Source organism: Capra hircus, chromosome 7, assembly GCF_001704415.2.
Source record: "Capra hircus breed San Clemente chromosome 7, ASM170441v1, whole genome shotgun sequence".
Taxonomy (NCBI): Eukaryota; Metazoa; Chordata; class Mammalia; order Artiodactyla; family Bovidae; genus Capra; species Capra hircus.
In genome coordinates, this window is record NC_030814.1 from 89,025,660 (window position 1) to 89,266,266 (window position 240,607).

At 53.1% G+C, this 240,607-nt stretch overlaps 9 protein-coding genes across 20 annotated transcripts; 3 read left to right on the plus strand and 6 right to left on the minus strand.

Annotated features, from left to right (window-relative positions):
* On the minus strand, positions 47,890-59,496 carry MKNK2 (MAP kinase interacting serine/threonine kinase 2). Its single transcript, XM_018050749.1, has 14 exons — positions 59,352-59,496; positions 59,073-59,208; positions 55,686-55,773; positions 55,478-55,579; positions 55,298-55,395; positions 53,426-53,505; positions 53,022-53,095; positions 52,677-52,781; positions 52,532-52,587; positions 52,352-52,447; positions 51,756-51,950; positions 50,957-51,121; positions 50,294-50,337; positions 47,890-50,043 (listed from the first exon to the last, which is right to left on the minus strand). Exons 2-14 carry the CDS (start codon positions 59,121-59,123, stop codon positions 49,803-49,805), a joined length of 1,395 nt encoding a protein of 464 aa, XP_017906238.1. The 5' UTR covers positions 59,124-59,208; positions 59,352-59,496; the 3' UTR covers positions 47,890-49,802.
* On the minus strand, positions 77,055-96,080 carry MOB3A (MOB kinase activator 3A). The gene is made up of 4 exons (XM_018050750.1): positions 95,826-96,080; positions 84,631-85,154; positions 80,487-80,689; positions 77,055-78,355 (listed from the first exon to the last, which is right to left on the minus strand). Exons 2-4 carry the CDS (start codon positions 85,049-85,051, stop codon positions 78,326-78,328), a joined length of 654 nt encoding a protein of 217 aa, XP_017906239.1. The 5' UTR covers positions 85,052-85,154; positions 95,826-96,080; the 3' UTR covers positions 77,055-78,325.
* IZUMO4 (IZUMO family member 4) lies at positions 96,296-99,469 on the plus strand. Of its 2 annotated transcripts, XM_005682609.3 has the most exons (9): positions 96,296-96,583; positions 96,674-96,754; positions 96,884-96,955; positions 97,784-97,810; positions 97,908-97,983; positions 98,135-98,182; positions 98,267-98,281; positions 98,617-98,634; positions 99,123-99,469. In XM_005682609.3, the coding sequence occupies exons 1-9, from the start codon at positions 96,370-96,372 to the stop codon at positions 99,211-99,213; spliced, it is 642 nt and encodes a 213-aa protein (XP_005682666.1). In that variant the 5' UTR covers positions 96,296-96,369; the 3' UTR covers positions 99,214-99,469. The 2 variants fall into 2 exon arrangements, with proteins under 2 accessions (XP_005682666.1, XP_017906240.1); XM_018050751.1 differs by lacking the exon at positions 97,784-97,810 and having other exon boundaries at positions 96,344-96,583.
* AP3D1 (adaptor related protein complex 3 delta 1 subunit) lies at positions 100,932-134,304 on the minus strand. Its single transcript, XM_005682607.3, has 32 exons — positions 133,991-134,304; positions 122,138-122,233; positions 121,919-121,999; positions 120,912-120,992; positions 119,633-119,740; positions 117,934-118,063; positions 117,379-117,518; positions 117,185-117,258; positions 116,118-116,167; positions 115,185-115,234; positions 115,046-115,094; positions 114,223-114,368; positions 114,002-114,150; positions 113,686-113,916; positions 113,314-113,545; positions 112,387-112,532; positions 111,876-112,017; positions 111,365-111,436; positions 110,759-110,834; positions 110,306-110,505; positions 109,992-110,065; positions 109,630-109,801; positions 109,230-109,286; positions 108,625-108,732; positions 108,310-108,456; positions 108,097-108,144; positions 107,758-107,947; positions 107,551-107,639; positions 107,357-107,442; positions 106,689-106,810; positions 106,507-106,586; positions 100,932-102,047 (listed from the first exon to the last, which is right to left on the minus strand). Exons 1-32 carry the CDS (start codon positions 134,084-134,086, stop codon positions 101,952-101,954), a joined length of 3,618 nt encoding a protein of 1,205 aa, XP_005682664.1. The 5' UTR covers positions 134,087-134,304; the 3' UTR covers positions 100,932-101,951.
* Positions 139,645-143,516, plus strand: JSRP1 (junctional sarcoplasmic reticulum protein 1). Its single transcript, XM_018050754.1, has 7 exons — positions 139,645-139,763; positions 140,748-140,900; positions 141,297-141,334; positions 141,491-141,620; positions 141,976-142,149; positions 142,783-142,874; positions 142,970-143,516. Exons 2-7 carry the CDS (start codon positions 140,783-140,785, stop codon positions 143,429-143,431), a joined length of 1,014 nt encoding a protein of 337 aa, XP_017906243.1. The 5' UTR covers positions 139,645-139,763; positions 140,748-140,782; the 3' UTR covers positions 143,432-143,516.
* AMH (anti-Mullerian hormone) lies at positions 143,675-147,145 on the minus strand. 2 transcript variants are annotated; one of them, XM_018050766.1, is made up of 5 exons: positions 146,108-147,145; positions 145,321-145,463; positions 144,991-145,099; positions 144,721-144,883; positions 143,675-144,636 (listed from the first exon to the last, which is right to left on the minus strand). In XM_018050766.1, exons 1-5 carry the CDS (start codon positions 146,559-146,561, stop codon positions 143,778-143,780), a joined length of 1,728 nt encoding a protein of 575 aa, XP_017906255.1. In that variant the 5' UTR covers positions 146,562-147,145; the 3' UTR covers positions 143,675-143,777. The 2 variants fall into 2 exon arrangements, with proteins under 2 accessions (XP_017906255.1, XP_017906254.1); XM_018050765.1 differs by having other exon boundaries at positions 143,675-144,883.
* SF3A2 (splicing factor 3a subunit 2) lies at positions 147,229-155,943 on the minus strand. The gene is made up of 9 exons (XM_005682605.3): positions 155,819-155,943; positions 151,413-151,577; positions 150,943-151,014; positions 150,092-150,138; positions 149,833-149,942; positions 148,955-149,004; positions 148,734-148,874; positions 148,255-148,323; positions 147,229-148,167 (listed from the first exon to the last, which is right to left on the minus strand). Exons 2-9 carry the CDS (start codon positions 151,536-151,538, stop codon positions 147,349-147,351), a joined length of 1,434 nt encoding a protein of 477 aa, XP_005682662.3. The 5' UTR covers positions 151,539-151,577; positions 155,819-155,943; the 3' UTR covers positions 147,229-147,348.
* On the plus strand, positions 156,072-158,715 carry PLEKHJ1 (pleckstrin homology domain containing J1). The gene is made up of 6 exons (XM_018050768.1): positions 156,072-156,584; positions 156,681-156,748; positions 156,916-156,982; positions 157,823-157,913; positions 157,996-158,059; positions 158,149-158,715. The coding sequence occupies exons 1-6, from the start codon at positions 156,491-156,493 to the stop codon at positions 158,212-158,214; spliced, it is 450 nt and encodes a 149-aa protein (XP_017906257.1). The 5' UTR covers positions 156,072-156,490; the 3' UTR covers positions 158,215-158,715.
* On the minus strand, positions 159,272-211,319 carry DOT1L (DOT1 like histone lysine methyltransferase). 10 transcript variants are annotated; one of them, XM_018050756.1, is made up of 29 exons: positions 211,005-211,319; positions 200,902-200,945; positions 193,135-193,209; positions 190,762-190,825; positions 190,005-190,233; positions 188,752-188,846; positions 188,228-188,290; positions 182,652-182,707; positions 180,960-181,039; positions 176,624-176,692; positions 176,084-176,190; positions 175,854-175,895; positions 175,016-175,126; positions 174,696-174,930; positions 174,163-174,276; positions 173,408-173,499; positions 172,907-173,008; positions 172,317-172,454; positions 171,697-171,822; positions 170,610-171,076; positions 170,303-170,435; positions 169,851-169,997; positions 168,691-168,820; positions 167,662-168,239; positions 167,368-167,573; positions 165,374-165,438; positions 164,071-164,985; positions 162,805-163,420; positions 159,272-161,639 (listed from the first exon to the last, which is right to left on the minus strand). In XM_018050756.1, the coding sequence occupies exons 1-28, from the start codon at positions 211,083-211,085 to the stop codon at positions 162,840-162,842; spliced, it is 5,145 nt and encodes a 1,714-aa protein (XP_017906245.1). In that variant the 5' UTR covers positions 211,086-211,319; the 3' UTR covers positions 159,272-161,639; positions 162,805-162,839. The 10 variants fall into 10 exon arrangements, with proteins under 10 accessions (XP_017906245.1, XP_017906246.1, XP_017906251.1 ...); XM_018050761.1 differs by lacking the exon at positions 159,272-161,639 and adding an exon at positions 163,822-163,952 and having other exon boundaries at positions 162,807-163,420; XM_018050760.1 differs by lacking the exon at positions 159,272-161,639 and adding an exon at positions 163,601-163,952 and having other exon boundaries at positions 163,321-163,420.

Below are 240,607 nucleotides of genomic sequence, written 5' to 3' on the forward strand. Positions count from 1 at the left end.
CAAAATTTTTTTAAATTGTTTTGCCTTTTAGACTCCACTTAAAAAGAACTCATGGGGCTGGGGGCTTCCTTGGTGGCTCAGTGGTAAAGAATCCACCTGCCAATGCAGGAGACACTGGTTCGATCCCTGGACTGGGAAGATTCCATATGCTGCAGGGCAACTAAGCCTGTGTGCCACAACCACTGAGCCTGTGCTCCAGAGCCCAGGAGCTGCAACTACGGAGCCCACAGCAAGAGAAGCCACCGCGATGAGAAGCCCGTGCATCACAACTGGAGGGTAGCCCCTGCTCCATGCAACTAGAGAAGAGTGCACTCAGCAATGAGGACCCAGCACAGCCAAAACTAGTGAATGAATGAATTATTTCAAAAAAGAACTATGGACGATTTCACTACAGTTAAATGGACTGTAGATGTCATCAGATGACAAACGTGTAAGTCAAGGCGTAGGCAAGAAATGGGGCTTGGAAGGCAGAGGGTAGGGTGGGGACCCTAATGTTCCCATCTTACAGCATGATACATTAGAGGTAAATCTGTCCTAGAATGATAAAGAAAGAAATTAAGGCTTAAGTATATTTTTTGAGGTTTCAGAACAGATCTGAGAAGGAACCAGGAATAATCTGGGGATGGAGAAAGGAGATAAAAAGTAATAGAAGTCAATTAAACCCTTATTTATTATAGCAGGACATTCATGACTGATAAACCTGGAGACTTCAGCACAAGCATAAAACTTGGGATGTGGATGTAATCACCAGAAGTACAAAATCTAGAACTAGCCAAATGGGTTTCTGCAGGCAGAAAGCCCGGGGATAGAGAGTGTCACGTCAGGGCGCTGGTGCAGGGACAAAGCCTGGGGATACAGAGTGTCACGTCAGGGCGCTGGTGCAGGGAGAAAGCCCGGGGATAGAGAGTGTCACGTCAGGGCGCTGGTGCAGCCATTCTATGCTCCTTTGCACATGGGTTGCTTTGATTGGAAGGTATATCACAGAGGGTTTTGTGAGCCACTTGAAATTGTTTTGAGTTTTACAAAGACAACCGAGTGACATGGCTGGGTCAGTGTTCTAAATGGATTTCTGGCTGCTAAGAGAGTTGGACTGGAGAGCAGGGCAGACTGGGAGCAAGAACATTGAGAGCAAGGGGGCGAGAGGGCCATCACAGGTGTCCAGGCTGGAGGTGATGGCAGCCTGGCCTAGGAATGGAGAGAGCTGGATGGGCTCAAGAAGTAATCAACGGGGTGAGGAAGAATCACAACCAATGCCTGGCTGATCGTGATTTCTGTGTTTCTGCACTCGCTCACCTCCAATCTCACCTTACTCTCTTGCTACCCTGCTGCTGCTGCTGCTAAGTCGCTTCAGTCGTGTCCGACTCTGTGCAACCCCAGAGACGGCAGCCCACCAGGCTCCTCTGTCCTGGGATTCTCCAGGCAAGAACACTGGAGTGGGTTGCCGTTGCCTTTTCTAGTGCATAGAGGAATTTCCTGCTATTCCACAAACTGACTACATGTCTTTGCCTATGCTGATGCCTCTTTTGAGAATGCTTTCCTCTTCCTTCTCAGCTTGCAGAGTTCCAGGTCATTAGCACAAATCTTTTGTCTTTTCATAAATCTTCTCCCAAGGAGAAGTGCTCCCTCCCCTGGGTGCCCCAGGAGGCCAGCAGATCTCTGTTTGGCCCTAAGCACGCTCTCCTATAGATCTCCATTTATGGGTCTATCTTCTCCCCCAGGCTACGGTTTATAGTACAGAGGAACTGTCCCTTATGATCCTTTATATTTTTACCCCTTAAATTAGAAGCATGAAGATATTTCATCTTGTTTGCCAACGCTCTTAGCTTGGTGATGACAACACGGAATGCCACATTGCAGATGACTCCAAAGGGGAGCAGGCACTGGAAGGCGGTAGTGGGTTCTGGGAAAGAGAAAGCCTGTCGGGGGAGAGGGGACAGAAGCCAGGAGTTCAGCGAACGAACTGACAAGAAACACCCCTCTCCAACAGAGTGAAAACACCATGCTGGTCTACCATTCTATCACACAAAATACCTCGCAGAATGAGGAGCATTCCTCCAGGTCTGGATACCTTTATACTGTCGAGGAATTTCTGCTCCCCAAATTTGATGTGTGTATTAGGACTTGACAACTGCAGCCATGGGTTTTAGCTGAGACATGCCTGGGCCAGATCGTTTCACAGCATGGGGTTATCTGAGTCCTAGAGACCTGAGGAATGCTACTTTAGGATGAAATCTTCCATTCCAACAATGTTTGGATAAATCCACCGGGTCCTCCGAACCTTCTAGATTAGTTTTCTGGAGCCGTCATAACAAATTACCATGAACTGGGTGGGTTAAAATGGCAGAAGTCTGTTCTCTCATAATTCTGGAGACCAGAAGTCTAAAATCAAGGTGTCGGGAACCCCCTGATGGTCCAGTGATCAGGACTCCGGGGCCCAAGGCCCAGGGTTCCATCCCTGGTCAAGGAACTAACATTCTTCAAGCTATGTGATCTGGCAAAAAAAAAAAATTAAAAACATAGAATAAACAAATAAAATCAAGGTGTCATCAGGCTGCAGTCCCCTGAAGGCTGTAGGGGAGGATCTTTCCTTAATTTTCCCAGCTTCTGGGGACTGCAGGCATGCCTCGGCCTCCTTGACTGCACCCCCTCAGTCTCTGCATCAGTCCTCACGTAGCCTTCTCCTCTTCTGCGACTTCTGTCTCTTACAACGACACTCTTCATTGGATTTAGCACCCAGCTGGATAAGCCAGGATGTTCTCATCTTGGGATCCTTAATTACATTCACAAAGATGCTTTTTTCCAAATATGGTCATATTCACAAGTTCTGGGATGTAGGTATATCTTTGGGGGTGGGGGTGGGGGTCCACTCTTCCACTTACTTCATCTTCTGAATAGAATATAACAAAGAGGATACAGAACGTGGTAACCCTGACATGTAAACAGTTTGTCTTAATGGAGACATACACAATGTCCTTTAAAAACTTAGAGTGAATAGTGAAAAACTCACAAAGAAGCGGCAGCAAACAAGCCCAATCCGAAGCAGCAACATTAACGTGATTGTTTTTGCCTTTGCTGTCACAGCCACACAGAAGGCTCTATGCAGACTGTGGTCTTATTGTCTCTCCCCTGGAAACTTTCTAAGGCCCAGTATGTTGAGCTCTGAGGACATCAGAACACTGTGACATTATGCCAGATTTTTCCAGTTAAAAAAGAAAGGATTATTTTGCCCAGGAAATTTTATCATCGTTGCCAAAGAAGAGAAGAGAGGGGAGAAAGAAGAGAGGAAGGAACACAGCACACACATGAAGAGCCAAACTGCAGACTCCAGCCTTTTCCACCGAGACAAACCCTCGACAGTTTGTTTCAGAGCCTGCGTGAGGAAGCAGAATCTCCCCTCTCGAAGAGCACCGCAAATTCCTCTGCGTTTCTGTTCCTTGCTCTTGCTCCAGCCATTCTTATCTGAAATCGAAGTTTCGCAAGGACAGCATAGATGTTTGTATTTGCTATGCCGCACTCACCTCCATTTGATCAACATCTGGGAAGGTAACCAGGAGTTTACATTTACAGAAGTCCAGGAAGGCAGCCCTCTCCACGGTATCACTCCTAGCTTCTGAAATCACGTGGCCAGCAGCAGTGAGCCATGATAACCTGCTGTAACATATTCAAGGTGTTTACTGAGAGTCAGGGATGTAGACAGTCACCTCTGACTCCACTTTTGAAAAGAAACAGCCAAAGGGATTGTTGGGACCTGACCTGAGCCGTGACAGGCTCAACAGGCCACACTGGGCCTAGGCCTCAGGTTCTTGTAAGCATAAGCCATAATTCCGGGAAGCCCCACCAAGGTCCCTGATGACACGAAGGTCCCCAATGACACCAAGGTCCTCCCTGATGACGCCAAGGTTAAATCAATCACCACAATGACCCAAGGTTGAGTCAATCACCACACGCCAACTACACTATTGCTGAGACAAAAGACCGCCTGCATATAAGCAGCTGTGATTCAGAGCTCGGGGCTCTCGTCAAGATTCCACTGTGCTGGATGAGACTTGGGCCCTAGCTCGAGCTAGCAATAAACCCCTTTATGCTTTTGCATTGCTGTGGACGTCTTATTCTCTCAGTTTTGGGAACTCGGACACTGGGCATAACATTTGGGGGCTCGTCCAGGATTCTTTTTAACTGAGGGGAATAACACCCTCCCGGCAGAAGGGCTTCCTTAACCTGAAAGAAGTCGACCTAGCCGGCATAAGGCCGAGGCCTGGAATCGTGCTGGGAAGGCAGCTGGCTCTGTAAAGGGATTAAACCTAGCCGGCATAAGGCCGAGGCCCAGCATCGTGCTGGGAAGGCTGTTGGCTCTGTGGACATCTTGTTGGTAAGATAACCTCAAGGGAAAGGAAGTTTCAGGGGAGCCCAAGAAGACCTAGTGCTGTGTTCTCGGCCGATGTATATTTGTTATCTGTTTGTCATGTGTGTGTGAGTGTGGCATTGTCTTTGCTCTTTGTGTGTTCATTTTGTCTCCTGTGTTCTTCTCTGTAATCATGGGGCAAGCGACTTCTACTCCTTTGTCCCTCATGACTGACCACTTTTCTGATTTTAAGTCTAGAGCACGAAATCTATCAGTGTTGGTGAAGAAGAACAAACTAATGATTTTTTGTTCTGCCGAGTGGCCTGCCTTTAATATCGGCTGGCCGCGAGAGGAAACCTTCAGCCTGCCTCATTGACCTTTTAGAATCCATTCTTTTCACCCATAACCCCACTTGAGATGATTGTCAACAGCTATTACAAGTGCTTTTCACCACAGAGGAATGCGAACGGATATTGTCGGAAGCACAGAAAAATGTTCCGGGGGTGGATGGGAGACCTACAACACAACCTAATCTGATTGATGAGGGATTCCCCCTGACGCGGCCCCGATGGGACTTCGAGCATGCTAAAGGTAGGGAGCGTCTCCGTGTGTACCGCCAGACTCTCATGGCTGGTCTCAGGCAGCCGCCAGAAAACCAACAAATTTGGCTAAGGTAAATCTGGTTAGACAAGAGCCAAATGAGAGCCCGGCAGCCTTCCTTGAGAGATTAATGACCTAGGTTTGGGCTGCCGGTAACCATTGGCTCTGATAATGGACCTGCTTTTGTGAGTCAAATTGTTCAGGGAATGGCCTTAGCTCTGGGGACCAAATGGAAACTACATTGCGAATGCAATCCCCAGAGCTCAGGACAGGTAGAAAAAATAAATTGGACTCTTAAAAAAAAAAACTTTGGCAAAGATGGCAATAGAGACTGGTGGGGACTGGGTGACTCTCCTTCCCTTCGCTCTCTTCCAAGCACGTAATACCCCCTCAAACGGCATCATATCAAGACATTAGAGCCTAGATGGAAGGGCCCTTATGTTGTTCTTACTACTGCCCTGAAGGTCGATGGCATTGGACCTTGGGTGCACTGTAACCATGTGCGCTGTGCCACTCCAGAGGAACAAAAAAGGCCCAGAGAAAATGGAAGGTGACACCACATCCCTCCAACCCTTTAAAGATGAAGCTCACCCGTCGACAGGACTCAGACGAATCACCCTGGACCCTCAGATAGAGGAAGATTCCTCAATATGATCAAGAGACAGGGGGGAATGTTGGGACCTGACCTGAGCAGGCTCAACAGGCCACACTAGGCCTAAGCCTCAGGTTCTTGTAAGCATGAGTCATAATTCTGGGAAGCCCCACCAAGGTCCCCGATGACACCAAGGTCCCCGATGACACCAAGGTCCTCCCTGATGACGCCAAGGTTAAATCAATCACCACGATGACCCAAGGTTGAGTCAATCACCACACGCCAACTACACTATTGCTGAGACAAAAGACCGCCTGTATATAAGCAGCTGTGATTCAGAGCTCGGGGCTCTCGTCAAGATTCCACTGTGCTGGATGAGACTTGGGCCCTAGCTTGAGCTAGCAATAAACCCCATTATGCTTTAGCATTGCTGTAGATGTCTTATTCTCTCAGTTTTGGGGACTCGGACATGGGGCATAACAGGGATGAGAGTCACTACCAAATGAAAAGAAAGAGCCAAAGGGATGAGAGTTATTACCATATGACAAACTGTTACTGTTTTATCATTATCAATAGTTATTGAACGTATTGAATAAGTACTGAATAATTGCTGTAGACAGCGCCCTCTAGCTCCACTCTGATAAAGAAAAATCGAAGCAATGAAAGTCACTATTGTGTGACAAATTGTTGCCATTTTATCACTATCAATATTAATTGAATATAGAGCTATATCCGAACTTATAAGGATACAACGTCTTTCTCCTGGGAGCTTTAGCCATTGTGGGCATAGGTTGATGAAAAGAGACATATCTCATCCTCGTTTTCAGTTAGTGCTGCTGGCATTTTACTAATGCTTAGATAAGTAAAACCGGTATTAATGACCTCTTCCCCAGACCGCAGAGCCTCAGAAGTACAGTTCATCTTCCTGCTTCTTGTTTGTTGCTCAGTATCACCAATTATTACTCTGAAGGCTGTTAATAATATTGTTCAATATTTTCTTAGCTGATGGTCTCAAAGTGGCAAACATGCAGATCTCCTGAGGACTGGGAACTAGCCTTTTGGCTGCCTGCCCACCCCACCCCCCACCCCTTGCTGCTCCCTCTGTTACACAGACCTAAGCTAGACCCCAACACATTCCCTCTAGGAGGAAGGGTCTCAGTCAACATATAACTTTCAGTCTTTTCTTATCATTTACTTCAGATTATTGTATTTTCAGCTCTCTGTTCTTGAGCTCTAAGAAACAGTGACTAGGCAGCTAGATAAGTTGATCCCTAAGGATTCTTTCTGCCTTTACCCATGCTGTCCCATGGAAGGCAAGAAAAACATGGTGTGCTTGTACAATAAAAGTTTAGGGAAGGATTGAGCTGCTTCTGCTTGTCCATCTCTAAGGCCAGATGCTATGGGCAGATTTCACATTTCCAAACATGTGGTGCTGTCATCTGCAAGCCCATCTGAATGGGTAACCATCATGGAGCAGAAGACTGGCCTCTGGGTAGCTGATCTGTCCACCCTGACCTAAGCAGGGACTCTAATTTACAATTAAGAAAATGGTTAAAACAGCATTTTGCAGGCTTCTCAAACTAAGCCCTCCTCATGTAGACACTGACCCAGGTGAAAGCCCCTAAAGGTTTCTCTGGGGGCTTAAGAAAAACTTGCCTATGAGGATAAAATAGCCCACGAAGGGATGACCAAAGGCAGCAAAAGGCATCCTCTCGTGCTGCGCTTGGCCAGGACACAGCTTTCTAGCTCTCACAGGCCAAGTCTCCTGTTTCCTACTGAGCAACCAGGTAACAGCATGAGGAGTTAGGAAAGCAGCCTGAAAAATGAATTGCAGATAGGAAAACTCACAGGTGAAGGATCTGACATTTGTCACTAAGATTTAGAAATAAAGTTCATTTGAAGCTCAGAGAGGATGGCCTTAACAAGTCATAGGCATGAGAAAAAAGAGGCCCCTCTTGGCTTCCCCTGGGCTGGTAAGCAAGAACAGAACATGAATTGTTCCTGGAGTCAGGACCACAAAAGCCTGGTATCTGAACAAAGTCCCTTTTACAGCCATTCTGGGTGGCCCATCCCCCTCATGTCCCTGGAGCTCCTGCCTACTGGGGCCCCAGACACTCCTCTTCCTAAAAGATAAGAAGGCACCGGTGAGACTGCAGGGGCAGAGGAGACAGGCTGTGGTGGACTAAGCCTAATGGAAGGGGCCTATTGAAGCCAAGACAATACAGTTGCAAACATAAAGCCTCTGCCACAGCTCTCTGTGGGGCTCAGAGCATAGTGTGGGTTGGAATAGGCAATGTAACATAACAACATAGCATCAGTTCACTTCAATCGCTCAGTCGTGTCCAACTCTTTGCGACCCCAGGGACTGCAGCACGCCAGGCTTCCCTGTCCATCACCAAATCTCGGAGCTTGCTCAAACTCATGTTCATCGAATTGGTGATGCCATCCAACCACCTCATCCTCTGTCCCCTTCTCCTCCTGCCCTCAATCTTTCCCACCGTCAGGGTCTTTTCCAGTGAGTCAGTTAGTGACGTTCGCATCATGTGGCCAAAGTATCGGAGCTTCAGTTTCAGCATCAGTCCTTCCAATGAATATTCAGGACTGATTTCCTTTAGGATTGATGGGTTTGATCTCCTTGCAGTCCAAGGGACTCTCAAGATTCTTCACCAACACCACAGTTCAAAAGCATGAACTCTTTGGCACTCAGTTTTCTTTATAGTCTTACATAATATAATACAGTTATGAAGGATTTTAATTTTATATTGATTTAATAATGTGACTTTAAAAATGCAAAGAGCTGTCTGCCCTGACCTCCAAATTTAAGATACTGAGATAGGAACCAAATGTCCCTCTTATTGCTTTCTCTCATGATCAAAACACTAGAGAATTTTATCCTTGCTATAAGTATATGTTACATATTTGATTTTCCTGGGAAATGTTTACTGGGAAACTGCTGGGTCACTAGAAGAAATGATTCAATGGCTTCATTGGCAGCAGGGCACCAAAATTTAAAAGCAGACTGGGGACCTGGATGTCATTGGCATTCTCATCCTAATGTGTCCTCAAACTGTAAATGAATCACTTAATATATCAAAGCAGAGTGTGTTCAGATGCACAGCTATAAATTATATAAGCCAGATTTTCATTTGATGACTTCTTCCCTAGTTTATTTATTAAACATACGGAACATCAATTTCAAGCACTGGTAATCCAATTTTGCATGGTAAATGAGCATGAGCTTTAGAATCAGACAGCCTGGGGTATGAGTTTGGGCTCAGCGAATTATTAACTGTGACCTTGGGCACATTTCTTTGTATAGCTCAGAGCCTGAAGCCTGTTAAGCACTGTCAATAAACTTTGCTTGTACCAGCAATTCAGTACAAGCAAAGTATTTAATTCCTGTCTATTCTTACAGATCATAGAATGAATTCAAACCACATAAATCAATAACGATCTTTAACAGGGGAAACTTCTCCCTCCTTCCCTTGCAGAGAGGGGGCAGTAACAAAATTCCAAGTTGATTGAGGCTCCACTACCTATGAGATCATGAAATGATTTTTTTCAAGGGACGCAGCATTTGTTCTGCAAAAGCTAAGAAAATAAACTATAAAAAGTAGATGCTGAAATGAAAATCGCAACAAAGGAAATGTGATTTTAAAAATGAAAACCAGCAATATAAGGCAAGCTCCCCTCCTGAAACATCTTTGTCGTCCATCCTTGTCTTTCTGCCCTCGCCGGATGACTCTCACCATCTCTCACAAAGACCCTGTCATAACCTCTCCAGGGCCTCCTCCTCCACCCATTCACCACATCAGCGCTGGTTACAACAGGCAAAAAGGGAGAATCGGTTATGGGACAGTTAGTGGTCTAATTCTATCTGAGTAGAATGGTATATATGGCTATATATACAGTATATATGTATCTATGGATATAAAAAGAAAATCTCACAAAATAAACCAAAAAATAATAGGAGTGGTTCTTTAACATGTGTTCTGTTCTTTACATATTTGGGAAACTACTGAGAATTGGGAAAACATCACTAATAATTTCATATTCATGAAATAATCTCAGCTACTTTTTAAAAAGAAGAAAGTTTTTAATGGCATCCTACCACAAAGGATAAAGTCCAAACTAGCATATAAAGACTTCCATCCATGACCCCAGGTTCCTTTTTGAAAATTACCTTCTTCTGTGTCTCTGACACATATCCTAAATAGAAAACACACCAGGCATTCTTTACCCCAAATTCCATCTTCACAATCCAACTTCCAAGCCCTTTCCTACCCTGTTCTCACAGCCTGCCTGTGAAGATTTTCCCAGGTGCCTCTCCCAGAATCCACCTGTTAGAAATCACATACAGCATTCATTTCATTTGGACATGTAACAAACTTGTGTTTTTCTCTCCACTAAGCAGTAAGCTCTTCAAAGGCAGGTTGTGTCTTCTTCCCAGAAGACCTGGCTCACCGCCTTGCACTTAAAGATAGCCAATAGATGTTCACTGAAATAAATTAAAGAAGAGTGAAGAGGATGATACAGCTGGGGCAGCTGCAGAAGACTGGACAGAGTAGGACTTGAGCCGGGTTTAAAGAAGGGGTAATACTTAGAATTGATAGCAGATTACGGTTATAATTTCCAGGTTAAAAACACAAAAGCTTTTCCCGAGGGCGTTGTTATTCTGTTGTAGATTGCTTGTTGCTATAGAGTAAATTGATGCTAAAAGTTTTCCTTTACAAGGGAGATGTACCTTCTTATTTTTCACTTATATTCTTGAGTTTAAAGGATACAGAATTTGCAATTAAAGACTAGTTGTCTAAAAATGAAAGTGCCATCAGAAAACAAAATTAAAGGACAAATGACAAAGTAGGAAAATATTTACAATGTATATAATAAAAGGTTAATAACTACATAGCAACAAGAAAATGTGGGTAAATGTGGGGGGAAAGCAACAAAATCACAAAAGAACAAATCACAGACAATAAATAAGAGAGGAAAAGTTTAACTTCATTAGTAATAAATGGAAATTAGAATGAGATGCAATTTTTTTTTTTTTTTTTTTTTTGCCTTTCAGAATGACATGCTGAGAGATACTACCAACACCAGCGAGGGAGAGACAAGGGAATTTCCTGGTGTAACTTTTCTGGAAAACAAGTTAGGAAGAAGCCTCCAAGGGACTTCCCTGGTAGTTCAGTGGTTAAGAATCTGCCTGCCCAGCAGGGGACGTGGGTTCGATCCCTGGTATGGGCAGATTCCACATGCCGTGGAGCAGCTAAGCCCGTGCTCCACAGCTACGGAGCCTGGGCTCTAGAGCCTGCGAGCTGCAACTCCTGGGCCCACTCGCCACAGCTACTGAAGCGGGCTTGCTCTAGAGCCTTTGCTCTGCAACAAGAGAAGATACTGCAATGAGAAGCCCTCTCATCACAACTGGAGAAAGCCTTCACAGCAACAAAGACCCAGCACAGCCAAAAATTTAATAATTAAAGAATGATTTTCCAGTAGTCATGTATGGATGTGCAAGTTGGATCATAAAGAAGGCTGAACACCAAAGAACTGGTGCTTTCAAACTGTGGTGCTGGAAAACACTCTTGAGAGTCCCTTGGACTGCAAGATTAAACCTGTCAACCCTAAAGGAAATCAGCCCTGAATATTCATTGGAAGGACTGATGCTGAAGCTCCAATACCTTGGCCACCTGATGCAAACAGCCAACTCCTTGGAAAAGGCCCTGATGGTGGGAAAGCCTGAAGGCAGGAGGTGAAGGAGATGACCAAGAAAATAAAGGCTGACAGGGTTTCCACTGTTTTCCCATCTATTTGCCATGAAGTGATGGGACAGATGCTTGGACCTTAGTTTTTTGAAGTCTGAGTTTTAAGTCAGCTTTTCACTCTCTTTCACTTTCATCAAGAGGCTCTTTAGTTCCTCTTCGATTTCTGCCACAACTTTCCCTAGTCACTCAGTCGTGTCCGACTCTTTGCAACCCCATGGACTATACAGTTCATGGGATTCTCCAGGCCAGAATACTGGAGTGGGTAGCCTTTCCCTTCTCCAGGGGATCTTCTCAAGCCAGGGATTGAACCCAGGTCTCCCACATTGCAACCAGATTCTTCATCAGCTGAGCCATAGGGAGGCTCTCGTGTCCCCAGCTATAACCAAAATGGGGCACTCCTAGCCTAGGGAGTAAGTGGGATGAGAAGGTGCCCAACCTTACTTAGGACTGAGGTGTCCTAACCCAGAGTTGCAATTCTTTCTCTTTTTTCTGCATCAAAAATGTTATGAGAATGGTATAAATATATATATATTCACAATGTATAAAGCAAGATCTTCCCAGATGTATCCTCCGTCAGTTGGGTGTATGTTGAAGGCTCTGCTTACCCTAGGAAGAAAGTGAAAGAGGAGAGTGAACAAATTGGCTTAAAGCTCAACATTCAGAAAACGAAGATCATGGCATCCGGTCTCATCACTTCATGGGAAATAGATGGGGAAACAGTGGAAACAGTGTCAGACTTTATTTTGGGGGGCTCCAAAATCACTGGAGATGGTGACTGCAGCCATGAAATTAAAAGACGCTTACTCCTTGGAAGAAAAGTTAGGACCAACCTAGATAACATATTCAGAAGCAGAGACATTACTTTGCCAACAAAGGTTCGTCTAGTCAAGGCTATGGTTTTTCCTGTGGTCATGTATGGATGTTAGAGTTGGACTGGGAAGAAGGCTGAGCACCGAAGAATTGATGCTTTTGAACTGTGGTGTTGGAGAAGACTCTTGAGAGTCCCTTGGACTGCAAGGAGATCCAACCAGTCCATTCTGAAGGAGATCAGCCCCGGGATTTCTTTGCAAGGGATGATGCTAAAGCTGAAACTCCAGTACTTTGGCCACCTCATGTGAAGAGTTGACTCATTGGAAAAGACTCTGATTCTGGGAGGGATTGGGGGCAGGAGGAGAAGGGGACGACTGAGGATGAGAAGGCTGGATGGCATCACGGACTCGATGGACGTGAATCTGAGTGAACTCCGGGAGCTGGTGATGGTCAGGGAGGCCTGGCGTGCTGCGATTCTTGGGGTCACAAAGAGACACAACTGAGCGACTGAACTGAACTGAAAGGTAGGACTTAACACTGCTGCCACCTTGTGGACACTTTCTGTAACTAAAACTTTATCTTTGGTGTTCAAGGGCACCTCAATTCACAAGGCCTGGGAGTCTGTTAATGACAGATGCCCTCAGGAAATGTCCTGGGGTGTGTACTGGAGAAATAAATTCCAAACACACCTGACTTTCAGGAACCCAACTGTCAAAGTGTCCTGACACTCTTAGGAAAAGCAAAAAAAAAAAGACAAAATAAACCTCCACAACAGGACAAGATGCTAAGGATCCTGAATTCCTGCCAGAATGCCAATCAAAATGACAACAGGAAATAAATCCCACCAGTCACAACCACCATTATCACAAATCTACAAGCAATAAAAGCAGGCGGGAGCCTGGAGGCAAAAGAATGCCCCTAAACTGTCTCTGAGAATATACACTGGCAACAGTCAGCATGATGGACAGTCTCTGAAGGCCTGAAAAAAACCTCTCAGAGGGATCAAAACTAGGATCTGATAGCCTCACACCACGGCCTATATCTGAGAAAACCGCCGATCAAAAGGCGCAGGCACCCGACGCACACTGCAGGCCTGCTTCTGTTTCTGAGTCCTGGCTCACTCTGCTCACCGCAAGACAGGCCAGTGAATTTGAGAGACGAGGGGTTGTGGCAAGGAAGAGACTTTAATAGAGGAGCCAGCTGAGCAAGAAGATGGCAGGCTAGCGCCTTGATAACCATCTTGTCAGGGCTTGGTTGCCAGGTTCTTTTACGGATCAGAGATGAGGGGGGGAGGTGAGGAAATTTTTTTAAAAAAAGACTATTCAATCCCTGCAAATATCCCCTAGAATGGTGAGCCTCAGGCGGGGGAACGTGTTAGCTTCACTTCCTTAGAGTCCTTCACAGGTGGGCAGCTTGGGTTATTTCCCTGAAGAAGGCCTTTATGTATATTTATAATAACAAAAAAGGATTAACGTCACAGAAGGAGATCCAGTGTAAATTAAAATTAACCCTTCCTGGTTACAAATCCCCCTGTCTCAGTGTCCATCCCACAATCCTGTGGGAGAAGGGGGGCCGTTTTGCTCGTCAGAGGGTCTTCCTGGGAGTGCCTGCCATTGGTGCCGGAGTTTTGAAATGTTGCGACTTGTCTTCCTTTGTTCCTCTTGGAAAAGTGCCTACTTTATACCTGTAGACTTAGAAATATTTAACTTCAAACATAAGAGGCAGCATCTCAAGTTAAGAAATTTATCACTTTTCTATGCATGGGAAGACGGAAGAGTCAGGGCTCATTAAATCTATTTAATATATCTTAGCTAACGGGGGCCTGTCATCCTGCTTTCTCAGAGTCTCCTCAAGGTTCACCACAGGAAGTGGGTAGAGTGGCTGCAGTCTAAGGACTGCCAGGGGCATGGCATACCCCTTTCTCAGGGCACACTGGCTCCACTGAAGGGCTGCAATTGTTGATTCCATTCCTCAGGCCTTCCCCTCTAGCTCATGAATGACCATTACTGGGAAACATTTCATGATCAAAGTTTGTCCCAAGGCACTGGGAGCTTCATTCCAGTTCACTCAAAAATTTCTTGATTTTTTATCACTCCAGATGTTAAGTTCCAGGTGTTAAACTTCCATCAATAATTAAAATTCTCTGGATTCTAATTACAAACCAGGAGACATTTTCCCTCATTGCTTCTTCCCATGCCAAGAACCACACTATTACAATTATTTCCTCTAAAATGTTTAGTCATAGAAGCTTTGTCGGAGGCCTGATTTACACACTGGTTACTGTAAGAGACAACAATCTTACAAATTAGAGAGGATATAAGTAATGCAGACAAGGACATAGAGCAGCATAGACACGAAGCATGATTTGAAAACAAAGAGCAAATTTAACAAATGATTAGTATAACTAGCTATAATCCATTTATAATAATAGAGTGGCCAAAGGAGCTATAATTGACTTAATGAGGTATCTGCAATTTCTTTGTACTGAAATTGCCATACACATTTACTCACAGCTTAATCTTTGAAACAAGCATATGTTACTGGCAGGATTAACCAAGTAGAGAGAAAAAGATAAATGTTACAAAAGACATAATCTACCAAACTATTTATTGCAAGTCATAATGAATTGAACAAGTTTTTCTTACACCTGGAAAACACAGATTTAAACCAAAAACTCTTTCAGATAGAAACCATAATATTACAACCATGCCTACCAGTTTACTTAGTTCTAAGTAACTAATCCTTTTTGTCGACAGCTTCATGAAGTTCTCTGGTTTCTCAATATAATGCTTCAATTCTTTTTTTTACTCAGTTCAGTGTTATGTTCTGAAAGTTAGAAACTTTAAGTCCTTTTCATAAATCTTGAAGAGGAAACATTTTGCAAAGGCATTAGACTGAAACCATCGAGTACGGTGATACAGATGGTCACCATACATCGCCAGATGGTCAATACTGAAATCAGATTGATTATATTCTTTGCAGAAGATGGAGAAGCTCTGTAAAGTCAGTAAAAACAAGACAGGGAGCTGACTGTGGCTCAGATCATGAACTTCTTATTGCAAAATTCAGACTTAAATTGAAGAAAGTAGGGAAAACCACTAGGCCATTCAGATATGACCTAAATCAAATCTCTTACGATTATACAGTAGATGTGAAAAATAGATTCAAGGAATTAGATTGTATAGACAGAGTACCTGTAACTATGGATGGAGGTTCGTGACACTGTACAGGAGGCAGTGATCAAGACCATCTCCAAGAAAAAGAAACGCAAAAAGGCAAAATGGTTGTCTGAGGAGGCCTTGCAAATAGCTGAGAAAAGAAAAGAAGCTAAGGCAAAGGAGGAAAGTAAAGATTCAAATGAATCCCATTTAAATACAGAGTTCCAAAGAATAGCACAGCAAGATAAGAAAGCCTTCCTCAGTGATCAATGCAAAGAAATAGAGGAAAACAATACAATGGGAAAGACTAGAAATACCTTCAAGAAAATTAGAGATACAAAGGGAACATTTCATGTAAAGATGGGTACAATAAAGGACAGACGTTCAAGCTGGATTTAGAAAAGGCAGAGGAACCAGAGATCAAATGGCCAACATCTGCTGGATCATCAAAAAAGCAAGAGAGTCCCAGAAAAACATCTTCTTCTGCTTTATTGACTACACAAAAGGCTTTGACTGTGTGGATCACAACAAACTGGAAAATTCTGAGAGAGATGGGAATACCAGACCACCTGACCTGCCTCCTGAGAAATCTCTATGCAGGTCAAGAAGCAACAGAACTGAACATGGAACAACAGATTGGTTCCAAATTGGGAAAGGAGTACGTCAAGGCTGTATATTATCACCCTGCTTATTTAACTTCTATGCAGAGTATATCATGCGAAGTGCCAGGCTGGATGAAACACAGAGTGCCTCATTCCTAATTTCCGCCCTGAACTCCTTTCCGGGGTGTTGAAGGTCAGCAGCTTCAGTCACCATGATTTAATCTTTGTACAGGTAGATGGCAGAGCCCCTTCAGGGTCATAAATTTGACTACAGATGGGGGCATTACATAATCGTTTTGTCACACACTTGGTGATGTAAGGGACAAAACTTTTTTTTTAATTTTAAAAAATTTATTTTAATTGGAGTACAATTACTTTACAATATTGTGGTGGTTTTTACCATACATCAACATGAATCAGCCATGGGTGTACATGTGTTCCCCCATCCTGAACCCCCCTCCCACCTCCCCTTCCCCCATCCCTCTGGGTTGTCCCAGAGCACCGGCTTTGGGTGCCCTGCTTCATGCATTGAACTTGCACTGGTCACCTGTTTTACATATGGTAATATACATGTTTCAATGCTATTTTCTCAAATCATCCCACCCTCACCTTCTCCCATGGAGTCCAAAAGTCTGTTTTACATCTGTTTCTCTTTTGCTGCTTGCATATATGATCATCGTTACCATCTTTCTAAATTCCATATATATGCATTAATATACTGTATTGGTGTTTCTCTTTTTGACTTGCTTCACTCTGTATAATAGGCTCGGGACAACACTTTTGAAACAGGCAATATAGGTAGCAATAATAAGGTCATCAGTAAGAACTTAAGTCAAGAACTTCCATTATGTGTAGCCCAGTATATACCTAAATCATCTGCCTTAGTTTGTTCCACACCAAACTTTATTTTTTTAGGGAAACACCCAGCCTAGCTTTCTAGTGTTATTAGACTGATTATCCTTAGTATGATTTAATTGTTCCCAGTATAGAGGAGACTAAATAGGTGCAAAGTTTAGCTCCTGCAGAGTTAGGGGGCAGGAAAGCAAACTTAATTATAGACATGCAGAATTAGGAGTGGCTAAAGTGAAAAAAAAAAAAAAAACAACTAGGAATGTTCAGGGCTGCTTACTGTTCCCTTTATCTTCTTTGCTCTCAGGAGGCAGAAAGAGAAAAACTCATCTCTCTCTTTTTTTTTTTTTTTTAATTTTTACTACAATGAATTCCTCTTTTTCCCCCTTTCACTGCAACACAAGTACCTTAGGACCCAGCAGTCCCACACATGGGCATCAGTTCAGCTCAGTTCAGTCGCTCAGTCGTGTCCAGCCCTTAGCAACCCCATGAATCGCAGCAGGCCAGGCCTCCCTGTCCATCACCAACTCCCGGAGTTCACTCAGACCCACGTAGAAAATAAAAAATTTAAAAGACATGGGAACCCCTGCAATCTCAGCCCAACAAGGTACAATAGTCAAGTCTGGGAAGCAAGCTGAATGTAGAAATTACAGATGAATGGAAACAGGAGACGGGCACATGAACACAATGCAATATTTCTCAAGGATGAGAAAGCAGGAAATAATGCCAAGTTCAGCCACAGGAGATAAAGTAGCGACGATCATCCCAAGTGAAGTAGGGAGACAGGGAGAGACAAGTATCATATGCTATCACCTGTAGGTATAATCTAACAATGGATACAAATTAAGTTCTTTCCCAAAGAAACACAGCCTAACAGATTTAGAAAAGAAACTTCTGGTCACCAAGAAAATCAAGCTGCATTAGATTGAAAAGGAGAAAAAAAAACCCCACAAGATTGTAATTCACCTATATACTCCAGTTCAAATCATAGGGCAAAAACAGAAAAATATGGAAGAGAAATGCTGATTCTGTTCCCCTGAGGCCATAAGTGACCTCGGCTGGTGTCACATCCCTGGAGCCTGATTGGCTTGGGTACCAAGGCTGGAGTGTCCTGGGGCTGAGGGAACTGGGAGCCTGTGCAGGGAGTGTTCCTCCACGATGGACCTGGAGTGTCTCTTGCCCTCTGCAGAGACCCCAACCTTCAGAAACAAGTGGGAGATATTAACAGTTTGGAATTAATATATTCACAGTAATATACCTCAAATAGATGATTAAAAAGTAACTACTGAATAGCATAATCACCCATATGGGAAAATGAACACAAAGAAAATAAATGAATGTCTACCCATAACTGAATCGTGTATCTGCACAACTGAAACAAACACACCAGAAATCAACAATATTCCAACATAAAATAACAAGGAAATTACTGGGGAAAAAAGGAGTGGGACATGAAGAAGTGCTGCTCCCTTGTGGCCTTTTCATTTAACAACACCATGAAAAGCAGCGCTGCTGGGTATTTAATATGCACAAGCATCAAGGGGCTGTAAGTGAAAAATACCTGCCTTCAAGAAATAGCCTAGGTGTCACTGAAAAAAAATTCAAAACAGGGCAGACGTTCAAGTGGCCGATTTCAAGAGGTAAGTTTAACTCACACCCTTTAAAAGAACCACATGAAAAGATGTCCACATCACTAAATATTAGACATGCAAATTAAAACTACAATGAGGTGTTTCCTCACATGGCTCACAATGACTCCTGTCCAAAAGCTGACAAACAATAAATGCTGGAGAAAGTGTGAAGAAAAGGGAACCTCCCACACTGTTAGTGAAAAGGTGAAAATCACTACGGATGGTGACTGCAGCCGTGAAATTAAAAGAGGCTTACTCCTTGGAAGAAAAGCTATGACTAACCTAGACAGCATATTCAAAAGAAGAGACATTACTTTGCCAACAAAGGTCCATCTAGTCAAGGCTATGGTTTTCCCAGTGGTCATGTACGGAGGTGAGAGTTGGGTTGTGAAGAAGGCTGAGCACTGAAGAATTGATGCTTTTGAACTGTGGTGTTGGAGAAGACTCTTCAGAGTCCCTTGGACTGCAAGGAGATCCAACCAGTCCATTCTGAAGGAGATCAGTCATGAGTGTTCATTGGAAGGACTGACGTTGAAGCTGAAACTCCAGTACTTTGGCCACCTGATGCGAAGAGCTGACTCATTTGAAAAGACCCTGATGCTGGGAAAGATTGAGGGCAGGAGAATAAGGGGATGACAGAGGATGAGATGGTTGGATGGCATCACTGACTCAATGGACATGAGTTTGGGTAAACTTCAGGAGTTGGTGATGGACAGGGAGGCCTGGCGTCATTCAGTCCATGGTCCGACTCACAAACAGTCGGACACAACTGAGCGACTGAACTGAACTGAACTATGAAGAACAGTGTGTGGGGTTTTTAAGAAATGGTCATGAGGATGAAATTAGAATAGTACCTGACAGCATGCACAAAAGTAAGCTCCAAATAGACCAAAGACCTAAATAAAAGCACAGATAATATGAAACTCTTAAGGGAAAAAGCAGAACACACTTTGACATAAAATGCGGCAAGTTTTTCTTGGACCCATCTTTTAGAATCATGAAAAATAAAACAAAAATAAATAAATCAGACCTAACTCCCCTTAAAAGTGCTGGCACACCACAGGAAACCATAAACACAATGAAAAGACAAAACTCATAATGGAACTAATATGTGCAAACAAAGACACGCACGAGGAATTTCTCTCCAAAACATACAAACAGCTTATTCACATCGATATCGAAGAAACAACCCAGCCAACTAGGGGTACAAGATTTAAATGGACCTTTCTCCAAAGAAGACATACAGATAGCCAAGAAGCACATGAAAAGATATTCAGTTCAGTTCAGTTCAGTCGCTCTGTTGTGTCTGACTCTTTGAGACCCCATGAATCGCAGTACGCCAGGCCTCCCTGTCCATCACCAACTTCCGGAGTTCACTCAGACTCACTCACATCCATCGAGTCCGTGATGCCATCCAGCCATCTCATCCTCTGTCGTCCCCTTCTCCTCCTGCCCCCAATCCCTCCCAGCATCAGAGTCTTTTCCAATGAGTCAACTCTTCGCATGAAGTGGCCGAAGTACTGGAGCTTCAGCTTTAGCATCAGTCCTTCCAAAGAAATCCCAGGGCTGATCTCCTTCAGAATGGACTGGATGGATCTCCTTGCAGTCCAAGGGACTCTCAAGAGTCTTCTCCAACACCACAGTTCAAAAGCATCAATTCTTTGGTGCTCAGCCTTCTTCCCAGTCCAACTCTCACATCCATACATGACCAGAGGAAAAACCATAGCCTTGTCTAGACGGACCTTAGTCGGCAAAGTAATGTCTCTGCTTTTGAATATGCTATCTAGGTTGGTCATAACTTTTCTTCCAAGGAGGAAGCGTCTTTTAATTTCATGGCTGCAATCACCATCTGCACTGGTTTTGGAGCCCCCCAAAATAAAGTCTGACACTGTTTCCACTGTTTCCCCATCTATTTCCCATGAAGTGATGGGACCAGATACCATGATCTTCATTTTCTGAATGTCGAGCTTTAAGCCAACTTTTTCACTCTCTTCTTTCACTTTTATCAAGAGGCTTTTTAGCTCCTCTTCACTTTCTGCCATAAGGGTGGTGTCATCTGCACATCTGAGGTTATTGATATTTCTCCTGGCAATCTTGATTCCAGCTTGAGTTTCTTCCAGTCCAGCATTTCTCATGATGTACTCTGGATATAAGTTAAATAAGCAGGGTGACAATATACAGCCTTGACGTACTCCTTTTCCTATTTGGAACCAGTCTGTTGTTCCATGTCCGGTTCTAACTGTTGCTTCCTGACCTGCATACAGATTTCTCAAGAGGCAGGTCAGATGGTCTGGTATTCCCATCTCTCTCAGAATTTTCCACAGTTTATTGTGATCCACACAGTCAAAGGCTTTGGCATAGTCAATAAAGCAGAAATAGATGTTTTTCTGGAACTCTCTTGCTTTTTTGATGATCCAGCAGATGTTGGCAATTTGATCTCTGGTTCCTCTGCCTTTTCTAAAACCAGCTTGAACATCTGGAAGTTCACGGTTCACGTATTGCTGAAGCCTGGCTTGGAGAATTTTGAGCATTACTTTACTAGCATGTGAGATGAGTGCAACTGTGCGGTAGTTTGAGCATTATTTGGCATTGCCTTTCTTTGGGATTGGAATGAAAACTGATCTTTTCCAGTCCTGTGGCCACTGCTGAGTTTTCTAAATTTGCTGGCATATTGAGTGCAGCACTTTCACAGCATCATCTTTCAGGATTTCAAGTAGCTCTACTGGAATTCCATCACCTCCACTAGCTTTGTTCCTAGTGATGCTTTCTAAAGCCCACTTGACTTCACATTCCAGGATGTCTGGCTCTAGATGAGTGATCACACCATTGTGATTATCCGGGTCATGACGATCTTTTTTGTACAGTTCTTCTGTGTACTCTTGCCACCTCTTCTTAATATCTTCTGCTTATGTTAGGTCCATACCATTTCTGTCCTTTATCGAGCCCATCTTTGCATGAAATGTTCCCTTGGTGTCTCTAATTTTCTTGAAGAGATCTCTAGTCTTTCCCATTTTGTTGTTTTCCTCTATTTCTTTGCATTGATTGCTGAAGAAGGCTTTCTTATCTCTTCTTGCTATTCTTTGGAACTCTGCATTCAGATGCTTATATCTTTCCTTTTCTCCTTTGCTTTTTGCTTCTCTTCTTTTCATAGCTATTTGTAAGGCCTACCCAGACAGCCATTTTGCTTTTTTGCATTTCTTTTCCATGGGGATGGTCTTGATCCCTGTCTCCTGTACAATGTCACGAACCTCATTCCATAGTTCATCAGGCACTCTGTCTAACAGATCTAGGCCCTTAAATCTATTTCTCACTTCCAATGTATAATCATAAGGGATTTGATTTAGGTCATACCTGAATGGTCTAGTGGTTTTCCCTACTTTCTTCAATTTAAGTCTGAATTTGGTAATAAGGAGTTCATGATCTGAGCCACAGTCAGCTCCTGGTCTTGTTTTTGTTGACCGTATAGAGCTTCTCCATCTTTGGCTGCAAAGAATATAATCAATCCGATTTCGGTGTTGACCATCTGGTGATGTCCATATGTAGAGTCTTCTCTGGTGTTGTTGGAAGAGGGTGTTTGCTATTACCAGTGCATTTTCTTGGCAAAACTCTATTAGTCTTTGCCCTGCTTCATTCCGCATTCCAAGGCCAAATTTGCCTGTTACTCCAGGTGTTTCTTGACTTCCTACTTTTGCATTCCAGTCCCCTATAATGAAAAGGACATCTTTTTTGGATGTTAGTTCTAAAAGGTCTTGTAGGTCTTCATAGAACCGTTCAACTTCAGCTTCTTCAGCGTTACTGGTTGGGGCATAGACTTGGATCACCATGATATTGAATGGTTTGCCTTGGAAACGAACAGAGATCATTCTGTCGTTTTTGAGACTGCATCAAAGTACTGCATTTCGGACTCTTTTGTTAGCATCTATAAATATTAGAGAACTGTGAATCAGAACCGGCATCACCTCTCACACGTCAGAATGGTCAGCATAGAATATCTACAACAATAAATGCTGGAGAGGTAATAGAGGAAAAGAACCCTCCTCACCGTTGGTGGGAATGAAAGTCAGTAAATCCACAAAGGAGAACAGGACAAAGGGTCATGAAAACCTAAACAGAGAAGTACCATAGGACCCAGCAATCCCATTCCTGGGTGCAGAACCACAGAAAACCAAAGTTTTAAAAGACAGGTGCACCGCAATGTTCACGGCAGTGCTGTGTACAAGAGCCAAGACGTGGGTGAAGCCTCAGTGAGTGAGGACAGATGAATGGGTCAGCAAGGTGGGGTACACGCACAGAGCAATATCACCCAGGCATAAAGAGGGTGACATCACACCATGTCCAGCAACAAGGAAGGAAGTAGAGACGGCCATCCTAAGTGATGTAAAGAAGACAAAGGAAGACAAGTATTATATGCTATCTCTTGGAGGTGGATTCTAAAAATGGATACAAATTAACTTCTCTACCAAACAGAAGCAGCCTCACAACAGAGCAAACTGCCTTATGGTTACCAAAAGGGAAAGGCGGTGGGTAAAGGAAGCGAGAAGCTGGAGATGAACGTATACACGTGACTCTTTATAGAAAAAGCAACAAGAACCCACGGTAGGACAAGGACCCCAACTCAACAGTGCGTAATAAACTATATGGGAAGAGAACCCAGAAAAGAACATGTACACGTAGACACAATGAAATATTACTCAGTTATTTAAAAGAATGTATTTGAATCCGTTCTAATGAGCCTATTATACAGAGTGAAGTAAGTCAGAAAGAAAAGCACAGATACAGCATATTAATGCATATATATGGAATTTAGAAAGATAGTAACAATGACCCTAAATGAAGACAGCAAAAGAGACACAGATGTAAAGAACAGACTTTTGGACTCTCTGGGAGAAGGCGAGGGTGGGATGATTCGAGAGAACAGCATTGAAACATGGATATTACCATGTGTGAAATAATCGCCAGCCCAAGTCCAATGCATGAGACAGGGCGCTCAGGGCCAGTGCACTGGGATGACCCTGAGGGATGGGGAGCGGGGAGGGGGGCCCAGGATGGGGACACATGTACACCCATGGCTGATTCATGTCACTGCATGGCAAAAACCACCACAATATTGTAATTAGCCTCCAATTAAGGAAACATTTAAAAATAAAAGAACATGTACACGGCTATGCATGAGTGAATCATGTTGCTGTGCACTTGAAACAAAAAAAAACACACTCTACAGCATGGTAAGTCACATCTACACCAATACAAAATACAAACCACAGAAGGAGAATGCTGACCCTATTCCCTTCAGGCCTTAGTGACCTAGGCTGCTGCCACATCCCTGAAGCCTAGGCTGGCTTGAGTCTCTTGGATGAACTGACTTGGGGCTGAGGGAGGTTGGGAGGACGTGCCAGTCAATGAGCCCTGTCCCATGCACTGGCGTGTCTTCCCCTCTGCACCGGCCCACAGCCTCCAGATCCTGGCAGTTTCACTGCAGGAGGTGCAGTGAAACTATACCTACTGCACCCAAAGGATGTGGAGCTTCTGGGCTGGAGGAGCTCTGAAAAGCCCCCTGGGCTGCATGTCTCCAGGTGATGGGGTTCCCACCTTCAGCTTCCTTCCTTAGGGTCACCCCACCTATGATGAAAGTCCCCTCCACAGAGCGGTGCTGCAGGAACTGGGATGTGTCCAGGGCATAGGGGGGAGGAAGGAGGAGTGGGATGCAAGCCTTGGGTGTTTCTTCTAGCACATTCTACTCTAATTGTCAATCCAGGAACAGGACTTTCCCTAAGGCTCTGGTTCCCCTAGTAACCAGGGTAGGGGCCCAAAGGCATACTGCCGCCTTGTGGCTATTTCCCACAACAACAACTTTGAAACCTTTGCTCACAGGTACTTATTATTCACTAGCCTTGAGGGCTGTAAGTAAAAAACACCTGCCTTCAAGAAATGTCCTAGGGGCGGACAACAGAAAAATATTAAAAACAGAGCAGGCGTTCAAGAAGCCAATTTGAATAAGTAAGTTTAACTCACACTGTTTTAAAAAATCACATGTAAAGATGTCAACATCGCTAAATATGAGAGAAATGCAAATCAAAACTTCAAGGAGGTATCACCTCACACCAGCTCAGAATGGCCACAGATGGAAATTCTAAAAACAATAATTTCTGGAGAGGGTGTACAGCAAAGGGGACCCTCCTATACAGATGCTGGGAATGGAAATTGGGAGCAGCCACTTGGAGGACACCGGGCAGGTTCCTTAGCCTCTCATGAAAATGAGAATGAAGTTAGAATGCTCCCTAACACCATACACAAAAAATAAATTCCAAATAGATGAAAGATCTAAATAAAAGGACAGATACTATGAAACTCTTAAGGAAAAGAGCACGCGCCTTGACATAAAATGCAAGTTCTTTTTTGATCCACCTCATAGAATCATGAAAATAAAACAAAAATAAACAAATGGGACCTAAGAAACATTAAAAGCATCTGCACAACAAAAGAAACCATCAGTGAAAGAAAAAGACAACCCTCAGAATGGAAAAAAATTCTTGCAAAGATAACTATAGGGAATTTCTCTTCAACACATACAAACCACTAGTACAGCTCAATATGAAAAAAAAAAGCAAACAACCCGATAAAAAATTGGCCAACCAATAAATGCACATTTCTCCAAAGAAGTCATCAAGATGGCCATAAAGCACATGAAACGATGCTCAGCATCACTAGTTCTTAGAGAAAGACAAATCAAATGTACAATGGGCTATCACCTCACATTGATCAGAATGGCCACATTGAAAGCCCTACAACAATAAAGTCTGCAGAGGGTGTGGAGAAAAGGGAACCCTCCTACACTGTTGGGGAGAATGTAAGTCAGTACAGCCACTAGGGCAACATTATGGAGGCTCTTAAAAAACTAAACATGATGTACCCAATGACTCAGCATCCCATACCTAGGCATAGATCCAGAGGAAACCAAACAATCACGGCAGTGCTAGGTACAATAACCAAGACACGGAAGCAACTCAAATGTACAAGGACAGATGAATGAAGACAGGAAACGGGGTACATGTACACAAGGCAATATGATTCAGACATGAAGAAGGATGACATAATCCCATTTCCAGTTACCAGGAAGAAACTAGAGATAATCATATTAAGTGTAGTAAGAGATAAAGACAAGTATAAGGTATTACTTCCTGTGGAATCTAAACAAATAAACTTCTTTACAAAAATGAAACAGTCTCATAGACTTAGAATAGAAACTCACGGTTACCAAAAAAGAAAGGCGGAGGGACAGGGAGTAATTAGCTGGTTCAGATAACCTTAAAACAGATGCTAAAGGGCTCATAATAGTCACAAGTCCAAGAGGGCTGTAAATGTCACCTGCCCTCAAGAAATGTCCTGGGGTGAATCATCGGGAAAAAATTCCAAACAGGGTCAACTTCCAAGAAGCCAGACTGAAGAGGTAAACTGTTCTCACAAGATGTAAAAAAAATAATGCAAGCACATGGAAAGATAGTCCACATGAGTAATTATTAAGTCAATACCAAACAAAACTATGAGGTACCACCTCACTGGCGCCAGGGGTCACCATCGAAAAGATCTACACAGAATAATTACTGCAGAGAATGTGCAGAGAATAAAATCCTCCCGCAGTCTTGGTGGGAATGCAAATGGTGAAGCCACGATGGAAAACAGCACGGAGGTTCCTTGAAACACTAAACATCGTATGATCCTGCAATCCCATTCCTCGGCTTAGGTCCAGAGAAAACCACCATTCCCAATGACACGTGCGCCTTGATTTTCAGGGCAGCACTATCACAACAGTCAAGACACGGAATCCACCAAAATGTCCACTGACAGAAAAATGAAGACTCCGCGGTACATCTGCACACTGGGATGCTGCTCAGCCATAAAACAGAACGAAATAACGATACTGGCAGCAGCTTTGATATACCAAGAAATTATCATTTGACAAATACTTTTCAGAGAGAAAAGGACGACTATCCTAAGGTTTCATGTTCAGGTGAAATCTATAAGTTCACACCAATGAACTAATTTACAGAATAGAAAAAGACGCACAGACTGAGAAAATCAAATTATGATTATCAAAAGAAAATTAGAAGGGACAGATAAATTAAGAGCTTGGGATGAAAATATTTACACTAATATATATCAAGTTGATAATGAAAAAGGACCTACTGAATAGGACTGGAGACTCTACTGAACAAAGAATAAATATACATCTATGTATAATTGAATCAAGTTCATGTGCACCTAAAACAAACAAAACAATGGAAATCAACTCTACCCCAATATAAAATAACAATAACTTACAAATTAAATGACATGAGCTCGGTCTAGAGGAGGCCAGACAGTGGTGACCCTATGAATTAGATACGTGACATGCTACAATATCAATAGGACACCACCGAAGGTTTTCTTTCACTCAGCAGAACGCAGAGCAGCAACTCACTCAGAGGCGCCTGACCTCATGTGAACGCAGCTATATGAAGAGAAGAAAAAGGACCACAGGTTAATCAGGGCAACGCCCTCAGTTCAGATGTTGGAAACCTCAGAGGGGACAAGACACACTGAAGTAGAGCACATATGGGGTCTCCGGGTACAGGATCCAGACCCATGTGGATGGGGTGAGACACACACAATCCCCAGACCCTGCACCTGGGGTCACACAGCCACAGTCTCCAGGGTGACCCCCCCAGACCCCACACCTAGGTCACACAGCCACAGTCTCCAGGGTGACCCCCCAGACCCTGCACCTGAGGTCACACAGCCACAGTCTCCAGGGTGACCCCCCCCAGACCCTGCACCTGGGGTCACACAGCCACAGTCTCCAGGGTGAACCCCCCAGACCCTGCACCTGGGGTCACACAGCCACAGTCTCCAGGGTGACCACACCTCCCAGACCCTGCACCTGGGGTCACACATCCACAGTCTCCAGGGTGACCCCCCCAGACCCTGCACCTGGGGTCACACAGCCACAGTCTCCAGGGTGACCCCCCCAGACCCTGAACTTGGGGTCACACAGCCACAGTCTCCAGGGTGAACCCCCCAGACCCTGCACCTGGGGTCACACAGCCACAGTCTCCAGGGTGACCACACCTCCCAGACCCTGCACCTGGGGTCACACAGCCACAGTCTCCAGGGTGACCACACCTCCCAGACCCTGCACCTGGGGTCACACATCCACAGTCTCCAGGGTGACCACACCTCCCAGACCCTGCCCCTGGGGTCACACATCCACAGTCTCCATGGTGACCCCCCCAGACCCTGCACCTGGGGTCACACAGCCACAGTCTCCAGGGTGACCCCCCCAGACCCTGAACTTGGGGTCACACAGCCACAGTCTCCAGGGTGAACCCCCCAGACCCTGCACCTGGGGTCACACAGCCACAGTCTCTAGGGTGACCCCCACCCCAGACTCCGCACCTGAGGTCATATGTCCACAGTCTCTGGGGTGACCCCACCTCCCAGACTTGTACCTCCCCAGACCCTGCACCTAGGGTCACACATCCAGTCTCTAGGGTGACGCCCCCTCCCAGACCCTGCATCTGGGGTGGCAAGAGGCTTGGTTAGGACACCAGGTCTCTGTTGGTTGGGCCCCTATGGCAGAAACGAGTGAGTTCCTGTAACCTCCTGGTTTGGTAGATAGAAGCGTTGGTCAGTCTCCTTCCCCCACACTTGTCCCAGAGAAGTCCTCCTCTTTTCCCTTCAGTTCTGTGTAATAGTAATTGTTTTTACAGCCGTCATGATAATGTTGAACACACTACCTTGGTGCTGGCAGTCTTGGTCTTTTGTTCTGCTGAGGTGCCGCGAAAACACCCCAGATGCTGGGCTGGAAGGCGAGGGGCAGGTCTGGTCTCTGCTGAGTATGGACGCTCTACTGCAAGGAGATCACAGCAGCCACCTCACCTGCTGCCCCTTGGTTTTTTGCCTGATCCGTGTGCCCTGCAATCAACTGCCCGGGTAAACCTGCTCTCTTCTTGTCATGCTTGTGCTGGTGAATTGGAATAATTACCAGGTAGCTCTCCTGAGGAGTCTCCAGGAGCCCCAGGGATGGGGAACCTCACAGGAGTAAAGAGGGAAGAGGCACAGGCCTGTATAAAATGACACTGAAAAGCATTAATTCCTAAACACAAGTGGCGCTCGCATGTATTCTTCCCTTTTTCTTAGTTTTGTGTATATGGTCTCCCTCTGCACATAATTTTGACCCACGCAGATGGGGTAAGACACAGTCCCCAGATACCCCTGCTAACCTGGGGTTACATGTTCCCTTGGTCAGGACACCATGGCTGTGGTTGGCGGCAGGCCCCCAATATGTAAACAAGCCAGGTCCATATAGTAAGCTATGGTTTTTCCAATAATCCTATATGGATGTGAGTTGGACCATAAAGAAGGCTGAGCACCGAAGAACTGATGCTTTTCAGTGGTGCTGGAGAAGACTTTTGAGAGACTTTGGATGGCAAGGAGATTAAACAAGTCAATCCTAAAAGAAGTCAACTGTGAATATTCATTGGAAAGACTGATGCTGAAGCTGAAGCTCCAATACCCTGGCCACCTGATGGGAAAAGCTGACTCCTTGGAAAAGATCCTGATGCTGGGAAACATTGAAGGCAGGAGGAGAAGGGGATGACAGAGGATGAGATGGCTGGATGGCATCACCATAGCAACAGCCATGCGTTTGAGCAAAGACCAGGAGATAGAGGAGGCCAGGGAAGCCTGGTGTGCTGCAGTCCATGGGATCACAAAGAGTCAGATGCGACTCAGAGACTGAACAACAACCAGGTAGCCTGCCAGAGGTGTCTCGATGAGCCCCAGGGAAGGTGAACTTGTCAGAGGGGAGGACTAAGAGCCCTACCTCCACGCTGACCCCTGGGAGGGCCATGGAACCCCACTCAGAGAACAGCACAATTACCCAGAGAAATCCATCTCAGCTCCAGACCCCAGACATCTGAGCACTGACATTCTGACACAGGCATGGAGTTTTCCAGGGCAGAGGCCAGGCGGGGTCTCTACCCAGGTCTCCATGTCCTACTGCACAGAAAACCCGGTCAGGTCTAAATGTTCTCATTGTAGAAGCACACGGTCTCATCTAAACTTAATCAGTGTAGACAGGACTTAGAGAGGTCTGAATCTACCATGTAGATTCATTTAGCTTAGGGCTGCGCTCCAGGAGACACAGGTCACACACCTGGGGTGTCTCATCTTTGGACAGGGTACTCATCCACGTGTACCTTTCTTGAAGAAGAAATCATCACTGGGCTCCACACTTCACCCACATCAGCAAACGGAATAAAAGCTGTGTCACTAAACATTTCAACGGGCAAAACAATACGGTGACCAGGTTCTACGGCCACCTGGTGGTCAGGGCCCAGGGGAGAGCCAGGAACCTCGTGGAGCGCAGCGCAGTGTTCTGCAAGGACAGATCGGAAGTGGCCCGGCTGCAGCGTCCCAGGCTTCCAGCAGGAGGCGCTGCCCCAGACGCCCAGGAAGAACAGTCTTTTAGGGTCGGGCGGGGAGAGCCGGTCCGTCCATCCTGATGGTTAGTTATGGGTGGAGCACGCTCAGGTCCTCCTTCCTCGCAGGGTAGGGGGAAGGGTGGGCTGACACCTAGGCTCCTAGTCTGGGCACTGCGCTGCATCCAAGCGGAAATGTGGGCAGAGGCGGGGCATAGATGCCATCAGAGCAGAGAACCCAAGCGGAGCTCCCACCTGCGCCTGCCTGCCCACCTCTGGCCCCAGGCCCCCAGCCCACGACCCGCTACCAGCCCTCCCCCCCACTCCCCGCACACATATGCGCTGCACACCTACACACACTGTGCACACGGATAGCACATGTCCGCAAACAGGTGCACACACACGCATTGCACACACATGGGAATAAAATGAATACCCTAAAGCATTCGTCCCTAAACACAGGTGAAGCTCACATACGTTCTTCCCTTCTTCCGAGCTTTGATGGATTTCAAAACATGAAAGCTTATAAAGCAGTTAACGGTGAATGACGTTTGGATCATGGGACTTTCTGAAGTTATTCCACAAATATTACAAGACATGAGAGATGAATGTAGATATTTCATGTGTCCCTCAACAGAAGAATGGACAAGAAGACCGTGGTCCATCCACACAATGAATGTTGTCCAGTCTGAAAGGAGGGCAGTTCTGACACAGGCTACAGGTGGATGAAGCCTGAGGGCATTGTGCTCAGTGACATTAGCCAGACACGGAATCCAGTTTCCCTGATTTAAATTTGTAGAGCCCTGCTTCTACAAGAGTACATTTCTTGGATTTTGTATTTGTTTCCAACACCTCCACCACATCTTGCTGCATTTTTATTCTCTTCTCTGATTCTTCCTTCTCAGTACTTTTTAGGATCTTCTGTACATAGGAAGCAGAGAAGGCAATGACACCCCACTCCAATACTCTTGCCTGGAAAATCCCATGGACAGAGGAGCCTGGTGGGCTGCAGTCCATGGGGTCACTAAGAGTCGGATACGACTGAGCGACTTCACTTTTACTTTTCCCTTTCATGCATTGGAGAAGGAAATGGCAACCCACTCCAGTGTTCTTGCCTGGAGAATCCCAGGGACGGGGGAGCCTGGTGGGCCGTCTGTGGGGTCGCACAGAGTCGGACACGACTGAAGTGACTTAGCGGCGGCAGCAGTATATAGGAAGAACTTGAAAAAGAATAGATGTGCATTTAGGCATGACTGAATTAAGTCCCTGTATGCCTTATACAAACACAACATTGGAAATCAACTCTATTCCAATATAAGATTAAAATGAAATTGCACAGAAGGAAAAACAAAAAGGTGGCATGAAAAACGCTCCCGCCTTGTGGCCATTTACCATAACAACAAGATCAAAAGCTGCGCTGATGGGCACATAACATTCATAAGACTCCTGAGGTGGCGAGTAAACAACACCTGCCTTCAAGGAATGTTCTGGGAGTGTTCATTAAAGCACAGGGCAAACGTTCAAGAGTCAGCTGCAGGATGTTTCACTCACACCCTTTAAAAAAATCACAGGACTGCTCCAAGGAGGTGAGGGGAAGAGCCAGGTTATACAGAACTTTGTAACAAAGGGCAGGTAGTCCAACCGTCAAAAGATTATTGCTAACGATACCCTAAGTCAAGGAGTTTAGCACTTTTCTATGTACGGGAAGATGCAAGAGTCGGGCTCATGAAATCCTTCCTTTCACATGCACCTCACCTATCTGGGGCCAGCATCCTGAGCTTCCTTTCCTCAGGGCTCACCTTAGGGAGTGGCTGCAGTCTGGTGGCTGCTAGAGAGCAGATATTCTTCTCCTTCCTGAGTTCCTGAGCACTCACTGGCTCACACTGGAGGGCTGCAATTGCTGATGACTATGACATCCTTTGGCATTACCTAAACGATGATGCTGTTAAAGTGCTGCACTCAATATGCCAGCAAATTTGGAAAACTCAGCAGTGGCAACAGGACTGGAGAATGTCAGTTTTCATTTCAATCCCAAAGAAAGGCAATGGCAAAGAATGTTCAAACTATCACACAATTATACTCATCTCACACACTAGCAAAGTAATGCTCAAAATACTCCAAGTGAGGCTTCAACAGTACGTGAACCAAGAACTTCCAGATGTTCAAGCTGGATTTAGAAAAGGTAGAGGAACCAGAGATCAAATTGCCAACATCTGCTGGATCATAGAAAAAGCTAGAGAATTCCAGAAAAACATCTACTTCTGCTTTATTGACTACACAAAAGCCTTTGATTGTGTGGATCACAACAAACTGTGGAAAATTCTTCAAGAGATGGGAATACCAGACCACCTGACCTGCCTCCCGAGAAATCTCTATGCAGGTCAAGAAGCAACAGTTAGAACCAGACACAGAACAACAGACTGGTTCCAAATTGGGAAAGGAGTATGTCAAGGCTGTATATTGTCACCCTGCTTATTTAACTTCTATGCAGAGTACGTCATGAGAAATGCCAAGCTGGATGAAGCACAAGCGAATTTCAAGATTGCTGGGAAAAGTATCAATAACCTCAGATACGCAGATGACACCACCCTTATGGCAGAAAGTGAAGAAGAACTGAAGAGCCTCTTGATGAAAGTGAAAGAGGAGAGTGAAAAAGCTGGCTTAAAACTCAACATTCAGAAAACGAAGATCATGGCATTCAGTCCCATCACTTCATGGCAAATAGATGGGGAAACAATGGAAACAGTGACAGACTTTATTTTCTTGGGCTCAAAAATCACTACATATGGTGACTGCAGCCTTGAAATTAAAAGACGTTTGCTCCTTGGAAGAAAAGTTATGACCAACCTAGACAGCATATTAAAAAGCAGAGACATTACTTTGCCAACAAAGGTCCATCTAGTCAAAGCTATGGTTTTTCTAGTATGTATGGATGTGAGAGTTGGACCATAAAGAAAATTGAGCACTGAAGAACTGATGCTTTTGAACTGTCGTGTTGGAGAAGACTCTTGAGAGTCCCTTGGACTGCAAGGAGATCAAACCAGTCAACCCTAAAGGAAATCAGTCCTGAATATTCATTGGAAGGACTGATGCTGAAGTTGAAGCTCCAATACTTTGGCCACCTGATGCAAAGAACTGCCTCACTGGAAAAGACCCTGATGCTAGGCAAGATTGAAGGCAGGAGGAGAAGGGAACAACAGAGGATGATATGGCTGGATGTCATCACCAACTCAATGGACATGAGTCTGAGCAGGCTCCCGCAGTTGGTGATGGACAGGGAAGTCTGGCGTGCTGTAATCCATGGTGTCTCAAAGATTCAGACAGGACTGAGTGACTGAACTGAAGTTCCTTGGTGGCTCAGGTGGTAAACAATCCGCTTGCAATGCAGAAGACCCAGGTTAGATCCCTGGATCAGGAAGATCCCCTGGACAAGGGAATAGCAACCCACTCCAGGGTTCTCTCCTGGAAAATCCCATGGACAGAGGAGCCTGGTAGGCTACAGTTACTGGGTCGCACAGAGTTGGACACGACTGAACCCACCAACATACCTTCATGTCTAAAAGTCTTTTCAAAGGCAGAGAGATTAGCAGTGAAGGCAGAAAGTTCAGCCTACTGGGACGCGAGAGTGACAAGGGAAGGTCAACAACCTTTTTGCCTCACCTCCTTGACATGTTTCCTGTTTGTTCATCCGGGGACCCTCAGTCATTCCTGGAGGGTGTTTGACTTATACGCTTATGGGTCACTGAACCACCCCCAGCCGTGTCTAAGCTGGTGGTGGCCTTTAGAGGGCACTGTTTACATAGCCAGTCCCAGGAGTTTTCATTCATTCTGCAGCTGCTGCTAAGTTGCTTCAGTCGTGTTCAACTCTGTGCAACCTCATAGACGGCAGCCCACCAGGCTCCCCCGTCCCTGGGATTCTCCAGGCAAGAACACTGGAGTGGGTTGCCATTTCCTTCTCTAATGCATGAAAGTGAAAAGTGAAAGTGAAGTAGCTCTGGGGGTTCAGCAATTTTTAGGGAAACATCATAGGCAAGAAAGGTGAGAGGTCATTTCCTATCCTGCCTGGCCAACTCTAGGACACTGGGGCTGTCCACAGGGATATCACTCACACCAAAAATGCCTGATATTGAAGAAAAATTTGGAGAGGCAGCGAAAAAAACTTGGGAGGAGACAACTGGAGCCGTGACAAACCTTGACAGTATTAAAAAGCAGATATCCCTTGTCGACAAAGGTCCACACAGTCGAAAGCTGTGATTTTTCCAGCAGTCATGTAGGGATGTGAGAGTTGGCCCATGAAGAAGGCTAAGCACAGAAGAACTGGTGCTTTCAAACTGTGGTGCTTGAGTAGATTCTTGAGAGTCCCTTGGACAGCAAGGAGATCAAACCAGTCCACCCTAAAGGGAATCAACCCTGAATATTCATTGGAAGGACTGATGCTGAAGCTCCAATACTTTGGTCACCTGATGTGAAGAGCCAACGCATTGAAAAAGACCCTGATGCTGGCAAAGATTGAAAACCAAAGGAGAGGAGGGTAACAGAGGATGAGATGTTTGGATAGCATCACTGACGTGAGTTTGAGCAAACTCCAAGAGATAGTGAAGGTCAGAGGAGCCTGGTGTGCTGCAGTCCATGGGGTGGCAAAAAGTCAGACACAACTTAGTGTCTGAACAACACAATAACAACTGGAGATCAGGCTTTGCCATCCAAAAACATGCCACTCTGGCGTAAGAATGACTCTGAGCTGAAACCCTCTGAGCTCCTGAAATTTCTTCTCTGCCTAAACACAGAGCTTTGCATTGTCATAAATCTCTGCCTAGAGTCAACTCTAATTTTCTCTTCTGGGAGAAGACAAGTGGGCTCCCGGACAGAGTTTGTCATAAAGTGTCATGTCTCTCAACTATTCTCCAAAGGCCCATTTATCTTCCCTAAAGTTCGTCTGCTCTCCCATCAGTGGCCTCTCTCGCCCACCTCTCCTCTAATATCATGGTCTGAAAGTGCAAGTGTTAGTCATTCAGTTGTGTCCAAACTGTTGGTTGCTCAGTTGTGTCTGACTCTTTGTGACCCCATGGACTGTAGCCTGCCAGGCTCCTCTGTCCATGGACTTCTCCAGGCAAGAATACCATTGGTTGCCATTCCCTTCTGCAGGGCATCTTCCCAATCCAGGAATCAAACCTAGGTCTCTTGCATTGCAGGCAGATTCTTTACCATCTGAGCCATCAGGGTAGCCCATGACAGTCTATGAGCTCTCAAATCTCACTGTTCCTTTGGGGATTCACCTCTTTGATGCCCCAAGCATTTAAAATTAAAAATCAATACAGTTATACACTCTGTCTACTGTTAAAACATATTGTTTGTCAGGTTAATCTGCAGGCCCCCACTTATACATGTAAGAGGGTGGATGAGGGACTTCTTTGGTGGTCTGGTGGATAAGAATGTGCCTGCCAATGCAGGGGACTTGGGTTCTGTGGCGGCAGTTCAAACATGGGTTGGAAAAGAATTTCCAGACACAAGGCATTTCAGAAAGAAGTGAGTTTATTAAGAACAAAGAGCAGAGATGATGAGGGCTCTATGAGAGCAGTGGGTTAACTTCATGACAGATCAGGGAGAGTCAATGCTTTTCATGGGTTAGTAGCCAATGTTTATAGCCTTAGGACAAAGAAAATTCCTGCTGGAAGATTGCCGTTAGGTGATTGGTTAGGGTGCTGGTAACCAATTGGTTAGGTGATTGGTTAGCACTGGAGTGGGCATCTTTGCCTCATTTGCAGTCAGGAAGTCTTCTGGCAATGATCGGGGGTGCTTTCAGTTCAGCTGCTCAGTCATGTTCGACTCTTTGCGACCCCATGGACCGCAGCACGCCAGGCTTCCCTGTCCATCACCAACTGCCGGAGCCTGCTCAAACTCATGTCCATTGAGTCGGTGATGCCGTCCAACCATCTCATCCTCTGTCGTCCACTTCTGCCTTCAATCTTTCCCAGCATCAGGGTCTTTTCTGATGAGTCGGTTCTTTGCATCAGGGGGCCAAAGTATTGGAGCTTCAGCTTCAGCATCAGTCCTTCCAGTGAATATTCAGGACTGATTCCCTTTAGGATGGACTGGTTTGATCTCCTTGCAGTCCAAGGGACTCTCAAGAGTCTTCTCCAACACCACAGTTCAAAAGCATCAATTCTTTGGTGCTCAGCTTTCTTTATAGTCCAACTCTCACATCCATACATGACCACTGGAAAAACCATTGCTTTGACTAGATGGACCTTTGTCAGCCAAGTAATGTCTCCGCTTTTTAATATACTGTCTAGATTGGTCATAGCTTTTCTTCCAAGGAGCAAGTGTCTTTTAATTTCATGGCTGCAGTCACCATCTGCAGTGATTTTGGAGCCCCCCCAAAATAAAGTCATTCACTGTTTCCAGAGGACAACAGAGGATGAGATGGTTGGATGGCATCACCAACTCAATGGACATGAGTTTGAGTAAACTCCGGGAGTTGGTGATGGACAGGAAAGCCTGGCATGCTGCAGTCCATGGGGTTGCAAAGTGTCGGACACGACTGAGCAACTCAACTGAATAGAACTGTTTCCGTTGTTTCCCCATCTATTTGCCATGAAGTGATGGGACTGGATGTCATGATCTTAGTTTTCTGAATGTTGAGTTTTAAGCCAAATTTTTCACTCTCCTCTTTCACTTTCATCAAGAGGCTCTTCAGTTCTTTGCTTTCTGCCATAAAGTTTGTGTCATCTGCATATCTTGGGTTGATTTTTCTCCAGGCAATCTTGATTTCAGCTTGTGCTTCATCCAGCACAGCATTTTGCATAATGTACTCTGCATAGAAGTTAAATAAGCAGGGTGACAATATACAGCATCGAAGTACTCCTTTCCCAACTTGGAACCAGTCTGTTGTTCCGTATCCAGTTTTAACTGTTGCTTCTTGACCTGCATAGAGATTTCTCAGGGGGCAGGTCAGGTGGTCTGGTATTCTCATCTCTTGAAGAATTTTCCACAGTTTGTTGTGATCCACACAGTCAGAGGCTTTGGTGTAGCCAATAATGCAGAAGTAGATGTTTTCCTGTAACTCTCTTGCTTTTTCAGTGACCAATGGATATTGGCAATTTGATCTTTGGGCAACAATCAAATTGGGGTGTGGGGAGTGGGGGATGCTTTGGGCAATGGTTATAAAAGGGAGTCAGTCAGCTTTGGAGATGACCTTGGCTCTGGGCCCCACTTCTGTGGCCTTGGTGCAAGCCTTGCACCTGTGGCCTTGGGGCAAGACTCCACTGCTTCACTCCCTGGTCTGGGAGGATCCCACATGCCGAGGAGCAGCTAAGCTCGCATGCCACCACTACCAACCCTGTGCCCTAAAGCCTGGGAACCACAACTCCCGAAGCCTGCACACTCTAGAGCCCGTGTTCCACAAGAGAGGCTCACAGACCACAACAAAGAGTAGCCCCCGCTCACCGCAACTAGAGGAAAGCCCATGTGCAGCAACAAAAACCCAGCACAGCCTACAATTAATAAAAGGGTTTTAACCATTACAAAGAAAAAGTAAGAATTAATACGCCGGTACATTTTGTCTCCTGTTAAAATATCTTTTGTCGATTTAATTCTCAGGCTGTCCCTCATAAATATAAGAGTGTAGAGGAGGGACTTCCCTGGTGGTCCAGCGGCTAAGACTCCACACTCCCAGTGGAAAGGGCCAGGTCCAATCCCTGGTCAGGGAGCTAGATCCCACATGCCACAACTAAGACCTGGCCAGGCAAATAAATAAATAATTCTTTTAAAAGTATTTTTTTTTTTTAAAGAAGAAGTTAGAGGAAAACATTTTCCTTGCCCATACCACGAGGTCAACTGTTGGCTGATGCTTCTTGCTTCTACTTGGCCTAAATCAGCCAGCGTCCAAGGTGGAAACATTTCTGAGAAGCTAGCACTCAGCCTCTCCTTGGAATCCTAAGGGGACCACTTACGAAGGGGGACAGTGACCCCAAACAGGTGGGACCCAGCCCAGGCCAGTTGCTCTGTCTGGATTTAGTTTTGGGGCCATTTAAGTTCTCACACCCCATCAGACTGTAGAGTTTGCTAGACCTCAGAGTAGAAGATTCACCCAAGAGACAGCACAACCCTCATTAGGTCATAAACTGAGGATGTGACTGGATTTGGGGAAAGGAAGAAGAAGACAGCTTCAACCAAGTGCAGCCAGTTGTTTTAAACTCTTCATGAAATTCCTGGTCACAGCAGTAATGATCGGTGGTGTTGAGATAACTAGGTGAATCATGAAAGGGAAAAATCAAGCTACTCTGCATGCTGGAAGCTCGTCTCAGGAGTTTGGGGAGTGGAAAACTAAAGCTAGAGTTACCATATGATCCAGCAATCCCACTTCTGGGCATAGACTCAGGGAAAACTAGAATTTGAAAAGATACATGCACCCTACGTTCATGGCAGCACTATCAACAATAACCAAGACCTGGAATCAACCTAAATTCCATTGAGAGATGGATGGATAAATAAGCAGTGGTACATATACACAGTGACACACTCAGCCATTAAAAAAACATACAGTAATGCCATTTGCAGCAACACGGATGCAACCATAAATGACCATACTACGTGGTCATCAGAAAAAGACAAATACCCTATGATATCACTTAAATGCAGAATCTGAAATACAGCACAGGGCTTCCCTAGAGGTTCAGTGGTAAAGAAGCCACCTGTCAATGCAGGAGACATGGGTTCACTTCCTGGTCTAGGAGGATCCCACATGCCACAGAGCAACTGAGCCCGTGTGCCGTAAATACTCTGGAGCCTGGGGACCATGACTACTGAGCTCATGTGCCGCAACTGCTGGAGCCCTCGAACCCCAGAGCCTGTGCTCTGCAACAAGAGAGGCCACCACAGTGAGCAGCCTGCACACTGCAACGAAGAACAGCGCCCCCTTGCCACAACCAGAGAAAAGCCCAGGCAGCAAGGAAGACACAGCACAGCCAGAAATACTGAATGAATAAAACACAGCACAAACGTGCCTGGGTCCAGCCCCGGTGGATCCAGGGTAATTCGCAGGGGAGACGGAGCAGACGTCCTAGGAAAAAACTTAGTTAATTATGGATATATAGAGAGCTTAGAAACGGATAGTGTAGTAGGAAAATTAGTGGAGAAAAGGAGGCTGAAAAACTTGGTTCACGTGGAATACCAATCACCACCTACGTAGGCCACAGGCGTCTTTCCATTCTCCTGAAGGAGAGGAGGCACTGAGGCCTCCCCGGTCCGATCTTAGAAGCCCAGGCAAAATTAGCAGGCTTGGTGAGTACCCACGTACCAGATGGGAATTCAGCCAGAAGGGGAAAGAATGGCACAGGGGAATCAGTCTTTCCAGAAACTGATCCCATTTCTTTATTTTTCAGGTTTGCTTATATACTTTTTGTTATACATAGGGATGAATACAGAGTCACGCGGGGGTCAGCAGACCTGACCTTTGTCAAAATCAGGTGCTTCATATAAATGTATACAAAGGTCTTATGGGTTTTACATCATCTTCTGGCCATGAGGCCTGCTTACATTTTATGGCCCTTTCTGATAACGGTCAGTCAACCAGAAAACTTATTTTTTCCAGGGGTGATTTTTTCTTAAACCAAGCGCCACCCTCCAAATAAAGTTGCATTCCTATAGGGTGAGGGTGTAGTGGGTTACAATCAAGAAAGGAATTTACTTAGCCTAAGGTTTAACATGATTAATCTTAAAGGTTAATACTTATTTCTCCTATATGCTAGTTATATTCATTATAAGGGCAGGGAATATGGAGATTTAGCAGCAAATATTGTCTCAACAAATGAAAAACCTTTTAGCAATATAATTTCTAATCAATCTACTATACTATACTAATAATTTTCTAACTTCTCAAAAGAGTCTATATTTAGAAAGTTTTAAAGCATCTCGTGCCTCTCACGGTTGAGAGGCTGTAAACAATCACATGTGGCCAGAGGAACTCGCTCAGGCAGGCTAGATAACCTTCAGACGAGTTCGTAAGTTGAAACACTCTTGTTACGCCCAGGAATTTTTATTAACTGGAGCTGCAAGTTAACTCCTTCTCCGAGAGAAATGGTGATGGAGGACAGCCCCCCGTAAAGTCAGAGGTGTAGGTGAGAGCATAAAACAGACTCTGGTTTTGGGGGTAGATGCTCGGGAACAGGGGGTCTCCTGAGGCTCGATCTCGCCTTTGCGTAATGCCGAGGCTCCTTCCTCATGACCTTTGCCAAGGGCGGAGTTCCTCACACTGGCTCATGGCACAAATGAACCTATCTGTGAAACAGAAACACACTCCCAGACATAGAGAACAGACTTACGGTTGCCAAGGGGGAAGAGGGTAGGAGAGGGAAGGATTGGGAGCTTGAGGCTAGCAGATGCAAACTATTACATATAGGATGGGTAAACAAGGTCCTACTGCATAGCACAGGAAACTCTATTTAATATCCTGTGATAAAACACAACGGAAAAGAAAACAAACAAACAAACAAAAAAAAAAGAACGGGCATTTTCCTGGTGATCCAATGGTTAAGAATCCACCTTCCAATTCAGGGGACTCAGGTTCCATCGCTGGTCAGGGAACTAAGATCCCACGTGCCTCAAAGCAACTAGCTCCACATATCAAAACTAGACTCGAGGCAGCCAAATTAATTAATTAAAAGTGGTGACTTAAAAAAAAACGTATATATGTGTATAACTGAATTACTTTGCTGGACAGCAGAAATTACCACCATGTTGTAAATCAACTTACAATTCAATAACAAACATTTTTTTAATTCAGTAAATAAATAAATGGAAGGGAACGAACAAGACAGGCAACCAAGACTGGCAGTTCCACCCAAATGGCCCTCAATGCAGGGTTTGAAGATAAACCTTCTACCTCCTGGGGCTTCCCTAGAGGTTAGGACTCCATGCTTCCAGTGCAGGGGCCCAGGTTTGATCTCTGGTCAGGGAATTAAGATCCCACATGCCTCAAGGTGCAACCAAACATAGAAGAAAGGAAGAATGAGCAAGGGAGCGAACGAGCGACTGAGAAAGCTCTTACACCTCTGGAGAGGTAGGAGGTCTGGGGCTCAGTCACCTGAGCTCCCTCAACCTCTGCTGCTCCCTTGCCTCCAAGTCCTCGTCTCCCAGAAGGTTCTGGGCACCTAAATTCCTCACAAGGTGAAGTTGCCCCTTCCTGGCTCCTCCCTGAGCCAGGGGAGGCCCCTGATACCAAACACGCTCAGCCAAGAAGGCAAAACAAACAAGACCAGACAAGCACTCCAAAGGGTAGGCCTGCAGGTGACGTGACCTGACACACTGGGCACGGGGATGCCCCGGGTCCCATGGCAGTGGGAGGACGGTTACTCTGTTGGCAGGGCCCGCGCCACCCCTGGCTATCAGGAAAACCATGGACATTGCAAATTGAAACATTTATTCCCTTGGGATTCCTTTTCAGCCCATGGTGCAAATATATTTTACATATGTTTATTCTGGGATGTAAAGTGGTTCTGATGTGGAACTGACAAACACGTAACTTCCTTAACGACAGGAAGACAGGCAGAGAGGAGAGTGTGAGGGAGGCCGCGCTCCAGCTAAGGACACATCCGCTCCACGCCTGCGGGCGGGTGACTCCCACGGCTGCACTTCCTCCGTGTCCCCATCTGAGACACCTCCTCCCTGCTGAGATACCCAGAGCGCCCCCAGTCTCAAATGCAGGGCTTAGGGTGCTCCCGCTCCCACTGGGTCCCTGAGCCCTGCTTCCATGTCTTGCTCTGTGGTGTGCATCCTGGTGGGGTGTGCATGTGTGTTAGTCGCTCAGTCGTGTCCGACTCTCTGCAACCCATGAACTGTAGCCCACAGGCTCCTCTGCCCATGGGATTCTCCAGGCAAGGATACTGGAGTGGGTTGCATTCCCTTGTCCGGAGGATCTTCCTGACCCAAAGGTGGAACCTGGGTTTTCTGCACTGCAGGCAGATTCTTTACCATCTGAGCGACCACCAGCGGCACACCTCTGCAGATGGGGTGTATTCCCTTATGTGGCCATCAGGGGGAGTGAGACCCAAGGATCTGCACCAGCAAGGGGTAAAGGTGTGAAGGATGGGGGACCCTACTCTCCTGGTACTCCAGTGCCCTGACCCATTTTCCAGATGGGCATATTGAGCACAAACCCAGTCTCACATGCCAGGGCCAGAACCATATGGAGCTGATTAGAAGGCCAGGAGAGACCACCCATCCAGATCCCTCACTCACTCAGCCTGTCCCACTACATTTATTGAGCACCAACCATATGGCTGAGGCTCAGGACAAACAGACTGAGGATCAACCAAGGACTGGGGGTGAAACACAGATACTGGGCCTTGTGACCTGCATTCTCCAAAGGGGTAGGGAGGACAGTAGCCCCCCTAGACCAAAGAAATGTATTAATAAATAAATGAAAGGGAACTCAACCGCACTGGCCACGTTGCACCCGCTCAGTAGCCACGTGTGGTTGATAGCTGCAAAGACAGAGAACAGGCTCACTGCTCCAGGAGGTCCTACCAGAAGGCACCTGCTTCCATGGCCCCCCGATACCTTCTCCTGGGTTGGCCCAAAAGTCTGTTCAGGTTTTTCCATGACATCTTAGAGAAAAACCCAAACAAACTTTTTGGGCAACCCAATATTTTCAAGTGAGCACAAGAAATAAGTGGAGTTTTGTTTTACTTTGAGACCAAAGGGAGGAGGAACTGCAAACACACAAGTGAATAACAGAAAGTGGTTACTTGCTAATAAGATTGTAGCATGTCAGGATCCTGCTCGTGACATTGTAATAGACTTTTGCACAATGTTACCACTAGGGGAAATGTTAGTTCTTACAACTGCTGGGAATTCACTGGTCTTCCAGCAAACATTCTTAGCACAAACATTACCTCCATGACCAAATTTGTGTGTGTGCGTGCTCAGTTGCTCAGTTGTGTCCGACTTTTTTTGCAACCCCATGGACTGTAGCCCGCCAGGCTCCTCTGTCCACGGGATTTCCCAGGCAAGAATACTGGATTGGGTAGCCATTTCCCACCCCAGGGGATCTTTCTGACCCAAGGGTCAAACCCAAGTTTCCTGCATTGCAGGCAGTTTGCACCCCCTTAAATTTTAGGCCCAGGCGAGGGTCCTGGCCCAGGTTTGGAGTGGTGATGAGCAGCTTTCTCACCATGGTGTGCTTGGCATCAGTCCCCCAGTGAAGCAAGAAGCGGTCCAGGAAGTAAGGACCATGATGGGACCAGAGACTGGACAAGGGTGACCCACTGGGCTGATAACCTCAGCTGGGGGGCACCAGGGCTCCAACTCACAACCTTCATGTGGTTCTTGTACCTGTGGAGTGGATGCCCCTTTGGACACAGGGCTTCCCTTGTGGCCCAGTGGTGAAGGCTCTGCGCTCCCACTGTGAGAGCACGGGTTTGATCCCTGGTTGCAGAATTAAAGTCCCACATGCTATGCGGCGTGGTCAAAACAAAACAAAAATGCTGGCAACAGGATCGCATCCCTCTTTGTCCCCCAGTCTGTGCTGGGGACTTGCCACCAGACACTCTCCCCAAGGCCCTTCCACATCACCATCCCAGGGCCCAGATCCTGGAGGCCTCCTTGGTCCCTGAGCCAAGGATGTGGCACTGGGCAGACCCCCTCTGGTTGGCTTCCTCTCACAAGGTCATCAAAGGGAAACCAAGGCAGGAAAGAGCTGGAACTGGTAGATGTCATGGAAACCCCACAGCACCTTCCCAAAGTTGCCCACAAACCCCAAACCCTGTATGAAGGGGAGCATAAATCCCAGCAGATGGAAGAGACGAACATAGCCCAGTGTTAGGACCAGAGAGGGTTCACGGCACATGATGAACCCAGAGCCACCAGGCTCCAGACACTTGTCCAAATCCCAGAGGTGAGCAGTCGGGCTGGGAGCGCCCGGCTCATTCATGAGCCCTGCCCCAAGAACCCAGCCCTCCCTTCCTCCTTCCTGTGCCAGCTCACCCCATCCAGGCTTCAACCAACGAGGTAAGTCCTTCCTCTGACTGAATTTCATCACGCTTCACTTTAAACCAGTTTGTCTTCTTTCTGGGTGAGTCAAAGACCAGGACAGGCTGCAGTTTCCTGGGACGGGATGATGAAAGAAGCTGTGAGGATGAACCACCAGGAGGGCCTGGTGTGCGGACTAATGACAGCATTGGGAACAAAACCTGCAACAAATCCCTGAACTCTAGGGTGGAGACGCCAGTGCTGGTGATAAATCACTCTCCCATACACTGAGTGAGCACTTACTGTGTCCCAGACTCAGTACAGACTCAGTCCTGTCATCTTTTTCATTCTTATTGCAGGGAAATTCACAGAATATGAAATTCACCCATTTAAAATGAACACTTCAGGGAATTCCCTGATGGTCCAGTGGTTAAGACTCCAGGCTTCCATTGCAAGGGGCACAGGTTCAAACCCTGGTGGGGAAGCCAAGATCCCACCTACTCCATGGCACAACCAAATAAGATAAAATGAAGACTTTAGCAGCATTTAGCATATTCACAGGGCTGTGTAACCATCACTTGTAGTTCCAGAACATTCCATCACCCCAAAAGAAACCCAGTGCCACCGGCTGTCATCCTCAGCCCCTGACAACCAGGAACTCACTCTCTGTCTTCATGGATTTGCTTGTTGTGGACGTTTCACATAAGTGGGATCACACATTATGTGACCTTTTATATCTGGCCTATTTCACGCTATTTTTTAAATAAAATTTCTTTTTTAAAAAACAGTTTTGAGAGACTTCCCTGGTGACCCAGTGGCTGACTGCATGCTCCTCTTGCAGGAGGCCTGGGTTCAATCCTTGGTTAGGGAACTAGATCCTGCAAACTGCAACTAAAGATCCTGCATGCTACAATTAAGTCAGCAAGAACAGGACTGGGAGCTGACTGTGGCTCAGATCACGAACTCCTTATTGCTAAATTCAGGCTTAAGTTGAAGAAAGTAGGAGAAACCACTAGACCATTCAGATATGACCTAAATCAAATTCCTTATGATTATACAGTAGAGGTGACAAATAGATTCAAGGGATTAGATCTGGTAGACAGTGCCTAAAGAACTATGGGTGGAGGTTTGTAACATTGTACAGGAGGCAGTGACCAAACCTATCCCAAAGAGAAAGAAATTCAAGAAGACTAAGTGGTTGTCTGAGGAGTCTTTACAAATAACTGAGGAGAGAAGAAAAGTGAAGGGCAAAGGAGAAAGGGAAAGACATACCCAACTGAATGCATAGTTCCAGAGAATAGCAAGGAGAGATAAGAAGGCCTTCTTAAATGAATAATGCAAAGAAATAGAGAAAAACAATAGAATAGGAAAGACTAGAAATCTGTCCAAGAAAATCAGAGATACCAATGGAACATTTCATACAAGGGTGGGCATGATAATGGACAGAAATGGTAAGGACCTAACACAAGCAGAATAAATTAAGAAGAAGTGTCAAGAATACACAGAAGAACTATGCAGGACCTAATGCAACCTAATAAATAAATCAGTTCAGTTCAGTTCAGGCGCCAGACCTCCCTGTCCATCACCAACTCCGCAGTTTACCTAAACTCATGTCCATTGAGTCGGTGATGCCATCCAACCATCTCATCCTCTGTCGTCCTCTTCTCCTCCTGCCTTCAATCTTTCCCAACATCAGGGTCTTTTCAAATAAATAAATAAGTATTTCTTTAAAAAGAGTTTTAAGGGACTTCCCTGGCAGTCTGGCAGCTAAGACTCCAGCCTTCCAACGCAGGGAGGCGTGCGTGCTTTACAAGCTGGGACGATAATACAAAGTGTCGGGACGTACACTAGCCCCGTTTTCCCTATCCTTAGCACTGTGGAGGCTCGGGGAGGGCAGCTCCAGAATCACCCGTGATTCCTCGGAATCTCGGGGTGACAGATCCAGTTTGCAGAAGCCCTGGACCAGCTGCCTGCCTTGAGCTCCGTTTCCCGTGGCGCAAACAGAAGGCGCCAACGCCACCCCGGAAAGCCTTCAGCTCCTTTGTCTCCAGGATTTTCCTGCCACTCCTCCACGAGACGTGGAAGGGCCCGGGCCGGCCGTGAAAGGGGCGGGGCCGGCCTGGGATGGGTGGGGCCGGCCGTGAAAGGGGCGGGGTCGGCCTGGGAGGGGTGGGGCCGGCCGTGAAAGGGGCGGGGTCGGCCTGGGAGGGGTGGGGCCGGCCGAGAGGAAACCGCAAACATGAAACTTAGGGCTGCAGCTGAGAGAACAAGCTGTGCCTGGTGGCCGGGTCTTGGCAGGCGGCAGGGGGCAGGCAGAGGTCAGTGGCGTGGCCTGGCAGGGCTGGGCAGGGCCCCATGCCACCTGGGAGGGTGGTGGCTTAGCATGTGGCACCCACCCCATTTCCCTCGCATGTGCCAGGCCGGGCAAGGGACAGCATTGAGCCCGGGCTTTGGGGAAACTAGGCAGGGGGCCATGGTCCTGGCTGGGGCAGGGTAGCTGTGGGGTTTGAGAAGAGGGCTCCAGAGGGCGGCTGAGCAAATGCAGGAGCGGGGCCAGGCTCCAAGGTATCCCTGAAGATTCCTCAGGTAGGGCCAAGTCAGGGAGGAGGTGCCACTTGCCAAGCCTGGGGTCCTAGGGGATCCCAGTGCCTACACCTTTCTAGGAAGCCTTCCGAGCAGCTGGGAGAGCCCCCTTTGAGCCCCACTTCGCAACATCCAGGCTGTCCCTAAGCACCGCTAGATACCACTCCCTGCAAAGCACCTATCTGCTCTGTGGGCTCCACCCTTGTAGGCCTGTCAGCCCTCACTGGGCTGGCTGCAAGGGAGACAGTGGTGCCCCACGGGGTCCTTTGGCCCCTAGCCCACACTCCACATGGCATCAAGATCAGTCCTTCTGAAATGACATCCAATGGGGCCTGTGCCCTGCTCGCATTCCTTCTAGGGGTGTCTACCCAGGGGCAATGAAACAACATCCAGACAAACATATGCTACGTGTTCTTAGCAGCACAACTCGCTACTCCAGAAAGCAGGACGCCTCAATGTCCATCGGTGGGTAGCAGATAAACACAGTGTGGTCCAGACAATGGGGCTATGACTCAGGTGTGAAGAGGAGTGAGGCACCAACGCACGCTGCAACACATGTGAATCTTGAGGACGTGCTGTTTGGAGACAGAAGCCAGACACACGGAAGGCTCCAGGGGCTGATCCTAGACTGGCCCATTCCAGGCCCTGCAGAGGATTTCCCCCCTCCAACCCTTTGGTGGCACCACATGGTATGATGTTAGTTCCCCAACCAGGGATGAAACCCATGCCCCCTGCATTGGCAGCACGTTGTCCTAACCGCTGGACTGCTTTCTTCTTGCCTTCTTGCTGTGCTACCTGCTGGTTTCACCTGGCTTTTCCTCAAGACCCCTGCTGTCAGATGAGGGAACTGATAAGCACAGCAGTCTGAAAGGGCCTGGAGTTCCAGCCTGTCTGCTGTCCTTAACCACTGGACTTCACAGCCCCCTACCCTTTGGCTTCTGCCTCCCGGAAGCCCTCCCTAACACACTGCTTCTCCCTCTTCCCACCAGGATCTGAAGTCAGCCCTGGCTGTCCAGCAAAGACCTGCAGGTGGCAGGAATATAATCACAGTTGAGAAAGGAGTCTAGAGAGGGAGGAGGGCCAGCCATGAGGGGGAGGTCTGAATTACTGGGTTTTGTTGAATTAGGTTGCATTGTCCAGAGGTGCCCCGCCCCAACTCAAAGCTGTTTTCCTCCCTCCCTTTGGACCTGGGACAGCTGCTTGCTGATCTCCACTGACCTTGGACTTGGGGAGGCCATGCAGCATGACTTCTGAAGCCAGGCTGCTCAGATCAGCCAGCCACATGAGGAAGCCCAAGTTACACAAGAGACCCCTGTGGGCACCTGGCCCAAGTTCCGGCCTCAGCATGAGCCCAGCCCACGGTGATGAACCTTCCCAGTGGAGGACCCAGGTGTCCTAGCGCAAGGACAAACTGAGCCTTTCAAGCCCTGTCTGCATCCTTGACTCATAGCACCGCCAGGAATAACAACATGGGACACTAGGTTTGGGGCAGTTTGTTGCAGGACAACGGGAAAGCCGCAACGTGAGCATGCAAACGGGTTTTTATGACTTTTATTAAATCCTTACAAAACAGAATACAAAATTCCGGCATTGACAGTTGGTGAAAAGGAAAACTTCTGAGCTGTATCAGCTCACCTGGTAGAGTGGAGTTAAAGTGCTTGGATGTTTTTCCCCCACTTTAAATTTTTTTTTTTTTTTTTTTTTTTACCCATCTTAACGTTGAAACACTGCTGTGCCCCCTTCCCCCAGCGCCGGAGCAGCCTGAGAGCCAGGCTCATTCACAGTAACGGTTCTGACCAGTCCTCCGGGCCGCACTGTTCGAGACAGCGAGGAGGAAGTGGATGTCCCACCTTTGGATTTAAAAAAAAAAAAAAGCGGCTCACAGCTCAGCTTTCCCGAGTAAAATGGCCATGGCGCCTCGCAGCGGGCGAGAGTCCGTTTGTTTCTTTTTTTTTTTTTTTTACAAAAAGGCAGAATTCTCGGCTGCAAAACGTGGAATCACAAATGGGAGAGAAATGATGGCGGGGGGTTGCCTCCCCACCCCCGGAATCTTTGGAAAGGCCAGTCCACAGATCCGGCGGGCGGGGAGGGGAGGCGGCCCCCACCAGCCACCTAGGACTGTGGCAACATCCAGACGTGGGGGGACCACCGAGACTGCGCCCGAGCTCCCCACACCTCGAACCCCTCCCCCCGCATTCAAGTATTCTTCAAGAACAGGGAAGGGAAGTCAACTTTTGTTTTAGAAAACTAACGAAACAGAACGAACGACTAGAAGCCAGATCGGGGTACCCGCAGAAGCCGGCCGGGACCCTGGGGACCGCCTGCCCGCGCCCGCCACCCCTCCCCCGCCCCCGTCCCGGCAGAAGCCCCTGTGCACGTAGAAAAGGAAGCCTGTGTATTGCATAGTGTCTCCCACCCGAAGCCCAGGCGTCAGATCGGGGAGGGCCCAGACTCCCCAGACCGGCGGGTCACGCGACAACGTCTGACTCGGGCGCGGGCGGACCGGGCAGCAGCTGCGGCCTTTTCCTGAAGGTGGGCGGGGCAGAGACGCCGCCCGGGGTGGGGGAGGGGGGCTGACGGGGCATCCACACCGGACCCGCGGGGCTGCCGGGCAGGACGTGGCCGTGGTCAGACTGAGCCCTGAGAAGGGGCACTCGGGTGCCCGGGTCTGGGGTCCGTGGGACCCCCACGTCGGCTGACGGGCGCCTGTCCAGCCCCTCCCGCTTGCCCTGGCGCCCTCCTCCCGGGTGGGCAGTCCCCAGTGGAAGGGCCAGAGGAGGGCCCATCAGCTGCAGCTTAAGGTCAAGGTTCGAGGGAGCCCCGATTGTCAGTCGGCGGGAGGGGTGGGGTGTCCAGTGGGCGTCACTCCGCCCTCCCCGCCCCAGGCTCCGCTCCCGCGACTGCGGAGACCTGAGAAACCCCCGGCCCCGCCGCCCACCAGGGTGTCTATGGGGAGGGGAGAAGCTGCCGTCTCATCCAGGGGAGGTGGGGGTGGACCGGTCCCTGAAAACACCGCGAGGGCCGGAGAGGGCGGCGGGGCCCCGCCCGGCCCAGGAGACGCCACGCCCTCCTCTCTTGAGTCCCGCGGGGGGAGGGAGGGGCCTTCACAGTGGCCCAGGCGTCCCGGGCCGGGCGGCGGGAGGGAGGGCCCACCCAGCCGCGCGCCCGCAGCTCTCCTCCCCCCGGAGCCTGCTTTGCTTTTAACACCATTGGAAGAGGGGGTTGCGGGGAGAGAAAAAGAAAGAAAAAAAAAAAAAAAACCAACAGCAAAAACCTTATATAAAAAGACCCCCGAGCTGAGCAGAGCGCCTCGGAATCCAGCCGGGAGGGGGAAGGAGGGGATGGGGGGAGGGGAGCCCGCTGGTCATGGCGGGCGGGCAATAGCTTAAAAAATCTTTTTAGATCTGACAGGTGGGGAAGGCCTATGTACAGAGGGAAGGAAGGCGTCACGCGTGGTCTCCCACCAGGACCACGGGGGCCGCGGACAGGCTGGCGCGCTGCCGCCGCTGGGCCAGCTTAGACTGGGAGGGCGGGGACAGCTGCAAGCAGCGTGAGGTAGCTCGGATGACCACGGGCTGGCCCTGCTCCGCCTCCTCCTCCGCGGCGTCTTCCTCGCGCTGGGCCAGCTGCCGGTTCATGGCAATGGCCTCGGCCGCGAACGAAGTGAGGTCTTTGGCACAGCTGTTCCTGGGGACCGGGCGGGGGTGGGGGTCACCAAGGAGGGACCGCAGACCCTAAGAGGTCCCAGTTTCCGATGGGTGGGTGTGGGGCTGGGGCAGCAGTGGGTTGGAGCCCCCCCTGGAGTCACAAACCCTGCACCTAATAGAAGGACACCCAAGCGCTTGGACAGCTTCCCTGCCCCAGGACTGAAAGGGTTTTTTACATCTTAACATTTAGCGCCCCTCATGGACTTGGGGCTCCCCACTTAGGGCCTCACCTCTGCAGGACCATGGGCGTGGGCAGGGTGTTCTCCGGGGCGCACTGCAAAAAGACAGGAGAGGCGAGGTTAGAGAGGAGAGCCCGCCCGCCCGCGTGGCACCCGGCTGACTCTGAGAACACCAGAGTACAGGGGTGGTGAACGCAGCGCACCTGCGGGTAACCCGCCAAGTTGGGGGCGGGCCTGCCTCTCAGCACAGCTGCCCCTTCAGGTGGTTCCCAGCTCCTGGAAGAGGGTGGAAGCCCCCTCCACCTTGAGTCTTTGCTCCCCACGGTGCCGACCTTTGGCCTAAGCACCTGCCCCCTGGGACGACCACTGGGCAGAAGACAGACACATCGCGCTTTTCCCAGACTGGTGGGTAGAGAGCCTGGAACTGCCGTTGGCAGGCCATGAATCTACCTTGGCTTGCTGCCCGAGTGCCACCTGGCTGACCTCAGCTTGATGCTGTTCGAGAAGAGGCCCCAGCACCTCCTGGACACAGAGCCTGGCAACAAGGAGCGCCTGCAGTGCAGATTGAACTTGGCCAGCAGGCAGTGGGGGTTTCCCTACTGTGCCCTAGCTCACTCTGGGGCTCTTCGACCCTTGCTCTGAGTAACCCTGGCCCATTGGCAGAGGCTTGATGGAGGTCTGAGTACTCCCACGCTTCCTGGGGCTCCCACTCACCCCCTGCACCCAGGGGTGCTGCAGGACTTGGGCAGCGCTCAGTCTCTGCTTGGCATCGCGGACGAGGAGCTTGGAGATGAGGTCTTTGGCAGCAAAGGAGATGTGGGCCCAGTCCTTATCTGGAAACTCGTACTTGCCCTCCTGGATGCTCTCAAACAGCATGTTCTGGAGAGGACACGGGGAGAGGGGTCAGCGGCAACTAGCAAGGGCTGAGGCCATGTCCCCAGTGCCTGGATGGGCAAGCCCAGACCTGGAGGAGCACCCCTCCTCCACCACATCCTGTGTGACCTGGGCCTGGGCTTAGGGCAAGTGTTCTGAGCTCAGCTAGCAAAGCAGAGGTACTGGGAGGCTGGGCCAGAGAGTGGCTTCCGGGAGGTACTTGGGCTCTACTGGAGTGAGCTGAATCAAGGGGAAATCAGGCCATGACGCCTGAGCCTCAGGTGGTCTATAGAAGGCTAGAACCTGACCACCCCAAACCATAGGCCTTGCCTTTGGAAACGAAGAGGCAGTGGCCTGCTAATGTGGCCAGCGGTTGGAGGCCAAGCCCTGAGGGGTGCTCAGAGGTACACGAGACAGGATCTGCGGTTGGGTGTGGGTTTGTGTGCAAACAGGGCAGCCCTGGGGGGTGCACGAGCCGGTCCCCAGGGTAGCGGGTAAGTGTGTACATAGACCAGGCCTTGGGGTGCACCAGGCAGGCCGCGGTGAAGGTGCACAGCCTGTGTGTATGAGTGTGTGTGCAGGCCGAGGCAGGCCTGGCGGGGTGCTGGGGGAGGGGTGCACAGCAGGCCGCCACTCGCACCTGGCAGGCGGGGCAGGCCTCCCCGCGGTCCCAGCCGCAGTCGCTGCCGCAGTGGCCCACGAAGGGCGGATAGCCGCTGAGCAGGATGTATAGGATGACGCCCAGGCTCCAGAGGTCGCAGCGCTTGTCGTAGATACTGGCCTCCTCGCTGAAGGCCTCCACTACCTCCGGGGCCATGTACTCCGCGGAGCCGCACTGTAGGCGAAGGCAGGGCTTTAGGGCCGGCGGAGGCGGGAGGGGGCTCACTGACTTGGACTTCCTGAAGCCCGTGCCCGGCCAATCAGAGGCTACTAAAGAAAACAGCCCCGCCTTCGCCCTGCCGGCCAATCAGAAGCCACCGAGGGAGCCAGCCCCACCCCACCCCTCACCCCCACCCAATCAACAGGTGCCGGGAGCACGCCCAGGCCCACAGCCTCGGCTGCGGCCCTGCCCAGCCAATCAGCGGCTGTTGCTAAGCGGAAGCTCAAACTTTGAGGCCTCAGCAGTCAAGCAGGATCCACACCTTGAGGTTATGCAACTGCGGTCTGGGACCGGATTCGGGACCATTCCCGCCCCCTCCGCCCCTGCCAGCACTGCCCCTCCTCGCAGGCCCTCACCGGAGTGAGCAGTTCTGGGGTGGAGATGGGGGAGCAGTCCCCGTTGAGTTTGATGCCACTGCCCAGGTCAAAGTCGCAGATCTTCACGGGGGACACCTGGGTGGGGTTGGAACGGGCTGTGAGGGCTGGGTCCTAGGGGCTTGGTCCGAAAGGAAGGCCACCCCCTTCTGTACCCCTCACCTGGTTGGGGTGCTCACAGAGGATGTTTTCCGGCTTTAGGTCCCTGTGGGCGATGCCTGCCAGGAGAACCAAGAACCAAGGTCAAGGGTGGGTGGGCACGCTTTTCAGGGGTCCTGGGCAGGTGGACTGGGTGCAAGCCACCCACCTTTGTTGTGCAGGAAGTCCAGGGCACTGGCTACATCCTGCACCACCACGCTGGCCTCCAGCTCATTAAAGTGCCGCCGCTTGTGTATGTGGCTGAGAATGGAGCCTGGGCCAGAATACACAGGTGTCACCTCCACTGCCCAATGCCCAGCACCCACCCCACCCTGGCAGGGAAGCCCCCACTCTGGCTTCTTTGAGTCCAAAGTACTCCAATCTGAGCTGGGGCCACCACCCTGGACCCCTAAGGTCCCTCTGATGGGCAGGCCCCCTGGAAGTTTCTCCTTGGTGGCCCTGAGCCCCCAGGCCCATCGGGATCCAGACAGAAATTGCGCCAGGCCACACGTACCACCCCGCATCTTCTCAAACACCAGGTAGAAACGGTCCTCCTCCTCAAAGAACTCAATCAGCTCGAGGACGTTCCTGGGGTGCAGGGCAGAGGGGCAGGGGAAGGGTTGAGGCTTCCTCAGGCCCGCGTGCAGCCACAGCCACAGCCCTGCCCAGGAGGGGTGCACCTCCTCCACCTCCACCTGCCGGCAGGAGGCATGGGCCTAGGGCCATGGGCCTGCTTCCACCTTGCCCACCTCGGACTGTCTGGCTTGCCCACCACTGGGCCCACCCACAATACAGGGCCTGGCACACAGTGGGTGCTCATTAAGTGGCCACTGTGGGTGATGAGGAGGCTCTTGGGCCCATTTATCCACTGAAAGGTGGCTAGGGGCCCAGTGCTGTGACGAGGCTAGGTCACATTACCTGTGTCCCTGGCACTGATACAGCATCTCCACTTCCCTGAAAACCCTGCTCCGAATGTGGCCCGGCTGCTTCTCAATGATCTGAAACGGCCGGGGGTGGGGGATATAGGAGTGGTAAGGACAGACACACATACAGAAACACAACTGGGCCAGCCGGATCCTCCACAGCCCGCCAGAAACTTCCCCTGGGTCATGCCTGAAACTCATCAGAGCTTAGACTTTTAAGCTCCGGAAAGCAGAGCTCTCCTATGGGGGCCCAGAATTTACCGGAAGTCAAACTGTGGTGTCAGCACAAACGGGGCAGCATGTCCCCAGAGGCCTCCCAGGAGGGGTGACATGGCAGGAGAGACAGAGAGGAGCTGGAGCTCTCCTTCTGGAGCAGGCCGATTTGGACCTGGAGCCCCTGCAACTTATCCCTTCAGGGCAGCAGGTTCTTTAGACGAGGTGCCCCCCCACCCCACCGCCCAGAGCAGGAGACTGGGGGTCACTGTGGTGACTCACACCCCACCCAGGGGAGTAGGGGCGCCTGGGGCAACTAGCTCCCGCCAAGCTCTCTTCCTTCCCCGGGCACCACATCACCACATCTTGTCTCCCAGTCCCATGCTAATCTGGGGAACACCCCCAGCACCTGCTGGGACCTTCCTCCTAGGCTGGACCTTGGGCTCCCTCTCACTGGGTGGGTGGGCAGGCTTGGTCACCAGCATGCTTGGGGCTTCGGCCCACCAGCAGCCTAGGGGAATGCCTATGGTGTGTTCTGCTGGCCAGGCTCCAGCAACAAGCTGGCACCATGTCCACTGGCCAATGGGCCGTCACCCGAAGTGCTCTCCCACCTGTCGAGTGACAGATACACCTGCCCCACAGATTCCAGGGGCTCCTTGACACAGTGCCACCAGTCATGCCCTTCTGGAGTTAACTGAACCTCATCCCATCTCCTGGGAACATGGCTAGGGCCCCCACTCCATGGAGGAGACAGCAGTCCCTCTCAGGAGGGATGTGGCCTTCTGGGGTTCCCACCTAAACACCTAGAATAACCACTCCCCGCCTTGGTCTCCCTGTCCGTCAGAGTGACAGGAGCCAGCCTGCCCAGCAGGGCCCGTAGAAAGGAGGGTTCGGGAGCCCCCCAACCATGCAGAGAGTGCTTGATGCTAGGTGTCCAGTCCTGTGGCACCATCACCCACCCCACCTGGGCACTCCCAAGGGGCAGGGGCCACAGCCACCCAGGTCACCAGGCTTCCGCCAAGGCCTGAGGTTTCCAGCCAGTTCTGCTTGCCTTGGAGTACCTGGCCCTCCTTCCTGGGCAACCAGCCTCCCATGACCTCACCCAGCCCAGAAGCCTGGAAGGCTTCTCAGAAGGTGGGGTCTGATGCCTGGCCAGGCACACAGGCTGCGTGGCCACACCCTGGGTCAGGGCAGCACAGGGTAGGCAGGAGGCTCTCACAGGCCTGCCCTGGTCTCCCCAGCTGCCCACCTCCCCAGACTCAGAGTACAGGGTTTTGATCTCTGTATCAATGCCCAGAAGCATTCCTTAGCCCTGGAACAGGAGCCTGAATGACCCAGCACAGGAGCACTGGCTCTGACTGAACCCCCAGCTCTCGGTGACCCCTCTGGCAGCAAGTTCTTGGCCACCTGTGCTGGCGTGCCACCCCTGGTCACTTCTCACCTGGACTTGGGGGCTCAGCCTGGGCTGACCTAGATTCCCAGGGGTGGCCTGAGTCACCAGCCTTGGGGCCATTTTTAGACATTGGTTTTCCCCGGCTGTCAGTCTGGCAGCTCAGATGCCAGCTCCCTTCCTTCTGCCACCTCAGGTGGTGCCAGACCCTGGCGCTGCTGGGGAGAGGCAAGGGGCGTGCTCCGGTGCCATGGGCTGGCTCACCTTGACAGCATACTCCTGGTTGGTGATGAGGTTGATGCAGGTCTGCACACGGGCATGGGCACCCTCCCCAAGCACGTCCTCCTGCAGCTGGTAGACATCTGTGGACCCGGCGGTGGAGGTGAGAGCCTCCCTGGGCCAGCCCATCTTCCCAAAGCTCCCACCCCGGCCCGCTCCACTCACCTTCAAACTTGCCCGAAAAGCTGTCAGTGGCCCGGCATCTCTTCTTCTTTTTGCCTCTCTTCTTGGCATCAGGGATGTCGATGGGCTGGCTCGTGGGCATATCTGTGCCGGGAGGGCTGGAGGTAAGGCCCACCCAGCTTGGGAGGCGGCCCAGCCCCCCGCTACCCCGCTCCACCACCAGAGATGTGCCCTCCCCTCAGCCCCTCACCAGGGCGGGTTGGGCACTCTGGGCTGAAGTCAGGCTCCCCGTGGCGGGCCTGGTCTAGGGTGAAGGCCAGCTCGAAAGGATTCTGCCCCTGCAGGAGAGGAAAGGACAGAGCTCAGGCCCTCTCCCTGTCCACACACTGAGGGGCACAAAGCCTGGCTTTGCCAGGCCACCAGAAAATTGACCCTTCACTCCCCACCTGCAGCCGTCAGGGCCTATGCTGAGGGGATGTGGTATAGGAAGAGGCTGGTTGCAGGTAGGGAGTGTCGCTTCCCAGGCCAGGCCTGAGTTACCGTGGGGCCCAGGCTGTGTCATGAGCCCTGGTCTGTTCACCTGCAGGATGGGGCCAGCACCACTACCTGGCACAGGGATCAAAGGTGTGGGGCAGCCACTGGGAGGGACTGAGTCACTGGCTTCCCTGGGTGGGGCTGCCAGCCAGGTGGCCCTGCCTACTTTCCCATGGCCTCCTGGACTCAGTTTTCCCCTCTGTGAAATGGAGCAGCATGGTCCCCTTTGCTTCACACTGTCCTCTTGTCCCCACTGCACCTTCTTCCCACCACATTGCCTGTGATGTGCCCCCATCCCCCAACTCTGAGCCTCCTCTCCTGCTCTCACCCCCTCCTCGTCTGCTTTCAGATCCTCAGCACCATGACCCATGCAGGGACACAAGGGAGAGGTGCCTACGGTCTCCCACATGGGCACTGGCTGCTCCCTGCCCAGCCCTGCCCTGGCCACAGCCCACAGGAGGGAACCCCTCACAGGCCCTGGTGTCCAGCTAAGGAAACAACCCATGTAGCAAGCAGGGGCCAGCTCAAGGTCACCCCCTACAGCCTCCAGGTCCTCTGCAAGGGACCCTAACCCAGGAACAAAGGTGGCTAGGGTTCCTCCCAACAAAAGACAACTGGGATAAATATGTTCCTGCAGAGCAGGTTGAGCGTGATGACTGGCAGCCATGGCAAGGCACGAGGGTCGGGACGCTGAGGCCCACCAGCTCAGCTTGCTCTCCTGAGCTCAAACGAGTCAGGGCAGACCAGGTGGCCAGGGCTTCAGGTGGGTGTGGGGGCCCTGCACACACAGCCATGGTGCCAGCCCTGACACTGGATGACTTGGGTCAAGTTGCTGCCCCTCTCTGGGCCTTGGAACAACTGGACCCAGGGCTTTGGCAGGAGGGCCATCTGACAGAGAAGAAATGCCAGGAGACCCTCCAGGAACACCCAGGGGTCCACCGGCAGAAGAGGCTAGGCCAGATTCCTTCAGACAGGAGGCCTGGAAGCCAGTCCGGCAGCAGAGGGGCAGGCAGAGGTCAGAGGGAGCGGCTGAAAAACAGGCGTGGGCCCGCCCGGACTCCCCACCCGCCTGCAGATAGTTGCTAGGAGGCCCAGCGGGCGGGGGCGAGGGAGGGAGGCAGCACTGCAGCCAGTGTGCGCGGGCTCAGCCACCAGCCCCTACCCTGCCTGCCCAGGGCTCTGGCACCCATGGGGTCAGGGACACAGCTGCGCCAGCGCTGGCATTCTGCTCCGATAAGTTGGCGCCGAGTGACCACCTCCACCGGGGAGGAGAGTAGGGGTAGCACCGTGGGGGTGATCAGGAGTGGACGTGAGGCTCGGGGCCAGCAGCTCCTCACCAGCTACCCAACCCCAGCCTACTGATCTGAGCACCTGGGGGAATCGTAGGACTACCGAAGGGTGCAAGGACCTGAGGGAGCCTCTGGGTCCTGACCAACCCCCTGCCCCGTCCTAGCCTCCAGTGCAAAGAGCACTGGAGAAGAGATGGCCAAGCCATCAAGATGAAGGGACAGCAGGCCTGCTCCTGTGTCCTTGTCACCACGTGCAGAGGGCCTGCAGGGTGGGGTGGGGGGAAGGCCCTCGCCTTCCAAGCCTCTACTTTCCCATCTTAAAAGGGGGAAAACACATCAGAGACATCTGGCAGACCAGGGGAGCAGCTGGGTGCAGCTGGAGGAGATGCTGAGAGTGGCCAGCCCTGGCCACCAAGAGGGCCACCTCAGAGCTAGGACTCCCTGCCCAGGGTCCCTCCAACTCCCTCAGGGCTCCCACAGTCCCACCTCGGTACAGGGCTGTTGTGTGGCCTGCAGAGGCCAGTCCGTGCTACCAGGCAGTGTACCCAGACCAGGCCTAGGCCTGGCTGCAGGCCTCCAGTCAGCAGGCCTTGGCAGGAGATGGGTGGAACCATCCAGAAAGTTCAAGTGTGCTTTGGCCACCATGCTGGCCCCACATGCTAACCCCATCTTGGCTCCCACCCAGCCCCCAGAGGGGACAGACCACTACCAGGGATGTCTCTCGTCCACCCTGCTCCTGCCCAGTCCCAAACACTTGGACATTCCAAGGCTGGAGCTGCCCTGGGAGGCAGGGGGAAGCCAGGATGACAGGCGTGTGGGCAGGGGCGGGGCGCTGGCCTGGGACGCTGCCTGGATGGGCTGGGAATTTTAACCTAGTCTCAGCTTGCTCCTCCTACTGTGGCTGCAGTTCACCTGTAGGCACTGGAGCTCAAGCATGCACATACACAGACACAGACACACACACACCCAGGTCCTGCCTTCTCTACAGGGCAACAGGTCCTTGCCCAAGAAGGCCCAGGGAAGCCATTACATAACCCGGCCAGTGGGGTGGGGTAGCCATTGACATCACTGCCTCCCCAGGGCCAGGCTCTGTGGGGCCCCTGCCTAACACCTGCCTGCCCCCACCAGACTCGCTCATCTGAGACCAGAACTCGACTGCCACAGCCATGGGGCCGCCACAGAAACTTCCTGCTCTGACAGGAAATAGCACTTGGGCCTGGGGTGTCTGGGAGGTGCAGAGCTGGGAAGGCATTCAATCCACTGCCGCATTCTGTAGACCACCCAGGAGGGTGTCCCAGGGACTGCAGCCCTGTCTGGGGCTCCTGGGAGGAAGGACCCAACAGACCCTCCCAAGCCCTCCCATGACGCTGGGGACAGGACTATGGCTGCTGACTACCCCAGCAGTGCACACTAGTTGGGGTCTGCAGGGAACACACAGCCAGGGGCCCTCATGGGCAGGGGCCCCCCAGTTCTGCCTGGGGTTCTTGGAGTAAAGACCCCAGAGGCCCCAGGGCACTAGGGACTGACTGTGGCATACTGAATCCCTCCTCATACCAGCACATGCCTGGCTGGGGTCTTCATGGGTACACATGGGTAGAGGCCCCACAGACTGGGGAGCTCCTGGAAGAAAGACCCCACAGGTCCCAGGGTGCTTGAGACTGGACTCTGGCCCAGGATCACCTCCCCCCGCAATGAATACCAGGCTGGGGCAGCCCCAGGCAAAGGGTGAGGCTGGCATGAGCCGCGGGAACTGGGGGCGGGCTCCAAGTCCAGTGGTCCCGCCCTGGGCACCCCCAAACCGACCTGACCCTCACCTTGAAGGAACGGTGGAAGCCCTGAAGTTCGGCTGTTTTCTTCTGCACCATCTTCTGTCCGGGCCCCGCCAGCGGGGGAGGGGACGCGGGGCCCGGAGGGGCGGCCCGTGGGAGAGGGGCGGCAGGGGAGGGGACCCTGAAGGCGGGAGCAGACAAAGGAGGGCGTTGAGTGGCCGCGGCCGGCTGCGCCGGGAGCCCAGGGCGGCGAGGCTCCGTGGGGCCCGATCCCCGCGCCCGGACCGGGGCCGGGCCGGGCCGGAGTCGCAGGGCCACACTCACCGGGGTCGGGCTCGGGCCGGGGCCGCAGTGCCGCCGCCCGAGACGCGCAGCCCGGACCCCGCTGCGCGGACCGCGCGGGGAACAGCGCCGCCACCGCCGCTGCCACCACCGCGGACTCCTCGGCCTGGGCCGCCACCGCCGAGAGGAGCCGGGCGCGTCGCGTCGCCTCCGCCTTTATAGGCCAGGCTCGGCCCCGCCCCGACGCAGACCCCACCCCTCTGGGCTCCGCCCATGCGCACACGGCAGGGGCGGGGCTGGAAGGCCCCTCCGGCTATGGGGAGTGTCTGCGCGCCTGCGCCGTGCGTGGCGCGGGGCTCCGGGCGCGGGACCCGGGAAGGATCTTGGCTTGCTCGGACAGGTCTGCCGGAGGCTCGAGGAGACCCGCGGGACTCTGATTCCTAGCTGGAGTCCGGCCCTGCCCTCTGGCAACAGCCCTAGTCTACCGGGCAGGGCCTAGGATGCACTGACTTCTATGGGCAACACGCCTGCTCTAGAACCTGCTATAGCTCCCACTTGGATCTCTCGGCTCCCGGATTTCTCAGATCCCGGATCCTGGCCCCAGCTGTCGTGCAGGTGCACCAGCTGTCGTGCAGGTCCACCCCAATAGGCTTATAGGCCCAGCTGCTTCCCCAGGTTGCTCCCCAAGAGTTCATCCAATTGTTGACTGGGAAAGGGGACGCAGTAGCGGTTGGCGACAGATCTGTGAAGAACCGTCCCTCAGTCCTGCAGAAAGGAACGTTTCCCTTGACTGATGGAGAAAAAGCCCAAGGGGTTAGCGGTGACCAGGACAGGAGGCAAAACACAGCCCCATTTTGGCTGGAGCCCTTGACCCAGGCTCTCAGAGAATGAACCAGCTCTCCATCCCCACAGCCCTGCCGCGGATGATCCTCAGAGCCCGTATCTGGACACTTAGTGTCTCACGTTTGCAGAGTAGACTGTCCTCCCTCCCGTCCAGGGCTCAGCCTGTCCACTGAAGCATACGTGCATGCGTGCATGTCTATGTGCACTCATAGATGGGCTGGGTAAGATGTGAGCTTCCAGAGGCTGCTTCTGGAGCCCAGAAGTCTGAAATTCAGGTGTCATCCTCAAGACCACACCTTCTCCGAAGGCTGCATGGGAGGATCCTTCCTACTTCTTCCAGCTTCTGGTACTTGTTGGCAATCCCCAGTACTCCTTGGCTGGTAGCCACATCACCCATTCTCCACCTGTCTTCATGTGACCATCTTTTCTGTCTCCCTGTGTTTCCTCTCTCTGCTAAGGACACCAGTCATTGCATTAAGGCCACCCTAATCTAGTACAACCTCATTTTAATTTGATCACACCTGGAGACTTCCCTGCTGGTCTGGTGGCTAAGACTGTGCTCCCAATGGAGGGGACTTGGGTTTGATCCCTGTCAGGGAACAAGATTCCATGGGCCGCAACAAAGAACATGCATGCTGCTGACCTCAGGGAATAGAAATGAACTGAGGCCTTGCCTCAGGGCTATCTTCCTAGGTCCAGTGGAGCTCCAGTCCTGTGCAGCCTGATTTGGGAGTCTGGCTGGTGGGGGCATATTTTTTTCCCTAAACCAGAAGCCAGGTCCAGCACTGGACACTGCTCAGAGGAGCTCTTGTACTCTCACACAGTCTGGACAGGTGGTCCCTTGGTGAGCCCAGTAACGTGGGTGGGGAAACAGGAAACAGAGATGGGAAGATAGTCCCCACCTGTAAGGTCCTTCCACCTAGGTCTCCTCTCCTCAACCCAGCTGAACAGCCTCCCTGTCTCCTACCCATTCAATGCCAGGAGCCTCACCCCCTAACAGTCGTGACAACCAGACACCTCCCAGCATCTCCTGGAGAGCAGGATCACCCCCCCACACACATACTGCTTATGCCCTCTGGGTGCCCTGAATCCTGCAGACCCCATCCTGTGCTTGAGGCGGGAGCACTTGGTTGGGTGCTGGGAGGGGGTCCTGGTGCACACATGGGCTCTTCAACAAGGGTAGGGGCCATGCATGTGTGTGCTGGAAACATGAGTTCTTGCATGTGTTGTGTGTGTCCATGGGTAAATACAGGTATATGCAAACAACCACTGCAGATCCCCTGGAATGGGACACTTGAGTCCCCAGGACTGAGCAACAGAATTGGCCTGGGTGCTGGCCGTTGTGGGGGCCTGGGTTGTGCTGGCCAAGGTGAGACAGCCAGGCCCAGCCCCAGCTCAGTCTGCACTGGGGGGCAGGTGCTGGCAATGGGAATGGGGGAGGGGGAGGGACCTCTGAGCCTGAGCTCCTGGCACAGAGGCCTCAGTCCTGTCCTGTCACAGACTGGCGGCCAGCTCTGGGCAACCTATTGCTGCCATCTTCCTTGAGGACAGCCCTGTTTGCAGGCCAAGCTCCCAGGGGTGCTGGGTGCCCAGGGGCTGGGAGGTACCTGGGGAGCTGGCCACCCTGCCCACCTAACCCTGGGACCCAAGGAGTCTTGCCTTCCTCTAGGAGACCCCACCTGCCAAGGAGGTGAGGCAGAAAGCCTGGGCCCCGGCTCCATCCCCTCCAACTGGCCAGTGTCCCCCTTTGGGGCCCTGTCGGGGTTGGGGCAGTAAGGCTTAGTCAGGGGCTGGTCCAGCAGGGGGAATGATGATACAGAGCTGTAGGCAGGATGGGCAGACTCTGGAACAAGGATACTCCCCCCACCCAAAGGATGGCAGGGAGGCAGACAGCTGGGGAAGGGGTCTCAGGATTGCCCTTGAAGAGCAGGAGTCAGAAGGCACTGGCCTGATCAAGGAGGACAAATTTCCTGTATCAGTTGGAGCAGTTCCGGGGCTACACAGCTTTTCCCTCCCCTCCTCAATCCCAGCTTCCTTTGTGGCATCCAGGTGGCCAAGAGGAGAGGGGTCTGGCCTCCATCTTCCACCGCAGTCATGGATGAGGCTTGGCAGAACTCAGGCCAGAGGTGCAGGGAACCAGCTCTCTGAGAAGTAAATTCTACAAGGTGACTCTGCCCCTGTTGTATGTGGGCATCTCCCCCAAAGCCTAGAGGAGACAACAGGCAGGTTCTGAACCCCCGGGCCTCTGCTCCTCCTGCCCTCTGTGGGCCTGAGGAGCCAGGCTGGCTGGCTGGGTGGGGTCCACTCTGACCACCTCCTCCTAGGCCTGGCAGGGTAGCTGAGCCCTGAGATCCTGGGGCCTCAGTCGTGCAGAGATCACCCCCCAGACAGCAGCCAGGGAATCCAAGGACAGCTCAGGACCTCCAGACCCAGCAGGGAGAGCACCCAGATTTAGCAAATAAAAATACAAGATGTCACTTTAAAGTTGAATTTCATATAATGAATAACCTTTCAGTATCATTCTCATGTATATCCCATGCATTAGTATATCCAAAATAATTATTCATTGTTTGTCTGAAATTCAAATTTAAATATGTATTCTCTATTTTAATCTGGCAATCCTACCAAGGGGTAATGGTAAAGACTTTTGTCTTCCAGTGCTAAAAAGAAGTACCCAGACTTCCCTGGTTGTCCAGTGGTTAGGACTCTGAGCTTCCAGTGCCTCACTGCGTGGGGCACAGGTTTGACCCCTGGTCAGGGAACTAAGATCCCACATGCCACTCGTAGTGAGGCCAAAAAATAAGAGCAGAACTTGTTGGGTGCTAGTGTGTGCGAGTGTGACCAGACTAGGGTGTGCATGTGTCTGTACACATTTAGAGAGGCACTAAGCCTGTGTCCCCGTAGGGCAGACTGTGCGCAGGTGGAAGTGGATAGAGAGGGTGCATATGCACAAGAAAGCAGTAGGTGCCTGTGCCTGGTGAGGGATGGGGGTGCTGGCACCACCGCAGTACCCTCATAAGCCCCTGCCTTTGTGTGGAGCGCTGGGTCCCTCCCTCAGCTCAGGCGCCTGAGGCTTGGAGGGGGCACAGGGCTGGCAGAAGCCTGCTCCAGACACAGCTTCCAAGTCAGGATCAGGGTGTCGGAATCAGTCGGATCAGTACTCGGGGTTGAGGTGGCTGCGGTTCTAGGGGCAGGTAGAGTTGACATCACGGGCTGGCACTCAGTCTGGTCTGTACCTTCTCTGCATGTTCTCACCTGTCCAGGGACAGGAACCACCAGTCCCCGGTCTTATCAGATCCCCAGGTAAGTGAGGGTCATGGTTAGGGTCATCACTGGGCCCTCACTGGGCTGGGGCCTCTGGACGTGAGGGCCGGTGGCAGGAACATCTGATGCAAGTGGCTGTAAGTGTCCCTTCCTTCTGGCTGACTCACAGCCCGCTCCATTCCAGTGGCTCAGCAGTCCTGGGGAGGGAGCCAGGACCGCTGTCCTCAGTGGGGGTGGGGAGAGGGCAGGGAAAAGGGAAAGCAGGGGCGGGTGTGGCCAGGAGTCACAAGCTGGCTTGCCAGCCTGGCTGTGGGTGTCTCTGCAGCTGTGGAGCCTGCTCTGCTGTGGCGGTTGTGTGGCTTCTCAGGGGTCAGGCACTGAAAGTTCCCAAGGGGGTGCAGGGGTGGGGTTGGGGCCGAGCAGTGCTGCCCTAACAGATGGCCAAAGGCTACACTTTGCCACTGAGATGGGTAGTTTGGCTTGTCGTCCACTATCTCTCTGGGTCTCAGGCAGTGGTCACCCTGGTGGCCGTCAGGGGAGTCAGGTCTCCCACTCCCAGCTCCCCTGCCCCCCAGTAGTGATCTGGGTATCACCTACAGGAGCGCTTGGTTTAAGGAGGGTGAGGGGCTTTCCCGGGAACCTGTAGATATGAAACCTTACGAGGCAGAAGGGACTTTACAAATGAGATCAAGGGCCAAGAGATGGGGATGATCCTGGATTAGGGGGTCAGGCAGTGTCATCACAGGGTCCTTATAAGAGGGAGGAGGAGGGTCAGAGGCAGAGAGAGATGGAGAAGTTGTGCTGCTGGCTGTGAGGATGGAGGGAGGGGCCACAATCCAGGGAGGCGGGCACCTCCAGAACATGGGAAAGGCAGGAGCCAGTGCTCCCCTGGAGTCTCTGGAGGGACCGGCCCTGACCATGCCTGGATTTAACCCCATGAGACCAGAAGACCCCTGACCTTCAGAACTGTCAGAAAATAAATTTCTGTCAGTTTTGAGCCCCTAAATCTGTGGTATTTTATTACAGCGGCGGTAGGAGGCTCATACAGGCACTAACCCCGGCAGCATCCCAGAGTCCCCATTTAGCAGATGACCAAAATGAGGCAAGTCCAGCCAGGCCTGGAGAAGGCCAACCGATCTGGCTTCCTGGCCAGGAACAGGGACTGGGGACAGGGGCAATGTCTTCAGTGGCCCTTGCAACTTGGACACCTGGGCCCAGTGTCTGCTGACCTGCCAAAGGCCCCAGAAGCCTCTATGGCCGGAGGCGGGGGTTCTGCATGACCCTGGGGCTGGCGCAGGGACCACGTTCCAGGAATGTCCTCCCCTGGTGTTGGATTTGCTTGTACTGCTAAATGCTCGGGCCGATCTGCTGCCTGGCGTGTGACCCGGTCCCTTTGAACCCTCCCCGCAATCTGCAGCGGGACGCCAGCAGCGCCCAGCCGGTTCCCACGCCGTGACCACCGCCAGGCGTGCCCTTCCCAGACGCCTCCTCATTCTCGTAGCTGGGTCTCCCGGGGCGCCCTTCGCTAGCTGCCCTGAAGTGGCGGTCGGCCTGGGGCAATGACTGGAGAGGGGGCGCCGTGATCTGTAGCACTAGGTGCCTCGGGGGCCTGGAAGGCCCCGCCTGCGCGTTGGCTGTGGCTTGGGGTCCTTGGGCCCCGCAGAGGGACCCGTTGCCGGGGCAACGCGTTTGCGTCAGCGAACCTGGCTCAGAGCCGGAGCTCCCTTGGAGTGGGAGGTGGGGCCCTGGCGTTAGGCCAATAGAATTCCAGAGATTGAACTCAAGGGGCGTGGCCGCGGCCTGCTCTCGGGCCAATGGGATTGCAGTTGTCTAGGTCGTGCTAGGAGGGCCACGTCCCTTTAAAGGGACCGCGCGAATTTCACTGCGTCGGGCTTGCCTCGGAGTTCCGGGAGAACGACGTGGTTTGGGGTTAGGGGTCTGCTACCCAGGTGAGCATAGCAAGAGCGCGGAGGCACTGCATCTGGATCCCGAAGCTCCCCAGAAGGCGCCCCCTGCTCAGCATGCTGTGTTCCCCCCTCCAACCCCGCCCGGAGGATCAGTTACGCCCCAGGAGTTTAGGGCGAATCCCTCGCTCCCCTGCCCTCGCCAAGACCCTACTGCAGCTGGGGAACCAGATTTGTCCCCAGGCCTGGGTCCCTGCACCCATCCCTATTCCTCGAGGGCCAGGAAACATCGCTCACAAGGACCCCGTCTCCACCTGTAGGTCCAGGAGGTTGGCCCCCTTGTGCCCAGGTCTCATGCCCCAGCACTATCCCCCCCACCCCCTTCTCAGTTCCTGCAGAGGAAAGCAAAGGGGGTCGGTGGTGTGGGTCTGTTTCTTGTGGACTCTGGGGGCAATGTCCCCTCACTCTGGACAGGCCCTCCTGTCTGCTGTCTGGTGGTCCGTGTCAATGAAAGACAAATCAGGAGTAAGAAGTGACATTGGCAGATCCTGGGTGCAGAGAGCAGCCAGAAGTGACCCCCCACACACACAGAAATAAAACACATTCACTTGCACCCTCTGAGTCCCACACCTGGTGTGCCCTCAGGGGTGGCCTATGGGGCCTAGAGATGCCCAAGGCCCGGGCCTCTGCCATGGCTGGTCCCAAAGAATAGAGAGGGGTGGCTGGACCCAGAGATCTGGGGAGGAGAGGGACAAAGAGATGGTTAGGGTCCCTGGTCCATGTCAGGCTTTGAGATGTGGACCCAGCTTCCCCCTGGTGGGCCTCTTTCCTGTCCCTCAATCACCCCTCACCCCAGCACCCGGAAAACCACTAACCTGAGATGTCCTGCTTTGGTCTTTGTCCTCTGGCCTTGTGAGATGTTAGTTTTAGTGGCAACTGGGTGGAGGGCATCTGGGATCTCATGGTACCATTTCTGCAACTTTTCTGTGAATTTGAAACTAGTTCAACATGAATCAAAAATGATAAGTCACACCACTAGTGTTAAGTAATCTCTAAACACTTTGTTGTTGCCTGCCTCCCGCCACTAACCCATAACAGATGACCTGCAGGTGCAGCACAGCCCTCCAAGACGTGCGGCCAGACATGTTCCAGAAGACCCATGGCCTCCAGCTGTTCTGGAAGGACCTTTCCTGCTTCCAAGCAGGCCCTGTTCTTGGAGGGCTGGCTTTGGTCTGTGAAGCGGGGAGGGCCATTGGCACCCAGCCCCCTGAGACCCTTCTGGTGGGCTGTCTACGATGTCCATACTCTCCAGGGACGCTCCAGCCAGCAGGAAGCTCATCCATCACATGTTCAGGATTCTTTGAGGTTTACGAAGGTACCACTGGGGTGGGCTGTCTGTTTCCAGGGGGCCAGCATGCTGTGCTGCTGGCTGTGAGGATGGAGGGAGGGGCCATAAGCCAGGGAAGTGGTGCCTCTAGAAGCTGGGAGAGGCAGGAGCCAGTGCTCCCCAGAGCCTCCAGAGAGACTAGCCCTACCCATTCCTGGATTTTAGCCCAGTGTAACCCATGTGGGACTTCTGACCTCCAGAACTGTGAGATGACAAATGTGTGTGGGTTTTTTTGGCTGTATCTTGCATCTTTCGGAAGCTCTTAGTTCCTTGACCAGGAATCGAACCCATGCCCCCTGCAGTGGACGCACTGATTCCTAATCACTGGACTACGGAGGAAGTCCCAAACGTGTGGCTTTAAACCTTCAAGTTTTGGTGATTCATCACAGCAGTCACGAGAAACCAACAACCTCGGCCTAAGGGTTGAGCATGCAGGGCTGACTAGCTGTTGCTGCTCTAACAAACTGAAGCTGCTCCTGTACTGGTGCTGGGGGCCTGGACTGAAGGAAGAGCACATTCATTTGACAGAGTCCCTGAAAGAACTTGCAGGGGCCCTGGAGTGGAGTCAGAAGAACAAGCAGGGAGACAGGCTCACACAAAGTAAGGAAACAGGCCAGATGGTGGTAGAAGGGTGGTGGAGCCAGCACATGCCAGGCATCTTGAGGCCGCCTCCCTGACTCATGCCCAACCAGGTGCCTTGCTCACTGAGGTCAGGACTAGGGCGCAGTACTTGGCCTGAGGGAGAAGTTTCCAGTCACTTGGGCTGGGGGTCCTGGGCTGGGAGGCTTGGTGGGGACCACCTGACTCCAGCTCTACCTTCTAGCAAAGTGCTAAAAGGATCAAGTGTCCCCGTGGGACATCATGAGCTAGGTGCTCAGACAGACCCCTGGGAGGTGGACCGTGGGGGGACCATGAAAGCCTGGCGGGTGTAGGGAGTGGCCTCCCCCGCCATCTGTTTCCCAGGTGGCCTTCCTGGAGCAGCGGGTATTCAAGGCCCTCAGTGGCGGTGGAGCCTGGAGCAGAGTCACTGGTATTTAAAACGTTCAGAACAAGCAAATCCACAGAGAAAATGGGGAATGGAGAGGGGCAGTGATTGCTAGTGGACGTGGGACTTCTTTTACAGGGGTGAGAATGTTTTGGCACTGGAAAGAGGTGACAGCTGGACGACCTGTGAGTGGACCGAAAGCCCAGAACTGTCCACTGTAAATGGACGGACTGCAGAGAGTGTTGGCAATGGCTCACCAAGATGCTTGTCAACAAGAGACGTTGCACGGCCCAGTGGCGGCTGGCGACTGTGGTGACAGTGCCAGGTGCACACGGAGAGAGCTCTGCTGTCCTCTTAACTGAGGTTGGACGTGAAGTAAACATCCACACAGTTCATGTTTCCTGGATGTGGCGGGGTGTGGAAGGAAAGCGTCTGGGTGGACAAAGAGGAGGAAACCAGCGAGCATCCGCTGCAGATCAGGAGCTGTGTGCTGAAGACTGCGCTTTCCAAAAACATCCATGGTGGGGAACAGCCACTGAGACAGCACCTGCTCTTTCTTGCAAGAAAGTTCAGTGTACGTGAGAGAGGACACGGCTCAGAGGTGGTGCTGGTGGGGTCGTGAGGTCGGCAGCACCCCCGGATGCTACCTGGTGGGTCAAGGAAGGTGTCAACTTCCTGTGCCAGGAGCGTGCCCTGGAGCCTTCACACACATGAGGGTCCTGCCCCCAGGAGACACTGGGATGATGGTTGGGGGCTCCTGGCATCGAGGGGGTGATGCCAAGGAGTCAGCTCCACACCCCACAGCACCCAGGATGCCCCCCACAGAGGATGATAAGCCCCAGTGCCAGCAGCACTAACGGGGACAACTGGTCCAGAGAGCCTTCCCAGGAGGGAGCAGGAGGGAGCATCAGGAATGTCTCTGTAGATACAGTGTTAATTGCTCAGCTGTATCTGACTCTTTTCAACCCTGTGGACTGTAGCCCATCATGCTCCTCTGTCCATGGAATTCTCCAGGCAAGAATACCATGTGGGTGTCCATTCCCCTCTCCAGAGGATCTTCCCAACCCAAGGATTGAACCCAGGTCTCCTGCACTGCAGGTGAATTCTTTACCATCTGGGCCACCCAGGAAGATCCACCTGGGAAGACCTCTCCAGAGATGAATAACTGACTGCCTTCATGTCAGCAAATAGCCACCATCTGCGTTCCTGTCATGTGATGGAGTGACCCAGTATTTCAATGGTGGGATTCATGTCCACTTAATGAAAAAAAGCTGGACGGCTCTCAGGTGGCCACTGCGTTCCCACTTCCCAGTGGTCACACCCTGGTGCCATTCCCTCCCAAGTGTGAGCAGCACCAATGAATGGGGCAATAATTATGTTGGGTTGTAATGCCCGTCTGGCTCACTGTCTCTCTTGTTGGCTCTGATGAAGCACGTGGCCATGCAGGGGTGGCCCGCGTGGCAGGGCCCTGAGGGTGGCCTCTGGTTGACGGCCAGTGAGAACTCAGCACTGCAACTGTAGGGAGCTGAACTCTGCCAACAACCACGAGAGCATCAAATAGAGTAGGATCCCTCCGTAGCTGGGCTTCCAGGTGAGACCCGCCCCCTCCAAACCCAGTCTCACTGCCACCTTAACTGCAGCCCAGGAAGGGGGATGCAGCTGGCCAGGGCCTGGACTCCTGCCCCATGGGAACTGTGAGATTGCAAATGTGCACTGTCTCAAATGTGTTCTGTGTGTGGTGTTTTGTTATATAGCACTAGCTGACTAATACAGTGATTCCATTATTAATAACTAACTAACAGCTTCTCTTAAGAGAAGGCGATGGCACCCCACTCCAGTACTCTTGCCTGGAAAATCCCATGGATGGAGGAGCCTGGTGGGCTGCAGTCCATGGGGTTGCAAAAGAGTCGGACACAACTCAGCGACTTCACTTTCACGCACTGGAGAAGGAAATGGCAACCCACTCCAGTGTTCTTGCCTGGAGAATCCCAGGGACAGGGGAGCCTGGTGGGCTGCTGTCTTTGGGGTCGCACGGAGTCAGACACGACTGAAGTGACTTAGCAGCAGCAGCAACAGTCAGGACACTTCCCGTAAAATCTGGGCTCTTAAATAAACCCATGCAGCTATGGGTACCTTATTTTTGACAAAGGAGGCAAGAATATACAATGGGGCAAAGACAGCCTCTTCAATAAATGGTTCTGGGAAAACTGGACAGCTACATGTTAAAGAATGAAGTTAGAACATTTCCTAACACCATACACAAAGATAAACACAAAATGGATTAAAGATCTAAATGTAAGACCAGAAACTATAAAACTCTTAGAGGAAAACATGGGCAGAACACTCGATTACATAAATCAAAGCAAGATCCTCTGTGACCTACCTCCTAGAGTAAGGGAAATAAAAACAAAAGTAAACAAGTGGACCTGATTAAACATAAAAGTTTTTGTACAGCAAAGGAAACTACAAGTAAGGTGAAAAGACAACCCTCAGAATAAGAGAAAATAATAGCAAATGAAACAACTGACAAAGGATTAATTTCCAAAATATACAAGCAGCTCAAAAAACTCACTACCAGAAAAACAAACAACCCAATCAAAAAGTGGGAAAACTACCTAAACAGACATTTCTCCAAAGAAGACATACAGATGGCTAACAAACATATGAAAAGATGCTCAGCATAGCTCATTATTAGAGAAATGCAAATCAAAACTACAAAGAGATATCACCTCACACCAGTCAGAATGGCCGTCATTAAAAAGTCTACAATCAATGCTGGAGATGGTGTGGAGAAAAGGGGACACTCTTGCACTGTTGGTGGAGTGTAAATTGATACAGCAACTATGGAAGATGGTATGGAGAGTCCTTAAAAAACTAGGAATAAAACTGCCATATGACCCAGCAATCCCACTCCTAGGTATATACCCTGAGGAAACCAAAATTGAAAGAGACACAGGTATCCCAGTGTTCACTGCAGCACTATTAACAATAGCTAGAACATGGAGAAGGAAGTGGCAACCCACTCCAGTGTTCTTGCCTGGAGAATTTTAGGGACGGCGGAGCCTGGTGGGCTGCCGTCTATGGGGTCGCACAGAGTCGGACACGACTGAAGCGACTTAGCAGCAGCAGCAGAACATGGAAGCAACCTAGATGTCCATCAACAGATGAATGGATAAAGAAGTTGTGGTACCTATCCACAATGGAATATTACTCAGCCATAAAAAGGAATGCCTTCGAGTCAGTTCTAATGAGGTGGATGAACCTAGAACCTATTATACAGAGAGAAGTTGAATCAGACATAAAAAGATAAATACTGTATTCTAACACATATATACAAAATCTAGAAAAATGGTACTGAAGAATTTATTTACAGGGCAACAATGGAGAAATAGACATCGAGAACAAACTTATGGACATGGGGAGAGGAGAGGAGAGGGTGAGATGTATGAAAGAGTAACATGGGAAACTTACATTACCATATGTAAAACAGATAGCCAACAGGAATTTTCTATATGTCTCAGGAAACTCAAATAGGGGCTCTGTATCAACCTAGAGGGATGGGATGGGGAGGGAGATGGGAGGGAATTTCAAAAAGGAGGGGATATATGTATACCTATGGCTGATTCATGTTGAGGTTTGACGGAAAACAGTAGAATTTTGTAAAGCAATTATCCTTCAATAAAAAATAATTAAAAAAAAAACCTGGGCTCTTGGGCTTTCCTGGTGGTCCAGTGGTTAAGACTCCGAGCTTCTACTGCAGAGGGATGGATTTGATTCCTGATCGGGGAAGTAAGATTCTGCATCCTGCACAATAGGGCCAAAATTTTTTTTAAATAAAAAAATATCTGGGCCCTTCCCCCTCATGCAGAGGTACCCATTCTGGAGAAAGTTTAGTATATTTCTATTGGCTGAGAGTTAGTTAACCTCAGGCTATTAATTTCTAGTTTCGCTGCTGTCCTGTAAGCCCTGACAGTTGATTTTTTGTTCTTTTTTTTGGTAACACAAGTGCCTGACTTACACGCTTTGATTGCCAAGGTACCCACTTCAAAGACGGCATCTGGAATAAACACCTTGCAGCCAACAAGGTGGCTTGTTAAAAACCAGGTGACCTCCCCCACTGAGTTAGAGATCTCAGTTGGTATGCATAACCGACCATTTGGACTGCTTGCTTTTTCTCTTCTCACACTTTAAACTCCTGCTCGTATGTTTGGAATTCACCAATAAATAGTGAGCCTGTGGAACCTAGGCCCCCACGCTCAACCCCAGTAAAACCAGAACCAGACTCCCCAGCTTTCTCTCTACCCAAGACCTTGCTGTGTGGGCCCAGGTCTTGTAAGTAATAAACTTTTTTTTTTTTCCCTAAAAGTCTCCTGATAGTTATTGCAGGTTGTCCTGCAATCGTAGTAAGACCCACAGGAGCTGGTCCAGCCACACTGGTTTTCAAGAAGCTGAAACCCACTTACAACAATCACCTTCTGATTAGAGGTAACAGCCTGTACAGTTTGGGGTATTATCTCATGTATTTTTGGAATTTGACATTTTTCCTATAGTCGAAGAGATCGTCAATTAAAAAAGAAAATCAGTTTTTACAAATACTTTGACAATAGTCTAGCAAAAATAGAGTTTCTCCAGTTTAAATTTAAAACACTGATAGCAAATAAACTTTAATAAATGACCTATGTATAAAACATCTTATGTTTATAATATTTAATACATTAATTTGTAAATGAATTATAGGAAACAAAGTAATATGCTAAGAAATCAATAAATCATTTTATAATTAATCTATCCATAAATTTATATATTGATATGTTGTTGTTTAGTTGCTAAACTGTGTCTGGCTCTTTTCCGACACCCTGGACTGTAGCCTGCCAGGCTCCTCTGTCCATTGGATTTCCCACTCAAGAATACAGGAGCGATATATTGATACATCACTAAATTAATACATTTTCTTAGCTGGCAGGAGAAGTAACTGTAAATGTTTAATAAATCATTCTTCCATGTTTTCCTTGAATTTCTTTTTTTTATTGAACTATAGTTGATTTACAAAGTCGTGTTCATTTCAGGTGTACAGCAAATTGATTCAGTTATATGTGTGTGTGTGTGTGTGTGTGTGTGTGTTTTCAGATTCTTTTTCCTTAAAGCTTATGACAAAATGTAGAGCATAGTTCCCCTTATTTTCTTTCCTGGCCATGCTGCGTGTCTTGCAGGATCTTAGTTCTCTGACCAAGGACTGAACCTGAGCCCTTGGCAGCGAAAGTGCACAGCCCTAACCACTGGACCACCAGGGAACTCCCAAGTATAGTTCCCTTTGCTATACAGTAAGTTCTTGTCATTAATTTCTTTTAAGAAATATTTACTTATTTGGCTGCATAGAGTCTTAGTTGCAGCATATGGATCTTTAGTTATGGCACTGAGGATCTTTAGTTGTGGACTCTTAATTTTGGAATGTGGGATCTTGTTCCCTGATCAGGGATGAAATCCAGGGCCCCTGCATTAGGATTACTGAGTCTTAGCCAGTAGACCACCAGGGAAGTCCCTGATTATCTATTTTATATATAGTAGTGTGTGGGATTCTCCAGGCAAGAACACTGGAGTGGGTTGCCATTTCCTTCTCCCATGCATGAAAGGGAAAAGCGAAAGTGAAATCGCTCAGTCATGTCTGACTCTTAGCGACCCCATGGACTGCAGCCCACCAGACTCCTCCATCCATGGGATTTTCCAGGCAAAAGTACTGGAGTGGGTGCCATTGCCTTCTCCGATCTATTAATCCCATACTCCTAATTTATCCCTCTTCCTATTTCCCGTTTGGTAACCATAACTTTGTTTCCTATGTCTGTGGGTCTACTGTTGTTTTGTAAATAAGTTCACTGGTATCATTTTCTAAGTCTTCCTTGAATTTCTATTTCATTTAATGTATTTCAATACATAAAGTTTTCTAACTAATATATTTTCCCTATAGCGATATTAATCAGGAAACTTGGTCAAAATAAGTATACTGTTTCCTGTATGTATTAATATTGCAATCACTGCTTTTTCATGGTTGGCTTTGCTTAGATATAACTTGGCCTTATCTACTCTGAACTGTGCCATGCCATTTATATAAGAACTTTATTGGGATAGAAGTCACATGAGATTCTCCCAAGGTAAGCATACAGCCCAGGGGTTAGGATACACAGAACTGTCTAGGTCTGTGTGAAAAGAAGAAAATGCTAAGATCACAGTTTTACTTCTGAGACACTCTCATATTTTACTAGGAGAATCAACCTCAATTTCAGGGGTAAGCCAACTTTTTCCATGAAGGCCCGAGAGTGGCTGTTTTCAGCTTCTGTGTGACAACTGCCCCTTGTGTTATATAGGTGATATACAGGTGAACGTGCAGGGTCAGGTACCAGTAAAACCTTATTTATAAAACCAGGTGGGGACTCCATATAGCCAAGCCTGGTCTATGTCTGCTGCCTTAGTTTTCCATGAACTAATCCCGTACATGCTTTAAAATATTCATCTTTAAAATAAATAAATAAATAAATAAAATATTCATCTTTGCTGTTTACTGTATTTTCTATCTTTTGTAGCTGCTGTTGTTCCTGTCTTTGTCCCTCCAGTTAATTTCAAAGGATGCATATTATTTTACATTTTACTACTGGTTAGTCATATATATATATGTGTGTGTGTGTGTATATATATATATAGTGATAATTGGTGAAATTAAGTTCACTGTTAATATATATTATCATATATTATTATATTAATATATATCATATTGTAATACACAATCATATATACTAATACACAATACATCATTATGTATTAATATATATATATTGACAGAGCAAACAATTTTGCCAATTACCATCATCTATGAAACAGCATCTAAGGATTTCCCAGATTGTCCAATGGTTAGGACTCCATGCTTCCGTTGCAGGGGGCACCAGTTCCATCACTGGTCAGGAATCCAAGATCCCACATACTGCGTGGCGTAGCCAAAAAATAAAAATAAATAGTAAGTAAAATTGAAAAAGAAAAAAACCAGGCTGTTTATAAAGATACAACTAGAGGAATATTATTGTAACCATAAATAGTGGCAACAACCCAGAAGGGTGTTGTCAACTTGGAGGCACCTATAAAATGCATGCTCAACAGAGGAATGAATCTATTTGGGCTTTTTCTTTTCATTCTTTTTGATGTGTACCATTCTTAAAGTCTTTATTGAATTTGTTACAATACCTCTTCTGTTTTATGTTTTGTTTTTTTTGGCTGATAGGTATGTGGGTATCTTAGCTCCCCAACCAGGTATGGAACTTGCACTCTCTGCATTGGAAGGCAATGTCTTAACCAGTGGACTGCCAGGGAAATCCCTGTCTGGGCTTTTCCAAGTCCTCCATCTGTCCCCAGAGCCGCCTTCCCCTCTTCAACCCCACACGGCCCCTCCTTTTGGTGGTCAAGATGCAAACCACTTATCAAATTCCAGACTTCAGTCAATCTTTATGAATTGGAAAAGGATTCAAATTGTCTCTACCTTAAAAAAAAGAAAGTTTCTATCTTGACCTTTGTTCTGACTCAGGAACTTGTAGAAGCAGTGCCAACCAACAGTAGCAGAAAATGGGAGTCGTGGAGACGACTGACGAGGGCTAGCGGGAAGGAGCTGAGGATGTTTTCTGTTTAGCTGATCTTGAATTAGAATTTCAATAGCCCCTGTGGCTAGTGGCTGCCATATTGAATAGTACCAGTCAAGGACAATGCCTGCCCCAGTTTGGAAGTTTCCAGTAGCAAGGGAGTTCCTGATCTTCCGAGATGGCCCTACTGTGACCCCACTTTCTTCTTCTCCACTTTCTGGAAGAACACCCCTTCTGGGTTATTCTGCCTTCTTTGTCACGTCCATTGTGATGACTCAGATCCACAGCCATGCCTCAGTGGTGGCCAGGAGGGAACAGGGCCAGCTGGTTTTATCCAAGAAACACAGCTGGTTCCTTTTGCCACTGCCTCCTCTGGTACCATTCCAGACACCATTTCCTACCTCCCACAACCTCTCCTGGTTGAACAAGTTTTGGGGTGAACTGTCCTGTTAGGATGAGTGATTACCAGGCCAGTGGAGGGAAGGGTTACCCAGAAGCTAGCCTGGCTAATCTTAGCATTCCAGGCCGCCCAAGTCAGTAGGTCCCAGGAGTTCAGTGTATGAAACACTTCCTTCCAAAGGGTTGCATGAGTTCCCCGTGGCAGCTCTAACAAGTCAGCAAACTCATTGGCTTAAATAACACTAACTTATTTCCTTAAAGTCCTGGAGGCCGAAGTCCAACTCGGGCCTCAAGGAGCTAAATCCAGGCGTAGGCAGGGCTGGTCCCTCTGGAGGCTCCAGGGAGCACCGGTTGCTGCCTTTCCCAGATTCTAGAGGTGCCTTATCCCTGGCTCGCGGCCTCTCCCTCCATCCTCATAGCCAGCAGCACCTCCCCCCGCCTCTTATAAGGACCCTGTGATGACACTGGGACCCCACGAATCCAGCATCTCAGGGGCCTATACTTAACCCCTCCTGCAAAGTCTCCTCTGCCCACTGAAGTGACATGTTCACAGGTACCAGGACCAGGACAAGGACAACTCTGGGGGCTGTTGTTCCAAATAACGGCAAATAGCTCCCCAGACTTTAAACTGGTCCTGGAAGTCTCTGTGGTGTATTTGCAAAATCCAGGGGTAAGGAAACCCAGGCTTCATTAGAAAGTATTTATTTCCAAGTAACCAGGAGTCCCCTGAAGACACTCTCTCCCTGCGATGGAGACGGCGCGCCCTCTAGGGGAAGGAAGCCACACACCGGGCTGGAATCCAACAGATCGGAGTTTCTCATAAGACCGCTCTGTTGGCCCCAGGACCCCTGAGAGTAACACAATCCCATATTTTGCATGTAAGAGATGTCTGGGGTAAACTCATGCGCTAAGGTCACAGGATACCTAGGATGGAGAAAACACCCCTCTGTTTGTTCCCTCTCACTCTACTCTTCTGCACCCAGTTCAAAGTTTTCTGGAACGTTTTTACGTTGCAAAGAGGCAACAGTTAAAATCACTTGATCTCAGCCAAAAGGCTGAGAAGCGACAACAGTTAAAATCACGTTTGCTCAGTGTCTAGAGCAATGCGAGAGAAAGCAGAAGTGGGGGAGAGGTGGGTGCCTTCTCAGCCTGTTTTCCAGATGCCGGGCACCCTGTGAAATTCTAGTCCCATCAATATGCTGTGCGTCTGATCATCTACTCGGGCACTCTGGGGGCCACAAACCATTGTGACGGCGAAGCTTTCTTTGCCCCTTGGACAAGGGCACCTTGGTGACAATTGTGGTGATGTGTACTAACTCTGGGAAGACAAAAATGACAGTCATCAGCTGCAGATAAGGAGACTGGTTTATTCTGATGTCCCTGTGGGAATACCCACAGGTGCAGGAGGGTGGGCAGGGGACTCTCTCCCCTAGTCGCACTGCCTTCCTTGACCTGGCTGGTGACCTGGAGAGGCACAGTGGTTACGGCGTTTGGTTGTGGTTCTGCATCTAAAAGGAGCTACATTCGATTGGCCGGTTTCATAAAGTCTTTCTAGGCCTCCAGGAGCAGGGCCGGCAGCTTCTGAAGGACTGAGGCCCAGGTTGCATTCGTTAATTGCACTTGTTCGGTGTCGGTGGTGGACCCTCTCCGTGACACCTCGAGGTAACTTGGAACCAGCGTGGCCTGGGCAGGTAGGGTTGCCATGGCCAAAGGCCACCAAGGATGCTGCTCGTGGGCAGGGAGGTGGCTGGTGGAGTGCCCCCACTCCAGCTTCTGCAGGGAGAAGGTGCTAGGGTTTGGTCCCAGAGTCCTGGGGTCGGGGGGGCCGGGTGGCACACAAAGGGTTTCCATATGATGTTGGCAGGCATTAGGTGAAATTCAGAGGTTGTACACCCAGGGAGAGGTGCTCCCTGGGAGAGTCACCCTGTTATTCATGGCAAAAAGGGGACATTTTTCTAGAAGGCAAGGGGAAGACTACCTGTAGGTAAAATGCTTTTTTTTTTTTCCTCCTAGTAACATCTCACAGCAGTTGTATATGAAACTATAAAAATTCACTCTTTTATGTGACATGAAGGGGCCCCAAGAAATGTGGGATGCAGGCGCAGGCTTGGGAAACTGATGGATGAGCCCAGGGTCCTGGAGGAACGGCGGACAGAAGTGGCTAGGGGAGGACGTAGGGACGACAGAAGCCAGGTGCTCGTACCGCTCGAAACCAGACCTGGGCCATGGTGGGAAGTGCTGCACGGCCACGGCCTTGCTGTTGGGCCCCAGAGCCCATGGCCAAGCATGCTGGCTAGTCGGGAGACGGACCCAAGGTGGGCCAGCCTCCAGGCAGATTCCAGTGGTTTCCAAACAAAGTGGGTTTTCCTGGTTGCTCACAACACAGAGAATCACAGAGTTCAATTTCCATCTCCCTCATGATGTGACGGCTGAGGAGACTGGGGCCCACAGAGGACCGGACTAATGGCTGCTGCCACCTTGGAACCGGAGAGAGGATGCAACCCTGACAGCCCAGAATCTGCTGGGCTAGAAAACACTGGTCCCTGCGCTGGAGATGTGGCGCGGAGCCGCAGCGGGGCCCCAGGGCGTGGCCGCAGAGATGACAGGGCCGAGGGCTCTCAGTGGCACATCCGTGCGGTCATTTCTTTCTGTTAAGAACAAGCAGGACATCAGGAGTCACAAAGGGAAGTCGGAGTGCATGGTCTCAAGGGGCCCACGGGCCTCATTTAACAGAAACCTTACTAAACAGGGCACAGACAGTATGTGCCTCAGGCCAGGCGGCAGGCTCTTTACGAGAAGGGTCACAGTTTCTGCCTCCAGAAAGAACTCTAAGCGTCAATGCAGGGGAAAGGACCATGGGATACTAAGTGAAAAACCATGAGCGTATCATCAAACTGCCCACGACTATTTTCCGTATTTGGTGAGATTCACATAAAATGAACTGTCCTCCTCAACAGTGGACAACCCCCACCTCTACTTGGTTCCAGAACATTCCACTACCCCAGAGGGAAACCCCTTCCCTACTAGCCAGAGCCTACAAGAGAATATACAAACACGAAAAAACTTTGTTGAGATGTTTTTAGAGATTTTTAAAAGTTGTCAAAGATAAGCCTTTTGCAAAGACCCAAAGCAATGAAAGGAATCAGGGGAAAAGGTCACATGTAAAGCAAATTGGTGCCACCACTATGGAGAATACGGAGGTCCCATAGATTGATTCAGCCATCCTACTTCTGGGCATGTATCCAGAGAAAACTATAATTTGAAAAGATAAATGCACCCTAATGCTCACAGCAGCACTATTTACAATAACCAAGACATGGAAACACGCTAAATGCCTACTGACAGAGGAGTGGAGAACGGAGATGCGGCGCATCTATACAGCAGACTGTTATTCAACCACGAGAAAGAGTGAGCTAATGCCATCTGCAACAACATGGATGGACTTGAAGGGCTTTATGCTTTATGTGGAATCTAAAGTATGGCACAGATGAACTTATTTATGAAAGAGAAACAGACTCAGACATAAGGGAGAAAAGAAATAGGGATAAATTAGGAGTTTGGGATTAACGGATACACACTACTATATATAAAATTGATAAACATTTAAGTCCTGCTATATAGCACTGCTGCTGCTAAGTCGCTTCAGTCATGTCTGACTCTGTGCGACCCCGTAGAGGGCAGCCCACCAGGCTTCCCCGTCCCCGGGATTCTCCAGGCAAGAATACTGGAGTGGGTTTCCATTTCCTTCTCCAATGCATGAAAGTGAAAAGTGAAAGTGAAGTCGCTCAGTTGTGTCCGACTCTTAGCGACCCCATGGACTGCAGCCTACCAGGCTCTTCCGTCCATGGGATTTTCCAGGCAAAAGTACTGGAGTGGGGTGCCATTGTCTTCTCCAGCTATATAGCACAGGGAACTATATTCAGTGTCCTGTGATAAACCATAATGGAAAAGATTATGAAAAAGAATACATGTATAACCGAGTCACAGTGCTGTACACCTGAAACCAACACAAGGTTGTAATCAAGTGTACTCAAATAAAAGGCCTCCCAAACAGGCCCACATGGAGGCCCAGGGTCCTGCCAGGAAAGGTACAATTGGGGTGGGATATCCAGAGCGATGATCTTGTCTCCCAGGAACAGACCCGCACACCCAGTCACCAACCGGTCCCTGGAAGGTTCTGGTATTTCTGAGCTTGGGGAGATGTTCCCACTTCTTATAATGACCCCCATGAACAGTGGCAGCAGCTGGTGGGCACTGGGAGAGCAACCACCTGTGCCCTCTGACCTTGCAGGTCCTGCTCAGAGCCATTTGGGTAACACAGTATGGCATACGGGCTCCATGTCACAGCCCACGGGACCTGACTCAGGCACCTGAAATCTCCCATTTCTGGGGATGTGGGGGAGTCAATACTGACCAATTCGGCAAATCCCCCCAGACAGAAAGTGGGTGAGTGGTTGCAGGGGCTGAGGAGGGGGTGAAGACTGCTTTGGGGGTTGTGAAAGGTTCTGGAACTGGATTGAGGTGATGGTTGCAGGACCCTGTGAATGTACTAAACACCACTGAATTGTTCGTTTTTACATCAGTGGTTTTACCACATGTAAAGTTTACCTCAATTAAAACCAGAGAAAGAAGTAGCTCCTTGCTCTCCTGCCGCTTTGGCAGGAGGAATGGGCACCCCCACAGAGAAGCAGGGGCAACTGCAGGCAGGCGCCCCTCTGGGCCACTGAAACGGGGGGACCCCGCGCACCCGCTGCCTACCCCACGCCGCTCCCCGCTCACCAGTGGCTCCAGCTCCTTGGTGTCGATAAGGCCGAACTCAGTGACAAAGTAGTAGAAGTGCTTGTAGCAGGTGTTGACGTGAGCCTCGGAGCCCAGCTGCGCGATGCGGTCAAAGTGGTGGATGTACACGTGCACGAACACGCGGAAGAGCCGCGACAGGATCTTCTTCACCACCTGCAGGAAGTTCTTGGGGAACGGCGTGCCTGTGGGGCGACGAGCATGGCTCAGCTTCCCTTCCCTCCAGGACCTGCGCCTCTCTGCCCCAGACAGCGCCCGGGGGCAGGCAGGGGCAGTCCTGCAGGCCCAGACATCCTGCCCTTCTCGCTCTCCGTCTGCCGGGCAGTGGACCTGACAATCCCGCTTCCGGGCGGCTCACAGGCTTCTGTGTCTATTTCTGGTTACATTTATTTTTCGGATAGGAACTGGGCGATGCATAAAAACCTATGTTCTGGACTTTGATGCTTTTCCCTTAATATATTTATGTCGTTCCATCTAAGTATGCTTCATGGTACAGCTTACATTTGAACATACACATCCTAACAATTGCATACACATCCTAACTTAATTGCATACATACATACATGCACCTTGTTTTTCTATTACTGAAATACATTAATTTCTATTTTTAACTTTAAAAAAATTTTTTTAAAATTGTGGTAAGGCTTGTCGCCCCAGCTGGGGGTGACCCTCTGGCGTCAGGCACATTCATGGGCTGCGCCAACATGCCCCTCCCCACCTTGCGTGTCCTCCTCGGCCCAGGGGATAGATGCCATGCACTCACACCACATGACCAGCGCTACCGGGGGCTGCCCGGGACCAGGACGGACAGGTCCTGTGTCCTTCATGAGAGGGGCTTCACCCAGCCTGTGGACAGCCAGCCTGTGGACAGCCACAACACTCTGGGATGCACTCACAGAAAATGGAATGGCAGCTGCTGGTTGGCAAGCAAATCTCCAAAGACATCCAAGTAGGTGCTCAGGATGTGTGCTCAGCAGCTCAACGGGTGGTGTCAGCGGCCAGTCAGGGACAACTAGCCTGAGTGAGGGTTTCTCACGCCAGAGGCAGGTCCCAGGGTGTGGAGGCACGAGGCAAATGGGAAAGACCTTCCCCAAGACCGACCGTCATGCTCCTGGCCAGCTCCCTCCTGTGTGTATGCGTGTCCCATACTGCTGATGGCACTGGTACTCCAGGCTGGGTGTCTGGGGATGTTCCTTTGCAGAAGGCTTGTTCAGCACCAGTGAGGCCTCTGGGTTTCCTGCCTCCATCCAACAGGAGAAAAGAGCTAAACAGAAGGAATGCTTGACTCTTTTAAACTAATTAAAAAATTTTTTGACTGTGCTAGGGCTTCATTGCTGAGCGCAGGTTCTCTTGAGTTGTGTGTGCAGGCTTCTCACTGCGGTGGCTTCTCTTGTCGCAGAGCACAGGCCCTAAGTGCATGAGCTCAGTAGTTGAAGCACGCAGGCTTAGCTGCTCTGCCGCATGTGGGATGTTCCCAGACCAGGGATCGAACTCGTTTTTCCTACATTGGCAGGTGGATTCTTAACCATCAGGGAAGCCCAAGAATACTTGACTCTTGGGAAAAACCACGTTCACAGGGCATCTGAGGCTCACCTGCCGTCCGTGAAGACCCATGAAACTTGAGTGGTGGGACAGTGGCCTTGAGGGCAGGAGGACCCCCCACAAGGGAAGGTCTCCTCAGCATTGGGAGGTCAGAGGGAACCAGAGCCTATGGCAGGCAGAGGAAGGTGGCACAGCATACAGCCACCACATGCCACACAGGATCCTGGGCCCCACTAGGCCAAGGCCCCACCATGCCCCCTTTCCTGGGGGGAATGGGAGTCACTGAGGTCCTCCTGGGTCATCCCAGGTGGAGAGGGAGCGACAGCCCCATAGGAGAAGGGCCTGGACACAGGATCTTCTGGGACTGCACTGTCCACGCCTGCAAGATGCCCTCACATGGAGTCACAAACCTGGTCCACCACCCACTTCTGTAGGTAAGTTTTACTGGAACGCAGGCCTACTCCTCATGCACACTTGTTTACATGTCATCCACGATGGCTTTTGGGTTGCATGGCAGATCTGAGTATCCGAGGCAGCCCATCCGGTCCTTTATGGGAAAAGCATGTGGACGGATCTCAGGTCTAAACTCAAGAGAACCCAGGTGGCTTTGGGGCTAAGTGGATGTTCAGGCATGGAAGCACCAGCGTGGGGGGCAGGATGAACTTTTGGACCTGTGGTTTCTGTCTGGCCACAGATCTAGCCCTGAAGAGCACGGGAGGCGCCTGTTCTGAGTAGCACCGCAAACAAGCAAAGAGAAGCACTTCAGTCCTCCGGGGGTGGGGGTGCGGGTGGAACCAGGCCAAGGGGTGGGGCTGGCCCTGGGGTTTGTGGACAGGGCTGGAAGATACGGCCTGGGCCAGGTAGCCCCTACCCTCTGCTGGGCAGCTGGGTGACATCTGCCCAGTTCATTTCTCTCGCTCTTTTCATGCTCTCCTATCTGGTGTGTGAGCACTGACTCGAGGCAAGCTTGAGTTCTAGGAAGTGGACCCCGCAGGGCCTCAGATGGTCCCAGCAAAGCAGTGACTCAGGATGACAGTGAGAAGGTGCAGACTTGGACCCAGGAACCTGACAGGGGACCACCCAGGAATCTGTTTCAGGAAAGTGATGAGTGTGGGATGGCCTTTTCCCAGGTGGGTCCCTGGAAGCCCCTTGCCAGAGTCAACGTGGTTCACTGTACGGATGCTGAGTGAGGCCTGGGGGTGAGAAACTCAACAAAGCACGCAGCATGCCAGCAGCCCAAAGCCAGGCCCGAGGCCTGCTCACCAGTCAGCCTACCAGGACTCCAAGCAGCCCGGGTGAACATGAGAATAACATCTGCTGTCTCCTGGGGCCGCTCAGCGGCTCAGGACAATTCTTTCCCAGTTCCTGAAGCCAGAGTCCACATGGTGCCGAGCTGGAGTCCAGCTGTGGGCAGAGCTGGGTCCTCCACAGGCTCCAGGTAAAACCCGGTCCCATCTTTTCTGGGCTTATGGTCCCTTCTTCCTCCCATCATCTCACCACCTTCTGCCTCCCTGGGCAACGAGTCTCCCTCTGCCCCCTCATTAGGACCTTGTGATGACATTTAGGGCTCACTCAGATAATCCAGAACTGTCTATCTCAAGATCCCTTAACTCTGTGTGTTTAGTCGCTCAGCTGGGTCTGGCTCTTTGCTATCCCATGGAGTGCAGCCTGCCAGGTTCCTCTGTCCATGGAATTCTCCAGGCAAGGATACTAGAGGAGGTAGCTATTCCCTTCTCCCAGGGATTGAACCTGGGTCTCCTGTACTGCATGCAGATTCTTTAAAATCTGAGCCACCAGGGAAGCCTCTGCTTGAAGCAAAATGTGTCCCTTCACACACAGGAGCATCACTCAGTCATGAAAAGGAGAGAAGCCCTGACACTCGCTACCACGTGGATGGACCCTGAGAACACGACGCTCAGTGTGAGAAGCAGACACAGGACACACAGGGTGTGATTCCAACAATGGGAAACGTTCAGAACAGGAAAAGCCACAGACACAGACAGTGGGTTCCTGGTAGTCAGGGGCTGGGGAGGCAGTGCGGGTGACTGCTGAAGGGGATGGGGCTTCCTTTAGGGTGATGGACTTTTTTTCCTTGGCTGCGCAGGGTCTTCACTGCTGCACGTGGGCTTTCTCCAGCTGCAGTGCGCAGGCTTCTCTTGTTGCAGAGTATGGGCTCTAGAGCACAGACTCAGTAGTTGTGGGGCACAGGCCTAGCTGCCCCTCAGCATGTGGGATCTTCCCAGACCAGGGATGCAACCCGTGTCCCCTGCATTGGCAGGCGGATTCTTAACCACTGGGCCAGAGAAGCCTCCAGGGAGATGGATTTAGATAGAGCTGATAGCTGCACGACACTGTGAATGTACTATAACGCCACTGAACTGCATTTTTTTTATTTGCCTTACCATGTAGCATGTGAGGTCTTAGTTCCCCAACTGTGCCCCATGAAGCAGAAGTGTGGAGTCCCAACCACTGGACCACCAGGGAAGCCCCTGAACCATGCACTTTAAATGGGTGGATGTAGTGGTGTGTGGACTCCATCCCAATAAAGTTGACCCTAAAAGAACACAAAAGTGCAGAGACTCACCAACGTTGGTGGGGAAGATGTCCTCATTGTTGATCTGCACCTCAATCCAGTCCATGAGTAGGTCCATGTAGCGGGGGGCTGACAGTGCCGTGGGCCGCCGGAACTTGTGCTCGTCCTGCCAACGGTACTCGTACTTGGGGCCGCCCGACATGATGGGGCAGGAGCGCTCAGTGCAGCCGTCACTGATGGTGCCATAGATGAGGTTGACGCGGTTGAAGAAGTCCACCACGTGCACGGCCACCCAGTCGTTGAGCTCCTCGCCAGCGGGCAGCTGCACCGCCAGCTTCAGGTCCAACCCTGCGTTCAGCGAGGCCTGCGCCTTCTTGTGCAGCTCGAAGCGCTGGGTGCCTGGCTCAAACTTGCGCTTGGGCCGGAAGGTCTTGTCCTTGTTGAAGACCTGCTTTAGGAAGGGGTTGGACATCTTGGCCGCACTCTCGGGACAACCCCCACGAGGTTTCCGAGGGGAGGGCCGGGCAGGACACTCACGACAGGAAGGTCACAGGGCCCCCAGGGCTCCCTCAGACCTGGAACACACAAAAAGGAAACATCGTGAGCCTTCTTGAAACCCTGTTCTAGAAGGACCAGCGGGTGGACTGGGGACGCTCCTGGGACTTGTGGTTTTGAGTTTCAACAAAAGGGCACACAGAACTGCCCTGGCACATCCCCTCTGTGCCCAGAGGCTTTTGGTAAAGAGAAAGTTGCTGGCCCCACATGCCACCTGAGGGCGGGCCCCTCAGGCTAGGTGGCAGTCTCTGTGAAGAGATGTCCATAGCCAGGGATCTGTGAATGAATCTTATCTGGAGAGTCTTTGCAGACTGATTAAGGATCTTGGGTTGCCCTATTCCTGGACTATCCGGGCACCCCAAATCCAGTGATGAGTTTGTAAGAGGCCGTGTGATGATGGACACAGAGATGGAGACTCCAAGGGCCAGGGGCACTGGTGGAGCTGGGAGGGAGCCCCAGGAGGAACTAGCTCTGCCCACAGCCTGACCGTGGGGCTTCTGGGCTCCAGGGCTGGAAGGGCATGGACTCCTGCTGCCTCTCCTCCTCTCTGTGGCTTGTGTCACAGTCTCGTCTCTGGACCAGGGCCCTCCATAACCCCATGGGCCCTCAGCTCTCTAGGCTAACATCTGCACAGATCCACGTCCAAGGGACAGATAGGAATCTGGGGGACGCTACCCACCCCGATGTACCACCTAAGTGAAGATGCCTCCACGAGTGGTCTGGTCTTGTGGCAGATGCCGCTCATCTTGGGGACGAGGCCCCAGTGTAGGGGCTGCACTGCCATGGCCCGGCTCCAAGCCTCTGTTCTGCACTGTCTTCCCTGTCACGTTGGGAGCAATAGACCCCACCGCAGGGGGCATGAAAGGGTGAAATCAAGCACAAGGGGCCTGGGTCTGGCTCATACTTGGGACCAGTCACGCGCTGCTCCTTCACCATCACCGCTCTGATGGTCACAATGGCCCACCGCCCCTTGTCTCCATCTCCGGCTGGGGTAGATATGCTTTCCTGGGAGTGGACCTGGTCAGGACTGGGTGGGATGGAGGTATCCTGGGAGCTCACCCAGGAGCAGCAGCAGAGGGGGAAGTGGGCCCAGGTTGGGGGAAGCGGAAGCACTGCCCAGGCTGGGCTCCAGCACACACAGCCCTGCACTCCTGGTGAGATGAAAACCACTTACATGTAATGTTGTAATATACACATAATGTTGTAATATATACGTAATGTTGTAATATACACGTAATGTTGTAATATACACATAATGTTGTAATAAACACCTTTGGAGTCAGTCTCTTGGTCCTGGGACCTTGACCCTCCAGACCAAGCATGCTGTGCAGCAAACTGCGACAACCCAAGGGGCTTCAAACAGCCTACATTTACAATCAGAAACTTCTGGACATTCCATGTCTGAAAGGACATCGCGTGTCCTTGCACAGGGATCCCGTCACCCCCAGGGGACAATGTCATGCCACTAGGCTGACCTCAGTGATGGAGAAGCTGTGCCAGGGGATGGGCCTGAGGCTGGCAGGTCTGGTCACCTCAGCCCAGTTCACTCATGTCTGCACCCATGTCCACAGTCCAGATGGGGCGACCAGGAAGGGAAGGACCTCAGCAGGCGGTTAGTAAGCGCTGAGTCACGACCCACCACATCCTGGAGCCCAGCATCTCCTGCAGGCTCGGCTCTTCTACACGTCGGCAGGTCGGAAATCAGACTGATCCCCATTGGCCTGGGCCTCCTGGCACTTCTGGGTTAATTCCAGAGGCTGGACGGATAATGTGAAGGGCACACACCAGTGTTCTAGCCAGGGTGTCCTGCCTGTAGAGCCAGGAATAATTCTGACTCTTGAGTTATGAGAAACTAACAAGAAAGAGGTTGTTCTGGTCTCAAGTGAGAGGGATGGCAGTAAGCTGGGCCCACAGAGTACTTCTTCTGGAGCATGGAGTGTGGAGGGCGGGGTCCAAAGGAGGGGTCCAGCACCTCTCCCCTTTGGGCAGGCGCAACCCTGACCCTACCTCTTTCCCTCTTCTGTGTCCTCCGCATGTCCACAGGGCCTGCTAACAGAGTCAGAGGCAGAGAAACGGGAGATGCTGCTCTGCTGACTGGGAGGATGGAGGGAGGGGCTGCAAGCCAGGGATGCGGCGCCTCTAGAAGCTGGAAAAGGCAGGAGCCGAAGCTCCCCCGGAGCCTCCGGAGGGACCGGCCCTGCCCACACCTGGATTTTAGCCCTGAGAGGCCTGAGTTGGACTCAACCTCTCGAACTGTAAGAGGATAATCTGTGTGGTTTGGGCTACAAAGTCTGTGGTGATTTGTTACAGCAGCCATTGGAAACTCAGACAGAGGCTACACAGAACATCTGAAGGAATGCCAGGGAGGGTAACTCACAGCTGACACAACTGGGTCACTCGGGCCCTGGCTACACGCAGGCTGGGGACCATCTGTCCTCCCCACTGGTAGGTGAAGCCTGCTCATTCTTCTGGGCCCCACTTGACACTGCGGGTACTGGAAGGTTGATTCAAAGCAGCATGAACTATGCAAAACACAGAGACTGAGCATCCAGGAATGGAGCCAGATGTAGGGAGCCCAGTGAGGAGGGGAGGGACCTGCCGCCCCCAACGAGGACAGCGTAATCAAACCGGACAGTCAACAGGAACCCTCCTGCGTTGCTGGGGTAATGTAAAATGGGGTGGCTGCTGAGGAAAAGAGCCCAGCAGTTTAAAAACTGCAGTTACCATCTCACCAGCAGCTCTCTCCTAAGCGTCCATCCAAGTGATAACACTTGTGGGCGACACATGTCCACACAAAAACCTGTACGTAAGTGTGTCCAGCAGCATGATTCCTAACAGCCAAAAGGTGGAGACACCCAAATGCCCAGTAGTGGGTGAGCTGATCCACACATGGAAGCATCACTCAGCCATGGAAAGGAGAGAAGCCCTGACACTCGTTACCACATGGACAGACCCTGAGGACACGGTGCTCAGTGAGAGAAGCAGACACAGAAGGACACACAGGGTGACTCCACTGATGGGAAACGTGCAGAGCAGGCAGATCTGCAGACACAGGGAGTGGGTTCCTGGTGGTCAGGGGCTGGGCCAAGGGATGGGGTGACTGCTGACGGGAACAAGGTTTCTTCGGAGGTGACAGAATGTTCTGGAACTGGAGAGAGGTGGTGTTGCAGACAATGTGAATGGACTGAAAACAGCGGACTGCACACATGAAAGGCGGAGAGTCTGGAACATCAATGAGAGCCAGGAAAGCTGTTATTTTTAAAGTAGGGTGAGGAGACAGAGCAAGTGTGGGCTGAAGTGCTGCTCTGGGAACCACAAAGAACAGGCCATTTCCCTCTGGGTTCAAGCTGGGGCCAGAACTGCCTGTACAATCTGCTTACCGTGCGAGGTGACAGCACAAACTCAGAAGACCACACGGGTGAAAGGCGCAGGCGCTGACGTGTGAGAGAGGGAACGCGCGCCGTCAGGCCGCCTGGCGACGGGGCAGGAAGCCACCTGTGCTCTGCACGAGGAGGCCTGTCCAGAGACCAGAAGAGCTGCCCCTGAGGCCCCAGCCACCAGCATCACTTCCTGCCACCTTGGTTAACGCCCAGTGAGGCAGTCACGGTAACCCACAGAGCAAAGCAGAACCCTACTTTAAAGTTGGAAAGACTGAAGCCCAGACTTGCCACTACTGACACTGGGGCCACCCTGGGCACTATGGGGGTGAGCAGCAGCCCTGCCCCCTCATGTGAGGAGCATCCCCCGTTGTGACGACCACAGATGTCCCCAGATGTGATCCAGTATCCCCTGAGGGCAGGAGCATCCCAGGTGAGAAACACTGGGCTAGAAGATGGTGACTCAGTACTAACCATTAACTACTAGTGGTCACCATTAACTACTACCCAGTTAATGAGTAAATCACTGTTAGGCTGCACAGCTGGTAGCAGAAGGAGTCAGTGTTTGCACCCTGGACCGTGGGGATGAAACTGTGGTCCCTTCTGCCTGGCCACCCACCTCCACTGCCCCACCCTCCACTCTTCATCCCAAATCCAGGGCCAAATCCCTCCTAGCTGGGGCTGCTCCCGCACCAGGCACCTCTGCCGCACCTGCAGTCTGGTGTAGGTGCCTCCGGTTCTGACCCTCCCCGGTTCTGGAGGTATGGTAGAGACCTGTGCCTAGGGCCTGGAGGGCAGGAAGAGGTGCCTCCAAAAAGGGAGGGTAGCCACAAAGAGCCCAGCTGCCGTTTTTCTCCCAACATGGATGATCTGAGACCCCCAGGAGGCCCCGGTTAAGAGGCCACCTGCCCTGACCCTCTGTTGCAGAGACTAGTCGCATCCCCTGTGCTGGGCAGCAGGGACTCCTCTGTATGAGGGCACTTGTGCTGGATGTGGCGGGTGGGGGCCCTGCGCCTCCACCTGCCCCCCGACCATGACCGCTAACTGCCGAGGGGCTGTGCACCCGCCAGGTGGTTCATCTGTAAACCAAGCAGCTCTCAGGGCCACTCCAAGAGCAGGTCAAGGGACAGTCCCCGTGTGTGGACTGACCAGCAATCCAAGCTGCCCTCCCCTGCACCTACCGCCTGCCAGCAATTTCTCACCCACGATTCACTTTAGCCTCCAAACACCCTCTGCCCGGGCTGAATGCAGCCTCACTTAGGCCATGAGAAGACAAAGCAGGGTGCTATCCCTCATCCAGCCAGAGTGGGGTTGGCCTGGGCTGGCCCCTGAGCCCCCACAGCGGCCTCTGTGCACGCAGGTGTCCAGGCTCCTTATCTGCCCTATAGCCGGCCTTCTCACCCTCACAGAGAACCACAACACCAAGAAAAATGCAACCTGCCCGCACCCCACTGCTACCTTCTATTGACTCTGGGGTCTCTGGGGCCACGTGACCTGTCAGACAGGCACAGGCTGTGGGGTGGTGAGAAGCAGGCAGGGACCCCACTGACCCGGGCGACCCCACAGCTCTATCTACAGCCCGTCAAGCCACGGACCAGACCCGCACCAGGATGGTTCTAGAAGATGGGGCAGGGTGATGAAGCAGGCTTATAAGGCTCCTGCCTACCTTTCTGTCTCCTGAGAAAGTGGGAGGGTTTTTTTTTTAAGTGGAAGCAATGATTTTTGAAAAACTTCCTGGATGGACAGAGCTCCCATCAAAACCAAACAGCACTTTCTATAAAAAACACACTCCCTTGGGTTCCTATGACCAAGGAGTGGGCAGCCACTGGAAAGTGCCTTTTCCTTGAGAAGCACCCCGGAGTCACTGCAGCAGCCTCCTGCCGCCAAAATCCCAGGTACCGTTTCTGGAGATCCCGGGTTTCTGCCCTCTCTTAGAAGACCTCCAAGGGCAGCAAAGAGAAAACCAGGAGAGGCTTCTCGGAATCCAGCACAAGGGGCTCCCCTGGGTCTTCCTGCACACTAGATGAATGTGGCACTTACAAACTCCAAGAGTGACAAAGGTTAAAATGACAAAATTCCCCTGCCCCAGCACACACCCACCCACCCCTGTTCTTTTTCTAAAAACAAAACACAGTTCCTGTTGGCAACCGCCACACCTCAGCCCCGTCGCCACTTCCTTCCGGTGCCTCCACATCCTGCCTGGCTGATGACATTTGCCACTGTTGTGTGTAAACCCTGCCCCTGGCCCAGCAGCCTTTGTGGCTGGCTAGGAGATGCTCACAGCCCAGGATCTGTCCTGTTAAAGATGGTTGCGCCTCAGGGCTGTCTCCCATAGTCTAAATGTTTGTGTTTAAATACTGAGACTGCTCCCTGGGTGGGGAGGCTGCCTGCATCCTGAAGGATACAACAAAGGCCAGGTGCTTTAGATGGGCTCGCTATAGTCCAGCCCTCCTAGTAATCCTTTTTTTCCCCCACAAAAGCCAACTGATATATAATTCACATGACTATAAACCTACACAGTTCAATGGATTTTAGTAAAATCATGAACTGTGCAACCATCACCACTACCTAATTCCAGAACATTCTTATCACCCCACAAAGAAACCCCATGCCCATCAGCAGTTATCTCCTATCGCCCTTTTATAAGCAGAATCACATCCCCCCTCAAAAGATGTGCTGAAGTCTTAACAGGTGAAGTGATCCCATGTGGAAGCAGGACCACTGCAGACGTACTTAAGTTGAGGTCACCGTGTCCCACAAGAAGAAGGGATCTGGACACAGACACAGACAGCCATGTGGCGGAGGCAGAGATCACGTGCTGCGTCTACAAGCCCTCCAAGCCGCGGGATGACCAGGATCACTGGCCTCACAGGAAGCGGGGGGGCGAGGCAGCAAGGACCCTTCCTGGTGCCTCTGAGAGCCCTGAGCCCATGGCAGATAAGAGATGGCCTGGGATCTAGGCCCAGCTGTCCCCACCTCTACTGTCCTCTGCTCTGCCAAGACAAAGAGGGGCTGCCAGGTGTCCACAGCCCAGCGCCATGATTCTCCTTTGAAGCTCCTCCCTCTGTCTCAGTTCCCCACGGGGGCAAACACAGATTCTCTGTTCAACAAAACGGTGTTGGGGGTCGGGGGACAGAAAGGAGAGAAATGCAGGAGAGGTTGTGGGTGGTGTGTCCATGAAGGAGTCACACCTCTTCCTTCTGAGGACTTGTTCCAAAGCTGCAGAAGCCTTCACTGCGTGGTTGACTGACTGGAGAACTGAGTGTCAGAAAGGGAATACACAAGAAACCATGCCTCCAAACTTCCATCCACCACAAGCCCCACCTTTTCTGGCTGCCCAAACTTCCTCTCAACATCAGGGTCCTCGTGACTTGCCTGCGCACTGACCCCAGTCTGTGGGGAGGGTATCCACCAGGCAACACAGTCTCTCCAGGCATTGGGAGAGCTCCCTCCATGCTCAGCTACAGCCATGGGTCTCAAATGCAGTGACCCTGCCCCCCAGCGACCACAGGAGAATGGGGCACTCCTGGCACTGAATGGATGGGGCCAGGGATATTGCTCCACATCCCACAGAGAGTGCCCAGGATGGCCCCCCATGGAAAGCAGCCCAGCCCTGGATGTATTATTTAGGACTCAGCAGCCACAGGAATGACCATCTCCTTCCCAGAACCTGGCTTCTGAAGTCAGATTCCCCTTTTTGGCTTAAGCAGCCTGAACCTCGTAATTCCAGGAAGTCAGGAGCTCACCAGCTGGGGCATGTCCAGAAGTTCCCCGAGTAAAAACCCAACTTCCAAGTCAGCTGCTTGGGGAATTTTTGTTCAACCTCCATTTCAAGAACCCCTGGAGATGGAAGAGCAGCTCCCGGAATGATGGTTAATGGCTGACTCTTCCATGAACTTGGCTGGCTTGGGAGCATCATCACATATGAAGCAGACTGCCTTAACCTTGTTAGGAATATGAATCATCTCGAGCCCAGGAACTGAAATAGTACTTCCAAGAACCCTCTTAGGGACTGAAACAACCACTTCTACTTTTGTTGAGAGAGAGGCACACCTAGAACTCAGCTTGTCACAGCTATGTGGGGCGTCTGGTGGGCAAACACCATGGTCCAGATTTGAGAGATGATAGACACACTTTCTCCTTTAGGTGGTTCAAAACAAAAGTATACTATCAAGCCTCAAAAAGACAGGAGGAGCTGGAAATGTGCACCATTAAGTGAAAGAAGCGCGTGTGAGAAGGTGACATCGTGATTCCCACTCCATGATGTTCTGGAGAAGGCAGAGCTGAGCTCTGGGGACAGAAGAAGGATCAGTGGTTGTGGGGGGCCATTGTGGCGGTGGGGAGTTTACAGGGGAGATGAACAAGTGGAGCGCAGGGGATTTTTAGGGATGTGAAACTACTCTGTGTGAAAAAATGATGGGTATGTGTCAGTGTACATCTGTCCAAACCCAGAGAGCATGCACCACTGAGCGTGAACCCACCAAATGTGCTCTGGATGATGGCTGACAGGGACGTGTCAGTGGAGGTTCATCCTGGTGACAAACGTCCTGCTCTGGTGGGAGATGCTGATAACCGGGGAGGCAATGCAGAAGTGGGGGCAGGGGGCATACAGGAATTCCCTGTACCTTCCGCTCAATTATGCAGTAAGCTTAAACCTGCTCTAGAAAACTTAAGTCTATTAAAAAAAAAATTACTGGGGCTTCCCTGGTGGCTCAGTGGTAAAGAATCTGCCTGCCAATGAAGGAGCAACTAAGCCCAGAAGTGACAATAACTGAGACCACATGCTGCAACTGCTGAAGCCCATGCACCTAGAGCCTGTGCTCCGCGACAAGAGAAGCCACGGCAATGAGAGGCTCGCACGCCACGGTGGAGAGTGGCCCCCACTCACTGCAACGAGAGCAAAGTCCAAGTGCAACCAAGGCCCAGAACAACCAAAAAGTGAATGAATAAAAATAAGACCAATTTAAAACTGTATAACTAACACGAATTTATCAATTACAACACACCAGGCATTTGGCCAAATCCTGTGAATTGCTCACCCCATTTAAGAAATGACTAAAGCCACAGATAGGAAGCAGAAAATGATGAATCCTAAGAAAGAAGGCATAAATAAAGAACACATTTAGACATCCTGGCATAAAGAACAAATGCTGTGGGATTTCCTTGGTGGTCCAGTGGCTAAGACTCTGTGCTCTCAACGCAAGGGAACCTGGTCAGGGAACTAGATTCTAAATGCAGAAACTAAGAGTTCATATGCTACAAATAAAAATGATCATGCTTGCTGCACCTAAGACCTGATGCAGTCAAATAAATATTTTTTTTTAAATGCCTTGGAAGACACTGAAATACATGCTGCATGTGTAATTTTTAACTTTTTGGTAGCCACATTAAAAAGTAACAAAAAGAAACGAAACAAGTGACTTTAACTTTGATTTTATATATATATATACACACACACATACACACACACATACTACTGAGCCTAAGAGCACCAAAATATCACTTTAACATCTAACCAGTATAGAAAATACTAAGGACTGGTGCAGGGAGATGACCCAGAGGGATGTTGTTGGGAGGGAGATGGGAGGGGGGTTCATGTTTGGGATCGCATGTACACCTATGGTGGATTCATGTCAATGTATGGCAAAACCAATACAGTATTGTAAAGTAAAATAAAGTAAAAATAAAAATTAAAAAAAAAAAAGAAAATACTAAGGAACTATTTTACACACCTCCTACCCCACCTCCACCTTAACACTCCAAGTCTCCAGAGACTGCTGTGTATTTTACACGAAGGGTACATCCCATTTTGGAATAGCCACGTTCAAGTGATCACTAGCCATGAATGGCCAGTGGCTACTGCACAGGACAGCTCAGCTCTGAAGGGTTATAAAAGGGGGAACCACCCCTGTCACCATCAGGACAGAAGCAGTGGGATAGGTGCTATTGGAGGTGGGACTCTGGGGAGGGGAGAGGCTGTGGACTGGAGCAGGCTGAGGTTCCCCGTAAACAAACAAAGGGCACCTTCGGAAGGGAGGGGAGAAACAGAGTGCCCCAGGGTGCGGGCAGGCAGGGTGGAGCAGCCAAGACTTCCACTTGCTTCATTTCATAATCAGTACAACAGACACTGACAGGCTACCATGAACTTGAGGCAGGGTGGGAGGTGGATGGGCACTCAGGGCTTTGGGAGGCTGCAGCACCCTATCCTGACATTGGCCGGGGCCAGGATTCTTGGTATCACTCATCATTCTTGGCTGAGTCTGTAAAATGGGCTCATAAGAGTCCCTGAACTTTATGTTGGGTGGAGGGAGGAATGAATAAGCGGCTAGCAAAGACCACACGTAACAGATACAAGTCCAATACCACAAAGTGCAGACAGGCAGTGGTGTGAAATATGCAAAATGCTTGTGTATCACATGCCAAAATTTATCCAAGTGTATCTCTGAATGAATGCAGTTGACTGGGCGTCAACCGAGACTCTATAAAAAGGTTAAAATAAAAAAAAAAGCAAGGGGTAGAAAGCACCTGCAGATAAAGAATGGAAGACTTTTACTCCAAAATGAGCAGTGGCTCTCTGGGTGGGAGCATCACTGGCTATTTATTTGCTATTCTGACTCTGTATTTTCCAGTCAACCTCCGGCTTCCCTTTTCAGTGACATTTAGTAAAGTACATAATCATTTAAAGCAAATGCAAGCCCTTCAGTCAGTGAAGAGATGAAGCAGGGGGGTTAGCTGGTGGGCAGTGCCAACATTCAAACACGTCCCGCCCAGGCCGTGCCCACTGCTCAGGGGCTCTGGGGACCAGGAAGACTGCTTTCAGAGGGCGGGGGTCACAGTGCGCTAGGGGCCCTAAAATCTTGTGGACTTTCCATCCAAACCAGGAGGTGGGGTCCTGGTTATTGATACCAGAAGGGGGTGGCCCTGGTAACCACTACTGCTACTGCTAAGTCTCTTCAGTCGTGTCCGACTCTGTGCGACCCCATAGACGGCAGCCCACGAGGCTCCCCCGTCCCTGGGACTCTCCAGGCAAAAACACTGGAGTGGGTTGCATTTCCTCCTCCACTGGTAACCACTAATTCCATCAAGGGCCCGCCACCGGCTCCCGCCCCTCCACCACCGTCCATCCCCCTGAGTGACCCGGCCTTCCCGCCGTCGCTCCCCTGAGGGATCCGGCCTCCCCGCCGTCTCCTCTCTGAGGAACCCGGCCTCTCCGCCTTCGCCCCCCTGAGGGACCTGGCCTCCTTTCTACTCGCGGTCGCCCCTCTGAGGGGCCCGACCTCCCTGCCGGGCGCGCTGGCCTCTCTGAGGACTCACCTGCCACCTGCCTCCTGCTGCCGGAAGAGTTGGGTCAAGTTCGCCGCTGGACCCAGCTCCCGGGCCGCTGGCCAGTCCAGCCTCGTTGCCAGGCCCGGAGTAATTTCGCACACGACCGCCCCGCCCCTCACCGGATATACTTCCGCTCCAGGGCAAGGCCTCCCCGGAAACGAGGGCCGGGGAGGCCTGCGGGCGGAACTTGCTGTGTGCCGAGAGCAAGACTCAGTCTCGAACCGGGAGGCCCGCCTGGAAGGAGGAGCTTTGCGATGGCTGTGGGCGCATGCGTGAGGCGCGGCCGGGGGGCGGGACCAACAAAGGGGTGGCTGGGCGGGGCCTGAAAGAGGAACCTGCGCCCTCTGTTGCCCGTTACAGGCGCTAGGCCTACGCCGCGGGAGGGGCAGGGTCGTGGCCCTCCCGAGAGGGCGCCGTTGGTTGGTGCGCGGCGGAGGGGCGTGGCACGGGGGCGCCGTTGGTTGGTGCGCGGCGGACGAGGGAGTGGCGCGGGAGGCGCCGTCGGTTGGTCGGCGGCGGGCGGGGGCGGGCCATGGCCCTGCTGCTGTGCCTGGGCCTGACAGCAGCGCTGGCCCGCGGCTGCTTGCACTGCCATGGTAACTTCTCGGATAAGTTTTCCTTCTACCGCCATCACGTGAACCTCAAGTCCTGGTGGGTGGGCGACATCCCCGTGTCGGGCTCTCTGCTGAGCGACTGGAGCCAGGACACAATGAAGGAGCTGCACCTGGCCATCCCCGCGGAGATCAGTGAGTGCGGGGGTCCTGCACGGGCGGAGCCCCCGGCCCGGCCAGACCCCGGATCCAGGCGGCTCACACGCCTCCTTCTCCCGCCCCCAGCCCGGGAGAAGCTGAACCAAGTGGCGAACGCCGTGTACCAGAGGATGGATCAACTGTACCAGGGAAAGATGTATTTCCCGGGTGAGGGGCCCACCTCCGCGGGCTGGAAAATGAAGCAGAGCCCAACCGCCCCCAGACATTTAAAGTCCACCCGCCGCTTGAGTCTGACCGCCGGAGGCTGACAGCCCCCTCTCCGCCTCCTCTTATCAGGGTATTTCCCCAGCGAGCTGCGAGCTATCTTCCGGGAGCAGGTGCACCTCATCCAGAATGCCATCATTGAAAGTGAGCGAAGGAGAGGGCTGGCGGGGCAGCGGGGAGGATTCTGCCCAAGCCCTGAGGACCCAGGGTCATGGGAGTATTTCAGTCTCCTTACAGGCCAGAGTCTGGTCAGGGTGTGGCTCAGGCTGGAGTAATGTGAACAGGGAGTCCGGCGTGGTGCAGCCAGGTGTCAGGACCCAGAAAGGCCACTGGGGGTGGGGTGGGGGAAAAGGGCCGCTCTCTGCAGGGGTAACCGTTTCATCCAGTGGGCACCAACAGGACACCTTGATGGATAAATCCCACCTATCCCTGCCGCCTCCCCTATGGGTCCCTGGAGGCCTCAGAGCTTTGCTGCCACCCTCCCATCTGCTTTGCCCCATCCCAGGCTGGGGCCGGGGACTCCCTGGTGGCTCAGTGGTAAAGAACCTACCTGCCAGTGCAGGGGACACTGGTTTGATCCCTGGGTCGGGAAGAACCCCCTGGAGAAGGAAATGGCAACCCACTCCAGTCTTCTTGCTTGGAGAAGCCCTGGAGCCTGGCATGCTACAGTCCATGGGGTCACTAAGAGTCGGACATGACTTCGTGACTGAACGACAACAAACAATGGGACTTCCCTGGTGGTCCAGTGACTAAGACTTCGTGCTTCTAATGCAGGGAGTCCAGGTTAGATTCCTGGTCACGAACTATATCCCACATGCTGCAACACAGACAAAAACAGCAAGGCTGGGGCCCACCTTAGTGGCCAATGGACAGGGGCTGAACCTTGGGCAACCTGGGAGGCGGGGGCTGGGAAGGAACAGGTGAACAGGCCAGGCCTAATAAGGCACCATCTGTGCCCTTGCCCTACCACAGGCCGCATCGACTGTCAGCGTCACTGTGGTGAGTGAGCCTTGGTCCTGGCTGTGGGGTGCTGCAGCAGCTGGGGCCTCCAAGGCTGAGGGTGAGGGGAGCCCGCAGCACCTCTGGTGTGTTTCAGGCATCTTCCAGTACGAGACTATCTCCTGCACCAACTGCACGGATTCGCACGTCGTCTGCTTTGGCTACAACTGCGAGTAGGGCTAAGGCGCGGGCAGCTGCCTGTGCTGAGAGGCCCCTGCCCACAGGGTCCCAGGCTCTCTCCCTGAAGGGGCCCCTCATCACCCGGGTAAGGGGGAGCGGAGCCCTGCAGCTGGCCCCTGAGTGTCCATGCCTGTGTTCCTGCAGGTCGTCAGCACAGTGGGAGAGAGCAGTGCAGGGCCTCCTCCAGTACATGTGAGTGGGGGCAGCTGGGCACAGGGCGAGGGGATCCTGATTGAGGCCACTTGGCCCCTGACTCCAAAACTGCTGTCGTTGTAGAAATAAGTGGCACAAGTAAGTCCCCTCTCCCCAAGAGCAATGTGCGTGTGCCCTCACCGGTAAGTATGTGCCCAGGCAGCCACAGGAGACAGCACCTGGCCCTGGTGTTGGGGACCGAGCCTCTACCTCCCAGGGTCTCTGAGCTCAGCTGGCACAAGGGTGTACATCCTGGTTTGGGGGTCCCCACAGACCCAGGCCCTACCCCTGCCTCAGGTGGGTGGTGGGGCTGTGGTCAGAGCTGGTGAGGGCACCCCTGGTGAACATGTGCCCCCATGGAGGGGCCTGAGGAACACAGGCACAGCCTTACCCCCAAAGCTCGGAGCTAACCAGAGCCCTGTCATGTATTTCAGAATGGACACCAATACAAGGTAAGGTCCCCCCAGACCCATCCTCCTGGGAGTGTGGGCAGTGTGGACTTTTCCAGGTCAGTGGGGGCAGACAGGGCATTGTATGGGATGGGTGCAGCCAGGCAGGATGTCACCTCGGCAATCACATCCATGTAATCACGCCATGAATAAACATGAGCTCCCCTCCTCCTCACCTGGAGGCACAGAACCACTCCAGCCTTGTGAGTCACCCAGTGGGCAGAAGCTACAGGGACCCGGGCGGGCTCTGCCTAAGCCAGAGGTCAAAACCCCAGGCCCTCCTGCCCCCGCCCCACCCTGCTCCCTTCACAGACCCTGTCGTGAGAGTGTTGGGTGTGACCCCACTGGTGTCTAAGCCCAGCTCGAGGGTCTGTCTGGAGCCCTGCTACATGCCCCCGCTGGGACGAGGGGCCTGGGCCCCAGCAGAGGTCCGCCAGGGAGGACGAGGCAGGGCAGGAGAGGAAGGACTGGGGCGCCCCATCTCCTTGCAGCTTGATATCACCAAGCTTCACGTGTCTGGAGCCCCCACACCTGGCCAACCTGACTCTGGAAAACGCCTCCGAGTGCCTGACGCAGCACTGAGGGCGGCCCGGCTGGCCAGACCGGTCGCGCCGCGGTGCGGGGCCAGAACTCCGCTGGACCGGCTCGGCCAGACCCTGTGGAACAGGCCTACTGCTGCCTGGAGGGCCCCATCCGCCTTGGAGCCTGGGGCCGGGCCAGGCCAGGGCCGGGAGAGGGGATGGGAGATAGATGACTTTGTATATAGCGCAGCATAGATGTGGGCAGGATCGCAGCCATGTGATGGAATGATTAAACATCCCTGATGTTTCTCCTCCCAGAGCTGTCCTTGTTGGGGCTGTGGGCTGGGACCCAAGCGAGGTGTGTGCCAGGTGCAGGGAGGGCTTCCCAGGGACCTGGAATGTCCAGTGGTTAAGAACCCGCCTGCCAGTTCAGGGGATAACCATTATATCCCTGATCAGGGAACTAGAGCCCACATGCCGCACAGCAACTAAGCCCACGTGCTGCAACCACTGAAGCCTGCATGCCCTGGGGTGCGTGCACCACAACTAGAGAGTAGCCTGTGCACAGCAACAAAGAACCAGCACGGGAAAAAAAAAGTACCTGGCAGGCCGCACACAACCAGCCTTCAGGGCAACTGGCTCTTCGGATGACTCAAGGGGAGGCTGTTTGGTAAAAACCAGGGCCAGCTTCGGTGCGTCCTGGGGCTCCTGTCACATCAGCTGCACCATGGCACCTGCTGTCACCACCATGGCCTGGCTTCTTTCTCAGATGCCCCACGTGGGCTGTGAAAGGACAGGCCCACACTGGCTCGATCCAGGGCTCAGCTTCGGTCCAGCAGATGGGAGGGGATGGAAGCACACCATGGCAAGTCTGGCAGTTCTGGGAGTCCTGGGCTGGGCCCTTCCTGGCCTGGGTGGCTGCCAACCTCCCTACTCAGGTAAGGGGCCTCTGCTCGGGGTGGAGGTGCCTTCCAGCCGAGGTTTCACTGATGGACTGCTAGCCTCCACTTGCCCAGGAGCACTGAGGTCAGGGGACTGGTGAGTGGAAGACTGGGGAACTCAGACGCCCAGGACCTGAGCTGGGCCCACACACCGTAGCAGGATGGGCTAATGACCCGGGGGCCACCGAGGGGCCTTTCTTTGTGCAGGGCTCTGCAACTGCCCCCGTTTTGGGTTTCAGGTTAGAGGTGATCTGGGCTGTCTGCTGACACAACCTTCCATCCACGTGGCATCAGTATGGCTGTGGCGAATATAGGGAATTGAGACAGCGGCAGGGCCTCTCTTCCAGCATCTGCTCCTGCCAATCCTTGGGGCTCTGGGCCCCACACTGTATCTGGACCCCTGTCCCTGCCCTCTTCTCATTGCGTGCTGCCAAGATTAGAAATGAGAGGTTCAAGTGTGCTTTTTCATTGCACTTAAACTTTAGTGATATTTCCACTCATCCTGCACAACCTTTACCAGAGGGATTCCCTGGAATGGGACAGCAGTTGCTGGGCCCCGTGGAGTCCTGTGAGGGGATAGGTATCAGGTGTCTCCTTGCTGTTACCGCTGGGGCCCAGGAGCCCAGAGGACCACACCCCTCCGGAGGGGTAAGAGGTACAGGCAGAAGGGCAGGGGCGCCATAGCTTCACAATGTAACCTGCACAAGGGTGCCCTGTGGCCCCCCTGTCCCCGAGTGCTGCAAGACTCCCCAGAAGTCTGGCTGTATGCTGACCCCCCACACTGGGGGAGAATCCTCTACTCAGGGCATACATTGCCAAAGGCAAGAGACTCAGTGGATAAACGCCTGTTTCGCAAGTTTATTGGATCATCTTGACACAAAATCATTACAGCAGCATGATATGTCTCTCCTTTACACGGGAATGTCGATAGCAAATAAATTCTTATATAACACATCATACAATTTAGAGATTCTAGAATCACTGCACAGGATTCTGTAATAGGTTACTCTACATGCTAAAGTGACAGTTTTCATCAAAAGAAGTTAAAATGTCATTGAGGACCATCATCTTTGAGGAAAGTTCAGTCTCACGGGGGTGGGCTGGGGTCCCTCCTGCCCCTGATGCACATCTCAGGGGCCCAGCCACCCCCGGACCCACATGCTTCCCAGCAAGGAAACAGGGCCAGGCCCGGGCCTTCCACAGGTGCAGACACAGACCTGCAGAGCATCCAGTGACGACAGGGGAGCCAGAGCTGTAGCTCTCCACCACTCACCACAGCACCCAGCTGGGTGCGGAGGCCAAGGCCCTGGATCCCTGCCGGGCACCCCCCTCAGCAGATACACAGGACACGGTGGTGGAACAAACAGGATGTGATGGACGGCAGCCTGCAAGACTCTGCCCCATCATGTGTCCTGGGGAGGACGTGACCCTCGGTGTGGGGTGAAGAGGAATGTCTCCCTCGAACAGCTGGCCCGGCCTCCACTCCCAGGGCCTGCGGGCAGGAATCTGGGAACTCGTGGGATTCGGACGACTTGACAGAAGTGAGACGCGCCACTTTGTCCGGTCCCCATTCAGCCCCCGCCAGGTCCTGGCCTCGACAGTGGTCACGCTCACCCTCGGGCTGCCCCTGTGGCCACAGGCACAGTCCGCTCCAGCCAGAGGAGCCCTGGCTGGCTTGGGGACTGGAAAGGGCTGCTGCTCGCCAGAGAGGACAGAGAAGCAAAGTAAAAAAGATGACAAGGTAAATCAACGTAACGTAAACTGCGAGGTCTACACAGTGGACGATGGCAGACTTGGTCAACTCCTGGCTGGACCCAGTGTGTGCAGCACGTGGCCGCCCTCCTGCGGCAGGTGGCACTCAGCATGTGGCCAGCGTCTCCTTCATTTCCTCCAGCAGGTTGCTCAGCAGCGTGGGGTCGCTGCACTTCCCATCCACTGACACCGACTTTTCACCCTGTGAGGGAAACGACAGCTGGCACTCAAGAGGTGCCATCCTCTGGACATCCTCTCCTACTTCAGGGTGCTCTGATAAGCCTCTTCTATTCTGGGGTGTTTGATAACCAAGAAGAGGGGCTCCAGGTAGGACAGAGCAGGCACACCACACCCCGTATCTCCCACACCCCATGGGAGGAGCTGTAGGACCTGGAGAGGCCAGAACTGCAGGGGCTCAGGACTGATGCTCTGGCCAAGGCAGGGATCCCAGCCCTGCAAAGGACACACAGCCCCTGCCTGGCCCAGCCCCTCAGGGGCACAGGGAACAGCTGAGTGTAGCACCAGATGTCCTGCAGATGAACCTGAGTGCCAACCTACTCCACAGGTGTGAAGAAGGCCCACAGACTCCAATTCAAAACTTCCAAAATCACTCGGCACTCCAAGACCACGGAAATCTTAGCTCACGTGGAAAAGATAACCCACAAATACCCACGGAGAAGAGATGGATGTCAGAATCACCTGACAGGCTTTAAAGTAGTGACTCCAAGAACCTCCCATCAGCAATCACATACATCCCTGAAGCAAGCAGGAGAACACAACATCTCAGCAAAGAAAAGGAAGAAATAAACATCTACCCAAGGAACTTCTAGACTGGAATATACCAGCTGCACACAACAGAACTTGCGTGACAGAAGAGTCTATGACCCTGACAAGAGATTAATGGAAATGATCCAATCTGAACAGACCAGTGAAAAGGAGGTGGAGGTGGGTGAAGTAGCAAAGATTCACATCACAGGGACCCGAGACAGAGAAAGCAGTGCTGAAAAGGTACCTAAAATCATAGCTGAGAACTGAGTTGTGCAAAAGACAGAAATGCACAGATCAGCACATTCAACAGACTCCACACTATTAACAGGAGCTAGGTCCCCTTCCAGGGAACCCCTCTGGTAAGGGTTGTGCAGGATGAGTGGAAATATCACTAAAGTTTAAGTCCACTGAAAGCACACTCGAACCCCTCATTTCTAATCTCGGCAGTACGCAATGAGAAGAGGGCAGGGACAGGGGTCCAGACACAGTGCAGGGCCCAGAGCCCCAGGGACTGGCAGGAGAAGATGCTGGAAGGGAGGCCCTGCCGCCGTTTCAATTCCCTACATTCCCAACAGCTTAACTGACACCACGTGGATGGAGGGTTTTGTCAGCAGACTGCCCAGATCAATGAAGTCAATACCAAGACATGTCACAAACTGCTAAAACCAAGAACAAAGGAAAACCTGAAACAGCCAGGGGAAACAATGCATTTCTTCATAAAGGGAAAACATTCCCTATTGGAAACCGAGATTCCAAAAGGAAATGGCCTAGTTTTGAAGCACTGTGTGAGAAAAAAACATCAAAGCAAAAATTCTATACTCACCAAAAACAGCCTTGACAAACAGTAAAACAAAGAATGATCGGATGAAGGAAACTGAGAGAACTCACACAGCCAACAGACCTGATCTAAAGTTCTTTAGACAGAGAGAAATGAGGCAGAATAAAGGGTGGAATGAGCAGTGAAAGCGACAGAAACAGCAGGCACGCAGGTGAGCAGACGACGCTGTCTTGTCTCCTGAGGTCTCCGGAATCTGTAAAAGGTGCCTTCAGTGTCTGCAGAAGCAAAACCTGAGACCACCTCCTATATAGGGGGAGGGTCAAGGGTAAGCCAGTGTGAGGTTTTCATGTTCCGCCTGAGCTCCAAGTAGACTCTGAACACCAAGGGTGGGGATATAGTCCCCAGAGCTCCAGACACACAGAGACTCTGTTAACATATAACGTGGGACACCGGTAACGCTCACATACGCCACAGAAGGCGAGAGCAGAAGGATGAAAGAAAAGACACAGGGAACAAACTAACTGCAAGACAAACCCAAAAATATCAGTAATACTTTAAGCACAATGCTCTGAACAGTACAACCGAAAGAGACTGACAGAATGAATCAGGACATGGTATCCATAAGAAATCCTTTCCAATACAAGGATAAAGGCAGGTTTACCACAAAGGATTTGCCACATAAGCACAGACCAAATGACAGCAAGAGGGCTTCCCTGGTAGCTCAGTGGTAAAGAATCTGCCTGCCAAGGCAGAGGACATGGGTTCCATCCCTGGTCTAGAAAGATCCCACATGCTGAGGGGCAATCAAGCCCATGTGCCACAACTAGAGAATGGCCCATGCAGCAACAAAGACCCAGCAGTGCTACAAGTAAGTAAATAAATGTGAAGTGAAAGTCCCTCAGTCGTGTCTGACTCTGTGACCCCATGGACTGTACAGTCCATGGAATTCTCCAAGCCAGAATATTCGAGTGGGTAGACTTTCCCTTTTCCAGGAGATCTTCCCAACACAGGGATCAAATCTAGGTCTCCCACACTGCAGGTGGATTCTTTACCAGCTGAGCCACAAGGGAAGCCCAAGAATACTGGAGTAGGTAAGCCTATCCCCTTTTCCAGGAGATCTTCCCGACCCAGGAGTCCAACCGGGGTCTCCTATACACTGCAGGCAGATTCTTTCCAACTGACCTATCAGGGAAGCCCAAGTAAATAAATAAAAGTTATTAAAACACACACACACACACACAGACACACACACAGAATGGCTGTACTGACACCAGACAAAGTGGACTTCAGAGCAAAGACACACCACAGGACAGAGATGAACACGCCAACTGGTGAGGGGATCCACTCGCCCAGATCCACGATTCTAACGGCCCACAGTCAGTAGACCAGCGGACCACCACTGGCTTCATGTTCCTTGCTCACTCGTGGAGGACTGGCAGAGAGAAAATCTGCAAGGATCCAGAAGAATCAAAAGCAGTCAACCAGCAGGATCTGGGTAACACACACATCGCAGGAACACCTACAGAACAGCTGTCCAGAGGGAGCACACTCAGGACAGAGCTCCAGTCTCAGCACCTTTCAGAGGCCTGAGAGGTCACACCAGAAACCAAGGGCCAGGAGGCAACAGGGAACTCTCCCGATGCTTAGAAATAAGTCCACAGGTCAGTGAGGAGGTAGTGATAGAAAGTATTTGGAACTGTATACACATGAAAATGAATCATAAAATCCTGTGGGGTTCAGCTAAACAAGTATTTAGAGAAAAGTTCCTAACATTAAAGACTTTATTAGAAGAGACAGGCCTGTTGGAAAGGTCTAAGTTTTCACGTTATGTATTTGCAAAAGAGCAAAATAAATCCAAAGCAGGCAGAAATAGAGATGTGCAGCAATATTCAGTAAAAAAAATTTTTTTTTTTTTTTGCTATACCTCATTGCTTGTGGGGACTTCCCAAATGGCTCAGTGGTCAAGAACCCACCTGCCAAAGCAGGAGACACAGGAGACCTAAGTTCAATCCCTGGGTCAGTAAGATCCCCTGGAGAAGGGAATGGCAACTCACTCCAGCATTCTTGCCTAGAGAATCCCATGGACAGAGGAGCCTCACGGGCTGCAGCCCAAGGGGTTGCAAAGAGCAGAACACAACTGATCACACATGCATTGCACTGCCATTGCTTGTGGGATCTCAGTTCCCCAACCAGGAATCAAACCCAGTGGCAGTGGAAGTGCAGAGTTCTAACCACTGGACCTCCAAGGAATTCTCCAACTCTTCAAAAGAACTGGCTACTAAACTGATCTTCCAAAATGGATAAATAAGCCTTCTAGCCAAGATAACCAAGAAAAAGGAAAGGAGACAATTACCAATATCAGGAATGAAAGCTTTTATCACCACTGATCCCTCAGACACTAAAAGGAAAAGAAAAGAACCAGATGACTTGATCCACCATCACCTCCATAATCCGATGAAACCAACCACTTCTTTGAAGACTACAAACTACTGAAAATCACACAGTAAGAAACAGACAAAGGAAGGAACCCTAAAAGTATCAAAGAAACAGGATTTCTCTGGTGGTCCAGTGGACAGGACTCCACCTGCCAATGCAGAGAACACAGATTCCATCCCTGGTCTGGGAAGATCCCACCTGCTGAGGGGCAACTAAGCCCGTGTGCCTAGAGTCCGTGCTCCTCAACAAGAGAAGCCATGCAATGAGAAGCCCTTGCACCAAAACTAGAGCGTAGCCCCTGCTCACTGCAACTAGAGAAAGCCTGCAGCAACAAAGACCTGGAGCAACCAAAATTAAATTTTTAAAAAAGAATAAAGCAGTTATGAAAAAAAAAAAACTGAACTTGCAGATAAAAACTTTTCAGAAAAGAACTCCCCAGACCCAGATGCTTTCCTTGAATTCTACAATAATATGCCACAAGAAACACACTGACTAAACATGACCTCTTCCAGGAGATGTGCAAGGAGGGAACGCGCCAGGCGGAGGAAAGGCTGACACTGCTCAGGAGCACAGGGTCAGAGCCTTCAGCAAAATCATCTCAGACTGAACTCAGAGCAGAGCAGCTCCGCTGGAGGACAGTGGTGAAGCTGGGCGGGCCCTCCAGACCCTGAGGGCTCACCTTCTTCACCAGGAGGCAGACGTGGTGGCCCTGGATGGAGCGGCTGTACATGGAGGCGCAGGAGTCCACTCGCTCCACAACTGCAAGAGAGGGCGATGTGAGGCTGGGCCAGCCCCAGGCAGTGGGGGAGGCCTGTGTGTGGGAAGAAGGCCAAGCAGTCTATCAGCTATGTCCAGTCTTACCAGAAAAACGGTGATGAAAACAGATCTTTGCCAAGAGGTTATGGAAGGACATACTAATGCCATCCACCTTGATCGAGCTCATGTTCAGGTCCCCAGACTCCAGCAACTTGGCAAAGGCATCGCTGTGGGAAGAACAGAGAGAGGGTGGCAACAGGGGGCCCCGCCCGGGGGTGGGCGCCTCCTCTGAGGGCCTGTGGCTTAGGGTCTGCACCAGTCCTGTAAGAAGTCAACACCTGAACAGTGTCCCCAAAGCCCCTAAGTTTCAGCCCTGACACCCAGGCCGTGGGAATGTGACTGGGTTTGGTGACAGAACCCTAATGCAATGTAATAGGGGTCCTGGTGTGAACAGGAGGTCAGGACGCAGATGTGCGAGAAGGACGAGCATGTGTGCCCACAGAGGAGGGCAGCCATCTGCATGCCACTGTGCAAGGCCTCAAGAGGACCCAGCCCTGCCCGTGTTCTGGGTCTGGTCCAGCGTCTGGTCCAGGGAGGGATGCCAGGCCTGTTGTTTGGGCTGCTGGGGATGTGCTGAGCCTGAGGTGCCAGCTGGTCACCTGACACCCCGCCCACATCCTCTCCTCAGGTCAGAGAGCATTGTGGAGATGACTGTCTGGAGCCCCCAATGGCAGGAAAGCGGGGAGCTGGGGGCAGGAGGCAGGGCAGCGCACCTGTAGCACGGTGTGGTGACCAGGTACGAGGTGCAGGTGAAGTGCAGTTTGAAGTCAAGCTTCTCATGGGTGGAGCCTTCGTCGTTCTATGGGGCAGAGGGGGTGCAGGGTGAGGGGGCGCAGGGCAACGGGGTGCGGGGCAGGGCCTTCGAGCTCGGGTGCATGACTGACCCTTGGGGCACCCACCCCCGTACCTTGGCAATGAAAGACAGGGTCCCCTTGAGCTTCTGGGCCATGACGATGCTCTGAATGGTGAACACAAATTGGGCCTCGTTGGAAATACCTGGTGCGGGCAAGACATGGGCCTGAGGAGTGGTGCAGGATGCCGTCACCTGGGCAGGCGGCGGGGAGTTAAGGCTGCCAGGGTCTGTCCCCAGCACTGCTGTCCCAGGCTCACTCACCAGGAGGCAGCTGGAAAGGCACGGGGACACCGTCGTGGACCGAGGAGCCCTCGGGCCGGGCCAGCCGGGCATTGAGTGAGTCCAGCACGTTGAGCTCCATGCTCTTGAGAAAGCTGTCGCTCTGGTTCTCCAGGACCACGGAGACTGTGACCTGGCTGTCCTTCTGTAGGCTGCCCTGCACGTCGTACGTCTGTAGAGCAGGACCCAGGGTCAGTGGTGCAGGGGAGCCACTGGGGACCCCATGCCTAGAGAGTGTGGGCACCCCCTCATGTCCAGAGAAAGGAGCCCTGAGCCTCAAGCACTCTTGGCCCCACCTCCTGAAAGTCAAGCTTCGCTTACCATCTTGATGTAAGAATTTTCAGCCAGAAGGGTATAGCTGGACATGGGCTGTGGACAAAAGAGAAACATGTCAGCTCTGGGCAGGGCAGTGAGGACTTGAGAATGATGGTGAGGGCTGCCGATCAGGAAACATCAGGAGCGTGAGAACGGGGGGACAGGGAGACCCCACGTCCCAGAGGCTTCCAGCACCGGCTGGGTTGGGAGGACCCTCACCGGGAGGGGCTCCTCATCCAGTGTGCCGTTCTCCACGGGCTCAGCAGCCTCCTCGTCCGTTGGCAGCACCTTCTTGGACTTCCTCTTGTCCTTGGGCCGCTCCTCCTTGTCTTTCTTGTGTTTCTTCTTCTTGTGCTTGGAGGGTTTCTGGAGCGGGAACAGGCTTGAGTCAGCCCTGGGCTCCTCTAACGAGCCACAGCCCAACAGCACTGCGCAATTAGGACTCAGCGAGCTTGGCAACAGGAGACTGCTGTTAGGAGCCCCAGCAGTGCGGGAGCGCTGCCCCCAGCCCAGCCCCCGCACACGCGCCCCCACCTTCTCCAGGTCCTGCTCCCTGTCCTCATCGGCGTCCTGTTCCTCTCCCCGGGGCTCCTCCTGCCCCGCCTTCAGGACAGTGACTGTGGTGTTCACCTCCAGCTCTTCCTATGGGGGGCCAGGCCAGGGTTGGTGGTGGGGGACTTCAAAGGCAGCCGAGGCCCAGGATGGGGAGTCCTGCGCCCCCTGACCTGCCTTGCCCTGGAATACCCTGCCCTGATAAGCCTCCCTCCTGACGGTATATGGCTCCCCCTCCAAGTGCTGGTGGCCAGCACACAGGAGAGGAGGCCTGGCATGAGGCTGGCTAGCACTGGTCCAGAAGACCCCAGAGCCACCAGGCCCCAGACACAGACACGAAGCCGCTGCCCAAGGCTGCTGCCTGGCCCTGAGACAAGGGCCCACCACGAAACCATTGCCTGCACAAGACCCTGAGCATGGGACTAAGCCGGCCCAGACCTGGCTGGTCTACCTGAGGATCACCCCACATCCCTCTGCCCCCAGTGAGTGGGGGCCCCCTAATGCCTCTAAGCTATCCAAGGCTGAAAAGCACGGGTGTCCAGCTGAGGAGCACTTGCAGTCAGCACAAGTCACAACCAGGCTCTTACCGGGGCTGGTGTGGCAGCAGGTGGCGTAGTAGACAGCCAGAAGTCCAAGTCCTCACCCTGAAACCACAGGAACACAGGCCTTTAGCTGGAGAAGCTGGACGGGCCCTGAGAAGGCACGGCTGCCCTGACAGGCACAGGACACTAAGCCCCACGGGACCTGAGTGCGCTGGGAGCCAGTGGTGACTCCAGCTCTCTTGCCATGGGTCCAGGCACCTACCGGAACCACACATCCAGGCAAAGTCGTGTTGCTCGGGAGCGAGGTAACACAACCTGTGCGTGGTAGCTTTGCCGAACCCTCCCTCCATGTGCAGGACACACACACCATGGGGGAGGGGAGGTAACAGCCCAGGACATCCCTGCCCCACCCCGTCTGATAAGACAAGTGAGCCTGGCCTCTCACCTTCTCCACCTTCTTCTTCTTCTCTCGCTCCTTCTCCTTGTGCTTCTTCTCCTTCTTCTTGGGTTTCTTGCTCTTCTTCTCCACGAGGGGGACATCCTCTTTCTCAGGGGACTTGGAGGTCTCAGCGTTTCTGTGTTTCTGGACGGGCAGCTTCTCACTATCAGCTAGGGGCCTGGGGGTGGTCATAGGATGAGTGGCCTGGGATGAGGCCTGGAGGGAAGTAGCCCACTCTGCTGCCAGGACCCTTACCTCAGGCCATGCTGAGCAATCAAGAGAGGACAGGGGGAGGGACCACAACGCGGGGAACCCAGGCCACGTCCAGCCCCATGGGCAGCTGCCCTGGCCTTACTCCCAGTACTTACTTATCCAGGTCGATGTCCAGGGCCCTGTAAGGGTCATTGGGATCTTTGTCGTCCTCGTCACTGGGCAGGGCGTTCTGAGGGATGACAGCAATGCTGTGTCTGGATCAACCCACCCTCCCCACAACCCCACTGGGCCCCCACCTCCCTTCTCACAGACAAACCAGCAGGTCCACACCCATGAGAGCATCTGATCTGGGGCCTGGCACTCAGCGTGAGCGGTGGATCAGACAGTTAATGGAACAGAAGTGCAGGAGGTGCTCACATCACACAGGGTAGAGCTGACCAGGGGCCTAGGGGCGGGGTGGGCAACTGACCTCAGGCATCTCCTCGGTGACAATGTCCACGCGCTGGGCAGGTGCGATGTCCTCGTCACTCTCCGTGTGTAGCGAGCTGTGACGCCGCGTGCCACGGCGCTCGCGCTCCCGCTTCTTCTTCTTCCGTTTATCCTTCTCCAGCCGTTGCCGGTGCCGCCTCTCCTCCTCCAGCTTCACGTACTGGTCCGATAGGGGCATCCCTGCTGGGACGTGGGTGCTCACCCCACAGCCTGAGAGCCACGCCCTGCCCCCACCTGGGGGACACTGCCCTGACTACTGGGATGCAGACAGGGGGCCCAGGGCGGTGTAGGGCCCTGGACCCTGGACCTAGGGACCCGTGTACACAACCCCTGCTGGCAGGGCAATGGAGGGGAGGATGCTGGCTGGACAGAGCCAGAGCTGAGGCAGGTCTGAAGCTGGTCCGCAACACCCTCACCCCACGCAGACACTTGCCTGGCACCTTCAAGGGCACCGAGAGGTCGATCTGCACCACGGGGATGTGCTCCACGCCTGGCGCGTCCTGATACCGCTGTGGGGAGACAGCAAGGCTGATCACCATGCAGGGCAGAGGGCCCAGCATGACGCTGAAGCTGCAGAGCAGGGCTCATGGAGAGGGGCGGGTCTGTCAGTGCAGGGAGTACAAGACGGGAGCAAGACTTGCCCGTTTTTTCATTTGAATCTTTTTTCAAGTTGAAAGTCATACTTTGGAAGCACAGAAACACAGGGCTTCCTGCCTCTGGAAAGCGGGCATCAGCAAGCCTGACACACGTGGAGCCATGTCTCCCTGGGGGAGCCCAAGGCAGCCGACAGGTCTGCTGGCTGGAGGGGGACAGATGGTGGCAGTAGCACTTGCAAAAACCCCATGTCCCTCGTGCTCACTCACTTCCCGCTAAGGCAGAGGAGCCTGAGCTCAACCACGCAGAACTTCCTCCCCGCTTGTTGCTACTGGGGGCCCCTTGTGGTCCTGCCCCTGGACCAGCTGACAGCCTCACACGGCCCAGGGATGGAGAGCAGATGGGGCCCTGGCCCGTACCTCCAGAACAAGGAGTCCAGCCTTACCTTCTGGGGGGACGGGGAACTCTTGATGTAAAACGGGTTGTTGGCCTGCTCTTGCCTGCGGGCCTCGCGGCGCTGCGGGACAGGATTCAGTGAGCACATCAGTGGGTGTGCGGAGTGCTCGCCCTGTACCCTCCCAGACTACCTGCACAAGCCAGACCTAGGGGACAGGACCCCTCGCCACTTTCACTGTTGGCTTTGGGCCAACAGAGAGGGAAGCCAGCAGGGGAGGGATGGAGAGGGGCGGCCAGTGGGACCACCCGGGAGCTCCATGGCTGGGGCACAGGGATGGAACCACCCGGGAGCTCCATGGCTGGGGTAGGGGAGGAGCAGAGGAGGAAACGATGCACATCTCATACCCAAGTCCGCACGTTGTCCCCAGGCCCCACACCCAAAAGGGCAACGGTCAGGACCCACAGCTCTCCCTGGGGAGCTCTGGCCCAAGAGAACAAGCCCACCCAAGGTCTGCCCAGAGGGGCATGGGCCACAGGCCAGAGCGACTGCCCTGCCTCACCCGGGCCAGCTCCTGCTCATCTGCCTCGGGCGCCCGTGGCTTGGTGTGTCGCTGCTCCTCGTCCTGGAACATGGCCTTGGGCTTCTCATCCTCAGACTCGCTGTCCGAGAGTGGCTCGTTAATCCAGGCATCCAGGTCCAGGCTGTGGGACACAGGGTTCACGTGGTGGCTCTGGCTTGCAGGCCCGGCCCTGGACACTGCTGTCCCCTTGGAGACCAGGACATGAAGGCCAGGCAGTGGCCGTGGGCACAGAGGACAGACCAAGGACGGTGGAGCTTGACCGCCCCAAGGTCGATAGGCAAGGACCGCCCACTTACCTTCTCAGGGTCAGCACCAGGATGGGGACAGCAGAGCCCCAGAGAAGCAGCCAAGCACCCTGCACTGTGTGAGGAGTTGGTCTCCTGATCTCAGGGAACGTCCTTCCGTTCCCTCCACCACTACCGGCTGGACAGAAGCCTGGGGGGCCCCTCATGCCACCTGGCCCCAGGTCTGCTAATGGCCGCACACTTACCCTTCGGGGACTGGAACCTTCTTCTGTGCCTTGGGAGCCACCGGGTTCAGTTCCCCGGCAAAGAGGGCACTCACTTCCTCTGCCACCGGCACGTCCTTGGCCTGAAGCTTCTGCACATGCTTGACCAGCTGCAAGATGCAGGATGCCTGTGGGGGCCCCAGAGGAGTCAGGAGGTGACCCTGGAGGACCGGCCCTGAAGGCCACTCAGCCCTTACAGGGCACAGCACACACAGACACCTCGCTGCTCCTGACTAGAGCCTGGCTGAGAATGTCTGGAAGGCTCTATGAGGAGCCACTTGGCCATGGGGCCTAGCCAGAAAAACACAGACCTGTTGCCATCTCCTTCAGAAAGAGTTAGTGACAAAAACCGGGTTCTGAGCAAGATAAAGGGTTACGGGGCTGAAGGAGTGCCACCCCATTGGGCAATCGCTCCAAGAACATGGCCCCCGACCCCTGGGAGGCACCAGGGTGCCTTCTCTCAGCTTCAGGGATGGGACCACAGCCAACCCGGGCTCACGGCCCTCAGCCGACAGACAAGCTCACGCCCAACACCTGACCACGACTGCAGAGACCACTGGGGCCTGCATCACTATAGGGCTCGTGAAACAGGCTGCCAGGCCACTAGTGCCTAGCTGCCACCCCAAGCTCTCGTGAACCAGCTCTCCTCCACCCTCCATCGGCACCCACCAGGATCCGCAGTCACCTTTGCTGCATCTTGCTCGGGCTGACCACTCACGTTCCACGGCCTCCCACTCCCTCACCGTCTCCCATCCCCACTGCCCCCCGCCAGGCTGCTCCTATGAGACCACCTGGGGCCTCCCCAGCACAGGGGCACCAAACTGGCCAGCCCTGCCCCCGGCCAGGAGTGGGGAACCACAAAAGGGCCCCCCCCTTGAACTGCCCTCAGATGGACAAGCCACTGCTCACCCGCTCCTGGACCTCCAGGTCCGCACTCTGCACGAACTGTGGCAGCCGCTCCACCAGGAGCTGGGTGACCTCCTGGGCTGCGGACACATCTGCCGCCTGCTCCTTTTGCTGCAAGATGGCCGCATACAGCTTGACCACGTTCTGCACGTACACCGCCTGGATGTGTCCGGGCAGCGTGGTGACCTTGGGCCGCAGCATGGCCTCCAGTGTCTGCTGGGGCTCCTGCAGGTGTCTGGGGGATGGGAGGGTTGGTGAGTGGCGACCCCAACAGCTCCGTGTCCCAGGCTCCTGCCACCCGCTGTGATCCCCCACCTGGAGCTGGGGCTCAGGGAGGGGACCTGGAGGAAGAGACCACGGCCACCCTCCACTCACTCGGAGAACTCCCCGCAAATCCAGGCAGCCGCGTAGAGCACCTCGCAGATGCCGCTGCGCTGCGGGCTACTGGCCACCAGGTGCGCGCTGTCAAGCAGCGCGGACATCTGTGCCACGGCGAACCTGCGGATGGCCTTCACGCGGATGGCCACATCCAGCATCTGTGCGGCAATGAGGTGGCCGTGGCGGGTGCCCTCCAGCCGCGTCAGTTCCACGAGGATACTGATGTACCTGCGGGACGGGTCTGTGAAGGGCCCCGCCAGCCCCACCGCCACCCCGGCACCCTGCCCCGGCCCCGCCGGCCCCCAGGCCGCACCACTCGAAGTTGGTGATGTGCTGATAGTTGGACTGGCTGCAGATGTCGATGATCTTGGTGAGCAGCTCGTCACGGTAGGTCGTGCCCTCGGCCTTGTCCACGTGGGTCATCAGCTTCTTGACAATCTCCATCAGGTTCTTCTTGGACACCTGGGGGCAGCGACAGTGAGGGAGGGGGCAGGCTGGCAGGGGGGCAGTGTGGGCGGCAGGGCTGGCACGCACCATTCCGTACAGGAGATCGAGGGCCCGCAGGCGGATGGACTCATCCTTGTCGTCCAGGCACTGCAGCACGAGATCCTTGTGTGCCTGCACAGACTTGGGGTGCGTCCTCAGGATCTTGGACATGGCCAGGAGCCCCAGGTACTTCACTGCAGAGACAGTGGGCAGTTGTCACACCTGCATGAGGTTCAAGGGCGAGGCCAGGCTGCAACTACACCCCAACCACCTGGGCACCGTTGGCCACATCTCCCAGGCACCAGGCTCCCCTCACTGCCAACCTCTAGCACCCCAAACACACGATTGTCTACGCCAGGGGCAGCCAACTGGGCCACAGGTCAGGTCCAGCCACAGCCCGTATCCACAGCAGCATCACTGGCACGTGACATGCTGCCAACACTCGCCAGGCAACTTCTATGCTACCCTGGCAGAGACCATACGGCCTGCAGAGTTGACCTGAGTTACTCCCTGGCCCTTCCCAGGAAGAATTTGGTGACCTCTGCTCAAAACCAACAGATCTGGAGCGCCATCAGGAGTGCCTGTCTGGTTAACCTCCAAGGAGACTGCAGGCCCATGGCGAGGTCTGCCAACGCCCGGCCTGCTCCTACCGGGCCTTGGTGCACCCTTGACGTCTCCCCTGTGCTGCCATAGCCTCCCCACCCCTCCCTGCAGTCAGGTCCTGCCTCCCCATGGATGCGAGCAGAGGGCTGAGTTCAAAGACACTTTCAATGGGCAAAGGGCTGAGCCACACAGCAAGACACCAGGCCACTGTGCAGATGTGTAGCGGCACCCCCAGGCCCTGCAGAGCCTGGAGGGACAAGCAACTCACAGTTCTGATCAGAGTCTTCTATCAATATCCTCAATTTCTGAACGCAGAGCTGCAAAGAGAAGAGTAATACTGCTCACATCTATGCCCACATGGAGCTGTGACCTGGAGCCAGGAGGGGAGCCTGGGTCCTGGGACATACCTGGATGCTGGCGCTGTGGTTGGGCATGCCGGATGACAGGGAGATGAGCACTGAAACAGACCACTGGGTGAGGGCCCACGTGACTGGCCCGGGGAGCAGACCACAGTGCCCGGGGACCCAAGGCCCCTGTCGGGGGCAGGCCCGTAGGCCACCCTGCCTGGGACCTGCTGACTGTGATGTGCGATGGAACAGGCCATCTCCTATCTGCATCCTCACTCACTCTGCCCATGGCCAGGGCCGGGGCTGTCTGCGGTCCCGCCCCACCTCAGTCCTCCTTGTGGACCTTCCCACACAAAAGGGCCACTCTCCAGCCAGCCTCCCCTGCTCCCAAGTCCCATGCTCGCCCTTCCTCTCTGTGACCGTTGCTGATCCTCGGTGATACTCATGGCCCATGCGGTGGTCATGAGTGTGGGCCCGGGGCCAGCTTCCTGAGCCTCGCTGAACTTATAGTGGCCCGTGGGTCTCTGAGGAGCAGCCCAAGCTCCAGGCAGGGACAGCCAATGAGACACTGAATCCTCCCGCCACCACCTCCTTCTTCCCACCTATAGGAAATGGGGCTCCAGGGACAAGTGACCCACAGCTAACGGGCTCTAGCAGATTGTGTGGGGAGGGCATACAGGTACCCTCCAAGGACCCTCCTGGCTGCAGCTCCTATGCAGGACACCACACGAGAAGCAGCCTGAGGCCTGCTCCAGAATGCTCAGGAAGACAGTCTTGCTGGTGGCAGTGCAGCGTTTATCAATGGAGCCTGAGGCGGCAAAGGTTTTGGCCACAGCAGTGTCCAGTTGCTGACAGGTCCACAGGACCAGACCAGGCAACTTCCCAAGTGGGAACCTCAACTCCAGGGGTGTCTGCACCTGCTGGTGAGGTCCTGGAACAGCCCCCTAGCCGGTGACAGCACCCTGATCCAGAGCGGGTCACCCCAGCACTCACCTGCAATGACGGTGTTGACACACTCGTAAAGAAGGGACATGGCAGACGTGCTGGAGACGGAAACAGAGGAGCCGGGAAGACGGAGGCTGCCTGCCTCCCATTCACCCCAACAAGATCCCCAGGGAACTGTCTCAGGGAAAACACTGAGCCCAAGGACTCATCTTCTGATTCTGTGAACCCCATGAAGAGAAGCCAAGTTCCCCAAAGGGCCCTCTCTAGCAGCCCAGACCCTGCTAGCTGGTTTCACTCTGACAGGGAGGTGGCCTGACCTGGCAGGAGGAATACAGAGTCACAACCTACCCTAGCCCCCTGCCAGGTCACTCAGGCACCAGGTGTGTCCACCCACTCCACTCTGATATTCTCAGTGATGCATTAGTTCAAACCCCCAAAGGTCAAGAGAATGGGCCACCAGCGTCGAGCCACAAAACAGGTCTCGAGTCCGAGGGCCTCACATGAAGGCTTTGAAAACCATGGCTACTTCACAATGACTACTGATTTGTTTCAAACAACAACAAGGGCTTCCCTGGGTGGTCCAGTGGTTAAGACTTCACGCTCCTAATACTGGGGGCCCAGGTTCGATTCCTGGTTGGGGAACTAGATCCTGCATGCTGGAACATGCAGTTCCATGGGAACAAGAGTTCACATTCTGCAACTAAAGACTCTGAGTGCCACAACTAACACCCGTCAGTCAAATAAACATATAAATGATAGTAGAGCCAACAGTGTCCTGAGCCATTGGCCACCTCCCAGGGGATCCCAGGAGCACGATCTCCTGGCACTTGGAAGCTCCATCCCCACGATTCAACCATAGGCACCCCAAGTTTCCTACAACATTCTAGAACTGGGTGGGGACACGGTCACCTCAGGCTATTCAACTCGACCAGTGAGAACCCCTGTGCCCCAGAGCTGAGCAGGACAGCTCTCCCCACTAACCAACTGTGGCTGTTTGCAGACTGGGGAAAGGAGCGCCGAAGGACATGGCTCCAGGCTACGGCAGACCTGCAGGCCTGCTTGCCACTCCCCCCATTCCTCCTGGGGGCGCCCTCCCACACCGGCCCCAGGCCTACCTGTGGATCAGGTTGGTGAGAGGCTCGATCAGCTTCTTGCCCAACCTTGGCTCCAAGGGGGTCAGAGCACCAAACTAGGGGATGAAGAGGCTGGCGGTCACTCACAGCAGGGATGGGACAGTGGTCTGGGGCCCTCACCAAGGACACCCAGAGGCCCTCTGGCAGTGGGTGGGGCAGGCCAGGAGAACACCTACCAGTTTGATAATCTTAATGAGGACCCAGTTGTTGGTGGAAGAGGTCATGAGCTTGAAAAAGAGTGGGGCAAGGGAAAGGTAGTTCTTGGGGTTGCGTCTGGCCAGCTCGCAGATGACGTTGACTGCTGCCGACTGGACTCCTGAGAAGGGAGGGCTCCCATCAGTAACAGGGTGTCCTCCGAAGCAGGTGGCCCCCCACGCACTGTGGCCTATGGGCACAGCTCCCCCCAGCCACCTCGAGGGGTGTCCCCAGAGGGTCAGTCACTCAAGGTACAGGACACCCATCCCACAAAACAACATCCCAAGGAGCGAATGTGGGGTCTGCTGGCCCAGAAGCAACGCCACCCCAGGAGAGGAATGAACACCAACAGCACCCAGGGCTTGGTTTCTGAATCCCACACCAAAAACAGGAACAGGGTGGTCTGGAGAAGGGTGGACTCCAGGTTGGTGGGAAAGTAGAGGAGGGTCGAGGACAGGGTCCCAAGGCCTAGCACCCCTCCACAGGCCCTCAGTTACACGGGCCCCACAGGGCCTTTCTAACTCAAATCAACATACCAGGGTCGGGATCCTCCAGCTTCTCCTTCAGGCGGGGGAAGGCAGGGCGCAGGGACTCAGGGTACTTCAGGAACACCTTGTACATGATCAGCACCGCCTTCTTCCGGATATACGGCTTGGTGTGTGACATCTGTGGGGCAGACGGCATAGGTATCCCTGCTGACGCCCCTATGCCCCGCACCCCTCACCTCCTTATCTCACCCTCTACTCCCGGCTCAACTCCTGCTCACCTCCCACTACCCTGTCTCACTCCTGGCCCCCACCCCCTGCTCATCCCCCACCCCCCTCACCTCCACTCCCTCCTGTGTTCATCTCCCACATCTGCCCGCATCTCATCTCTATTACCTGAAGGAAAACCCTCTCTCCAACTTAACTGGCTCCTGGTCTCTGAGCCGGGTCTGCACATTTACTCTACTGCCCTCCTCCCCACCAAGCTCAGGACCACACAACAGTGCCTTAGAATCAAATCCTGCCTCCCTTAGTCCACGACCCCACCCTGCCCTCTGGAGGCCGAAGTCCACCTCCACTGTCAGCCCTGGCCATGAGATCCTTTGGTCACCGAGGCCTGTCCCCAGGGCAGGATGCTGCTCTACACCCCAACGTGGGACCTCAGAGCTCCTGCCCTGCTTTCAGGACTGTGCTCTGGCCACGAGGGCCTCTTGTCTGTAGGTGGGCACACTCCTCACCTGTTGGGGCCCTGGGAACCTGGCCTGAGAAAGCTGCCCTGCCCTCTAGACCCAGCACCAAGACAAATCCCTATCGCCCTCCCGTGGGCGTGTGACCACCGTCACCTGAATGGATCCTCACGCCTCCTGAAGTGGGCCAGAGAGTCAGTGCTGTTGGCTTTGTCAGACAGGGTCTCTGTACAGAGTCTGCCCTGGCCGCTGGGAAGCCCAGGGACACGGTGTGGACAAAGGGGCGGGGGCATGTGTGGACACGTCATTTACAACAGGCCCCGGACCTAGAAGCTGACTCTACTCACAGCCTTCAAGACTGCAAACCAAGACTGGAGCACCCACACAGCAAACAGGCTACGCCTGGACAGAATGCTCCGGGAGGGACGCACCACCCTCGCACATGCTGTGACATGGTCAGATGGGGAGCCTCCCAATCACGGAGAATGAGGCGCTGGCGACCCTCTCAGGGCCATGAGGTCTTTGTTCTTTTGTGGTTGTTTTAGAGTCAATTCCAGTTTCATTTTTCTTTCCTTCTTATTTTTACTAGAGTTGAGGGCTGCGATTTCTAAGAACACATCCACATTTCACAACAAGGTTCCTGCCCGCCCTAGAGATCAAAGCTGGCTGGGAATTCTGCTTTTCAGATGAACAGAGCCACTAGACATCAGACTGCACCCAAGTGAAGATAAAAGGTGTCCTGGACAGAGACCACCTGACCGTGCTGCCCACTGAGACCACTACCACTGCCACTCAGCCTCAGTAAGAACACACCTGATGGGTCAAGCACCCACCACCACCCCCAGCCAGACCTTGCCCTTCCCGAGAGGACCATTCCAGAGGAGGTGAGGTGAAAGTCGGGCCCATCAGATGACGGAAGGGGAGACAGTGACTAGGTGTCCCAGCTCACCCCAAGAACCCAGGCTGTTTCCACCCGCCCGAGTGTCCTCAGCATGACTTTACAACCAGGTTATCCTGGCACACGAGGCAGTAAAGGCAAGGGGAGGGCCCACTCCCAGACTCACCAGTGTCATGATGTCGTTGGCCAGGTCTCTGGCAAGATCTGGGGTAACAAAACAGGATAGGCCAGTCAGCGCAACGCCAGTGTCGTACTGGCTGGGGCTGCTCAGGTCCTGGAAAGGGAATGCGAGGGTCAGAGGCGGGCGCCGACCACGGCTTGCTGGGCCCCAGCTGTGCCCGCCAGCCCTGCCCTGGGTCTGGAGACGTGCAGAACAAGGATACATGAGGAGCAGCCAGTTCCGCTCTGCCACCAAGAAGAACTAGGATGGCTCTGGGGGGACAGAGGTGAGGGCTGCCTCTCGCTCCAGGTGTGTAACATGGCAAAGCTGCAGAACCCAGGGCCCTGACTGCCCAGAGGCACGCAGCAGGGGCCCCCTCAGGGAGACACCCATGGATGACTCCTCTAGGCCCCTCCGCAAGAGTCGAGAAGCCTCCACTGGAGCCCCACCTCTCAGGGAGCAAAGAACCAGCAGAAGAAGCGCAACTGCCCTGCCTGACACCCCAGCCTCAGCTCCCGCTGACCTTCGTGGAAGCCCCATCTTGGCACAGAGGGGGACCCTCCCCACACTTCACATGTATAAAAGGTGCACCCAGAAGTGTCTGAAGAGTTAACCTCCTAGACTGTGGCGATGGTACAAAAACATAGGCTCTTAAAGTTCACTGCAACCCTGGATGTGGAGACTGGGCCTCACAGCACATCCCTCCACTCAGAGTGACTCGCAGAGCCTGACACGGGCAGCAGACACCTCACGATGTGTGAAGGCCTCCAGGCAACTCCTGCAGCCTGCCTGCCCCACAGCCCCTGCCCGGGAGCCCAGTCACCTGTCCCCTGCAGGGTGACCACACCAGCTCCTGGGTAGCAGACCTCCCCCAGCCATCTGAGGACCCAGGGCCACAGGCTCATGGCAGTTCTGTCCAGGAAAGGTGCCTCTGATGGGCCCCTGACCACTCTCAGCAAGAGCTGATCAAGTCCCCGGGCCAGGGCAGAATGGAGCACTCATTGCTCTCACCACAGAGCTGAAAACCACTCAGGGCCGGAGAGACACACCAGCCGATGCCCAGCACCCAGTGGGCAGAAAGTGCCACCCTCTCAGCAGGTTTCCCCACAAGAGGGGGCAGGGGTCGAAAAGAGTGACTGGGGGCAGTCCCCCAACACTAAGAGAACTCAAGAGGAGAGCCACACATGCCGCCCACCACTGTTGTTTCCGAGGAGGGTAGAAATCATCCACTGCCCACTAACCCCCCCTCTCCACATGCTTCCATGGCGGGGTGAGAGGCCCCTACCTTGCGGATCTGGTTGGTGGTCAGCATGATGACGTCCGTCCCTTCGTGAAAGCACTGGGAAGCCGCGAGGTAGCCAATTCGCTGTGAGTGCAACAGAGGCGTTGGGCACAAGGGGAGCGGGCCACGCAGCCCTGGCCGGCCCATCCCCCACCAGGAAGAGGACACCCCGCCCCGAGTGCATGGTCTCTGGAACACAGTGGCTGTCAAGTCGGCCAGCATGGCCTGTCACTGCCCTGCACATCCTCACCGCCTGCTTAGCAGCTGATAGAATGAGTCTCACAAACACGGCATAACCATGGGCTCCCATCTCTGTGGCTGGGGTGGCCTGGAGGCACACCCACACACAAACGTGTGACACTCCAACACACGGGCAGGGCACCAGCCCAACCTTGGCACACCCAGCATCTCATTTCCTCCCCAGGAGAAACCGGCAGGCAGCATGAATGTCCAGGTCCCTCAGGAGGACACAGCCTCAGCCTCAGATGCCTGCAGGGCGTGTTCCCAGGGAGAACCACAGGACACCCCTAAATAGGCTGCTGGTGGTGAAGACTGCTTTTCAGGACATTTACTAAAGCGGGAGACGACGTGTTCAGTTGTTATATCAAGTAATAGAAAAGCAATGTCTCAAAGTTGCACGAGTAGGCTCCATGAGATGAAGGCAGAGGGTGCTGAGAAGCACCAGGACAACTGACCAGTGGCAGGCTCTGGGGGGATAATCAGTGCCTGCCTGTGGTGTTTTTTTTTTTGGAAGGTTATAAATTTAATTTGTATCACAAAATACATAACCACCCCTACAAACCTTAACTTCACTGACACTACTTATAATGGAAAAGAAAACATGGTGTTAATGGTGCTAAGACCTTGCTGGGCAGATGTATGATGGGAATGGGTCTCCAGTGCTTGCCACTGTGTCCCCTCCCACCGCAGCCTCATCACACGACACACGCCTTCCCTCCCCCAGGACCCCACCCAGGGGGTTCAGGACCCACAGCGGGTTGTCCCCTCACCTTGAATGTGAACTTGGAGGCGCTCATCACTTCGATGATGTTGAAGGCAGCCCAGCTGATATCATAACCCAGCATCTGCAGCTGTGGCAATAGAGCCAGGGTCTTAGGCTCCTGCCCAGCCCCTCTCCCCCAACTCCCTGGGCCCAGAGGATGAGGAGACAGATGAGGAGAGACAGGGTCTCAGCCCCCCGCCTGACAGAGCGAGTGGCCAGCACTCACATAGGTCAGCTTGCAGACTGCGTTGGCTTTCACTGCGATATTGTCCTGCTTCAGCTCCTGCTTGATTTCATCGATGCACTGAGAGATATATTTTGCCTAAAATGAAAAAAGAAAAATTGAGGAGCTGCCAGTGTCTGGTTTCCCTTATAGCTCAGTTGGTAAAGAATCCACCTGCAATGCAAGAGACCCCGATTTGATTCCTGGGTCCAGAAGATTCCCTGGAGAAGGGACAGGCTACCCACTCCAGTGTTCTTGGGTTTCCCTTGTGGCTCAGTTGGTAAAGAATCCAGCTGCAATGCAGGAGACCTAGGTTCGATCCCTGAGTTGGGAATCCTTTCCCCTGGAGAAGGGAAAGGCTACCCACTCCAGTATTCTGGCCTGGAAAATTCCATGGACTGTGTATAGTCCATGGGGTCACAAAGACTCAGACACAACTGAGCAATTCTCACTTTCAAGTGTCTGGCTGAAACCTACGACAGACACAGAACACACCGTGCACACTTCCCTCGACGGGAAATGTCCAGAAGAGGCGGACCCAGAGACAAAGAACGGGCTCCTGGCTGCCAGGGCCAGGCAGAGGGGAGGTGGCTGCTAGTGAGGGTGGAGTGGTGGATGTTCTGGAGTTAAACAGAACTCTCTGAATGTACTAAAAACCACTGCACCATACACATGAGAGCAAGGAGTCTCACTGTATGGGTATGACAACATGGCTGCTATCCTGAGAAATCCTGTCAGTGTGATGGACTGCCCAGGATCCCCCATGGCCCTCCTCCCGAGGGGCAGGCAGAGGGGCTGGGGGAGAACAGGAGCAGTCCCCAGATGAGCTCACCAGCATGTTCCAGCCCCTGAAGGACTTGTGTTCGTGGCCCATGTGAGTGAGAGGGCCCACACAGGCCCCCTGCTCGCTCTGGGGCCAGGCCATCCAGACAGCGTAGGCACATGAGGGCCGCTGGGGGGTGGGGACTGTCCGCCTCCAGCCCTTGTGGCCCCCAGGTCCTCCAAGACCAGCCACCCTGGGCAGGCGGTGCTGCAAATTCCCCTAGGGCTCCCCATTTCTGAGTTCGCGCCACCAGCAGCCTTTCCTGCATGCTGTGTGCAGCCCCCGCCCTCCCCTCAGTGGCACTGCAGTGTATCTGCGCTCGGCTCCACGGCCACCACGTGTCCATTCTCCCAGCAGGGCAGGGCTCGGAGCCCTCCCACCTTCCCACTTTTCCGACACATGCTGCCATGGGACAGGGCTCTATGCGGACACATGTTTTCAATTTTCCTGGGTTGCCTGGGTTTCTAGCACTCATACTAGAACACCAATCAAAAGCCTGGACTGACACACGAAGCCCAGAGCAAGGAATGTGCCCCATGAGACATAAGGCTCCCATCCAGAGACACGCACAGATGTTACAGTGGCAGTCGCAAGAAAACCCAAACCTGCCAACATGGGAGTCCAGTTGTCACCAGGCTGTGGGGGAGTCTGGTGCCCGCCCCGCCTTCCCAAGAGTAGGAGGAGCCTTTGATCTGACCAATAGCAGGGTGGCCAGCACAGCAGCCCTGCTCCCAGTGGCTACACCCTGCATCCAGCGTCACCCCAGACCTCTGGGGGCTCCAGCACAGGCTCCTGGGGAAGGCGCCCCCAGCGTGAGCCCTCAGCCAGCGTCTGATATATATTCCATGACCGAGTCGGACAATGGAACACAAGTCACCAGATCCTTCCAACAGGCTTCCAATTACTAATCCCCTGGAGCCTCAGTCCCATACCTGTGCAGGGATGACCCCTTTCTGCACCCTGGACCGGCAGTTAATGATTTAAAAGGGAAAGAGCAGAGAGACCATCCCAAGTGTGGAGAACCTGGCCGAGCACATAGCCCTGCAGACCTGCTTCTGCAGTGAAAGTGACGTCGCTCAGTCGCGTCCGACTCTGAGACCCCATGGACTGTAGCCTACCACGCTCCTCTGTACATGGGATTTTCCAGGCAAGAGTAATGGAGTGGGGTGCCACTGCCTTCAGAAGACCTTCTGGACCCAGGGATTGAGAGGCCTCCCACACTGCAGGCAGACGCTTTACTGTCTGAGCTACCAGGGGCAGATGCTTTACCGTCAGCAGTGCCCAGGGGCAAACAGGTGCTCATAAACATATGCTCCCACACTGGCACCTCAACACAGAAGCTGGTCAGCTGGTGAAAGGCCAGCACACCATGCTCTCTGCACATGATTTCCAGGTGGTCTAGGGACCCCTTGGCTTAGGGAGGCCAGGCAGAGTCCGTTCTTGCTAACATCTGTGCAGCCATCCTCAGACCAAGTCTCCCGCAGCCCTGTCTGCAAGTGACTCTCCCGCAGGGCAGGAGAGACCACTGGATCCTACCCCAGCTTTGATCCTGGGCAAATGCAGCCGCTGGGAAGTGAGGGGAGACAAGAAAGTGGAGGACAGCCTCACATGAACCCTGCCCCATGGACCCCAGGACCCCGTCCCCACCAGAATACCGCACACAGCCTGCACTGCAGCCCACTGCAGGGCACACAGCCAGAGCTCCAGCCCAGACAAGGTCACCGCCCTAAAACACACCCCTCCCTATAAAACCAACACTCTGCAGAGAACACAACAGAATCCAGAGTGTCTGCAACACACCATCCACAATGTCTGGGTCACAGTCCATAATCATTCAAATCTGAAACAGGAGGGCTTCCCTAGTGACTTAGTGGTAAAGAATCCACCTGCCAATGGAGGAGACAGGTTCGATCCCTGGTCCGGGAAGATCCCACATGCCACAAGTCATCTAAGTCTGTGTGCCGCAACTACAGAAGTCCATGTGCCTCAGAGCCCATGCTCCGCAACAAGGGAAGCCACCGCAATAAGAAGCCCAAGCACCACAACTAGAGAGAACCCCCGCTCTCCACAACTAAGAGAAGCCGCGCAGCAACAAAGACTGAAAAAAAAAAACACCTGCTTAACGTAAAAAAAAATTAGAAACAGGAAACTATAACCTATATCCAAGAAGAAAAACAAAAGATGGCCAGCAAAGACCAACCCTGAGATGTCTCTAGGGATGGAATCAACATATAAAGATTTCAACTCAGCTACTGTAACCATGCTCTCAGGGCCAAAAAGAAAACATACTCGTAATGAATAAAGAGAGGATGTCTCACAGAGAAAGGAAAGCTACACAGAACCATCAGGTGGAAATCCTGGGAAGGGAAACAGCAGGGACTGAGGAGGGAGCGGAAGCTGGAGAGAGGTGGCAGCATGACGGTGGGACGCCTTGAACACAGCAGAGTCAGAAAAGGGTGCAATAAAGGTGCCGCAAGCGCACGCCTGAGACCCAGGGAAGGAGGGGCAGGGAAAACAGCTGGAAAACTGACAGCTCAAGTCTACCCAAACCTGGTGAAAGACATAAACTGACAACTTCCATAAACCTAGCGCCGGTTCTCCGCAATACGAAACACAAAGGAAAATCACACCCAGACACATCACAGACAAACTGCCGAAAACAGAGACTACGGAGACAGTCTCTAGAGCAGCCAGAGGAGGACCCAGAGGGAAGCCCTGAGCTAGGGGAGGTGGGGGCTCAGGGCTCCCCACCCGAGACTGCCCCTCAGAGATGAAAGCAGAGTAACCACCCCCCCCACAGCGACCCTGCACCTCAGAGCACCCCCTGGGGCAACAGCCGAGCCCCCAAAAGTGACTGACCCAAGGATGACCCTTCCTCAACACTAATGTTTAGCCACAACACTAGTGCACAGCGCACAGGCTTGGGGTTCCTACAGGTGGGACAGGGAGGAAAGGACTGTGAAATATTAGAAGGATATGCTTCACTCAGGAGTGTTTACATACTTATCTAAAACAGTTACACATACGAAGTTAAAGTAAGGAACGTGGGAGAAAACGGTATATTAGTCTTTGTAGTCTGATTTACACGCGGCATTGCTAACAATGAAGTATTTTTTCTCCTTTTTACAAAGAAGAAAAAAAAAAGGCCAGGGTATACAAAGGATCTAGATGCAGTAAATTATACAGGCAGATGTAGGAGGTATTGTAGGGAGGGGCCCAGACCACCGCAATACAATGAATATCGCGATAAAGTGAGTCACACAAACTAGGGGGTCTCCTGGTGCACGTAAAAGTTACACTCACACTATTCTGTAGTCTGCTGAATGTGCCACATTATTGTGTCTAAAAAAACATAAGTACACACCTTAATTAAAAATACTTTATTGTGGGACATCCCTGGTGGTCCAGTGGCTAAGATTCTGAGCTCCCAATGCAGAGGGTCAGGGTTCGATCCCTGGTCAGGGAACTAGATCCCATGTGCCACAAATAAGACCTGGTGCAGCCAAAAAAATTTCATTGCAAAAAACGCTAACCATCATCTGAGGCTTCAGCAAGCCACCTTTTTTTGGGGGATGGGGCAGGATCTTAGTTCCCTAACCAGGGATCAAACCTGGGCCCTCAACAGTGAAAGCGCAGATCCTAACCACTGGACCACTGGACCATCAGGGAATTCCCAGCAAGCTGTATTTTTGCTGGTGAAGGCCCTGCCTCCACTGTGGACTGGGTGGTCATGGCAGATTCTTAAAACAAGTCAACAGTGAAGTCTGCCCAATCAATGGCCTCTTCCTCTCATAGATGGTTTCTCCATCATGGCCAATGCCATCTGATGGCATTTTAACTGCAGGAGAACTTCCTTCACAGCTGGAGTTGATTTTCCCAAACCCTTATCAACGAAGGTGCATAATATTCCACCTGCTTTGTTATCACTTCCACAAATGATAGTGCCACGCTTATGTGGGTGAGGTTCGTGGAGCCCCAAGACAATTGTGAGAGTAACACCAGAGATTGCTGACCGCAGATCACCATCACATAATAACTGAAAATTCCTGAGAATTACCAAAACGTGACTCAGAGACACAAAGTGAAGGAATGCTGTTGGAAAATGTGGCAACATGCTTGCTCACTGTGGGGTCACCAGAGACCTTCCATTTGCGAAACACGCAGTACATGGAAAGCATGATCACGGAGAAAGCAGTAAAAATAAGGTCTATCTGTATTAAAAACAAAAATTAGAAGCTATTTTAAGATCAAAAGTATACATGACTACGTGTCCTTAACACTTGTTTCAAAAACAGAAGTTGGTGATGCGAACATGATGAAATTCTCACCCCTCGGCCTGTTCTGAGCAGCCACACTTCACCACAGAGCACACAATGCTGAGATGGATGTGCAACCCCAAATTTATCCAGAGCAAAGGACACATGCCTGGTATGAACCCGGCAGCTATGGAAAAATAGCCACCCTGCCTGCTTAGAAGAGCCCCCTGGGTCACTTAAGACACCCCAAGATTCCCAGAGGAGTGGGGTCAGACCTTGAGGGGTCGACCCAAGAAGCTGCCCTTGACCCTGATGGATTGGCAGGATCAAAAACCACACACCTGGACGAGGGAGTCTCTTTTAAAAAAGACTTTTTTAAAGCAGTTTTAGGTTCAAGCAGAACTGAGCGGCAGGTAGAGATTCCTGGCTTGCCCGCCCCCACGTATGCACAGCCTCCCCAGCAGTGCGCATCTGTACAATCGATGAACCCACACAGACACGTCATCACCCAGGATCCACAGCTGGTGTCAGGGTTCATTCTGTGGGTCTTGACAGATGTATGTACACTGACAGGCACCCAGCGTCACTGTATCACTGAACAGAGTCACTGCCCTAAACCCCTCTGGCCCCGCCCATCCATCCCCCCTTCCCCATAACCACCGATCCTTCTACAGAGCTCCCCCTTTTCCAGAATGTCCCAAAGCTGGAATCACAGTGTGGAGACTTTTCAGACAGTTTCTTCCACTTAGTCATGTGTGTTTAAGGTTCCTCCCTATCTTCCTGGGGCTTGACGACTTCTAATCCAAGTAAAGCAGCATTGTCAGGATGATCTGTCCATCTCCTGGAGGACATCATCTCACTTGCCTGGTCCACTGACATTTCCAAGAGACTCTCTCCGAATCGTCATAAATATGTGGGTCTTGCCATCACCCTCGGCTGCCTGCAGGGTCCCCAGTTCAGAGCCCAGAGCCCCTCCACCCTGCTCCTGTAAGAAGCAGTCCTGAGACTCCTGGGAGAGGGAGCTGCTGGACATGGTTGAGGTCATCACCAGAGATGGACATCTATTACGACAGGGGACCACAGAAGGCTGTCTCTGTCACTCCATCTACGTTGTCAGCAACAACCAGCTGCCGTCTACTACGATCATCACTTCAGTAAGAAAATACACTTTAACCCCAAAATGTAGGCAAGGCAAGTCAGTGTCAGAACAGGAGAATTCTGACAATGTACAAGCTGGCCCACAATGAGGACACTCCCCAAGGGAGGCCATACCTAGGGAGACAGCAAGGCGGGGCGAACCCGTCTTGGCTGTGCCCATCACAGGCCCAGGACTCAGCGTGGATCAGCTGCAGGGGCCGCAGTCAAGCCTCAGACTTCCCAACCTCCCACACCATCTCTCAGTGAGGTCCCAGAGCAAGGTTCCCAGAGAGGCGACCATGCCCCGGGGGATGCCAGGCCCCACCTGGGACATCCGTGTTCATCAGGACTGGGGGCTCCTGGCACGTGAAGCAGCCAGGGAGGCTGCCCCACACTCCAGCGCCCGGGATGCCCCTCTACCCCGAGGATGACTAAGTCCTCGTGTCCACAGTGCCGGAGGGGGATCCTGGCCTTGAGCCTGCCTTAGCCACCTGCAGCCTTTCAACCTCCTGGAGCCCTCACGCAGCTGGGTATCCCCAGGGGCCACACAGACCCCCTTCCCCAGACTCGGTCCTCACAGCTGCCGCCACCCATGGCATCTAGAGCTAGAGTGTACCCTTGAAAACTCCCCCAAGTCAGGGGAAAAATGCACAGAAAGAGGCCCAAATCCTGAAGAGACAGCTTCAAGGAGTCAGCAAAAGGCGCCACGCCAAGCAGAGGGAAGGCAGGGAGGCCCCGGGGCTGCTGCTCGAAGCAGAAGCCATAGCAGCCCTCGTGGTGGCCACGGCCCAAGAGGACACCACTCACGAGGACATGGCCAGGGGGAGGCTGAGGCTGCTCCCGCTTCCACTCCCGCCACAGCGGCCCGCCCTCCTGTACACAGCGGCACATAAATGCCCCAGGTGGGAAACAAGCCAGATGTCCAGCAATAGTCCAGTGGATAAAGGAACCCTGGTGTAGACAGACAACACACCCGTCGGCGACGGAAATGAACAAGTCATGATGGCCCTTTCCCGTGGCAGAGAGTGAGAGCAGCTGCTGCAGGTGACCAGAAGCAAGCAACACTGTCCAGGGACACACATATAAGGGAGAAAACTCTGAGCAAAGCAAGGAAGTGACACGCAGAGAACTTAGTGTGATTACTATCACTATACTTAAACTGTACAATGCTTAATTCAGTGCAGGTGTGTCACATTCTGCACAACTAATAAGAATGAGAGAAAAACAGCACAAACCTGGAAGACACACCCTGCGGGCTGCCTAGGAAACACAGACCATCCCCCCCCAACCAACTCCGTGACCCTAGGGGGGTCCCACAACTCAGTTGGGTTTTCACACACTGCCAGGAGTCAGCACAGACCCCACAGGTCTGCCCCCACCGCACACACCAACCAGCTGTAAATCAGGGTTCCCAGAACCCCCCTTGCCTCAGGGAAGCATTTACTTATGTTTTCCAGCTTATTGCATAGTAAGGGCACAACAAAGCCAATAGAAGGACAGCTGGCCAAAGAGGCAAGGGGGCAGGGCAGGGTGCAGGGCCCAGAGGCAGGATTTCTGCCCTCACAGCAGGCGGTGTGCCACCCCACACACAGGTGCTTTCACCAACCAAGACTCTCCCTGAAGCCCACACTTCAGAGACTTTTATGGAGACTTCATCACAAATACATGATCCATCATAAACTCCACCTGCAGCCCCTCCTTCTCTAGAGGACTGGAGGGGAGTGTCTGAAAGTCCCAAGTTTCAAACCATGGCCTGGCCTTTCTGGTGCCCCAGTCCCACAAAGAGTCACCTCATCAGAACAAAAGACACCCCATCTCCCAGGAAACCCCAAGGGACTCAGCAGCTTGGGGCCAGGAACTGGGGGCAGAGACTGAACACCCCAATCAGGATGCTCCCAGTTACCTCTGTTGCTTAGGAAGCTACAAAGGTTCCCGGAGCTCTGCCACAGGAGCAGAGACAGGCCTCCTTATCTCACAACAGCATAGGGTCCAACAACACAGTGACAGCACAGGGAACAAGGGTCACCTAGATGAAGGGGAAGCATTAAGGAATCCAGAGAAATCTTCTCTATCAATTATGGTCAGGGGATCCCACGCCTAGGGGACACGGGGGCGTATCTGTGAACACTGTGATTATCAAGACTGGGGGAGGCCTGGCATCACACAGGTGAGGCCAGAGACACTGCTCAACACCCCACAGTGCCCAGGACAGCCCCCTTCAGGACTGACCCAGACTGAAGTCATCAGTGCCAAGGGGGAGACACCCTGACTCAGGGTGTTTACTAAACTTGTTTACTAAACTTCCTATCTTTAGTCTTCTCAGTTTTTAAAATAGAAAGTCTTACAGAATAACCAAAAGCACCGCACCAGACACAACACATGCTTCAGTAACTGTCCCTAGGGCAACGAGCGGCAGCCCTGCACAGACCTCACAGCCCGAGGAGCCCCAGACACCCTGGCAAGGGCTGAACCCCAGGAAATTGCATTTCTGAGGTCAGAGACCCTAGAATAACAGCACTTCGTACAGTTCAATCTTAATCCCAGATTATGCCCAATTCCAAAATACCACTCCACAGTCAACCCTTGCTGTTGCAGGGGACTGGTTCCAGACCCCCGAAGACACCAGAATCCTCAGACACTCCAGTCCCTCCTATACAATGAACTTCTACATGACGTACACACATCCTTCCGTTCACTTTAACTCATTGTGAGATGACTTACAACACCTGACCCAATGTAACTGCCTGTGTATTCAAATAGTTGCCAGTGTGCAGCAAATTCAAGTCTTGCTTCTTGGAACTTTCTGGAATTTTTAAAAATATACTTTCAATCCAGTTGGTGAATGCAGAACCTATGGATACACACAGCCAACTATACACAATTAGGACTGAATTTTTCAAGTTCAGAAACCAGTTGAGTAGGTTAGGCGCAAGCTCAGACCCCACACAAAAACTGAGAACTGCAAGGTGCCACCTGATGGAGTGAGCTGGGACACAGACAGAGAAAGTGGAACCCACTTGATTGCTGGCGGAGGCAGGGACGGAGGCGGAGGTGTGCACCCACACTCAGAGGGCTGGTCCTCAGGAGCACTTCAGGGACGTGGACAGCACTCAGGAAGGGCTGCCACCATAACAGGGAAGACCAGCACAAAACCTTAACAGAATCTCCCTCAAGTTCTATTTACAGAGAAAAACTCTCAAACTGATTTCTGGGAAGAAGTATTTTACCTTTTCACTTTCATAAACACTGAGCTTATTATAAAAAGTTATGCATACAATCTAAAAAGGCTGAAAGAAAAGGTTTTCTCCCAAATATGAAAAGTACTCATAAGAATTCAACATTGAAAATCATTTGTTTTTTTCCTATACACAAGTTTCAGAAGCAAGGACACTCCCAAGTGACTTTCCTCACCTGCCCACATGAGCTGGTGCTATATTAATATACATTGAAACTCAAGCACCCCAGAAAGATGGGAATCAGCCCATTATTTTTCAAACTTCTTTGAGTCACTGTGAAAAGCATGTTTTCCATGGTAACCCCACTCACAGGCATGCACATGCTTACTACCCCAAGCAGAAGCAAAAGTTTCTCAGTTATTCTACCAGGGGTCTGGACTTTCTGGATTCTTCTTTGGGGAGCTCACAGAAGCCTGAGTTACAGGCACTCAACAAGATTGGGGGGGGGGGTAGCCGTCCCTCCCATTTTACACTAGGAACTCTCCCCTCACTCAAATAGGACCAAGAACCTGGACTTGGGTATCACAACGTCACATGCTAAATCATGATGCCATTCCATCCGGCTTTTTTTAAGGTCACTGCCAAGCCTCACTTCTATGGTGCCACAACAGGAGTTTAAGCTACAACCTATTGTAAACAGTAAACTCTGAGGGAAAACTACACTACTGCCAGTCTTCCTTGGAATGGGGGGTGGTTTGGGAGCTAAGAGTAACTCCACAGCTGCCTGCTGTGCCCCTCAACATCTGGAGCCAGTCATGACCGACCAGATCACAGCTCTTCTGATGAGGGACCCTCGAATCCTGAGCCACATCCTGTGGGAATCGCCCACAGGCCTGGACAGCATCTGCGTGGAACCCAGGCACCACCACCATCAAAATGCCAAATAATGGGCTCCAAGCCTGAGGATCAAGCCATCAGTTCCTACCAATTCCGAGTGAATAGAGCACGATTCAGGGCACTGCCCCTGATAACAGGCTTGCACCCTAAAAAGCAGACGTCCTAACTGGAACTCGCATTTCTCCAGGGCAAAGACCCTCGGCCCCTCCTCAGCATCTCGGAACACACTGCTCAATAACACCCACTACCAGAGGCGGGTATCTGGAGGTCAACCAGCGCAGAAAAAGTAATCTGAGGATGCAAACTCCTTCCACATATTTGCTTTGCCATGCCCTGGGGTCTGAAATGCAGGCTGACCAGCTATTCTTTCAAAGAGAAACTAAAGATCAGCCCAAGAGTTCACTACTGTTGTGACCAGCGGAACTGGCCAGAGTGTTTAACATGATGCAAAACCTAGGTGCCTAGGTGTAGCCAAAGAAGGGAAGGTGGGCGAGTTACAGAAATGAACCAAAATAACCTAATTACATTTCAGCGAGGTCACACCCATTCTGATAAAGTGCAACAGAGGCAGGAACTCAAGCTTTCCGCAGAAGGACAGCGCCCGGGGCTCTTGGTGCCTGCCAGCGAATTCCTTAATGTCCCTGCACTTTCCTCTCGGCTCTGCTGGCTTCCTCGGTGCCAATGTGAGGGCCGGCCAGGTGGCACCTGGTCGTGGGACCTGTCCGACAGCTGCTCTCCATCGGGGAGCCTCACTCTCAGGCAAGGAAAAGGGGACTTGCCTCACCTTCCATTGTGTAAGTGCAGGTTTGGGTCTCCCTCCCCGGAAGCCAGTGGTCTGGTGGTCACTAACTGTCCCCATTCCTCCTAAATCTAGGTCACAGGTTGCGCGGTGTCGGGAGGGAAGAAAATGGTGCCCACTGTTACAACACTACTTCTGGAAAACCTTTTCCCCTCTTGCTTTCGGGTGTCTAGTTGAAGTCTGCTTCCCTATTCCAGGACTCCTGAGCTGCTTCCTTAATTTGGCCTAGAACGTCGGCTGCCCCACCCCTTACCCGCTAGGAGGGGCGGCCCCACCTTCTGGGGGACTCGAGCCCAGGAGGCAAGGCCAATTCCGGACCAGACACCGGGGAGCAACCTGGACGTGCGTTTATCCCAGAAAGGGTTTCCTCCGGGGGCGGCCCGCAGAAGAGGAGGGTCCCCCAACAAGGAGTCCCAGGCCTGGGGCGGGGCAGGGGGCTCTGCATTTTGAACAAGAGATACACAAACACATTCAAGATCGGAGATCCGCCGCTAGCGAGGGTGGGGACCTGCGAAGTCTCTTTCGGGCCACCCTCGGGGAGCGGGAGATGGGCCCCCAACTCCAAGAGGATAAACTGAGGCTCGGAGAAGGAACGGGCAGAGGTGCGGAGGTCGAGGCCGCAGGCAGGCGGGGCTCCAGCCGGGAGCGGGGCCGCGGGGGCGGGCGGGGGCCCGGAATCAGGGGCAGAGCCGGGAACCGGGTCGGGTCGGACTGGGTCAGTCAGGGCGAGAGTCCGAGCCAGGGCCAGGGTCGGCGCGCTGGGATCACCTCGTCCTCCTTGTGGTTGCGGATGCCGCGCACCAGGTCCTGCAGATTCTTGTCGAACATGCGGTCGATGCTGCCCTTGACCATCTTGAGGGCCATCGCGGCGGCCGCCGCCGGGCTCGAGCCCCGGGAGGCCCACGGCCGACCGCCCTGAGGGAGCCCAGGGGCCGCGCTTGCCGCCCGCGGAGCGCTGTGCTGCCGGCCGCCGCGGAGGGGCGGACTCCCAGGCCAGGTCGGCGGCAGCTGACGGGGCGGCGGCGGCAGCGACCCGCTCGGCAGGCCGCGCTCCCCACCACTCCGGCTCCGCGCCGCGCCGCTTGCAAATGGCCGACAAGATGGCGGCCGGTCAGCTGACGGCGGGAGCCCCGGCCCCGCGGCCGGCCCCCGGAAGCCCCGCCTCCCTACAGGCCCCGCCTCTTCACTCCTAGACGCCGCGTTTCCCTGACGACGCCAGGCCGTCCAATGGAAAAGCAGACAACGGCCTCCGGGAGGCCCAGCCACGCCCCCTGCGTGTCAGCGCTTTTCCCCCTCATAGGTCAGTGACCTCCGGAACTCCACCTACTTCCCCGTTCCGGAATGTTACCACGCCCTCTACGCGCGCCTTCTTGCCCCGCCCCTCAACTCTGTGACAGATGTGGGCGGGGCCTGCTGTGGGCGGGGCGCCCACGTGGAGCTTCTCGAAGAGGTTCCCTGAGAAGAACCTAGCTCCGCCCTTTCTGATTCTAAAAGCTGACGTTGTCAGAGAACCTCCAAATCCCGCTCTGCGGTGGACTGGTCTCGTATGTCCTGCAAGTGTCACAAAATTCTGTGATATGGGGAGTATATGATATGGGCAGAAAGATTGAAGGAAGAAGAAGGGCAATGAAGTATGAAACGGTTGGATGGCATCATCAACTCAATGGACATGACTGAGGAAACTCTGGGAGATGATGAAGGAAGGAAAGCCTGGCACACTGCTGTCCATAGGGACACAAAGTGTTGGACAAGATTGAGCGAGTGAACAACAGGAATTAACGTGCCCACGTGGAGAAATTGAGATCGAGAGATAGGACTTCAACCCATTCACTCGTTCTGTGCTGTGCTTAGTTGCTCAGTCGTGTACGACTCTTCGCGACGCGATGGGCTGTAGCCCGCCAGGCTCATCTGTCCATGAGATTTCCCAGGCAAGAATACTGGAGTGTGTTGCCATGCCCTTCTCTAGAAGATCTTCCCAACCCAGGGATCGATTGGCGGTTTCCCTTATTGTAGGCAGATTCTTTACCGTCTGAACCACCAAGGAAGCCCAATTCATTCCTTCAACTAACATTTATTGAGTGCCAACTGTGTCCTAGGCCTGGCAAGTGAATGAGATACACTTGGTTCCTGCCCACCAGAATCCACCATGAAGAAAGTAAAAAAAAGCAAGCCACAAACTGGGGTAAGATATTTGTAATACATATATTGGACAAAAGATTTATATCCACAATATAATTAAACAGAAAATAAAGCAGAACCAAACAAAAATTCCTACGAATTGTGAAGAAAAAGACAACCCAGTTGAAATACGGCACAAGTTGTGAATATGCGCTTCACAAAATAAAAGATGCACATGGCCAATAGGATGCCCTATCTCAGTCATAAAAGAAAAGTAGAGTTAAACCACACTGAGGGGGGCTTCCTTGGCAGTCCAGTGGTTAGGACTCCATGCTTCCACTGCAGGGGACACGTTTTCCATCCCTGGTCTGAGAACTAAGGTCCCACACATCGCAGGGTGTGCCCTAAACTTTAAAAAATTTTGGCTGTATCTTTTAAAGCTAATATATGTATGCCCTTTAACCCAAAAATTCTACCACTGTTCCCAACAGGAAAGCATAAATACATCCACCAAAGACTGGAACAAGAATGTTCACAGTAACTGTATTTATGTTAGCCAAAAACTCAAAAGGATCCAAATATCTATCAACAGAAAATGGATACATAACTCCCTGGTATAACTTTGCAGCAAGGAAAAGAACAAAGTACTAACAGAGAACAAAATCGGTGAAGCACACACACACAATGTTGAACATAATAAACCGAACATTAAAAAGTGTACACAGCATGGTTCTACTGATATGATGCCCAGTTGCATGCAGATTTAATCTATGGCAGGGTCTTCCCTGGCAGTCTGATGGTTGGGGCTCTCTGTTTGATCCCTGCTCAAAGAACGAGGATCCTGCATGCTATGAGGTGCCAAAATTAATATATGATGAAAGATTAACGTGCATGCACAGTTGCTCAGTCATGTCCAACCCTTTGCGACCCCACGGACTGCAGTCCACCAAGCTCCTCTGCTCATGGAATTCTCCAAGCAGGAATACTGGAGTGGATTGCCATTTCCTACTCCAGGGGACCTTCCCAATCCAGGAATTGAACCCATGTCTCCTGCCTTGGCAGGCAGATTCTTTACCACTACACCACCTGGGAAGCCCCAGCTTAAGTAACATCATAGGTTAAACAAGTATACAAGAGAGAACTGAAAACTGGATAAATAGGTTCTGGCATAACCACACAATGGATTCCTGACCAGCTATTTAAAAGAAACGTAGTTGGTAAGTCATTGCTATGGGAATTGCCCTTCCACCCAAAACAACTAGGGAACTGGACAAAATATATAAAACACTGGTTTTCAGATAGCATACAATAGGCAGTGGAGAGAGGAGGGAAACAAACAGGATGAGCCCCAGAGTTGCCCCAGAATTCTGCCTGTAAGTGATTTCCAGGCTATAGGTCAGAGAGGGGAAACCCAAACAGAACACAGAGTTTTCATAGTCTGAGGAAACAGAGATGGGAGGTGACAGGTCAAAGTGGCTGCAGTCTGGAGGGTGGTGTGCTGGAGAACAGGGAACTATTTTAAGAAACTGCTCTTAAATCTTCACAGGGGTGCCCTCAGGTGTTTGTTTGAATATCCAGCTATAAGTGCATGTGGTGAAACTTCAGGAGGCCAGGCAAAGAACAAGGCTGGGGAAAGGACAATCCCTGAGAGCTTGTCTATTGTGGGACTGCTTGGAGAACCTGCCAGCAAAGGTGGAGAGAGGGACTTCTCTGGTGGTCCGGCGGGTGTCTCTGTGCTCCAATGCAGGGGGCCCAGGTTCGATCCCTGGCCAGGGAACTAGATCCTACATACTGCAACTAAGACTCAGCACAGTCAAAGAAAAATAAAAGTTTTTTTAAAAGGTGCATTTAATTCATTGAGTATGTGAGGCATCCAGTAGGGACCTCAGAAGTTTTGTGCTTCATTGTAGAATGAAGTCTATTCTAACTGTTCTGGTCTTTTTCTTTGGCCACATAGCATGTGGGATCTTAGTTCTCTGACCAGGGATCAAATTCATCTCCCCTGCAGTGGAAGCGTGTAATCTAAATACTGGACCACTGGCAAAATCCTGAGATTGATTTTGCATCATATTTGAAGTAAAACAACAGTATATGGAGAACGGGAGGCACAAATAGAAATGTAACCTTGTAAGGGTCTTATAAAATGTGCGAAGTAGTATGTTTTAACCCTAGTCAGACCCATAGAAATAGGCAGTAGTTGGTGGGGGCCAGGGGCTAGAGAGTTAGTCTTAAATAGGGCAGAACTTCAGTTTGGGAAGATGAGAAAGTTCTGGAGATGGATGGTGGGGGTGGTTGCCCAAGAATGTGAATGTACAACTGTCACTTAAAAATGGTTAAGATGGGGGCTTCCCTGGTGGTAGAGTGGATGGGAATCTGCCTGCCAATGCAGGGGACATAGGTTCGATCCTTGGTCCGGGAAGATTCCACATGCTGCAGAGCAACTAAGTCCGTGCACCACAATGATTGAACCTGTGCTCTAGAGCCTGGGAGCTTCAACCACTGAGCCCATGTGTCACAACTACTGAGCTCTGTGTGCCCTAGAGCTCATGCTTTGCAACAAGAGAGTAGCCCCTGCTCACCTCAACTACAGAGAAGCCCACACAGTAACACAGGAATGAAGACACAGTAGAGCCAAAATAAATAAATAAATGCAGTTTTTAAATGACAAAGTTGGTTTCCTTTACTGATTGGCTGGACTGAGTGGTATGTGTTCGATGATTGACTAAACAAACGTGGATATGTGGCCAGGTGGGATGTAGAGCTGCCGTGTGTGTGTCAGTCACTCAGTCATGTCCGACTCTTTGTATCCCCGTGGACTGTAGCCTGCCAGGGGCCTCTATCCGTAGAATTCTCCAGGCAAGAATAAGTGGATTGCCATTTTCTTCTCCAGGAGATCTGCCTGGCCAGGGATGGAACCCAGGTCTTCCTGCATTGCAGGCAATTTCCTTAGGAAGCCCATCAGTTCAGTTCAGTTCAGTCGCTCAGACGTGTCTGACACTTTGCGACCCCTTGGACTACAGCAAGCCAAGCTTCCCTGTCCATCACCAATGCCTAGGAAGCCCATATGATCCAGCAGTCCCACTTCTGGGCATATATCCAGACAAAACTCTAGATCAAAAAGATGCATGCACCGCAGTGTTCATAGCAGCATTGCTCACAATAACCAAGACATGGAAACAATCTAAGTGCTCATTAACAGAGGAATGGATAAAGATATGGTATATACAACATTCAATATATACATATACATATTGTATATTCATATATAATATGGTATATTTACAATGGAATATTAGTCAAAATAAAGAATGAAATAATGTCATTTGCAGCAACATGGATGGACCTGAGATTATCACACTGAGCAAAGTAAGTCTCCATGGGGTTGCAAAGAGTCAGGCATGACTGAGCAACTATCAGTCACTCAAAGTAAGTGAGAAAGAGAAAAACAGATACCATATGATATTACTTATATGTGGAATTTAAAATATGACACAAATGAACATACCTATGAAAAAGACTCACAGACAGAAAAGACTTGTGGTTGCCAAGGGGGAGGGGGAGTGGGGGAGGGAAGGACTGAGAGTTTGGGATAACCAGATGCAAACTATTGTATATAGGATAAACAGCAAGTTTCCAATGTACAGCACAGGGAACTATATTTAATATCCTGTGATAAACCATAATGAAAAATAATGTGAAAAAGAGTCTATCTATGTATAACTGAGTTAATTTGCTGTACAGCTGAGCAGCAGAAATTAATACAACAGTAATTAAAACTATTAATACAATGGTAAACCAACTATACTTCAATTAAGGGGGGGAAAAAAAGCAGCTCACATTCAAGTGGTTGTTTAATCCAGATAAACTCATTCTCACCTCATTGCCTGCCAGGAGGAAATGACCCCACTTTCCAGATGAAGAAACTGAGGCCTCTGAGCTGAGCCTGGCCCAAGCCAGTGGGTAGAGCCTGGATTCCCTTTGACGGTGCCATCCTCCTCCAGGAAGCCCTCCCTGATGGCCCCCGACTGCACAGGGCTGTGATCCTTTAGCTGCTACAGAGCCCGGCACTTAAGAGTTGCCTATAAAGGCGAGGTAACCATGCTTTGTGGGTACTCTCACCCCCCACAACCCTCTTTTCCAAGGCTGAGAGACAGAAAGCAATGCTCCCACGGTCACCGTGGCAGGCCTGCCAATGGTTCTATGTTAGTGGGGGTGGGGCCACCCGTCCACCAATGCCTGGCCCTGCTCCGAGACAGGGGTGTGCTCCCCCCCAGGGACCTCAGGGCGGCCCTCCCCCCCCTCCCACAGCAGGCCGAGGAGCTGATTGGCCCACAACACAGCCTCCAGCCACCTGCTGCTGTCTGTCTGGGGCCACCCTCCCTGCGCTCCATGCTGTCCACCAGGCCCAGCGTGGCGACTGTGGGTAAGAGGGGCACAAGGAGGGCTGGGAAGAGGTGGGGGGTCCCCAGGACCTGGGAGGGCACCCCTGAGGTCCACGGGGGTGTCCCCGACTTCTGTGGCTGCCCCCACGCAACCCTAGGGGCCCTCCCCACCCATAGGTCTCCTCCCCCACCGACTGCTCTGGCCCCAGGGAAGGGTCCCCTTTCTGCCCAGGGATGGATCACACTAACACTGGCGCCAGGGACACTGAGGATTCCAAAAAACAGGGGCATGGGAGCCAACAGATGGGGTTTGGCTCCAATTCTGCACCACCTCTGGTCCACAGCTCCACCTTCAGCCTGTTTCTTCATCTGCCCTATGGGGATGGCACAGAGGAGGCAGGGACCCCAGGGTCGGGGGTGGGAAGCCTGGCACTCCCTGCCCCTGCCTGTCATAGCCAGAGTCAGGCTGGTCCTGGCTGCTGGGGCTTGAGCTCCAACACCCACAGGGTCCGGAAGGAGGCTAGGTGCCAGGAATGAGGGGTAAGGAGGACCCAGAGGAACACCCCAGGGGAGCAAGGGCCTAGGAGGGGCTGGGCCCCTAACCGGCCTGCCCCGCTGGCCTTGGGCACCGGATAAAAATAGTCCCTGGTCTCAGAGAACATGAGCTGACCCTGGGGCCAAGGGTTCCGGTTTAGGCTCTGTACTCACCTCTGTGTGACCATGGACAGGACCCAGCCTGCTCTGGGCCCCAGCGGTCTCTGCTGTGTGCACAGGGATACTGGAGCCTGTAGAAGTTGGCCTATCCAGAGGGGTCCCAAGACAGACCTGGGGGGATGTCAAGGAGAGTGCCTGCTGGAGGGCTGTCGGGCCGTGCCCTTCGCAAGTGTGAAGTTAGCAGGGAAGGTGGCTCCAGGCAGAGGGACAAGTCAGGGTGGTGGTGTGGGGAGGCAAGGAGTTCCCTTCTCTAAGAGCTAAGCCCAGGCCCATAGCAGGGGCTCAGGCTGCCTCTTCCCCACTCCCCTTAGCCTGACTCTGGGCCTGCTGCTGCTCAGCCGTCTCCATGGCAACCAGGGCCTTGGAGGAGCTGGATGGAGGCCTGGGCAGCTGCCAAGTGGATGAGGACCTCTCTGCACTGGCTGACCCTTGTCCCGGCCAGCCTCAGGAGGACAGTGTGCAAGGTACCAGAGAAGGTGCCAGGGGAGGAAGCCCACTCCCCCATCCTCCTTCTGAGTCAGGTGGCCCACCTTCAGAAACCAGGACTTGGACTTCCACACTGGACTGGCTTAAACCATGCTCCTTGTTTCCAACTTCTGTGCCCATTAGTGTCCTGGGGGGTGGTGGGGGTTGTAAAGATCCCAGAAAACACGGGGCTGGGCCACACAGGTCAGGGTTTAGATCCTGGCTTGCCAGTGACCTGCTGTGTGCTTTTGTGCAAGGCTGTCTGAGTCTGTCTACTTTCTAACCTGTAAACTGGGATATCTCCTGTCCCCAGCCCCTCACTCAGCAGAACCCAACAGCAAGTGGGATCTGGGGGTCCCCACGACTTTGATTATCCCCTCTTTTTCCACCAACAGCGACATCCAGGTTGGCTGACTCCAGCAGCCGGTCCCACGTGAGTAGTGGGGGTGGGGGGGTCCTCCCTCTGGGTTTCAGCCCAAGGTGCTCCTGGAGTAGGGAGGTGCTGGCTTAAGAGGGTGGGTTTCTGCAGCCCCTGGGAAGGTTCGGTCTCCCTTAGAGGGAACATCCAGGATGACACGTGTCCCTACAGGATTCTCAGGAGCGGGTGACTGAGGGCAGCCCCACAGGCAGTGTGGACACCAAGCCCAAGAAGATGGAAAAGGAGCCTGTGTCCAAAGTGACCTCAGGAACTGGGAAGGAGAGACTGAAAGCAGGAGCAAGTGGGTTTGCAGGAGGCAGGGGTGAGGTGGGGGATGGGTATGGACCAGCATGGGAGGGGAGGGTGGGTCCTTGGATCTGGGAGGATAGCCGGCATGGGGCTCTCGGCTGAGCGGTTTCCACGGCTGTAACTGAAAGGGCTGTGAGTCTCCGCTAATTCATGATAACACCAGCTTAGTTGCCACTAAGCTTCAGCTAATTATCTTCTGGAAAATTCTCTGCATCCCAGTGAAGCTGCCAAGCCGGCAGGGCTTAGTTTCTCAGCCCAGGGCCACACAGCCGGGCAGAGCAGAGCTGACTTTAGCCGCAGGTCTGCCTCTGGCTGCCCAAGAACCCAACCACCACTTGCTCTTGCAGCCCCCCGGAGCCCCGCAAGGAAGAAGGCACAGACCACACCCCCACCGCAGCCGCCGCCGCCGCCGCCGCCGGCGCTGAGCGACGAGCTGCCCTGGGGAGACTTGACGCTCAACAAGTGCCTGGTGCTCGCCTCGCTCGTGGCGCTGTTGGGCTCCGCCTTCCAGCTGTGCCGCGGTGAGCCTCACACTTGGCTACTCCTTCCTGGAAGCACGGACACCCCACGGGGAGGGTCTGTGTGCCCTGACACTAGGCGGTGTGCAGGCCGCCCTGATCTTGTAAGGGGTTCCTGGCGGCCCCCTGCACTTCTTGCTGGGCAGCAGACCTTGTGCACCCCCGTGGTCCCGTAATAGTCCCTCTATCCAGTACCGGCTCTGAGATCCCTCCATCCCTCTCACCAACAGATCTTACAGGGAACTGCCTCCTCCCCCACCCCAGTAGGGACCTTGATGCACCTGCCTCACCACCCCATACCCTGGGCCTTGCATGCCCAGGAAGGGCCATGTGCACCCCCATTTCACAGTGTGTGGCTTTTCCTGTGTGCCTCAGTGCTCCCATGCCCTCAGAGAAACTGGAGCATCCTGGCACACCCTGAATGAGGGAGGTTTGAAGAGAAGCAGCAGTGGAGACCTGGAGCCCCTTCCCAGGGCTGGAAGGGACCCAGCCTAGCCTCAGTGTACCTGACTGGAGACAGCTGGGTCCCCTTGCCTGTCCCCAGGAGAGGGGCCTCTAGAGGATGGATGGTGTGCTGTGGTTCCACTCCCGACTCCTGCCCCAGGCTGACTCGCATCCCCTCCTGTCCCCTCCCAGAGGCTGTGGCTGGGGATGCAGAAGCCCCCGCACCTGTCCCTGAGTCGTGGGCCTCGTCAAGCTCATCATCCAAGGGGCCAACGTCACCCCTGGTAAGCTCTTCCTCAATGGGCTCCTCCCTGGGGGAAGAGGCTTGAGCCATGGAATTGTGGCTGATCCCACCACCCTGCACTTGTCTGCATAACAGCCAAAGCCTGAGGCCTGGGCCCCCCCAGTGAGGCAGACTGAGCGCCCCTCGAAGTTAGAGGAAAGGGTCCAGGATCCTAGGAGCAAAGAGGCTGCAAAGAAGGACGAATGGGAGTCTGAAGAAGCCGCTGATGAGGAGCATGCGCCCCTCGCCGGCCGAGGGCCCAAGGAGAGGCTGAAGGAGAAGCCTCGGAAGGAGAGGCCCAGGAAGGAGAAGCCACAGAAGGCGGAGAGGCTGAGAAAGGAGAAACCATGGAAAGAGAAGCCACGTGGTGCCAGGGAGCCCCAGGGGGCCCTACCTCGACACTGGGAGGCCCGCGAAGGGGGCCATCGACCTTGGGGGCGAGACTCTGGAGCCCCCGAGGATAGGAAGAGGCAGGCCTGGGTCTCCCCGCGGCGCCCGGATGAGGAGGACTGGCCTCCGGGCCGCCAGAAGCGCCGTCCCGGCAAAGGCCGGGACTGAGACCGGGGCCTGTGTGCGTGAGTTTCTGAATATCTGCTCTAGGGCCCCGCGGTTCCAGCTAAATAAAGCAAGTGCTACGGCCCCCTCATCGTCTGTTCCTTCGCACCAGGACCCCAGAACCTGCCCGAGGCCTGCGTGGCGCGGATAAGGAGCTTTAGGTGGGGGGTGGAGGGAGGACGGAGGCGCAAGGGGACAACGGGTGAAGACGGCGAGGACTGCGGGAAGGCCTCCGCCTGTCCCCAAACATGCACAAACACCCCAACCGCGTGCCTTCCCGTCTTTATTGGGGCGATGACGGGGTCCGAATAAATACGGGCCTGGGCAGCACAAGGAGTACAGCGGGAGGTCACCGGCAGCCGCACTCGGTGGCCACCATGTTCGGGACGTGGTGCGCACTGATGCGCTCCTCGGACAGGCTGATGAGGAGCTTGCCTGTGTAGGCTGTGGGCACACAGCAGGGCGGGCGCGCCAGGGCGGCGCCGCGGGCCTGCATCTTCAGCAGCAGCACCACGTGGTTGCCGTAGCGTGGGTTGCGGTCCGACTGAGGCCAGCCGCAGGCGCCCTGGCAGTTGTTGGCCTGGTATGTCTCGGGGATGAGCACCGAGCGCTCGGCCCGCAGGTCTACGCTCAGCTCACGCAGAGCGCACGGCCCGTCTGCAGCCGCGGCTCCGGTGCTGCGCTGCGCCCGTGCAGAGCCGCTCCGCTCCCGCCCGCGCCACTCAGCGCGCAGGCCCTGCAGCGCTTTGAGTAGCAGCAGAGCGCGCAGCGGGCCGCCGGGGCCATCTGGGTTTCCCGGGCACAGTGCCAGCAGGCGCGCCAGCAGCGGAGGGGCGGCGGGAGGCAGCCCCGGGAGGGCGCGCAGCTCGGCAGCTGCTGCCTGAAGCTCGGCAGCCACCCGGCGCGCTAGTCCCGCGGCCCACAGAGGGGACTTGGGACCTTGCGGCGTTGCGGGGACCCCGGTGGTGGCTGCCGTCGGCGGCAGCAGCAGCAGCAGCGGCTCCTCGCCGTCCAGCAGGCGCTCCAGGGCCGTAGGGTCCGACAGGTTGACCTGGCCCTGCGGGAAACCAGCCAGTGCGCCGGGGTCCAAGGCCAGTCGCGGTGGTGAGCTTCGGGCCGGGGGTCCCCGCAGGGCGCGCACCAGGCGCGTGAGAGTCTCCAGGAAGGGATCGGCGCTGGGCGGTGCCTCCTCTGGCTCTGGGGAAGGCCTGGACAGCAGAGTCGGGGGTCGGGAGGGCGCAAGGCTGCGGCGTCCACACTCCCCGCATCCCCAGGTCCGAGCCTGCGCGCACCTGGGCTGTGGGAAGGGCACCAAGTCCAGCCGACCGTGCGCGGGCATCGGTGCCGACGACCGCGCCGGCAGCAAGAGCAACAGGGCCGGGGTCTTTCGTGTGAAGCAGCGGGAGTCCGCACCGAACAGCAGCGCCTGCAGCTGGGCGGTGCTCAGGGGCTCACCTGAGAGGGAAGGCGCGTGTGCCGTGCGGTTCAGCGGCCGGGGATGGGCTGGGGTCTGCGGGTCGAGGGCAGCCACCCGGTTGGGTCCCTGTCCAGGCAAGGCCTACCATTTCCACGGCGCTGCAGGGTCAGGGCTAGCCCAGGCCGGCGCCAGGCCCCCTCCGGAGGGTCCACGACCAAGGCCAGGAAGTCCGAGTCTGCGGTCAGGCAGAGGCTCTGCGGGCAGACACGGGAGTTCAGCCAGGTTGGGGGAAGGGCATGGATGCCAACCCTGCTCTGCCTGCTGCCCTTAACATCCCCTCAAGGTCTAGCCTGGACACTTGTGGCCTTTCTGTGAGGCCAAGTTAAAAACAACACAAACACAAACCCATAATCCCTCCCTTGCTCTGTGGGGGGGCCTGGGGGGCCTGAGAGAGCCACATTCCACTCCCTGGTACCTGGGTGCCAGGTAGCCCAGCCCCGGTGACAGTGACCTCCAGGCCAGGCCCTGGGTACAACACCAGCAGCGCCAGCTCTGGGGGGCTGGCTCCTCCAGGTGGAGGCTCCTGGAACCTCAGCAAGGGTGTCGGCTCCCACGTCACTGCGGCCAGGACAAAGGAAGAAGGGAGGCACCTGAGCCACCGAAGCCCGAGCACCTCCCCTAAGCCTGTCCCCTCCATAGGAGACCCCATGCCAACCAAAGCCTGGGGGAACCTGGTGAGAGAGGTTTGACGCTGGCTCCTGGCTTCCCTGGGACAGGAGTGGCCTAGAAGTGATGGATAGGGTGGGCAGTGGGGCTGCCACCTGTGTTTCCCCAGCCCTTGGGGGCTCTAGGCCTGGAAAGCTCCTGGGGGATTCCTGGTAGTGGGTCTGAGGACAGCGATCCCTTGGGACAGGAACCTCTTGCTACCCGGTGTGGAGGGAGAGGCACTCCTCTGATGGACCATCAGGCTGCACTGACCTGCCTCCCTCCTCCATCCCCCACCGTGTAGCTCCGAGGTAGGTGAACAAGGTGTTAGCCCCCACACCCTACTCTGCCAGGCACTGCATGGGGAGAGGGGTGGCTGGGAGCTGCAGAACTTCTGACCCCAAACAAGCAAAGATACAGTGACCCACCTCTCTGGCCATTAGCCTTCACTTCCTGAGACTGGGGAGGGGTCTGGGCTGGGGGCTCTGCAGTCCCCTGGTCTTAGGAGGAGGGCACTAGAGCCTGGCCTCCCACCCCAGCCCCGACACAACACATACCTTCCTCCAGGTGCAGGACCACCAGCCACTGACCCCCGGGCTCTCCCAGCCATGCCTGCAGCCGCTGCAGGTGGGGCAGCACAGGCTGCCCATCGCCAGCGGGGCACACAGCGAAGGTGGTCAAGTCACTCAGGCCCCAGTGGGTGCGCCGCACAGCCTCCAGGAAGGCCTGCTCATAGCCGCTCAGGGACCCCACCACCCGCAGGGGGGCCCTGCTCCCGTTGCCACTCCCATGCAGGGTCACCAGGCACAGGGGGTCCTGAGGGCTGCCTGGCAGCCAGAGACTGGGGAGTGGCCAGTCCCAGTCTTGCTGAAAGATGAGTGTCCCGCTGCCTGTGGCCTGCTCCCTGGGCGAGGCTGAGGTACTGGAGACCTCTTCCCTGGGGGTCCCTGGCCTCAGCAGAGCCCCCATGGCCGACAGCACCAGGGCCAGAGAGAGAGATGGACCGGGCATCCTGGGAGCTTCCAGGGGCTGCGCTGCCCTACTTTATAAGGGGAGCAGGGCTGTTTGTGGTACAGGGCAGTCCCTATCTCCTCCTGGGACATGACCTTGAAGGCTGGTGCCTGCTGCGAGCCTGGGAGGCCTGTGGCCTTCTCAAAGCCCCCTCTGTTCCAACCTGCCTGCCTATCTCCTGAGCAGTGATACAGTGTGTGTGGCCTGTGACCCATTTGTCAGACTGTCCTTGACAAATCTTTCCCCTCCCCAGAGCAGGAATGTGAGCAGGAGTGCATGCCCCAGACAGTCAGACTATCAACAACCTGGGGGTGTTGGAGGGCAAGGTGTGGAGCCCCTGCCCCAGGAGGATTCAGGTGCCAGCCCAAGGGGGATGACGCTTCACATCGGGTAGGCAGGTCTGTCCCCCAGTGACCCCACGTGCTCGCTCACCCTACCTCTGAGGCCCACAGAGACCCCCAAGGAGAGTGAGCAGCCTTCTTCGCTCTGATGTCTTCCCAGAGAACCACCCCACATTCTGCTGGCCCACAGGGTCTGTCCTTGCAGACACCAGGGGCCACCCCCTGTGGTCCAGGTGGGACCCTGACACCCCCTATGGTGGTGGAAAGCAGCCACGTGTGTTCACCCACAGCAAGCTGACCGCCCACAGGTTAACACAGCAGTCCAGTTCAGGGTCAGCAGACTCTTTAATGAGCTCTGGGGACACCCAGCCCAGTACAAAAGAACTCTACTCTGAGGGCGAAACCCAGGAAAACCAAACCAGACTTGCTAGAATGGGGGTGGCTTTTCAGTTGGTGGGAGGAGGGGGAGGAATGTTCCCAGGGCCTTCGGAGGGCAGTGGAGGCCTCAGCATCGGGGGCATGGGCGTTGGGGGGTGCACCCCAGGATTTGAGGGGTGCACCCCAGGTGGCTGAGGATGGACCCCAGGAGCCGGAGGATGGACCCCAGGAGGAGGGGGGTGGACCCCAGGAGGCTGGGGGTGGATCCCAGGGGCTGGTGGGTGGACCCCAGGAGCTGGTGGGTGGACCCCTGGAGCCTGGGGGTGAACAGCAGGAGTCGGGTGCACCCCCGGAGCCTGGGGGTGAACTGCAGGAGCTGGTGGGTGCACCACTGGTGCCTGGGGGTGAACACCAGCAGATGGGGGAGGATGGACCCCTGGGGCTGGAGGGTGGACTCCCGGAGCAGGAGGGTGGACTCCTGGGGCTGGAGGGTGGACCCCTGGAGCAGGGGGGTGGACCCCAGATGCTGGTGGGTGAACCACTGGTGCTGGGGGGTGGACCCCAGGAGCTGGGGGATGGACCCCAGGAGCAGGGGGATGCACCCCAGAGGCTGGTGGGTGAACCACTGGTGCTGGTGGGTGGACCCCAGGAGCCGGTGGGGGCAGCTGAGGAGGGCCTGGGGGCCCTGAGGGTGCAGGCCCACTGGGCGGCATCGGTGGCAGGGGCAGGCCTCCTGGTGGGGGCGGAGGCAGCGACTCTGGTAGTGGCGGGCGAGGGGGCAGGCCGTTCATCAGTGGGGGTGGGGGCCGTTTCACCCCAGGAGGCCCAGCAGGAAGGCTCGGTGGGGCTGGTGGCTTCTCCATCTTGAAGTGGAACTGGAGGAAAAACTGGACAGACAGGAAGAACTGAGTAGGGTCCCAGAGGCCTTGGGGTGGGAGAAGGATGGGGAACTGCATGGACATGGACTGACTCACTTGCTTGGTTTCCCGGTTCCAGTGAGTCCAGAACTTGCCTTCAGCCTTGTCTATTTCCCTGCTTGGCACCTGTGCGGGGTAAAGGGGCAGACAGGCCCTCAGGACCATGAAATGGCCTGGCCCAGGAGGCCCTTCTATGAGGGAACAGGGTCTGACGTGGGGGTGACAGCTGGCATTCTTGCTCCACTGCTTAGCAGCCCTGCCACCCAGGGAAGCTGCAACCTACCCTGTCTCGTTAACATATATCTGAGAATTGGACCAGGTCAGAGTCCTGCACAGCCTGGTAACAGGGTCACCTCACTGCTGGGGCCATGCCAGGGTCTGATTCACGGTGGACACCCAGCCCCTGCCCTCGCTCTGCATCGTCTTCTGACAACCCTCAGGAGGCAAGGGCCCAGAGGGGGCGCCTGGTGTGGGCTGGGGCCAGCTGCTTGGACGGAGCAGACCCTGCAGGACCCTCCGGAGTCCCAGCAAACTACCTTGAAGGCGATGGTCTCATAGGGCTCAGCGGCCATGAGTAGGTACTGCCAGCGCCGGTCCGGGGGCTCGATCCTCTGCTCGTAGGCAGACATGAAGCGGTGTCGGGGCATGATGCCCTCGGCAATCTCAGGGTAGTCGATCTGCAGGGACACGGCCAGTGACAGCACTGCCTCTCAGGGGCCCTTCCCCTCAGGACAAAGGGTTCCCAGCCTTTGCTCACCTGGAAAAGGAGGCTCTGCTGGCCCATCTCTGTATCCCTCTGCTTGGTTACTGTAACACAGGAGGATGTCAGGTCCAGTAACGGGGTCCTAGGACTGGCCTAATGTCACCCATGAATGGGAGAGCTGGCTTGGCAAGTGGGGGGAGGTCACCCTGCTGGGCAACTAGCAGTCATTGGCCCAAGGGTGGGAGGGCTGTGCCCCAGGTGCCACCTGCCTGATATCACTTGGGTGGGGGCAGAGGGTGGGCTCCCCACTGCCCACCCTCCTCCACCAGACCTTCTGGGAGCGGGTGCCCATCGCTGTCTAGCTCTGTGGCTTTGGGCTGCTCTCCACACAGCTCCGGGGCCCTTCATATGTGCCCTCAGGCACTTAGTGTCTCCCTGACACATCCAGGAAGAGGCCAGATGACCCAGACTGACCAAAAGGCCTGTGGTGGCCTCCCTGAGGGTAGTGCCATCCTCGCCCTGGCTCACCAAGCTGGACCACTCCAGGGCCTTCCCAAGCCATGTCTTGTCTGAAACGCCAGTCATACACAGGGTGTGCCCACTTCAGCAAGAACACGTGCAAGGAGGCCTGCCTTCCCCTCCTCCCTGGCAACCCGATCCTCTGCAGCTGCTGGCCCAGGTAAGCCTCCTCTTTCCTTTACTCTCTCTCCATGTGAAAAGGCACCAGCACCCAGTTCTAAGGTCAGAGGAAAGGACTACACCAGGGCCTGCAGTCCCCTCCCACCCTCGCACCCACCTCTGCTAGAAGTGCAAAGAGCAGAGGAGACACTAAGGGCCCCGCCCTCAGGGCAGGAAGCCTCTAATGCAAGCTGAGGCCACTGGTGAAGCTGGAGGTGGGTGAGGGACTGCCCACCCAGGGCATCGACAGTTACCTTTGTAGCCCGGGCGGCCGATCTTCACAAACTTCTTCACTTCTACCTTGACCTTCTCCGGTGCTGGCTGGGCGGGGGCCTCCTTGGCCTCCTTGGCTGCTCGCCGGGCCCTGCAGGTGGGACGGACACAGTGTTGAGGCCCCTCCTCACAGGCCATCAAGGCCACAGCCCCAGGCGCCAGGAGCGCCCATCCCCGGCCGACCTTGGAGATGTGAGGTGAGGGGGACAGCAGGCATGGGAAGGGGTGCCAGGTACTTACAAGTTGGTCTGATGTTTCTTCCCCTGGGTGTGCGCGAGGTAACTCCCCTGGAACATGAGAGGAACATGCACTTGAGGGCACAGTGAGGGAGTGGTGTCCGGTGTCCCACCCGGGCCCACCTGCATCCACAGGGCTCAGCGCTGACGGGCACCTGGTGGCTACTGAACACACGAGCTCTTGTGGATCTGCACACAGGGGGACGAGATGCTCAAAAGCCAGAGCTGAGAGTCTCGGGCAGGGGGGACACAGCAGTCTTGTGGCTGCCAGGATGTGGGTGGGGCCAGTGGATATTGCTGGGCAGTGGTGGGGACACCTGGAATAAACATGCCCTTTGATTCCACCTCAATAATGTCCCAAGAAGAAAACACGTGTATCAGCAGTTTCCAACTGGAGGCTTTTCTGACTTCCAGGGACTCTATGTCCAGGATGGTCCCCCAAAGAGAAGGGGGAGCCTCAAAACTGCTGGGAGATGCTCCCATATGAGACTATTCAGCTCAGTGCAGCTGTCTGGAGCTGCGAACCATCTGGACAGAAAGTGCGCCCTCCATACACAGGAAAGGACAGAGAGGACCTGCTTATGGCGAAGGACAGGAACCCAATGCAAGCAAGCATCCGACTGACACTTGCTTAAAGACTCAAACTAGAAGCCACGCCTTCCAGACCTCTCGCCCCACGTGGACATCCTGGACATCCCCACATGTACAGATGCATATCTGTGATGTCGGAGCCACTGATGTTACAGGAAACGGAGAGATGGAGGTAGGGACCCCACGGTGGCTGTCCCAGTGCCGTGCAGGGCGGAGATGGCACAGCGGGGCTCTAAAGCCAGTACCTCCCTGGGAAAGACGCACCTCATTGTTATGTAGCGTTAGGCACAGTTTGCACTCATAGGAGCCCAGATGGTTCTTCATGAAGTAGGGGTCCTGCAGAAGAAACACATGTGTCAGGCAGTGGGGGAGACGCTCAGGGATGGAGGACAAGCTGGAGCCCCAAGCCAGCACCACCGCCCCTGGGATCCCACAGGGTCCACTGCACGGGGCTAGGGCTGGGGCTGACCGCCCGCCTCTGCAGCAAGCCCCGGAGAGGGCTCCCTTGAAAGCCCCCAGCCCCACATTAGCGGTGGCCTGGGATCCAGGAAGAGGCAGAGACGAAGGTGCACTGCTGATCCTCCAACTCCCCAGCCGGGACAGGGCTCCTCGTGCTGCAGTACAAGCTGGGCGCGCGCAGAGGAGAGAAGCAGGCAGGCCAACCCCAGGCCTGGGGAGACCATGGTCTGGAGGGCGCTGAGCTGCTGCTTTAGGGTGGGCAAGTGGGCGCACACCTTATTGATGTCAATGGTTTCTAGGGCCAGCTGTCGCAGGCGCTCCCGGCGGTCCCGGTTGCTCTCAGAGGAGGAGGCCACGCCCCCGCTCCCGGTCTTGCCCCCGGGGCGATGCTGGAAGTCCATGGTGAGACCCTGGGCACTCTGTCAGACCAGGGGAGAAACCTGCGGAGGCCAAGGGGCGGCTGGTGAGACTATGTGTGAGATCTCACCCTCCTGGCCTGGCCTCAACTCTCCCCACTCTCACCGCCCCAGCCCTGGCTTCACCACCTGTCTCCCAATGGCTGAGGGCCCATGCTGGGCCAGGCACACAGGGATGAGGAAGGAGAAACAGGAGAAACGAGGCATCTCCAGGTGACAGTAGGAGTGGACCGGAGAGGAAGGTCTCTTTGACTGAGGAGTGCAAAGGCCCAGGGACCCGAAACAACAACAGAGAAGAGGAGGCTGAGTTCTCACTAATTAGTCCCATCTCCTCTAAGCAGCCTTCCCAAACTGCCCAGGCCCACACCATTCACCCCCTTCTCTGAATCTCTTTTCTGCTCGTCTACACTTCCTTCCCGCAACCTAAACTCTACTTCTCTGATTCAGCAGTACATTTGCTGGAACAAGGAACACATCTGTCTACCTGCCCGCCCCCGACCCCCATTGCCTAACACACGAGACAGTCACAGCTCGTTTGCAGCTGAGGCAACTCTTCCAGGCCCTGGATTCTCCTCCACGCCCATCAAGCTATCCAACTGCTGTTCCCTACTGTTCCCCATACTGCTCCAGGTGCAGTTCAGATCCAGCCTCGGGTACCTTCCTCTCATCCTACACTCTCTTTACTGTCAAAGCTGGCCCCAGGCCCCTGGTTTAAACCCACAGTATCTTGACTCTGTTAGCGTAAGCTCACAGAGATGGGGCCCAAGAGTGTGAACCCCCAAAGATGTACCTGTCCTGCTCCCTGGGGTGCCTGGACACGTCACCTCACGCAGAAGAGGGGACTTTGCAGGTGGGATTAAGTTAGGTCCCTGAGATGGATACGACCCTGGATTCCCTGGCGGGGCCAAGTGTCATTATAGGGTCCTTATAGGAGGGAGGGGGAGGGTCAGAGGCAGATACAGGAGATGCTGCTCTGCTGGCTGTGAGCCAGGGATGCGGTGCCTCTAGAAGCTGGAAAGCACATGTCTTTCAGCAGGAGCTGGTGCTCCCCTGAAGCCTCCAGAGGGAACAAAGCCCAGTGAGACTAGTGCTGAGTTTCTGACCACATAGATGCAGCGCAAACTCATGTCATGGAAGCCACTGGTGGTTTCCTGTACCAGCCAGCTGTGCCACTGACTTGCCCTACAACTTGATGAGTTTATGAAAACCTCACGTCGGGTGACCAGTAGGGTGACCTAGCTGGCTGCAGAATCACCAGGCCTAACTCTTTTACTACATACAAGGCCACCCAGAGCCGTCAACTGGTAAAGGCAAAACACTAACAGAGCCAAGATTTCCAGTAGGTTTGGGGACAGCCAGTTCCTTCGTGGCAGCCAAAAGAACATGCCAATGGTGAAAGCCCGCAAGGAGAATCTGACCAACTCAGGAAACCCAAAAGCAGACAGATACTTAATCACTCAGCAGCCTACCTGTTGGGAGTCTCAGAGAGGCTGGGGTAAGGCCAGGTCCATTGGTGCCTGCCCGTTGAGCAGCAGGCTCCACGCTGCCCACTCCCGCCCCCCAACCTGGCCTGTGTCCAGCAGGCAGGAAACCCGGCTTGAGTCCCCAGCCCAGGGGACAGGGGAGATCAGGAGTTTCTTCTGGGGAGAGAGCACCAGAGACAGTATTCTCAGACACTGAAAGTTGGGGGCTCTGCATCCCCTAAACCTCAGCACTTTGCCAGGCCCATTGAGCTCACTAGAGAAGCACTGCTCTCCATGCAGAAAAGTGAAGTCGCTCAGTCGTGTCCGATTCTTTGTGACCCCATGGACTGTAGCTTATCAGGCTCCTCCGTCCATTGGATTTTCCAGGCAAGAATGCTGGAGTGGATTGCCATTTCCTTCTCCAGGGGATCTTCCCGAACCCGGGTCTCCTGCATTGTGGGCAGCCGCTTTACCGTCTGAGCCACCGGGAAGCTCTACGCAGAACTGATATCTAAACAGATGTGAAGAAATGCCTGTACTGGGGAAAAAGGAAACTCAGTGAAAAGCTCAACAGAAGATGTTAACATCCTCTTGGATGATGGGTGATGTTCCCACAGCTCGAAACTAGAACAGGATGCCACAGATTAGCATGGCCAATTAACACTAGATAAACCCTTTAAGCAAAGATGCAAAGAGCCTAACAACACACTGAATGTGGGTGCCTGAAGATAAGAGTCAAAGCTATCATAAAGAACAGAAAAATAAACAATAGCAAAATAACAAGATAACAGGAGGCAAAGCAAGAACCTAGAAATTTTGGACTGAGAACACAACATGGCCACACTACTATATTTAATACAGATATAACCTATAGAAACCTACTGTATAAAGAACACAGAAAACTGCTCAGTGCTCTCTAACGACCTACACAGGGCAACAAAATGAAAAACAATGGGTCTGTATATATGTGTAACTGATTCACTTCGCTGTACACCTGAAGCACAACACTGTTAGTCAACTACAGTCCAAATACAAAACTAAAACTAGAAAAGAAAAACAAAACACTTGGAGAGTATTATCAAAGAAACAACCTAAAAAAATAAAAAACTCTCCAATAAGTAGACCATGAAGTTTTCTAGTTGATGGGAAAAAACTCAGCAACAAGAGGTTAGAAACCAGGATGAGATGAGAGCCTTCAGAACAGCAGGAACACATAAGGCAGGGCAAGGCTTTTCCCAATTCCCATCAGGGGCTTGCAATCTAGAACTTTACACCCACACTTCTGACTGTCAGGATGGATAAAGCCATTTTCAGCAAACTGAGGACTCAAACTGAACAAATGAGTCGACTTCTTCAAAACCTACCTGAAGAGCTCTGATGGGAAAAAGAGGAGACAGTGGGACTGAAAACAGAAACCAGCCCATGGGAGCCTGGACAGAAGGTTCTAGGATAGTTACTCAGCTGCTGAGTGGAGCTCCAGTCCTCAGTGGAACAGGAAGATGCCAGCGATGAGAGGGAAGTTTGCAGGCAGGAAAAGAAAAAAAGACATCCATTGTTTCAACCCGTGGGAAACTACAACCCATTCGCTTGCAAAGAGCGCACTCATCCGAAAAGCCCCTGATGCTTGGAAAGACTAACCACGAAAGAAGGGGGCGGCAGAGGATGGGATGGTTGGATGGCATCACTGACTCAATGGACATAAGTTAAGTGTAGTTGCTCAGTCGTGTGGGACTCTTTGCGACTGTAGCCCACCAGGCTCCTCTGTCCATGGGATTCTCCAGGCAAGAATACTGGAGTGGGTTGCCATTTCCTTCTCCAGGGGATCTTCCCGACCCAGGGATCGAACCTGGGTCTTCCGTATCACAGGCAGATACTTTACCCTCTGAGCCACCAGGGAAGCCCCAATGGGCATAAGCTTGAGCAAACTCTGGGAGATGGTGAAAGACAGGAAGCCTGATGTGCTGCAGCCCATGGGGTCAGTCAGATGCGACTGAAAAACAAGGCGTGTGAAATGATGATGCTTTGAGAGAAAAATTAATAACCAGCAAAATCAGACAAATAGGAAGAATGAAGAAATGAAAGCGCTCTGGGGGGAGGGTTAAGAGGAGAACAGTACCCTCAAAAAGCAGCACGGCTCAATACAGTACCCGCCTGAGCAGCGAACGCTATTTTCAGCCCTAGAAAATGAGATTGACAATCTGACTAAAGCTCAGGTTAACCACATCCATGGTATGAAGGATGAGGCTGCAGCGGGTGAGGGGGAGGCAGAAATGAGACCTCAGCAGTCACGGTAGGCAGTTGAGAGACCACTTCTACACCCGACTCAGGCTATTTACAAGCTCAGGTCGCTCGTACTCAGCTGCCAAAGGGCAGAAGGGAGAAGGGGGCCGGGCTCCCAGAGTGACAAGGGGAGAAGTCATTTAAACTCTGGGCTTCGCTCGCTAAACGCGCCTAGCTAACGGGTCTTGGGCCTCGAGCCAAGAGATCCGCCTCTGGACCTTCCTCACTCCTCGGCGGGCCTGGAACCAGGCGCGCCGTCACCCCCACCTATTACAGGAACCAGGACCACAAAGCCAGCAAACCAGAGGACTCAGGGAAGGCGCCCCGGGTCCGTTGCGACCCGACCCGACCCAACGGGCCTTTGCAGCCGGAGCTCCCTGCGGGAGGGTGGGGGTGCTGGGCCGGCCCAGCGCCCGGCGGGTAGAGAGCCGATGCCGCCCTCAACCCAGCACTTCAGCCACTCCCCTCCAAGGAGTTCCCCCGGGGCCGCCACCCTTGTCTCGCACTACTACTAATCCTCACCCACGATTTCGTCAAGTCCACGGGCTCCTCACACACCGCCTTGGTCTATTCAGGCGCCACAGCCACCGCGACGACCTCGTCCTGCGCACGCGCGCCGAGAGCTGAGAAAGCACTTCCGGGGACAGGACGGGCGGGGCCTCCTGCGTACGCATGCCTGGCCCGCCCAATGGCGCGGGCGACACGCTGATAGGCTGAAGGAAAGAGGGGAGCGGAGTGCAAACCGGAAGTCGAAGTGCGTGTGCACGCCGGATAATTTCGTTCTTTCGGTCAGTACCAGTCGCGCAGGGCCAGTTTTCGCGGGGACGGTAGTTGCGACTCGCCTCCCACCCCTGGCGCCTGTTCTTTTGAATAACGGGCACCACCGGTCGTGGGGATGCTTTATTGTTCCCATCCCGGGTTCACGTTATTACATGGTCACATATGACACCGTCCATTTTGCCTATAGTCCCGTTCGCCCCAGGAAGTTCCCGCTCCGTCTTGACGGCCTCCGAGACGCTTCCGCCACACGCCGGTGATTGACAGACCGAGCGGCCCGGGAGCGCGCAGGCGTAGTAGCTCCGGCTGCGCTTCCGGGACGGCGCAGTGGGACTCTTGGCGCCGGCATCCGCGAGCGTTGGGACGGCGGCCGGGAGGGCGCGGCCGGCGTTCCGCGTTCTGGGTACCGGCGGCGCCATGCGCTATAACGACAAAGAGCTGCAGGCATTATCCCGGCAGCCTGCCGAGATGGCAGCCGAGTTGGGCATGCGGGGACCCAAGAAAGGCAGCGGTGAGCGGTCCGGGACGCCGGAGCGGGCGGGCGGGCGGCTGAGGGGGCGGGAGTGGGCAGGTACTGAACCCGCGCGATCCCGCCTTGTTCTCGCAGTGGTGAAGCGGCGGCTGGTGAAGCTGGTGGTCAACTTCCTTTTCTACTTCCGGACGGACGAGGCGGAGGTAGGGTGGTAGAGAGGATCGGAGTGGGGGTTAGGTTCGGAGTTTGGAGTCGGGGACGGGGCGGGGTAGAGGTCCGGTGTCAGAGCAGGGCGGGCTCGGGAATCGGGGGCAGGGCAAGGGGCGGGCGGGTTCCCGGAGTCCTCCCCCATGCGCCTATTTGCCCGCAGCCCATTGGAGCCCTGCTGCTGGAGCACTGCAGAGTCATCCACGAAGAGCCCAGCAGCTTCTCCATCAGTGAGTGCGGCCTGGGACGAGGCTGCTTGTCCCCGCCCCGGCGTGGCCCCACCTAAGTCCCTAGAGGCTGAGTGCAGTGTCCGGGCAGCCTCACGCGCTGGCTCCTCCCATGGGGCCCAGTAGCCTAGACGGAAGTGATCCGAACGGCCGCCGTTGTCTTGTTGGGGAGCATTTCTCTCCCGGCGTGCCTCGCTGCAACTGTTCCATTTCTCCTGTGAGCAGGGCTTGTGCTGGGGATCCGGGAGGGTTTTCTTCTCGGTGCTTTTGAGAGGGTGGGGTCTGCAGGGGGAAAGATAGAGCTTCTACTAGTTTCCGCTGGAGGCCGCAAGAAAGTGCCACAGACTGGGAGGCTTAAATAGGAAAAATGTATTCCTCCCTGTTCTAGGGGGCGAGAAGTCTGACATCAGAGTGTCAGCGCGGCTGCTTCCTTCTGAAGGAGAATCTGCCCAGCTTCTGGAGGGGTCGTTGGCAAAGCTTGTCTTGTAGAAACATCTCCCCATCTTTGCCTTCATTTTCTGGGATCGTCTCTCTTGTGTGGTTGGGTCTAGGTTCGGCTTTTCTTAACAGCAGTTCTATTGGATTAGAGGTTCACCCTCCTGCGGTGTGAGCTCAGCTTAACCACTTAACTACCTATGCCTGTAGTGATTCTATGTCCAGATAGAGTCCCTGTCTTGGGAGATATGTTTTAAGACGTGAACGTATGTTTTCTGGGGGACACGATTCAACCCACAGCCAGCTGTTGGGAAGCAGTGGGCCCAGACCGGGGCTGTAAAAGGAGGTTGAGGCCTGGGTGGGGGAGGTGGGAGGGGCAGGGACATATGGGGGCTGCTCCCTTCCCAGGCTTCCTGGAGGACCCAGAGAGGAAGTACCACTTCGAGTGCTGCAGTGAGGAGCAGTGTCAGGAGTGGATGGCTGCGCTGCGTCGAGCCAGGTGGGGTGCTGACAGAACCTAGGGCCAGGCGGAGCCTAGGGCAGTCTGGGGCCCTGGGGGCTCACTCAGCTTTCCTCTCCAGTTACGAGTTCATGCGGAGGAGCCTCATTTTCTACAGGAATGAGATCCAGAAGATGACTGGCAAGGTGTGTGTGGGGGTGGGGGCAGGGGGCGGGGGATGGGGGCCTCCTGGGCTCAGGCTTAAGCCCACCACCCTTGTTGTCCACCCACGCAGGACCCCCTGGAACAGTTTGGCATATCAGAGGAGGCCAGGTTCCAGCTGAGCGGCCTGAAGGCATGAGGCCGGGTGGGGCTCCCCAGCTGTCCTGTTGTCGGACAAGGCCTCCCTGCCCTCCCGGCCCCAGATTTCCTGACCAACCCTGGATTTGCTGTGGGAAGTGTCTTGGTTTAAAGACTTCAAACGCCCCAGGGTGGGCAGGGGCTGCCTTGTTGCGAGAAACCACCCAGCAAGTGTCCTCTAAACACACTGGGAACCACTGGACTGGTTTGGTACGTTGGTGCTACCTGCTGCTGCCAGGGGACCAGTGCCCCCTCCCATGAGCTGTGCCCTGCCCTTTGGGTGCGTTGACTCAGGGCCTGGCAGGTGCAATTCTCCTGCGCTGGGCAGGCTGAATGTATAAAGTTAGGTGAAGCTGTGAAGGGCGTGGGGCTGTGCTGGGGCCACTGTGAATTCTCCTGCTGAAGGGGCAGGCCCTGGCCGGACGCCTCTGGGCAGTGCTGGAAGGCTTGCCTTTGGGGTGGCCAGTATATTCTGTTCAAATAAAGGTACCTCTTTTCCATACGGGCCAGTGGTGCTGTGACTGCAGAGAGGGACGTGTGTCCTCTGCTGTGCGCCTGTCCTGCATCTGCACAGCCGTTCCTGAGGGAGGCAAGGCTCTTCCCAGGTTCAAGGTTGAAGTGCCTGGGAGCAACAGAGTGGGGGGGCCTGGAACCCAGAGCCAGGAAGGTCAAGGGGGGCTGGGACCCGGCCTACAGGGCTTCTGGCACTCACAGGCCCCCGTCTGAGTGCCAGCAGGACCTTAGGAAGGGTTTGTTGGTGGCGTTAAGGTCGCTAAGTAGTCGGTTTAGGAAGGCTAAAAGGAGATTACCCTGGGTGGTTCTGACCTGGTTATAGTTGTCGGCCCTTGATCAGGGGCTGGGCCTCTGAGACCGGGGTTGGGGAAGTCATTGTGACTTGTCTGTCGTGGCCACTGTGCCTGTCTTCAGGAGCAGGTGGGGCCTCTACTGGGAGCGACCGTCCTCCCTGCTTGGGGACGGTAAGCACTGCCCTGGGCCCTATGCACTCCAGGACCTTGCCGTGTGTCATCACCAGGAAGAAACACTGCTGCCAGACTAGGTTCAAGTGAAAACAGGTATTTTATTACAGCGTCTAGAGATGGATATGCAGTGCAGTGGGGTTCCCTTGGGAAGGGAAGGGAGTTAGCACCCCAACTGAAACACAGGCTACCGAAACGACAAAGCCAAGCCCGTCTGCATTACAAACCAAGGTGCGACAGAGCGAGCGTGGATGAATGTGTGAGAACAAACAGTCCTACAGTGGATGGGCGGGATAAATAACGGGGGAATCTTAAATAGTTCACGATTTGACTTGTAGCTAAATGGAGGGCTGTGTCCCCTGACCAGAGGGTGTCTTCATTGTTAGGGTTTCCTGAGCAAAGCAACCGTAGCCATCGGACTTCCTGGAGTGGAGTGAAGCACCTGGGTCAACAGCAGCAGTGGGGCTCCTCCCCACGCCCAATACCCTGGTGCCCCCTCCTTCCTGTGGCAGCAGCACCCAGGCCAAGGCAAGGGGCTGGGGCCGGATGGTGGGTGTGGAGAGGCCAAGCTGGCCCCACTGTGGGGCAGGCCCTGTGCACATGTGTGTCTCCCTGTAGCTTGGAGGGCAGACAGGGCACGGTGGCCCACAAGCCATGCAGTGTTTGTGTACAGTGTCATTTGTTCAGATGGGGCTCCTCAGGCAGCCCCGCAGCTTTCTGTTGGGGGTGGGGAGCCTCTTGAAGAGGGGTGAGGGCAGGAGGCAGGAAAGCACCATCATGCACCCACCAGGAGCACCGACTTGGGGTGGAGGGGGTAGGGCAGGGCCGGTGGTCACAGGAGGAGGGCTCCATCTCCAGCTTCAACTGCCGCTCTGAGCAGTGGAGAGGTGGCCAGAGGTGGGACACCGTCCTGCTCTGACCCTGTGGCCTGTATCTCGCCGGGCCTTCACCTGCCAGAAAGGCTGGCTCCAGACCCACCCCAGGAATGAGGCGGCGGGCTGGGGCTCGGCTACCATACTGATCCTTGGGGCAGCAGAGGGCCCCACTCCGCAGGGGTGGGTGGTGGTGGCCAGGCTGGGGAAGGCTCAGGTTAGATCCCTACATGGAGGCCCACCTCTTGCGCTTCTTGGTGGGTGCCACCTGGTGGGGGGTGGTGAGCACCTGAGGACAGGGCTCTGACTGCCCACGCCCAGCCTTTGGCTAGGTGCCCACCTTGGAGTCTGGGCCCCCTGCCAGCACCTTTGGCCAACGTTGGCCCTTCCAGGGAGGCACACAGACAACACTGCTGCACCAAGGACCCATCATAGTCACAGATGCTGTGTGGCGGACGGAGAGCCCCACCCACCACCTCGGAGCCTCAGGGACCAGCCCTCCTGCCCTGCCACCCCACCACATCCCTCCCGCATGGAGGGATGTGGCTGGGGGGGGCAGGGGGAGAGGGTCACTCCAGCTATGGGATGGTGGGTAGGTGGGCCCTGGGCCAGCACCTATGTGCACTTGAATAAACAGCAAGGTTTCCCCTCACTTTTCTTTCTTCCTTTTTCTCTTTAGTTTACTGTGTATTCATCATACAGTCTAAAAATAAATGAAGTCAAGTCTATGAAATTTATAAATTTTCATCACATCTCTATAAAATACTGTCACCCGTCAGCGTGACTCCCCTGTAGACACACCAGGCACCCACAACTAACCACCCGCATCCCCAGCCACCACTGGCGCTGACCCTCCCTGGGCAGCCGTGGCGCGGGCCCAGACGAGCAGAGACGTACAAAAGTAAATGCACTTGTCACACGGCGGGTTCCAGACCCTCCTCGCGAGCACCACTCAAACGGGTCCCCTCCTCCTCGAGGCACCCTGCTGCAGCCTGGCCGTGCGGCCACCATTCCTATGCCAAAGGCGTGATGCAGACCCAGGGGCCGAGCGAGGCCGTTCACAGTGCGAGGTGGGGCGGGCCTCCACCTGGAGCTGGGGCCTTTGGTATAGGAAGAGCGTTAGATAAACAGGGCAGGCACAGGGCCTGGCGTCGGCGTTGGTCAACCCCGAGAGTCAGCACCAAGAGCGTGGAGGCCGGCCTGCGACGAGATAGCACCGGGCAGCTGGCGGTCCCCGTGGCGGCCAGTCCTCGGGCAGATGGACGTCTTTTACATAGATCCTTTCACATATAGTATCTACATCTCTCAATAGGTTGCCTTTACGGCTTCGGTGGAATAAAATAAGTCAAAGTTGTTTATACTTTTTAAAAAACGATAAATACTTTATCTAAAACTATGGACAGTACAGGCTGGAGCTGGGCCCCAGCGAGCCGTCTCCGCAGGTCTGCGCGGTGCTGATTCACAGTAGAGCCTGTTCTCCGGCCTCCATCCGTCCTCGCCGTCCCATGGGGGGCCCCGCGCCGCCGGCCCAGCCCACCCTTGCATAGTCTCGCGGTTGAGGTAGAAATCCTAGTTACCTGCGGACACGCGTGGGAAGAAAGGCAGCACAGCATTAGCCCCTCACCCACACGGCCCGGCGCTGCCCCAGGTCGGGAGCCAGAGCCACCGACGGACAGACGGACCGACAGACGACGCACATGGTGGCCGTAGGACCCCGAGCCACACCCTAGGCCCGTCCCCACGTCCCCTGTCGGGCAGCGCTCCCAGAGGCCTGTGAGCAGCCTGGCGATAAGCCTACGTGCTTCTGGGAGAGACTGGCTCAGGCAGCAGGGGAGGCAGTGTCCACCATGGGCCTGACCCGGCCTCCATGTGCTCAGCTGCCCTCTTTAGCTCCTGATGGCTGGCAGCCGCTGCACGCTGAGCAGCCCCACCTGGGTTTTTCCAACCACCAAGGCACAGCCCCAGTCCCAGGCCTCAAGTAAAGCTGTCTGAGGACCCTGACCAGGAGGCAGTTGGACTCCCACGGCTGCCCATTTGCTTCCACTTACACACACGACACGCAGCTGAAGACACAGGCAGATCCTGAGCCCAGTCCTGATGCCCCATTTCTGCTCCAGACCTCACCCTGGGGATGTGGGTGCGGCACTGGGAGTGGCTGGGCCTCAGTCATATGACAGAACACTGCCCACCCACCGGGCCTGCCTTCCTGTGGCTCCTGCCACATTCACCCTGCCGCCCCTAGGCCACCCGCGGCAGGCCCTTCAGCTAAGGAGCCCACCAGATGACCACAGTCTGAAGGCCTGTAGTGCACCGGGGGCCTTAAATGCATTGAGTTTTCCTAAAACCCTATGAGGCACGTTCAAGCACCAGGCGACAGGCCCAAGAGCGCACAAAAGGCACTGCTGGGCTTCTCCATGGCCCCCACGAACCCACATGGGAGCTGCCCGGGCCCCCGGCAGCCACACACCCAAGCCCAGAATGGCAGCAAGCTCAAGCTGGGCTCAACAGGGAGGACACCAGCTCGGTCCTGCTCCTCCTGGCACCCTCCCTGGGAGATCTAGGGTGCGGGTCCGAAGGCAGTGGGACCAGCCACGCCCTGGTTCCCTTGCCGCCCTGGCTCTCTGCCTTCACACCTCCTGGCTTGGGAGCACAGCCTTGGCCCCATGACCTTCCAGGAGCCCCGCCGGCCCACCTGTTCTCTGCAAAGGGAAGCACGGCCACCTAGTCGGGCTCTAGCCTTACCTTACAGAATACGAACTGCTAGCTAAGCAAGGTCTTTATCGCGGCTTAACCCCCGCAAGGCGCGCGGCATACGGAGGCGGCATGCCAAGGGAAACCCACACGGCGGGCGGCCCCGTGGAGCTGGCCTGTGGGTTCACGGGCGCGGCCTGGGCCAGGGCCAACCCAGGCAGGGGCTGGTGGTGCACCGTCAAGGCGGGCCGGGACACCTTGTGCGGGAGGGAGGCGAGCTTGATGGACAGAGAGGCGTTAGCAGGCGGCAGAGAGGCGGCAGAGGCGGCGGGCAAGAAAGCTTGGTTAGCAGGGAGGGATGCGAGGTTCTGCAGAAGCACGGGCTCAGAGTTAGCTGGGAGCAGCGCAGGGGGAGGAGGCAAGGTGGCGTTAGGATGGGGGGGTGCATGGAGGGCAGGCTGCCCCGGAGGGGGCCGGCCCAGGTGCGGAGGGGGTTGGGGTGGCCTCGGCTCCGCAGAGGACGGGGCCTGAAAGGAAGAGGCCGGGGTGCTGGCCACCGCCTGCAGCGGGGTTAAGCTCAGCGTGGTGCTGCGACATGCAGCCCCACTGCCGAAACTGGCTCCAAACGGATGGGCGGAGGCGGGAGGCACCGCGTGGTTAAAGACACCTGCAAACAGGAGAGAAAAACTCAGCTTCAACAGGCGGGCACCTCCAGCCGAGCCAAGAGCAGCACGCGGAGGAGGAAGCGACGGCAGCTGCAGCTCCGCGTGCGGGCACAGATGCAGCGAAGCGCAGGCAGCAGGAGCGCGGGCGGGCCCACCGCCGGCCTGGACCCACCCCACCCCACCTCGGTGCCACGCGAGCCGGGAGCCTCTGGCTCCCCGCACTCTGCTCCACCCTGCATGCAAGCGGGCCACGGGCACCACAGCCCCTCGCTCTGTCCCAGCGCCGGCCGCATCGGACCTTCCGGGCGAGCTTGCGGGAGGAAGGAGAGCCCGGGCATGGCGCCGATCCCTCTAAGAAGCAGAGGGCGCGGTCAGACCAGAGAGCCCGGCACAGCCGACTCACGCCCGAGTGCTCTGCCCACACGACCGTCACGGCTGCGTTTCGTGAAAAGGAACGAGGTGGCGGGCGCAAAGTGGACCCAAAGGGACACGCGGGCACAGCCTCTCCCCCCTCAGGGGGCCCTGGAAGGGAACCTGCAAACAGCGGCGGTTAAACCCAACAGTCCGGGTGGGCGGCGGAGACAACGTGTGGCTCGCAGCTCGTCCCCCAGCGGGTCCTGTGGGACCAAGTGGCCGCGAGGGCCCTGCCTACCTCCAACTGCGCCGCCGGCCACCCCGGAGGAGAAGCTGCCCATGGCGTGCGAGTTGGTCAATCTGGTGGCGGCGGTCGAGACGTGAACCAGGCCGGCGGCGGGCACAGAACTGAACAGGGACTGCAGCACAGACGGGCCCAGGTTGGCCTGTAGCGACATGGGGCCCAGCGCGAACTGTGGCCCAGGGGCGAAGGCGCCCAGGAAGGGGCGGTGGGTCTGCACGGACGGGGCTGTGCCACCTGCCGAGGATGCCGCTGGGGCAAGACCTGGGCCACTGAGGAGGCCTGCAGGGGGCGCGGCGGCAGCAGCCATGAACAGGTTGTGGCCATTCTTGACGTCGGGCTCGCGCTCACGGCCCTTGCCTGCCTTGCTATGCGCTGTAGAGGCCTTGTCCGGGGGTCCGCATGTGGGAAGGCCCCCCTCGCCTTTTGGGCCCAGTCCGTCCAGCTGCCGCTTGTTCACGAAGGGGCCAGACTCTGCAGCGCCACCCTCCTTGCCCCGTGGGCCAGGGAAGCTCATGGGGGCACCCAGGCCAGCTGCCTCGGGGGCCTTGTGGGAGAGAGAAGCACCATCACTGAAGCTGTGTAAACTGAGGTCAGCTGCTAGGCCCCCGCCCAGGGCGAAGCCACTGGCAGGAAGGCTATTGGGGCTCAGCCCGCCCGCCCCCGGCAGGGTGCCTGGGAAGCTCTTCCTGGAGTGGGTGGCCAGCTTGCCATCGGCTGTACTGGGCTCCTCCAGGCCAGGCCGGAAAGCGAACAGGGAGTTGTGGCTCAGAGCGGAGGCAGCCTGCAGCGGGCTGTCAGCTGCCTTGGCCAGGCCCAGGTCGGAGATGGGTGAGAAGGTGGACTTCCACTTGCTGCTGTTGACCGGCTCGCTGGCCAGCGGTGCCTTCCTTCCTGCTAGGCTGCCACCTGCTGGGAGAGGCAGTGGCTGAGGCCTGGGCCACCGGTGGGGCCTGGGGAAGACGCTGCAGATTCCAGACCACCGCCTGCTCAGAGTGCCTCCACACAGAGAAGGCCCTCTGGAGAGGAAGAGTGGCCTGGCAAGGGTGGGGCTGCCAGAGAAGCTGAGAGCGGTGGGCTGCTCAGCGAGAGGAAAGCTGTGTTGACAGGGAGGACTACTTGCACCTGAGTGAACCAGGCGGCACCAAGGGCGTCCAGAGCATCACAGGGAGAGGGGCGGGGGAGGTGTGTTCTCAGCACAGCCCAGGACAATCCTGGAAGCCCCGTGGGGTCCTCAGGGACCAGGCAGCAAGCCTAGCGTGGGTGCCAAGGACTCAAACGTTGTGCAGACTGAACTCACCATTTTCCAAGGTTTTTGGTGGAGACTTGCTTTCTAAGGAGATTGTTGCAATTTTTCTCTCAATTCTATCAGAAAAAGAAAAAGAGGATGAGTGTTTGCCATCCACGTGCACACCAGAACGCTGTGTGTGTACACTGAATTGCCCAGGCAAGCCGTGAGCCAGGGATGTCCGACCTGCTGTCAGGGCCCCCAACAGCGGCTGTGGCAAGGGGACATGGCTGTGGGTGGGCCCCAGCAGCGGAGAAATGCTGCTTCCCAACACACAGACACATGCAGGAGCCCCAGGCAGGACTGGCCCCGAGTGGAATGGGCTCTTGAGCCACAAGACTGTGTTGTCCACAGAGGGGGATGACATGGTGCTGAGCATGTAATGACCCCCCAGCAGGTTGCACCCAGTGACACAACGGTGTGGCTTCACATGTCAGGATTCTTAGGGGCTGTCCCGAAGGACCATGACCTCCAGAGACCTAACTCCCAAAATAATCCAGAATTTTCACAACATGATGTTTGTATGTGGAAGAATGAACTCAGACAACACTGGAAACAGCCAACTAAAGAAATACCACAAATACACGGTACACGGGGCCTGTTCAGAACACAGCACTCCTATGCCTCAATGGACACGAGCAGGACAGAAACCACACACCGAGGATCGGAGGACACAGCTGTAGGCCCCTATCTGGAGAGGGGTCACACGAGAACAAACAAAGAGCTCTCACGACTTAGCAGCACAACCCGAATCACACATGGGCCAGGATGTGAACAGACATCTCTCCAAGGAAGAGGCAATGTGGAGTGCTGCTGGCCCCTGAGGAGAAGAGGTTGGAACCAGGACACCACCACACCCACAGAGACAGCACTGCTGCATGGAACAGAGACCCAGAAGCTAACACACGAGGGCGAGGACGTGGAGAAACGCGCCCCATGCATGGCTGGCAGGAGTGAGATGGGGCAGCCACTGTGGGAAATTGGAAGGATCCTCAAAAGTTAAGCACAGACTCACCATGTGATCTAGCAAATTCCACACCTAGGGCCTATGTGTGCTAATCACTGTTGTGTCCAACTCTTTGTGACTCCATGGACTAGCCAGCCAAGCTCCTCTGTTCATGGGATTCTCCAGGCAAGAATACTGGGGTGGGTTGCTATGCCCTTCCCCAGGGGATCTTCCCAGTCCAGGGACTGAACCCACATCTCTTATGTCTCCTGCATTGGGAGACAGGTTCTTTACCACTAGCACCACTAACCATAAACACGCTTTCAAATAAAAACATACATACGAACATCCAGACCAGCATGATTCACAGTAGCTAAAAACAAAGCAACCCAAGCATCCATGATGGGTGAACACAACGTGGTCCATCCACACAGTGGAACATGATGCAGCTTTTAAAAAGCAGGTTCCAACACCTGCTACAACCTAGATGAGCCTTAAGGACACGATGCTCAGTAAGAGAAGCCAGACACAGAAAGACACACTCTATCTGATTCTACTCACAGGAGGTCCTAGAGAAGTCAGATCCACAGAGACAGGAAGGAGATGATGAGGCTAGGGACTGGGGGAGGGGACAGGGAGTCTTTCTGAGGTGATGAAATTGCCCTAAATTGAGTGGTGATATCTGCACAACCCCATAAATACATCAGAAAGCCCTGGATCACACATTTTAAGCAGATGGTATATTATGTGAATTATACCTAACACAGCTGCTGTCAAAGAAAAAACAAGGGAAAGAAAGCCCTGTTCCCCATCAGATGAGTGGCCCGGAGCCTGTGCACCTGCTTCCAGCTCTCCCATCTGCTGCCCTCCCTCCTCTCCGTTGACATGGGACACCTGCAGGTGGGCTACAGGCTCAGGCTCGGCTTCGCCCCGCACACAGGCAGCGAGGTGCTCTCAGAAGCCTTGGGCCCTCGTGGGCTGTTTCTCACACAGTTAAACAATCCCAGATGCGCCCTGCAGTCAGGACCACCCCCCAACCCCCTGATCACAGCCCACTCGCCTGGCACTGCCGGGCTCATCCTCAGAGCCTGGCTCCTCGTCCGAGGTCAGTGGGGAGTAGTGGGCACCATTGGTCTGGCTCAGGGGCTTCTCCTTCTTGAGCACAGGTGGTTGGTCATTGTCCTGGTAGGGGACGGGTGAGCTCTTTAGGGAGCTCTCAGGGGACGAGATGGCCGTGATCTCCAGGGGCTGGTTGATGTTGCTGACCTGAGGGCCAGGCACACGGATGAGCGCCAGCAGGCCTGGCATGTGCCCTCATCAGCCACCCAGCCCCAGCACACTGCTCCCGCCTCACCATGGAGTTGAGATTCAGGGGGGACCCTGAAGACTGCGTGAAAAGCCCAGCGACAGATGGCAAGGCCCGGCGCTTGGGGGACACACTCGAGCTCAGGCTGGGGGTCCCCGCTGATGCCCGCTTCCTCCGGCCCCGCTTGCGGCTGTCTGGCCCATGGCCCTGGCCACCGTCCCCGCGGGCAGCCGAGGGCAGAGGGCTGTGTTTGCTGGAAGGTGACTGCTTGGCGCTGCTGGCACCCGCCGAGATGGTGAAGACGATCCTCCTTTTGGCTTCGCTCTCAGGGTCTGAGAAGCTGGCGTCGCAGGGCAGGTCCCCTTTGCCAGAGTCGGGGAGCGGGCCCAGGGCGCCTAGCCGGGGGCTGGCGCAGAGCTGGGGGGCCGGCGAGGCTGAGCCGCAGGTACGTGGCTGCGTCAGCAGGGGTGGGTGCTGCGGGGTGGAGCTGCGGGACCCCACAGTGGCAAAGAGGCTTCCAGAGCTGGAGGACTCGTCTAGGGCCGGGGGCTCAGCTCCAGGGCCAAGGGGTGCTGGGCTGCCTGCCAGGGCCCCACTGATGGCCACCGAGCCGCTGTATGCAAAGCCTGTGGAGGACACGAGGTGGTGGCTCGGCTTTCTTCATGCTTGGCACCCCTGGGCCTTCACTGTGCCCTCCTCCCCACTTCTGGGCCTGCGACAGTTGAGGGCCTGGAGCCCATGAACATGCTGAGTGGACCCTGGGCACCGCCAGCAGAGATGCCCTCCACACACGAGAGCAGTGGCGTCGAGACGAGTGCTGGAGCCGCCTGCTTCACAGCAGCAACAGGGCCCGTCTAGAGGGCAGGCACCCAAGTGCACAGTTGGCCCCACACAGAAGCCCCATTGGATCTCCCAGAGGACCAGACCCCGCCAACAGGGCCGGCACGGGCCCGGGCCGAGCATGGCTACCTGACACAAGCTGGGGGGGACCCTAGGGTGCGTGCAGCTGAGGGCGGCCCTGATGCAGCTCAGACCCCGCGGCTGGAGGGGCCAGGCCTGGCCTCTGGGAACCCTCACCTGTGGGAGCCAGGGCGAGGCTCTTGCTCCCAGCAGCGTTGCCCCCGGCACCATGGGTGTTAGCAGCCACCTGCTTCTCCAGCGTAGACGAGGACTCTCGGGCCGGTGGCCCAGGGCTGGGTGTGCTTCTCTGCAGAAAGAAGGCGCACACTGTCAGCCAAGCCGGGCACACACCCAAGGACGTCCCCAGGGCCTGAGGCAGCGAGCCCAAAAGGGCGACGGCCACGCAGGTAAGCCTAGAAGTCAGCTACCAGAAGGCTCTCACAAGGTGAGGTGCAGATGTCTGAGCTCAGGTCTAAACGCCTGGGACAGCAGTGGGGCGATGTCATGACCTGACCTGGCAGCTCCACTCCTAGGTGAAGCCAGATAAAAACAACTGTCCACATGATTCCTGTTCACACATGTCCACAGCAGTGTGATTTACACCGGCTCCAAAGTGCATACAACCCAAATGACCATCCACAGAGGATACACACGTGTCCCTCCACACACTGGACCATCCCTCAGCCACAAAGAGGAGAGAAGCCCTGACACTCGCTACCGTATGAATGGACCCTCAGGACACGAAGCTCAGTGAGAGAGGCAGACACAGGACATACAGTGTGTGATCCCACTGATAGGAAACATCCAGAACAGGCTGAACCACAGACAGAGAGTGGGGTACTGATTGTCAGGGGCTGGGAGGGGGTACAGGGGTGATGCCGATGGGGATGGGCCTCCTCTTGGGGTACAGAATGTTCCAGAAGTAGAGCTGGCTGCAAGACTGGTGAACACACCGAAGACCCCTGCACTGAACATCTTAGACGGATGAATTCTGTGTGAATGACACCTCCATAAACACAAAGCCCAGCCCGCTCTATACAAAGTGTCATTCTGAAGGGCATGTGTGTGAGAGAGAACCCGAGTGTGGACCAGAAGGACAAGGGCAGCTTCTCTCCACTCACCGTCACCATGCACACTCAGATCTAAGATTAAAGCTGAAAACCTTACTGGGAATCGGTGCTTTCTTTTTCTCAGGTATTGCGGCATGCTGGAGATATAACTGCGAGCAACTGAACAGAAAGTGACTGGCCCTCGAGGAGAAAGGACAGGCCCACGGCTCTGCCTGTGCATGCACACGAGGCCTGGGGCAGCAGGCTTGGGCCAAGGGCCGCACTCACCGCCTTCTCGGCGCGGCTGGGCAGCACCACGCTGGCCAGGGGGATGCTGACGGGCAGCTTGCTGGGCTGCACGGTGCTCAGCGGGATGCTGACAGGCAGGCTGGTGATGGCCTCCCCACTGCTGGCGTAGGCACGCTCCTTCACACCCTGCCGACCAGGACAGTGGCCTCGGGCACTGCCCCGGGGATACCGGGGATTCCAACCAGCCCCCACCCCAACCCGTTCTCCCAACTGGCCAGACCCGCCCGTCAGCAGCCTCCACCCACGACTGGCCCACCCTGCTGCTCAACCACCCTCTCCTCCCATCCGCAGGGACTGAGCTCTCTCCCACCCTCACCTGAAGGCAAGGGTGCATTCGGGTGGCCATGCTGCCCCCTCCTGCAGGACCTCGTTTGAGAGCCCCCCCCCACCCCGCACCCAGCGCCACAGATGCTCTCAGAGAGCAGCCTCACCTTCTCAGGGCCCTTCTCTCCCATCTGTAAAGCTGTGGGGGATGAAGGTCGGGGGTCTTGTGGGCTCAGCTTGATGCCGTTGGTGATGCCAGGGCTCTGGTAAGGGAGCCCGTTCTCCTTGGCATGCTCGGCTCTAGAAACAAGGCGTGTCCTTAGTCACTCTGGAGAGTGTGAACACGGCTGCAGCTTTGTGTTCAGAGCTGACAGCCCTGGCCTAGCAAACCCCCGATTCTCTTCAAAACTGATGACTCTCAGATGAGAAGACCCACAGGGCCTGTACAATGCAGTGACACTGGCCTGCACTCACCGTGGGTGCAGCTCGCTGGCAGCTGCCTTGCCACTGGCCGCGTGGTCCTGGCTCAGGTGGCGCCGCAGCACCAGCTTGGCAGGGGATAGCCTGGTATAGTCAGGCAGGGCCAGGCTGGATAGCTTCTCCAGCCGTGGCCGGCCGCTGTGGCTAGGGGTGCAGGGCACGACCTCCTGGTCTAGCGGAGAGGCCAGGTACTGGGGGGTGTTCTGCTTGGGTGAGGGCCGACCCAGTGCGCTGCAGAGCTCATAGCCGGCCGCATGGCCATTCATGGAGAGCTCGGGGCTCAAGCTGCTGAAAGGTGGCAGGGAGAAGCGGGCGCAGTCCAGCTCCAAGTGAAGCCGGCCAGGCTCGGCCTCTGGCTTCCCACGAAGCTGCAGGGCCAGTGCCTCATCAGGCGGCACGCAGGACTTGAGCTGGAGCAACTCCTGCTGCCGCTGGCTCTTCTCCAGCTCCACAATGCTGATCTGTGGGACGACCAGGGGGGTGTCAGGCCCGCCCAGCCCCAAGCCCAGCACCCCTCCAGCCAGAACCGTCCAGGAGAGGAGGATGTGGCTGGTGAGCTGACAGGTGAACGAGCGTCAGAGTCGGGCGCAGGTGCACAGAGATGATAAGGGACCCAGGCTCCGTGGCCATCATGGTGACTGCCAGGGTAAGACATCAGGACAGAACCTGTCCTGGGCCGGCCAGGGCTTGAGGAACCGCATGTTTGGCTTTTCTCCACAATTAACGGACCGCTCCTTGATTCTCAATTACGGAGGAGGGTCAGAACCCAGAGTGTTCCCTCCTGAGACCCCTCCTGCAGGCCCCATCACACACAGGCTTGGGCAATAAATCTCATTTCTGTGACACACGAGCTGTGACCTTGCAGAAAGCTGCTCTGGGGAGGTGTGTGCTCAGGACACATCCTCAAAAGGATCTCAGTGGACACCAGTTCACCATGAGAGCTCTGTGGTCAGAGATCCCTCAAAAGTGTCCCAGGGTCTGGTGCTGGGAGCTGCAGTCGAGGGGAAGGCGTCTCTGTAGGTGAGCCAGGGAGTGGGGAAAGGGGCAATGAGGAAGGCTCCAATCCCCAGCCCAGCCTTACCTGCAGTTCCAGGCAGTGCCTCTGCTTCTCTGAGATCTGGCTCTTCAGGGCCTGCTTCTCCTTCAGCAGATTCTCCAGGGACAGCGTGGACCAGTCCAGCTTCAGCTCCTCACACCGTGCCTTGAGCTGTGGGGAGGGTGTTGGGCTGTGAGTCCTGGCGGACAGCCCCCACCCAGCATGCACAGCTGGTGGGGGTTGGGAGGGGCTCCAGTGGATGGCTCCTACCCAGGGGTGCCTGCAGTGGAGATGGGGAGGAGCCCCTGGTACACAGCTGGGGCACGGAAGAGCAGGAGTCTGCTGCCCAACCCCAAGCCCGCACCCTCGAAGCACAGAGCAGAGCTGCTTCTGGAGGCAGGGCTGAGAAGATGGGTCCTTGGGAAGGACACCCTGCAGGAGCAAGTGAGGGACATCCAGGAGAGCAGACAGGGCGCTTCCAACAGGCGAGGCCCAGCACACAGGGGGATGTGGGCTCAGGGTCCCTGGGCTGTAGGTGGGGGAAGGGCTGAGGGTGCCCTGGCAGTGAAGATCAGAGCCCGAGTCTGAGATGCGCCAGGTGCCCTTAGAGCATCCTGATAGAAGACAGGGGCAAGGAGGGGTCCCACCCGGCCTGGGATGCTCACCAGCCGCAGGCTCTGGCTCCTCAGCTCCCGGTTGCCCTTCTCTAGCTGCTCCGTCTGTTCCCTCAACTGTTGGTTGTGAGCCGAGATCTCCTTCTGCGCTTGGATCAGGTCGTTGTAGGTCAGCGCCTTCACTCCCAGCTGAGGACACACCATGGCCCAGGTGGGCGCTCACGGGGCCACGTGCAGACTTCCCCTCGTTTTCTTTGATGCGGACCATTTTTAAAGATTTTACTGAACTTGTTACAATATTCCTTCTGTTTTATGTTTTTGGTTTTTTGGCCGCAAGGCATTCAAGATCTTAGTTCCCTGCTCAGGGATTAAAACCGTGGCCCCTGCACTGGAGGGCGAAGTCTCAACCACTGTACCCCACGCAGTCCCAGGAGCTGCCCTCTGACCGCCCCCAGGCTCCAGGCCTCCTGTGAGGGAGACTTTCAGCGTCAGAAGCACAGGAAGGGCAATAGTCCACCTGGACATCAGCTATCTGGGCTAGGGTACCAACCCCCTCACCTGCCTGCCCACCCGCCTGCCCATAGCTCAGCACTGGGGATCATGTGCAAGGCCTCCCGGCAGCCAGGCAGGGACCAGTCTACCTCGTCCAGTTTCTGCTGGAAGAGCCTCTTGCTTTCCTCCTTCTGAGCTTGGCAGTGGCCAAACAGCTGCTGCGCTGCGCCTAGCAACCGGGCATTCTTCTCCTGCGGGGCAGGGCTGATGAGCGCAAGGACCATGGCAGGAGGGAGGTGGGGGAAACGCAAGCAGATTGGCCAGACCCCCATAAGGGCTTCACCCCAGAACATGGTGCCACACAGCGGTGGCTTCAAGTCCTGTTTATGAGCATCGCGGGGCCTTATGCCGCCCACCTTCCAGAGAGCCACGCCCGAGCTGGGCCTGACTGAGGCTGCAGAGGACACGCCCAGGCTGAGGGCCCCCTAGATGCCTCTCAGCACGGGGGACACTGTCCCCAGATGAGGACGCCTCAGCCATCACAGCAGGGCCCAGGCCAGCTGCAACCATGGGGCCATTGGGCCCTGAGGTGGGGGATGAGTGCCCCCCCAACCCTCCCGGGAACTTGGCTGGCAGCATGGGGGCCGCACCTTCTCCTGGTCCAGCAGCTGCTGCAGGGTGGCCTTGTACTGAGGGGTCTTCGTGTATGCCAGGAACTGTAGATACTGAATCCTGAAGGACTCTGCAAGGAGAGAGCAGACTGGATGTCGACACAGGAAGGATCCTGCCAAGGCTCAAGGCAGGGGTGGGGTTCATGAACACATGCAGGCCCCACAGGGTTTTGGTGGGGCCAGGGCTCTGCCCCAACCTGGGGTCGCCCCCTCCTGGGGCCCCTCAAAGCTCCTGGCATCACCGGCCCATGTTTCCTTTCTCCCTCACGTGTGGGCTCTGGCTGGCTACTCTGCCAGTTTTCTTGGTAAACATACGCTACTGCTGTTGAGAAAACTGATAGCTCCCAAGGTTGTAAAGGCTTCTAGAGCTGAGTGATCTCAACACAGCCCACCCTTGCCCACGACTGCGAGCTCAAGCTGGCAGAACGGGGTCTGATCCCGTGGGATCCTGGCACCATGGACACAGAGGCCATCCTCTAGGGGGGTGGAGCTGCCTCCCTGGCCCCACTCACTCAATGCCAGGAGGCCCCAGGGTGGCCCAGTGTGCCCTGGGGCAGAACCTTAGCCTCAGACCACCACACGGGCCCTGGTGATCCCAGAACCCAAGAGTCCCCTGGCAGGATAAGCCTGAGCCCTGGAGGCGGTGTGCTCCGCTGCACAGCATGGGGCTCCTGCCGGGGTGTAGACCAGCTGCTGCTCGCCCTCCCTGACCCGTGGGCCCGGCTGGTGCTCACCTAGCAGCCTGTGCAGCGCGGGCGGGGTGGGTGCCAGCAGCAGCTGCTCAGGGGTAGGCCGCTGCACGCTGGGAGGTAGCTGGTAGAATGGGCTGTGAGGTGGCCTGTGCACGTCTGTGGGGACACAGCAGTGGTCACAATCCCATAAACGGGGCCCGGAAGGCCACTACAGAGCCCCCAGTGCCCCAACAACAGGACTCAACACAATTCCCACAGCCCCAACCACCAGACACTGAGCTGTACATGCTCGTGACCTGGCCACTCACTCTGAGCCAAGCCTCCTGCCAGGACCAGGAGCGTGGGAAGCCAAGGCCCTAGGACCTGCTCCCGGGCAGATGGCTGGGTCAAGCTGACCACACCAATGGCCCAGGGGACCCCTGAGGTGGTTCCTCCCTCAGGTGGAACCTCCCTCAGGAAGGTTCAGAGCTTGGGCGTACCCACACAGCACGCCCACGACACTGGCACAGCAGCTTCTGCCCAAGGACCCCACGGCACTCACTCCCAGGATCCCACAGCACGGGGGCGGGGCTCACCCTGCGGCAAGGGGGAGGCCGCTCGTGACACGGTCTGGGCGTGCAGCAGGTCCAGTGCGCTCTGGGTCTTCTTGGGCTTGCGCTCGGGGTTGGTGGCACTCATCTTCTTGGGGCGCCCACGCTTCCGACCCACCATCTTCCGGCCCTTCTTGTTCAGCTTCTTCTTCCGGGCCTTGGAGGGAGATGGCTTCTTGACAGCGGCCGTCCCGGCTTTCTCCTCCTCAGCACCGGAGTCCTGGTGGAAACCCGCATGAAGGACTGGCCAGAGGTGTGGGCTCTGAGGGTGGCCTGGCTCCCTCCCCGACCAGAGTGGGGCTCACCACGGGGGTGTCTGCCGGCACAGCTGCCTTGCTCTCGGGCACCTTGGTGGGTGTGGTTGTGTTGCTCTTGTTCTCCCGCTGCTGCCGGCGCCGAGCTGCCTCTTGTTCCTCCTGGTGGGCAGGCAGGGGGTGTCTCCTGAATCTCAGGCACCGTGTGGAACCCCCTGCCTCCAGGGGCCCCACAGCTCAGGCTCCCAGGGGTGGTCAGCCAGGTTCTGCTCATCTGCACCCTTGATGATGCCGCAGGGAAAAACAATACCCACACCCTGTCTCTGCCAGGACCCCAGCGGCCTTCAGGTCACAAGGAAAAGTTATTAAAGGCAGAGCCTGGGTGCAGAGTGAGGAGCTGCTGAATGGCCTGGCCTCCCTGAGGTCCCCACAGCTGCTTCCCCACTTGGGGGTGCTCTGTCCATGAAGAGGGCTGAGGGACACCCTGGATCACCAGCAGGGAGTACAGTGCTGCCCATGAAGCTGTTCTGTCTTCGATGGGGTGGTAGTCCCCACACTGTGACCTGAGGTCCTATCACGGTAGGAGGGGCCCGGGTTGGGGGCTCCTCCAGGCTCACAGGCTCGTCTGAGCCTCCAAAGAGAAAGATGCTGGGACACACATCCCACAAGATTCAGGGACAAACCGACAGGGACCAAGGGGCAGCAAAACGTTTCAAAGTGTTAACTGTTTTCAACCTATTATCAACCTATTTCCCCCCAAATTGTTGAAACTGCTCAAGTCAAGGCTGTCACAGCCAGGGGCCCCTGGTGCCCAGGCCCGAATCTGGACCCTCAGGCTCTGGTCAGCAGCAACCAGGCTTATAGGTCAAGGGCAAACAGACAAACTTACCCTGAGTTTTGGATTTTTTAGACTAGAAAAATAGTTTTCAAGCTAAAAATGGAAAAGAAAAAGTCTCATTAGCGGTGGAAAACCCTGCAAGATGAAAGCCATATCCCAGACCCACCAACGCCAGGCAGTGACGTGCCCAGGGAACATGCTGGACCCCGGGGTGGGAGTAAAACCTCTGCCCCCACCAGGTTAGCTGAGAGGCAGGGCAGGGGCGCTCGGGCACCACTCACTATGGTGCGGTCGATGGTGTGCAGGTAGTAGGAGACTGGCTTCCCCGTCCATGACACCGAGCCTTTTAGCGGCGACAGCTCCACGACGCGCATGATGGTGCCGATGTCTGTGCACAATGGGCCCACGGGTCAGGGGACGCCTGGGCATCCCAACCACCGGCCTGGGAGGTGCCCATGGCCCTCCCTCCCCCCGGCCCTCAGCCGAGGACGAGGGTGGGGACAAGCCCACAGCATGGGCTCTGAAAGAGTCTCGGAGTCCAACGAGACAGCCAGGGCAGCTGCAAGGATGCCCAGGTCCTGTATATGCCCCCAAGGGGCGTTGTCATTCTCCCATGGGACCTGAGACTCTCACCCCTACAACCCTGACCGGGGCTATGTCTGGGGACATCAGGGGCTGTCACATGGGGGATCCTGCATGGAGTGAGTGGAGCTAGCCCAGGATGCCCCCAGGTCACCTCTGCTGGCAGGGATCCTGCTTTAAGTCACTGCAGGTGCTGACAATCAGACATGTTAAGAATCTGGCAACACAAGTGTTCTTACCACTCAAGTTTCTACTGTTTATTCTGAAGTTCAGAGGCGCAAAGGGCTTCGAGGACACGATTCTGCCACCTGGAAAACAGAGAGGGGTCAGCACCACCCTGAGGACACCAGCACGCGATGCAAACAAGAGCCTGATGACATCAGAGCAGAGGGGTGCAAAAGCGTTCAGGAAACGAGCCCCCAGCACCCAGAAGGGAGGACGCACTGTGAGTCAGTCCTCTGCTCCAGTGAGAGCCAAACTAAGCGGCATCTGAGTGCCCTGGCCTGGAGCACTGACTGCCTTCCTGCAAAGGTGCTCACAGCCCCACAGCCCCGGGGCTCGGGGTGGGACAGCTGGGGTCCTCCACACTGTCTGCACTGTGCAGATGAGCCAGACCAGAACCAGCCCTGAACCATACTAACAGACAGAGCCTGAGGGAGACCCGGGCCCTGACCCAGACAGACAGACTTGAGGAAAAGCAGGTCAAATCCACACAGACAGAACCTGAGGAGAACCGGATCCTGATTCACACAGACAGAACATGAGGAGAACTGGGTCCTGATCCACACAGACAAGACCCGAGGAGAACCAGATTCTGATCCACACAGACAGAATCTGAGGAGAATCGGGTCCTGATCCACACAAACAGAACCCAAGGAGAACCAGATCCTGATCCACAGACAGAACATGAGGAGAACTGGGCCCTGATTCACACAGACAGGATCTGAGGAAAACCGGGCCCTGATCCACACAGACAGAACATGAGGAGAACTGGGCCCTGATTCACACAGACAGGATCTGAGGAGAACCAGGCCCTGATCCACACAGAACCTGAGGAGAACCGAGCCCTGATTCACACAGATAGGATCTGAGGAGAACCGGGCCCTGATCCACACAGATAGAACCCGAGGAGAACCGGATCCTGATCCACACAGACAGGACCGGAGAAGAACCGGGACCTGATCCACACAGAACCCGAGGAGAACCGGACCCTGATCCACAAAGACAGGATCTGAGGAGAACCGGATCCTGATCCATACAAACAGAACCCGAGGAGAACCAGGCCCTGATTCACACAGAACATTAGGAGAATCTGATCCTGATCCACACAGACAGGATCTGAGGAGAACCGGATCCTGATCCACACAGACAGAACATGAGGAAAACCAGGCCCTGATCCACACAGAACCTGAGGAGAACCAGGGCCTGATCTACACGGACAGGCCCTGATCCACAGAGACACAACCTGAGGAGAACCGGATCCTGATCCACACAGACAGAATCTGAGGAGAACCGGATTCTGATCCACACAGACAGCATCTGAGGAGAACCGGGCTCTGATCCACACAGACAGAACCTGCGGAGAACCAGACCCTGATCCACACAGCCAGGATCTGAGGAGAACCGGGCCCTGATCCACACAGACAGAACCCGAGGAGAATCAGGGGTTGACCCCACACAGCCATAATGGGAATGGTTCAAGTCAGAAACGGCTGCACAGGAAAGTTTTTCCAGTAAGTCCTGGCATGCATGCAAATCACTGCAGAGAAAAGAAGAACCACAAGGACTCGAAGCCTTGTGCAGAGAGGTCACTGTGACTGGTGATGTTACCTTCAGAGTACAAAAGCTTCCCCTTACCCTGTATGAAACGCTGTCTCTAAATGCACCAATGTAAGAAGGACTGAAACTGTCCAGAAATAAAGAACCAAGAATAAATGTCAAAGAGGAGCTTCCCTGATGGCTCAGTTTTTAATAATCTGTCTGTCAACTCAGGTGACATGGGTTCAATCCCTGCCACGAGGAACCCAAGCACCACGGAGCAACTAAGCCCGTGTACCGCAACTACTGAGCATGTGCTCCAGAGCCAGTGCTCTGCAACAAGAGAATCCAAAGCATGGAGAAGCCTGCACCCCGCTAGAAATTAGCCCCCGCTGGCCACAATTAGAGAAAAGTCTGCACAGCAGGAAAGACTCAACACAGACAAAATACATAAACTTACCCCAAAAAAGTGAAAGAAATATGTTACCAGGAAAGTGGAGTGGTCAGGATGAGCCCCTCAGCACATGCTCACATGCCCCTGACTATCCAGGCGCAAAGAGCACCCTAGCACCAGCCTGGCCTCTGGCACCCCATGAGGAGGCGGTGATGACAGGTCCCTGGCGAGCTGGGTACACATTTAAGCAGTCACTGTGGCCAGAGTCTGGGGTTACCCCAGGCATCGTGGAGGCGTCTGAAGAGTGGGGCCGGGGAGCGGGAGGGAGTGAAGCCCACACATTCCAGGATGCTTTAATTAGAAAGCCCAAGCAAGTTTTTAGGGTCAACAGGATATGTTAAGAGGACTTCTGTGGGCATGTCACTGCAGGGCCACAGATCCCAGGTGACAGGAGGGCCTGGTAGGCAGTCCCACTCCCACCAGGGGCCACGAGCCAAGCATGTGTGACACCCGAGAACTCAGGACATGGGGTGCAGAGGGCAAGATTAAGCAGACCATGAGGAACCAGTGCACCCCAGGTGACAATCCATAAGACAACGATTCAGGATGCCCAGTGGGCAGTGTCCAAATGGAGGGGCTGTGCCCCGAGGCCCAAAGGCTACAGAGTGGGACCCCACAGCCAGATAGATGCCTGGGCCAGCGGGGAGGACAGCAATTCAAGCTCTTCTCTGGGTGGAACCTGGGGCTGGGGAAAGGCACTCACTCCCATAAACCATCAGGAACGACCCCTGCCGCACGCTCAGGCTCGTGCTCACCTGCACGCGCATGCAAACACATGCAGCCGGCTGTACTGAGGGCAGCTGGAAACTGCTTCTATGCTGGGTGATCCTTTCAATTCTTCTGTCCGCTTGACATGTTTCATGATGAAACATGGAGGACCCACCCTGCTTCTCTCCCAGCCACGGACCTCAGGAGGACATGGGAGTCTCCCTGGAGCCTTGGGGACAGGGACGTGGGGGATGAGGGAGGCAGGGCAAGGTGCCTGCCCGTGTCAGGCGAGGCTTCCCTCCAGGACAGGGGACTCCTGCTGTCTTGAGTCATAACTGGAGAAGCTCTTCCAACCCCTCTTCCTGAACACGCCAGACCTGCTCTCCTACCCTGAGCCAGAGCCCAACTCCCCAGGGACCCAGCGGTGGTGATGAGAACACGAATGAACGCCAGTCCTCATGGGCGTGACGCTCCACAGGCACCAGGATGCCCTGGCACTGTGAAGGGATGCCCCATGGACTGCTGCACCTGCTGCATGACCGCAATTTCATGACACAGTTGCATCCCTGCTCCCTGTACCTTCAGTGGTCTGGAAGCTTCTCAGAGACCACCCACTTGGGGACAGCCCTGCTCAGGTTTGCCACAGGCTGGGGGAGGAGCTTGGGACACAAGAAGATCCAACACCCCGGCGTTTCCGAAGGGCGGCGAGGGAAGAGGAAGAGGTTGAGGAGAGGAGGGAGGGAACGCCAGTGAGGTTAGCAGGGTCAAAAGCAAGAACTCAGCCTCAGCACCTTCCTCTCAGCCTCCCTGTGGACTGTCAAGATCCCCCATGAGCTTCTAGCCAGACGCCATCAATACTCCCTCCATAAAACCACTCCTGTTGCCCCAAGTCTGCACACTTTCACACACACACGGAGCACACCCTTCCTAAAGACTACATGGACTCTGACTCAGAATCAGAATGGAAGCTCAGCTTTCAAGCTCTGATGACCTCTCCCTCCGGAGCTGTGCCCAGCAGTCCCACAGGGATTCTGAGACTCAGAGCTGGAGAGGTGAGCTCCCCTCCTGGGTGCATCTGGCCTCACCCAGCCTTGGGACGGAGAGTAAGAGAGAGTGGGGAAGTGGCGGGGGGCTGCAGCCAGGCCTCGAGGGTCCAGACACAAGAAAGCCCTGGGCAAAGCCAAAGGGCTGGTCTTGGCAGCCCCAGCACCCCAAGGCTGAACTTCCACTTAGTCAAGTTCCAGTATGAGACACACAGTTAAGTGCCCAGGACGTCCTTAAACTAAGACGTTACGCACTGTCCATGGGAAACCCAGATGACTTGGACAGATTGCAACTCCCTTGCTAACCAGGTCCCCACCCGTTTCCCAGGCAGCTGCAAGCTCTGGCCTGAGCAGTGGTGAGGTCCACTCTGTTCACTGAACATTCTGAGCTGGGAGGCACCCTGCCTGCAACCTAGGTGACAGCAAGAAAGACAGACAAACCCCTCCCTCCTGCCTCCGAGGCCTTCCCACTGGGGCTAGATCAGAGGATGCTGCTAGTCCCAGCATGCGTGATCATGGCCGCTGCTACACGGCCCAAGCAGGACGGACACGGGACAGACGTGGGACGGACGCAGAACCGACGCACAGAGCAGAGACAGAGGGATACATTACCTTCCTTCATGTTTGCAAACCGCTCCTTCAGCTGGTGATCCACCTCAGGACCAAAGGCAAAGTTATTCACAAATACAACACTGCAAAACAATGCTCCAGTTGAGTGCCAGGTTCTGCGTGCACACGCACAGAGCTGCAGCGCCTCCACCGCAGCGCTGTCTGCACCTCCTCCACAGCGGGGGCACAGGCTCAGGGCCCACGGGGCGTGGCAGCTGCCCCGGGTGCTGCCAACACAGACCCCTCAGCCAGGTCCCATGACAAGCAGGCTGCTGGCTCCCTGGAGAAGGCCTGCACCGACACGGGCATCCCCAAGGCTGGTGCATGGGCAGTACAAGCTGGGCCACCTGGGCACACAGGGGTGAGGCCGCCTGGGCAGGAAGGCAGCACAGACCCATTGAGCTACACTTGGAAGGGAGCCCACCACCTGAGGGCCCAGCACGAAGTTTTTCTGAGGCAGGGGCTGGCCCAGGCTTCCCGTTTTTCCAATGTTCTCTGGCATCTGAGGGCCTGAGAAGCTCTGTCTGCAGATGCCAACCAGGCAGTCGGGGGGCTCCTGCCTCACCCAAGGTCCCCCATCCCTTGGCCATCCTCTATCCCCTGGCTCCTGTCCACATGGGGGATCTCCCCAACCTGGGTTTCCCTCCTTATTTGAATGTGACAGAGTAGCCAGCTGCCTGCCGGCCCCATGCCGCTCCTCCTGAATCTCAGCAAAAGGACAGTCACAGGGCCTGACCAGGGCGAGGACACATTGACTGCTGTGAGAGTGGCAGTGGGAGCCCTCAGCTGGGGGCTAAGCTCTCCCAGCCCCTACTTAGGAAAAAGCGCAGGGATGGTGAGGTCATGACGGGCAGAGCCCTGACGAGAGCGGCTGGCTGGGAGGCCTCCACGGGGAGCAGGGACATAGCCTGGGAAGGCTGGATGGCAGGGTCTCAAGGGGACTGGCCAGGAGAGGGCGTGGGCCAGGACAGAGCCTGGGGTTGCCTGCAAGGAGACAAGGCAGCTCCGAGGCCCGTGGGAGCGGGGGTGAGGTGGGGCCTCGAGGTGCTCCAGGCCAGGTGGACAGTGGGCAGCCAAGGCTGGGAGTAGGCCCCTCAGCCGGCTCTTCCTCGCCATAACCATGACCATGGAGCCCAGATAGAGCCGCAGGGCCCCACAGGAGAGGCCCCACAGCTGCAATAGAGTCCCCACACTCAGACTGAGGGGGACACTTCAAGCCAGCATGTTTTCTCGACAAAAGGGGGATAGCATGCCCGCCTCAGGGGAGACGTCCTCACTGAGATCAAAGATGGGGTCAGACCTCTGTGAGCGAGAAGATAATGACAGGGCTCAGGGCGCCCTGCAACAAGCACGTGTGGAAGGAAGGTCAGAGAGAATGACTGTGACCCCTTCCCCCGGTCAGAGCCGAGAGCATGTGACACACTCGCTCCTTGGTCACTGAGGCCCGGGGAGCCACCAGGAGTGTGAGCACACGGCCCCATGGCCAGGGCCAGGAGGATGCCCATCAGGCTCCAGCGCAAGGGACACAAAGGCGGGGCCACAGCAAGCTCAGGACAGGTGGTGGTGGTCGCTGCTGTCCAGCCCAGGGAGGCAGGGGGTCAGGACCCTGTCTGCTGGTGTCACCCTCAGGGAGGGAAAGCCACATCGTCCCTGCCAGCCCGGCCCCTCGGCCCCACCCCCAGGCCCCGGCCGTACCTTGTATTAGCAATCCGTTCTCTCCACTCCTCCGAGAGGAAGTCCCCCCTCTCCAGCTGAAAGGAGATAAGAGGGACAACCCATCACTTGGGGTCTCACTGCCTCTGTGTTCCATCCCCGTCTGACCCCCAAGAAGAGATGGAATGATCAGAGGCCCTGACTGGGAGGATGTGGGAAGAGGCCAGGGTCACAGCCACAGGCTGACCATGCACGTGGACACAGCTGCCAGAGCACCGGAGGTGCTGGAAAGTCCCAATGCCATGTCCATGCATGGCCAGCAGGGGGCGCGCCAGGGTGACCATGTGCCACAGAGCTGGACTGCAAGCGCTGTGACAGAATCAGGGCCCCAGGGTGCAGCCCAGTGCCCACCCACACTGCTGTGGACGGTCTCCCCATGCCGGGGGCATCCCGACGTTTCCAGTACCACTCCCACTACTGTCTCCCTCAGAGGACTAATCTCATTTTGCCTCAAGGCCAAAGTGCATCTGAGACAACACAAGTCTCATTAACCTCATTGTCTAGAACTGTAACATTTCAGAAACCAAGAAATCTGACTTTACGATTCTTCAAAAAATGTTATCATCCCACCCCCAGTGTCCACCCATGGGAACATCTGCACACCCCTGTCCGCAGAGACAGGTGTGGACAGTGCACGTGTCGCTTGATGGACAAGCAGATACACACATATCCCCCCCCACCCAGGAGCATCCATCAGAAGCCCTGACACTCGCTACCATGTGGATGGACCCTGAGAATAGGATGTTCAGTGAGAGGAAGCACAGAAGGACACACAGGATGTGATTTCACTGATGGGAAACATCCAGAACAGGCAGGTCCAGAGGCAGAGCACCTTGGGGGAGCAGGTGGAGGTGACTGCTGACAGGCCCTCGTCTGCACTCCCACCAGTGCCCCCAGGTGACAGGGAGGCCCTCCAGGCAGCGATGGGGCAGCACCACCCAGCAGGCCTAGCACCCAGCAGAGGTCCTTGCAACGAGCAGCGCCCAGGCAGAGCAGCTGCAGGTTCAGTACCCTCCCTGCACACAGAAACCACCCAGCATGGGAGGGGCCGAGCCTTGCTGGGCAGAAGAGAGGCGGCCATCCTAAAGGATCTGGGAGCTGGTAGAGGGCTGTCCATGTCCAGGGGATCCATCTCTGGGTCTCCCAAGTTTGCCACCGCTCCCTGCACACAGCCCAGTGGGGCTGGGCACTGATTCAAGTTCAAAATCCTTGTGATGCTGTGCAGGAGAAATCTCATGCTGCGGGCCCAGGGCTGTGTCTTGGGGAGGGTTCTCAGCGTTCCCACACTGTCCGTGCAAACACCTCACATCCTCCCAGAGTCTGGGGTCTTGGCCATGGTAGGTAGCAACACTGGCATGGCCAGCACCCAGAAAGAACCCTGGGAATGGGGTCTGTGTGAGCCCCCCGGGGGACCACACCTCCCTGGTGCCATTACGTCTCATCTGGGCACGGGGTCTATACGAGCCCCGCTGGGGACTGCACGTCACTCGTGCTGTCATGTCTTGTCTGAGGGAGTTCAACCCTACTAAAAGCTCATGCCTGGTCCTGGGACTTATCCACCGCCTCCTTCCTCTATTTGCTCTGTCCCGTCTCTAACACACCGGTCGGTGAGGACAGCCGACTGCTGTGTCCTGGGCTCCCTCAAGCCCAGCCTGATGCAGCTCCTCTCTGTGGGGCTCACCCACCCAAGGAAAGCCACTGGAGCCACAGCACCACTGCTCCGCGGCGGCCTCATGCTCAGGGCAAGAAAACAGCCACTGTCCTGCCCGCCTGGCCCCCAGGCTACCTACCACCTCTTGGCATGGGCAGGCCATAACTGGTTGAGGACAGGGACTGACCGGGCCAGCTCTGTGTCGCTGGGGTCCGCGTGCCCAGGTTAACAGTGACAGAAGATAAGCATCGCCTTCCTGTCGCCCCCACCAAGGACTGTGACCGGCCCAGCTGGCCCAGACCTCCAGCTCCAGAGGAATGTGCATGAAGGCTGCCCCGCGTGACCGCCCTTCCCCAACCAGGGAGACCTCCAGTGTGCCCCTGCTCCAGGCCGCGAACCAGACAAGGCGGGCACAGCCCCCCTCACCACAAGCCTCCTCCTATGGGCCACCACCCACACCACATGGCGCACATGCTCCCCCTGAAGAAAGCACTCCCTCCCGGGGGGCCCCAGGGAGGCCCCACCCGAAGCCACAGGGCGGGAGCCAGCGACGGGTGCCCCAGACTCAGTCACCCTGCCACCTGCCTTGGAACGGCCACAGGCGCAGACGCGGCACCCGACTGCCAACCAGTCCCTCGGAGCTGCTGTGTGCTAGAGCCACCAGAGGAGGGCAGGGCTCGTGCTCTGGGCGGCCCGTCAGCAGCACCAGGTCCCTGCCAACCTGACCGCACCAGCCGGAGGGCAGCCTCACCCACTGGGCTCCACGCTGCCACCTGGCTGGGGGCACCTCCTTCAGCGGCACTTCCGAGAACTCACTGACACCCTGGCACAGGAAACCTGCCTGTGCCAGGCCCGCCACCAGGCACCAATGGCACGTGGTCGCTCAGACGTCCCGAGGCAAAGGGGCACCCTGAGGTGCTGGGGACATAGGCAGAAGCCAGGCACAGGGAGGGCCCAGGGCTTCAACAGGAGGAGGGGACCCAGGAGGAGGCTCCGGCGCCCGCAAGTAAACACACTGGCTAGGGTGTCTGATGTCCCTTGTCTACCATCAAGTGATGGAGGCAGGACTCTGCCTGCCGACCAGGGTGCCTGCTTGAAGCCACACAGAACCTCAAGGAGGGCCTCCCCAGACCTCGCACGCGCCCTCCCGCCAAGTCCAGGCGTTGGGCAGAAGTTGTCACCACGGCTTCCTGGAGTAGGGCTGCCTGGACACCAGAGGCACTGCCGGCTGCCGCTCTAGACACAGCAGCCAAAGCCACGACTTAAGAGTCCTCAGAGCCAAGTTCTGCTCGCAGCCACCTCGTGGGGCCTAACAGCAGGGCCCTGATGAGTGCCTGGCCTTCAGGAGGCAGAGAACAAGCAGGTTTCCACACAGGGGGCTGCGCCAGTGCACCAGCTGACATGCCACCAACCCCCATCACCCCCCTCTCAAATTGCACTGCCTCCCGATGTTGCCAAGAGAGGGAGGAAGGAGCGGTGACCCACAGGCAGGCAGCCCACCAGCCTCACCCCCACCTTGGCCTCCAGCCATGGGCGTCGTGCCAGCAGCTAGAACCACACTGTGAATCAAGCACCACAGGCTGCTGCGGGTCCATGGGGCATTCTAGGGCCTAAGTCAACCAGGCTTTTACATCACATGTTTCAACCATTTGGCCCTCTCATCAGAAGCAAGAAGCACTTTATAATTTTAAAAACCTGTGTTTTAGGAGGTTGTGCTGCTGCTGCTAAGTCACTTCAGTCATGTCCGACTCTGTGCGACCCTATAGAGGGCAGCTCTCCAGGCTCCCCTGTCCCTGGGATTCTCCAGGCAAGAACATTGGAGTGGGTTGCCATTTCCTTCTCCAATGCATTTAAGTGAAAAGTGAAAGTGAAGCCACTCAGTCGTGTCCGACTCTTTGCGACCCCATGGACTGCAGCCCACCAGGCTCCTCTGTCCATGGGATTTTCCAGGCAAGCGTACTGGAGTGGGGTGCTATCGCCTTCTCCGAGGAGGTTGAGGCCTTAGGAAAATGGCAAGCCATCCAGGAACTCTTATCAGCATGCCAGTGGGACTGGGGACAGGACAGGAAGAAGCTTCTAAAAAATAGAAATGAACTGGACTAATTTCCCTCAGCCTGAGCAACAAACACTAGAGGACTGCAGGTGTGGGAGGACACAGGGGCCAGAGGTGACACCCTCACATTTCACTGAGGGGAAGAAACCTATGAGAAATCCCATCAAGAGAAAGGGGAGGGGAGCTGGGCCCACACTGCAGATGGGTAAGTCCTGGCCCAGGGAAAGCAGGGCAGAAGCAGAGGCTGATGGCTGACCTCCCAACATGGGGTCAGCATCACCTGGACGCCAAAGTCAGACTCACGAGAGGAGGAAACCAGTATCTCCCCAGGCTGCAAATACCCACAACAAAAAGGAACTATTCCCAAGGCCAGATGGGGTTGACCTCAGGCCTGGAAGGCTGGCTCAACCTTCAAATCTTCTATTCTACGGAGGAAAACGAAAACAATCAACAACCACAACAACAGTCACCCAGAAGTAACACCAGCAACTACAGCAAGGCTGCAGATAAAGGCCCTATCATCTGTTAACAGACCACATACAAAGTCAACGGCTCACCTCCTAGGCAGCTTCAGGCTGGAGGCCTGAAGCTACGGGACTCTGGGCTGACTCCCACGATGCTATCATGGCAGGGCGCTGCTGAGAGCAGACCAGGGGTGGGGGTGGGGATGGGAGGGCAGCAGCATGGAACCGAGCAGAACAGAGCACCCAGTGAGTATGGCCGCTGATGACACAACAGAGATGGCTCAGCAGAGAGGGGCAGTCTCTACAGCAGATGGCGTGGGACGGCTGGACGTCCACTCAGAGAGAGATGAGTCTAGACCAGACCTCACACCCCTTGAGAATTACCCCAAAAGAAACCACAGGCCTAGAGATGAACCACACAATCAAGGACCACCTATAAGATATCTTAAATCCAGGTGAGCTGAGACTGGACTTTCACATCAATACTGAGGGTGCAATCCCTGAAAGGAGAACCAGTCAGGTGGCTCCAGGGCCGAAACTCCCTCTCTCCTGCTGTCCCCCCACCCCCTGGAATCACACACACCATTCTATTCCCTGAGGCAACAAGGAACGCTAGCTCTGGCCCCAAAGTCCCCCGTCCCCCAGGACCCCCAAGAGCAAGACACAAATAACGTCAGGAATCTTCAGAGGGACCAGGAAGACCACATCACAGCCAGGTGGAGCTTGGGGCCCTGGGGGACCTGGGACAGGAAGTGACGTGTATGCTGAAGAGCCGGTTTGGAACCTTCCCCCTGCAATGCCCCGGCCGCAGTCCTGCAGATGGAGGCTGCATGGCAGCCCTATGTCCACTGGCCACTGAAACCTGCAGTGGCTGACAAAGCCCTGGGCACAGAGATGCGCTGGAGCTGAGAACATGGAGTTGGACACCCCAGGCAGGAGGAGCAAAGAGAGGCCAGAACATCAGGATCCAGGAGGGAGACCCAAAGAACCTCGGCACTGAAGGCCAAGCTGACGGATGCGGGGAGAGGGGCATGGGCAGCGGCACCAGGCCAGCTCATTGGTGGGGCCTCACTGCTGCAGGCAGGGGGCAAGCACGAGAAAGATGCCCTTGGCCAGCCCACACCCCACCGCCCCACATGTGGTCCTGAAAGAGCCGGTGCTCCCAAGGCCTCGCTGGGTGCCCGAGGAAGAGAAGTGGGGCAGAGTGCGGGGCCGGAGGAGTCGACTGCCTACAAGGCCCACAGCAAGGAGGCAGCAGGTGGCCAGGAGGCAGTGAAAGTGGTGGGGAGGGGGCTCCGGGCAGGGAAAAGAGGGGGCGGCGGGTCAGGGGAGGCGGCACAGAGGGCGGGGCTGCACCCTTAGCCGGGGGGCATGGAGCGATGGCACTCACTGTGTATTCTGCATGCTTTTTTCCATACCATTTCATCCACTTCCTGAACTCTCGGTCCATCGTCTGCAAAGAGCCAAACCAGACAGCCCATCAGGGACCCGGTGGCCAGGAGGGCGCCCCTGTCCTCCCCATGCCCATCCCACTCCAGGGTTCCCGGGAAAGGAGCCTGACTGCAGGGAACCAGAGTGGGCAGGCGTGCAAACCACAAACTCTCAACGGTTTCCCATGGCGACACCACCACTCAGACGCGCGCTCCTCAGATCTTGCTGCCTCCCCTATCCCAATCCCCAGCAGACGTTGGCACAAGGGTGATGCCAGCTGACCCCCAGCGCCAGGGGAACCAGGGGACACAGCCGCAACGGTCTTTCAGGGACACGTGAAGCAGGGACCCCCTCCCCTACCTTCCTTCAACCCCAGCACAGACTGCCCCCTATCCTGCAGGTCGCTGCACACCAAGGCTGGAAACAAAAGTGACACAGCTGTGGCCGCAGCTGTGGCCGCACCCGGGGCCCAGGGCCACTCACCTCCGCGTACTTGGCTGGGATGTCAGCTTTCTCTACACCATAATGATGTTTGCAGTTGGTGGCTGCGGCAACCTGCAGCACGACCTGGCCCACCCCTTCGGGGGGGAGAGAGAGAGAGAGGCGTCAGACGCACAGCAGGACACACCCAGCAGCCAGGCCGTGACAACAAGATCATCAGGCAGAGGCTTTGGCCTCTCAGCTCAAGTCCCCAAGTGCCCTCTCAGGTCACAGAATGTGTTCAAATGCCCCAGGCCATGGGCTGAGCTCCGCCCCTACCCCCAGCCAAGCCGTGCTCCATTTCATTACGAATAAGACGCTCAGTGGCGACCCAACTGGGACCCGCCATGGTCCACGGCCCCACGGGGCATTCACTGTGCACACGCGGACACAGCTTTTCGAGGCACAGTGACCCCTGGGAGGAAGCACCCCCCACCAATGAGCCATGCTCCACCATCCACCTGAGTTGGGAGCGGCCCAGAGTGGTGGCAAGAGGCCCCGCACAGCACACGCCCGCAGGACATGGCAGGATCTGTGGGTACTAGCTCACAGACAAAGGAGGCTTCTGAGACTGTCCCTCCTTGAACTCAGGCCAGGTGCACTTCAAATAAAGTGTCAGGAGCCCCAAGATTTCCCATTTTGAACAGAACAGAATCCAATGATGGAAACAAGCCTCTATTCGGAAACACAGGGTAAACAGGGAGAGGACATGGGGTCCCTCCCGGGGGGCAGGAGAAGCTAGTGGACCTGGGGTCTGAGGAGGCTGGCAGTTTTCAGAAATCATAAACCTTCTCACACACAGGGGAGTTTTACAGGCTTTTCTAGAAATGACCTTCAACCATGTGCATGCTTATTAGAATATTAATTGTACACTTAAAGAGTTTAAGCCAATGACAATGCCACCAGAGAAGCCACCTTTGTCTGTCTGCAGGGCCCTTCTCAAGTGGCGAGGCCATGCCATATGGGACAGGACCTTGGGGTCTGTGAGTAGGTTATGGGGGGCAGTGGAGACCCGAGAGTGCTGTGCTTAGGGTTCCTGACAGAGCAGCCCAACCACACGCCAGGGAGCCTCTTGGGCAGCCTGTCACCTGCACAGTCCCACCAGGACAATTTGGCCCATGGCTTCTTCATTCAGGCAACATGGCACACCCACGGGCGCCCGCCTGGCCCCAGCCCCCAGAACCTCTCCTCATGGGGCGGCCATCCTGCAAGCACAAGGAGTGGGGGAAGGGGTGGGGGGAAGAGCCCCCACCTACCACTGCCCAGGTCCACGAACAGGTCATCTTCGGTCATCTTGATCTCATCGATCATCTGGGCGACCAGGTCGAAGGAGGTCTCCCCATACACCTCTGGGGAGAAGGGCTCATAGTTGTTGAGCTTCTCAGGGTCAGTCACCGAGTGGTTGTAGACCTGCTGCAGGATGTGCCGCAGGAGCCCAGTGGACGGCCGTGTGTTCAGCTTCATGGGCTGTGTGGTGCCCTTCCACTGCGACAGGGCACACACACAGTTTGCGGGGCCACACCACCCAGCCCGCTGCCCCAACCCAGCAGAGACACAAGTGCGCAGGAGCGTGTGTGAGCCTGCGTGTGTGTGCCAGTGGTGTGAACCTACGTGCATGTGTGTAGACAGAGTGTGTGTGGGTATAGATGTGTCGGGTTGTGCATGCATGCAAGTGCAGCTGGGACCTGGGCAGAGCAAGCTCCCTGGCACTGCTCTCCCCACAAGCTGGTCTGTCCTGGCGCCCAGAGCACCCATGGGGGAGAAGCCCCAGGAAGGTTCCCTGTTACCAGCTGGCTCAGCACGGCTCCCAGGGCATCCACAAGGGCCGGGACCACTGGCCAGCTCAGCCCCAGCCATCTGCATCAACACAGTTCCAGCCCCGGGCCACAGGGTCCACACCCTGGGACACTGCAGACCCCACACCATGACTGATGGGCAAGGAGGGGGCCTGAACCACAGCTCAGGGGGCCGAGATGATGACACAGGTCCGAGGTGAGGGTGAAGGCCACCTACCAGCTGGTGGATGCTGTCGATGGCCCGGTTGTACTTGTCACAGAGCCTCTGCATACTCTCAAAGCTAAAACAAGCAAGGGAAGGCACTGGTCACCGCTGGGCTCAGAACAAGCCACCAGGCCTCCGGGGAGGGGGCAGAGGCCATGGGGCAGAGCTTCAGTTCACTGTGCCCTGAGGGCTCAGGTGAGGAATGAGCTTCACAGCTGTTCACAAAACAAGGCAGGCAGACCAAGGCCAGTCTCACCCCCACCTGTAGATGCAGGAAGTCCCACTGCCCCAGGGCTGGGGGACAGCTGGGTGCCAAGGGCCACTGTAGGCAGGGAGGGCTCCCAGCACTGCTAGTCAGGTGGGAGGGGACGATAATCAACACCCTGACCCTGCAGACAGAGGTCAGCACCTGCCTTCCTGCTGGTGTGGCTTCCATTTACCCAACAGTGTGAACTGCTGACACTTGCCCAGATACAAGCGTCCACGTCAGAAATTCAGCGAGGGAGTCGTCGACCCAGCTTCTCCCCACACTAGGGGGGAGTGTTCAGTGGAAGCCCCCAACCCGGGTTCTCCCAGAGGGTATCTAGGGCATCCATGTTTGTCAGTACCGGCAATGAGCGACCCGATGCCCCTGCATGAGGGGTCTACCCCGGCGTCTGTGCTGCATGGAGGAGGGGGCGGTCACTTGGGGCATGTCTCCTAACGCCACCCACATGCTGGGCAGCAAGATAGCTGCTCCCCAGTGAGCACCAAGAGCCCAGGGACCCCTGAGATGCATGCAGAGACATGGGGGGGCACCCACCCACAGCCTCTCTCAACCTGCATCAAGACCCCTTGACCCTGGGCCCTGGATGGACCCCAAGAGCTTAAGTGCACTTCCTTTTCTAACAGAAGCAAAGGGATCTAAATGGACCCGTAACCACATGACACGTTCAATCTCCGAGAACAGCAGCAGAAGCTGAAAAGCCAGAGACCTCGATAATGGGAAAGAGCCGATGTGGGCGAGGCCAGTGAAACCTCACACAGACAGACAGCGAGGGGACATGCGGCTCTAATATGCTGTGAGCAGGCTGACACGATGAGGTGGGAAACCCATTCTGGAGGAGCTACCTGTATGCTCAGGGGAGGAGTCCAGCCCAGTGCCAGCCCAAAAGGGACCCTGGTAACACAGGCCAGGAGTGGGCAGCCAGGGCAAGTACCAACACTCCGGTCTGGCTGTCCTCAGGGAGAAAACCCGCACTAGTTCCCAGATTCCTTCCTTGCGCTCCACCTTCCATGTCCCTGTCAGAGCCCCTGACTACACCCTGGTATACCTTCTCCTGGGAGAATGCACACACATGGAGGCTCAGAGGAGCCTGGCACCTGGGCCCCGCTGTGCCAGCCCTGCCCTCACACACCCCTGCTCTGGGCAGGACTCCGAGGTCACTTGGGTTGCGGGGAGCGGAGAGTTGCCATCAGACTGTACCTGCCCTCTCCCAGCCCGGAATCCTTTCAGTCTGCTTACGAGCTTCGAAACTCCCCCTCCCTGCCCCCGCGCAAGCACCTTGGAGCAGAAGCACCTCTCAACACTCCACTGCTTGAGCCAGGCACTCGGCCCTTGACCACCAGGAAATGTGAACCATGTGGATCTTGAGACCGACATTCAAGGTTAGAGTCCACAGGCACCCCCACCCTGGGGTCACGGCTGATGCGTGCGCCCAGCCACCTAAGCCCGTAACGGCCACCTGTACCAATTATCGGACCGGAAGGAGGTGGGAAGTGAGGGGAAGGGACTAGGGCTGACTGAGTCAGGCAAGTCCTCCAGACACAGGAGTGAGACCACTCAGCCTGCGCAGGGGCCCACAGGCACCTTGGGGCCACCTTCTCCGTCAAGAGCAGTCACCTAGGCCCACAGCCTGAGAGCGATCAAAGTGAGCCTGCCAAGAACTGAAAGAGGCAGGAGAGTCTCTCAAAGAAAAACAAAAAGAAATTCCAGGCAGGCATTCCAGACCCGGCCTCGCCCTTCCCCACCCACAGGACTCTTCTAGGAGATCCAGGATGAGCCTGAGGAAACTGCAGGGAGCAGCCAAAACCATATGAGACCTGGCTGGAGCTGGGGGCCGAGGCTTGAGAAGCCAGGCCAGCGACAGCAGTCACTGCAGTGGAGAGAGCAACTCCAGCTTTACACACACTGATCCCACTTTCCAATTATGTCCTCACTCCGACAGCCTCTGCCAATATTTGATAAACATTTCCTACCAAAATAACTCCGTGCTGGCTATGGCCAAGTCTAAAAGGAAACTTCCCATCAGCCTGCAGTGTCGAGGAAGGTCTAAATTTAGCCTGTGTCCACACACACGGAGCCCGTCCCCGGTGGAGACGCAGCCCCAGCACAACTCCGCTTACCTTTTGGTATCGTAGTCAATTAAAACGTAATTCTCCATAGCGAGCTTGAGATCCGGGATTTCCTCACAGACCCATCTGAAACGCAAAAGAAACTAGTATTAGTGCTCTGTGTTCTACTCTCAATGCTGTTCTTAAACACTGTTGATTCTGCAAATACAAAAACAAAACATTCTGGCTACTCATCTCAAAATGTGAAAGACTGAAAGGGGGCGTGACTTCAAAACAATGTAAAGACATGTTCTTAGGAGGATGCTGTCCTTACAAATTACACAAGTCTCATGTTGCTTCGCGTTTAAACAACGCTGGCCATTGGGAGCTCAATGGATTTAATGTGTTACAGGGTCTAGGACACCAATCAGCTTAAATCAGAGAGTCTGAAAAGCAATGCGTCGACCAGAAATAAAAGGGAACGATTATTTGAAGAATGAACTAATCCCAAGACAAACAACAGGGTTTCTTCAACCGCCGGACTTCTCTGGCGGCCCAGCAGCTAGGACTCGGCACCTTAACTGTTGAGGGCCAGGGTCCAGTGCCTGGACGGGGACTGAGATCACCCCCACAAAAAGTGAAAACAAAAAATACTGCAGTGGGGAAAAAGAGATGGAGGGGGAATCTGCTGATCCCAAGGTGGAACCCTGACTGGATCCTGATACAATCTGGAGAAAAATTGTGAAAGACAAGTCATCATGACAGAGCTTACAGAGAATAAAAGGAAAATAAGGGATATCACGAAAAATGGCATGTCAATAAACTCATCAACTTAGGAGAAGTGGAGAAATTCCTTAAAAGATGCAAATTACCCAAACCGACACAAGAAGCCGAACACCTGAACAGTGGGACACCCAGCACAGAATGTGATGTGACTTTCTCCCAGAGACTCCCAGCCCACAGAGCTTCGCAGCGAACTCTGCCATTCGCTGGAGAAGTGGTGACGCTGACCCTTTCCAGCTTGGGGAGGCCAACACTGCCATACGACCAAAACCAGAGGACAAAGCCTTGTAAAGATGCAGCTGTTAAACTGGCATCCCTCAAAAACGCAGACACAGAACTCCTCTAGAAATGTTAGTAAGCCGAAGTCAGCAACACATCTTATTCCAATGGAGTGTATCCCAGGAACAGAAGGTTGTTTAACACTCTAAAACCAGTCACTAAAAAAAAAAAAAAAAACCAGTCACTGTAATTCACATCACTGAGAGAATAAAGGAGAAAAAAAAAAATCATACAATTGTCTCAACACATGATGAAATCAGTTTCCATTCACAATAAAAACTTTCAGGAAACAGGAGTGGAAAGAGCCACCTGCCACCTGATGGAGGGGCAGGGAGGGCTGGAGGAGCTGCTGTCCCTTCGCTGCTGTGGGATCTGCCAGGGGAGCCCAAGGAGGCCAAGGGTTGGAAAGCAGGGAGGGGCAGTTCTCTCACCATGCGTGCCCACCCACCCCGGGGACCCTCTGACACACACACTGGCCCTAGCCACTGGGTGGCCAGAGCTCCCACATTAGGCGTCTGGCTCCCCTCTCTGCGAGACCCACCCACAGTCCCCGGAGCTGGCTGGGCAGTGCCAGCTCCCTCAGACCCAAGGGAACCCAAATCACGGTCCCCATGTCAGCAGTCTCTCCCCCGCACCGGGCCTGCGGAGCAGAGACCGCTACCTCTGGCGAGCGCTTCTCCAGCACATCTGCTTTCCTTGGGAGGGCATCCACACCCCAGTGGCAGGGAAGGACTGGGACCTCCGGCCTTCTACCACAGGGCCCGGACAGCGTTCACACGGCAGGAAAAACCAACCAACAGCACAAAGGCCAGGAAGGAAGAAACAAAACCATCCCTCCTCATGGAGGGATGCCACACAATTCAGTACATGGGCCAACCTAAAGAGTTTATGGAGAAGCTACCAGAACTCGTGTGGGTTCAGCAAGGTCACAGGATACAGGTCAACTGTACTTACAAACGCCAGCAACAAAGAATTTAGAACAAGAGAAGTTTTATATGTTACTTAAAATAACATTCAAACATAAATACTTAGGAATGATCTTGACTTCTACACTGAAAACAACAAAACATTGCGGACAAAAATTAAAGGTAACATAAATAAATACACAAACAAAAAACACTCACGAAACGTAAGACTAAATATTGTTAAACCTCCTCCTCAAACTAAACTGCAAAGCGGTTCCTCTAAAAAGGTTCAGTTAGGGTATTTTTGAGAAACAGACAAACCAATTCTCAAACTGACATACAAGGGCAGAGAATCTAGAAGAGCCAAAATTGCCTTTAAAAATAACAGCAATGGGACTTCCCTGGTGGTCCAGTGGCTAAGACTGTGCTCCCAATGCTGGGGGGGCCGGGGTTCGGGCCCTGGTTGGGGAACTAGATCCCGCATACCGAAACTTAAGATCCTGCATGTCACCATGAAGATCGAAGATCCCTCATGCTGCAAGTAAGACTCAGCACAGCCAAATAAATAATACATATATGTTTGTTTTAGAAAAGCACTGTTGCAAAATCCACACCGCCTTGATTTGAGATGTACTGTAAGTCTACAGTAACCAAGAGTGTGACGGTGGGATTTCCCTGGTGGTCCAGTGGTTAAGACTTCACCTAGTGCAGGGGACGAGAGTCCGATCCCTGATCAGGGAACTAAGATCCCACATGTCGCAGGGCAACTAAGTCCACATGCTGCACCAACAGAGCCCATGCACAGCCAACAGAAAACAGGAGGAGTGTGGTACTGGCAGAGAGGTGAACAGACAGATCGACCATACAGGACATGGGATCCAGAAATAGACTAAATTTTAACAAATGATTTTTGACCAAAGCACCAAGGCAATGTGATGGGGAAAGGAATATTTCAATAAATAAGGCTGGAAGGATTGAATATTGATCGGGAAAAAAGAATCTTGACCCCCATAAACACAAACCCACATTACACACAAAGATTAATTCACAACTGATCCTAAAACCTGGATGTAAAACCTAAAACCCCAGACCTTTCCCCCCAAAACGGGAGACTAACTGCCTGACTCTGCAGGTAAAGATTCCTGGCTATGCCTCAGACAACTAACCATCCAAGAATGAGTTGATAAGTTTAAAACTTCATCAAGATGCCATTAAAGCCGCGGTCAGTCACGCCTACCTCACTGGACACTCACAGCCACAATATGTTAAGAATCCCTACAACTCAGTGAGAAGACAACTTTATCTCTAAAAAGCAACACAAACTCCTCTCCAGGGGAGGAGACCAGAACTCTCTGGGGAAGCGGCCGACTCGGGCTGGGACACAGCAAACTCAAGATGGCTGTGGAGCATCTTGAGGCTCCAGATAGCGAGGCTGTGCTGGGAGCAGGCAGGGTCAAGTCAAGGGGTGGGGGCATAAATCCAGAGAGCCCCCCAGCCAGCACGGGAATGACTGAGGAGCAAAGCAGGTGCAGCAGAAGCAGGTTAGGACCCACAGGATGAAACCAGTGCCTACAGGGGAACAGCCCTTCCTCCCAGAAAAGCTCCAACGACTAACGGGGCAGGGGAAGAAAGCAAAACAGAACAGCCTTTCGAACGCCCTGGTAACTAGTTCTCAGCAGTGAGATTCACTTCTGGATCCTACAATCAGTTGCAAAAGTCCAAGAAGAAACAGGATCTCTGCACAGTCTCCAAGGATTTCCCCCACGATTTTTATTAATTAAAAAGGGGAAAGCAGGAGCTTCCCTGGTGGCTCAGTGGTGAAGAATTCGCCTGCCACTGCAGGAGACACAGGTTCGCTCCCTGATCCAGGAGGCTCCCACGTGTCACTGAGCAACTGAGCCCATCCGTCACAACTACTGAGCCTGTGCCCACAGACTAGGCGCCGCAACCACTGAAGCCGAGGAGTCCTACAGCCCGTGCTCCGCAACAAGAGGAGGCACCGCAATGAGGAGCTTGTCACTGCAAGTGGAGGGGAACTCCCCCATTCCCCACAACTAGAGGAAAAAAGCCCTCACCGCAATGAAGACCCAGCAGAGCCCAAAATTAACAAATAACTTTCAAAAAAACGGGGGAAACGGTAACTTTACATGAAAGAAACCTGGAAGACACCTCACCACGGCAAGGCATGCAGACGCCACAAGCCGCTTGCTGGGCTCAGAGCACTTTTCTGCACCCACTCCATGCTATCTGAAAGCAGACCACACGTGACATTTTCATCCATAAGTATTTCAGTATTAAACTGTAGAAGTTATGGCCTTTTTCTCTCTCTCTTTTTTTTTTTTAACCTAACAATGACGCAACTGTTACACCTAGGGAAAACGCCACCAGGAATAGTAGAGCATGTTCTCAAACTTGTACCAGACATCTGTGAGGAACTACAGCTAACGTCACCTCCATGGCGGAAGGCTAAATCTAACATCCCTGCCGCAGAGATGAGGGAAAAAAGAAGAATGCAACCTCCCCCCACTTTATCACAAAACAGTCTCAAAGGTCCCAGCCAATTCAATAATGCCAAGAAAAAGAAATAACAGGTGATACAATTATTTTTATTTCCACAGCAAGTCCCAGGAAATCTACAAAACTACTACGAGGATTGATGAATTGAGCACAAGGTCATGGCTAACGTGCAAAAATCAATTGTATTTTACCCACAAGTAGCAGCCAAACAGAACATGAAATTTAACACACAATCCCACTTAACAGTAGTGCCAAAAGCATGAATGAGCTAGGAATAAATCTAACAAATGGTTGTCCAAGACCTCCATGCTGCAACGCTAGAGCGCTGCCAAGAGAAGAGCTGAACGGCCTGAGCAAGTAGAGAGACATACCATGTTCATGGACTGGAAAACTTAAGTGTGATGGCAAATCTCTCCAAAATGACCTACAGATTCAATACAATTCCTAAATAAATTATGCAAAGATCAACAGGCTGATTCGAAAATTTACATGGAAATGCAAAGGCGGTGGAATAACCAAAGCAACATTTAAAAAGAAGAATAAAGATGGAGGACTTTCTGTGATTCCAAAGCTCACCATAAAGCTGTGGTACTGCCCAAAGGACAGAGCCATGTGTCAGTGGCACTGAAAGAGATTCGAGAAACAAATCACCTCATACACTGTCAACTCATCTTTCACAAAGGTGATAAGGAAACTCCACAGAGAGAGGACAGTTTCATCAACAAATGCTGCTGGAACTACGGGATGTCCACATGCAAAGCAATAAGCCTCAACCCATGCTCTGTACCTCATGTAAAAGTTTACTCAAAGTGGAAAAAAAGATGTAAATGTAAAACCTAAACCATAAAACTTCCAGAAACCATGGCAGAAAATCTTTGTGACCTCAAGTTAGGCACACATTATCTCAGCATGCAAGAAACTGCAAACTATAAAAGAAAAAAGTTGATAAATTAGACCTCTATCAAAATTTAAGATATTTGCTCTTTAAAAGACACTCTTATGAATGTGAAGAGACAAGCCACAGACTGAAAGAAAATATTCACAAAACACAAACCTAATAAAGGATAAGCCAGAATGACAAAGAATGCTCAAAATTCAATAGTTAAAAAACAACCAGTTTTTTTAAAAGCAGGCAAAAAATGATGAACATCATTAATTCTTAAGAAAATTCTCATTAAAACCACAATGATACCACCAAAGGACCAGCAAAAACAACGCCGTCAACATGCCCTGCCAACATGGGAGCCACAGGAGCGGTCCTGCATGGCTGCCTGCAGCTTGGAGGGGGCGGTCTTCCTTCAAGCACAATCCAGCAGCCTCATTCCCAGGTATTTACCCAGAATGAAGGAAGACATGTCCACACAAAGACCTCCGTGGGGTGTTTACAACAGCTTTATTTACAATTGCCAAAACTCAGAAACCACCCAAACGTATGTCATCTGGTGAAAGGGTGCACCAATGGTGCACTCCTCAGGAATAAGAAAGAAAAGCTTTTGACACATTTTTTAAAAATGTAAAATTCTAGAAAATGCAAAGTAATCCACAGCAACAGAAAGCAGGCTGGGCTGCCCGGGGACAGGAGTGGAGGGACGGGGCCAACAGGGGACCCAGGCAAACAGGGGTGACTGCTTCTCACACAGGTACAAGGGGCACCCACACAGCCACCCTGGCCACCATGCTCGCTCCTAACAGGGGGTCTCCCTCCTGTACTTCAGTCACACCTTGACTGTCCCAGTAAACACACAGCAAAAGAGGAAAGTAGATGGCCTTCCCACCTCATTTCCCCACCCATGGCACTGGTACAGGTGAAACAAATGCTAGGCTGGGTGACGGGCACGTGGGCTCGTCATACACACTGTCCATCTCGGGGCATGTCAGAAATCCTCCAGGACGAAGAGATAAGAGAAGAAACAAAACAGGTGACTGCCATCTTTACCAGTGGGAAAAAGCCATCTGTGGAGAAAGAGGGAAGGACTGAAATAGCCTGTAGACTTGAGGATGGGGAGCGGGCCCCGCCAGACCTGGACAGGACCCGGCCACCGGGAGGCTCCAGAGAACCTGTTCTGCCTGGCCAGCTGCACCCCCGTCCTACTGCCCTGCACCACAGGGACACGCCCTCCCTGCAGGAGGCAGCAGGCAACCAGGCCAACCTGCCCCCAGAACTCACCTGGCCCAAGGGAGGCGGGAGGGAAGCCAGGCTGGCCAGCTAGGAGCCCCTCGCATAACCACATGGCCTCCCTTCCTCACCGACTTTGACACGTGTGGGCGCTTAGTCGCTGTCGTGTACGACTCTCTTGCGATCCCAGGAACTATAGCCCACCAGGCTCCCCTGTCCATGGGATATTTTTTCAGGCAAGAAACTGGAGTGGGGTGCCATCTCCTCCTCCATGATAGCTTCCTGACCCAGGGAATGAACCCACGTTTCCCTCGTCTCCTGCACTGGCAGGTAAATTCTTTACACTGAACCACCTGGAAAGCCCCTCCCAACTGGCAGCCTTCTTTAAAAATAAACTAAACTAAGCCGGCCGTAGCACTACTCCACCAACCAACTGGTTTGTGGACTAGACCATTAAATAAAGTAGATCCCACATTCTCAGCACCACCCCAGTCAGGCCCACCCTGTGAGATGCACACAAGACTTTGCTCAGTCTCCCGGACAATCCTGCACAGAGGCCTGGCTCGGCCCCGAGTGAAGCAGACGAGCTCAGGAGGCTGAGCCGCTTGGCTGCCAGGGGCAGGACGAGGCCTCCTTCACAGGGCACTGCCAGCCTGGCCACCGCAGATTTGAGAGGATATAACAGCACGAGGGAGGTGCCAGAGCCAGGAGAGTGGTCACAGAACGCCGAGGCTTGGTCACTCCGGAGGCCAACGCAAACCCTCAGGTCCAGGGTGAGGAGGACGCCCACCAAGAATACCGCAGGGCCCTCCTCCTGGAGCTGCCCAGGCCAGCCTGCCGGGCGCCTGCCCTCCACAAGGGGTAGGCTCACATGCGGAGGAGTGGCCCAAACCCAACCCCCCATGACAAGAGAGGAAAGCAGGTGATGAGGGGAAGGGGAAGGGGCCTGGGGACCTGCCACTGGGGGTTCCAAGCCTGCCCACAGGAAGCTCACAAAGCACCAGGCCCTGTGCTAGGTCACACTCAGGCACCTGACCCCTGACCCCAGTCACAGTTTCCCCGGGTTCTCCATGGTAACAACGCTGAGGTGGACCAGCATGGAGGAACAGGGAGGCTGACATGTGGGGGCTGAAAGCAAGGGCCAGGAGCCTGAGGTGAGAGTCAGAGTGCACGGCTAGGCGCTGGGGGCCCACCTGAGGCCCCACCCCCAGGCCCCACCCCAGCAGGTGCCACACTCACCTGATGGTCTCGATGATTTCATGAGCAGCATCGTGGTGTTTGTCCTGAAAGACAATGGGACAGGGTTTAGAGCCGTCCCTCCAGCCTCGGTGATGGTGGCAACCAGAGGAGGCAGGCACTCTAGCCCCCAGGCCTTCCCACCTTGTTTCCCCACCCATGGCACTAGGGTCCCTGCCACAAGGGGCACGCCGGCCTTGGGGGCACCCAGAAGGCAGCAGAGAAGGGAAAGGGCTGGGCTGGAGTCTAACTTCCAACCCTCCTTCCCCAAGGCTCTCCTGGGCACTGTTGCAGCTGGGCAGCCGCAGGCCTGCCTGACTCCCTGACCCTCGGCTTCCATCTGTAAAATGGGAAACAAGGGTTCTGTCACTGCCAGGAGTGGGTGAGCAGCCATCATCCTGCCCGGTCACAGCAGTGCCCTCCCAGCTGCTCTTCCCAGCGGGCACATCACAGATCGCTCTGGCCTCTCCCTGCAGTCTCGGTGACCAGTGAACTGGAGACCCCGCAGAAACCAAGGGAGGCCTTCCAGTGGTTCAGACTCCATGCTGCCAGTGCAAGGGGTGTGGGTTCAATCCCTGGTCAGGGAACCAAGATCTCACATGCTGTGCAGTGTGGCCAAAAAATACAAGTGAGCATGCGCGCACGGACGTCTGTAACTCGAGGCCACACTCTCACTCCAACCTTGGTGAGGAGGGCCGTGAAGAGCATGGGCTGAAACCAGAAGTGAGGTAAGAGACCCAGAGCCACCAGCCCTGCCTGGGACAGCAACCGCCCTTCTCAGCCCAGGCCACCGTTTCCCGGCTTCATAATGGACAAGAGCCACGAGGGCAGGTCGCAGGACAGGGCCCCATCCAACTCAGCACTCCAGAACCACTTTCATAGCCCTAGCCTCATCAGTGTTTAACAGCAGCTCTACTGAGGTATAACTCACACAGAACAGACCCCGCTTTCAGTGTGCAATGTGGTGGAGTCAGTATATTCAAGGTCGTGCAACCAGCACCTCTGTCTAGTTCCAGAACATTCCATCACCCCATCAGCAGACAGGCCTCCCCCTAGCCCCTGAAAACACTAATCCACTCTCTGTCTCTATGCACTTGCCTATCCTGGACATTTGTAAATAGAATTGCAATATGTGACCTTTTGTCCAAAGCCTTAGTTTTTAAGGCAAAGGACAAAAGCAACCTTCTATCATGAATATCCTCCAACTTTGTTTCCTCCATCCTTGGAATACTCCTCCAAGGATGGAGCAGTAAACATTCAATGAACTCCTATCACTTAGACAAAACGGGCGGGAGGTGGAGTGCGTGCGCTCCAACACTGGACAGCCCCGCAGACCAGCGTCTCCTGGCATGGGGTGCTCGACCCCCAGCATCACCACCGCTGACCCAACACCTTCGGGAAGAACCACAGGTGAGAGCGGCAGGCCCCAACACCTCACAGCAAACGTCAGAATGGTGGGGGCAGCTGGTAGCTCCCCGAAAGGTGAAAAAGGCCCCACTTGACACAGCTATTCCTCTCTGGGTGTCTGCCCAAAAGAAGTGAGTACATACAACCGCAGCCCCAAACTGGAAATCACCCAAACAACCACCAACAGGTGAATGAATAAACAAATGTGTCGTCCCTCCATGCATGGGAGCATCACTCGGCCTCGAAAAGAAGCCCTGACACTCACTGCCAGGTGGACGGACCCTGAGAACACGACGCTCAGTAAGAGAAGCAGACACAGAGGGACATACAGGGTGTGATTCCACAAATGGGAAATGTGCAGAACAGGCTGATCCAGAGACACAGGGAGTGGGTTCCTGGTTGTCAGAGGCTGGGGCAGGAGGATGGGGGGAATGTTGATGGAGATGGGGTTTCTCCGGGGGGCTATGGAATGTTCTAAAATTAGTAGTAGTGATGACTGCACCCAGTGCACAAACCAGGGAACAGCATGTTCGGGGCAGATGAGTTGCATGGTGCGGGAATTACACCTCAATAATGCCATTAACAGGGAATTCCTTGGCAGTGTCTACACTCTCACTGCTGAGGGCCCGGGGTTCAATCCCTGATCGGGGAGCTAAGATCCCCCAAGTCACTGAGGTGGCAAAAACAAACTAATAACAACAAAATGTCTGGGAGTAGATGTGATATACTGTTAAAAGCACCTCCAACCTCAGCAGGAAAATCCTGAGTCTCTGGGATGCTCACAGGTCAACAACATCCAGGAAGTCAAGTCCCCACAGCCCTGGCAGGCATCCCCGGGCCCCCGCAGCACAGATGGCAGAGACGACGCCACGCTGTTCTGAAGGGTCCACTCAGAGACAAGCTCACACGAACAGTGCACAGGGCTGTGGGGCAGCCACGGGATGAAGGGGACGGTCTGGGCCTCTTCACTAATGCTGAGACGCTTACTCTGAGGGGAACTCGCCCCGTGGACTGGGGAGTCTCAGGCAGCATGTGGGGCGCCACAATTCTGGCCCCATCAGCATTTGGATGAAGCACCTACAGCAGCCCCTGTGGGCACCTGACCAGATTCCCTGGACTGCCAGCTCTCGGTTCCTGCCCTCAGACACCATGAGCGGTCACCAGTGTATGTTAGTCAAGTTGCTAAATGTCAGGCTGTCTCGTTACACACCACAGATAACGGATACACGCCCTGGGTTTAGGCTGATATGCAGGAAGCACGGCCTGCAAGAACAAGTCTGAGAGCCAGAGGAAGATGCAGTAGCAACCAGAAACATTTGATTCCAGTCATCACCGTGAGATTACAAAACAAGGAGTACCATGAAAGGCCCCATGAATGCCCATGTGCAAAAGCCCACCATGTGGCAGGAGTGTGCCCAGCTGTGGACCGCGCTCCCTCTCTGGGCCCCCAGGCAGCCAGGACACGTCCAGGGCCCCTCCTCCTGCAGGGGCCCCTGGGAAGACACAGGGCCTGGAGCGTGGTCTTCTCTGAGATGAGGTGAACTCAAGCTGTCCTAAGCTCTAACACCAAAAAAGGAGGAGGGAATGGTTGACAACATGCCTCCTCCGACTTCGTGACGCTGCTGCAGGGCCTGTCCAGCTTCCCGTGGCTGCCCTGACCACCTGAATGACTCGGAAGCTCTCACAACCTCTCAGCTCTGGCCACTTCTCATGCTCCACAGGTCTTCAGATCAGAGTAGCGCCAGTGGGGGTCCACACGGAGGGGCTGTCGGGGAGGGACTCTGGGGTGATGGGAGAAGAGGATGATCAAAAGCTCAGCACCAGAACTCTCTTCGCCTGAGGCCAAGGCCAAGGCCATGATGGGAAAGGAGGGCAAGGGTCAGGAAGGACAGGAGGCCCTTCCAGGGGCCCAGTCAGCAGAAGGACTCACCCAGGATCCCTGAGCAACCAGTGGCTGCATGGCTGCCAGCCCGAGGTCTGGAAAGTCCAGGCAAGCCTCACCTTGAGCACTGCAGCTCTGAGCGCGCCAGCACTGTCCCACCCCCAGCAGGGGTCACTGTCAATGTCCCACCAGGGTACCCGGTGCCAGCCACCCCAGAACCAAGGCCAAAGGAGTGCCTCTCCAGGGGCCTCAAGACCAACTTGTCCCTCCACACACAGGAGCATCAGTTGGCCCTGCAAAGGGGTGAAGAGCCGACACTCGCTACGACGTGGGCAGACCCTGAGAACACGAGGCTCAGTGAGAGAGGCAGACACAGAAGGACACACAGGCTATGACTCCACTGATGGGAAACGTGCAGAGCAGGCCGATCCGCAGACACAGGGAGTGGGTTCCTGGTGGTTAGGGGCTGGGGTGGGGATGCAGGTCCTTTGAGGGGATGAAATGTCCTGGAATTAGATAAGATGGTTGCACAACTCTGTGAATACAGTAATACAGTACAATAAAACCCGTTAAACTGTACACCTGCGGTAGGTGAGCTGTGTGGTACGAATGTTATCTGGACAAAATAAAAGTAAAAAAGTATTAGTTGCTCAGTAGTGTCTGACATTTTGCAACCCTATGACTGTAGCCCGTCAGGCTCCAGGCAAAAATACTGGAGTGGGTTGCCATTTCCTCCTCCAGGGGATCTTCCCAACCACACATAAAGGAGATTTCATTAATGTGCGTTAGAGGATACCCCAGGTTAACCTGTAACTGTCTCTTGAGCCTTTAAATTCTATACCAATTCTATACCTCTGGTTGGCCAATTGTTTGTTTCTTTATTTAGGTTTTAAGGTGAATGACCTGAGGCTATTTGTTTCCATCAACCTGACTGTGAATCTAAAGACACAGTTGAAATGTCTATTTTTCTTCTATCCTTAGAAGAAATTGCTGCAAATCTACTCTATGATTCTCATTCTGTTCAGCTTACAATACAAATAGTTTATTATCTTTTGCAACCTATGTCTTACAATAAAGCAGAGCTGAAAAATTAAATAGAAAGTTCAGTTGCCATATAGGCTACGAAAATGATTTGCTGGTGGTGAGTTTTAAACTTGATTCTAAATAAATTTACTAAGAAGGGCACTTCAAATTTTGCTCTTTAAGGTATCTTGAAATTATAGGCTCACTCTCCCTAAAATTTCTAAAAGCGTACAGCTTAGAACAAAGCTGTTATTAAACAAACACAAAAACCACAAGACCTGACAAGGCCCCTCCTCCCATGTCCTGCCTCTTCACCTGGGCTGCACCCAAACCAGGTGTGGGCCCAGCCCTGCCCCTCGGTGGGAGCCTGGCTCAGTCCCAGGGCAAGCCCAGAGCAGACCACGGGGGGCCGCCCACAGACCAGGAAAAACATAATCCACTATGAACAGGTCCAACACCGCCATGCAATGGAGAAATCCTTCTGAGGAGTCTCATTCCAAGCCCCCCGACCCTTGCTATCACTGAGGAGCAAAGAAGCAGCAGTTCCAGAGGTAGTATTCCTCTACCAGGGGCCACCCATCCCCCTGCATAACGCTAATGCACCTTCCGTGCCTCAGCCTCGGACCCCACGACTAACTCGGGATTCAAACTGAAGCCCAGCAGAGAGAGTTTCTCCATCCAGGGTCACACACAATGATGCTGGAGCCTCGGACCTCCCCACCCAGCTCACAGGGCCGTGCCTTGGCTGGAAGAGGGCCCTGTCCAACACAGGGGTGCCAAGGAACACTGCTCCAGGGCTAATCACCCCTGGGCTAGGGACTGAGACAGTGACCATGGGTGGAGAAAGAGTCAGGGAAGAAAAGAGAAATGCTGGTTGGGAGGGGAGGTCAGGCAGGTGGGCAGCGAGGGAGGCTGCAGAGGACACGGACCGACTCGGGCATGTCCTCTCTGAACATTCTCGGGACCGCCACAGGCGCCGGGGGCAGGAGACCTGGTGGCGGGAAGGGCAGGACAGCTTGAAACGACAGAGAAGGAGCCAAAGAGGCTCCCAGGCACAGCCCTGAGCAAGAGGAACAGAATGGACTGTTATCCCCCGGTGGAAAGACAGGTGCGCAAACTGGGGAGAGCACCGACTGAGAAGAGAGAATGAGGGGCAAGAGGGGCCTCTCGGGAGACGAGCAATGGAGCCCAGGACCCAGGCCCCGGCAGACACGGCCGGCCACACCCTGCAGGGCGCCGGAACACTGCACCCTGGTGAACCCAGGCCAGTGAAAGAATCACATCGTCGTGCAGCTTCGAAAGGGGTCGCCATCAGGAGAAGCTGGGAGAAGAGAACACTTGGTGCCTCCGTCTCATTTCTTACAACTGTACAAGAATCTATGATTATGTGAAAACAAAAACTTTAAAAAAAAAGGACAGGGCTCCCAGAGGAAGATGGGGGCAGGTGGCCCACAGCTCCGCCACCTCCTCCCTAGTGAATACCCCAGGTTCCAGCACCTCTGGCTCCTTCCACCAGGAACAGAGTACTTGGCCTGCCTACTCCAGGACACCTGGATGTCAGGGACCAGGGTACAGAAGCTGAGAGCCACAAGCGGGGTACCAGGCGTTTCCAATGACGCCATCCTCTCTAAAGTGGTCACCTCACCCACGGAGAGCTGTCAGAGGGTTAACCTGACTTCCACCTGAGCTCAGATTAGTCAGCACTCACTCATGCACACAAGAGGTCAGAGCAGAAAATATTTTCTGAGTCATAGGGAGGGATGGCTCAGCCAGCCGCCCACCTCAGCTACTACTCACAGACGAGTCTGGGGCATGACGGCTCAGCATTCATCAGAGACTCGTGCGCTCGCGGAGGCAGGCAGGGACAGTCACACCGAGGCTGCTCCACACCCACAGCCTCCGTGAGTCACCGAGGGGAAGGACTACTGCCCGCCCTCGCAACCTCCGGCCCAGCCACCAGGCACCTGCTCCCTCCTGAGCTGAGACCCAGTTTTCTACCAAGAGAAGGGCCATCCTGCTTCAGCAACGCTGCCATAAACTGCGAGTGGACATCTGGGGACTCTGTGACAGAAGGAACAAAACTCGCCCTGCACCACGCCCTCTTATTTGTCAACTGCACAAAAACCCGTTTCGGAGGCTGGACATTTCCGCATGTGGAAGACTGTGGCTGTTTGCACTTCCTCCTGTGGGTGCCCTCTCTTTGGAGAAGCCACTCACCCTCCCTCAGCCCCACCCTCCAGGACCTCATCCCCAGGACACACCTCCATTGCACCTCTGTGTTTACAGACAGCCCACCGACCCTCCTCGTTCATAAGTTTCCTGAGAGCAAGAACACTGTGTACTGTGCTCCGCTCCCCCTGGAACACTGGAGACATACAGGAGGTGCTGGGATGAATGAATGAATGCAATGAACAAACAAGCAAGCTCAGTCATTTCCAATGTGTGGTCACATGAGTAATCTGACCTTTGGAAAGGCTATGCTCCTGGAAGTGGCCCATTTTCTTAACGTACTCATCATCGAGTCATCACTAAATATGAACTCTTATAATAAAGTTCTGCCCCCTCACTTCCTGTGAGAAAGCAAAATCTCCCAGTGGGGACACGGGAGGGGAGCAGACGTCACTGCACTGCTTTAGGAAGGTTGCAGCTTGCTGACCACGGCACGCCCCAGCCCCCACCTACTGCCTGGTCTTGGGACTGCCACCCCAGGAATGGCTGCTGACCTCAGATGGAGCGCCCAGCCAGGCAGGCAGCACACCCTGAACCCTGCCAAGTGAGGTCCTGCCAGCAAGGGAAAGACACTCTCTAGTTCAGACCCGCCCACCACTGGAAAGCCAGCTCCCGCTGGGACCTGGACACACATGATGTCTTACTGGCAAAGGTTACAGACCTCTGTATATTGTCATCCTGCTTATTTAACTTATATTCAGAGTACATCATGAGAAACACTGGGCTGGAAGAAGCACAAGCTGGAATCAAGATTGCCGGGAGAAATATCAATAACCTCACATATGCAGATGACACCACCCTTATGGCAGAAAGTGAAGAAGACCTAAAGAGCCTCTTGATGAAAGTGAAAGAGGACAGTGAAAAAGTTGGCTTAAAGCTTAACATTCAGAAAACTAAGATCATGGCATCTGGTCCCATCACTTCATAGCAAATAGATGAGGAAACAGTGGCAGACTTTATTTTTGGGGGCTCCCAAATCACTGCAGATGGTGACCGCAGCCATGAAATTAAAAGATGCTTACTCTTTGGAAGCAAAGTTATGACCAACCTAGACAGCATATTAAAAAGCAGAGACATTACTTTGCCAACAAAAGTCCGTCTAGTCAAGGCTATTGTTTTTCCAGTAGTCATGTATGGATGTGAGAGTTGGACTTTATTATAAAGAGAGCTGAGTGCTGAAGAATTGATGCTTTTGAATTGTGGTGTTGGAGAAGACTCTTGAGAGTCCCTTGGATGGCAAGGAGATCCAACCAGTCCATCCTAAAGGAAATCAGTCCTGAATATTCATTGGAAGGACTGATGTTGAAGCTCAAACTCCAGTACTTTGGCTATCTGATGCGAAGAGCTGACTCATTTGAAAAGACCCTGAAGCTGGGAAAGATTGAAGGCAGGAGGAGAAGGGGACGACAGAGGATGAGGTGGTTGGATGGCATTACCAACTCAATGGACATGAGTTTGAGTAAACTCCGGGAGTTGGTGATGGACAGGGAGGCCTGGCATGCTGCAGTCCATGGGGTCACAAAGAGTCGGACATGACTAAGAAACTGAACTGAACTGAGCAGACCTGTGGCCTTGCTCTGCCCTGAAAATAAGATGGTGATGGCAACAATGGGACCATCTCCAGATGAACCTTCATCTTAGTTTCAGGTGCTTCAGTGCTGGGTTACAGTGGATTTCTAGATTCTCCTGATACTCAAAACACCAATTTTGGAAAAATACCCATTTCCAAGATGCAGGAATGTTGTTAAACAGACATTCAGCACAGACCCCACTCTGACTCCCAGAGTGTTCCCCCAAGTGAGGTGAAAATCCAAGTTCACCTGCCCTGGGCTGTTTAGTAGCTCTATTCCTGATCTCTCAAAACTGCACAGCAGGGAAAAGGAGTGACTACTCACACCCTCAACAACGGGCATGAATCTCACATACATTTTGCTAAGCCAAGCAGCCCGAATCAAAAAGCTACACATTGTTGACCCCATTTACTTGACTTCCCAGAAAAGCCAAAACCTTAGAGACTGAGATGAGACTGGCGGCCAGGAAGCGAGAGGCGAGTTGATGCCAAAGGGCAGCAGATGGTTTGATGGGGTTGTTCTGCTGCCTGACTGCAATGATCTGTCAAATACTCTAGAACTATGAGCTACAAGTGAACCACACTTCATGTCCACTGAGAATAAACAAATTACATTTTGAAAAATGTACGGGCCAACGCACTGGTACAAGACGAGTGCAGTAAAGGGCAGAGAGGGAGGCAGGTGGATCAACTGGAGTTTTGAACGTTCTCCCCACTTTCAGTTTACGTCCCCTGGATCGTCTCCCCGCCCTGCCCACTGCTCAGGCCGCACGCCAGGGCGAGCGACACAGAGCTACCCAACCGGAAAAGCCAGAGCCCGGGCTCAGCCGCGCCTCCGGGCGCAGGAAGCGCAAAAATAGAAAGCGCCGGTGCGCTCGGCGGGCTGGAAAGCCTCCGACCTCGGAGAACCGCGGAGCACCAGGGCCAGGAGCCAACGTCGGCTCCTGGGCGGTCCCAGCGTCCCGACCCCGCCCCTGGCCGCGACAGTTTCCAAAAACTGACACACACGGAGCCCGCGCGAGGGGCGGGGCGCGCGGGCTTCCCCGCCGGGTCCCGTGGAGGCCGGTCCCCCCGCAAGCCAAGCGCGCGAAAGGGCGCCCCAAAGGCGCCCGCCCACCGCGCCCGCTGTGCTTTCCCTCTCGAAGGCGCGCTGCCCAGCCCGAGCGCGGTCGCTGGGACACGGACACGCGCACCCACGCCGCCACCGGGGACAGGAGCCGGGGCGCCCACCCCGCGCCCTGCATGACTGGAATCACCCGGACGCCTGTGTAAATTTCCGTTCGGCCTGTCATTTTCCAAAGGCCACACAAGATCAGGGAACAGGACGCCTCCAAGGGTCCGGCCAGCCCACCCACTCAAATTAGGGAACAGGTCACCTCCTTACCAAGGGTCCGGCCAGCCCACCCACTCCAACTAGGGAACATGACGCGTCCTTGCCAAGGGTCCGGCCAGCCCACCCACTCAAGATCCGGGAACAGGACGCTTCCTTTCCAAAGCTCTAGCCAGTCCTGCCCCTCAAAATTAGACAAATGCCTAATTTACAAAATTAACAACTGGAAAGGAGGAAAGAGTGTCCTCAAAAATAAAAAAGCTGAGCACGGTGACAGCGCCAAGAAAAAACTACCAGCAAAGAGAAATCCTACACGTCAAATCATAAAGTACGGAAAGGCAAGCCCGCCGGCCGTCCAGGCCCGGGGAACGGGGGTCCCCAGCCCCGCAGGACCAACGGCAGCCCGGCTCGGGCGCCCCTCGGAGGCGCAGGGTCCCCGCGGCCCAGTTTGAGCCCTCGGCCGGCCCGGGTTCCCCGCTGCCCACCCTGCGCGCGGGGCTTGGAAACGGCCGCCGGGAATCCGGCGGGGCGGGAATGGGGGGTCCCAGGGAAGGTTGGGCGCTCGAGTCGCTCCGTTTCTCGGTGGGCCCCCCACCAAGCTCACCGGGGAGTAGGGGGCTAGGGTCTGGGGAGAGGGGGTTGGGGAAAAGCGGGGCGGCACTCACGTAAACCGGCAGCGGCCACGGGTAGACGGCGGGCTCGGCCCCCACGGGCGACTTGAGCCTCAGCTCCAGCTTCTCCCCCATGTCGGCGCGCGCGGCCGCCGCACCATGCTAGTCGGGCGGTTGGGGGAGGGGCGGGGCCCCGCCGGCGGGGGCGGGGCGGACGGCCGGAGGAGGGCGGGCGGGAGGCTGAGGGGAGGGGGCCTGGCCTGGGCCTCAGCCGCCGCCACCGCGCTCCCGTCCAGCCCCCGGCTCCCTCTTTGTGGTCACAGGCCCGGGGCCTCCAGCGCCGCCGCCATCTTGGGCCGGCGTGAGACGAGCACAATGAGCCGGGGGCCGGGCTGAACCACTCGCGGCGCGCGCGCGGGGGGGCCTGGCGCGAGGAGGCAGTGCGCTCCCGCTGCCCCGCCCGCCGCGCCTCGTGCGCCCCCCCCCCGCCGGCCCGCCCTGTGGGCTCTCCCGCTCCCACGCACGCACGCACGCACGCACGCACGTCCTCGGTTGCCCTCGGTTGCCCCCACCAGCCCCAAACGGGAACCTGGGGAGACCCCGCAAGGCCTGGGACGGAAGGTTCGAAACCCGCTCTTGGCGGACAGGAACAACCCCTCCCCCCCATAATAAAAGTATAATTTCTCATTAAAGGTGACAGGTAGAGTCCCGGCTTCGGTCACAAGAATGCCATATATTTAGCCTGTTTTGTTGTTGTTCAGTCGATAAGTTGTATCCATTTTTTTGTGACCCCATGGACTGCAGCATGCCAGGTTCCTGTATACTCCAATATCTCCCCAAATTTGCTCAAATTTATGTCAGTGAATTGAATCCGTGATGATATCTAATTGTCCTATCCTCTGCCACCGCCTTCTCCTTTTGCCCTCAATCTTTCCCAGCGTCAGGGTCGCTTTTCCTGTCAGATAGCCTAAGTATTAGAGCTTCAGCTTCAGCATCAGTCCTTCCAATGAACATTCAGGGTTGATTTCCTTTAGGATTGACCGGTGATGTCTTTGCAGTCTGGAGGGACTCTCAAGAGTCCAGCACCACAGTTCAAAAGCATCAATTCTTTGGTGCTTGGCCTTCTTTGTGGTCCAAATCTCACAACCATACATGACTATTGGAAAAAACATAGCTTTGATTATATGGACCTTTGTTGGCAAAGTGATGTCTCTGTTTCTTAATAAGCTGTCTAGGTTTGTCATAGTTTCCTTCCAAGGAGCAAGGATCTTTTAATTTCGTGGCTGCAGTCACCATCGGCAGTGATTTTGTGTGTGCGTGCTCAGTCATGTCCAACTCTTTGCGACTCCATGGACAGACCCCACCAGACTCCTCTGTCCATGGGATTTCCCAGCAAGAATACTGGAGTGGGTTTCCATTTCCTCCTCCAGGGGATCTTCTCAATTCAGTGATCAAACACGCATCTCCTGTGTCTCCTGCCCTGGCGGGCGAATTCTTTGCCACTGAGCCACCTGGGAAGCCTACAGTGATTTTGCAGCCCGAGAAAATGAAATCTGTCACTGCTTCCATTTTCCCCAGTTTATTTGCCATTAAGTGGTGGGGCTGGCTCCTTATTGCCAAATTCAGACTTAAATTGAAGAAAGTAGGGAAAACCACTAGACCATTCAGGTATGACCTAAATCAAATCCCTTATGATTATACATTGGAAGTGAGAAATAGATTTAAGGGACTAGATCTGATAGATAGAGTGCTGGATAAACTATGGACGGAGGCTCATGACATTGTACAGGAGACAGGGATCAAGACCATCCCCATGGAAAAGAAATGCAAAAAAGCAAAATGGCTGTCTGGGGAGGCCTTACAAATAGCTGTGAAAAGAAGAGAAGTGAAAAGCAAAGGAGAAAAGGAAAGATATAAGCATCTGAATGCAGAGTTCCAAAGAATAGCAAGAAGAGATAAGAAAGCCTTCCTCAGTGATCAATGCAAAGAAATAGAGGAAGACAACAGAATGGGAAAGACTAGAGATCTTTTCAAGAAAATTAGAGATGCCAAGGGAACATTTCATGCAAAGATGGGCTCGATAAAGGACAGAAATGGTCTGGACCTCACAGAAGCAGAAGATATTAAGAAGAGGTGGCAAGAATACACGGAAGAACTATACAAAAAAGATCTTCACGACCCAGATAATCATGATGTTGTGATCACTAATCTAGAGCCAGACATCCTGGAATGTGAAGTCAAGTGGGCTTTAGAAAGCATCACTACGAACAAAGCTAGTGGAGGTGATGGAATTCCAGTTGAGCTGTTTCAAATCCTGAAAGATGATGCTGTGAAAGTACTGCACTCAATATGCCAGCAAATTTGGAAAACTCAGCACTGGCCACAGGACTGGAAAAGGTCAGTTTTCATTCCAATCCCAAAGAAAGGCAATGCCAAAGAATGCTCAAACTACCACACAATTGCACTCATCTCACATGCTAGTAAAGCAATGCTCAAAATTCTCCAAGCCAGGCTTCAGCAATCTGTGAACAGTGAAATTCCAGATGTTCAAGCTGGTTTTAGAAAAGGCAGAGGAACCAGAGATCAAATTGCCAACATCCGCTGGATCATGGAAAAAACAAGAGAGTTCCAGAAAAACATCTATTTCTGCTTTATTGACTATGCCAAAGCCTTTGACTGTGTGGATCACAATAAACTGTGGAAAATTCTGAGAGAGATGGGAATACCAGACCACCTGACCTGCCTCTTGAGAAATCTGTATGCAGGTCAGGAAGCAACAGTTAGAACTGGACATGGAACAACAGACTGGTTCCAAATAGTAAAAGGAGTACGTCAAGGCTATATATTGTCACCCTGCTTATTTAGCTTATATGCAGAGTACATCATGAGAAACGCTGGGCTGTAGGAAACACAAACCGGAATCAAGATTTGCCGGGAGAAATATCAATCACCTCAGATATGCAGATGACACCACCCTTAAGGCAGAAAGTGAAGAGGAGCTAAAAAGCCTCTTGATGAAAGTGAAAGAGGAGAGCGAAAAAGTTGGCTTAAAGCTCAACATTCAGAAAATGAAGATCATGGCATCTGGTCCCATCACTTCATGGGAAATAGATGGGGAAACAGTGTCAGACTTTATTTTTGGGGGCTCCAAAATCACTGCAGATGGTGACTGCAGCCATGAAATTAAAAGACGCTCACTGCTTGGAAGGAAAGTTATAACCAACCTATATAGCATATTGAAAAGCAGAGACATTACTTTGCCAACAAAGGTCCGTCTAGTCAAGGCTATGGTTTTTCCAGTGGTCATGTATGGATGTGAGAGGTGGACTGTGAAGAAAGCTGAGCGCCGAAGAATTGATGCTTTTGAACTGTGGTGTTGGAGAAGACTCTTGAGAGTCCCTTGGACTGCAAAGAGATCCAACCAGTCCATTCTGAAGGAGATCAGCCCTGGGTGTTCTTTGGAAGGAATGATGCTAAAGCTGAAACTCCAATACTTTGGCCACCTCATGCGAAGAGTTGACTCGTTGGAAAACACTCTGATGGTGGGAGGGATTGGGGGCAGGAGGAGAAGGGGACGACAGAGGGTGAGATGGCTGGATGGCATCACTGACTCGATGGACGTGAGTCTGAGTGAACTCCAGGAGATGCTGATGGACAGGGAGGCCTGGCATGCTGCGATTCATGGGGTCGCAAAGAGTTGGACACGACTGAGCGACTGAACTGAACTGAACTGAATTGATTATAGACTTTTTATTTTGCTGAAACATTTATAGAGTCTCAGACTGAACTTTTAAAATAAAACAGGGCTGGGAAACTCACACCAAAGGCTTATCACAGATTTTGCCTAATAAATCTAGGTGAATTCTTCCCTTTTTAAGGTCTCAAAAATTGATTGACATTTTTGAACCCGTGAGATAACCTTCCTAACTCATTTGATAAGCTTACTGGAAACCTAAGAATTTCCAATTTTTGGAGGAGTCAGATAGAGAGAAAATATAATTGTTTTGTTTATAACGTTTAATTTTACCAAAGTATTGTCATAATTAGTTTGAGAGGAAGGTTTTCCCTACTCCCTGAAAACATAAGATTCAAACCCATAATTTTTCAAATAGAAACCATAAAAGTTATAAGCATATTCGCTGGTTCATTCAGTCCTTCTGTTAACTTTTGTGAAGTCATCAGGTTTTTCATTAGAATACCAGGACATATCAGAATGTTAAGAACTCCATATAATTTCTAGGATATCTGTATTAGTAATTTTACCATACATTATAACATGAGCAGATTTATCACTCATTTGATAATCTTTTTCATGTAATTTAACCAACCAAATAAACACAGTTTAATATCTTTCTTTGGGATGTTTCAGGGGCCCTCTGAAGCACCCCAAAGTTAGCTAGAGGTCAAGGGAACTTCAAAAGAATTCGATTTAGGAGGTTTTATCAAAAAGGTCAACTAAAAGCATTTAGAACATTTGGTCAGATTTAGTCAGTGTTGATGGGTGTATCATTTAGCTTGCTGATATGTCACAATGGGCATAAATACCAAGGCTCAAGGTCTAGTGAAAGTCAGCTCCTCCATCTTGGACCTAATTGGCTCTAACCAGTTTTCTTATGGCTGTGTCATTCCTAACAAAATCAATTTATCTAAGTAATCATAATCCAATTTTAGAAAATCCTGATCATGCATAACTCTTTTTAGTATTTTTCATACCGTTTTTTTTTTAACTGAAAACACACTTCCTACTTTCCTTTAGCAACCAAGAACTAACTTTTATATTAGCATTTTATAGATTGGTGAGCATAAATACCAGTGACAATTTCTAAAACCCTTGCTTTCTTAGAACATTTTAGGGTGGCACCAAACATTATTCATTTATAGTCCCAAATCTCTTTAGTTTCTCTGTAAAAGGAAATTAGTGTTTAGTAGTAAATGTTTCAAAATCTTATTTTATTTGGAAATGACCTAACTATTCAATAGACTTCCAACACTTTGCACACTTAGCACAACCCTTAGAAATTTAAGTTATGCCAATCTGGAGAGACTATTTTAGACAGATATTTCTAAAGAATAATTATTCTTAATAGAGTTTATATAAAAGTTCATATCTCATTTACATTTTTTTAGAAGTTTCTTCACTCGAGGTAATTTCCTTTTTGACAAACTTGTAACAGAAATAATATTTAACTTATATTAAACCTAAGTACAATGAAAATATTCTACTTAATGTTAATTACTCTAAGACATGTCTATATTAGATAGATCAACAAACAAACATTAATATCAGGTATTTAATACTGAATATTTCCCAGTTCACATGAACCTGGAAATTATTATTTAATTTAGAATTATTTGATTTGTAAGCGCTTACCTTTTTTTAAGCCAAATAAATAGAGCTCATTTACAAATTAACCTCAAAAATATTACCCAGAGACAAAGGCATACCAAGTCATACTTAGACAGACACAGTGCAAGATCTAGCTTCAATTTCTAAGTTTAGTCATGAATTAGATATTACAATATAAAATTTACTAGTTTATAAAAAAACAGTTGAAATAAATAAAATGTTTACAGTCTTTTTCCCTCAGTCTCAGGAGTTAGAGATGGTCTAGATAAGTGTTCCTGAGAGCCCTGGTCTCAAGGCACAGGGAAAGAAAATCAAGTTCTAACAAAATGGCGGCAGGTCTACCCAAATGGTGGCCAGACAAAGCAAAATGGCCACCACAAATCGCAACACAGAACACAGAGTTAAAACACACACATATAAACCTGGCAGTCCTCATCAGACACTCCCTTAAATACAAGAATACAGTCTCTCAGAAAACCTCCTATAGAGACACAGAACTTCAGATCCAAGTACTAACAGCTTCAAAGATTCAAAGGGAGGAAAGGGAGCCAGGTTGAAAGAAGAAGGGGGAGGAGGTGGGAGAGGGGGGCAAAAGGGGTGGCCTTACAGACGTCTCCTGGCACCTGCAGATACCCAGGCGTTATGGGACTTTACCCTGGGCCTCCAGAGAAGGGAGGACTGGAACTCGGCCCTACCAGAAATCAGACCAGACCAGAACCAGAATTTGAGTTCTCAGCCAAGAGGAGGTGATCAGTCTCCAATCCTCAGCTCAGGCTGAGGCCCTTCGACCAGATTGCTGTGTCCAGGACTGGGGGACTAGAAAAATGGGGAAGGATAGGAAGGGTTAAGAAGAGGAAAGAGAAAGGGAAGGGGAGAGAGGTCAATAAAGTCTCTTGATCCTTACCGGTCGGGGCACTCTGGCCAGTTGTCTGCGTCAGGAGGAGACCAGGAACAAAAGGGTCCCAGTGGTCCATTGACAGCCAAGCTGGCCCCTGTGTACCCCAAGTGATCAGGATGTCAGTCTCAGTGAAGAAGATTTCCGCCAGAGTTGCCATTTGTTGCAGGAAGGGGGACCCCTTCCAGGGCCCCAAACTGGGCTCTTGTCTAACATTTGGAAATGAATTGTCCGAGGAGACATATGTGCTGACAAAGCAAGAGATTTTATAGGGAAAGGGCACCCGGGTGGAGAGCAGTAGGGTAAGGGAACCCAGGAGAACTGCTCTGCCACGTGGCTCACAATGTCGGGTTTTATGGTGATGGGATTCATTTCTGGGTGGTCTTTGGCCAATCATTCTAATTCAGACTCTTTCCTGGTGGCACACGCATTGCTCAGCCAAGATGGATGCTAGCGAGAGGGATTCTGGGAAGTGGACAGACACACGGTGTGTCCTTTCGACCTTTCCTGGACTCTTCCAGTTGGTGGTGGCTTATTAGTTCTGTATTCTTTATCAGGATCTCCTGTCATAAAACAACTCATGCAAATGGTTGCTATGGTGCCTGGCCAGGGTGGGTGGTTTCAATCAGTGTGCTTCCCCTAACAGTCTCATCTTGTGTCACCCTCTTCTCCTCTTGCCCTCAACTTTTCCCAGCATCAGGGACTTTTCCAAAGAATCAGCTCTTTGCATCAGGTGGCCAAAGTATTAGAGCTTCAGCTTCAGCATCAGTCCTTCCAAATATTGCAGTTGGAATTGTTATCATGGTTTGGTTGGGTGGGCAATCCCCCACCCCAGTTTGCCCCAGACCACCCAAGTTTTACTGCTGGAATTCTGGGAAAACCCTCAGTCCCAGGGAACCCTGGAGGGGGCTAACCAGCCTATTGAGGACAGACCTCTTACTTGATCCCCCAACCCCCGAAAGCCAGAAAGGGAACCCTCCTCTTCCTTCCTATATGGTAATCTTCATTTATTCATCCATTCATCCTTGTCTTCAACTCCTTTTTTTGGCAAGTATTTACCAAGTACCTAATGAAACAGGAATCCAAATTCTTGTTCATGAAGGTGAAGAATGAGTTTCAAAGACATGGAAACACTAAAGGTAGCAAGTGAATCCGTTCAGTTCACTTCAGTCGCTCAGTCATGTATAGGATTCATTAAAGAGAAAGAAAGTACAAAGACTTCAGCATAAACACTGAGAGGAGGTAAAGGGTCCCCCAGAAGAGGAAGATTATAGCAGTTTTATATGTTTACCAGTATTAATCTGTACATTTTTAATTGACTCCTGTCCTTAAAATAAATCACTTCTAACCAATCAGCTGAAAGGTCACATTGTTTAATTTAACATCTTTATGGTTTCTTGGATTAAGTCACCACCCTTTTTCATGCCCCCTGGCCATTTTACAGTGGACCAGTGTATGGGATTAAGATTAATGATCACCAGTTGTTTTTCCCTCAGGCATATGAGACATACATTAATTACAGCCCTTTCCTTGGGATCAACCTAGTGGCTCAGAGGGTAAAGTGTCTTCCTACAATGTGGGAGACCCGGGTTCAACCCCTGGGTTGGGAAGCTCTCCTGGAGAAAGCAATGGCAACCCACTCCAATATTCTTGCCTGGAAAATCCCATGGACGGAAGAGCCTGGTAGGCTACAGTCTATGGGGTCGCAAAGAGTCGGATACCACTGAGCAACTTCACTTTCCTGGATCTGAGTGCTGATAGTTTATCAGACCAAGGACACATTTCAGGAATTTAGGACAAAGGGTATAGCTTTAGGCAAATGGAGTGAGGAGCTCCCAGCAGCCGGGAGGAGCTACTCCACGCCCGAGGTCAGGGGCGGTGGCCAAGAGGTAAGGAGCAGCGGCTGGAGCAGTGGGGAAGAGCTACCCCATGTCCAAGATAAGAAAAGCGAAAGCGAAGTCACTCAGTTGTGTCCGACTCTTTGTGACCCCATGGGCTGTAGCCTACCAGGCTTTTCCGTCCATGGGATTTTCCAGGCAAGAATACTGGAGTGGGTTGCCATTGCTTTCTCCAGGAGAGCTTCCCAACCCAGGGATCGAACCCAGGTCTCCCGCATTGTAGACAGACGCTTTACTGTCTGAACCACCAGGGAAGTAGAAACCCAAATAAGAGGGTAGGTGTTGTGAGAGGCATCAGAGGGCAGACACACTGAAACCATAATCAAAGAAAACTAGTCAATCTAATCACATGGACCACAGCCTTGTTTAACTCAATGAAACAAAGCCACGCCGTATGGGGCCACCCAAGATGGGCGGGTCATGGTGGAGAGATCTAACAGAATGTGGTCCACTGGAGAAAGGAATGGCAAACCACTTCAGTATTCTTGCTTTGAGAACCCCATGAACAGTATGAAAAGGCAAAATGATAGGATACTGAAAGAGGAACTCCTCAGGTCGGTAGGTGCCCAATATGCTACTGGAAATCAGTGGAGAAATAACTCCAGAAAGAATGAAGGGATGGAACCAAAGCAAAAACAATACCCAGTTGTGGATGTGACTGGTGATAGAAGCAAGGTCCGATGCTGTAAACAGCAATATTGCATAGGAACCTGGAATGTTAAGTCCATGCTGCTGCTGCTGCTAAGTCGCTTCAGTCGTGTCCGACTCTGCGACACCATAGATGGCAGCCCACCAGGCTCCCCCATCCCTGGGATTCTCCAGGCAAGAATACTGGAGTGGGTTGCCATTTCCTTCTCAAATGCATGAACCATGAATCAAGGCAAATTGGAAGTGGTCAAACAGGAGGCGGCAAGAGTGAACGTCGACATTCTAGGAATCAGCAAACTAAAATGGACTGGAATGGGTGAGTTTAACTCAGATGACCATTATATCTACTACTGCAGGCAGGAATCCCTTAGAAGAAATGGAGTAGCCATCATGGTCAACAAAAGAGTCTGAAATGCAGTACTTGGATGCAATCTCAAAAACGACAGAATGATCTCTGTTCATTTCCAAGGCAAACCATTCAATATCACAGTAATCCAAGTCTGTGCCCCAACCAGTAACACTGAAGAAGCTGAAGTTGAACGGTTCTATGAAGACCTACAAGACCTTTTAGAACTAACACCAAAAAAGATGTCCTTTTCATTATAGGGGACTGGAATGCAAAAGTAGGAAGTCAAGAAACACCTGGAGTAACAAGCAAATTTGGCCTTGGAATATGGAATGAGGCAGAGTAAAGGCTAATAGAGTTTTTCCAAGAGAACGCACTGGTCATAGCAAACACCCTCTTCCAACAACACAAGAGAAGACCCTACACATGGACATCACCAGATGGTCAACACCGAAATCAGATTGATTATATTCTTTGGAGCCAAAGATGGAGAAGCTCTATACAGTCAACAAAACCAAGACCAGGAGCTGACTGTGGCTCAGATCATGAACTCTTTATTGCCAAATTCAGACTTAAATTGAAGAAAGTAGGGAAAACCACTAGACCATTCAGGTATGACCTAAATCAAATCCCTTATGATTATACATTGGAAGTGAGAAATAGATTTAAGGGACTAGATCTGATAGATAGAGTGCTGGATAAACTATGAACGGAGGTTCATGACATTGTACAGGAGACAGGGATCAAGACCATCCCCATGGAAAAGAAATGCAAAAAAGCAAAATGGCTGTCTAAGGAGGCCTTACAAATAGCTGTGAAAAGAAGAGAGGAGAAAAGCAAAGGAGAAAAGGAAAGATATAAGCATCTGAATGCAGAGTTCCAAAGAATAGCAAGAAGAGATAAGAAAGCCTTCCTCAGTGATCAATGCAAAGAAATAGAAGAAAACAACAGAATGGGAAAGACTAGAGATCTTTTCAAGAAAATTAGAGATGCCAAGGGAACATTTCATGCAAAGATGGGCTCGATAAAGGACAGAAATGGTCTGGACCTCACAGAAGCAGAAGATATTAAGAAGAGGTGGCAAGAATACACGGAAGAACTATACAAAAAAGATCTTCACGACCCAGATAATCATGATGTTGTGATCACTAATCTAGAGCCAGACATCCTGGAATGTGAAGTCAAGTGGGCTTTAGAAAGCATCACTACGAACAAAGCTAGTGGAGGTGATGGAATTCCAGTTGAGCTGTTTCAAATCCTGAAAGATGATGCTGTGAAAGTACTGCACTCAATATGCCAGCAAATTTGGAAAACTCAGCACTGGCCACAGGACTGGAAAAGGTCAGTTTTCATTCCAATCCCAAAGAAAGGCAATGCCAAAGAATGCTCAAACTACCACACAATTGCACTCATCTCACATGCTAGTAAAGTAATGCTCAAAATTCTCCAAGCCAGGCTTCAGCAATCTGTGAACCGTGAAATTCCAGATGTTCAAGCTGGTTTTAGAAAAGGCAAAGGAACCAGGGATCAAATTGCCAACATCCACTGGATCATGGAAAAAGCAAGAGAGTTCCAGAAAAACATCTATTTCTGCTTTATTGACTAGGCCAAAGCCTTTGACTGTGTGGATCACAATAAACTGTGGAAAATTCTGAAAGAGATGGGAATACTTAACCTGCCTCTTGAGAAACCTATATGCACGTCAGGAAGCAACAGTTAGAACTGGACATGGAACAATAGACTGGTTCCAGATAGGAAAAGGAGTACGTCAAGGCTGTATATTGTCACCCTGCTTATTTAGCTTATATGCAGAGTACATCATGAGAAACCCTGGGCTGGAAGAAGCACAAGCTGGAATCAAGATTGCTAGGAGAAATATCGATAACCTCAGTATGCAGATGACACCACCCTTATGGCAGAAAGTGAAGAGGAACTTAAAAGCCTCTTGATAAAAGTGAAAGAGGAGAGTGAAAGAGTTGGCTTAAAGCTCAACATTCAGAAAACTAAGATCATGGCATCCGGTCCCATCACTTCATGGGAAATAGATGGGGAAACAGTGTCAGACTTTATTTTGGGGGGCTCCAAAATCACTGCAGACGGTGACTGCAGCTGGACAGTTATGACCAACCTAGATAGCATATTGAAAAGCAGAGACATTACTTTGCCAACTAAGGTCCGTCTAGTCAAGGCTATGGTTTTTCCAGTGGTCATTTATGGATGTGAGAGTTGGACTGTGAAGAAAGCTGAGCGCCGAAGAATTGATGCTTTTGAAGTGTGGTGTTGGAGAAGACTCTTGAGAGTCCCTTGGACTCAAGGAGATCCAACCAGTTCATTCTAAAGGAGATCAGTCCTGGGTGTTCTTTGGAAGGACTGATGTTGAAGCTGAAACTCCAATACTTTGGCCACCTCATGGGAAGAACTGACTCATTGGAAAAGACTCTTGCTGGGAGGGATTGGGGGCAGGAGGAGAAGGGGACGACAGAAGATGAGATGGCTGGATGGCATCACCAACTTGATGGACATCAGTTTGAGTGAACTCCGGGAGTTGGTGATGGACAGGGAGGCCTGGCGTGCTGCGATTCATGGGGTTGCAAAGAGTCAGACAAGACTGAGAAACCGATCTGAACTGAACTGAATAGAGTGAGATGTTTACTGAAAACAAGACCTAGGTCTCAGAGTCCTACACTTACTGCCTAGCAATTTCTACCTCACTAATACACAGCAGACTGTTGCTGAGAATGTAACAGGACCCCCATTCTCAAACAGCCCACATTCTAGAGGCTTCTCTGCTGGTGCAGTGGATAAGAATATGCCCTCTACTGCAGGGAATGTGGGTTCTATCCCTGGACAGGAAGATCCCACACACCATGGAGCAACTAAGCCCATACGCCACAAATACTGAAGCCTGTACTTGGCAACAAGAGAAGCCACTGCAATGAGAAGCCCTCCCACCACGATTAAGAGTAGCCCCAGCTCGTCACAACCGGAGACTGCCTGTGTGCAGCAACAAAGACCCAGTGTAGCCAATAAATAAATAAGTAGAAAAAAATTTTTGATTAGTTTTTTAAAAAGTTCACATTTTGAAACAGGAGGGGAGGGCGGTAGGGCACAACGTTTCCCAAGGACTCAATATAAACTGATTAGAATCAAATGGGTCCAAGATGGCAGAAAAGTCAACTTGGATTAAACCTTGATCCTTGTTACACATTGTAACACCTCAGCAAGCCAAATGACACACCCAGAGGTGCCATGAGTTTGATGGTCAACCATCAAAGACGAAAAGGTGGACTGTGGCCAAATTCCTAGAAATCTTCCCTCAAATAATTCGAATAATCCTCCCACTTATTAACCTGTGAAGGCGCCCATCCCATAAAAGCTAACCACAGTGCCTTGTGAGGCCGCACTTGCCCTCTGGAACAGCCCACACTCTGTGGAGTGTGTTTCTGTCTGAATAAATCCACTTCTTACCTATCACTTTTTCTCTTACTGAATTCTTTCTGCGATGAGACATAAAGAACCTGAGCTTCATTAGGTCCTCAAACCATGTGTGTGATCTTGGTTGGAATACTGTGGGTTTTGGCTGGGTTTGAGTCCCAGCCAGGTGAGTTTGAGTTCCATATTGGCCTTTGGCTGGGTTCAAGCCCTGGCACATGGGTTCAAATCCTGTTACATGCATTCAAGGCCCAATCTCAGGTAGACAGCTTCAGTTCTAGTTCAATTCAGCTCAGTCGCTCAGTCGTGTCTAACTCTTTGCGACCCCATGAACTGCAGCACACCAGGCCTCCCTGTCCATCACCAACTCCTGGAGTCCATCCAAACCCATGTCCGTTGAGTCGGTGATGCCATCCAACCATCTCATCCTCTGTCCTCCCATTCTCCTCCTGGCCTCAATCTTTCCCAGCATCAGGGTCTTTTCAAATGAGTCAGCTCTTCACATCAGGTGGCCAAAGTACTGGAGTTTCAGCTTCAACATCAGTCCTTCCAGTGAACACCCATAAAGGACTGATCTCCTTTATGATGGACTGGTTGGATCTCCTTTTAGTTCTAGAGAGGGAAGCAAACAGTAAACTGAGAAGGTGTGGTTTTTTATATGGGACTGATATTTCAGAGACCACTGAAGGGAAGGGGGAGGTGAGAAGGGAAGAGAAAGGGCAGATCTAAATGCAGGCGCTGATGGGACAGGGGCAGGCTTTGCCCCCAGCCAAGCTGGCGGCTTCAACACACCTGTTCTCACCCAGGGCATTCCTGTCCCCACCCCACCCAGTTCTTTGATGATGTCTGGGAAAAATCTGTGGTTGTCACAACTGGAGTGGGGAGGGGCTCCTGGAATCAAATAGGTGGGGGCCAGGGATGATGTTTAACCTCCCACAGTGCCCAGGGCTCCCCCCACAGAGGATGATCTGCCCTGAATGTTGAAGTATCATGGGGGAGACCCTGCACTAATATTACTCTGACCTGCTGGTGTCCCCAGATTCTTGCTCAGGCAGGAACTCTATCCAGGTCACCTCTGTGTCCTGAGGTGACCTAGCGTAGGGCAAGCAGGAGATCCGAGATGAGCACTGGGGATGAAACCACAAGTCTGTGTGCCCAGGGGTGATGGCATCAATCACTTCCTTGTGCAGTTAGCTTTTCCCTGAGTCACTCTCTCTCGTCAAGGTCTCTTGGCTATCCCGGAGGTGATATTGAGAGCAAGGACTGGAGTGAAGCTTGCTAATGTAAAAGGTACAGAGAACAGAGAGCTATCATATGATCCAGCAACCCCATTCCTGGGCATATATGAAGACAAAACTTTAATTTGAAAAGAATACTAATAATCATAGTAACACTATTCACAATAGGCAAGACATTGAAGCAACCTGAATGTCCATTGACAGGTATGGATAAAGAATATGTGGTATGGCTATACAATGGAATATTACTCAGCCATCGAAAAGAATGAAATAATTCCATTTGCAGCAACATGGATGGAACCAGATATGGTCATACTAAAATCAAAGTAAGTTAGAAAGAGACAGACAGACACAATATGATACCACTTACATAGGGAATCTAAAATATGGCACAGATGAACTTATCTACAAAAGAGAAACAGACTCACAGACATGGGGGACGGGCTTATGGTTGCCCAGGGGGAGAGGGTTGGGGAAAGGAAGTGTTGGGAGTTTGGGATTAGCAGATGCAAACTATTGTATTGGTGCTAGTGGTAAAGAATCCACCTGCCAAAGCAGGAGACATAGATTTGATCCCTGGGTCGGGAAGATACTCTGGAGAAGGACATGGCAATCCACTCTAGTATTCTTGCCCGGAAAACTCCTTGGGCAGAGGAGCCTAGCAGGCTACACAGTCCATGTGGGTGTGTGCTAAGTCACTTCAATCGTGTCCAACTCTTCGCGACACTATGAACCAAAGACAGCCAGGATCCTCTGTCCCTGGGATCAGAATACTGACTGGAGTGGGTTGCCATGCCCTTCACCAGGGGATCTTCCCAATCCAGGGATCAAACCGATGTATCGTATGTCTCCTGCATTGACAGGCAGGTTCTTACCACTAGCGCCACCTGGGAGGCCCTACAGTCCAAGGGGTTACAAAAGAATCGGATATGACTAAACACACATAGATGAATCTTCCTAGAATATATAAGGCGGATAAACAGCAAAGTCCTACTGTATAGCACTGGGAACTATATTCAATATCCTGTGACAAACCATGATGGAAAAGAAAAAAATAGCTTTATTGATAGATTCAGTTCCTAAGTGACTGGGCCCTTCCTCCCCCACGGTTCTCATTGCTGCCCAAGGCTGCAGACTTTCTTGCCACAACCATGGTCTTCAGGTCCAGGACAAGCCACCTGCAGACCACCCATACCTTCCCAGGGCTGGCAGCTCTCATTAGCTACTAATGGCAAGACACACCCAGAAAGCAAAAACATGACCATGAAAATATACTCAGGCATGTTCAAATTGAAGAAGTAACATTCTTATCTCTGTTTAGTACTCACTTGATTTTAGAATAGCTTAGATTGACAAAAATGTTGAAAAGATCTGTACGGAAGGTACTGCGTGCCCCTGGACCCCTATTTCCAGCACATTACATTAGTATGATATGTTTGTACCAACTGAAGAATCAAGATAGATACATTATTATTAACTAAAGTCCAGAAGCGACTTAGCAGCAGCAGCAGCAGCAGTAGCAGACTTTGCTAGAATTTCCCTAGTTTTCCCTGTAAGTCCTTTTTCTCTCCCAGTCTCCTCTGGGATGTGACAGTCTCTCAGACTCTCCTGAGTTTTGATACCTTGAAAGCTTTGAGGAAGACTGATCAGGTGTTCTGTTCCTCGGTTGGTTTGTTCAGAAATAAATTTATTAAACTGGTCACTTGGTAATCTGTGTCCTTTTTGTGTATATTTGTTGTTGTTTTAGTCACTAAGTCATGTCCAGTTTTTTTGTAACCCCATGGACTGTAGCCCTCCAGGCTCCTCTGTCCAGGGGATTTACCAGGCAGGAATACTGGAGTGGTTTGCCATTCCCTTCTCCAGGGGATCTTCCCAACCCAAAGATTGAACCCTTGTCTCCTGCATGCCAGGCAGATTCTTTACCACTGAGCCACCAGCCACCACCATATTTATGTATATTTTAACACAATTAGAAGAAAAGCAGCGATAGCAAACGCAATCATAATACCAGCTTTGCAGTCAATCTATTAATAGAAGCCTCCAAGCGTGCTCTTACGGCATTCCTGACACCTCATTTGCTTGGTCCTGGAGTCAGCAAACTCATTCTTGGCAAGACTGGGAGCACGGACACATCTGTCTCGGCAGGGGAGGATGATGACAAGTCTGTGTGCCAAGTCGAAGGTCATCCAGCAGATGTAACTTTAGACATATGTCCTCATGGAGATGAATGGACACAACAGAGTACAAGAAAAAGTCCAGATGCTGAGGAGTATGTAGATCATATTTGTACACACATACACACACACACACACGTACATACAATGTACTTGTGTATAATGGTCTCTTTCTGACTTACAGGAAACATACCACACACTGTCCTGGAAAGTAACGGCAGATTGCTGTCCCCAGATATTTGAGTCTATCCCAACAAGGGGACCATGCGTACCTCATGCTGTGCCATGAGTGTTTTCTGGGTCTCCCACTAGAGTTCTCAACACATACACCCCTTCTTGACTGACCCTGGTCTTGACCATGCACACTAGTTATCCATTGCTACACACAAACCACTTCAAAACTTAGTGGCTTTAGGGACTTCTCTGTTGATCCAGTGGCTGAGACCCTGTGATTCCAATGCAGGGGGCCCCGGGTTCGATCCCTGGTTGGGGAACTAGATCCTGAATGCCACAACTAAGACTCAGTGCAGCCAACTAAATAAATATATTAAAAAATAAAAACTTAGTGGCTTAGAACAACCACCCCTTAATATGTTACTTGTTCTGTCAACCAGCAATTTGGACTGGACTCAGCTAGACAGTTCCTCTGATGGTCTTTATCACTGGGGTCTGACAAGACCCAGAAATGCAATATTTTTTTCTTGGCAAAGACTGGCACACTGAGGATGACTTCTTGTCACCAGGTGCTCTGGGAAATCTCTGTGAATTCACCAAATTTACCTCCAAAGGGAAATGATAGCACTGCCAGCTCTTCAAGGCCTACTTTACAGTCTCTGGGTGTGTTAGGGGAGACACAATGATGGAAACCACCTGTCCTGGCCAGGCATCATAATAACCACTTGCATGAGCTATCTTAAAATAGGAGGTCTTAACGTTTATAATCTAAATTCTTTTTTAAAAAATTTTATTGAAGTATAGTTGATTTACAAAGTGTTAATTTCTGCTGTACAGCAAAGTGACACAGTTATACATATATATGTATTCTTTTAATTTCATATTGGAGTATAGCCAATTGACAATGTTGTGGTAGTTTCGGGTGAACAGCAAAAGGACTCAACCATGCATATACATGTTTCCATTTTCCCTGCAAACTCCTCTCCCATCAGGGCTGTCTCATAACATCGAGCAGAGTTCCTGGTGCTGTACAATAGGACCTTGTTGGTTATCCATTCTAAATATAGCAGTGTGCACCTGTCTATCCCAAACTCTCTAAGTATTTCTTCCCCCCATTTTTTCCCCCGCTACCATAAGTTCATCATTAGTTCATTCTCTAAGTCCATGAGTCTGTTTCTCATATATATATATATATATATATATACTCTTTCATGTTCTTTTCCATTGTGGTTTATCACAGGATATTGAATATGGTTCCCTGTGATATACAGTAGGACCTTGTTGCTTACTTGGTTCCTTTTTATCCTAACATATTCACATGTTCTGGGGACTAAGATGTGGGCATCTTTGAGGGGGAGGACCTTTTACCTGCACACATACTTTATGCATGCGTGCATGCTCAATTGTGTTCGACTGTTTGCAACCCCATGGACCATAGACCGCCAGGCTCTTTTATCCATGGGGTTTTCCAGGCAAGAATACTGGAGTGGGTTGCCATTTCCTGCTCCACCATACTTTATGCTGCTGCTGCTAAGTCGCTTCAGTCGTGTCCGACTCTGGGCGAACCCCATAGATGGCAGCCAACCAGGCTCTGCCGTCCCTGGGATTCTCCAGGCAAGAACATTGGAATGGGTTGCCATTTCCTTCTCCAATGCATGAAAGGGAAAAGTGAAAGTGAAGTCACTGAGTCGTGTCCAACTCTCAGCGACCCCATGGACTGCGGCCTACCAGGCTTCTCCGTCCATGAGATTTTCCAGGCAAGAGTACTGGAGTGGGGTGCCATTGCCTTCTCCACACCATACTTTATAAACATCTCATTTTGCAGATGAGAAAACAAAAATGGAAGCTTGATGGTTCTGTTAGGGAAAACACACTGACTGAAGTTGCCCACCCTGGCCAGGCACCATAGTAACCATTCGCATGAGTTATTTTATGACAGGAGGTCCTGGTAAGGAACATAGAACTAATAAGCCACCAAAACCCAGAAGAGTTTGGGAAAGGTCAAAAGGAGATGCCACAGGTCTGACCATCTCCCAGAATCCCTCTTGCTGGCATCCATCATGGCTGAGCAATGCATGTGCCACCTGGAAGGGCCCTGAGTCAGAATGATTGGCCAAAGACAACCCAGAAACTAATCCCATCACCATAAAACCCGAGACTGCAAGCCATGTGGCAGAGCAATTCTCCTGGGTTCCTTCACCCTGCTGCTTTCCACCCGGGCACCACTTCCCAATAAAATCTCTCACTTTGTCAGCACGTGTGTCTCCTTGGACAATTCATTTCCACGTGTTAGACAAGAGCCCCCTCTTGGGCCCTGGAAGGGGTTCCTCTTCCTATAATAGATCCAGTGACTTGCTTGAGTCACAAGGAGCTGGTCCGTGGTTGGTCTGGTCTGTCTAACTCCATGCCAGTCACCACGGCTGTGATGAGCAGGGTCCCAAGTGCCTGTGGTCAGGAGGAAGGCAATGGAGGGCTGAATGCAGAGTTTAGAAAAGCAGAAACCCCATCTCTCACTAAGTAAAAGGTGGAGCCCTTTCAGGGCACTCTACACCCACCACAAAGTCCCTGTGGTCTGAGACTGCACCTCCTCTGCCCCCTGGTCTACACTGCTACGTTCTCCCCATTTCAGCAGAATCTGGATTCGGGGCTCCCGCTGGGCAGCTCAGCGCTCTCCATGGTACTGAAACACCCCCCTTTCCAGCCCCCCTCCCCCCAGCTTGTCTTTCTTGGCCAAGGGTTTGGGTTTCTGAGGTTCTAGCTCCTAGTATGTCTTGCTAACTACACCCAGGTCTCCCTATTTCCAAGTTCTTACTTGGTCTCAAGCTGGGGGTCATCCTCGAGTTCTAGGGCAGCCCAAGAGCTTGGGTTGTTCTGGGAACTTCTCAATATTTTCACACCCAGAGACTCCTGACTGATGTGCAATAGGGGAGGTCTGTGATTAAAGGAAACACTCCCTTTTACTAACACATCTCTTAGGAATTATCTTCCCTGGTGGCTCAGACGGTAAAGACTTTGCCTGCAATGCAGGAGACCTAGGTTTGATCCCTGGGTGGGTAAGATCCCCTGGAGAAAGGAATGGCTACTTACTACAGTATTCTTGCCTGGAGAATTCCACGGACAGCAGAGCCTGGTGGGTTTCAGTCTGTGAGGTCACAAAGAGTTGGACATGACTGAAAGACTAACACAAATTTTCAAGTGTCCAGGTCAAATGACTTCCCTTGTGGTCAAGACTCTGTGCTTCCCTGGTGTGGGGCATGGGTTCAATCCCTGGTTGAGAAACTAAGATCCTGCATGCTGCATGGTACAGCCAAAAAATAATTTTTTAAAAAATGTGTCCAGATTTGGGCCTCAAATTGTACCAGTTGGTTTGAGCATGCTGATTAAAAACAAAGGAAAAATACAAAAAAGCAAATTCTCTTCTGCTATTTTGACCTTATGGGACCTTCCAGAAGCCATCTGGTCAACCATATAGGACTCCTGCCATTTCCAGATGTGTTTTTTAAAAAAATGTGGTAAAATACACATAATATAAAATTTACCATTTTAACCATTTAAAGGGATTCAGCCATACTCAATACATTCACAGTGTTGTGAAAACATCTTCACCATCTCCTTCCAAAACTTTCTCAATTTCCCAAACTGCAGCTCTGTCCTCATGAACCATTCACTCTCCCAGCCCCTGGTACACACTATTCTAGGTTCTACTCTCTGTCTCTGTGGATTTTCCAATTCTGTGTCTTTTTTCTCTCAGGTTCCCACCCAGGTTACCACATGACAGTTAGTTGTCCCATTCATCCTCTTAAGAACCTCTTGGCTAACACAGTTTCTCAGAAATTCTTGTTTTTGATGACTCTGACAGTTTTACAAAGTGCTTGTTGGAAATTTTCTGGAATATCCCTCAATGGTGGCTTGTCTGGTGTTTTTCTTAGGAATAGACCGAGGTGATGAGATTTGAGGAAGGAGGACACCGTAGAGACGAAGGGCCCTTCTCAGCATATGATATCAGTTATCCATGCCATTCATTCGACTTGTCACGGTGGATGCTGGTGTTGATCACCTGGCTGAGGTGTGTTTATCAGGTTTTTCCAACATAAATCTACTCTTCCCCACACTTTTTCCTGGTTTTCCCTGGTGGCTCAGACAATAAAGAATCCACCTGCAATGCAGGAGACCTTGGTTCTGTCCCTGGGTCAGGAAGATTCCCTGGAGAAGGCAATGGTAACCCATTCCAGTATTCTTGCCTGGAGAATCACATGGACAGAAGAGCCTGGTGTTCTACAGTCCATGGGGTCACAAAGACTCAGACATGACTTAGCCACTGAACAACAACAAATCACATGAGAATACAGGGCGGGACCACATTGTTCTCTAAAATTATAGACTTTTGTCACTATTTTGAGTCCCGCTGATGACAATACAACATCTTACTCCTTCTTGGAGGGTGTGAACCCCCCGTAGGTCACTTTGACCAGAGGAGCAGCCTGGATTTCCAGCCCAGATGTAGAGCTTCAAGTAAAGGATGTCTAGACACATTCCATTTGGTAGTTTCCAAGGAAACAGGACCTTGTATCCTCATCCCAACTTGAGCTTAACCTCTTTGTTTTTATTTTTTGACAGCTCAACATGTAGGATCTTAGTTCCCCAACCAAGGATCGAACCTGAGCCCCCTGCAGTGGAAGCCTGGACTCAACACTTCCACCAGGGAAGTCCTATTGTCATTATTAAAGTCAATATAATTAACACCTTTGCCCTTCCTTCTTTTTTTTTTTTCCCTGTCAGTGCTGCCTTTTCTTTTCCCCATGAGATGAGGCCAACAGGGAATACAACCACCCCAGGTTACGACTAGTGAGACCAAAGCTCAGGATCTCATCGCTGAGCTCCCAGTGGAGCCTCGGCTGTGAACAGGCCCATTGAGGCCCCTTAATCACCTCCCTGGCAGCCCAACTCACACTGCAGCCGTGACAGGAGTTGCCCGCTCTCCGTGTCGTCCCAGCAGACCTGCCTGGTGCCCGTGGTTACGGGTACCATGGGTGATGCAAGATGATGAGTTCTTTGCTGGGATCCCTCCGCAGCCACCAGGGGCTCCAGGCAGCCTAACTGGTGTCTCTGGGGCTTGGAGGTGTCTAATCACTCACCAGACACGAACCAGACACAACCTTTGGGACTCCAACCTTCAAAGGCAGGAGCAGAGATTTTCCTGGTGGTCCAGTGACTAAGACTCCGAGCTCCCAATGCAGGGAACTAGATGCTCCCAAACTCTGGTCAGGGAACTAGATTCCACATGATGTAGTTATGACCTGGTGCAGCCAAATATATATATATATATACATATATATATACATATACATATATATATAAATATAACTTTTTATTTTGTATTGGGGTGTCGCTGATTAACAATGTTATGATAGTTTCAACTGAACAGAGAAGGGACTCAGCCATACATATACATGTATCCATTCTCCCCCAAACTCCCCTCCCATCCATGCTACTACATACCATTGAGCAGAGTTCCATGTGGTATACACTAGGTCCTTGATGGTCCTTTATTATTTTTTAAAAAATTGTTTTATTTATTTTTGGCTGTGCTGGATCTTCATGGCTGCGTGGGCTTTACTCTAGTTTCAGAGAATGGGAGCTACTCTTTGTTGTAGTGTGGGGGCTTCTCATTGTGGTGACTTCTCTCATTGTGGAACGTGAGCTCATGGCCGGGTGGCTCAACAGTTATGGTGCACGGGTTTAGCTGCTCTGAGGCATGTGGGATCTTCCCAGACCAAGAATCAAAGCTGCATCTCCTGCATTGGCAGGCGGATTCTTTACCCCTGAGCCACCAGGGAAGTCCCGGTTATCCATTTTAAATATAGCAGTGAGAACATTAACAGCAGAAGTAGAGGTGTTTCTGGCTGTGAGTCAGATGGCTGGTGCTCTGCCATTGACCTCCTGAGTGATCAGGGCAAACTACCTCCATGCCACGTAGACACCATGACTATAGTCTTATGTGTGTGTGTTAACTGAACAAATGTTGCTGACAAAACCAAGTGTTGGCTAGGATAGATAATACCAGAGCTCTCTCCCACCACTCATGTGATTGTAAATCCTTACAATGCTTTGGAAACTTGTTTAGCATCAATGACTAAATCTAACAATCACTTATCCCGTGACCCACTGATTCCATTCCCACATGCATAGCCAAGAGAAATGAAAACACTTGTCCCTCAAAACACAGGCACAAGAATTTTTTTTAGCTGCGCCTTGTGGTTTGTGGGATCTCAGTTTCCCAACCAGAGATTGAACCCTGGCCCTTGGCAGTGAAAGCGCAGAGTCCTAACCACTAGGTCACCAGGGAATTCCCAAGAATGTTCATCATTTAGATATACGTCACATCATCAGAATGAAAGTGCTTCCAAGAACACCATTGAGAACATTAAAAGACAACCCACAAAGCAGGAGAAACTGTTTACATGGAGACAGCTGAAAAGGGGCTTTATCTTGAAGACTAAAGAACACTTACTATTCAAAAATTTAAAAAGCAAAAAAACTCAATAGGGGCTTCCCTGGTGGCTCAGTAGTAAAGAATTCGTGTGCCAATGCAAGGGACTCAGGTTTGATTCCTGGTCCGGGAAGATCCCACATGCCGAGGAGCAACTAAGCCCATGCGCCACAATTACTGAGCCTGTGCTCTACAGCCGGGGAGCCCCAACTACTGAAGCCGGGGCTCCCTACAGCCCACGCTCCGCAACAAGAGAAGCCACTGCAATGAGAAGCCCAAGCACCACCACTAGAGAGTAGCTCCCGCTCGCCTCAACTAGAGAAAGTCAGTGAGAGGAGCAGACACAGAGGGACACACAAGGAGTGATCCCACTGATGCAAAACGTCCAGAACAGGCAGGTCCACAGACAGAGGGTGGGTCCAGATTGTCCAGGGCTGGGCAAGCGGGGCGGGGGGGTGACTATAAAGGTCACAGGTTTTGTTTTCTGGTGATTAAACTATTCTACCATTGGATGGAGTGACTGTTGTATAACTTGTGAATGTGCTAAAATTCACTGAGTTGTTTATTTTTGGCTGCTTCGCGTGGCACACAGTTCCCAAGTTCCCCAACCAGGGATTGAACCTGTGTACCCTGCAAGGGAAACAGAGAGTCTTAACCAATAGACCACCAAGGAAGTCCAAAGTTAAACATTTAAAAGGGTAAGTTTCATGGTATATAAATTATATTTGTGAAATAATAGGAAAAAATACATATTAGTGGCTCAGCAGTAAATAATCTGCCTGCAATGCAGGAGCCTCAGGAGACGCGGTTTTGATCCCTGGGTGGTGAAGTTTCCCTGGAGAAGGAAATGGCAACCCACTCCAGTATTCTGGCCTGGGAAATTCCACGGACAGAAGTGCTTGATGGGCTACAGACCCTGGGGTCACAAAGAGTCGGACATGACTGAGCGCGCGCGCACGCGCACACACACACACACATACACACACAGTCTTTGCCTCCCAGTTTCTGGTGAGCGTTCTTAAGTTCCTTTTAATTTCCTGGTTGGCTGGAGAGTCTTTTGTTCTAGTGAGATGACTTTGGGTGGGCTTCTGGCTAGAAGTAGTCACCAGGAAAACCATACCATGGTTAGAAACTTGAAACTTTCAGTTTCACCACCGTCCTCCGGGTAGGGGAGAAAGGTGGAGATGGAATTAATAATGGATTGTGCCTATGTGATGATGAAGCCTCCATAAAAATCTCTAAACTACAGGGCTCAGGGAGAATTTTTTAAATTTGTTTTTGGAGGATCTTAGTTCCCCAACCACGTATTGAATCTGCACCCTCTGCAGTGGAAGCGCAGAGTCTTAACCCCTGGACCGCCAAGGAAGCGCAGAAGATTCTCAGCTGGTGAACACGTCTAGGGGCTTGGAGAGAGAGCAGGAGTTCTGCGTCCCTTCCCACATGCCTTGCCCTCGGCATCTCTTCATCTGGAGGTTCATCTGCACCCTTTACCACATCCCTTGATAAAAGCAGTCCCCACCCTTTCTGGCTCAAAGGACCAATTTCCTGGAGGACAGTTTTTTCACAGCCCCCGGGAAGAAGGGTTATTCCAAGATGATTCAAATGCATGACATTTATTGTGAATTTTATCTTTATCCTTATTACATCAGGTCCACCTCAGATCATCAGGTATTAGAACCCAAAGGTTAGGGACCTCTGTTTTATAATAAATCAGTAACATTTAAGGAAGCTGTCTCTCTGAGTTCTGTGAGCGGCTCTAACAAATGAATTGCACCTGAGGAGAGGGTCCTGGCAACCTCCTTCTCCAGCCAGTTGGTTAGAAGCACAGGAGATAACCTGGACTCATGTTTGGCATCTGAGTTTGAGACAAGCCTGGGACCTGGGACCCTTTGTCGCAAAGCCTGCACCTGGATCCACCTCTCCTCCAGCTACAAAATACAAAGAAACTATATGGGACTAAAAATAACTGTGTGAGTGCACCATTGGGGCAAATTCTGGACCGAAAGATACAAAGACAAAAAACCCAACTGCCATTTCTGAAGAGCTGAGCGCAAAAGCAGGGAACTTCACTCAACACCACAGAGGGGTGGGCACCTCCAGCCCAACCCTTGCATACACCTCACCCCAGAAAAGGAACATGCTTGCCACCTCCGTTGGGAAGCAAGCCAGGGAACCTGTTACTTGTTTTCACTCATTCCTGCAGCCAGCAAGGGAGCCACCCCAATAAAGCCTTTAAATTTTTTTCATGTATCTATTTATTCTTGGTTGCACCGGGTCTTTGTTACTTCTTGGCATTTTCTCCAGTTGCAAGGAGTAGGAGCTACTCTCTAGCTTCAGTCTGTGGTCTTCTCCTTGCAGTGCCTTCTCGTGCTGCAGAGCACAGACCCTAGGGCCAGGGGGCTTCAGCTGTTGTGGTGCACAGGCTTAGTTGCTCTGCGGCATGCAGAATCTTTCCAGACCAGGGATCAAACTCATGTCCTCTGCGATGGCAGGCAGATTCTTAACCACTGGACCACCAGAAAAGTCCTCTAGTAAAGTCTTGCCTGAATTTCTTGTCTGGCCTCTATTCATTTCCATTGATTTCTATTGAAAGGACGGATGCTGAAGCTGAAGCGCCAATACGTTGGCCACCTGATGCCAAGAGTCGACTCTCTAGAAAAGACTCTGGTGCTGGGAAAGATTTAAGGCAGGAAGAGAAGGGGATGACAGAGAAGAGATGGTTGGATGGCACCACTGACTCAGTGGACGTGAGTTTGAGCAAGCTCCGGGAGATGGTGAAGGACAGGGAAGCCAGGCATGCTGCAGTCTATGGGGTTGCAAAGAGTCAGACATGACTGAGCTACTGAACACATTGATTGATTAAGGAGGCCAAGAACCCTGGTGGGTATGGGGGTAGGGACAGTTGTGTGGGACTGAGCCCTAAGCCTGTGGGGTCTGATGCCATCTCCAGATAGAGAGTGTCAGAACCGAGTGCAGTGGTAGACCTCTGAGCTGATGTCATGGAGAACTGCTTGCTGTGGGAAAAAAAACCCACACATTTGGTGTCAGTAGTGTGAGAGTAAAGGAGAAACAGCACGAAAGTGACTTTTTATTAAACATATCTCAGTGCATGCTAAGTCACTTCAGTTGTGTCCAGCTCTTTACGACCCCATGGACGATAGATCCCAGGCTCCTCTGCCCATGGGATTTCGCAGGCAAGAATACTGGAGTGGGTTGCCATTTCCTTTTCCAGAGGATCTTCCTGATCCAGGGATCAAAACTGCCTCTTCTGTGTCTCCTGCATTGGCAGGCAGACTCTTTACCATTGAGACACCAGGGTAGCCAATCGGGCCCTCACCAGACATTGAATCTGTCAACACCCTGATCTTGGACTTCCGGCCTCCAGGACTATGAGAAATAAATGTCGCTGAGATATTCTGTGACAGCAGCTCGAATGCACTGAGTGTACAATGGCCTGCCCCTCCATATCTCTTCCCAACTCTGCACTCAGTGATGTCACGATATTAGCTTTAAATCAGTGAGAGTATCAACTCCACGGAAATCGCCAAAAGAGAGGACTTCCCTGGTGGTTAACTGCTTAAGACCTCCAATGCAGGGGGTGCAGTTTTGATCCCTGGTTGGGGGAGCTAAGATCCCACATGTCTTGCAGTCCAAAAGACGAAAGCATAAAGCAGGAACAATATTGTAACACAGTCAATAAAGACTCTGAAAATGATCTATATCAAAAAAATCTTTTAAAAAAATAAAAAAGAAATTGGCAAAGGAGACAAAAGGATGCCACCACCCCACCTCCACCCAGGAGCCAGTGGTTAAACATTTGCCAGCATGCCTTGCATGGAACATAGTTGTACCAATTCAAACTTTGAAATCAAAATGAGATGAACCAAAGTTAGACCTACTGAAGCCCAGCTGACCATGGACAGTTAAGATCTAAGCCACCGAGCTTTGGTGTAGTTTGTTATGTGACATTACCAGAACATTTGCTGACTGATAGATACACCAAGCAACCACTATATTGGATGGAGAGAGTGTTGGAGCAGTGAAGCCACATGCAGAAGAGAGAGGCTGTTGAAGGACTGGTTGGTTCAAAGATAGCTAGAACCACGGGCAAATATGAGACCTGGGTAAGAATCTGGCAAGTTAATACCTGGGAGGGTTTGGTTAACTGACCTCAATTCTCTGAGCCTCTGGCTATCAACAGCAAACAGGTTCCTCAGAAAACTAAAAATACAGTTACCGTGTAATCCCACAATCTCACTCCTGAGCATACACTCAGAGAAACTTTAATTCAAAAAGACATAACACTCCACGATGTTCATAGCAGCACTATTCACAATAGCCAAGACATGGAAATCACCTAAATGTCCATCAACAGATGAATGGATAAAGAATGTGTAGTATGTATATACAATGGAATATTACTCAGCCATAAAAAAGGATGAAATAATGCCATTTGCGGCAACATGGATGCAACTACAGATAATGATACTAATAAGTGAAGTAAGTCAGAAAGAGAAAGACAAATACCGTATGATTCCACTTTTATGTGGAGTCTAAAATATAGCACAAATGAACTTATCTACAAAACAGAAACAGACTCACAGACATAGAGAACAGACTTGTGCTTGCCAAGGGGAGGAAGGGAGAGGTTTAAACTGGAAGTCTGGGGTTAGTAAATTCAAACTCTTTCATTTAGAATAGATAAACAACAAGGCCCATCTGTATAGCACAGGGAACTATATCCAATCTCCTGAGATAAACCATAATGGAAAATAATATTTTTAAAGGAATGTATATATGTATATAACTGTCACTTTGCCATATAGCAGAGATGGGCACAACACTGTAAATCAACTATGCTTCCATGCAAAATACATTTAGACAAGAGCAAATGGAGATGACCTCCACCCACTGTCAAGAGGATGAAAACAAGAACACATAAGCCATAGGCACTCAATGAATTCTCCCACAAGGTGATGCCTGATATGCTCCCCGATGACCTGGCCAAGCTCATCTTCCATCAGTGCCTCCCTTGCTCACTCTGCTCCAACCACACGCACCTCCTCTCTGTTCCTCCATGATACAAACATCGTAAGTTCATTCTAACCCTTCACTTGGTTCTGACATCTGCCTGGACCATTCCTCCCCAAACTTCTCTTGGTTATGACTTTGCTTTCCGCCTCTGCTCATTGCCAAAATACGCACTCAGTAATATTATTGAATTCATGAATAAATGGGTGGGTGATGGGAGGATGGATGGGTGGGGGTATGAATGATGAATGATGAGCAGATGGTAGGAGATAGATGGGTGAATGGACAGATGGATGGATGGATGGGTAGACGGATGGATGGATGGGTGGGGTAGGTAGGTGGATGAATGGATGGATGGATGGGTGGGTGGATGGATGGATGGATGGAGGTGGATGGATGGATGGATGGGTGGGTGGAAGGATCAAAGGATGGGTGGATAGATGAATGGATGGATGGATGGATGAGTGGATAAGTGGATGAATGGGTCATTTGTGGGTAAGGGAACTGATTCAGTGCTGGAACTGAGACATCATAGACACCCAAACCTCTGGCCAGATCCCCATGCTCAGGGCTTCAGATCAAGATCATGTCAGGGAAGAGCCATCTCATCTCTGAGTCTGACTAGCACTGCCCTCTGCTGGCTGACTTTGAGTTTGCAAGCAACCCACCACCTCCCGGTAATGTAAAAACAAAGGTTGTTTGTTGTTGCTCAGGGGCTAAGTCAGGACTCTGTGCCCCCATGGACTGCAGCATGCCAGACTTCCCTGTCCATCACCATCTCCTGAAACTTGCTCAAACTTACGACCATTGAGTTGATAATACCATCCAACCATCTTGTCCTCTGTCATTCCCTTCTTCTCCTGCCCTCAATCTTTCCCAGCATCAGGGTCTTTTCTAATAAGTCAGTTCTTCACATTAGGTGGCCAAAGTGTTGGAGCTTCAGCTTCAGCATCAGTCCTTCCAATGAATATTCAAGGTTGATTTCCTTTAGGATTGACTGGTTTGATCTCCTTGCGATCCAAGGGACTCTCAAGAGTCTTCTCCAACACCACAATTCAAAAGCATCAATTCTTTGATGCTCAGACTTTATGGTCCAACTCTCACATCCGTACATGACTACTGGAAAAACCATAGCTTTGACCACACGGACCTTTGTTGGCAAAGTGATGACACTGTCTAGGTTTATCATAGCTTTTCTTTCAAGGAGCAATCGGCTTTTCATTTCATGGCTACAGTCACCACCTGAAATGATTTTGGAGCCCAAGAAAATAGTCTGTCACTGTTTCCATAGTTTCCCCATCTATTTGCCATGAAGTGATGGGACTGGATGCCAGGATCTTCGTTTTCTTAATGTTGAGTTTTAAGCTAGCTTTTTCACTCTCTTCCACCTTCATCAAGAGGCTCTTTAGTTCCTCTTCACTTTCTACCATAAGGGTGGTGTCATCTGCATATCTGAGGTTATTGATCTCTCTCTCAGCAATCTTGATTTCAGTTAGTGCTTCATCCAGCTAGGCATTTTGCATGATATACTCTGCATATAAGTTACATAAGCAGGGTGACAATATACAACCTTGACATACTCCTTTCCCAATTTGGAAGCAGTTCATTGTTCCATGTCCGGTTCTTACTATTGCTTCTTGATCTGCATACAGGTTTCTCAGGAGGCAGGTAAGGTGGATTGGTATTCCCATGTGTTTAAGAATTTTCCCCAGTTGGTTGTGATTCAACAGTCAAAGGCTTTAGCATAGTCAATGAAGCAGAAGTAGATGTTTTTCTGTAATTCTCTTGCTTTTTCTATGATTCAATGGATGTTGGCAATTTAATCTCTGGTTCCTCTGCCTTTTCTAGATCCAGCTTGAGCAAAAAAATAGGCTGTAATCAAAATTAATCTTTACCATCTTAACAAACATTTATGAAGCACCTCTTCACACAGCAAACAAAAAAACAAAGATCTCTATATCATAGAATTTGAGATCAGGATGGG

Bases quoted from the DNA above. Each gene is read 5' to 3' on its own strand.
- AMH (XM_018050765.1), bottom strand. From the start codon at position 146,561: ATGCCCGGTCCATCTCTCTCTCTGGCCCTGGTGCTGTCGGCCATGGGG. The intron at 145,100-145,320 runs GTACCAGGGAGT...GTCTGCCCGCAG, and splicing joins CTGGGCTACCTGGCACCCAG to AGCCTCTGCCTGACCGCAGA. The intron at 144,884-144,990 runs GTAGGCCTTGCC...CTTCCCTCTCAG, and splicing joins CCTGCAGCGCCGTGGAAATG to GTGAGCCCCTGAGCACCGCC.
- SF3A2 (XM_005682605.3), bottom strand. From the start codon at position 151,538: ATGGACTTCCAGCATCGCCCCGGGGGCAAGACCGGGAGCGGGGGCGTG. The intron at 149,943-150,091 runs GTAAGTACCTGG...TCCCACCTGCAG, and splicing joins AAGAAACATCAGACCAACTT to GGCCCGGCGAGCAGCCAAGG. The intron at 149,005-149,832 runs GTAACTGTCGAT...CCTGTGTTACAG, and splicing joins CGGCCGCCCGGGCTACAAAG to TAACCAAGCAGAGGGATACA.
- DOT1L (XM_018050756.1), bottom strand. From the start codon at position 211,085: ATGGGGGAGAAGCTGGAGCTGAGGCTCAAGTCGCCCGTGGGGGCCGAG. The intron at 200,946-211,004 runs GTGAGTGCCGCC...ATTGTCTTTCAG, and splicing joins CGTGGCCGCTGCCGGTTTAC to GACAAACACCACGATGCTGC. The intron at 173,500-174,162 runs GTGAGCACCAGC...CTCTCCTTGCAG, and splicing joins CGCGCTGCACAGGCTGCTAG to AGTCCTTCAGGATTCAGTAT.
- PLEKHJ1 (XM_018050768.1), top strand. From the start codon at position 156,491: ATGCGCTATAACGACAAAGAGCTGCAGGCATTATCCCGGCAGCCTGCC. The intron at 156,585-156,680 runs GTGAGCGGTCCG...TTGTTCTCGCAG, and splicing joins GGGACCCAAGAAAGGCAGCG to TGGTGAAGCGGCGGCTGGTG. The intron at 156,749-156,915 runs GTAGGGTGGTAG...ATTTGCCCGCAG, and splicing joins TCCGGACGGACGAGGCGGAG to CCCATTGGAGCCCTGCTGCT.
- MKNK2 (XM_018050749.1), bottom strand. From the start codon at position 59,123: ATGGTGCAGAAGAAAACAGCCGAACTTCAGGGCTTCCACCGTTCCTTC. The intron at 55,396-55,477 runs GTGAGTGGAGCG...CCGGGTCCACAG, and splicing joins CTTTTCGGGCAAGTTTGAAG to ATGTCTACCAGCTGCAGGAG. The intron at 53,506-55,297 runs GTGAGCCAGCCC...CGGCCGTTTCAG, and splicing joins ACCAGGAGTATGCTGTCAAG to ATCATTGAGAAGCAGCCGGG.
- JSRP1 (XM_018050754.1), top strand. From the start codon at position 140,783: ATGGCAACCAGGGCCTTGGAGGAGCTGGATGGAGGCCTGGGCAGCTGC. The intron at 140,901-141,296 runs GTACCAGAGAAG...TTCCACCAACAG, and splicing joins TCAGGAGGACAGTGTGCAAG to CGACATCCAGGTTGGCTGAC. The intron at 141,335-141,490 runs GTGAGTAGTGGG...GTGTCCCTACAG, and splicing joins ACTCCAGCAGCCGGTCCCAC to GATTCTCAGGAGCGGGTGAC.
- IZUMO4 (XM_005682609.3), top strand. From the start codon at position 96,370: ATGGCCCTGCTGCTGTGCCTGGGCCTGACAGCAGCGCTGGCCCGCGGC. The intron at 96,755-96,883 runs GTGAGGGGCCCA...TCCTCTTATCAG, and splicing joins GGGAAAGATGTATTTCCCGG to GGTATTTCCCCAGCGAGCTG. The intron at 97,811-97,907 runs GTGAGTGAGCCT...GGTGTGTTTCAG, and splicing joins CGACTGTCAGCGTCACTGTG to GCATCTTCCAGTACGAGACT.
- MOB3A (XM_018050750.1), bottom strand. From the start codon at position 85,051: ATGTCCAACCCCTTCCTAAAGCAGGTCTTCAACAAGGACAAGACCTTC. The intron at 80,690-84,630 runs GTGAGTCTCTGC...GTCGCCCCACAG, and splicing joins CATCTTCCCCACCAACGTTG to GCACGCCGTTCCCCAAGAAC. The intron at 78,356-80,486 runs GTGAGCGGGGAG...TGTTCTTAACAG, and splicing joins CCAAGGAGCTGGAGCCACTG to AAAGAAATGACCGCACGGAT.
- AP3D1 (XM_005682607.3), bottom strand. From the start codon at position 134,086: ATGGCCCTCAAGATGGTCAAGGGCAGCATCGACCGCATGTTCGACAAG. The intron at 110,835-111,364 runs GTAAGGCTGGAC...GTCTCCCCACAG, and splicing joins GTTCCCCGTCCCCCCAGAAG to CGGTATCAGGACGCGCCAGG. The intron at 108,733-109,229 runs GTAAGAGCCTGG...GGCCCCCCATAG, and splicing joins CTGCTGCCACACCAGCCCCG to GAAGAGCTGGAGGTGAACAC.